The 288,358-nt window shown below is 36.7% G+C and overlaps 1 protein-coding gene and 1 long non-coding RNA gene across 4 annotated transcripts; one reads left to right on the forward strand and one right to left on the reverse strand.

Moving 5' to 3' along the window:
* Positions 1 to 87,152: 87,152 nt before the first annotated feature.
* On the reverse strand, positions 87,153 to 215,343 carry GRB14 (growth factor receptor bound protein 14). 3 transcript variants are annotated; one of them, XM_047772751.1, is made up of 14 exons: positions 214,612 to 215,343; positions 213,213 to 213,345; positions 132,705 to 132,861; positions 113,744 to 113,865; positions 111,797 to 111,871; positions 108,801 to 108,938; positions 104,186 to 104,296; positions 103,899 to 103,994; positions 97,051 to 97,131; positions 91,495 to 91,611; positions 91,331 to 91,403; positions 91,102 to 91,189; positions 88,563 to 88,656; positions 87,153 to 87,362 (listed from the first exon to the last, which is right to left on the reverse strand). In XM_047772751.1, the coding sequence occupies exons 1-14, from the start codon at positions 214,800 to 214,802 to the stop codon at positions 87,216 to 87,218; spliced, it is 1,623 nt and encodes a 540-aa protein (XP_047628707.1). In that variant the 5' UTR covers positions 214,803 to 215,343; the 3' UTR covers positions 87,153 to 87,215. The 3 variants fall into 3 exon arrangements, with proteins under 3 accessions (XP_047628707.1, XP_047628709.1, XP_047628708.1); XM_047772753.1 differs by lacking the exons at positions 213,213 to 213,345; positions 214,612 to 215,343 and adding an exon at positions 152,362 to 152,580; XM_047772752.1 differs by lacking the exons at positions 103,899 to 103,994; positions 104,186 to 104,296 and having other exon boundaries at positions 214,612 to 214,958.
* On the forward strand, positions 214,688 to 230,083 carry LOC125123240 (uncharacterized). The gene is made up of 4 exons (XR_007134013.1): positions 214,688 to 214,910; positions 225,684 to 225,942; positions 228,678 to 228,759; positions 229,504 to 230,083. It is a non-coding gene; the product is annotated as an uncharacterized LOC125123240 (long non-coding RNA).
* Positions 230,084 to 288,358: the final 58,275 nt, after the last annotated feature.

A 288,358-nucleotide genomic window follows, 5' to 3' on the forward strand; every position in this document is an offset into this window, starting at 1 on the left:
ATGATTTGGTAGTTTCTTACAAAACAAAACATATTCTTATTATATGGTCCAGGAATCACACTCCTCAGTATTTACCCAAAGGAAGAGAAAACTTAAGTCAACCCAAAAACCATGCATACTGGTGTTTACAGCAACTTAATTCATAATTACCAAAACTTGGAAGGAACCAAGATGTTTTTTGGAAAGAAAATGGATAAATAAATTCTGGTTCCTCAGGAAAATGGGATTTTATGCACCACTAAAAAGAAATAAGCTATCAAGCCGTGAAAAGAACGTGGAGGAAACTTAAATCCATGCCACAAAGAAAAAGAATTCACCAGGAGTGAACACCAATGTAAACTATAGTCTTCGGGATAAGGATGTAGCAATGTAGATTCTCAGTAATAACAAATGTACAGCTCTGGGTGAGGGATATTGATAATACGGCAGGCTATGCACGCATGGGAGCAGAGTGTTATGGGAAATCTCTGAACGTTTTTCTCAATTTTGCTATGAATCTAAAACTGCTCTTAAAAAAAGACCATTAAAAAAAAGAAATGAAAAAAACCTTAGTGAGGAAAAAAAGAACCTCAACACTGACTTTACACTTCACACAAAAATTAACTTGAAACAAATCATAGACTAAATATACAAGATTAAATTATTTAAATTATGATATAATACAGAAAAATATTTTACTTAAGTATAGAAATACACATTGATACTGATCTCTTTTTATAGAGAGAAACGGATTTAAAGAGATCAAATTGGGCAGAATGTTAACAGTTGAAGAATCTAAGAGAAGGATATATGAGTGTTCTTTTCACTATTCTTAAAAGTTTTCTGTGGTTTGAAAGTTTTAAATTTGAATTTTCAGGAGAAGATAATAATAGAGTCAAATCAAACTGAAAAGGAAAAACCTGCATTATACTCTAGGACTGCTCCAAATGTCTCAAAATAATTAAATTTGATGTTATTAAATATTCCAGCTTTAGAAACGAAAGGCTTTAAAATAGAACAAAAGGAAGTAGTAATCAATGACAAATACACAAGAGATTAGAGGTAAAGACAGAGATAGAAATTCATTGAAGTTAGAACTTGCAGGACATTGGTGCTTTGTTGAAAGTAGTTTCAATTGGGTAGTGAGAGTGGAAACCAAATTTAAGTAGAGGGGGATTGTAAATATGTATTAGAGAAATTAAAACAGCTTTATAATAGGCCATTTTGTGAAGATGGAGGGAACCTCTTCCTTTTTAATAGGGAGGAAAGAGAAGGAAATGGGTGCAGAGATTAAAAGGGTAAAAATGCTTAAGTAATTGGAAAGTTAGCTTCCAGAACATCACGATATTGTTTCTGCGCTATAGTGAAAGTCCATTTAAGAATACATTTATAGAGTTCCCTGGTGGCTCTGGGGGTTAAGGGTCTGGCACTGTCAGTGCTATAGACTGGGTCACTGCTATAGTTCAGGGTCCATGCATGGCCCAGGAACTTCTGTATTCCCAGATGCAACCAAAAAAATAAGAATATGTTTATATTTATCCAGTATTCATAGTTGTACATAAATCATTGTTGACTAGGTAACAGCACTGTCTTCTCTGTATTTATCCAAGAGAAATGAAAACTACGTTCATTCAAAAACCTATATACAGATCATTATAGAAGCTTTATTTCTGATTGCTAAAACTTGGAAATAACTCAGATGTCTTCCAGTTAGTTATTGGATGAGATGTCCATAGAATGGAATACTCCTCAACCAGAAAGAGAAAGAAACAAACTACTGATACACAAACCAACATGAATTTCAGTTGCATTATGCCAAGTTAAAGAAGCCAGACTCAAAAGAATGCATAATGGCTAAGTATGTAGTATTCTGGAAAGATAAAACTATAGGGTACAAAACCAATAGTTGTTTAGGGTCTGGATATGAAAGAGGAATGGATTTTAAAAGGCCCAAGGGAATTTCTTGGGGCAATGGAACTGTTCTATCCTTTTTTTTGTTTTTTTCCATGTCTGTGGCATATGGAAGTTCCCAGGCCAGAGATCAAATCCATGCCACAAAAGCAACCCCAGCTGCTGCAGTAACAATGCCAGATCCTTGACCTGCTGTGCCACAAGGGAACTCCAGAATTTTTCTATTATTAATCATAATAGTATCTACATGACTGTAGATATTTGTAAAATCTCATAAAACTATACACTAAGAGGGGAGAATTTTACTGTATGCATATTAAATCTCAACACATTTTTAAAGAAATTAGTTAACAGTTATGTGTGGAGATCTGGACCTCTGATATTGACTGTGGTAAACAATTTCATGATGAAAGTGGTCTTAAAAGTCTCTCAAAGCAGAAATTCCCAACTGGTGTGCCAAGAATAAGTACCAGGATGTTGGTCTCTTAGTTCTGAGGGAAGCTGAGCAGGTTCTGGGCCCCAAAGCTCCTAAACTAGGCATTTCATCTGGAAGCAGCCTTAACTGTTTACCCCACTGGGCTGTACACATATTACCATTGTCTATGTTTGCCATGATGTGAGCAATCATGGGAAGCTCTGTCTTAGAAGGTGATAGTGCTATAGTTCTGACTGCTTCACTTAGTAGTATAGTAGATTCTAAGACACTAGCAATCAGAATCCTTAGGAAATCTGGTCCAGATAACAGAAGAAAACAGCTGCTATTACAGGCTATACGCAAAATAATAATATAAGAAAAGCTATAGAACAAAACTGAAAGAATGCAATCAAATCTGTGGTTAGAGGGAATTTATAATCCTAAAATGTTCTTATTTATTTAATAAAGAAGTATAAAACTCAATGAACTTAGCATTTAATTCAATAGCTCAGGGTAGGAGGTTTATATTAACAATAAATAAATGAAAGTAATGAAGCAGAATTTTAAAAAAATGACATTGAAGATCTTGCACACACAAAAAAGAGTCAAATATAAGAAAAATATTCTAGATATAAGTAAGAAAATAAGTAACTACCATTATAGCAATAAATATTTAAATTTTAAATCAAAAGGATGAGTTCTCAAGAAAATAAAAACCTACTAAAAATCTACCCAAGAACTAGTAATCCTGAATATACTCATAATCCCTCAAGAAATCAGAAAATGTGTCAAAAATTAAACTCAACTTTCTTATACTATCTATAACTTTTCAAAAATAAAGAACAATTCTGTCAGGGCAATCTAGTGATAGGTGTTGATTTTCCTCTTTTTCTATATTCCCCAAATATGGCGAACATGCATTACATTTATAATCAAAAATAAAACACTAAATTTATTTTTTTGAAGAAATAGCCCTGACCATCCTTCTGTTACTATTACTAATTCCTTTTAGATTTGGCCTTGGCAATCCTGACACCTCTAAATTAAATAAGTTATAAAAAATCATCCTCATTCTTCCAAAGTTTTTTGCGTCTTATCAGATAACATATATTGCAATCTGTCACACAAGTACACCTGCTTGAGAGCAGAGAACTAGTTTAAGTACATTTTAAACTAATCAAACTTCCAGAGGTTTGAATGACCTCATGTGAACATGAATCATAGGAATTCTCAAATGAATCAGTTCAAAAAACTATCCTTCCAAATTCTCCCTCATCACTTAACTGTTACATAAAAAGAAATGTCAGATGACTCGAAATGTTGAAATATAAACTCCCTCTGAAATCTAAATTGTATTTTTGTCAGATTAAAATAGTTCCCAAGTTGCTAACAAAGCAATGGGAAATTTATTTTTTCTCAAAACATAACGAAAGTGTAAGGGGAAAGTACTGAAACATTTGCCCTGTATATGCTGACAGACAAGCCTCTCGTTATCATCAGTGGAGAACATGGGGACACTATGTGACAGAGAAAATACTTCTTAAAGGGTATGTCCAGTGATTGTGAAGGAAGAATGAGTGGGGTAAGAAGCCATTTTCTTAACAGAAGAAAATGTCAGAATGAAAAACACAGTAACATGTCATAAAACATTCCTTACTTACCTGTTAAAATTTTAATAATTGACAGAAAGATTTCAAAGTTATCTAAGACAACAAACACATTCACTTTAAAAAGGGCTCCAAATATTATTTTCCATTCATCACCATACAGTTGACCCCACAGGAGCTCATTATAGTGTATACAGGAATACAAATAGAATGTTGTACACATAAAACAGATTACAAACCAATGTTCAATCAATAATTTTTTTAAAAAGGACTCCAAAAATGCCTATAGGTATCAAAGGAGTGGAGGTGAGAACCACAGTGAAGCAGCTTAGGAGTTCTACCAAGAGAATCCTTATCTCTTTAGCAAATACGAATGAGTAAGGGACATATACTAAGAGAGAAGTGTCAGGGGCAAGAGTCAGCTTCCATATACCATTCACTGAATAAGTATTTACCATATGTTCTTTTTACTAGCTAGTTTTTTTTTCCTATGATGGAAAAGTAGTGCCAATGAGAAGGATGTCATCTCATAGATACCCATCTTTCAGACAGCTCTAGAGTTTCTCAGAGTTGGGGTTGGGATTGAGGGAATTAGTAAAGAAAAATATAAAGTCATTATGGGCAAACTGACAAAGATTTGTAGCTATGGAACTTGATTTTTGCCACGTATTATGTGAAATTATGCATGTATGTGCTCTATACACAGTGCTTTAAAAAATTAAAAGGAAAATATGTAATAATAATATGAGGGAAAGGACAAACAACAGAGGGGTAGCCAGCCATCACACACAGGAGAAAACAATTTTTAAATGGGATTAGACTGAGTTTTTAAATAAATTCTATATATGAGATTTAATCATATTCTATTTTAGGATGATGGTAAACAAATGTCATTTTATAACTACAGAAAAATATATGTGAAATCAAAAATGTGTCAAAATAATAGAAATAAAAAGGTTCCTAATTCTTAAATCAGGAGGAGTTCATGGATTAATTTCTCCACCAAGTATTTATTGAGCACATAATATGTTAGTTCTTATGATAAATATGGCAAATAGAACACAAAGAGAAATATGAGTTCATTCTTTCATGGATTTGACAGCCTAAGATAATAGTCTCTATAGTAAAAGGAAAAAAAGAAATTCACTAGGGTTGGAAATAAAATATTAGAACTGTCTTTATATTTTTTTAGCCTATAAATAGGAAGGATACGAAGCTACATTAATACTTAGTATACATATTGGTAAAGCCATCCTCACTAAGCCAAATATGAGACCACTGCATGTGCTGTATTGGTTTATAGAGACATCTTAACGGAACAGTGGGAGTTCAATAAGACGGGTGGCCTTTGCTCACATTTAAATTGTTCCAATCTAAGTGCACCAGTTAAGCAGATTTACAGATTATACTGTCTAGTTTTAATGAGATTCAACCTCACAAAATGAACAAGAAATTCAAGAAGATTCCTGCAAAGGAGCTATGGATCAAAGGCAATTCTATTAACACAAGTACAATTGAACAATTAGAAAAGGCAGTGCTAAGTTTCCTTTTCCCTTTTGGGCAAATTTCCTATCAGACATTCATGAGTTAGAAGTCAATGATAATCTCATTGGATCGAATACAAGCATGTTACTATTACTAAAATACTAAAATTATTAATAGTATTGACTATAATGTATTATTAAAATTAAATGAGAAAACTACTCTTGCTAAAAAAGAAAAAAATAAACAATATTGCATTCAACTTCCTTTATTCTTCTTCTATTCCTATAATTGGCCAACTTTTATAATATATTTATCACATTTGTATTTGAACATATTTATATTTTAATATAAGAATATAATTTTACAAAAACATATTGGGATACAAATTCATAAAAATATTTTATTATAAAGGATGCCACTTGGAAGCTATTGATCTGGAAGGTGTAAATTCTATAAATAGATCTATGAGGTTAATATCAATAATCAGGAGCATTTTAAAAGAGATATTTTGGGATCATTAGAAAAGAAATGTTAATATAATAAAAAGCATGTAGTGATCATTAGAAAGCAAAATGACTTTTGTAAAAATAACTTGCACAACTGACTTGATTTGTCTTTTTAATAATGTCACTCTGACATTAAGAGAATGGAGTAAATACTACTATCTTGAGCAAAGCACTTAAAAAAATCAAGATGTGAATAATTTAATAGAATTTAGATGACATATAACAGAAGGAATAATATAATACATAACCAGAATAATCTTTCCAGCTCACTTCCAGCAGTACCACAAGTCTAAAGTCTTTTGATTGCTCTGAGAATGAGATCTATACAATTCATTGTTTCTACCACCTTTCACTGACCCCTCACCCCATGATGCCCTCACTACTCTCTTTAGCCAGTTTAAATTCCATGATTCAGTCATTACAACCATTCTCTTGCATAGGCAACTTAGCTCGCCTTTTTTTAACCAAATATATATTTTTTTTTGTCTTTTTTTTTCCCCTTAGCTCTCTTACTCTCCCTGGTTTTCTTGACTGAACTTCTCCCCTCTACATCTAAACCTATGCCTGAACTGAAAGATGACAGCAGCTAAACTAGTCACAGCCATGCTCCTCTTTCCCATTCAGGTAAATGACAACTCCATTCTTTCAGTTGCTCAGACCAAAAGTTCTATATTCCATGACCTTCTTTCATATTCTGCATCCAACTCTTCAGCTAATTCTATGTGCTCTACCTTCAAAATTATCCAAAAGAGAACTGATTTTCACCACTTCCACAGCTTAGAATATCGAAGCCACCAATACCTGCAAAACCAACATCCTTTTCCCTTAAAACAAAACAAAACGACAAAACAAAACCTATTCTCCTTCTTATTCCCGTGGCCAGCATTGGTCTATTCTCAATCTAGCAGCCAGAATGATCTGTTGCAAGGTAAGTCACCCATGTCACTCCTCTACTCAAAATCCTCCAGAGGCCTTCCAGAGTAAAAGTTCTTCTAACTTTCTTGCAGTGACATAGAAGGCTCTAGATCTCATGCCAATCTCCTCTTTGCTAATTCCACTTCAGCCATACTGCTTTCCTCTTGTTTCTTGAACATTCCACATACAATTTCCCTTCAAGAGCTCTCCCATTCCTCTACCTGGAATGATCAGTTCCAAAGAACCAATGACTCACCATTCACGATGAGACACTTGACCACCCTCTCTAAATTTATAACATTTTTTTTCTTCTCTCAGATTTCCCATCCCCACTTCCTTTACATTTTTTCCTTAGCATTTCTCTTTATATATATATTACCTACATATATACACAATTTACTCATCCTCTTTATCAGAACATCAGCTCACATAAGGGCATGATATGTGCCAATTTTGTTCATTCCTCTCTGCTCTGCACTTACTAGTGCCTAGACCATGCACGATAATCAATATTTATTTATAGAATGGATTAATAAATCATTTGACAAGGCAGAATTTAACAAAAAGATATGCATTACATTTAGATGCAAAAAAATATAAATGAACCTTCACATCATGCTAAGTGAAATAAGCTAGTCGCAGATGGACAAATGTGGCATGATTCCACCATTATGAGTTCTCCAAAATAGATAAAGTCACTGAAGCAGAGAGTAGAATGATGGCTGCCAATGGCTGGGGAGAAGGGAACCAGGGGAATCCACTGTTGTTCTATAGGTGTAAAATTTCAGTTTCACTGGATGGAAAAAGTTCTAGAGATCTGCTGAACAACAAAGTACCTGTGGTTAACGATGCTGTTACACACTTAAAATATTTAAGAAGGCAGATCTTATGTTAAGTGTTTTTCCACAAAAACAAAAACAGGAAAAAGAAAAAAAAAAAAAAGGACATGAAGAAATCCTTGGAGGTGTTATGTTTATTGCCTTGATTTTTGGAAGTTTTTTCATAGTGAATATATAATGTCCAAACTCATCAAATTTTAAACATAAAATATGTACAGTTTTTTTAAAAGACAATAAATAAATAAATAAATAAAGTTTTTGGTATCAAATATACTTCAATAAATCCTTTAAGAAAATGAATGATAAAAATAAAGGAAAGTTAATCTAATTTGGTCCTTCTCTTGCTATTTCCACACATATTATGTTATCAGGACCTCAGTGCCTTTGGATGTGCTTTTTCTTCTACATTACATCTTCTTTCTCACCATTCATCTCAGTTAGTTGCTCAGTGAAGCCTTGCCTGTTGTAAGACACCTCCTTTAAACCTACTAAATCCTCTTCTGAGCTACCTCTAGTATGTTCATTCTTTTATTGTTGCCCCATTACGCTATGTTGTAATTATTTGTTTTGAGTCTCTTTATCAGCAATGAGTTCCTAGATGTTAAAATTCATATCCAAGATTTGCTGTATTTGACACTCCCATGTCTATGTTACAAAACTGATTTTCAAAGATAATTGAAACTCTATATATCTTTTTTCATCTAGAATTATCTACTTTTCCCAAAGCTTTATGTGAGCCAAAACTGTCATTAGTAGATATCCATTATCCAGATTATGAAAAGTAGATCTCAAATACTATGCCAAAACACAGCCACACAAGAATATGAGCCTTCTACTACTGGGTGCATTGGGACAGAGCCTGGATGACCAATGCTTAAAACTCTTATAAAAAAGATTCTTGGACCACATGGGAAGTTAGACTAGAAGGGCCCAGAGGAACTGAGAAAATCATTCTCTGACTTTTTGGGGTTTTTTGCAATTTGTGGCAGTCTTCGAGGTTTTAGCATACTATATTTTTTCTGAGTTAATACAATTTGAATACGATTTAGGGATTAAATGCATGGTCAAATATAAATCTATAGTGAATACATTTTCTGAAGTAATCTGAATGATTTCATAGTCAAAAAATACACTTTCAATTTAAAGGTCTCAACCTATTTGTACATACCTTTTATGTTAATAACCTTAGCATTCAAATAACACAAAAAATATTTGGCAATTCTACAATGTTATTAGTAGCAATATTTTAACATTGCTTCTTTTTTTTAATTTATTTTTTATTGTTATTTCCCCCAACACACTTTTTTTTCCCACTGTACAGCATGGGGACCCAGTTACACATACATGTATATATAACTTTTTCTCCCATTGTAGTGCTGCACTGTTACATTGTTTCTTAATCACTGTTTTTTCTCCCTCCACCTCACCTCTTATCAAATTTTAAATTAAATAGTTGTTGCATTTAAATAGTTGTTTTGTGTAATTTTAAATGATTTTAAAATGTTTAGAATTTAGAAGGATATACATTTAATACTGAATTTTATTTTTCAGAAAAGGTATATTTAACCACTACAGTGTTAATGTTTCAAGAGTAACAACTTCATTTTGAAATACCTTAGTAACTATGAAAAATAAAAATTATTCTTTTACTGATACTTTTATCATACAACATATTTTACAAAGTGGTTATTATATTTTCTCACCTTATCATGAAAACAATACCAAACAGAAACAAGACAGAAATTGTTACCTTTATTCTATAATGAGTGCTCTAGTATAGAAAGGTTTAAATGACTTATCTAAGATCACATAGCGAGTCATGGCAGATTTAGAAGTAGAATGTTCTCCTGATTTTAGTACAGAGCTCAGTACATTTTAAATCTACATATCTAATTTCTACAGTCAACCGATGGAAAAAGAATTTTTTTTAGGATTTCATTTAATTTAAGAAAGAAAACGTCAGTTTGCTTCTATTTTCCTAATTAAGCAAACAAAATATATTTCATATCTCAAAATTCAATGTTTTAATTTACTATTTATCCAAAAAGCCAGAATAGATTCTTCAAATAAAGACAATATTTAGCATTTGAATTGCAGTAACCCACTAATATTTTTTTCTTTCAAAACTCTCTCACCCTGACCTTCATCTCCAGAATGCTATCTTCACATATGAATTCTCATTTGGTAGAAGACCTATTCTGCTCTTGATTTTAAAGAAATCTGATATAATTTAAAATCATTCATATTACAAAAAGTACAAATAGTTTATTGGCTAATTTCTTTCCTTTTCTTTATTATGAAAAACTTTGATGTCTTCTTTTAATGTAAAACAAGTCAAATCACTATTAGTAGGAAATTCACCAAAATGTGATATGATTCTAAGTCTAACACAATGTCTTTACTGAGGTATCACTTTTGAAGTCCAGAAACCTGCAGCAACTGAGAAAATTCTCCTTCAAAGTAATTCTTATGATTTCAAATTCCTTTTTCTATGCTTATGCTAAATCCATACATTTTCCTACTAAAATATCTGCATGACACTAATAGCAGGGTTTTTGTTGTTGTTGTTGTTAATCTCGCAGTAGAAATAAAGATGGTGACAGTGAAAATGAGGATTTTTGAACCTGAAGTTTATATATATTATTCAGTTAATGAAAATCTCCTAAAGTTTATAAATAATTGTTTGAGGAAATCAGTACAGAAAACTTGAAATAACCTCAATAACTTTGCAAGGATATACAGAAGTGAATTAGAAAATATATTTTGCTCAAAAAGGCAGATAAATAAACAGCTTGACATACAAACATACATAAATATAATGTATTGTCTAGGACATATACGTGATGTCTCTCAGTTTTTCCTTTGATTTATGTCTACATAATGCCTGAAAAAAAGAAAAGCTCTACAGAAGGCAAGTAATAGTTTCCAAGAAAACAAAATGGTAGATGATAACCTACCTAACCAATTGGTAGATATTTTAATCCTGATTATGTTAACCCTTAGTCACTGAGAGATAAAGAAATAGATTTACATCAAAAAATGGGCTCATATTGGGCAACTTCCCTTTTTTTTTGGCCATGTTCATGGCATGCAGAATTTCTCAGGCCCCAGGCTAGGAATCACACTCACACCACAGCAATGACAACACAAAATTCTTAACCTCTAGACCACCAGATAATCCCTGGGCAACTTTTTTTTTTTTTTTTTTTTTACAGCTGCATGTGCAGCATATGGAAGTTCCTAGGCTAGGGGCAAAATTGGAGCTTCAGCTGAGGCCCACAACACAGCCACAGCAACACCAGATCTGAGTCACATCCATGACCTAGGCTGCAGCTTGCAGCAATGCTGGATCCTTAACCCACTGAGCGAGGCCAGGGATTGAACTAACATCCTCATGGAGACTATGTTATATTCTTAACCTTATGAACCACAATGGGAGCTCCAATCCTAGGCAACTTTCTAATAAGATACTCAACATTTCCGTAGCACCCAGTCAGCTTCCTAAGTGGGATCAACCATCCATGAGACAAGTCAAGTTGGAACATATTGTAGAAATTGTCAAGACATTATCCCAACTGTTCAAAGGCTTCTGACCCCGAACCTGAAGGGGACAGATCAAGAACATACCTACTACTGACCAGCATCTACATGGCTAGAGCTGCTTTAATGATACAAACTACTAAACATTCTATAGCACCTCCAAAAATTATTTTAAGGAAATCTTGCCTTTATCTATTCAGCACATGAAGGTACAAAATCATATTTGAAATAACATCCAATTCATTCTGTGGGCAAGTCACACAAATAGGTCCAGTACATCCAGAAGGGAGGGAAGGTGAGGGGGAAAGAAGGCAGGCAGGATGGAAGAAAGGAAGGTAAGAAGGAAGTGGGGGAGAATATGACTGAAAACAATCTTCTCACACTTCTGAATGCCTGTCTGGAAACATTATACAACTGACCAGAATCCAGCACTAGTGTTCCTAAATTGAAATACAATTAACAACAAAATAGAAGGCATTAATTATCTAAGTAAGGTTTTCATACAGAAAATGAAACAAAAAAATTTTTTGCCTATTAAGTTTAAATACATTAAAATATCAATCTTAGAAAAATATATACAATTGTCTCAAAACTTTTTAAAAAATTCAACATGACTTCCCTATTTTTAAAAATAATTAAATAAGAGTCCAAAAATTTTGGATCTTAAAAGCTTTCTCAAAATTTTCACTGAGCACAGAATATGTGTGAAACATGTACAGACTGTGTCCCTGACTTAGCATGGTTTGGCTTAAAATTTTTCAACTTTACCATGGGGGGAAAGAGATATGCATTCAGTAGAAACTGTACTTCAAATTTTGAATTTTAATCTTTTCCCAGGCTAGCCACATGTACAATCTTTCATGATGCTGGGCTAGGCAGAGGGCAGCAGCTCCCAGCCAGCCACGCGTTCATGAGGGTAAACAACCAATACACTTACAAAAGCATTCCGTACCCTTACAAGCATTCTGTTTTTCACTTTCAGTACAGTAGTCAATAAATTATGTAAGATAGTCAACACTTTTATTATAAAATAGGCTTTGTGTTAGATGATTTTGCTCAACTGTAGGCTAAAGAAAGTGCTCTGAGTACATTTTAGGAAAGCTATCATGTTCAGTAGATTAGGTATATTAAATGCATTTTTGGCTCACGACTTTTTCAACCTATGAATGGTTTATCAGGATGTATGTAACCCCATCTTTTTAAAAAAATTTTTATTAAAGTATAGTTGGTTTATAATGTTATGTCAATTTCTGCTGTACAGCAAAGTGACCAAATTATACATACATACATACTCTTTTTCTCATATTATCTTCTGTGATGTTCTATCACAAGTAATTGGATATAGTCCCCTGTGCTATACAGCAGAGGATGCAACTCCATCTTAAGTTGAGGAAAATCTGTACACAATACAAAGTACACAGAAGTAAGTATATGGCAAATTCATATAATTCATAAAACATAATATGTAGATAATTCATACCCTTCAATTCCTCCAGTGGCTACATCAAAGGAATCTAGTTTACCAAAGTGACATTTACATATTGTCTGTATCTCAATAATGACGATGGAAACTAGGAAAGAAATGGATGTTTAAATCAATCTAAACAGTGTAATCTCGTGGTACAATGTGGCATGAGTGAAGATACATCCTTAAGCTCCACATATATTTCGCTAATTTCCCTAGGTTCATTACTTTCTGGTTTCTTCTGACACTTCCTCTGCACTCTTGCTCCCTCTCCCTCTCTCTCCCTTTCTCTCTCTCCTAATTAGGCCACTTCTTTCTTCCTATCCTTCTTGCTCTAAATATACTTGCTAAGTCTATCGCTGCTATTGCCTCTTTTCCAAGTTATCTTTTTTTAGGCACAATGCCAGTGCCATTTTTCTTATGATTTGTGAGTCTTTCTTTCCTCTGTCCCTGCCCAGGCCTCCTACCCCCTGCCTAAGCTTTTCCTTTTTCCTCTATTATCTACTACGCTTTCTGCTATATTTCTAGCCCTTAAAGTTCACAGGGCTCATGAGAAAAGAAAACTACAGCTGTGGTGAAACAACAGAGGTTTGTCCAAAAACTACCCATGGTTATTTGGATCTAGTTGACAGTGTTGCCTCCAAATAATAGCTTAATTGCAGGAATCTCAGAGAAAGAAAAAAAAAAAAAAAAAACTCTGCAAAAATCAAGCAAAAGCCTTGGAGAAAGCACTTGTTGTCATCTGCCTGTTCTAAGTATTAGGGCTCTTCAGTTTGCCTCATCCCCACTTCCATATGATTAAAACAAGTTATACCTACCTTTTTTCCTTACTTACAGGAGAATTGTATCACAAAAGCTTCTGTTCACCTAATTACAATGAACTGAACATACAACAGTTATACAACACAGAATACTTGCCATCTTAAACTGTAAGTGATAAATATAAAAAAATACATTTAATTTGAATAGATGTTTGCAGTCTTATCCAGAACTCCAGGGAAGCCAGTCGAGTACCTGACATCTGTACTCGTGGTGACACACACAGACTCTCATGGGCTAAGGAAATTTCCAGAGGAGAACTGTGGCATTTAACAGCTAGTTTGGGCTTCTACACTTGAATCACTTCTTTGCTTAGATATGCAATGATTTTTAAAGTCTTTCATTGTATCAGTGTTGTAATATATTTTGATTTCCTATAATATACTGTTATGTTTATTTTTACATCTAGTTTACTTCCCAAAAATATTGCCCTTCTAAGATGTTAGGTGAATTTGCCTCAATAATGATCAGTACTTACTAATTTTCATTTCACAAGTAAATACTTTTTTTTAAAATGCTTTGAAAAAAGAATATATTTAAAGACTTAATAAGGAAATTGATCATTACAAATGTAATTGGATCCCCTGTCTTTATTTTTAACTTCCCACATGCATCTGCAATAAGTCTACTGAGCTGCTGACTTAGAGAGAAAAAAATACCTTTCTGATTATAACTGGAAACATTTAAAAAACCCTATGTTTGCAAAATCAAAATTATCAAAAATGACAGCACCAGGAATACCAAATTAAGTTCCCTGTAAGCTATAGTCAGAACTTAACAGTATAGAGGAATTGAACTTCTAAACAAACTCCTTTCACAAAATCATATCTGAATTCATCTTAGGAGAAATATGGGGAGTGAAAAATACATGGATCCTAAATAGATCATTAGGATATTAAAGGTGAATGGAATAGACAAAAAAAGAAATAAGAAAAGCAAAAAGTGGGGATTTTGCTATTTAATTAACACTGATGTAAGGCCATGAGTACTGTATAGATAGAAATTCATACTCCAAGAATCTTTTAAGAGAAATACTGCTGTGATAAGAGAAAAAGAAGCATTAACAATGACCGACTTTTGAGCAAGTGATATTTTGCCCTATGAAGTTCTGTGAAAACTGCATTGTACCAGTAATATTTAATTGTAGCATAAAAATTAAACACCATTTACTTGATATAAAATAGGGATAGTATGTAAATTAAGGACGTTTCAATTCATGTCTTCTTACTCACATCTGTTGGCAGTTTAAATAGTTTTAGTGTCATTAATTGTTATAAAAGTGCAAGATTTGCTGTATGTTTGCCACTTAGGACCAAAGGCACAAAAGTCTAATTGAACTAAGTAATTAGTAATTTGTCATTTCCTATTGTCAGCAATTACTTTCCATTAGAAATCCTCACTGAAAATTCTAATTTGAAGTGAGGTTTGCATTTTATTGCTGTCCATCCAAATTAGTTTAAAATTGACAGCTACATTTTCATTTAAAATTTTAAAGATATTAAATATGCTTGAAGAAACGGAAGCACACTTGGCTCCACATAAGCGTCTGTGAGCACACACACACTCACAAGAAAAGACAGCTAACATCAAAGGAGGTGCCTTCTATTTTTCCAAAAGAGAGTTGCTGTGCAAGTATCACATCTTGGTTGCTTCTATGAAATTCCAGGTATCTGATTTTTACATTTACACACAGACCCCTGCAGTGATGCTCTCACCTGCACACAGATGGACAAGGGAACAACACACCATTAGACTTATTTTTAGGGTTCTGAGCTCCCTCTGGGATATGGCTGTTGGATGGTTTTTCATTTGTTCTTTCTTCATGCTCCACTAGCCAATCATCACTTTCCCTTGCCTATGTTCTTAGCACAGTATAAAGCTAAATGGGAACTTAGCTCTCAAAAATAATACTAAGGAATTGATTTATAATTAGCATGAGTCCACTGATGTACTTTAACTAAGGGCAACTGGTGAGTCAAACTTATCTTTAGTTTCCTTTGTAAAAGTTTGAGCACCACATGTTATCCCAACTAGATAGATTTTCCTCTTTTAAAACTTAAGTCTGTTTCCCTTAAAGTACAGCTGGAATTCTTTAACAAATAGACTCGGCTTCCAATTGTTAACATTAAAGATACAGGTGCAAAGTTCACATATTTTTCTCTCTACCCCATGATTAAAATTCTGAAACTGTACAACAAATTTTTAACTAAAAGCCTTGAGTTAATATACCTGTACCAGAGACCCCATGTCTTAGATGAGGCTAATAGAGGTTGCTTGGGGAAAAGAATATCCACATATTTATTATGATAAAGAAGGCAATGTCCACAAAGAACAGATTTGATTTATTAACCTAGAGTTAGAATTACATTAAAGGGCAAATGACAATAAAATTTCAAAATTACATGTCTAATAATTCAATAACTAATAAGAATGGTGTTGAATGCATCTCTGTATTAATTGATGTGGTTTATCGGCTTATTTTTCCCTGAATTATGTAAATGCTAAAATTGATTTGTAACATTAGAAATCATAATGAATTTTTCTTACTTTTTAAAGTGACACTCTAATCATTACTCTAAATTCATGTACTTTCGCAGAACAAATTTTCTACTGTTACCCCTTTGGTAACTAACTAGATATATCACACATCTGTAACATTTAAGTGAACATTAATTAGTGCTAATTTACAATCAAATTCCAATGGAGAAGCAAATTATGCTTTCTTGAACATCAAAAGTCTTTATCATGACCATTATTATGAAGAATGCCAGAACATCTTAATTATTTCTGCTTATAAATAATGTTTCCCACAAATCTTCAAAATGTACAAGAATGCTCTAGAAAGCAAAAGAAAAAATGCTAGTCTCATTATAATTTGGTTTTAACTTAGAAATAATGCAGTTCATTTCTATGAATATCTTGCTCTCTTCATTGTGATAGAAAAGAGATCGCCTGAAAATTCAAGAGCAAATTTTTCCATTGTGTGCATTGTTTAAGAGCTATCAAAATAGATTTAAAATTTTTTACTACACTGACACAGAATTTTGCTAAATAACTCCAGGATTATCTATAATATCTCCGTTTTATATGAACCAAAAATTATATAAACTGTAAAATATTTGCCTCCTTACATGAATCACATTGTTCTAAAGCAATATGCTTCACAGAAGAGAAATAAGTAACAGACACTGACAAACTCCTATTCAACTCTTTCTAAAATTGTGTATAATTGCCATTAAGGCACTGAAGAAAAGACAGAATTAAATTAAAAATTCAATACACATTGATCAATATGCTTGTAAATGCCAAGTCTATAAAATGATCTCTTTAAATGTAGTTATACCACAGGTATATGTTCTATATTTTGGAATTCAGGTGATTGTTCTTAAATCTAGTTAAATTTGTTTCAAATGGAAACAAGACAGACATCTAAGAAGACCACCATAGAAGATAATAAAAAAAAGAAGTAACAAATGAAGGAAAGAAAGGGAGAGAGAGAAGGGAGGGAGGAAGGGGGGAAGGAAAGAAAGAAAGAAGAAAATAAAGGAAGAAAACAGCAGCACAGATTGTGAAATTCTTGCTGTCTTCTGCTTTAGCATTAGCTCACAATCAGCTGAATAAAGAAGTCATCTCTGTCTAAGATGTAAATAAATCACAAGCCTCAGTTACTTTACCACTAGCTGTTTGTCATTCAGGAAAATAATGGTTAATCAATGTCTAATCAATGAAGATGTGTAACATATTAGTTTGCAGTCCTTCATCATCCTATTTTCTTCAATTGCCTGGGGGTTTGTGTTCAGTACTTACAGAATCGATTACAATTGAGAGTGATCATTCAGCTCATGTTGAGAGCTGTCAGCTGTGCTTTCCACGAGGCAGTTTCACTCTTGTGTTTAATATGAGATGCTAATATTTAGCTACATCTGACAAACTAGGTTCCAGGGTGGAACATTTTATGAGAAGTGCTTAAGTAACTAATTGTATCACTACATGTCACTTGATAAAACTAAACTTTTCCTGACTTCACAATAATCATAAGCATTACTGGCTTGCTGTGGAAAATTAAAGGGAAATAGCTGCCTGTTTGAGTCTGGCCATGCCTTCAGGGAAGATGTAAGAAAGGCAACTACCAATGACACCCTTATAAATAACTACTCGGGGAGGTGGAGGAGGTAATTCTTCAATTTTCACATAAAGCAACATTTTTCTTTAAAAATAAGGACAATGCATCCTCACATGTAAACTTCCTCAAATGCCCGTAATTTCTCACAAACACGAGGAGAAAAGTTGGACCCGCAGCCTCCTGACACATTTCGTTTAAGAAACAATCTTTTGTGGCTACGCATCTTTAAAGTCCAGAGAAAATGTTAATTGCCCGACAAGCCCATTTTTCTTGCCATTTATAAAAATGTATCACTAATCTCTATGTATCCTGAAGAAAAACTGGAGGATCATTAGAAATGTGGGAGAGGCGAATCTTGATTTCCTTTCAACAGCCACAAATAATTGTCAGGTTATGGAGATCTTTGCATTAATTACCGCCTTGTGATTTGTTTTGGAAGTTACACTGATGACATTCACAAAACCCAATGTTAAAAACTAATAATGATATAGTATTTCATGAGAAACATTTTTGGATCTTGATAGTATTGATATTGAAAGCACAAGTTCAAGTGTCTCATGGTTAGTATCAGTTCCAACAGCACCCTCTAGTGCCCACTGCCCTGAAGCACCTTGTGGAAGGCAGAAAAGCCTTTTGCATGCAATTCAAGCTCACTGACACTTGCTTTACAGCCAATATTATGAAACTTTTAAAAGTATATTCATCATCACAAGTGACCTAAATGTGCTCTTAAACTTAAAAATGTTTCAATACCACTCTGTGATCAAGCATACCTGAGAAATGTATAATGATCTAAGATTTTTAAAGTTAAAATGGCACATTAACTTTATTAGACTACTGCTTTGGTGATATGTTGTCATATTTTATGGATATTTCAGGATTTGTTTTAATTGTTTAAATTAAATTGTTTAAACAATTAATTGTTTAAATTAAATTGTTTAAACAATTAATTGTTTAAATTAAATTGTTTAAATTTTTCTCATATGCTGGGACATATGAGAAAAACTTGACTAATGACAACACCTTAAAGAGAAAGATTTTTTCATGCTCAATGCCACGACATACAAGGAAAATATTGAACTTACATTGTTTCCACTAACAGTGGTGAAAAAAATAAATCTTTACCTCCAAATTCAAAATTTTGATGACTCTGAATTGTTTTTAAAAATAACTAATTTAGGAGTTCCCGCTGTGGCTCAGTGGTAGTGAACCCGACTAGTATCCAGGAGGTCACGGATTTGATCCCTGGCCCTGCTCAGTGGGTTAAGCATCTGGCGTTGCCATGAGCTATGGTATAGGTCACAGAAGTGGCACGGATCTAGTGTTACTGTGGCTGTGGTGTAGGCTGGAAGCTGTAGCTCCAATTCGACCTCTAGCCTGGCAACTTCCCCTAGGCTGTGGGTGCAGCCCTAAAAAAAGAAAAGAAAAGAAAAAGAATTTAAAGGTGAATAATAAAGATTCTATTAAATAATTAAATATTATTCTTGTTTTCTCTTAGTTTTAGCTTTCATTTCACAGATAAATCCCATTATACTCATGAGTACATTGAACCAAATTGGGCCTGCTGGAAAGATGAAAGAATATCTGCAAAATACTGGTTTTAGTTATTTTTTGAAATAGAATTTCATGGTCAGAAAGAACAGCTACATAGAAGATGTGTAATGGAAATATAACAGATAATGGATATATCTTTCTGGGTTGATGAGATGAATATGTAGTGAAAGAATTACAAATCATGAATTCATAGTAGTATTTTATGCAGGCATAAACTACATCCTATATACAAGTTACTTAGCTAACCTGACCTAAAAAAAGAGACACACAAAAATTTCATCCTATAAATGAATCAAAACTAGTGGTGTGTGTGTATGCTTAAAGATATGACAAGCAGAAACTAAGGATAGAATTACTCAAGACACCCAACCCAGAAAGATTCCCAACCACAAAAATACTAGAATGTTATCAAAATACACAAGAGGGTCTTTTTCTCCTTTACATCAAACTTATTGACAAACAATTCATACATTTACAACCTAGGATACTTCATCAAGCTTTACAAGACTATTTTTTATATATGTTTCTAGTGGCAAATAGAATATTTCAAGAGGGAAAAAAAACTAACATTTATGAAGTGCCTAATATATATCAGTCTCTGGGCTGGGCATAAATATCTGTGCCATCTCACATAGAATCACATCAAGCTCTGCAATAAACTTGGTCAACATTTTCTAGAAGTTACTCTTTCCCCCATTATTCATGTTACTTAGAATATGAGAAACCTTGTTAGCTGGATGTCTTAGAAACTGGGCTTACATTCCTGAGCAAATATTTGTAGTCTTCTTAAATTACATTTTGGCCATCAGCAGTTCCCAAATTGAGCACACATACACTATAAAAGGCAAACCAACAAAGAAGTATGTAAAAGATCTTCATGTCTCTGCACAGCTACCAGGGAGGTAAGCTAGCCCCACGAACGTCTGTACTTTGATACAAGAGCTGTGATAATGATGAAAAGTTAATGGATTTTTATCTATATCAACCTGATGATCACAGACCCTGTTATTTTTATTATTTTTTTTTAAGAAGGGAATTGGTGCTGCATGAATAGGAAGGCATATATTCACAGCATTTCTTAGATTTACAGGTACAGGGGCTACAAAGCCTTCTTTCCTTTCTAGGCAGATAAATTGAGTTCCATGCAGTTTACTATGTAGGGGTCTTTCAAATGAGACCACAAAATCTTAAATCCTACTCTTCTGTGTGGACATTAAAGATCCCATAGCACTTTTCATAAGGGTAGGGGCTTGTCACCATGCCACTAGGCAAATTCCTGGGACTTACCTTAAAGTCCAACAGCCAGCTTCTCTCCACAGGAGATCACAGTGTATTAGGTACCCTGGAAAAGTTCAGTATATTTATTTAATTTATTAAAAATGTTAACCTAATGGTTCTGAAAATATCTTTTCTTTTTTAGTAAAAAGGAATCAAAGGTCTCCTTAGGCAGAGTTACTGTAATGTTTGTTGCATGAAATCAAACTTCCTTCCCAAAATATTTGATTAGTCCCTTTTGAACACAAATGCCTACAGTATTAATTTTATTTAAAAAAACAAAAACAATCCGATATATAATAAAAAAATCTTATAATCCATGATCCATGCTTTCTGATACAGGTAATGTAAAACAAATGATATAATCTACAAAACAATGACAAATGAAAGACTTGGAAAAGGTTATGGTTTGACAAGGTAACATTTTTGAAATCTGGACACCAATCAAATTGATGTAACTATTGGTGATGCAACACTCTTTGACACTAAAGTCTTTACCACTGTCTAAAACACAGAGAAGAGCCCATTGTGATTGTTTAATGTCAGCTTTTGTTCATAAGCTCTTTCATAAAACTGAAACGGGGAAAATGATTTAAAGCAGTTCAATTTGTCTATTTACCTTAATCTTTAACTATTCCCATATGTCTGGCTACATGATGTATGACTCTTCGTAAACCAATTTTTCAAAGATATACACGACAGAAAAAAGTCAGGCTCCTAACCTTTTATGCGTTGAACTTTTATAGAGCTCTAGAAAACAAAATGCTTTTAGGTTTCAGAAAAGGAAAAAAAAGGGCAAAAGTTTATTTTCTTTCTCTCTCCTCTTAGTAAATATTTGCGTCAGTGACAGTAGAGCACTAATTTCTAGGTGTACGAAAAATCCTTTCAAAGGTCCCATCCACAGAGATTGATGATGCAGGTTTTTATTTTTTTTTAATTACTTTGAAAAGGATGAACCATAACTTAAGATCATTAAGCTCTTATAGGTCCAGCAGTTGAGGTAGGAATATTGTGCTAGGTATAATACCATTCAGCAGGGTGAACAAAAAATAAGAAATGCAGATTAGAGATCTTTAGTATAAAGAGCTTGGATTATGATCACAGTGGAACCGCTTTAGCATAAATCTTATGGAAAATAATAAACGGAGAAATTAATAGGTATTGAAATAGAAAATTCTAATTTTTTTAAATCACAAGATTACTATATCAATTTTAATTAATTTACATGATTTTATGAGGATGGAAATAAAAAAAAAGTTGTAGCTTTTTGTTCATTCAGGTAACCAATATTTAGTGAGTATCTGCTGTGTGCTTGGAGCTGGATAAACAACTGTGAACAGGATTAGTACACATCCCTGCCTTCTTGGAGCCTATAATTTAGTTTTAAACTAGAAAACCAGATTCAGGATTATTACTCTCAAGTTATAATTATGAGTCAAGGTAAAAGTAAGGTTTTTCTGGTACTTTTTGTTCTTAACCCTCATGTAAATTTTGTACTACTGTCTGTGTTATTTTCAAGGGACGCTATAATTTCCCAGCTAGTTGCCCAACTACAAAACTTAGTCTTATCTCATAAAAAGGCACAAAACAATAGAGATATTGTGATGAATAGAGAATGCAGAGTTGGTGTTTGTTACCTATCTAACCATGTGCCTAACCCAGTTCCAGGCACTTTGCATATTTAACCACATTCACATCTTTCATAAGCATATTAAGATCAGTCAAATTATCTTATAGACCAGAATAGCCTTTATCTTAAAGTAGAAGAAAGTCAAATAGGAAAAATAAATAAATAAATCATTAAAATTAACTCATTTCAGCACATGAAATAATTAACTCATCTTACACCACTATTTCAATATCTATAATTAGATAAATAGCACTTTTCTTACCCAGATTTTGTAAAGGGATCTTAATGAACTACTATATCAATTGATAAGCTATAATATTAAGGCAGCTTCCTAAAGTAGCTTACATGCTTAAAAAGGTAAACCAGTCAATGTGGGAAAAAAAATTACATTCTAAATATTATCATCATCAAGAACTGTTGAAATCTAACATATGAAATCTGCATGACAAAAGTCAACAGAATGCTGCCTAGAGTTTAACAAAGAATTTTATTCTCAGCAACATCACAGGATGATTCTATGATTTCTCCATGCCATTTGGCCAAATAACCATAAATGTCAAGCTTAGTACCAGCTTCTAAAGTACACGGAATTTATGTCTCACTTATGTATTTTCTATCCTCCACACAAAATACTGAAAGTACATGTTTAATCACATATACGCTTATACACAGACATTATCTACCTGTATGTAGTATGTACTATTACGTACATAGGTATACTTTAAATGTAGCTATCCTTGTAATTGTGAAAATGAAAAAGAAGCATAAGCTTATAAAATATGTGCTAGGATTTATCTGATGTGATATTATTTTAATGTATATCCTCAATTTATTAAAACTCTGAAAAGGAACTCCGTAAACGTAAGAAGATGACGAGAAATGTTTATATTCCCAAATTAAGCATATTCCAAAATAATTATTTTTTTTCTATTTAGTAGGAATTCTAATTTCTAATCTTATTCCAATTTCAGAACTAAAAATTGTCATTTTAAAACAATCTGAAAGACCTACACAAATGAAAACCCACTAATAATTAGTGGATGTATAAGTTGATAAGTATTTTAATGAAAATAAACTAGCAATTCTCAGGATGAAAGAAAAGCAAACACATCTGTATATTTGGTAATTGACTCTAATCTGTTTTGTTGAAATCTTGCCACTTATCTTGTTCCTAATCCACTAATAAAATAAAGAAAAAAAATAATAGAAATCAGACAGATATCACATTGTATGTGTTCATATACGGCTATTGCTTGATAATCAGATTTTAGGAAAATGGAAAAGATGAGCATTTAACTATACTTACAGCCATAGAAATATTAGAACATAACTTTAAAATTTTAAGTTATTTTTAAAACTTTAAAAAATTATATTAAACTATTTTTAAATAAAATCATTTTGGACACATTTATCCTAAAATAAAAATGATTAGATTTTGCTATTTAGCTCATTTGAACAAATACATTTCAAATCAACTATTCACAAAAAACCAACTCATTTAAAATAGATTTTTTTTAAGTTCCAGTTTTTTTTAATGGTTCTTTTTAAAACTTCAAGTATGCTTGAGAAACTGACTGTGGATCATGTATACAATGTAGGGTCAATGCTGTATTGAATTTCCAGACCATTTTCAGACTACCTTCTGGCAATGGAAGCATTTTGACCACTGACACTCCCTTTGGGTATATCTGACTATCCTGGTACAATGCACCATTCCCCATTATTGAATCTACAACAAACTGCTGTAGGTTATTCATTGATTGAGTGTTTAAGTATATTCTTTAGGAGCAAACAGAGAACTAATCTGTAAGCAATCACATAAAATAAAAAATCAGCAGAATTGCTGCTTCAAAGATGCTTTGAGCTTGAGCACTTAATTACGTGCATTCTTTGATTATATTGTGTCACATTCAATGAAGATATATAGGAATTCTATTTCTTTATAACACTGTAGATTCTTCCCAATGCTTCACTGTACCATGCAAGGAAATTAAGAAAGTACTTTCCAAACCAACCATGCCAAGTTAAAGTACATCTGCTCCCTTTATATCCTAATGTTTTTTTCATGGCTCAATCACAATATTCACCAGAGTGTTTATTTAACCAATGAAGATGCTAGCAGTGATTCTATAATTTTCTAATATGCATCACCTAAGTATCAGGTAAACTGTTTCCAGCCTCAAGATATACGTGCATACAGGCATAAGAGTCTGCATTAATCTTAACGGGATTGTATTTTAAGAATAAGCTTGAGGACTCCTTGCACAGTCTTCTTAAACAATTCAAAACCTGAGAGTGTGCGTGGTGGCATGAGTGAGAGAGCAGACAGCTCTGCGTCCATTCTCATGGCCCTTCTGTCAGTGTATATTTAGGACAGCTTTCTAACATGAAATCAGCTCAGGTGCAGAGTCGATTTCAGAGCCTTCTGATAGAGAGACAGGGGGAGAGAGAATATTTCAACTCCTAAAATGTATTTCACATTATTCTTCTCTGAAAATCTGAATGTGTTTTCTTGTTTCTCAGGGAAATGACTTTTTGAGGCTATATCTATCACATCAAATTGATTTTGTTTGAATTAGCTTGGTAAGCTTCTAATGACTCGACAAATACATAGAAATGTTTAAGAATAAGAAAATTAAAGACATTTGCTTTCAGAAAAAATATATAGAAATACGTACACTTTAACATCTGGCTTTTTAAAAATGTGGTGAGAAAATGAGGTGGAAATATTTTGTTATAGGCACATATCATGTGTAAAGTTTTTATTTTATTCTTTTGTAAAATATTTTTGGTTGGTTAGGTTCTGTGTTTTTTGTTCCGTTCTATTGCTAGCAAAGCTTTCAATGAAGGCGCCATCTGCATAACAGAGGGAAGAGATGTACAAAGTATTAATATCAATAAACAAAAGTATCAGAATTTCATCTAAATTCCTTTTCTAAAATGCAACAGCAGCTCTGCTTTGATGCTCATGCTTTTATTTACTCAACTATTTTCACTTTTAGGCAGCAGAGAGGAAAGCCTGTGGAAAAAGCTATCACTTTGTTGCCTTGCTAATATGAGTTCAATACAATCTAGAGTTTATTCCATCTACTACTAAATATGAAAGCAGTTTATTTTAACAAAACATTTTAGTAATAGTGCTTTCAGGTAGGAAATAACCAGGGACTAGAAAAAAACTTTAAAATACAAGCAAACAAATAACAAAAAAGGAAAATGTCAATCTCTATGGCCAAAGTCACATTATTACTTCTCTGATCAAGTTTATAGAGTTCTTCAAATACTTGTTAATAACAATTAACAATCCAGGTCAATTAATCTATGCGATTATGCTGTGGGGACCTGTATATGTGAGACAATGTGGCCCATTCACAAAAGGACTTTGCACTACGAAACAAGGGCATAGAAACAGAAGTTGGTTGACTATAATAAAGTGGAAAAAATATACTGATAATGTGAGATATTAAAAAAAAAAAAGATTTCTCTAGAGATAGTTCCCCTAAGTTATGATCAATTTCAAAAGACTTTTTTTTTAAAGTGGGGAGAAAATGCAGTGCAATTTTTTTATAATCTTTTTACAATATCATGTGAAGTCTTATTTTATTCTTTTATAAATCATACTTTTGGTGGGTTAGGTTTTTCTAATGATCATACTTTCCAACTTGAGGTGAAGCTTATTACTTTTATATGTAATACTTTTATTGTATGGCATTTATCAACTACGTGCTTATATTCTTGCAAATGAATATACTTAACAAAGATACCCAGAGGGCATTAGGGAAATTTTCCATAATTTTTAATAGATTCTTCATTTTGATTCTTCCAGGAAGAGAATGTCTTTTTTTCAATTTAAGAAAGATGCTTGCTACTGCTAAAGGTTGACTGATGAAAGCCCATATCAAACAAATAAAAAACTTACTTAAGCCACTAATGAATCCCAGCTAATATCATCCTACTGCTATCTCTTTTATTAACACTATACTTAGACACTTACCACACAGAATTGTTTTTGTGGGTTTTTTTTTTTTGTATGTATATAGTCCTTATTAAACTATGAAGTATTTAAAAACTTGAGTCATATATCATTTAGAGTCTAATTCATGTAGCAAATTTACTATCAGTATCTGTGGAAGAAGAGAATAGAAGGAAAGGAAGAGAGGGAGTGAGGGAGGGAAGGAAGGAAGAAAGAAGAAAGAAAGAAAGAAAGGAAGAGTGGAAGAAAAGGAAAAAGGAAGGAAGGAGAGGGAAAGAACGGAGAAAAGAAAAGAGGGACAGGCTTGACTAAGAAAGCTAAATAATAAGAAAACTCAAAGAAAAGGAATGATATAAAATATGTAACAATATTAAGTTAAACAGCCCTTGCTATCAGACAGGGAAAAGCATTTATCTCTAATTAAGTCATACAGATACAAATTACTGGTCTTTCTATTTATCTATTCTTTGAGAATTTCAACAATGTTGGGGTTTTTTTAAATTATCTGAGCTCACCCTACTTCATTATAATTCTCCAACGGCACATCTGGTGAAGGTAAGTTTGTTTCTTTTTTTTCAAATAAAGAGAAATTATTCCACACATTGCTGCCTACTTTCTAAGCCACACTGTCATAACGAAGCTTCCCTCTGCGAAAGCCACACAAGAACACCCAAGGGTGCTCTTATGAACCATCAACAAATGGTCCCCTTAGGAGTAAGTGGACAATGGCAGCAGCCAACAGCACACCTAAGTTGAGAGTTCTGCTATCTGGGAAGCCTCTACTAGCAAGAGTCTCAGACTGACCTCAAGTCTAAGGCAGGGTGGCAAACATGGTCAGTTTCTAGGAACAGAGACTACAGCATTCACCCCAAGAACAATCTTCACATGTATACAGTACAGAAAGGATTACTCTTGGTTGCTTTAGGGAATACGGTCTTTCTTGTGCATTCATTTTTGAACTTCAAAGAATGGCAAGGTCTTCCTAAAGTACAACTGAACTTTCAAAACTTAAATTTTATTGTCAGAAATTGAAATTCTATATGCTGCTCTTTTCTGGTAATAAGCAAGACATTTCCTTCTCACAGCTAATACAGGTTTCAATTCTACTAACTACAGGACAAGGTTTCACCACGGTCTAGAGCAATCATATTTCATTTGGCACATGGGCCTGAACACATTCCCTAAAACTGCATGTTACATCTGTCTGTAGCCTTAAGAATTAACAAAAATAAATTCTAGTGTCCTATTATATAGGCGATCTACTATTACAGTAAAAAGTGAAGATGCTACAAATATCAAAATACATTAAAGGTTTGGAAAACAATTTTGGAATAATCTTACTTACTCGAGAAGGAAGAAAATATACAGAACATGTTTAATGCTAGGAAAGAAAAGCGGAGTTTAATTGTATGTCTAAAAAGAGAACAAGGAATGTTATTTAATTTCTTTTCAGTCTGCCTACTTATAGCCATTTCTAGACAGATTAGATAATTTGTAAAATGAAATAATTTATTAAATTCTACAATTTATGTAGGTCAGTTACATGTGACTTGTGAACTGAGCATATCTTTTTTCTTTTTCAGTATCAGAGCTTAATGCCATGCAGACACCATATGTCTTGTTGAATTTGTTGAGTTTATTTGAACTGAATGGGGCTTTGCATAGCTTTCATCTAGTTCAATGACAATGATAATGCAAGCTAAAAATAGTGAACAATATTTTGAGAATTTGTTGTGAAGAGAGAAGGAGAAATTGAGAGGAAATGATTAGCCAGATAAGCTTTAAGCTTAACTGAGAAAACCTCACTAAAAGATTTCATAAAGGCTTATTTTGTATTGACATATACATGTAGTTCCCCTCTCAGCTGGAATGACTCCAAAAGGGCTGTCATGGTTGGTTGAGTAAATAATACATGCTTTAAAAACAATTATAAATCTGTATTCACCTGATGGACTTTGTATTCATTCCAGTCAATTGGGCATATAATACTCGTTTAAAAAATAAGTACATATAATGCATTAAAAACTGCTTAAACGCCCATTTAACCGGAGGGGCCAAAACAGCTCTAAAATGGAGCATGTGATTAACACTAATGGAAGTCATGCATATGTAATGTAAAGGAGAACCCCAAACCCCTTTTAAAAGGGCCTTGACAGGAGAATGACAGCTGGAAAACACTAAGATTTAAGGCTTCTCTTGCTTTCGAAAGCTTGCTCTGCCCACAAAGCTGCCAGTAATTCCCAGTGTGGTGAATCTTGGTGTCCAATGTGCTGATAGTTATGGTAAGATAATGCTAAAGGAAATGGTAGAAAAGGTTGATGATAAGTAATGCAGTGCTGTAACTGGGTTGCATCTCTGTACTTAAACAGCTATTAACTGCTGATGGCTCCAACATCACGTAAAGATCTTTCCTGGGACTGCTTCTTTACAGTGTCAAACACAAGACATAGGTCTTTTTATGAGCATAATGTGGAAACAATCTCATAATATTTTAGGTTCACAGTAGTTTCTTCTTTCTAAAAAGAATGTGAGACATATGCAACAGTTGGAGAAACAGAAATGATTCTGACGTATTTTTTGTTTGGTTGGGCTTTTAAGAGAGTATTTACCAATTAGCCAGATAGATGGTGAGATCTGGGAAACAATTAAAGTTTGTCTGTTGTCCAAACTGCTTCCTTACTATCCTGAAAAAAAAAGTTTTGAAATTATCCACAGAGGTGCTTTGAAGTTAGAGAGTTAAGATGAGGAAAACGCCTTGCTGAAATAAAACAATACTGGATGTAATATGAATTAATCCATAAGCATTCCCTAGCCCATAAATTAACTTCATAGATAAGTTTTCATGACCTAGGGAAATGGAGTGGTTCTGTACGGCAATGGGACAGAGATAAGAGCAGTCTGATGGGAGAAAATGTATAAGCTAACAGACTGAATGTTCACATCTGTTACTTTGCTGATCACTTTCAATGTAATATCATAGCAGGAACTACTAGAATTCTACTCCAATGTCAGCCTTTTCCCCACCTCCCAGTTGTGTGAATAGTGCTGGAATGTGAATATCTTGAGTACAGGGATGTTTATGTGTATAGTATCTAGGTATTATTACTAGTACCAAAAAGAGTGCAAAAAATGTGGAAGGCACTCAGTGATTATCTGCTGAACAAATTAACTGAATGAATAAATGAGTAAAAACAGTAATGCTTGCAGAGGCACAGAATTAGAAATTAACTTCAAAGTCAAATGATGAGCTGGCTTCCTTTTTGGTCTTTTCTTCCAAGGTATAATGAAGATAATTTCAGCTATGAATAGATGTTTTGACTAGATTAAAGCTTTGACATAGATAAAAGGACATACAGAGTAGAAAATGCATAAAACAGCTAGCAGCAGAGGAGAAAAGACAAAAAGAAAAGAAAGAAAAGAAAAAACAACCAAAAACAATCTTAAGGATGTTTTGGAGGGCCATTAACAGGAGAATGCAAAAATAAAAATACATAAAACGGAAGTCCCTTACAGATTCATGAATCTAGTTCTAGTCTCTGCAAAGGCCAACACGTTATGTTTCCTGTTCTTTATTCCCATGGGATAAATGCTGCCTTCCTCACTGCCAGGTGTAGTCTCACAATAAATCCCTATAATCTGAGCCTGGCAAATTCAAGGTCCCAGTCCTCTGAGAGTCACAAAATACGGGGCCCCGTGCAAGAGGGCACAAAGTCTCCTTTCAAACTCTTTATCACCTAAATACAGCACAGTCCTGAAGAGTCTCATCACTGCTGCCCCCTCTATAGTTGTCTAAATCCAGTTCCAGGGATGTGAGTTGCCAGCAGGTTGGAAAAGTGACTCCATTTTGTTTCCCAACCTCTTCTATTCTTCCTACATAAGGCATATATAATATAATTTCATCTCGACCAGGGAGAAAATAAATCTCCCAAATGAAAGGAAATAAAGAAGTCTTAAGGAAGTAGATGCGGAAGGGAAATCTAAAGATCTAAAATAATAATAGCCTGCCCAAAAGCCCTATAATTCAATCCTCACCAGGTCCTCATCTTTACGAGGTGGAAACTGAGGCTAACGTGAGAAAATAAGTAACTTGCCCAAGAAGGTATCTAGAACCCATAAGGCATTAGCACTAGAAGCCCTGAGCTCAGCCAGAAGACATGGTCATTTCCTTCATGGAACATACTGAGTAAAGGAGATTAAAAAAGAATGTATACATCTATGTGTAACTGGGTCACCATGTTGTACAGTAGAAAAAAAAATTGTATTGGGGAAATAACAATAAAAATTTTTTTTTAAAAGCCAATATGAAATTAAATACAGTGTGATAAGTGCTACAGAAGCACCTAGGAAAGCTTCTAACTCACACGACGAATCAGAGAAAGGGGTAGATACCTTGAACACTAAAAAATGAATTGGATTCAGCAAAACAAAGAGGTAGTGAAGACAGCCCATTTGGAAGATATATTTGAAAGACCAGAGACAAGATGAGAAAAATTGCAAAGATGTAAATTACCAAAGAAGGATGCTAAAAAAACCAATAGAGACTAGCTCACATAGGATCTTATAGGTCATGGAAAGGAATTCAGACATTATCATGAGGATGATGGAAACCCATTGAAGGGGGCTAATAAGGATGAAATATGATTATATTTGTATTTTTGAAATATTCCTCTTACTGCAATGTGAAACAAATAGATTAGGAAAAAGAAAAAAAATTTACCTTGAAATACTCAAATTGTGCATATATGAATATTTCTGTCTAACAAAAACATTTTTGTCTAACAAAAACCAACTTCATAGGCTTCAGCCTACTGGCTGGGCAGCTGTTACTTGTGCTAAAGCAATGATAGAGAAAACAGAAATATGTAAATGCTTTCCATATCTTCTGTAGCTATTTTTGAGAAGACATAGATAGCACTTGAAGAGTGACTGGATATAATAAAGAGAAAGAAAATGAGGCATCAAGAGGGACCCTCCCCCAAAGTTTCCAAATATAGCACCTGGCTAGTTAGTGACAGCACCCATCTATGTAGGAAAACAAGTGAAACAGGAAGAAAGAAACAAAGAAATAGATTGATTGGAAGAGGTTACTTATTCCCAAAACTCACTATAACAAGAGTATAGGAAATGGCTTAAAATAAAAATTATAATTTAACAAAATAAAAGTGATGGGATTTTCTTAAATAGATGATACTATGAGTAGATCTTACAGATACTTATATTTAAAAAATAAAATTCTTAAGCTAGATTGCCAATCCCTATCTTTCTGTAAAATAGATATTGCTCTCAACCCATTTAAAAAATAGGCTCTTATTTTTGCATAGATTCATAATCTGACCTTCTCCCTGTTGCCAAAGCCTAAGAAATAGCTTCAAGACTATAGATTAACCTTTATAGGGTGTACTTGACATGAATTTTTAAGAGATATAGTGTCTTCAAATAAATGATCCCAACACAAATTTAAGATTCAATCAGCATTAATGGTGGTATTAGAAATGATAACTTCAATTATAAGCATAATGCATTTTCCTTTGGGAGATTAATTTATGTAGAGTAGGTACTTGGAGTTTGCCCTGGTACAGCCATACTTCAAACCTGCTTGTGACCAAGAAAAGGCATTTGTGCTAGTTTGATCTTAGATAATAGCAAATGTTTTAAAAAATTAATGCGATGGAACTCATTTTCCAGAAAGTTCTTTTTTTCCAGTCATCTAAGAAGAGATATGGGTTGAAATTAAAATAGATAAGATATGAAATTAATCAAAGAAATCTACAGTTTTGCCCTCATGCGAATTTTGTATTCAACCTATGTCTCAAAAGAAATAACTATAAAATGTTGTGCTACATAAGAATAAACAATTATTTTTCATCACTTCACTGAAAGAAAAAGGTAGTTCGAGGAGATATCTGACTAAAACTATAAAGTAATTTTTTTGTCTTTTTTTCTTTTTTTTTTTTGTCCTTTTCTAGGGCCACACCCACGGCATATGGAGATTCCCAGGCTAGGGGTCGAATCAAAGCTGTTGCCACTGACCTACGACAGAGCCACAGCAACACGGAATCCGAGCCGCAGGTCTGTGACCTACATACACCATAGCTCACAGCAATGCCGGATCCTTAACCCACTGAGCAAGGCCAGGGATCAAACCTGAAACCTCATAGTTCCTAGTTGGATTTGTTAACCACTGAGCCACAACAGAAACTCCATAAAATAATTTTTAAAGATGCTGGTAGCTATTTTTAAAATGAAAATCTGGAGAGTTCTGAAAATGAAATCGTAAGTCTCTATAATATCAAAATTACCTAAACAGAAAATTCACAAAAAGAATTCTTTTTTCTAATTTGAGAAAAAAAAATTTTTTAAGAAATTTTCTTGGGGGACATTGACAAAGCAAAATATAAAGATATACATTTCTTAGAGTATACTATAAAATATATGGATTCAAATCCATATTCAGTATCTATAAAATACATTGGATTAGTATTATTAAATTTTCAGTTAAACTGTAAAGCCCTTGAGTGTTAATAATTATAGGTAACATTTATGAACAGCCTTTTTGTTTGTTTTTGGCTGTGGCCATGGCATGTGGAACTTCCCAGGCCAGGGAAATGAACCCTAGCCACAACAGTGACAACACTAAATCCTTGACCACCAGGCCACCAGTGAACTCCCACTAACAGCTCTTCATATGCTACACAAAATATATCAGATGTTTCAGGGACTTTGAGGTTAAGTACAATTATTAGTCCCATTTTGCAGATGAGTAAACAATGCATAAAGTTACTTATCTGAATTCTGCAGGCTAACTGGCAAAGCCAGCCTTTGATCTCCAATCTGTGTGCCTCTCAAGCATGAGCTTAACCCCAGCATTCTCTTTATTGCCCCTCCAGCAAAGTATAAGGTAATCAGATATCTTTATATTTATTATAGATCAGTGTATCTTTTCATTGGTGTTATTTAACTAATGGAGAAGGTAGTACTAAGTGGTGAAAACTGGAGGTTTTGAGTGGAAATACCCAGTTACCTCTCTGGATTGATCATTGAGTTTTTAACCAAGTGAGTCATTCATTTATGCAGTTTTTCCAATTGCATATTGAGAATTAGATTAGACTGTACTACTGCACCATTTTGATCACATGATATTTCTGATATTGTCTTTTATTATAAAAACTTCATAAAAACTCAATTTAAAATAGTACAACATAATATTCATTAATTCATCCAACATATACTTGTTATATACTTTGAGAAAAAAAAGTTTAAGATATTCTTTGCTTTCCATGATATATCAATCTACTTGGAATGGTACAAAACACATGCAACCAACATAAAATTGCTAAGCAAAATAATATAGCAAAAAAATTCACCTAAGTAATGAGGAGATAGGGAGTAAATGCATAATCAGTGTACACAGGTACAGCTAGAAAAGAGATTAAAAGAATGGGTTTTGACCCAGAACATCAAGGAAGTGATGAAGATGGACATTCAAAGGAAAAAGGTAGGAAAGCATGATAATGTATATTTGGGGATAATAAAGTTGTAGAGGAAACAAGAACTGGGAGGTTGAGGTGAGGCCCCTGACAACCTCAAAGATCAAATACGATTTAAATGAAAAAAAAAAAAAAAACTTGTTTCGATTTGCTTCTTCAAAGTGCTTTTGCAATTTGGAAGACAAAAATTCTAATCACTATTGGCCCAAAGGATTTGCCTAAAGTATCTATCAAATCAGTGTTCCATAAGTTACTCTGTAAGTTTCATTCTAAACATATTAAATGAGAGAACCAAACCCAAATATTTTCAATGCACACTGAAAGATGGTTCTTCTTGCCCAAAGTTTTCCTTTAGAAAAATACATGTTTATATACTTTATACTTTCTTCCTCCCCGCTGTTGTCTTAATGACAGTTGTATCTTTTAATTTAATTTCACTTTTGTAACTTTTAATGCTTTCTATAAATCTCAATGGTTCAATCTGGAGCTAAAGAATTAACATCTTGATGACTCAGAGAGTTTAAGATTAATGCAGGAAAAAAATAAGATTAATGCAGGAAGAAATTGCCTTGGTTAGTCATGCCTATTCTTATCAACAGCCTGATGTTTGCTTTTGCTGCAGAGGTGGTAGGATTCGATGTGAAGCCAAGGCATGGTGGATCATGCTGTATGGTTTGTTCTTAATCACTGAATTCAAGGAGAAGCTAGAATTGCATTTTGAATGATTATATTATTGTACATGCAATCAAAGAATAACCAACAAGATCAGACATTAATGTGCAGGATAAACAGAAATTAAGTGTCTTATTTCCTCTTTAGATTATGTTAACAAAACAAGTAAATATTCTATAGTTCTAAAGCAATATAAATACATTTTTAATGGAAGCCCACATATAACTGTCATGAATGTCTTTCCAAATAAGAATATCGTGGGCAGCTACTCAACATCAAGACATGTATTACATAGGGAAATTTGTAATTGTTCTCTCAAAATATGCTAGGACACTGCACTGTTTAATCAGTTAATCATGTAGCTACTGTTCTCCAAACTGTCCACCAAGTAAGCTATGAGTGTATCTGCATAGTGTACATGAACTAAGAATATGAACACAGGAAAAAAAATTCTTTTTTAAACCTGCTTTTCCTTTTTCAAAATAAAAGACATAAGGGCCAGTTGAAACTCAAGACAAAGAACATTTACATATGGCTGGATAGTGAATGGTTTCCCCTAATAACTGTTATTATTTAATATTTAATAAAAATACCACTCACATTTTTATCAATTGGTAAAAATAAAATCTAACATATATTGAGAAATACTATATGCCAGATACCATGCCAAGTGCTTTGCAGAGAGCCTCATTTTTCCCACTATTACATTATTGCAGTGATTCTCAACTGGGACCATTTTTACCCCCATGGGGACATTTTGCAATGTCTGGAGTCACTTTTTGGTTGCCAGAACACAGAGTGGAGGGGTTGTGCTATTGGAATATAAAGGGTAGAGGCCAGAGATGCTGCTAAACATCCTTCAATGTGCTATTGGAATATAAAGGGTAGAGGCCAGAGATGCTGCTAAACATCCTTCAATGTACATGACAGCTTTTGCAACAAAGAGTTATCCAGTCCAACATGCCAATGGTGCAAAGGTTGAGAAATCTTGCACTACTTTTATCTTCATTTAACAGACAATATTAGACTTAAAGAGGTTAAATAAACTTCTCAAGGTCACAGAGCTAATAAGTGGTGGAGGTGAGACTCAAACTCCATGTTGTTTAACTTCAAAGCCAACACCCTCTCCACCACATCATACTCCTGCTGCCTTGAACTTCATGGAAAATCATTTGCCTCACTGCATACAATCTCATAATGTCCAAACCTAGTGGTTTTATCAGAGGTCCTAGGATTTGGTGTAAGGAGGGTTGCTCTCTACCTGTTTGATCTTCAAGTCTCATCAGTAATCTGGGGGCCTATAGCTAGAGTTTTAATTAAATGTTTCTCCTAACTTTCTATGACTCTAGACCTGAGCCTTCTAGCAGAGTGGAGGGGTTGTGCTATTGGAATACAAAGGGTCTCTCCATCGCTCCTCTGGGTGTTAGAGTAGACCTCCCTCAGGCTTTGACCTTATTCTCTTCCCTGCTTCTCAGCAAGCAGTAGAGGATTCCCTGGAGTGGCCTCCTGCCAACTCTGCCATCTTCTCTGTGGAACAGAATTCTGCCTTCAGTGATGTCATGGATGACTTTTTCTACTTTTGGAGAACAACCAAAACACCACTGAGGAGGTAAGAGAGGCTTGGCACTGCCCCTTCCCTCCAACTGTCTATGGAGTATCAGTTATTCCTTAGAGAATCCACTAAGAGTTAACTCTCTCCCACTTTGAAGTAGTAAAGACTCCTAGGGGAAGGAATCCATGGTCTGACTTCCAAACCAAATAGCTGAGGACCGAATGTATGTACCTCAGTTACCTGTATGCACCCCAGGGACCAATCTAAAACTTCCCACACAAAGCCAGAAGACAACATGAAGCTAGATTCTCCATGCCCTGAGACACCTTATTTTTACACCCATTAAGTAACACACAACATGTCTTCAAAACAGCAACTCACTAACCCAGAACATCAGGAGTTGTAATTTTCTCTAAATAAAGATTTTAAATAAAAGAAATAATCCTTCCTATTATGCACCCTTTGGAAAAATCAGATTTTTTTTTCTGTAGAAAAATGGGATATGGAAGAACACACAAGAATGCACTAAGATATCAAGGAGAACTTAACCTACCAACGAGGATTTCATTCCATAGTATTTATAGATGTGACTGCCAGAAGAATTTCTGGTTCTTGAAACCTGTCTGTGTTATACAGTGGTGATAGGTTTTTCTGCCCCTGTTAAAACATATACATGTCATTTCAAAGAGGACGCATGGAGCTATGAAACCAGGAGCTCTTAACCCTATGAATAAAGCTTGAAATTCTTCAGAGGATGCCATAGTCACTTAATAGTGCTGAGCTTCTAGGAGGAGAAATAAGATGTACCTACTCATAACCATGACAGTTCACTTGTAATAATCAATGATTGGTGATCTGGAAAGTATATAAATGTCTAAAGTTAAAAAAAAAATCATTCTTACACCCAGTTACACATAGTAATAGTAGATAGGTAAAACACGGAATAGTCATCATAACTAGATAATTGGAATTTAAAGCTCTAAAACCTTAACTTCGACAAATAGTTTCTTCTTATCCTAAGTCTCATCTTCTCAGATGTGCTAACAAAGACCAAAATTATCCAGTGTGGATTGTTTTTCCCTATTGAAGGAGGTCATAAAGAGGACATGACCATAGGCTGACCCAAGAACTGGTCCCTATCAAGTGAAACGGCTCCTTACCCTCTCCCCTGTCCTGGAATGCACATTCTGCCTACCATCCCTGCACTTGGAGCCACTTCAAGGATGCAGCCTTAGAAAAGTGTTAATTGAAACCATCTGGACTGTGTACCTGACTGAATCACATTAAAGCCTCTACATAAACTCTTAGGATTCTGGTGGGTGGATGCAGAGACCTACTCATCTTGCAGCCGCCCAAGACAAGCCTAGTACAAAGTTCCCTATTAACACTGCCATCTGCCAGTCTGGGGTGGTGAGCCTTTTTATTCAATGCACTGGGGCTGGTTTCAAATTTTACCCAGGGAACTTCCTAAATTGAGAATCAACATTCTCTCATCTCCACCAAAACAGCTTCTCTTCCTCCTTCTCCAGATTCTAACGATGACTAAAGTCCAAGTGGTAGAATGAGAGAGAAATAGGAACCTTCCAATATCCAGAAACCTGAAGCTTCCGTGAACCAGTGCTAAAGGGCTACATCTTTATTATCAGTGCCATGAAATCACTCTTACCTACTCCCAGTCATACCTGATTTGGCAGAGTTTCTGCTTTAATTCTTCCAAGGGAAGCATGGGACTGCTCCCTGGAAAGGCCAGTGCAGTTCAGAAACACAAGCACATTCCCCATCAGAAAAACCATCAAGGTGGTAAGAATATCAACTCTGGCCTGGTTGCTTACGGCACTTGTGGTAGTCAAGTTCCTTCAATTCCACAATATAAGACCACTGGTTAGATTCAAAGTGGCCTTTCCACTGCCTGAAAGCTAATCAAATGCCTTGGAAATAAAGCACAATACCTTTCTAATCTTTGAGCTTCAGATATTGCAAAAATGGAATCAACTGCTTCTAATGGAGACCCAAGCTAATTGGATTCTAAAGAATTCACTGTTTTCTGGCCATCTCATTACTGTGCCCCGACTCTTATCCAGTCTACTACCTGAAAACACACACACACACACACACACACACACACACACTTTTTTTTTTTTTAATCCCATGTATTTCCAAATATTCAAGTGGGATAAAAGTGAGCTGGCTAAACCAGGCTAGAGCTGGGACAGCTGAAGCTGTCACGGAGCCATTTCACCCTGACATATAAGTCAGCCAAATTGTCACAGTCAAGTAGCAGTCATTTATCTTTTCCCTCCTTTTCTCAGAGCAGAGGCTGATGCTCAGGGTGGTTTTAGAATATGGACAGGGGTCTCCACAGCCAGGAAAATACATCTGATGCCTTCCTTTCCCCCTCCCCCAAACTGTACTGAGCAGTTGTGACTCCTCTAAGGCTTGCATGTGGGTCTCCAGAGGTGAAAGAAGCATGGATTAGCCCACTGTGCTGCCTTGCCCACAGCATAGTATAATATTAATTAGTCACCTTCCTTATTATTCAGTCAAAATATGCCAGACTGAAATAAATTACATTCTTAGCACATATTTCACACCCCTGGATCAAGTCTTGCAAGGGTTTTCTTTTATTATTTATAAGATCATGTGCTGTCTTCCTGCAGAAAATGAGATGGTCTGCATGAGGAAAAAGGTAAAAGAAATGCAGAGAAATGAAACAATCAGATATTCCCTAATGATATTTAAAAATAGAAAATTTGCTACTGTTACATACAGCATGTTCCATCTTTTGAGATTTAATGGCTCTCTTGTGGTTTAATGGAGAATTACTTTCAGTAATTGATTATTAAAATTTAAAATTGCTAACCATCTTCATTATTAGATGAGCGAACATGTTATCCTTGTAATTAAAAAAGCCCGAGACTCACTTTCATCCTGTTGACAGAGTGGGCAGACCGTCTCTGCACTCAGACTTGATGGTTTCAGGCTTCTTGTTTGACAAAAATAACCAGCCAGTCATTTGATGATGAAAATGCAGAACATCCACAGAGACTGAGCAGAAAATATAATGAACAAAAAAATAAAATAATAAAAAGCCCTACAAGCTAATTAAAGTTTTCAGTCCCGACTCATTAAATTCTCTGCATCACTCATGTGATATTTCAATGTGCTGGGCTCAGGTAACACAGGCACTGCCACATTAGTCCAGCCTCCCTCAACATGCCTTCAAAAAGCATCACAACCTTTCCTCCTTCACCTGTACCAACACCTGCCCTTTCACATTTTACCTCAAGGTGCTACCACTACAAATCAGTGGCTTCAGCAATATATTATACAAAGGGGTACTGGAAAAATACAGTGTGATTTCCTACTGTCTGGATGTGTTTAGGATATGTCCAGACTGTCATGGGGCGCTCCAAGGCTTAAGTGCCCTGTTGAGTCCACACAGTGGTACCTCTAAATCTCTTGTGAAGTCCCACATCCTGAGAGAAAAAGTGTTACTAGTCAGGTATCCACACATTGTGGGTGGGGAATCTACCTTGATGGGAGCTTGCATTTCCTTTATCATATTAAATTAGAGTGTACCTTCTATGAAGGCAGCACTCAGTGATTTCCAGAAGGAAATTTTGTAACTGTCAATGAAAAGAGCCTATCAAAGGGGACAATTTTCCCAACTCAAGCATTAGACAAATGCCAGCCTTGGGGAGATAAAAATCCAGCAGACTTGAGAAGCACAAATATGAGTGAAGCAAAGATTTTTGTACATGACCATATATTCTGAAAATCAAGGAAACCCATCTGAGCATCAGCATTCCTGTAAAGTCTCAATTGCTTAGCTCCTAAAATCCCCACTCAAATGTCAAATTTTAAAAACTGACTAATCAATGATTTGAATATTTTCTTAAGATTCAGACCCTCCAGGATGTCATCTATGCTTCGACCCAGCCAACTTTGATTATTCTTTAATGCAAATCACCACCCTACCCTTGCCCACACTCAGACTATGATATCACTAGGCAATATTTAGAGGGTTCTATAAAGTTACTCTCATTTACTTGTCCTTGTATTTATTCTCCCAATTAGATTATACAATTGTCAAGAGTGAGAGAAATTTCTTTTATTTCTTTTGCTATTTTCACTTACCACATAGCTTCATACCTGATGTCAAACTCAGCCAGACATCAGGTCTACCACCCATCTTATTTGCTTTCTGGGCTAGATATAAAAGTTTGACAAGAAGCTGAGATATTCTGTACTAATTAAATATAACCTTGAATTTAGGACCCATGCAGACTAGATCAGACTTTTCAACCACAGAGCAATTTTCTCAATTCTCTGAAGGATGGTTTATGTCTAGTTGCATTCTAGATGCGTATGAGATAAATAAATAAATTACATGAATGAGCATTAGGGCTTAATTCTCAAAACTTCTTGAAGGAAGGCTGATCTAGATTGTTCTTTCAGATTACCTTCAACAATATCACAAAGTCATTAATAAATTAAAAAAAAAAACCTTTTCTCTCTTCCATACTTCTGGCTTTAGTGATGTAACAACTCCCCTGCTGGAATATAAAGTACCAACCAATTTATAAGGTTATTTCACGTTACCCTCTCATAATCACTTTTGTGTACCCAAACACCATGGTACCTTACCATGCTTATGACACACATTTTAACACTCTATCAAGTACCACTATTAAACTAAATGCATGCTGATAGCATAATTCACATTTGAACACTTTTCTTTGTCTCCCGGCACCTAGTATCTTGCTTTAAATGTGTAAGAGAGTACAGCACATATTAACTGAAAAAATGAATGAACCAGTTAAATCCAGAGAATGGGCTAGTCTTGGCTTTTTTTTTTCCAATTTCTCAATCCCCTTTCTTAAATTTAAATGTGAAGGAAAACAGTTCCTCAATACAAGCGTACTGATTGTTTATAACAATTCTTTCTCAGATGGGGATCAAAAACTAATACCCACAAATGCCTGATCTTCCCATCTCAGTTGATGAAAATTCCATAGCTTCAGTATCTCAGGTCATAATCTCTGAATCATGTTGGACTTGTCTCTTTCTCTCATACCTCTTATCCTATCCACCAACAGATTATGTCAGCTCTCTATCAAAATAGATCCAGACCATTTTTCATCACCTCAACTAAAACCAGCATGTTCCAGATTACCATCATCCACCCCCTAGATTATTATAATTGCCTCCTAAGGTCCCTCTCTCTTTACTGCCAGAAATATTCCATCACAACATCACACATCACTTGGTTCAAGTCATTCCTCTGCCCAAATCCTCCAATGCTTCCTGATTTCATTACAATGGCCCATAAAGCCCTACAAGATCTTCCTGCCCTTTCTCATCTTTCACGTCATCCTCTGCCACCCCACCTCTCCCTCCTGTCACCAAGCATTCTAACCTCTTTGCTCCTCCTCCAACCAGGCTTTATTCTGCCTCAAGAAATGCCTCCAGACCTTTACACTCTCTTCCCTCAGCTTGGATTGCTCTTCGCCAACCTGAATGGGAGGTTTGTTCCCTCCCTTTCTTCAGATCACTGTTCAAATACACTTTACTGGTAAGACTTTAGAGATGTCTAAGTCTGTTTTTTCTACAACGAGTTTAATCCAGCTAAATTATCCAGGCAATTTAAGATGGAGAAACAAGAAGAGTTGTAAATTGATTACAGAATATCACCATATGAAAGGAAAATCCAAACACTGACATTGTTTAGGGGTCTAATATGGACACACAATGTAGAAGAGCTCTGGCTTCCCAGAAGCAGACTGCTAAAAATGCATTTCCCACTCTAGTTTCTTCCTGTCACATTCCTTTCAACTCCTACAAATGGTGAGGATGCCTGAAAAGCATTCTCAGAAGGCTTTTGACAACTAGCAATGGTTTCTACCACTCCAAATTAGCTTCAAACATTGATTCTATGGATCCCATTTTTCTATAAGGAATAAGGTTCTGGAAGGACGGTAGGAAGGGAAAGGAAAAATTTAAAGAAAGAAAAAATTGTATTTACTTCTGCTTTATACTCAGACAAATGAGACTTCACTGAGCAGCAAAAGATTTCCCTCCAAGCTTTTACTTTTGTTTGTGTTCTTATTTTACACTGGTTCTTCCCACACATCATAATGTCCTAGCAGCAATACAACTGATAAGTCTTTTGGTTTTCAAATGATTTCTAGGAAACATCAAGTTTTGTTAAATTTTTACAACCTATCATGTTATGGAACCTGGATGAAAAGTGATTGCTGTGGTTGAAGACTTTATAGTAGCAATTTTCCCTGATTAGCTTCATATATTTAAAAAGAAAGTTTTTTCCAAAGATCTCTGAAAATTTGACCTGGATGGTCTCATTTTAAAGATATGACCAGTGACTTAGTGATTAAGTGATTTAGTGATTAAGTGATTTGTCCAAGGAATGAGATTTCTTTCTTTTTGTTTTTGCTTTTTAGGGCCACACCCACGACATATGGAAGTTCCCAAGCTAGGGGTTGAATTGGAGCTATAGCTTCTGACCTATGCCACAGCCACAGCAAAGCCAGATCTGAGCTGCGACCTACACCACAGCTCACCGAAATGCCAGATCTTTAACCCGCTGAGCAAGGACAGGGATCAAACCCGCAACCTCATGGTTCTTAGCTGGATTCATTTCCACTGAGCCATAACGGGAACTCCAAGGCATGAGGGTTTTTTTTCACCAGAGAGAGCTAGAGATAAAACTCAAGCTCTTTGGCATTCCCTCTTCTTCACTGTGTTTCAGACTTTTTCATGATTGTGCCATTCTGGCACTCAGGGAAAATCCAACTACTTAGCCCTATTGCCTAGGAAGTTGTAATCCAAAACTTGAGACCAAATGGATAACATGAAAATCATCCTAGTAGTAATTATGATAAAATATTTTTATTTTTAAATTTGTTATTAAAGTATAGTTGATTTACAATGTGGCAATTTCTGCTATACAGCAAAGTGACCCAGCCATACATTCTTTTTCTCATATTATTTTCAACTTAAAATTCATAATCTTCAAAATGTTTTCAAATCTATTACCTCATTTTATCTTCAAAACATGCTCTAAAAATTATATAATAGAAAATATTGCATAAATATCAATAGTTAACATTTAAATGCTCCAGTGTGCTCTCTGGGATATGGTAAGGAAAGGAAAGCCACTGTGGTTTCTCACATGTAGGAAGAAGATGCTCTCACCACATACGCTGAATGACACTAAATTGGTTTTATGAGCAACCTTTTATATATGTGTGTGTATACATACCGTATATATGTATGTGCGTATTCTAATTTTATACATGTACTTGTATACATACACATATATATGTAGGTAGGCAGGCATGTATATTTTTATATATACATATATATATATAAATTTCTGTTCTTTATCGTCATAATCATATTTGGAATCCACTAATGCTTTTTGCTATATTCCATGTGTCAGCACAGACTAAAGCCATCTCAGGGCTCTGGAAATGGCAGAGAGTGAATAATTAAGATCAGGCATCAAGACATTGACATGTCATTCACTGGTAACACAGAGGGACGGGATGCCAATAGTACTTTCTAAATATGCCACCAAGGGAGGGATTTCCTAGATCCATAATAAAATTGGTCCCCATACATAATGGATACTACCAGCCAGTATCTGCTTTCTACTGCATAGCTTATGTCAAAATTATGAAGGGAAAAAAGAAGAAAAGGATATTGTCCATTTGCTTATGGGGTAGACAACTGTCTATTTTGTGAAATTTGAATGGAATGAGGCAGGGCCTCTGGCCAAAAGTATATCCCTCAATACCTGTCATACTGCCTGAAATCCCACCATTATTGACTCAGTCCTTTGTGTCTTGAATCTTTTTCAGGCCTTAAGCAAACCCATTAAAATGCATATACTCTAAAAAGGGACGCAATTTTCTCACAAATTAGGCCCTTAATTAATTGAACCCAAGATAAACCAGGAATGAGGACAGTGATAGTAGAGGAGTGTTTTTAAAATAATACAACACAAATGTACTTCCAGATATGGAAAAATTGCCTGCGGGCATTATCCATATCAGAATGTTGAGTCGGGCTTTTCTACTTGGGCATGAGGGTCCACAGCTGAAAATAACAGGCAAAAAAATGCTCAAATTATAAAGGGAATCACCAGCAATTGGGGCCTGACAGCCTGATTCCAAGACTGCAGGAGTTTGGTATCTTTAACAAATAACTGGAACCTGGCTTTGGGAAGGGGACTCAGCAGATCCTTTATAAAGTTTTAAGCCTGTTTATACTTGTTGGTGGGGGAAAGGTCCTAATTTTTTTGTTTTTAACATAGCTGAGTCCTAATCTGAGATCCTGCATGCCTATCAAAAAGTCTTAGAAGCTGGTAACACAGGAATTCCTGTTGTGGCTCAGCGGGTTAAGAACCCAACTAGTATCCATGAGGATACAGGTTCGACCCCTGGCCTCACTCAGTGGATTAAGAATCTGGCATTGCTAGCAACAACAACAACAACAATAACAACAACAACAACAACAACAACAAAAAGAATCTGGCATTGCTGTGAGCTGCAGTGTAGATTGCAGATGTGGCTTGGATCTGGCATTGCTGTGGCATAGGCCAGTTGCCGCAGCTCTGAATTGAAAGAAAGAAAGAAAGAAAGAAAGAAAGAAAGAAAGAAAGAAAGAAAGAAGAAAGAAGAAAGAAAGAAAGAAAGAAAGAGAAAGAAAGAAAAGAAGAGAGCTGGTTGCATAATGATGTATACTCCTTATTGTTTTTCTCATAAAATCCAAATGTCATGATAGGCTTCCCATCCAGGAAGACCTCATTATAATTGACCCAATTATCATCAATGCTCAGATTCCTAAAATCTATGAGGTTGAACTAACATGTGAGAGATTAGCTAATGGACAATTAAATCACTTCATGTGAGATGAAGAAGGTAAGGTGGGAAAAATACCATGAAAACTCCTTCAGGAGGAACTGGCACCAATGTGATCCTGAGAACATCTATGAGCACCAGCCATCCCTCACCCCCCTGTATGCCAGTAGCCCACTGTGCACACCTAGGCAAGCCAGGACCGAGTGCCTCCACCTTTTATTGAACCTGTTCATTTGACCAATGGTAAATCAGGAGGGAAAGGTCACCCAGCTCCTCTATAGGAATGGATAAAACCCCGACTGAGTTTGAGAAAACCTCACAAGAGAAAGAAGGAGGGAGTAAAGAAAACCAAAAATGCAACAGAATCTAATGTATACTCTTTCTGGCAAAACCCCTCGGACAGACCAAACTGTGACATGTCCTGGGAAGCAGCAGCTCATTTGAAGAAAAGATGTTCTATGATCCCCAAGAGGACAGTACAGCCACCAGGGACAGATTCTCCAAACCTAGATAGACAGGGTAGGGAAAGGCTCTATTCACTCACTGGAATTTCCCAGCACATCCATAAATGTCAATAAACACTAGTCTAAGGGGTACATGATGTTCCCATATATTTTGGTATAAAAGCTGTAACTAGGAGAGTCTTAAAATAAAAGTCCTGAATAGAAATGTGTGAGTTGGTTGCAGAAAGTGAGGCCATTCTTAAAGCTAGCATCTAACTGCATGGGGGGCTTGAATCTCCCCAAAACAATCATATAATCTGCTTCACTGATACAATTATTAAATCATTTATTAGTGGTCTGAGTTGTCTTTATTACAGGTGAAATGTAGCCACTGCCAGCTGCTTCTGTGGCAAGGTCTATAGCTAGAGAAAAGCTGGCATTGTGCCCAGATGTAGCCTGGGAGCCCCACTGCTTCAAAGTGTTTTTTCTTCCCCCCCTGGCAAGTGCTTCCCCCGGTCATTACATGGTTTCCCTGTGCTCTCATCACTACAACAACAGAATCATAAAATCAAACACAGAAACAAAGGGATAACTTATGGCAACTAATGAAACACAGAAAGATTGTTCATGCGGTGTAATGCAAAAGGCTTTTAACCAGTTTAAATGAACCACTTGTATTCCATCTCCCCATGGTTAACACAGGCATGCAGACAAGTGTCTCAGCTTCATAAAAAATTACAATCTTTGCCTTAAAGGTCTGTTCTACCTCTCAAACTCTTTTTGGAGTGCTGGTTTTCTTTCTGTAAATTTGTCCAAAGTCTACCCGTTTTTGTTAAGGCTGCTTATCTACCACCTTACTAAGGAACTATCCCTGAACATGCAGACTCTGTTGAGCTTTCTTTTCACTCCTTCACTAATTTAGGTTGTGTCATTCATTTGGCCAAGTATGGGAATTTCAAGAATCCATGCTGTATCACAAATAGATCAAGGAACTTTCCTCTGATCCCAGACGCACACTGAGAAGCTTTCTCAATCAACACTCCAGTTAACTCCATCACTTACTCAGCACTGGTAGATGAGATGAAACCTGTTTGCTGTGTCTGGTACTTAGGAAATAGGACAAGCCTTGACATCTTATGAACCAGGATTCAAAACCCAGATGAAAAGTTTATTAGACGTGCAACCATAGATTTTTGTTCCCTTTTTTAATCCCCTGAGAGTCAGTGTCATAATCTATAGAATGAAAAAAAATATGATGTTTTACACAGCATGTGTTATGCCCAGTACCTGGTACACATTAAGCATCTAAAGTATGAACATGCCCCCACCAAAGGACACTCATTATCATGCACTACTAATCAGGTTTTCTCTCTCCAAACAGACTGTAAGTTCCTTGAGGACAGGGCAACAGAGGTTCTCTGTGCTAAGGCTAAAACTTTATACACAAGCTAAACTTTGTGGCCTTTTTTCCTAAAATAGTAGGAATAGACTAGAAGAAATTTAGGTTATTTTAATGTTTTTGGCTGCACCCAAATATACGAAAATTCCCTGGGCCAGGGACTGAACCCATGCCATAGCATCAACCCAAGCCACTGCAGTGACAATACAGAAACCCTTAACCTGCTGAGCCACAGGAGAACTCCCTAGGTGATTTTATGAATGGAAGTAGGAGATTAATGAACTAACACTTTTAGGTAGTTGATTAAAGCATTATGATCATTCTCTATAGCTCCTATGATATGAAAACACTAAAAAATAAAGTCCTTCCCATTTGGGGGCAAGATATATACAACCACCTTACTACTATGCTTGTAGATTCCTGTCTGAGAGTATTCTGACATATTCTTTTAATGTCTCCATAGGCTCAAGGCGGGAGGGGAGCATACTAGTTTGGTAGAGCACAACTTTGACAAATGGAAAGTAAAGAACACATCCATCTACCTGTAAGCTTGATGCATGCTGCCAAGCTGTGTTTGGGAACCATTTTGAAAGAAGAATGGAGTTAACACAGATAGCATGTTATTCTTCTTTGGAGAAGAACTCACCTGTCATGAATTTGAAATTGCACCTTTAACCAGGACTAGAAGGATTTTTTTAATATTTCCATGTCCTACCCCCACAATATATCACTGACTAGGCAGGTTACTACATACGGTTCAATATATATTAGAGACCAATTTCTTTAACTCAAACACCTCCATTCCTTCTCTCTTTTGAAATACAGCCTAGGATGGAAATAAAATTCAAATTTTCCAAGTTAAAAGTCACCTTTGTTTCTACACATAGTAAATGCAAAACCTCCAGTCACTGAGAAATAGATTAAGTAACCATTGAATCGTAGCATTTTCAGCACTGGAAGAGACGTCAGAGATCATCTAGTCCAACCCCCTCATTTTAACAGATGAGGAGACTGATGTCAGTGGAGGATTACAGCCTCTGGGGTAAAACAGTTCATTAGCTCATCCTAGAAAAGACCTGTTTTTGTTGTTAGAAAAAATGATTAAATGATTCCAATTTCATGCCATCTCCTTTATTCAGAAAGTTTACTGTTCGCCTTCTCCTTTTGTCCGTGTAACCATGACAATTGCTGGGAATAATATAGCTATCAGTATAAAAATAGCCTCATTAGCATCAACAAGGAGCTCACCAATCAGCTTGGACCTATTAAAGGGCTGATAACAACCTTCACTGCCTTAGAGTTTGCAACATACACTCTCCTGACTCCTCCCTTAGACTGGCTCTTCCCTCTTTAGAGACTGTCCATCACAGTTTTTGACAGCTGGGATTTGCAAGCGGAATCCTACCTGAGAAAGCCCTGTTCTCAAGCAGGCTCAATTGGATCTTGTCCTGGGATTTCTGACCTGCCTCTGCTTTTGAGAATGTCTGAAGCAAAAGTGAACATGCTTCTTCTGTGTATATGGCACAGGACCAAGAAAAAACTGGACATAATTTAGGAATAGACACATTCATTAGCAGGGATGTTTTAGAAAGGGTTTGGTGTTTAGGTTCTTCATTTGATTTTTTAACTGCCACTCTCTATTGTATGCAATAGAAAACAGTTTGTCAAAGTATTATCATCACACACACACAAACCCCAAAAAAGCACAAACCAAATAAAAAAGGAAAAATGAGAAACAAAAATATCAAAGGGTAGAGGGAACTTTTAATTCATTTTAAATCATTGGCTAAATTCACCTTAGCTTAACTTCACTAAAAGAGAAAATTAAACTGAACTGTCTAGTTGAAATACAGAGAAGGAGAAGACTGATGGAATGGTACTCAGCAAACTGTTTTGAGAAGTAAAAGGTTACAAAATATAACCTTAAAAATAGATAAATGGATCAAGGGAGCAAGACAGAGAATACAGAAATTGATCCATGCATATATGATCAATTGATTTTTACAAAGGTGCAAAGGCAATTCAGTGCAGAAAGAATAGTGTTCTCAACAAAAGAAACTGGGACAATTGACTACTTACATTCATAAAGATGAACACTGATCTGTATCTTTCACCATATAAACATTCTTACTCAAAATAGACCTAAGTGCAAAACTTAAATCCATAAAATTTCTAGAAGAAAGCAAAGGAAAAATTTTGTAACCTTGACTCAGGCAAAGATACATAGAAGATAAAATTGATAAATTGGACTTCATCAAAATTAAAAATGCCCCTTCAAAGACACCACAAAGGGAATAAAAAGATAGCCACGGACAGGGAGAAAATATTTGCAAATCACATTTCTGTTACAGGATTTGTATTTAAAATATACAAATAACTCTCAAAATGAAATAATTAGAAAACAATCCAATATAAGTTCAAGGCAAAATATTTGAATAGTCACTTCACCAAAGAGGATATAAGGATGTTAAAGAAGCACATAATAGTCATTAGGTAAATTAAAATCACAATAAGATGCCACTACATCACTCTTTAAGTGACCAAAATTAAAAAGATCAAACTTACTTAATGTTGGTGAAGGTATGGAACTACTAGAATTCTACACTGACAGAGAGAATACAAAATTGCACAATCACTTTGGAAAAGTTTGACAATTACTTTAAAAGTTAAACACAAACTTACTGTATGATCTGGTCATTCCACTCCCAGATATTTCCCCGAGAGAAATGAAAGCATGTATCTATAGACAGATTTGTATTTGACTCATAGCAAATTTATTTATAATAGCTAAAACTTGGAAACAATCCAAATGTTCATCAACTATCAATGGGTAAATGTTATGTCTATAACATGAAATACTACTCAGCAAGAAAAAAGGAATAAATTGTCAACATACACAACAATTTGGATGTTGCTTAGATAGAAAAGGTGCCTTCCCTGAGGTCAAAATAAATAAATCTGCTGTGAAAATAAAATTCAACATAATTATGCTGAGTGAAAAAAAGGCAGATTAAAACAACACCAAAAAAAGATTCTATTTATATAAAATTAGCATATCAATGGTTGCCTGGGAATAGGAAAGGGATTTTGCAGGGCTGAGGATGGGAGGGTAAAGGGAAGGTCTACAAAAATGCACAAAGAAACTTTGGTGGGAGTGAAAGATATGTTTACTATTTTGATTGTGTGGTGAAAGTTTCACAAGTATAAATATAGGCCAAAATTTATCCAATTTTACAGTTATTTTAAATTGGAGGGGTAATAAAAATAAATATAACATGGACAAATTTATTGATATGATTGCCTTTGAGGATTATAGAATGCCACTTTTGAGGACATGGGTCAAGGAGAAGTAAAGTATGAGGTAATCATGACTAAAGGATATTTAGGAAAAGAGTCATGCAATACCCCCAGTTTAGGTACCCGAGTGCCTCTATTTCAGCTTAAGTTGGGAATCATTTTCTAGAAGAGTACAGCTTCTGAAAACAGCAGTATCTCCAATTGTTTCTTTTTTAAATTTATCCTCAGCACTTCAAACATTACTCTCTACTAAAAAACAAAACAAAACAAAAAAATACCTCACATCACCCTGTACTGAGCACTTACTCTATACTTAGCTAGCATCTTACCAAGCACTTTATATGCATTTCCCCATTTAATGCTCCTAGCAGGTACTATTGTACCCATTTTACAGATGAGAAAACTAGGTCTACAAGGGTTAACATATTCAAAGTCATATAACCAGTAAACTAGTCAGATGGAACAAGGATTCACAAAGAAATCTGACTGTAAAAACCCCAAGTCCTAAATTGTTGCTACTTATTCAGAAGAGAGAAGGAAAATGCTGGGTGTATAAATAACACCAAGTGCTTTTTTTTTTTTTTTTGGCTTTTTAGGGCTAAACCCAAGGCATATGGAAGTTCCCAGACTAGGGTTCAAATTGGAACTGTAGTTACCTGACTATGTCACAACCACAGCAACATGGGATCCACATCTGCGACCTACACCACAGCTCATGGTAACACCGGATCTTTAACCCACTGAGCAAGGCCAGGGATCAAACCCGAATCTCCACATCTCATGGATGGATCCTAGTCTAATTGCTACTGCTGAGTCACAACGGCACTCCCACACCAGGTGCTTTTGAACTAATTAATCTATCCCCTTGCAAGGGCTTCCCTGCTCAAGTACATGATCTCCTTCCTGCAGTTCAACAAAATGCATCCTACTCCATAATCCTGAGCAGATTTTGCTCTTCGAGGGATGGGTTGACTAGGGGAAAGCCTCTTTCTCTCTAACAATAGAATTTAAAGACATGAAATCCTGGATGAAGATAAGTAAATACAAATAAGAAAAGTGCAGAGATAAGACAATAGATCCACTAAAGGATGTCATATACCTCTCTGCAATCTGTTCACTGTACAAGTGCCTGTGCCTGAAGGGGCAAGTGGAGCTTTATACCCTGACTTCACCCACCAAGCTTGGGCTTGTATCCTCCCTCAGGGCTTCAATGACAGAAGAAAGGGCACTTAAAAAAAATTTGCACAAAGCTATGAGCCAGCAGTGGCCGTGATGAAGAGATTTCCTTTGTTTGTCTTTTGTTCTTTTACTATCTTCCAAACTCATGGCATTACATTAACACTCTGGATTTTGCATTATTCATGTCAAACAATTTTCTAAATATTATGTCCTAGAAGGCACTATCCAAGCCAAGATAACTCACATAAAAAAAGAAAAAATAATGGCATAAATGATAAATGAAATAAAGATTTTTAAAGAAATTTTATGGTATTTAATTAATCTACCAGTTTTACTAAGTTGCTTTCAAGTAAAATGGCTCTTTACCAGTGCCTTTTGAAAAGGTTAGAAGTGAATTCCCTGAGCTACAATCATTAGCATATAGATGTCTCTAAGTGTTAATTTCTGTTTTCACTGAATGAATGTAATTTAAAATGAGGCCCTTTCAAATCAGTTAACTTCGGCCATTTGAGAAAGATAAGAAAAATGGACTCAAGCATGAACCCCCAGCAGAACCTGCTTCTTCAGGATAAGTACTATATGCCACAGCCACGCACTACTTTGGGAAATTACAGATCTGCTCAGAAAGAGAAAGAGGGTTTGAGGTGAGCAGGTTAAAAGGACCCCAAACATTTGCTTTCAATTTAGCTAATCATGAAAAGGAAATTGAAAATGAATGAAGAAATCAATTTAGAAAAATATGGCAGTGGTGTCCCTATAGAAAAACCCAGTAACATTGTTGGTGAAATCAACTTATTTCTGCACATTGCTTGGCACATGGAGGTTACGCTTCAACACACTTCTACTAGTTGTGTTATCATAAATACAAATACAGGTATAAGAGTGATCTCAAAGACTGTCGAGTCCTTTATTTTACTCATGCTCCCTTTACAACTTCTTTTTACAGCAATAACCCTTTAAAATTATAAATCAGATTCTGTCAATCCTGTACTTTCAACACTTCAATGACTTTAGAATCAAATTCAAATTCTTATACACATAAGTCCATACATGATCTATCTTTGTGACCCCCCCCCCCTCATTCCCACTAGGCCCAGCGACACTGGTTTCCCTCAGTCTTTCACACACACAGCCCTGTCCTACCTCAAGGGTCTTAATTCTGCCCCACTGTGAATGGAAGGCTCTTCATCCAAGCTCTCCTATGGGCAGCTCCTGGCGATCCCTCAAACCTCAGGTCAAATGTCACATGCTTAGGGAGGGCTCTCCTCATCAGCCTACTTAAGATGACCTACCTTCAGCCCCTCAGTGGTTCTGCATCTCATCGCTCTCCTTCTGTCATCATACTTTTCAAAATCTGACATTATAGCTCCTCTTTAATGTCTCTCTTTCTCGCACAAACGTATGGGCATCATGAGAGCAAGGAGCTAGTCTCTTATTCACAGCAATATCCCCGGTGCCAAGCACACTAGGCACAGTGCCTGTTCCTTTGTAGGAGATCAAAGCGTATTTTCTGACTGAATAAGAGAATGGCAGACAGATAGCCAGAATGGCAGACCCGTCCCATTCTAGATTTTTCTAATAGCATGTAGACCTAAAGGTGCATAAAGCCCATGGCTTATACGGAACAGTTTAAATTGAAAGACTACATAGAATTACTGCTTTCAGAGTGCTAGTTTAAAAATCCAAGTATATACCCCCATACTACTTAGAACACAGCAACACAACTGCATTTAACACATGGTACTGACCTGTCTCCCACACTCACACCAGACGTCTATTTAGAGGAACACTACCATACCCTAAATAGTAACATGTGAAAGGAAATCACCTCTCCTTCAACCTGGCATCTTCCAGAGTGCTTAATCTAACAAACACCCATTAGCTATTCGATTGGTCCACACCCTCACCAGAATTCAGACATACTGCCATTTGGAGTCCTTGTCTAAACTGGCTTCAGGCACTCATCATTGTGCCACAGCAAGGAGAAAATGAGAAAAAGACTTGTTTAAATTGACAGACCCTCAGAAATGTATGAAGCCATTGGCCTAGAACTCCAATTCATGTGACTGATTCATCTAACATCTCTAGGAGACTAGACCAGAACAACTGATTCAATCATTCACTCATTCTTCACTCAGCAAATGCTACTCAACATCAACCTACATATCATGTTCCAGTAAGTCAAGGATTGGCTATATAGTGATAAACAAGGCAGATTAAAGTCCCTCTTGGAGGTTACAGTCTAATGGAGAAGAAACACCATGCACAAGTTTAAACAAACTAACAAAACCCCATAATTCATATTATGAAGTCTTTTATGAAGATATGAATAGGGCTAATGATACAGAATAGGCTGTAGAGGGGTAAAGTGGCTGGGGAAAAGCCTCTCTGAGACGCCCTTTTAAAGGATATCTTGGGAACAAATCTGACTCATATCCATGAGGACAGGTTCCACCCCTGGCCTCGCTCAGTGTGTTAAGGGTCTGGCGTTGCCATGAGCTGTGGTGTAAGTTACAGACACGGCTCAGATCCCGTGTTGCTGTGGCTGTGGGGTAGGCTGGCAGCTGTAGCTCTGATTCAACCCCTAGTCTGGGAACTTCCATATGTCACGGATGCAGTCCTAAAAAGACTAAATAAATAAATACATAAATAAATAGAACGTTATCTTAAAGAGGAGAGGGAACAGCATGTATTGCAACCTGATGTGGGAAAAGACTGGGTGCTGAGGGACTCAAAGAGGTCCCCGGGTCTGGAAGCCTGCTTAGAAAAGGGGTGGATGACACTGCAAAGGGAAGCACAGTCTGGATCACAGAGGACCTTGTAGGTGGTAGCATAACTTTCTAGGATATCAAGAAAAAAATGGAAAGCCACCGAAAAGGTTTAACAGAGGCATGATAGTTTATACCCCCATTTTAGATTCTTTCAGGGTATATGTGGAGAATGCAGAAGTTCCCTTTTGCCACAAGGGATATGTTCCACGACCTCCAGTGCATGCCTGAAACTGCAGATTGTACCAAACCCTATATATACTGTGTTGTTTCCTATACATGCATACCTACGATAAAGCTTATTTTATAAATTAGGCACAGTAAGAGATTAACAACAGTAAAAATCTAGGAGGACAATTATAACAATATAATGTAATTAAATTATGTGAATGTGGTCTCTCAAAATACTGCACAAATGCAATGCTGTTTTCAAACTTAACTAAGCACTCCTCACACACTGTGGCCGTACCTTTTGCAGTTTAAGGTGCAAGAGTAAACCTAGCACAAATTTCTTTTCCCTTCTTCACAATTTCATGGACAAAAGATTCATTCTTACCATAGGGCTTAGTAAGCTCCTCATACAATTTTTTCTCTCCGTATTAAGCCGAGAACTTGTCCCTTTTCACTTAAAGGAGGCACTTTACAGCTTCTCTTCAGTGTATCAGAATTGCCAGCGTCACTGCTCACGCTTTGGGGCCCTTACTAAGTAAAATAACACCACTGTCCATCCACACTCCCCACTGGGTCACTAAAACCGCCGGGATACCGCTGACTCTACGGGAGATTCACGTCCAGGGCGAGACCTAGCGGGAACATCGCGAGATTTCCTCTTGCGAGCGACTCAGAACAGCGCTCAGTTTAAAACTCATGAATTGTTTATATTTTCCATTTAATGTTTTTGGGCGGGGATTGGTTGTGGGAACTGAAACCTCAGACAGCGAAACCATGGATAACGGGAGACTACCGTAAATCGGTAGATCGGTCGTGAAGATTTGCAAAGTGTCGCTCCTTCACAAACTAATATTATTTTATATCTAAAGAAATCTATTCCACACTGATGGGACCTCATGCAGTAAACTCAGAAAACACCACTGGGGATCCCCCACTTTTCTGGGTTTCTGATCACACCATCATATTCATCACAGTGGATACAGGTGAAGCCCCTCTGCTTTGACACTGGATTCCTAAATGACTTTTCTCTTTAACAGCTTCATTCTTTTGAGAGGAGTTCATTCCTTTTTGGCTTGCTTTCTCACATGTTTGTTTACATATGTTCCAGTTTTATCACTCAAAGTTCATATTTTTAAAAGCAAAAACTTCAAAACTATGACTGTTACCACCCACTACAGTGCTAAGCCAGCTCTTCCTAATCTTATTGACAAAGGTGATGCCTAGCCACATCTCAGGACACACAGACACACACACAGTCACACTAGGGGCGGAAGATGAAGGGAACCAAAAGTTTTGTAGTTTTGTTTTCCTTTTTTCTAGGGCAAAAGTAGAATAATACCTTGAAGGTCATGTAGCAACTTGGTGGCTCAGATCACCACTTTACAATAGATCCTGTCCCCTACTTCAAGGAGCTATTTAAAGGACTCAATTCTCTCAGTGTCCAGCCTTCCTTCAGTTAAGAAAACATCAGTGCCTTAAAAATCATATCCATCCTTTATGACCTAAATAATATCCTAGATAGCCTGAGTTGACATGTCAACAAAGATGACAAATGCATTACCAGGAGAACCCTAAACTGAAGATTACATAACTAAGGGAGTGATGTAACTTCCCATAGCTAACTTCTCTATACAAGGTTAAGCCCCAGGGTTCATGAAACAAAGGTATCACTACCTGTAAATTCAGAATGCAATCTGGTTCACCTGTGCCCCCTCGTGGCCCTATTTATGCAACAAATATGTATCACAATTATGATAATAAAAAACATAAGATACAGATAATAATTATTTTAACAGCTAATCTGTATTGAGCAACCATGTGCTTAATGCACGTAATCCTTCTAATATAATGTTATGATGAAGCAACTATTATCCCCAATTTATAGATGAGAAAGACAGAGCTCCAATAGGTTAAATAATTTGTTATGTTTACATTTTGAGTGATAGACCTCCTGGGATCCAAATCCAGGTCTGGTCGACCCCAGGTCCAAACTTTTAACATTATAGTGTGCTGCTTATTGCAGGCAGAATCCAATAGGAAAGCCAAAACAAAACCTACTAATATGTCCCTTGGAAGAAGCTATATAGTGGTCCCTGTGGAAACTCAGAAAAGGAATTCCCTGGGTCAGAAAAGAGTTTCAGGAGCAAGTGAAGTAGGAGTTGATTCTGTGGTACGCATGTAACATATAGGTCATAATATCCTACTGTGGAGGCATATTGCCTAAGTTTAATCTGGTAATCTGACTTTGGGTTCCTCTTCAAGTTATTTAAATTTGAAGTATATCAGTTTTCCCATCTGTCAAATGTAGATGGTAATATTACAGCATCAAGTCAATACAAGTCTGTAATCAGTGAAGTCATGTCCTGTGCTTAGAACTTTGTTTGGCATAGAGTAAGCATGTTACAAGTGTTACTTATTCTTATTGCTATGGAAGTAAAAGTAGGAGGTTATCAAAAAGAATTAGTGGTGGAGGAAATGGCATTCTAAACCAAAGAACTATCTGCAAAAGCCTGTAAGCAGGAGAGTGCAACAGAATCAAAGCATTCTGAGGCATTCTGTAGGTTGAAGTTGAGGGCCTCCATGTGTACAGGCAGGAGGTGTAACTACATGACAGGAGAGTGAAGCATGCACCATAACGTTAAAATGATCTTGCATGAAACTTCTGAATTAGGGAAGAACTTGTACTTTGTGTTTACATCAGTAAATTGGAAGAATTTAACAAAATGATAATGTAACCCTTTGCAGCTCTCATTATTACCATAGTCTATAATTCTTACAATATCCATTGTAAATTCTTGTGGAATTTATTCTTGGGTCTTTTTAATCTAGCTGGCCACGTGGCATTCTTATTACAGAATCCTTTATTAACCGAGATGAATTCTTTACTTACATTTAATGTCATCAGTTTTAGTAGGGACCCTATCCCTGTAAATAGACAATTCTAAAATTTTGGTAACTTTCATAATTTGGTCAAATTTTTAACAGTTAAACTTTTCTCACCCCAATATTGTGAATCTTGTCATAGCATCATTTTTTTAACAAGTCTGTGAAAAAAGATAAATATCTTTCAGATATAATAATAAAGAGAAATGCTAGGGACATAAAGTACTAACAATAGTTAACACCTCATGGTAATGTTTATCTAATAAATATGTGTGGTGTGCTTGACATTTTCTCTGGTATCAATTTATTTTATTTCATTTTTTTCCTTTGACAGTAGCACAAGTGCACTTAAATAGTAAATTTGCTCTGTGCCTAAAATGTTCACATTCATAAGAACATACACATCTTGTTTTAATATTTTGTCAACACCTATATTAAAGATGGATCCAGAGCCCAATATCCATCCAAAGGTCTGCTTTAAGGAAATCATTTGTTTCCAGCCAGTCCAGTTGCTGTGAAAATAGGAGTTGTGCTGTAGATCACAGCATTGTTATTTATAAAGTGCTGCTGTGGAACAGAGCAGTGCCATCCATCAGTATCCAATCAGCAGTGAGGCTGGCAGAGGGAAGTAGGGTGTACAAGAATGCATTGGCACAGACCATTTAAACTGGCAGATTCTAGAGCTTGAACTTGGCAGTGGTTTTTGAAACTAATTTATTTGTTATTTGCGGGAAATGGTTACCACTTTGAAACACATTCAAAAAGTTTCCAATTTCAGGACATTGAAGAGTCAAACAGTGCAAGACTAGCATTCTCCTGCGACTCCCTCCCAGTATCCCCTTGGCCTCATCCACTTACCTGATAAGATGTCATTTCATTCCCTGCCATGGCTATATTTTTTTGCTCATTCCCTATTTCTGTTTTTAAAATTGAATCCAATCCAAATTCTTTTCCATTTTTAAACACCACCTGCTCTTCTTTCTAAAGTACCTTCAACACAGGTTCACATCTCTTTAGAGTTCCATTAGGTTTGGAAGTGATGTACACATGCTATTTGTGGCTTGGCATTAAAGGTTGGAGAACATAGTGATTCTTTATTCAAATATGTTAGTATTATGTAGACAAAATCAAATTTTCATGGGTATTATAAATATAATGAAATTCCGATTGACAGCACAATAGAATATTTCATATACTTTGACAAACCGATTCTTAAATCCACATAGGGAAATAAAGCTCTAAAATTACCTAATATGTTAGGGGAAAAAAAACAGAAAGAGGTCTTTTTCCACCAGAAATAAAAATTTTTATATAAATTCTATGGTAATGAATACAATGTGGTTATAGAGTAGAAAAAAAAATACTTTAATCAATGGAACCGAATAGGAATCCCAGAAACAGAAGTGTGCTATAGATGAGCTTAGTAAAATGAGTATTGAGAACACATTATCAAAGAACAAACTATTCCAAAAATAGCATTTGGAAATCAGCTTCACATATTAAACAATAATAATAAAAATAAAATCAGACCCTTAACCAAACAAATACACACAGATGTTAAAACTTAACTATAAAAAATAAAAATAAGAAATACTTGTAGCCTTAGGATAAACAATTAAGAGCTATAAAGGAATAGATGAATTAATTTTTCCATATCAAAATTTAAATCTCTGTGCGCTAAAGATATCTAAACAAAGTATAAGGACAAGCATACAACTGGGAAAGACATTTGAAATACATATCACAAGGAAATTGAATCAAGGAAATTTAAAAAACTCTTATATGTGATAAAAACACAACATAGTAAAATAGGCTAAAGATTTGAACGAATACCAGAAAACTTGAATTAATTGTCAATTAACACAATCTTGTGGAAAGATATTCACATATATAAATATTTTCAAAATACTATTTCACACTAATCAGACTAGCAAAAAATTGTAACACTAAGTGTTGGTGAGGATTAGGTAACTTTGGTTCATTGCTAGTAGGGGTATAAAGCATTAGAACCAATTATGAAATCATTTGGCAGTACCTTGTTTATTAAAAATGTACAAAATCTGCATCCAGCAATTCAATCCCTAGGTATATACTGTAACAAGAACATAAAAACACACACACAAAATAAAAACTCTCATAAGAAAACGTAATTTAGAATATTTTTGAAGCATTATTTTTAATAATGAAAACTTTGAAATAATTCTCCCCAAATAATATATATGGAAATAGATAAATTTTGGTATAATCTTTAAAAAGCAGCAAAAATGAAATATGTACACACAGCTAGATAGAATGATAGGATAATAAGTAGATAGGCCAACACAAATAGATATTAAAATATGTTTATTTCCTTTTTAAAAGACAGTTATAAAACACCATGTATAGGGTGATAGTATTATGTAGTTTTTCAAACACACAGGTAGAAAATATATTTTGTTTATGGATAGTTACATACAGTGTAAAAATAACATAAAATGTGTACATGTGATTACCTTTGGGGAGAACAAAGGGGGGGCTATAATGTTTCATTTCTTTAAAAAATAGCATGGAGCAAATATGACAAAATGTTATTTATTAATTTCAGGGGAGGGGGGATGGGATGTTGTCTGCCATGGAAATTAAAGCCGCAGGGAAGGTTATGAAATATTTCTGCTTCTTATATACCCAAGGAGTTAATGTCATATCTCATTTCTCACAAGCTTTACCTTCTTGAACTTGAGTTATGGTTATTTTTCACATTAATACTTGAAGAAATTTTACTTTAAACAACTTAAAAGTACCTACCATTTCAGAAGCAACTGACTCCCGAGTTTACACTGACACAAACTGGTGTGGAAGATTGTGGTATCCAGAAAGCACTAGCATTCTTATTAGAACCCCAGGAAGAACTAAGGAAAAGCCCTCCCTCTAAATTATCCTCTCCTACTAGTCAGTCTTAGAGCTTTGATGTTCTATCAACAGTTATTTCCTTGGGTAACAGTTTTGGGACATACAATCACCCTTGTCTTCTTTCCTACCTGTGTTACCTCACTACCTTCCTTCTTATCATCAAGGCATAGCTATAGCTATTATTTTTTCGTACATGAAATTTCTTAACCCCTTTCTAATCTAATGAAACAACCAGTTAAGATGAAGAAAGTTTTTTTAATTTGATGAATTTTATTATACTTATAGCTGTATAACCATCATCACAACCTAATTTTAGAACTTTTCTATCCCCAAACCCCAGTCCATCCCTACCCCCCCCCCAAGTTGTCTCCTTTGGTAACCATAAATTTGTCAAAGTCTGAGTCTGTTTCTGTTCTGCAAAAAAAACTAATTGTATCCTTTTTTTTAGATTTCACATAGAAGTGACAGCATATGATGTTTGTGTCTCACTGTCTAACTTCCCTTATTATGATAATTTCAAGGTCTATCGATGTTGCTGCAAATGCCATTACTTCATTCTTTGTATGGCTGAGTAATATTCTGTTGTATATATGTACCACATAAGATGAAGAAAGTTTTGATAGGAAGAATAGGTATGGAAAATAACCTCTGTCAGAGCAATTAGGTTGAGCTAAGCTTGGCTTAGTAGAGAACAACTCCAAAACTCTAGTTGTTAACTCTAGTTAACATAAAAATGTTTCTTTCTTTCTTTTTCAATATTTCTTTCTTATTGGTTCTATATGTGTAAAACAGATTAGTGGAGACCTCATTTTCACCGAAGAACCCAAGAGGTAGAAGCTTTACCATCTCATAACTGAGGTGTCTGGATCATGTCACCTTCCCAGTACCATTCATGGGTCAAGGCAAGGGAGAAAGGCACAGGAGAGGTAGAAGCTTTACCATCTCATAACTGAGGTGTCTGGATCATGTCACCTTCCCAGTACCATTCATGGGTCAAGGCAAGGGAGAAAGGCACACAAGTTCTTCACCTTCACATAATCTTTTGGTCAGAAAAAGTTAGAGGGTCCACTCACTCCAGAAGTTGGTCTTCCATGTGCCTGGAAGGGGAGAATATTGAATATAGCTGGCTTCTAGCTACGTATGTCACCAAAATGCAGGCCTGGGTTGGAGGTGGGTAGCTAGAGAGGACATCAGGACTGGACAGCTAGTGAAAGGCTAAGCAGGTAAACAAGAAGCAGACTTCCAATCCCTCCCTACAAGTATCCCTCAGGTTCAAATATTTGCCTGACATACAGAAACTTGGGAGGAGGAGGAGTTTCAGCCCATTGCTTTTAGCATAGAACTTCAGTGTTATATTTACAAGATCCTCTGAATCAGAACAACAGCACAGGCATTTTCAAGAATTTTTTTCAGACAATTCAAGGCAGATATCTTTTATTTTGCCAAGGACTATTGTTGGAAAGTAGATGCTAGGTCTTCCATAATTTAATATGTTTATGGGAAAACACAAAAATCAAAGAAGGGAGAGTTCCCATCATGGCTCAGTGGAAATGAATCTCACTAGTATCCATGAGGATGCAGGTTTGATCCCTGGCCTTGCTCAGTGAGTTAAGGATCTGGCATGGTTGTGAGCTGTGGTGTAGTTCACAGAGGCAGCTTGGATCCCATGTTGCTGTGGCTGTGGTGTAGGCCAGCAACTGTGGCTCTGATTCAGCCCCTAGCCTAGGAACTTCCATGTGCCACAGGTGCAGCCCTTAAAAAAAAAAAAAAAAAAAAGAGAAAAAAAAAGAAAAAGAAGGGTCATTCGTTCTTATTCTTTCACTTCTGCTAGCACAGAAGTGCTAGCAGACCTAGCACAAGAAAACAAAAATTTGAGACCTAGCACAAGAAAACAAAAATTTGTTTGAGTCTCAGAAACACTTTGTGCAGATTTTTTTTCAAAAATCTTTTAAGGGGATTATATTTCTTCAATGATGTTAAGGTTCATGGCAATTATGCCTAAAAGTAATCTCATTTGGATGAGTCTCTTCACCAAATTCGTTTATTATATGGTAGCTTCTACAATATATATTTGATTCTCTTCTGGCTGTAGCATCTATGCTGGAAGTTTTCTATGTGAAGTTGCATACTTGGTATTTTTATGTCTAAGGCAATTTAATGCCAAAATGAATCCATGTTCTATAACAAGAGATTCTAAACAAATCTAACAGATTGTCTGCTTCCTTCATCTTTTGTAAAAACTATTGGTAGTTGCAAAAATAAAAGCATAGCATTTAATTATTGGCTCATAATTTTATTAATTTCAATGCAGCAACTGTAATGAGTTTGTGTTCAATTCTGCATTCAGAATCAAGATCTGGGGATTAAGTAATCTTCTTATATTCCTATTCATAACTAAAATCCAAAAGTATTATATCAATTTGATAAGATGTAAAACCTCAAGGAAATTACTATGGTCAACTAGATCTGTAGTCCTAGTTTTGATAGCACAGATAATCTGATAACTTCTTTAGGAATTTTTTTGCTTAGATTTCTTTTAAACCTACTGCATTTCTTTGCAGGCATGTCTCTGACAGCAAACCCAGATTTTTTTCCCCCTTCATTTCTCTCTTTTTGACAAAGAAAGAAAACAAAGTCAAGGAGTAATCCTTTTCTTAGAATAAGAACCAGCAGAGCCTTTTAAAGGATCTTCATTATTTTATGTGGTAAATGTTCGCAGCTCTCAAATTTATTGGCATAGCTGTCAACATGTATATTCAGTTTGATAATAATGTTCCAGCTTAACGAGGCCTCTTGGAATTATTTATTATTAAATTTCATTACTTTCTGAAAATGTTCATGCTGATTAAGCCCACCCTTTCAGGGCTACCACACTTAGACCAATCACAGTATGACGTGACAAGATGGTGAAATTTAAGTTAACGTGCTTTCCGCAGGACCTGTCTTGTCAAATCTTTAAATATAATTTAATGAAATGTCTGTTGACGTAACTATGGAAAGTGGAAAACTCATTTATAAAATCAACCAACCATACCTGAAGAACATTTTCACTTTCTGACATGACAAGAATTACTTAAACATTTTAGACTGCCTTTGTGTGGAAAGAATTGCCACACATGGTATTTGCTAAATATTCTTCCCATTATACTCTGCTATAAATATGGCATATCTTTCCTAAAGAGCAAGGCTCAGATCTCCATAAAAATTCCTTGAAAACTATCAAGTGATATAGAAATATGCCATTATCTTTATAGATGTTGATAGAATAGATCTTGTCGAAATTCTTGATGATTTTGTAATGTAATAGAAGAATAGGAATACATTATATGCTATCACTATTGCTGTAAGAGGAAATTTCATGTATAGAAAGGAGAGTTCCTATGAATAGGAGAGGTTAGGTAAGTAGATAGATAGATAGATAGATAGATAGATAGATAGATAGATAATTTCCAACATGAAATATGAAAGTGTTAAGATTTTATGGAGTCAGTTCAATAGGAAAAGTAACTGTGGTGATAAGAGAAAAGATATGGGCCCACTGAATCAAAATTATCACAAGCGATCTGTGAGATATAGAATATCCCAAGAATACGCCGAAAGAATGGCAGCCAAAAACATGTTGAATTTGTCCACCTGGGATGCTCCCATGATACTTCTGAGTTTTTAACTGCACCAACCATATTTTGATACTGGGTATGTCCTCATTTTTCATGAGTTCTTTGGGGACAGAGACTTTGGGGTTGTTTTGGTTTTTTTTTTTTTTTGGTTCATTTCTTTAGCATCTAGAGCAGTATCTAAGGAGGTAATGAATAAACATTAAATAGATTAATTGGAGGTAGAGAAAATAATCATAGCCAAAAAACAATTAGGAAAATTTCCTTACATACAAATGGACTTAAAAATTATTTTCATATTTCTCAAAAAGAGGGAATAAAAGAAGTACTGGTAAAAGTGGAAGGAGAGGAGAAAATGCCAAATATTTTTCTAAAATTCTCAAGAGTATTCACTTTATACACTTTCTTTCTGATGGGCTTTGGTTGGAAATGCATCTGCTATTCAAATCAGCAAATATTTGAGTGCCTCCTTTGAGGACCCGGGCAGCATCAAGAACATAGTTAGAAATACATGCAATACATTCTCTACCCATGAAGACCATACAGTCTGTTTCAATACATGCTAATTTTATAAAGCCCACCTCAACATGTCCTCACAAACGTAAAATTTTGAGAGAACTGGGTGCAGTGTGAATCTAATATTTTTCTCTTGGAAGTTCACATTGAAAAAGTACATGTCAAGTTGTGCTTTGAAATACAGCAAGATTGTGAATAAGTGAAAGAAGCCTTGGGTGAGGAAAAAAAAGTCTACTTTTAGGAGAGTATATATGAAAAGGAGGGCATGAGAGCCTACCAGAAGCAAATGCAGCAGTCGGCAGAAGTAGAACCCAGAGAGATCCTGGAGACAACAGGCTCACAGTTAAAACAATTTGGAAGGTAGGCGTTGAAAGATTATGATACGGCTGGAAATAGTAATAAGCTGGTTTAAAGTTATTCATACAGTTGCAGTCATTTATTATTTTAACCAAAATTTGTTGAATAATTACTATGTTCACTAGAGAAAGGAGAAAGGAAAGGATTCTTAAGATAGCACTTATTGAGTTATTTTATGCCCAGGCCCCAGGCCTCATTTTTACATATATTATCTCAATCCTTATGGCAACTCCTTTTATAAAGGAAAGTGAAGTACATAGAAATTAGGTGTGCCAAAGTCACAGAGCTGTTAAGTGGACTTGAGCCTCATCTTTCTGTAACTAAAGCACACAGTCTCTTCATTCTCCATCCTTTGCACCCCATTTACCTTACTTAGTCCCATAGGTGCCTTCCAATTAAAACATCCAGTGATGGAGGCTTCTACACAACGGCCTTGTAATTTGGTTTTAAAAAAGCAAAAGATGAGATATATACATAGCCAGATAACTAAAGAGAGACAGAAATTTGACCATTAAATAGCAATAGAAATGCAACACATATAAGCAACTGTAAAATAAAGTAGTTTTATCAAAAATATTGAACACACTCTGAAGTATGAAGAAATAGAAAATAAATTGTACCACCAACATCCTTAAATGTACATACATACTTCTATAAATCCAGAAGCATAGTTTTTTTTATCACTTAACCTACTTTAAATCATTTTACAATTGCTATTTTATACACCCATAATATTTATCCACAGATATAATTGTACCATGCTGAGTTCGAGGTAATGTTAGAGCACTTAGTTAACCTAATGAAAACTTGAGTTACAAAAGCAGTCCTCAGAAAAATGTCTTCATAATCAGCCTCAAACAAGTGGTGTCCAGAGTCCAACTTGAGAAGAATTGGCCAAACCCAGAGTTAAATCCAGACTCTTGAAATGGCTGTGAGGCTATTGTCATATTCACCATGGTTTTTCCATCTATAAATTAAGATTGAAGATCTCTTCTTCAGCTTCCTGTCATTTACAATAGGGCACCAAACTTAAACAATAAACATTCATGTCCTACAATGGCTCTGACTCCACAGTCTCTAAAGCGTAAGTAACTAGATTCAATCCTATGGGAGTGCACAGACAGAGCGTCCCTTCAAGGGCACTGAAAGAGTGTCGGCAGATCCTATCTGTCAGGGAGCATTATACTTTGACAGCTTTGGCACTCACACTGCCAGTGCCTTAGCCAACCCATGGAATATACTCAGTGCATTGCCTGGGCAATACCTGGGCCTTAGGAAGCTTAGCAACAGCATTATCTCTGAAAAGAGAGAATCCTTTTGAAAAAGATCTTCAGTCTTTGAGTCAGGCACTCATGATTTGAAAGCAAGCTGTAATACTTTACTTCTCTGTTTTCTCTTTCATGACATCAGAATAGCAAAACATCCCATCTGGGTTTTTTTCTGTTTTTTTTTTTTTTGAATGATTAAATGAGGCAAACCACATAAAGAGCCTATGATAGTGCCTGAAACTTAGCAGAGCTCCTAAATAATGGTTATTCCAGGTATTGCTTGGTCAGCCCCATAACACAGCAAAGAAAACAGAAGTACAGTTTAAATGTCTTTTCTGCTATCACATAATAGAATGACCTGGACTAACTCTAACTTTATGTTCATAGCAAAGAAGAATCCATGATCTTGAGAATAATGTGTTTTAAAACCATATTTGGAGGTCAGAGTTGCTAGGGCAATTTCATAATTTTATAATTAACTAAAAATAGCTTTATTGTAGGCCAAAGGATCCCAACAGCAATCCCAATTTGATCTGGACATCTACGCTTCACTGCTTATACTTCACAACAAACCTTCAAATTGAAAAATTCACTGGAGTAATTAAGATTTTTAATTGGAAGAAAAAGTATACAATTTGCAAAATTGTATTTAATTAGCCCTCAGACCACTCACTGATCCAACACATAATTTCCAAAACAGTTGTACAATTCAATGAATAGTCTTTGCTAAAAAGGAAACCATATTTTTAAAACAAAACAGCTAAATCTAACTTACAGGGTAAATGTGTCCTGATCAAATTATATCCTTACTTCTTGGCATTTAACCCAATTCCCTTTAATCTCTCACTTCTTTTTTTAATGCTTTCAAACTTGTTTTTTTATTAATTATACAAATCATTAGTATTAAAAGGCAATATAATTGTTTCAAGAAGTGGCTTCACAGACTATCTGCATATTTAATCAACTGCCTCTAAATTTTTAATCATTTGAGTCCAGGTTCTTGTCTTGAAGCTTAACGTGATAACAAACCTACCAACTGGTAGAACTAATTGGTACAGAATTAGTTAATAATTTATAAGTTAAAAAAAATTCTGGATGTTATGAAGGTGTAAGACTACCAGACAGTTATTTCTGAGAGGTAGCAGCAAAAAAGGTCCTTGCTTCTACAAGTCTATGGCGCACTGGTGACATCCACTGGCAGTTCCTCAGCATTGTTCAGATTCTTTGGATTTTTAGTGTAAGATTTGTTAAAAGAAAATCGGTGGGTTTTACATGTTTAATGTTAACATTAGTTGGATTAACGTATACATCGATTACATTCAGTGAATCGTTTATCCAATTTTTAAAAGCTTGAAATTCAATAACATATAGGACTCATAATGTGTATTCAGTTAGAGTGATTCCAGTGAAGCACGTGACCACTGTGAGTTTGACAACAAGATGTAATGAAAAGAAAAAACATTTTCACTGTATGATCAGTGAAAATCCATACTGTCATTTTATACCAATGGGAATTTGGTGAAATGCCTTGCTGCTTTTTTTGAAAACAGTGAAGCATTTGGCAAAGACTACCACTGGGCAACAATGCACTAAGATAGTGGCTCTCAAAGTTTAGTAAGCATCAGAACCATATGGTTTGCTTATTACAGATGAAGATTTTGGGCTCCATGGCAGAGCTATATCAGAATATTTGAGAAAAATTTCTAATACAGTTGTTTCTGAAGCTACACGTTAAGGAATACTGCCATAAGAATAAATTTTTTTATCCTCAATGCTCCAAACATGGAATTACATACAGAATGCAGAATAGATAGCACTTTGCCCCTGTTAAGGGCACCATGCAGGCAAGGTTCAACTTGACCAGTGGAACAAATGAATTCTTTTGTGTTGTATGATTTCCAATAATTTGATCATCAAGTCATTCAAAAACTATTTTTAAAAACATTTTTTCAAATCTTCTAGGCAGTACATATATGAGAAATAATATACAATTGTTTATAAATAGAAATCAGATGTCCAGAAAAAAAAATGAGATTAAATGGGTGGAAATTGATGAGTGTGAAACACTCAAAGGCAATACATAATTTATACTCACTATACATATCAATATGTTAGCAGTATTGTGTTAAGGCTGTAGGTGGTAAAATCAGAGGTGAATTTTTTTTGCTACTTTTGCCTCATTTTGTTGCAATGAAGATGTACTGTTTATGTTATTTTTTAAAAACATACCCTTTGTTTTAGCTAAACAGACCCTACAGATTCTGGAGAAAATGTGATTGTGCAGAGAGGACCCAATGGTTGCATTCAGTAGTCTTGACAATATTTAACTAGTCATCATCATCATCCTCCTAAATCTCACAACTAAGCCTTCAATGAGCCAGAACTTCATGGATGCCTTTAAGAATTGAGTTAGTGCAAAAAGAGTTTGGGTACTTACTTGGAAACTATGATTTAAGAACTTTAAAGTAATAATTGTGACTTGGAGTAAAGGTCAATTTTAAGAAGAAATAACAAGGTAAGAAGCATAAGGGCAAGAAAGCACAAAGGCTAAGCTACTCTCTATGAGAAACCAAAGAAAAGGTATTATAGAAATGGGGTTATAAAATGGTAAAGACAGGAGGGACCACATCTATAACTTGGGGAAAAACTAAACAGTTTTCAGTTTTTTGGAGGGACTAAAAATTAACCAGCCCAAGTAAATTATTTCCTTTTATTGTAATAAAATGTCATAGTTACAAAGAACAGTAACAAAAAATAATGTCCTTTCAGAGAACATGCTCAAACTACCTTCAGGCTTCCAAGACCTGTGTAGGATTCCTGTGCGTCTGGGTTAATGCTTCTGGAAGACCACTGGGGATTTTGATGCTGAAGCCATTTTGTACTCTTTACTAGTCTTTCAGAATAAAAGCTGGAAGCTAGCCTAGCCTCAGAAGATTAAAAAAATATTTTAATGAAAATTCTCTAGTTCCTTTGAGTTAACAAAACAACTGCCTGGGAAGAAAGCCTAAATTTAGACTTTTCTTTTTCCTTAAGCATCTGCCAAGATGTGTGTTTATTGTCCATTGAAAATTAATGGGAAATAACGAATCCATATGTTTTGGCAGAAGAGTGCCACGCTAAGGTTGAAACACTAGATTTGATGGACACTACAACTGATAATCTACATGTATATTTTACTAGACAAGAATGCCAGTTCACATTAAGAAATGACAAACAAGGATGGGATTAAGATGGTGGAATAGAAGGACTGGAGCTCAACTTCTCTCATAAAAAACAACAAAATTACAACCAAATGCTGAGCAACTTTCAACTGAATGTACTGGAAACTTTCAAAAAGATATCCTATTCCAGAAGACAAAGAGGAGGCCACGTCAAGAGGTGGGGGCGATTACGTGATATAACCAACCCCATACCTCCTGGGTGGGAAGCCCCACAGACTGGAAAGTAACTACCACAGAGACTCACCTGTAGGAGTGAGAGTTTTGGGGTCCATGTCAAATCTGGCACTCGGAGAAAGAACCCTTGGAGCATCTGGCATTGAAGGCCAGTGGGGCTTGTACACAGGAGCTCCACAGGAATGGGGGAAATGGAGACCCCATTCTTGAAAGGTGCACACAGATTTTCACATGTGCTGGGTCCCAGGGCAAAGCAAAGTCTCCATAGGAATCTGAATCAGACATGACTGCAGTTCTTGGTGGATCTTCTGGGAAAACAGGGGGCGACTGTGGCCTGTTGTGGGGGAAGGGCATTGGAGGCAAAGCTCTTGGGACTGTTCATCAGTGTGTGTTTCTCTGGAGGTGGAAATTTAGGGAAAATCTGGCCCCACCCATCAGCCATATGAAACCCCAGGCCAAACAATGATCCAGGTGGGATCACAGGCCCACCTCTCAGTAAACAGGCTGCCAAAAGACCCCCCAGGCACACAGCCACCTCTAATCTCACCCCACCTACAAGTGGGCAGGCACCAGTCCCTTACACCATGAAGCCTACAGTAAGACCCCATATCAAATTCAGCTACAAGAGGGCAGACATCAGAAGCAAGAGAGGCTACAACTCTACTGTCTGCAAAAAGGTCACCACACCAAAAACCTATAAAAATGAAAAGACAGAGAACTATAACTCAGATGAGGGAGAAAGAAAAGTCCCCAGATAAACAGCTAAGTGATCTGGAGATTCTCAGCCTCCAGAAAAAAGACAGTTGATGCTGAAGATGATGCAAGACATTGGAAATAAACTGGAGGCAAAGATGGATAATTTACAGGAAAAACTGAGCAAAGAAATACAATATATAAAACTTATGCAAGAAGAGATGAAAAATACAATAACAAATAAAAAATTCATTAGAAGCAGCCAACAGCAGAATACAGGAGGCAGAAGAACAAATTAGCAAGGTGGGGAGACAGACTGGTGGAAATCAGAGATGAGGAATAGAAAAGAGGAAAAAAATAGAAAACAAATGAAGAGGGTCTCAGAGAACTCTGGGACAACATTAAATGCACCAACATCCCTATTATAGAAAGGGATAGAAAAAATATTCTAAGAGATAATAACCGAAAACTTCCCTAACATGGGAAAGGAACCTCTCACTCAAATCCAAGAAGCACAACGAGTACCATATAAAATAAACCCTGAGACACATATTAATCAAACTAACCAAAACTAAAGACAAAGAGAAAATATTGCAAGCATCTAGGGAAAAGAGACAAATAACATACAAGGGAACTTTGATAAGGTTATTGGTAGATTTTTCAGCAGAAACTCTGCAGGCCAGAATGGAATGGCATGATATCACTTTAAGTATAAGTGATGAAAGGAAAAAAACCTCCAACCAAGATTACTTTACCCAGCAAGGCTCTCATTCAGATTTGAAGGAGAAATCAAAAGCTTCACAGATAAACAAAAGCTAAGAGAATTCAGCAACACTAAACCACCTTTACAACAAATACTAAAGGAACTTCTCTAGACAGAAATGAAAAGGCCGCAACCAGCAGCAAAAATACCACAAATGACAAGGCTCACCAGTAAAGGCATATATACAGTACAGATAGGAATCATCCACACACGATTATGCTACCAAAATCAGAAATTGTGAGAAAAGGAGGCTACAAATGCAGGACACTTGAGATGCACTTGCAATTAAGAGAACAACAACAAAAAACAATCTCATGTATATAGACTCCTATATCAAAACTTCAGGGCAACTGCAAACCAAAAATCTACAATTGATACACAAACAAATAAGAAAAATCAACTCAAATACAACACTAAAGATAGTCATCAAACCACAAGAGGATAGAACAAGAGAAGAAGGGGAGAAAAAAGAGCAACAAAAAACAAATCCAAAACAATTAATAAAATGACAATAAGAACATACATATCAATAACTACCTTAAATGTTAGTGGACTAAATGCCCCAACCAAAAGACATAGAATGGCTGAATGGGTACAAAAACAAGACCCATATATATGCTGTCTTCAAGAGACCCATTTCACTTCTAGGGACATATACAAATTGAAAGTGAGAGGATGGAAGAAAATATTTCATGCAAACAGGAATCAAAAGAAACCTGGAGTAATAATACTCATCAGACAAAATAGACCTTAAAATGAATATTTTAAGAGACAAGGAATGACACGACATAATGATCAAAGGATCAACCCAAGAAGAAGATATAACTTTTAAATATCTATGCACCCAACACAGGATCACCACAATATATAAGGAAACTGCTAATAACCTTCAAAGGAGAAATTAATAACACAATCATAGTGGGGGACTTTAACATACAACTTACAGCAATGGACAGATCATCCAGACAGAAAATCAATAAGGAAACACAGGTCCTGAATGAAGCATTCGACCAGATGGACTTAATAGATATTTATAGGACATTCCACCCAAAAGCAACAGAATACACATTCTTCTCAAGTGCACATGGAACATTGTCTAAGATTGATCACATCCTTGGAGACAAATCAAGCCTTGATAACTTTAAGAAAATTGAAATCATGTCAAGCATCTTTTCCAACCACAACACTATACAACTGGAAATCAACAAGGAAAAAACCTGCAAAAAACACAAACACATGGAGACTAAACAACATGCTACTAAATAACCAATGGATCACTGAAGAAATCACACAGGAAATTAAAAAAACACTAGAAGCAAATGACAACAAAGACACAACACTCCAAATCCTATGGGATGCAGCAAAAGCAGTTCTAAGAGGAAAGTTTATAGCAATACAAGCCCACCTCAGGAAACAAGAAAAACCTCAAATAAACAACCTAACTTTACTTCTAAAGCAGCTCAAGAGAGAAGAACAGACAAGACCTAAACTTAGTAGGAGGAAAGATACCATAAAAATCAAAGCAGAAATCAATGAAATAGAAACAAAGAAAACCATAGAAAAGATCAATGAACTGAAAAGCTGGTTCTTTGAAAAGATCAACAAAATCGGTAAACCCTTAGCCAGACTTATCAAGCAAAAAAGAGAGAGGACTCAAATCAATAAAATTAGAAACAAAAAAGAAGTTATAACTGACATCACAAAAATACAAAGGATCATAAGAGACTACAATTTGCAACTATAAGCCAATAAAACAGAAAGCCTAGAAGAAATGGATGAATTCTTAGAAAAGTACAATCTTCTAAGACTAAACCAAGACGAAATAGAAAAGATGAATGGACCAATCACAAGAACTGAAATTGAAATTGTGATTAAAACGCTTCCGGAGTTCCTGTCGTGGCGCAGTGGTTAATGAATCCGACTAGGAAACATGAGGTTGCGGGTTTGGTCCCTGCCCTTGCTCAGTGGGTTAACGATCTGGCGTTGCTGTGAGCTGTGGTGTAGATTGCAGACGTGGCTCAGATCCCGTGTTGCTGTGGCTCTGGCATAGGCCAGTGGCTACAGCTCCGATTTGACCCGTAGCCTGGGAACCTCCATATGCTGCAGGAGCGGCCCAAAGAAATAGCAAAAAGACAAAAAAAAAAAAAGCCACTTCCAACAAACAAAAGTCCAGGACCAGATGGCTTCACATGCAAATTCTATCAAACATTTAAAGAAGAGCTAACACATATCCTTCTGAAACTATTCCAAAAAATTTCAGAGAAAGGGACACTCCCAAACTCATTCTATGAGGCCACCATCACCTGATACCAAAACCAAAGATACCACAAAAAAAGAAAATTACAGGACAATTTCACTGATGAAAATCAATGCAAAAATCCTCAACAAAATACTAGCAAACTGAATCCAACAATACATTAAAAGGATTCTACATCTTGATCAAGTGGGATTTATCACAGAGATGCAAGAATTCTTCAATGTCCACAAATCAATCAGTGTGATACACCACATTAACAGACTGAAGAATAAAAATCATATGATCCACTGCATAGATGCAGAAAAAGCCTTTGACAAAATCCAACACCCATTTCTGGTAAACATCCTTAAGAAAGTGGGCATAGAGGGAACCTACCTCAACATAATAAAGGCCATATATGACAAGCCCACAGCTAACATCATTCTCAATGGTGAAAAACTAAAAGAATTCCCACTGAGATCAGGAATAAGACAAGGATGTCTGCTCTCACCACTATTATTCAACATAGTTTTGGAAGTTTTAGCTACAGCAGTTGGAGAAGAAAAGAAATAAAAGAATCCAAATTGGAAAAAAAGAAGTAAAACTATCACTATTTGCAGATGACATAATACTATACCTAGAGAATCCTAAAGACTCTACCAGAAAACAGTTAGGGCTCATCCATGAATTTGGCAAAGTCACAGGATACTGGCATTTCTATATACTAACAATGAAAGATCAGAAAGAGAAATTAGGGAAGCAATCCCATTTACCATTGCATCCAAAAGAATAAAAGACTTAGGAATAAACCCTACCTAAAGAGACAAAAGACCTGCACTCTGAAAATGATAAGATGCTGATGAAAGAAATCAAAGATGACAAAAACAGATGGAAAGACATACCATACTCTTGGATTGGAAGAGTCAATATTATCAAAATGACTATACTACCCAAGACAATCTACAGATTCATGCAATCCCTATCAAATTACCAAGGACATTTTTCGCAGAACTTGAGCAAAATATTTTAAAGTTTATTTGGAAGCACAAAAGACCCAGAATAGCCAAAGACATCCTGAAAAAGAAAAATGGAGCTGGAGGAATCAGGCTCCCTGACTTCAGACTATACTACAAAGTAACAGTCATCAAAATCATATGGCACTGGCACAAAGACAGAAATATAGATCAGTGGAACAGGATAGAAAGCCCAGAATTAAACCCACACACCTACAGCCAACTAATCTATGACAAAGGAGGCAAAGATATACAATGGAGAAAAGACAGCCTGTTCAATAAGTGGTGCTGGGAAAACTGGACAGCCACATGTAAAGGAATGAAATTAGAACACTCCCTAACACTATCCACAAAAATAAACTCCAAATGGATTAAAGACCTAGATATAAGACCAGATACTATATAACTCTTAGAGGAAAACAGGCCAAACACTCTCTGACATAAACGACAGCAGCAGCTTCTCAGATCCACCTCTTAGAGTAATGACAGTAAAAACAAAAATAAGCAAATGGGACCTAATCAAACTTCAAAGTTTCTGCACAGCAAAGGAAACCCTAAACAAAATGAAAAGACAACCCACAGAATGTGAGAAAATCTTTGCAAGTGAATTGACTGACAAGGGATTAATTTCCAAAATCTATAAACACATCCTATAGCTCAATACCAAAAAAAATCAAACAATGTCATAAAAAATGCACAGAAGATCTAAACAGACAATTCTCCAAAGAATACATACAGAAGACCGAAAAACACATGAAAATGTGTTCAACATCACTAATTATTAGAGAAATGCAAATCAAAACCACTCTGAGGTACCACCTTACACCAGCCAGAATGGCTATCATCAAAAAGTCTACAAACAATAAAGGCTGGAGAGGCTGTGGAGAAAAAGGAACCCTACTACATTGTTGATGGGAATGTATATTGGTGCAATCACTGTGGAAAACGGTATGGAGATGCCTCAGAAAACTAAACATAGAACTACCATTTGATCTAGCAATCCCACTCCTGGGCATCTATTCAGAGAAAACTTCGACTCAAAAAGACACACGTACTCCAATATTCATTGCTAGAACTATATGCAATAGCCAAGACATGGAAACAACCTGAATGTCCATCAACAGAGGAGTGGATCAAGAAGATGTGGTACATATACACAAGGAATATTACTCAGCCATTAAAAGGAAAGAAATACGGCATTTGCACTGACATGGATGGACCTAGAAATTGTCGTGCTAAGTGAAGTCAGTCAGACATTAGACACCAACATCAAATGTTGTCACTTACATGTGGAATCTGAAAAAAGGACACAATGAACGTCTTTGCAGAACAGACACTGACTCACAGACTTTGAAAAACTTACAGTTTCCAAAGGAGACAGGTTGGGGGGTGGGGGAATGCACTGAGGTTTGGGATGGAAATGCTGTAAAATTTGGTTGGTATGTGTACATATATAAATGCAATAAAATTCATTAAGTAATTTTTAAAAATGTACATACCTTAATTAAAAAATAATTTATTGCTAAAAAAGTTAACCATCATCTGAGCTTTCAGCAAGTCATAATCACTTTGCAATATTAACATTCAAAGATCCTAGATCACCAGAACAAACATAATAATAATGAAAAGTTTGAAATATTGTGAGTATTACCAAAATGTGACACAAAGTCTTGAAGTGAGGAAATGCTGTTGGAAAAATGGTGCCATTAGACTTTGTTGACTTGGGGTTTCCACTAACCTTCAACTTGTCAAATATGCAATATCCGTGAAGCACAATAAAGCAATGTGCAATAAAAAAAAGACATGACAAACAAATGGCATTATTTTGTTCTTTTTTATGGCTGAGTAGTATTCCATTGTGTATATATACCACATCTTCCTAATCCAATCACCTGTTGATGGACATTTAGGTTGTTTCCATGGAATGGAAAAGCAATGAGATCCTGCTGTGTAGCACTGGGAACTATATCTAGTCACTTATGATGGAGCAAGATAATGTGAGAAAAAAGAATCTATACATGTATGAGTAACTGGGTCACGATGCTATAAGGTAGAACATTGACAGAACACTGTAAACCAGCTATAATGAAGAAAAATAAAAAAACATTATATAAAAAAAGAAGTGACAAAAAATTGAAATAGGCGAACTTCAAAAAGTAGAGTATAAAATGACTTAAAATTTTTTCCCTTGTGTGGATTAGTGTCTTTTTTTCTCTAAAATGAAAAAATGATTTATTTTTCTGGCATAAAAGTATACCCATTCATAAAAAGCAATAAATAAAAAATATAAAGCCAAATATAAAGTCACCCAAGGATACCATGGATTTTATATCATAGGCAGATCAAGTCAACAAATTCTACTCTCATTTTTGTGAACATCCTTCTAGCATATGCACACACTTACTCACACATATATTTTTTCTCCAAACTTGTGGATATTTTCCCCATTGATGAATTTAGATATATAACCATCCATTATGATGATTATGGCCAAATCCCTAGGTGATTTCCATTTCCATTTTTTACCATTGTAAATGATGCTGCAGTAAATATCTACTCTTGCCCACTTCCAATTCATTATTCACAAATCTTCAAGCGTGATCTTGTTCAAATATAAATCCTATTTTATCATTTTTTTGTTTATTTGTTTAAAAGCCATCAGTAGCCTTCCATTAGTCTTAGTATAAAACCTAAACTCCTTTCCATGGCCTAAAAGAGCCTATATGATCTGAATATTACCTGCCTCTTTTATCATCTGTACTACCTACTCCTTACACACCATTCTGTTCCTCAAGTATGTAATGTTATTCTTTGCCTTCAGCTTTTGCATGTGTTCTTTTCACTGATTGGAAAGCCCTTCATCCATAGGACTCTTGCACAGCTGTCTTTTCTTTGTCTCCCTTTAAATGACACTTCCCCAGAGAGGAAGTGTCTCTGGCCATCTTGTCTTATGTACATTATTGAAGATTCTCTTACTCTTGTTAGTAGTTCCTTACAAATAATTTTAATCCATTTTTATTTTCTTTGTCTTGTCTGTATCCTAAACCAGAATATAAGCTCCTAAACCAGAATATAAGCTCCACAAGATCAGGGATTGAGTCTTTTATGTGAATCATTTTTTCATAGTCAAGTGTAAGGTGGGCACTAACAAAATATCTGTTGTGTGAATGAAAAAGTAAACAAATGAATTGAGAAGTACATTCTTAAACTATTTGATTAATTTTCTCCTTTGAATAAATTTCCAGAAATAGATTTTCTAGATAAAGTGTAATTCACATTTTCTATTTTATGTAAATATTGCGAAATATTATTCAGCCATAAAAAATAAGGAAATACTGCATTCTATATAATGTATATGGTCCTTGAGGTCATTATGGTAAGCAAAATAATATAGACAGAGACAGATACTTTTTGTCTGACAGACAAATAAGTGATCTCATTTATATGTGGAATCTGAAAAAAACTGATCTCATAAATACAGAGAACCGATTCGTGGTTGCCAGAGGTTGGGTGTGGTAGGGTGGGTGAAATGGGTGAAGGTAATCAAAAGGTACAAACTTTCAGTTTTAGGATAAATAAGTCCTGGGGATGTAATGCATAGCATGGTGATTATAGTTTACAATATTGTATTATATACTTAAAAGTTGATAAGAGAGATCTTACAAGTCTCTTCATAAGAAAAAAATTATAGCATTGTGTTATGATGGATGTTAACTGAGTTTATTATGGTAACAATTGGGTAATATATACATTTATCAAATCATATTGTGTATTTGAGTACACTTAAAACTAATATAATGTTAAATGTCACTTATATCTTAATTTTTTAAATTGTTAAACAAAATATTGCCTAGCTAGTCTATCAAAAGTGTGGATAACTTGATATCCCACCAATAAAATGTGGGGGTGTTTAATCCCCTCCCCCACATCCTTAACAATACTTGATACCAATCTACCAGGAAAAAAAATAACTGATCAAAATTTAAATTTTAGTATATGAATGCTAATAAGGCTGGATTTTTTTATATGTATATTAGCTATTTTTTTAATTGTCAGTTCATTTTTTTGCCTTTCTCTCTTGTAATGCATGTCTTGCTTATTGATCTATAAAGGCATTTGCACAATAGGAATATTAATTTTATTTTTTGTTAATAATGTTAGGAATATTTTGTCAAATTTTTCTATTGTTGTTAAGCCATATTTATGGTGTAGTTCTCTTTTCTGTACAGATTTTAACTTTGTATGTTTCAGCGCTTCTTTTATTCCTGGCTGTAATATCATCATTAAATACAACCGCAGTTTTAGAGAAATATTCCTCCATAATTTTTCCAGTTCTATATGACTTCATATTTTATGTTTAGGTTTTTGAACTATGTGAAATTTATTATGGCATAAAGAGTAAAGTAGGGAAATATGAAATGTGAGTTGTTTCATCAAACACAAAAAGTGAACTCTTTCCTCATTGATTTGTAATTCCATGCATATTCTTTATTCTTTTTCTGGATTCTCTTGTTTTCCAATAAAGACGAATTTTTGCAATTACATTTGAGTGTAATAATCTTCACCTTTGAAATCCAAGGCATGGTCCCAGCCTACAAATGCTGTAGTTTGATCTTCCTCTTTGGAGATTAGCACTGTTTGATCCTTTTGCTAAAACATGTTGCTGTCATGTGAGTCTTCTGTCATCAGGTTACCCTTGGTGCTCCAGGCAGTCTACTTTTTTTGACTACAGGTTCTGCCGCAGAAGCCCTTGTCTCTGCTCTCAAAAATAAAACACTTAAAGCCTAGTCTCCCAGACACTTTTCAATTATCCACTCATCAACAGAGCTGGGGATAAGAGGGACATAGATTTCTGCTCCTTAAGGAAAACCCCCAAACAACCATCTGCTTCTCAATTTCGGCTAAACTATATTTATCTCTCCTTTGGTTAATCCATTTCCACTTCCTGCAACATAAAAATCCCTTGTCTCTTCTTTGGATAATCCAGCTTTTACTACTCTTCAATACTTCTAAAAGACAAGGTTTTAGCTCCTCTTTTCACATGTGAGGATAGCTCAGATGTTTATAATCACAATGTGGGTCTCTGTTTTCTGAAGTAAGGGTAGGAAAAGTAGTAGCTTTCTTCTCTGATGAGTCCTCAGCAACCATAACCCAAAACAGGTTAGCTCAATTACCGTATAATCACATCAGTCTATTTACAAATTATCTTAATCACTCTTACTTTGCATATGTTTAATATGTTACAATAACACCTTACCATTTTATAAGTATTCTTGGCTATTCTTATGTGTCTATTCTTCTGAACAAAGTTAGAATCATTACATCATGGGAAAAAATGCAGTAGCATCTTGTTGAAGGTTGTATTGAATTTATAGTTTGTTGAGTACTGAGCCTTCAGAAATTTTAAAAAGCAAATTAGGAGAGACCATGTTTTCTCCCAGAAAAACAGGATGAGATTTCTGAATGTTTTCAACTTCAGCTGAATTCAATGTGAAAGCAATTTTATAAGCACAATTTTTTTTTTGTCTTTTATCTTTTTAGAGCTGCACATGCAGCACATGGAGGTTCCCAGGCTAGGGGTCTAATCGGAGCTGTAGGTGCCAGTCTACACCACAGCCACGGCAACTCCAGATCCAAGCCATGTCTGCAACCTACACCACGGCTCACGGCAGCGCTGGATCCTTAACCTACTGAGTGAGGCCAGGGATCAAACCTGCAACCTCATGGTTCCTGGTCAGATTTGTTTCCGCTTCGCCATGACGGGAACTCCATAAGTATAAATTTTCAATGAAGAAAAATAAAATTAGGCTGGAAGGAAACCATCACTATAGTTATCATGATTAGGTGAATGATCACAGGGTATATTTTACTTTATTTTTTATTTTTGTCTTTTTGCTATTTCTTGGGCCGCTCCCGTGGCATATGGAGGTTCCCATGCTAGGGGTCCAATCGGAGCTGTAGCCACCGGCCTAGGCCAGAGCCACAGCAACGCGGGATCCGAGCCGCATCTGCAACCTACACCACAGCTCAGGGCAACGCCGGGTCGTTAACCCACTGAGCAAGGGCAGGGATGGAACCTGCAACCTCATGGTTCCTAGTCGGATTCGTTAACCACTGCGCCACGACGGGAACTCCTACTTTTTACTTTTATCTCACAACATCTGAAACCACTTCATCATGTATGTCCACAGGAACTCCAGATTTAGGAGTTTCAAAACTGACCTCATTTCTGTTCCTCCTCCTCATTTCATTGATTCATTGAACAAATCTCTATTGAGCACTTAATATCAGCACTGGACAGTCTATTAAGTTCTGAGGCTACAACCATGGACAGAGTCCTTTACTACTAGGAATTTAGACTTAATAGAAAAAGTGGAAATTAATGACTAATTCAATACAGTGTGATGAGCATTATAACAGAAAAGTGGGACAAATACATTGTTGGGTAACCTAATCTAATCTATAGTCAATAAAATTGTTCTAATATGAAAGTAATATGTTCCATAAGCCCTAAAAGTGAAACAGGGTTACTTGGATTGGAGAGAATAGTAAAGGAATGTGTTCAAGATGAAGGGACTTGTATGTGCAAGGGCCAAAATTAAAGAGAACATGTTAGAATATAGTCTGTTCCAGGGAATAGGCTAGCTGGAAAATAGCATTCAAGGAAGAATGGCTAAAGCTGGAAATACAAAGGCCAAATCATGAAAGCCTCATAGCCCTATTTAAAAGGCTTTATCCAAAGGCAATAGGAAGCCACTAAAGTTTTTAAGTAGTGGAGTGGTATGATAAAATATTTTTGAGAGATCATTCTGACTATGGAGCGTAGAATGAATTTGGGGAGGGAGGGTAGGTATAGAGAAAAGACATCCGAGAGTCTGAAATAATAGTCTAGGAAAGTGGCCCGTATTTGTGTAATGGAAGTGGAAAGAAGTACACAGATATAGCCAACATCTAGAGCACTTGATACTTTATAGGTTGCTCTTTGGGAAGTTGGTGGTAGCATGTTTACCAAGCTATGAAGCTCTAGAGGAGAACAGGACTTGAGGAATATAGAGAGATCCATGGAAATGTGGAGTTTTATGTAACTTATAAAATATACAAATGGAAATGTTGAACAAGTAGCTGAAGAAGTAGACCTAAAGTTCAAAAAGGAGGCACAGTTTTAATGTCATTTAGACAGTATGTGAAGCCATGAAAATACAGAGTCTACAGGGATGGAGTAAAATACAGTTGGGGTTGAGGGGGGATTAATCCTAGGCCTAGCTAAACATAGCAAGATTTAAGGGATGAACAAAAAGAGAAACAAATTTGTAAAAGTATCCAGAAGGATAGGAAGAATACAAGGATATTGTTGACATGGAAACAAAGGAAGAAAATGGTTCAATGAGAGAGTAGTTAGTCATCAGTACCAAATTTGCTGAAAGAGCATGTAAGAAAGGTCTGAAAACTTTCCTTTTATGTGGTCTCACAGTTTCAGTGACATCAGGGATGTCAACAATCATGAGTAATAACAAGTGAAGAAATGGTGGTGTATATAAGAAGATACATTATAAAGGAGGAGGGCAAGGAGTGAGTTACGGTTTTGGGGAAGGCAACTGAGGGTGAATTTCTCTCTGTCTGTCTGTCTGTCTATCTGTCTGCCTGTCTTCTTAGGGCCGCACCCACGGCACATGGAGGTTCCCAGGCTAGGGGTTGAATTGATGCTGTAGCTGCTGGCATATGCCACAGTCATAGCAATGCCAGATCCAAGCTACGTCTATGACCTATACCACAGCTCACAGCAATGCAGGATCCTTAACCCACTGAGCAAACCAGGGACTGAACCTGCATCCTCTTGGATGCTAGTCAGATTCGTTTTTGCTAAGCCATGATGGGAACTCCCTGAATTTCTTTTTAAATTATTATAAAAAGTGAATATTATATCTTAACCGAGGGCAGCTTGCTTTTTCGGTTTTGAAAAACAAATTACATCTACTTGGAAGGCCAATGCCCAACTCGAAATTTATGGCATTTGGTCCTGTAGTTTGAATTTCCTATTCTTGTTGAAATTTTAGTTACGTTCCACCTAAACCTTACTGTGAAGCATAGTTGTTCTCTGGACTTTCTATCACAGCACTCTTCCAAGTCATTTGTATGTGTGGAGACTTCCTGTCAGGTTTGGGAAGATGAAAAGTTGTTAAAGATTATAGAATGACACGGCAAACATCCTAAAAATATATATCTTCAATATCCATGTTCTGCAGAGTCTCTTTTACCACTTGGTCTCTGCGCTTTCCCAATGACCATCTTTTTCCCAACTTTCAGCCTCTCATCCTCTCATTAGGCCCTGATTCATTCCCTCACTGCCTCCCCTCTCCACATCCATGCCCATGTTTTTATCTTCCTATACAAAATGAACTTCTCCATACTTTATTTTTTTAGCATCAAGCCTTCAGGCCTACCTTCTTCTAGAAAGAGGTTCTAAATATAGATAATTATTTCTCTAAGAATTATAATGATGTTAAAATTGTAACTTTTTCACCATCATAATTATCACCATCTTCATAGTTTTGTTGGCCCTAAACTAATAATTTTTGACTCTTCCTTTTGCTTCTCCCTCATCCCTCTCATCCAGACTATGATAATAACATCAATGAATCTCCCTCCATAAAATAACTTTTTCATGCCCATGGCTCTGGAGCAGGCTCTCCTGATTATTGCAATGGCTTCCTGATGGTTTATCCTCTTTGGTCCCCTCCCCCTCCTTTGTTATCTTATACAGATCTGCCCTCTAATCCAGCCATCATCAAAGATAAAAAGGCAAATAAAACCCATTCCTGCTTTCAACCTGGTAAAAATGAAATGGGGTGACACATTGAAGTACCTGATTATGGCTCTCCTTTAAAGTGTAAACCTCTTTGCGAAGCTTGTCTTTCTAGTCCTATTAGCCATGGCCTCCCCTCTGTCACATGCCCTGTCTACTTTAGTTACAATGAAGCTATCATTTGCTGATAACTCTTAAATTCAATCTGTGCCCTTTCCACACTGCTTGGCATTGCCACCCCCACTTTGACGACACTGTCGGCTCTTTCTCCAAGGTTTTGTGAATGTAAATTCTACAGGCCTTCCAGGAAGCACCTTGTTCTTCCCATCTTACAGCAAGTGTAAATGTCTCTCTCCCATTGTAATTATGACACTTATCCAGCTTGGCTTCTGGGACATATATTTGTATTTCTATACTCTAATATTCAATTTTATATCTTGAAAAGTGTCTTTCACATAACAGGCACTCAATACATGCTGAAGGAAAATTAACAAGCACACAAGATGACAGCATTGCTTTCAGCTCCTAACAAGATTGTTAACCTTACAAGAGCTTCTGAGGGGAGCAGAATCCACTCTGAGCATACAACCAGAGACACATTCATTTGGCAAAAGTTTATTAATTTCCCAGAGATGCACCATGACCTAGTAGTCCTTTTATCTTCCTCCACTCTGCTATGCGTTACCCCAATTCCTATGTTGTCTAGGTTCGGGGGGTCTCTGGAGCAGGTTTTCAATCTTCTATCTTTCCTACCCTAACAGACCCTGTTATCTGAAAGAAAGGTGATGGAAGGTATGAGATTCTCAAATCTCAGTTTACATTTATTAGTCAAGAAGAAAGCATGGGAGTCTGTAGGATCTAGTGCAGGTATGGACAGCTGTCCACCTAGTGCCTACGGGTAGGCTGGGCACCCCCAACTGTACTGTAACCATGGCTACTTCCATAAAGCATTCTTATAGGAAGGACTGAAACCAAAACAGAGGTACAATATATGATGTATATTTTGTTCTTGGCAGAAAGGGCAAAACAAATGGTGGCATAGCAAAAATACTCAGTGGTAGAAAGGACATGTCCTAGGGAGGTAAAGTACCTAAATCTATAATCACTAATATAGTAATAAAAAAACTATATTAAGATTCTAGACCATGTACAAAGTGATTTATATGAATGATTTCATTTAACCACCCCAACTGAAGAAGCGGTGATGGTGATGGTGATTCCCTCTACAGAAATGAAGAAATTGTGACTAGACCAAGGCTACAAAGCTCCTTTGTGATGGGCAAGAATCCAAATTCACAAAGTATGACCTCAGAGCTATAATCTTAACTCTAAACTAGAAACTATAGTTTCTAATGCCTTGTGTATCATGTGGGGTTGAGCTGGGAAGTAGTGAATTTTTTTATAATTACAAAGTGAAGCAGCATAGTGGGGGACTAGTCACCTAATACCCCGACTTGTAGATACAAGTATTTATGCTCATTAAAAATTCACTTTACCTTTTTCAAGTTGGAGGATCTCTGCAAAGACGTTTTAGATAAGCATAGCTATGTGCTCAGCCAAAAGGCTGGCACTTCTCTTGGCCACATCTGTAATTTCTGGCCCGAGAGGTATGCAATTAGAGACATTACAAGCAGTGCCTGGTTATGAGCATGCCTAATTGTCACAGGTGGTAAGATCTGGGAGCCAGGGCTTGCAGGAGGTGATACATCCCACAAGAGGTAGGTACGAAGGTTTTGTTTAGTGTTCAATAAGTGTTATAAGAACCCTGCACATCAAGCAAACTACTGTGCCCCACTGGTGTGGGTAACACTGAGAATCACCCGGTGTATTCCCTAGAGAATAAGAGACAGAAAACTGGAGGACCTACATGGGCAACAGTCAACACAGCCAGGAGACACAGCAGGTTATACTACAGCAAGGTTTCTACCTGCCTTCCATCTACATATACATTATATACTTATGTCTCTGTAATTACTTTGCTTTAAAATTCTGTATGTTTTACTTTATGCACTTAAAGACATTCTGTGAAGGGGGTCCATAAATTTCACCAGGTGGCTAGATAGATCCAAGGCACAGAAAAGTTTAAGAATACCTGGCAAGAGAGAGAAGAGATTTCTAAATGGTGAAACCAGCTTGAAACACCGAGTTGTAGCCATTACCAATGATAACCTTTCTTCTTCAGAGAAATCATAATCTAGGTGAGAGTCTGACATCACTACTGTAGATAGGTACCATATGTTGGGACTGTGATCAGAAGCCAGAGACCACGTGCAGTTCTGATTAACTGATGTAGACCACCTTAAAACAGAGCTAAACAAAAATCTCCAACTAGTAATCTCTGATTAGTCAGGTCTTATACCATTATACATGTGAAACTAGCAATTATTCTCCATTGAAACACTCCTAGTAATTTTTATCTTGTTTGAGTAGATTTCCTGAATGATTCAAATTAAATATTCGACTCTTCCATATAAAAAAAATTAAAAAGAACAATGTGGACCAGACCTGCTGAGTTCGTTTCTTTCTAGGAAAGAAAAGTATACTAACTTCAACATATGAAAAGAAGAAAAGAGGAAAAGACAGCTATCTGTCCTAGTCCCAATCTGAAATGGTGCAAGACAGGACAACTTGGCTTAGTCAAAGTGAAAAATAATCCAAAGGTAGTTCACATTTTTCTTGGAAATCCATTTTAATACTGCACTAACTCTGTTGTCTAACACTCAGATTTAGTTCCATATAAGATTTCATACATACACACACGTTCATTATGAGGGTCTAGTATTTAAAATATTACCTTTTCCTATATTGCCAATTTGGCACAAAATAAGAAAATGCAATTCAATTCAAAACACAAAGTATTGGAGTTCCCATTGTGGCTCAGTTGGTTAAGTACCCAACTAGTATCCATGAAGATGTGGGTTCCATCCCTGGCCTTGCTCAGTGGGTTAAGAATCCAGTGTTGCTTGGTGTAGGTCATGGATACGGCTTGATCTGGCATTGCTGTGGCTGTGACGTAGGCCAGCAGCTATAGCTCTCATTTGACCCTTAGCCCAGGAATTTCCGTATGCTGCAGATGCAGCCCTAAAAAAAAAACAAAACAAAAAAACTCACAAAGTATTTTTATAAATTGGAAATATGTCAGAAATACTTAGGGATACTCCAAAAGGTCGAAATGGCGAAGTGTGTTTACCTCTTGCTTCTCTGTTTAGAGTTCCTATGTATCTTCCAGGCCTAAGTTTCAATTTTTTCAATTTTTTAAGAATTAGGTTTGCATTGGTTGGAAGTAAATTGAACATTTAAGAAATTCTGCCAATAATTATTTTTCGGTAATAATTGATGTTATTAATATTTTATGGATATTTTCAGATGCTCTCTTACCAAAAATGTGTAACTTTTATTTAAAACTAGAATATGCACTTTTGAAACATTGTTCTAAAAAATGTGAACTTTCCCAAAATGTTGTTACAAGGCTCAAAAGAGATGGGCAATATTTGTATGACTTTAATGTTTACTTAGTATTTTGATTCTCATCTTTTTTTAGAACAATGAATATCATTCTTACAAAAAGTAAGAAAAATAGAGTTACAGAATCCTAGCAGAAGTTTTCTGGGTGGTCTCAGTGAAGTGATAAGGGAAATTTATACCTCAGGTTTCCAAAATCTTTGGCTTCCATACTTATGTTGCCAAGAAACTGAAAAGGAATAGGCAAAGAGAATAGCATGGATTTACCTATCTTAATAGATTTTGCATCTGTGATTTTAATAGATTTGATCAGGTTAATGATTTAGATGGATAAGGATCTAAAGAACCTTCTGAAAGTTATAGCATGGGATAAATGTGAAATATTAAGGTGAAAATGTTACACTATCATAGATTACATGCCATGAGAAAGCATATGCAAATTATATAAATCCCCTATGATTTGGGATCATTTTCTTAAAAACAAGTAGATAGTTTCAGTTAATCCTAAATGAGTGAGGAGTTCCCGTCATGGAGCAACAGAGATGAATCTGACTAGGAACCAGGAGGAAGCAGGTTCGATCCCTGGCCTTACTCAGTGGATTAAGGATCCGGCATTGCCGTGAGCTATAGTGTAGGTTGCAAATGCAGCTCCGAACTGGCATTGCTGTGGATGTGGTGTAGGCCACCAGCTACAGCTCTGATTCAACCCCTAGCCCGAGAACCTCCATTATGCCTTGGGTACAGCCCTAAAAACCAAACAAAGAAACAAACAAAAAATCCTAAATGAATGAAAAAAAGTGCAATGGATAATGTGCCACTAATAGCTATAATACCAGTGTAAATAGTATAATAACTTAATATGTAATAAAATCACCCTGAAAATACATTTCAAAATAATTTTAAGCTGCTATTTCAAAATATGATTTGATTTTAAGGTTAAAATAAACAGAAATTATATAATTCAAGATAGTTTTTAATATTATTAACAGGTTGTGGGTAGCTTCTTTCAATTTTATCAAACTTCTTGAGTTACAAAAACAGTAGTGTCACTGAAATTCAGTCCATAAATTATTCATTCTGAATCCCCAATATTTTTTTCATATTTTGTGACTGAGAATTCTAATGCTACCAGATAGTAAATAAGGACAGAAAGATGTTCAAAATATGCGTATTTGAAGAAAATATTACGGTAGTGTAAAATCACACAAGAACACAGCAGATCATTTTTTTTTCTGAGGTTTAATTTTAACTAATGAATTTTTAAATGATGAAAGTAATATTAATCCAAATCTTATTTGTAATATGCAAACTACTTTTTGTAACTTTTGGTGAAACAGACTCTTTTTACCACGGCAATGCTTTCACCCTTATTCATGGTCTTTTTTTTTTTCTTGAGTCCTTTTTATTCAACAGTTTAACAAGTCACTTCTGGTTTGGCTAAAGTGCAATCCTAGCACAATAATGTTTCAGCTTGCAAGGAAGAACTCCCTTATTGAGTTGATAGAACTCCACCAGCTGGATTAGATCTGTAAATCTCGTGTGGCCATCATCCAAGGTGTGAAACATTTCACCATCATCTTCCACCTGCAATAGGAAAAACAACAAACTGGTAAGAAGGGCAAAATACCCAGAAAGACAAGCATAATCTACCGCATATTGCATCTCTAAATGCCAAAACTGACATATTGATAATACTAAAGGACAGTGAAAAGAATGTTATGGCATGTCCACTTCTTTTTTGTAACTTTACCTGCATTTAAAAGAAATATCTGATCCTAAGGTAAACAGTTTGGCTCTACTTTCTCTACCTCTAATTCTCTTAACGCTCTGTAGTTATAACAGAATGACTCCTCTAAATCAATACACCATACACTGAGAAATCTTCTCTATTCAGTGTACCACCTACAGAAATTAATTTCTATTTCTACTAGTCTACCTAAAGCCTTGCTTGTATATTAAATACAAATATCATCGTAATTTGTATCAGAAAACTGATCTGGAGAAATCAAACATTATGTTAATGGAATGACAGTTTTTTTTTTTTTTTTTTCAGTGAGATCTTCTGGCATTAAGCAAGTCATACTTGCCAGGGACTTTGCTCACATAATCAGTGAAGTAGGCAAGATATTTCATATGGACTTTGGATAATTCCAAAAAGAGGTCATTCAAAAAAAGAAAACACTTGCAACTTAGCAGTGTCAGGTAACACTTTCCTGAAAGTATACTGAATCTCTGTTCCACACTATCTGTTCCAATATACAGACCATAGGCATACATACATGTACCGCCCCCACACATACAAGTTGTAGAAGCAACCAAAGCAAGTTGTGCCTAGAAGCAGAATTACAGAAAATTTTAAAATGTGCTCAGAATAGCTTAAGTGATCTCCAGTCCCATAGTACTATAATGATCAAAAACAAAACTCAAAAAAAAAAAAAAAATGGGGGGGACAAGAGAGAAGTGGCTTTAAAAAAATGGTTTTTAAAGAATCGCTAGTAGAATTTAGGAGCAAGAATCTCTAGTAGCCTTTTAACAATAGGTGGCATGGGGTCTATATAATTTTATCAAATCATATTTCATGGGAAAAGGAAAATTTGATTTTTATAATTCTTATATTTCTTATGTTAATTCAGACTCATAAAACCATTTCTGCCAAACTTAACTCTAGTCAAAGCATAATTTTCCAAGTTATATTTAATAAAAGAACCAAAGAAAACTAGTTTCCAAAAGCATATGCACTAAGATCATCTCTAATATATGAACATAAAGTCACAAATTACTTACTGGTATAATTTGAAAGTGCTTTATTTTTTGTCCATGACTCATTGACAGTACGAAAGTTTTAGGGTTACTCTGACTATCCCGTACCAAGAAAACTCTAAAGAGAAAGAAGCAATTTCAATATGTTGCTACATTTGCTCATGGGTTTCATAGAAATATAGCCTGTACCAAATCCAGGTATTGTATTAAAAAATGTAGCCAGAATCTTCCTTTACTGTATATTAAATGATGGGATTATCCAACATGGTATAATACAATCTTATTATAAAACTATCACCAGAGCTAATTTAATTTTAATAGGATAAATATACATCTGTTTGTTAGGTTGTCTGCTCACAATAATCGATATAATGCTGTGTTGGCATCAATATTAGCGCTATGTCCTTTTTCTACTGGGAAACTGGGTATCCACATGTAACTGTGTCACAGAGAATGAAGCATCAGCATATTGTTTTAACTTCTGGGTCATGTCAAGCCCTGAAAAGAAAATTATTTAGAAAGAACTAATTTTTTTTTTTTTTGCTATTTCTTTGGGCAGCTCCCGCAGCATATGGAGGTTCCCAGGCTAGGGTCGAATCGGAGCTGTAGCCAGTGGCCTACGCCAGAGCCACAGCAACACGGGATCCAAGCCGCATCTGCAACCTACACCACAGCTCATGGCAACGCCAGATCCTTAACCCACTGAGCAAGGCCAGGGACTGAACCCGCAACCTCATGGTTCCTAGTCGGATTCGTTAACCACTGCGCCACGAAGGGAACTCCAGAAAGAACTAATTTTTAACCCCCTCTTCAACATCGGATCCTTTCTTTTGATTCTGGTTGCTACTATTACATACACAACAGAAAGTGAGAAATGAACATATTCTAAAAAAAATCAATCTTGAAGTCATTTATTAAATGTTTGGGCAAAATTGCTTCAGTAAAAGAAACACCCAAACAACATGTACTTTAACCTTGAAGAATGAAGCAGAAAAGCCTCTATAGCAGGCTAGAAAAACACGACATGGCCTAACAGCCTGAGAGAAAAATGCTTCCAGGCATGGAGTCTTATTTACTGGCAATTCAGTGCAAAAACAGCTTTGTGTTAATTGTTGGCAAATAGACTGTGCAAACAGTCCCCACTGGTGATCCCAACACCAATCACACTGTGCCTGAGCAAAGAGACAGCCAAATTTGAGCCATCACAGATGTCTGATGAGATTATCCATTTCATTTGAGCTGTGTGAGATTCCGACACTACATCTCTGGGAGATGGACAAAAGGGAGCTTCCCTGGTAAATCAAGCTGTAATTCTCTTCCCACTCCCAAGTAGATCACCACTACCACCTAGTGGATTACCTGGCATCATCAAAAAAAAATGTTTTTAATTAAAAAATTGAAAAAAATGTTTTTAATTAAAAAATTGAAAAATAAAGATACTGTCACTCTTTATGCACTTATTTCATTTAATTTAAAAAACTGGGCTCACAAATAAGGGAAATTATATGTAATCCTCCAAAACACTTGACAATTCTTTGTGATTTATTTCCTTTCTTGATCTTAGCAGATTGTAATTCTGCTGATTGTTCTGATTTATATCTAAAAAGATGGTGTTCCATGTAGAGAAGTATATTGCAATGTTTTCTTAGAGTCTACTGAAAGGCTGACTTGCTATTAATAATCTTCCATGTGAAGATTCATTTTTATCCAAATGCCAGTATTAAATCACCTTGAAATCTTGTTATCATCTTAAACCAATCCTTGAAGATATAAGACCCCATCACCACTTGCTTAAATTGATGCTGGTTTTATTTATCATCCAATTTTCAATGCAACCTTCTTAATTTGTATTATATTTGGGAAGAGAATTTAGCTAGTATTATGGGAAGTATCTGAAATACTGAACAATTTGAGGAAAAGAAAATTCTTTAGAACATACATCTTGCATAACACATTTTCTACTTCTCCTGTATCTTCTGTGGTATCCCACTAAAAGATAACACGAGAAGAGTCAAAAGTACTATTTTCACAGGTTTATATTACTTTAAACTGTTAAAACTTAGAGAAAGGAAAATAGGGATGTGAACAGAAAGAAACAATAAAGCAGTTCTAAATACATAAGAAAACAGCTTTCTACTTTTAACATACCCTGCATCAAACTTAGAAAAATGTACAACATGTAAGACAGTGTCATGATATAAACCATACTTTACAAGCAAATTAATTATATGTTCAAATCAAAATGCTGACACCCCAGAACAAATTCCACCCCCTCCCCCGCCCATCAATTGAATTTGAGATACAGAGAATGGATAATATTAGTGATCACTGGTTGGGGCAGAGTATCCTTTTCAGTTATCTGCCCCTTTATGCACAAATACTAAGCATACACTGCATAACAGGAATTGTACAGGGATTGCTAGGATTCAACAGCAAAAATCCGTACAGAACAAAGTCACTTCTATTTTAATAAGCCAAAGACAAAACTCTGTGTGTGTATTGAATAAGTAATTACTGATTACAGGAGGGATCAAAAATCACTGGTATTCAAAACTAAACTTACCCATCCACTAGACCTTGCTGAATAATCAATCGCTGAGCTTCATCTCTAGAAATTTTGTGGTGAAACCATGGTTGAGACCGGTGAATAGCTGAAGAAATAAAGAAATACAAAGATTTGTTTCAAATGATCACAGTTTAATTACACATACTTTCCACCCTAATCTCTCAGTGATTCATCTAAATGCACATCTCTCCACCTCTTTCATCACAGTGAATATGCACAGACATACCCATGTTGGTGGCAGAGCTCTGTGAAGAGGCAGTGGGGCTACCATGAGTGCCCAGGCGTAAACATCCTTTTTTCTGTGCAAGGAAGCAGGAAACAAATTTCAACTTTTGGGGTGAGACAAATTCACATCATAAATATTTTGAAGAACATGAAGCTAATTTTTACCCTCCAAGCTAGTCCTTCTTCAACTGCAACTGAAAGGGCCTCAGTGGGATTTTCTATAACTCTGCTTTTCTGGCCTGAGAAGTCCATTGCTACCAGGGAATTCTCTGATATACTTCTCTGGGGGAAAAAACACATTTTTACCTTGAAAAGATCTTTGAAGTTACCTTTCAGTGCTTTGCTGGAAATACGTTTCCATTTTAGGATGTGGTTCCAAAGGTGGCTAGCAGGAAATTAAAAAGTTAACAATACATATTCAAGAGAAAATAGTGCTATATTTTGGCTAAATAAGTTACACAGTTATTTATAAAGGTCACTGAATTAAATGTTGAACAAAGAGAACAAAAGCCTTCTTTCTCCTAAAACAACCCCATCTTTTCATATTCTTTATTTAAACACAAAAATGATTTAGAAAGGAATAACCCTTCATGTGGCTAAAATATTTATTGCTTCCAAACTCATCTCTCCATTATGTTTTGATTCGTCAGTTATCACCTAGATGTGAAATCTATAGTTATAAAACAGCTATGTATTAAGATTCAAAATCCACTAACACTATAACAGATTGACTTAACATCACTTCTTTAGAAAGAAGGGCCTCAGTGGGATTTTCTATAACTCTGCTTTTCTGGCCTGAGAAGTCCATTTCTTTATAACTAATGAAATACAATATGTACTCTTTAAATACACATACACATCACATCAACTTTCCTCTTATTTAGAAAATGAAATTTAGTGAAATAATTCAGATACCTCCATAATACTAAAATTACTATGATTTAATATGTATTTTTTCATCTTACAGGCACAAACATGGCAAAATGAGAGCTGCAAAAATAAGTCTGAATGAAAAAAGAACTGATATAGAAGGAAGACATCCTAAAACAAACATAATTTCAAACAAGTAATGAAGTTGTCTTTTTGCCAATTACTTTTTTATTCACAATCTCTGAAGGTGAAAATAAAACATCCCAAACATGGAACCTTATTTTTATTTTCTCTTTGTTAGGGCTCTACTTGTATGCATCCCAAGTCATGCATCCTAAAAACAACAACTGTCAAAACCTCCAGTCAAGGAGTTCCCATTGTGGCACAGTGGAAACGAATCCAACTAGGAACCATGAGATTGCGGGTTCAATCCCTGGCCTTGCTCAGTGGGTTAAGCATCTGGCATTGCCATGAGCTGTGGGGTAGATCGGAGACGCCCCTTGGATCCTGAGTTGCTATGGCTATGGCTGGCGTAGGTTGGCAGCTGTAGCTCTGATTTGACCCCTACCCTGGGAACCTCCATAGGCTGAGTGTAGCCCTAAAAAGCAAAAAAAAAAAAAAAAAAATCTCCAGTCAAAAGTGTCACTCAGTTTATAATTTATAATAGTTAAAACTCTTCAGGAGTTCCCACTGTGGCTCAGTGGTAATGAACCCAACTAGTATCCATGAGGATGTGGGTTAGATTCCTGGGCTCACTCAGTGCATTAAGGATCTGGCATTGCCACAAGCTGTGGTGTAGGCCGCAGGCAAGGCTTGGATTCCGCATTGCTGTGGTTGTGGTGTAGGCCAGCATCTAGAGCTCTGATTTGAACCCTGGACTAGGAACTTCCATATGCCACAGGTTTGGTCCCCCCCAAACCAAAAATAAATAAATAAATAGATAAATAAAAAACTCCAGGAAAAAAAATCCTCAAACAGCATAGACATTGTTTAATAATTATTCCCTGCTTGTCATTAATAGAAGAGCAACATAACCTCATGGTCAAGGATGAGGCAAGGTACACATGGAGACATATGGCTTGAGAGCATTTTCTCTCTCTCCATGTATTCGGCCATACCCAGCTTGCTAACAAACTCTGGTCAAACCTGATCCATAAACAAAAATGGAGGAGGGATTGGAATCATTTATCACTGCATTACACATCCCACTTTATTAGCATTTGTTATTTCCTCTTGAAACCTTGCTGTAGTGGTTCACAATCTTATTATGGTTCATCTTTATTTCTGGAGATCCAGTGTGCAATCTTTCATTTGTTACAGGAGCCTTTATAACTGACAGCTGCTCTTTCCAGACAGATGCTGTCTCTGTAATCTCTATTTGCTGTCACACCTTACTTTGCCCTTCTCACCCCGTGATCTTCTGTGCTGGGCTGTGGACCAGTCGGATATACTTTTGCTTTGCCGACATTAATGAAAAGCTTCCACCTGCCCAAACCACAGAGTAACTAATCTCAATCATAATGATAGCTTTATCCTTATAATATCTCTGCCTTCACATGCCAAGATGGGCTCTGTAATCGCCAAGTCCTGATAACATAAAAATACTGTTAGGAAAGGAAAAATAAATATAATCGGTTGTTCTTATTCCTTTTTCCTTTTTCCCCCCTATAATGCAAGCCAAAATGTAAAACAAGAGCCCATTGTCCCCTAATTACTTGACCTAAAGTAGGGAGCCTATGATACAAATAAGTATTTTCATTTGCTACATTAGCTACACTAGGAGAAAACACAGGAATATAGCAAATGTTTTCTACTGCATGGCAGGTGGTGGATGAAAAATTAATAGTTTACCTTTGGTGGACAAAGAAATGGAAGTGAAGCAAAATCTGACTTGAACCAAAAGGTCATTTTCTGCTCAATTTCTTTCACATAGGAAACCAATGTTGATAGCATTCAGAAACAATGTATATCTCAAATATTTGCCACTTTTATTCTAGCTTTTTCTTCTGGTGAAATAAACAGGGTAAGCCCCAAAAAAGTGTGCATGATTTTAATGGCATGCCTCTCTTTTTAAGGCAGAAAAGAGACATAGGTATACCCTGGATTATCTAGACCACTCCTTGAAATCAGATCCAAACACTTTTAGTGAGGCTGGGACATGAAATGGTTTTCAGGCCACTCAGCTAATTAGCAACTAGTAGCCACACATTCCCTGTCACCTCATTTCAAAGACCAACATAAATGTGCAGCACAGTCCTTAGTGAGAGGGCACAGAATTTCCTCAGATATTGGGTTTTTTGTGTGTGTGCATTTTTTGTGTTTTTAGAGCCGTACCTGTGGCATGTGGAGGTTCCCAGGCTAGGCGTTCATTCGGAGCTGTTGCTGCCGGCCTATGCCAGAGCCACAGCAATGCCAGATCCAAGCCGCTGCTCACAGCAACACCAGATCCCTAACCCACTGAGTGAGGCCAGGGATTGAACCCACAATCTCATGGTTCCCAGTTGGATTTGCTTCCACTGTGCCACGATGGGAACTCCAGATACTGTTTTCTCATCAGCTTCATTCAGAGCCAAAGGACATCAGAGATGTAATCAATTATAGAGATCATGCAAATACTCCCCTTATTTTATACTGCAGGAAGCCAGTGACCAAGATCATATAAAATAGCTTATGGTAAAAATGGTAACAGACCCTATCTAAGGTTCTTTTATACACCATGGAATGGGAGGTACAGGGAAGAAAATGCAGTTCGGAATGTCTAGTTCACGGTCAACTGTAAGAAATAAGAACTTGACTTGTTTCTCCCATCCCTTCACTCCAGCCATATTAACAGATGCTCCTTTAAATGAATCCTTTGTTTGCCCTAAAAAGGGCCAAATATATTTGGCTTCTTGAAATATCTGCTGATGATTCTCATTTCAAGGCTGATAGGGTGGCTATTATGTGCTATATACTGTGATGTTGTTCGTTATGGTACGATAATTTTTTTTTCTTATTTCCTTTCTCAAAATGAATCCCTGGATTAGAAGACAAAATTATTCTTTTAAAACTATGAAGTATGCTAAAGTTTTCTATGTTGCTCCCTGAACATGGTGCCCCAGTGAAAAACAGCAGAGGCCAGGAGGGCCACTGGCATCCAGGATATAGGTCACTGATTCTTTCAAAATAATCTATAAAATTATCATGGGATTCTGCATAACACCAAAGTAAACACAAAAACCTCCTCAACCTCTTAGTTTCTTTCCTTCATGAAATTTTAGAAGAGTACAGATGTAACTCTCCATGCTATTCTCTCTGACCATGTCAACTGCCATACAGGACCGGTCCTTGCCACATAGTTACAAACCTTGTGTCCTTCAATCCCTATTTACAGCCAAATTCACTCAGGCAGTTTGTCTTTTCCTATACAAGGTGCTGAACAAGTAAAGCTACATTAACCAAACTGTGACAGACATAATGATCAACAGTAGGATCACTTCCTGTGGAAAGAGGCAAGGAAAATACCATACTTGTACACTAATGACAGTGATGAGACTAGAAAATACTTACTTTATAACATTTTTTCTATGACTAAGAGGACATTAAACAATAATCAGCTGCTACTAACATGCTCATTTTAATAACTTTGGACTTGAAAAGAAATTTAGAAGACTTTAGGAAATGATGAAGATAATAAAATTCATTATTCATATGTATGTATGTATATATATATATATGAATTAAAAGGGTAACTGACAAATTGTAAAAATACTCACCTTAAAGCTATTGCTTTTATAAAAATTCATTACATTCCCTAGTGTCTTATTTTAGGGCAAAAAAAGTAATATGATACAAAGATGAAAAGTTACTCTTCCATAATTTAAAGCAACATATCTACAGAATTGGAGTTCTTTTTCATACTAGTCTATCAGATTTCACAATCAATATTATTTCATGCCTCATTCCTAGAACTGAGTTTTCATCTCCTATGTAACATGTGGGGAAATGCACCTTCCTTGGTCACAGCCATGAAGCGCATATTTTTAACCTAAGTGGAAATGTGGCACGTTACCTGATTTGTAACACAGGCACATATGTCTGAATTTTTAATATACTCCATATTAAGGGGCACAAGCAAAAATAGCAGTATATAAACTTTAAGTTCAGAAATAAATTTCTTGTGTTAATCCAGAGGAAATTAAAATTAGGCCCCAAAGAAGGAAAAAGATTTATCTGTGTATAAATATCCAAATGGCATTTGGTATAAATCTGAGAAATGATAAGAATCTTAATGTAATGTACAACCTATATTTTGGCTTGCAGCTTTTGGGTTTCCTGGAGAGCAGTATGCTTTTCAAGGAACTGGAACTTTAAAAATTTTACTGTTACAAAGTCGAATGCAAATGAGCTCACATGGGTATAGGACAGCATTAAAAATTCCAAAACGTTGGTATCTCTATACAAGGCTATGATGATCCCAGAATTAATATTTAAATAAATAATCCCACAATCAAATCAATAATTAAGAAAGATCTATAATCTCAAGGAAAATGTTCTATAAATTATCTTAAGAGCTAATCCTCAAACGTTGTAATGACAATTATTTTAAATATAAATTTACCTTTAACATAACACATTATTTAATTGAATATTTCATGTATACTCTATTGTGATTTTATCATATAGGTTGCAATCATATAAAGTATAAAAATAAATAGTTCAATATAACATGATAATAGGGTGGTGCTGAAAAGTTACTTTACTTGACCAAAAGGAAAGAAGAGAAATGTATTGTACATTTATAATGTAAGGTTGCAAGTTAAGGTAATGTAATAATAAAACAAAATTTAAGTTCAAAAACTTGGTCCTTACCATGGGTGATATACTCTGGGAACTGCAGCCACTTCTACCTTGATATGGATGCATGTAATTCTGGTACAGCTGCATGCCATACTGCAGAATAAATAAAGATTCATTCTCACCATTTAACTACATAGATAGCTTATGAAGATCAATACTTCCATTAATTATACATCATCAATATAAAAAATAAAAATTAGTCTTCTTTAAAACAAATAAGTATAGCGATAAAAACTTTGAAAGATAAACTTTTAGTACCCTAAATAGTACAGTTTAAAAGACAGTTTTTTTTAAATTTCAAAAAATTTTTATTATAGTTGATTTACTATGTTCTGTCAATTTCTGCCGTACAGCAAAGTGACCCAGTTATACATATACATACATTCTTTTTCTCATAGTATCCTCCATCATGTTCTACCACAAGTGATAGTATATAAGTTCCCTGTGCTATGCAGCAGGATCTCATTGCTTATCCACTCCAAATGCAATAGTTTGCATCTACTAACCCCAAACTCCCAGCCCCTCCCTCTCCCTCCCCTTTGGCAACCACAAGTCTGTTCTCTATGTCCATGTGTTTGTTTCTTTTCTGTAGATAGGTTCATTTGTGCCATATATTAGATTCCAGATAATAATAAAAGACAGTGTTTTCTATTTGGACTCGCACCTAAGATCTAGTGTGCAGCATAAAGATCTAGGACTGGGAGTTCCCACTGTGGCTCAGCAGAAATGAATCTGACTAGCATCCATGAGGACGCAGGTTTGACCCCTGGCCTTAGCTCAGTGAGTTAAAGACCCAGCGTTGCTATGAGCTGTGGTGTAGGTCGCAGACGTGGCTCAGATCCTTCATAGCTGTGGCTGTGGTGTAGGCCAGCAGCTACAGCTCTGATTCAACCCCTGGCCTGGGAACCTCCATATGCCTTGGGTGTGGCCCTAAAAAGACAAAAAAGATCTGGAACTGACATTCCTACTCATTATTCTTAGTGTCAACAGCACCAAGACAATTTGGAATGATACATCACCTAGCGATAAGAAAGCTTACTTGGCGGAGTTCCTGTTATGGCTCAGCAGTAACAAACCCGACCGTATCCATGAGGATGCAGGTTCGATCTCTGGCCCTGCTCAGTGGGTTAAGGATCCAGCATAGCTATGGCTGTGATGTAGACTGGCAGCTGCAGCTCTGATTTGACCCCTAGCCTGGGAACTTCCATATGCCGCAAGTGCAGCCCTAAAAAGACAGAAAAAAAAAAAAATTCACTTGGGAAGGGTGCCTGGCTTTATGGTACAAAAGCTTTGAGAATCTGGCACATAACCTTAGCAAAACTGGGTAAAATTTACCATAACTCTTCAATGACTGATTGATGAATCACATAGTCTTTTATGATCCATAAACTGGATCCTATTTTAAAGATTCTTGTCACTCAATCACCCTCTGGTAACAATACTCTTGGGGCATTGTTTAATTTTTGGTTTTAAATTCAGGGAAATCAAAATTTGGCTTTAAATTCAGGGGAATCAGGCTGATTTCAGATAAAGTGTCACAGAATACAATGTAAAGAGCAGTAGGTAAGAACTATAGTATCTTTACTTTCAGGAGGTAGCATCATAAGAACTGCACTGATGGGCTACAGTTAGAAAGTGGGTCTAGATAATAACTGGATTATTAGTTTGAGAAACATTAAGAATGCCAACTTCTGTGGCCAAATTTATTTTTCAGGAACCCTCATCTGAAACTGGAAGATAATCCCTAGATTTAAGTCACTTTTTTAGAAAGAAAGAAAGAAAGAAAGAAAGAAAGAAAGAAAGAAAGAAAGAAAGAAAAAGGGAGAGGGGGAGGATTGGAGGAAGAGGGGAGGGAGGGAAGGAAGGAAGGAAGAAAGGAAAAAAAAAAAGCAAGCAAGCAAGCAAAGAAATGATAGGCTTCTTTTTTCTCCACTACGCTCTATTATTCTCTACATTTCACAGAGCTATAATGAACTTAAAAGTAGGTCCTATAAAAAAGAGACTGAAGACACCATGGAAACCAATCTTACCCTTAGGATGAATTCCATTTAAACATTCCAACAGAGCTGTTTCTCTACTAAAAACCATTTTCTTAAAAGCAATTCCAGCAAAGTGAATATATTTGGTAATTAGGCAGAAAATCAGAGGGGGGCGAGGGGAGTCACTGTTTTCAAGATTTTGCTTTTAACATGAATACAAACCCAGTCATTAAAGATTCTCTGTGTTGACTTCTTTATCCAATTATTTCCCAACTTCTAAAAATTATTTTTTAATTTAAGGTTTGATTGACATTAATAGGCCCTAATGAAATCTATTTTAAATCAACTCCGAGCTTACAATAACTTTAAAAAGAAGACAGAGGAGTTTAATTTCTAGTCAAATTCATTTTGGAGAGCATACAATAGCCTCCAACCAACACTTTCACAAGGTACATGCTGCTTGAACACCTTTTATTTACCTGCAGTGAAAAGCCTGCTACCTACTAATAAGACTGTTTTCTTCAAAGATGTATTGTCCCTGGTACCTGTGGTGTTAGGTAGTTGCTTCTGTGCTGCTGGAAGTCTTTAGCAGGCAGTTAACTCTGGCCAAGGGGTAGGGCATGGGTCACCTTAACATTTCCCTGTCCTATGGAGGGGCAGATAAGGGACCAAAGAGTGTTAGAGAGAAGCTAGCAGAGTTGTAATTGAAGGGAAGGGGAAAAGACAACATGTAACTAGGAGACTGAACATGGGTAAATCTTCCCTTTTCTAAGTCTCTGACTTTCTATGATTCTGTCTGTAACTGGAATTTCTCCAGAGAGAATGGGAGTATCTCTGATGCTACATGAAGAGTTAATACGTATCTCAGACAAAGAAAGGAAAAAAAAATAAGAGGCCAATCTAGGGGGATGCTATATCTAATAAATAGTATATAATGAAAACAAGAAGGGCATTTGTTTTCCAACCAACACAGACTAGTTTTTCCCTGCTCTTTGCTACTAGGTACAATGATAAACTCTGTAGATAACACAACAGACAACCAAAGGAGATGATCAAAAGATACCTCTATCACGAGGTGAACCTAGGTGCACCAGCCTAGGGGATTGAACAGGTATCCCACTGACAACAAGCTGCCAGTCCTCTATTAGCAAGCCTCAAATGTGCCTATGCTGGCAGGCCCAGGAACTGTTGGTGGTTTCTCATTGGCTCCAGGATAAAGGATCTGATGCTGGCCTTCCTCTCAGCCTCATCTGGGAAAGCTTTGCCATAAGTGAAACAAACAGGGAACATAGATGTGGGAGCAGAATAACAGTCCCTATATATATGTTCATGTCCTAATCCCTGGAACCCTGAATATAGGCTACCTGGCAAAAAGGGGAGATAAGGCTGAAGATACAATTAAGAGTGCTATTCAGCTAACTTTGAAATGACTTTGAGTGACTAGCTTTGATTTCCTGGTGGATCCAATGCAATCACAGTGGTCCTTATGTAGAGTGAGAAGAGAGTACCCCAAAAATGGCAACATGGAAAGGACTTGGCTGGATATTACCAGCTTTAAAGATGAAGGAATGTGCTATGAGCAGCCTCTAAAGGCTGGAAAAGGCTCAAAAATGGATTCCCCTCAAAGTCGCCAAAGGAGAATGAGGCCCTGTTGGGACCTTGCTTTTAGGCCAATGAGACCCATTTCAGACATGTAGAATAATAAATTTGTGTTTTAAGTCACCACGCTGATGGTAATGTGTTACATACAGCAGCTATAGAAAACTAATACAACAGAGCATCTTTAAACTTGGCATCTGTGACTTAAAAGAGGCTTTGAGAAGAGTCAGACAAGAAAAAAAAAGGGGGGAAGGAGACAATCTTCCAAAAACTGAGTATTCTGGATATGGAAAGAACAAAGAAAGTTTTAGTATATTCCATCGTTTCTTAGACGCACATTTGTTTTCAAACTTTAACATCTGTAAATGTGTATTATAGTCTATGGCATCTTGTATTCACTATGAACCAAGTGACTTGCCATTGCCTGAAGTTGATGTGATCAATAAATCATTGGCATCAAACCTTACCAAAGGGATGCCAGTGGCTAGAAAGACAACCCCAAAGACCGTAATGGAGTACTCATCTGAGAGGCGCTACCTTCCCAAAGCTCTTGAAGGCACAGAGCTCAACAATCTGTAGAAAGTATGAGTATCCATGACTCTGAGATGAAAATGATTTGGAAAAGTCAGATTTAGACATGAAGAAGTTTCAAGAATACCTCAACTAATTTATTTCATACACACACACACACACACCATGATACATATACCTGTGTATATACACAAAATTGATAACAACATCAACTAAAAAGAAAATCAGGACTATATGCCTAAATAAATCTATTTAAGTTAAATTAAAAATTTTAAGTGATAGGAAACCTCATATCACAAATTTATTGGCATAATTTTTTTCTTTCTGGTTACACAAAAAATAATGGCGCATCCCCACAATATCAATGGCATGTTAGAGTCACTGAAAGACTGATTAAAGGAAGTGGGTTTACCACCCGCTTCCCTGTTGAGTGTCTGAATTTCAGCCCAAGTTAGAAGGGAGAAATACTTAGCTAACAAGGTTGGAAAGCCTCTCCTCTACCAGCCTAGCCTGATTTCCAGAGCTTGGCTGGAAGGGGAGAGAAAATCAGAGACCTCAAGGTATTTTCTCTACCATAACTGTGATGCAATAAAGTCTTCCAAAGATTTCCAGCTTCTTTATCTGCAGAAGGACTTTTTTTCACCTTGTTTGTTTTAAATTTTATGCAATGAGGGCAACACAGAAGTGACTACTTACTATGAGGGTTTGAAAGAATCTAGATCTAGACTTCTAAGATTTGTTGAAACCAAAATCTTGACAGTCATTTTAATAGTAGACTATTTGAGAAACAAACCAACCTCTAATAAATAGGCAGCTATAGTGACTTTCTGTCATAATAGCAAAAGGAAGAAAATTTCACAGTTAATCCAAAAACTTCTTTTAAAGTACTTTTTAAAAACCTTCTTCCTACCACTTCACACTCACTAGGATAACTTTTTTTTTTTTAATGGAAAATAAGTGTTGGTGAGGATATGGAGAAATTGGAATTCTTATACCTTGGTGGTGGGAATATAAAATGGTTTAGCCTCTGTGGAAAATATTTTGGCAATTCATCAAAAAGTTAAACACAGAATTACATGACCAGCAATTCCATTTTTAGGTATATATTAAAAAAACTGAAAACTGTTTCTCAAACAAATACATATACAGACGTTCATAGCAGCAGTATTCACAACAGTAAAAAGGCAGAAACAATCCGAATACCCATCAATAGATAAATGGATAAACAAATGGTTTATTTAACATACACATATATACAATGGAATAGTATTCAGCCACAAAAAGGAATTAAGTACTGATATACACTACAATGTGGATGTCATTGTGCTAACTGAAAGAAACCAGAAGCAAAAGGTCACATATTATGTGATTCCATTTCTATGAAACATCCAAATTGGTAAATCCATAGACACATAACATGGATTAGTGGTTGCCAGGGGCTGGGAGTAATTGCTTAATGAGTACGGAGTTTCCTTTTGTGGTGAAGAAAATGTTTGGAGCAAGATAGAGGTGGTAGTGGTACAACATTTTGAATGTACACCATGCCTCTGAATTGTTCACATTAAAAATACTTAAACTGGAGTTCCTATTGTGGTGGGGTAGGAACCCGACTAGTATCCATAAGGATGCACATTTGATCCCTGGCCTAGCTCGGTGGGTTAAGAATCCAGTAGTGTGGCGAGCTGCAGCATAGGCTGGGATCTGGCATTGCTATGGCTGTGGCGTAGGGTGGCAGCTGCAGCTTCAGTTTGACCCCTAGCCTGGAAAGTTCCATATGCTGCAGGTGCAGCTCTAAAAAAAAATAATAATAATAAATAAAAACTTAATTTGATTAAATTTGTTATGTGAATTTCACCTCAATTAAAAAAATTAAATGAACAGAAAATAAAAGTTTCTTCCAAGCCTGGTATGATAATAAATAATTCTGATCCTGATTATTCTGCCCTTCTTAAAAAGAAATGGATGATAAGTTTTAAAACTATACATTTAAAATTGTGCTAAATTTGCTAGCATACAAGTTTTGACTATAAATGTTTTCCATACTTTCTGGAAGAAATCAGTTCTGTGTCCCTCTTCCCTACCTACCTTTAGAACATTCTTAGTCCCTGTCAAAATTCCTACCAATACATTTTGCTTATGGAAACTGTGATTTTTACACAGCACAAAGGTAAATGTTTTAATAATACAGCTATATTAAAACATATAAAGTAATTTGCATTAAACTAGGAAGCAATTTACATAACACTTAGATGAAATATAAAACAACTGCACTAAACATATCCAGGCAGGCATATTTTAAAATACACTTCACATTGGATGGATGGCAAGGTTTTGGCAATGCCCATAGCATGCAGAAGTTCCTGGGCCAGGGATAGAACCCGAGCCACAGCCATGACAACAATGGCAATGTTTTTTAAATGCAGACAAAGTCACGGACAGCAGAAATTTCCATCAGTTATCCTAGCTACATATGTAATACTCCCACAAAAAATAAAAATCAGAACATTTCTAAAAATGGAATACTCCACATACACAAGATAAATGTATTAGGTTATTCCACTCCACTCTGCAAGTATTTATCCTTTAGATAAAAAATAAAATACACACATTTGGTGGTGGTTATTTTTCTTCCTTCTCACACACATCCACATGGATTCATAGTAAGTCTTCTGAGTTTTGAAATACAGCTATTATGAAACTTTGATGGTCCTCCTAGCATTTAATAGAAATTCACGCCTGCAGCGAGATTACCTTAAGCAATCTAATCGCGGTCACCCAGCACGTCCTACTCTGCTCTTCTTCTGCACAGAGCATTTTCAGGTCTCGGGGCCCTCCCGCTTTGTTAGGCTAGAAGGCCACAGCACATTGTTTATCGTTAATGCATATCTTGAAGGTAACACCTGTTGAAATAAAAGCCACTAAAATTCTCCTATATATAAGAGAAAGCTGTCTCTTTTTAAAATAAATTAAAAGAAACTCAAGCTTACCTAAAAGGCTGAGGCTTGCTTTATTCATCTATCAAAATATTAAGCCTGTACCTTAAAGCAGAATCCATAGTTAGTCGGTGCTCCGTGTTTTTTTTTGCCTGCCAGTGACACATAAATATCACTATTGCCAAATTCGCTGAAAAACTGCAAATGCCGTGGTTCCTTAAAAAAATACACGTGTGTGTTGAAATGGATACATATTTTTACACTACCTTTTCTATTTCTATTACATTACATAATTTATACCTTGGCAAAAATTATTCCAAACAATGTCACAGAAACAAAAGGAAAGGAAAATCAAGTCACTATATCCTTAAATGACCAGAAACTGGAAACGAAATTATTCAATTTGAGAAGTGGCAATTTGTTTATAGTTTAACTTCCATCATACCAAAAAAAAAAAAAAAGTGTCTTCCCATTTCAAAAGTGCTTGCTTTAACCACCATTTCAAGGAATCTGAGGGAGAGAAGTTAGCAAAGATGGCTTTTGAAATTGTTTTCCTTGTCTGGGTTTCAAGTAATGTTAGTTCCACAAAGGGAAAAAGGCCAGTTTGAGCTTCTGCGGTAGTTTAAAAAAAGAAGAAAGAGAAGCAGGCAACGATTCTCGCTTCATTCAGAAATGACCATCCCTCACATCCGTGTGCTGCCTTATACAAGCAATGAAATAGGCAGCATGATTACCTTCCTTTACAAAAGGAAGGAAGCCTGTACAGATGAATTCAGAGAAATTAGCTGGCAGTGCAATGTATCTGATTTTCAAGGCAAAGTGGAATCATGAAGGGCTATTTCTTTCCCAGAAAGCCATGAGATTTAGAGCTGGTCATGGGAAATCACTGGGTCATATTATTCTGTGATAGGTTAATAACTTGGAGAAATGCTTAATTCTGGGCTGGAATGTATAATCAAAACTGACCAAAATGCACTTGTTCTTTAAAACCTTGCTGACCAGTAGTGTGGTCCCAGAGTTGCAGTATGAGCATCACCTGGGAGCTTATTAGAAATGCAAAATCTCAGGGCCCACCCAAGACCCGTTCATTTAAAATCAAAGTCTGCAATTTAACAAGAACCCAAAACCAAAATTTGAGAAACAGTGCTCTTAAAAAAAAAGAAAGAAAGAAAGAAAGAAATTAAGAAAGAAAGAAAGAAAGAAAGAAAAGACAAAGCAGAATATTCAGTAATTTGAGTAATCTGTTCAAATCCAATTCCAAAAATATTTCAGTTACTGACCAGTAAGCTGGCTATTCTATAAGTGATGACTAGTAAAGCAAGACTTTCCATGTATGCAACTGTTTCTCTGTGTGTCACTATTCTTTAGACACTTTGATCTAATGATAGTTTCCAACTCCATGGCAGAAAAAAGGCATGAAAAGAAAACTGTTAAAAGGGACCCAGCCTAGGGTTCTTGGGACAAGGGAGGAGGAGGGAGAAAGGTACTGCTGTTGGCATGGCCCTTAAAACTTTATTCTCTGATAGAAACTGATTTGCTAGGGAAAAAAGTCTGATTTCTCTAAAGATGGAATAAAACCATCCCTGTTCAGTGATAATGTAGAAGTCAACGTAGCTAAGTCATTCCAGTGTGAGGAAAAGTCAGCTCTAGAAACACTGGAAGGCCACAAGAGACATGAGGAGTTTCTTCTCTTGAATGACTTTTGTTCCATTACTGCACACACTAAGATTTCAGGCTGAGTTGGTGTGGTTAGCAAAAGCTAAGCGTATACACATGTGTATCAGTGGGGTGTTAGAAACTTGGGTATTTAGATAGCCTAAATATTTAGAAAGTGGAACAAATCAAGACCTTTCTCATAGAAAAAGGGCAGGAAGAGGTCACTTTGCCAGGCAGAAATGTCATATTAGGCATTAGATAACCTACATAATTTGTATCAAGGTCATAATCCTTGAGGTTGTCTAATATCTCAAATTTCTTTTTTGAGGGATAACATAAAAACATTTTCATGTATAGACTATGAGCTCATCAAGCACAGGGTAGAAAGACTTATGTATGATGCACAGCAAAGTCAGACACCTTGTTGAGGAACTAAGGTACAGTCTGGGAATAGAGGTTTGAGGCTTATAATGTTGTCTAGCCAAGCAGGGACTATTGAATGGCTTCAGTAGATGGAATAAGAGCTGTCTTGTTAAATAATGAGTGAGAAAGGAAAGGAGGTGAAGGGTGAGTTAAAAAGAAAATGGGCCATGGATTTTCAGGAGAAATCTGTTAAATAAAGAATTGAGAATTTAGAAATTAAGGAGATATTGTCATATCTCCCAGTGAAGAATCACTGGGAAGACACTGAAAGAAACATGATTACTGGATTTAGAAGCCATTTTTCTCTGATGTTAAAAGTAAAAAGATGACCCAGCACATATTTATTCAAAAAACATCGTATGTTATTTCATACGTTAAGAACACTGGGAAAAGAGAAACTTCATTACAAAGGTTAAGAAAAAGCCTAAAACCTTAATCTCAAAAATGGGTGATTATTCATCCTAACACTATCTGTGATATAAAAATTTGAAAACTTTTTAAAGTTTTAAATCCTCAAGAAAAATTAGTTAAATGTATCCACATGATAGAATACTAGTAGTTAAACTATATATACTTAAATATAAAAGATTTCTGTAAAGGAACGGATTACTAAATAAGAAAAGCCCTATTCTATGATATATTCCACTACTTAAGCCTTAACGACACACACACACTTGCACGTATGTATGCACACATGTGTGAACAGTAACAAAGGAAAACCATATGAGGAAGGGGAAGAAAGTATGTGAGAATAGTAAGGAAAAATATGGAAATTATCATTCCTTTGCAACTCTGTTAGGACCACTAGGCGTGCCCCAAGTGGCTAGTCTCCATCATTAGCTGTGTCCTGGGCATTTTCATTTGGATGCTTCATCATTAGCACAATGTATCTAGAACTAAGATCATTATCTTTCTTCTAAGACAGTGACTTTCTACCAAATCTCCTATCCATTCCTGTTTATTCTATCATTTTCTATTTCTTTATTTTCTTTATTTCTTTCTCTAAGATCATTAAATACCTCCTCTTCTTTCATATCAATCAGTCAACCAAACCTAACCATCTGACATTTGATCTTGCACTGCATCCCTTTCCTCTTCCTCCACTGCATATCCTAGGTTAGATCTCATGGCCTCCATCCTGGATTACTGAAATGATCATCTAATAGCATCTGTGTCTTGAACCAATCAATCAGTCAGTCAATCTCTCCCCCTCCCTACTTCCACTTTCCTGGCTTCCCTTGCCCCCTTTCCCTCTCCATTTCTCTGTCTCTCTATTTGATTTTTTGTTCCCTATGGCCACACTAATCTTCTTACAACTTGATCATTATACTCTTTTCTTCAAAATTATATCTGTCCATGTCCTAACCTGAAGAAATTGTGAATGTAACTTTTTTGAAAAAGGGGTCTTTGCACATGTAATTAAGTTAAGGATCTAGAGATGAGAGCTAGATTAGATCATCCAAGTAGTCTCTAAATCCATGACAACTGTCCTTATCAGAGACACACAGAGAAAGGAGAGGCTGTGAGAAGACAGAGGCAGGGACTGGAGTCAAGCAGCCACAAGCAAAGGGACACCTGGAGCCATGACTAGCCAGGGCAGAAAACCCTACTACAAATTTAAAGGAACAAATATTGAGAATGAGAAATAAATAATGAACATTTTCAGCAAAAAAGAAAATGTGAACTTGCAGATTGAATGTGTATGTTGATAATCAAGCAAGGTTTAGCAGAATATATCTGAACATACCTAGAAATATGGCCAGAAAACTACTAAATACCAATGAGGATTTTCAAATACCAATGATTTTCCAAATTTGAGAAAGAGCTGGAGAAAAATGACATATTACCCATAAAGAAGCAACAATGTTATCACTGACAAAACAGATGCATGAAAACAGAATTAAACTCTCATGAAAATTCTTAAAAGTAGTTTTACTTGAAAGATATCGATGCACTGCATAAAATGTCAACACTTATAAAACAGGTATATGGCACAGTCGGCAACAACTAGGCTACAGACAGTGCTGAGCGCTATGGGAATTATATGCATAAGTGATTATGCATGTGTGCATGAAAATCTGCACAAACGCGTTTAGGTAACCGTGTACACAGGTATACATACACAAGCACACAAACACATACATGCACCCCCAATCGTACCATGATAACTTCCTCTAGGAATTTACAATATAGGTAAGAAGACAAAACTAACACACTCAAAGGAATTAATAAGCAATTACGGACTCAGCCTAGTGTTACCAAGTGCATCAACATTAACAGACATTCAGAAGTGGGCAAGATCAGTGGTATGACCTGCGGTGAAAAAAAATACTGTAAACTACGTTGGGCTTCAAACCCAACGTAAGGAGAAAGGGGGTAAATTCTGAGTCAGGAATAAATGGGCAAGGAATGTGGACCTGAAACAAGCTCATCCAGATCCCATCAGAGGATGTATATTGAAACTAGTGGGACATAAAACTGAATAATTAGTTTTTAAATAGACTATGGTGAATGTTTGGAATCTAAAAATTTTACCAAATGTTAACATCATGTAATGAAGTAATGAATAAAACAAAGTAAAAGTCACATTAACTTACAACTTCTGTTTAATTCAAAACACATCATTGATTTTCTAATTTACCTTAGATGTCCCTTTAGTAGAAAAATATAAACCAGATCTTCTTAAAAGGAAGTATATCTTTTTCCAGGACTTCTTTCCCTGTTCTTTTGCATGTAAGAAGCCATGGATTTCAGGATATGTGCTTGAACTCAGAAACATCTGGAAGAAAAATTAGATACTTTCATACAGTTCCTGAATCAATGACAGTGTACCTTTATATTTCAAATAGAAATGTGCAAAGTCAAACGGCAATATCGCTTATATATCATTACAGAAATAACATATATAGAACAGAAAATAAACAGTCTTGTGAAAACCTGAGAAAAGTTCCAAATGAAAATATGATCACAACACATACATTCTATGTGATCAGTCTAACACCAAAACTATAGGCTATTAGAATGTCCACTTGAAAAGCTGAACTTCATCTACAGAGTTAAGTCTTATTTTCATCCCTTTCTATGATTTTCCTTGAGATGACAGGTTGATCTATCCACCTCAACTTCATTATAGTACAGGTAAGATGACGATTCTGACTTTCATTATTCAATTATTAAAGAAACTGAGCCAAGTTCACCTCTATGATAAAGGTAAAGAAAACAATCTCTTCTTTGTCCTCTATGCTTCTCAGTTGTGGGTGAGTCTGGCAGTTTGTTTTCCAAAGAGAACTGCAACAGTATCTCTCATTCTACCTGATCTTCTGCAAATGTGATTCTGCCACTAAAACAAGAGGTGGCTTCTCTATCCCCTGGAATCTGGGCGAGGCCTGTGACTGCTCTGACCAATAACAGGATATAATTATAGCAACACGCTGCTGGTTCTAACTGTAGTCCCTTAACTAGCACATGGCTTTCACTCCTTAACTCCTGGAAGCTAGCTGTCACATAAGAAACTCGACAATCCTTAGACGACTAGGTGGTGAGAAGCACAAAGCAACTGGAAAAACCCTGAAGGATGAGACACTATGGGGAGAGAAAGAAAGGGGGAGAGAGAGAGAAAGAGGGAGGAGGGAGAAGAGAGACACCAAGGAGTACCAGGTACATGTAGTGAAGAAACATCTTAGAAGAAGCAGTTCTACAATCCTCTTTGGGAGTCAATCTGCCTCAGAGATCCACCCAGCTAAACCCTTTCCAAATCCTGACAAGTACAAAATTGTTGACAAAATGAGAGCGGGTCTTTCAATGTTTGGAACTGTTACCTAGTGATAATTAACTGAGACAGTGGCCATTTGTTGGTCAGGAAATCTAGAATGAAATGGAATAGTTCTATCTGAGAGGCTGTACCCAGCATCCTTAATAAGACAGTGAAAATGCATTAGCGTCTCACTAAAAGAAAAAACAAAAACCCTATGATTAAACAATGCAAAATGGAAAAACTGAAACTAAGAGAAAGTATCAGGTAAAACAATGTAATATATTTTAAAAGGCTACTAGGGGAAATGCTGATAGTAGATATCTATGTTTTCTAAGTAAATTAATAAAAAAATTTTAATTTAATAAGCCACAGATATTAATTAATTGACATGCAAAAAAGGCAAGTAGGTTTTTTACTTTGAGTGCTTTCCAAGTTATTAAACCAAACCAATTAAATTTTAAAAAGGAAGTCACAGAGGTCACACTAGAAAAAGTAGAAACGTTTTAAAATGTGGAAACATTGCCTCAGTGGAGAGAAGAGGTCAGGGGCACATGCAGGACTATCTAATTCCAAAGCTATGATTTTTCTTGTTTTTATAATTTAACATTGGAGTAGTATAACTATATTATAGGAGAATGTCGGAAAAGAGGCAGAAGAAAAACTCCAGTCCACCATCCTGTCATAATCGAATGGAAAAGTATTAGGAGGCCTGAGAGCTGGGGGTGCTGGGGCATTGCCACTGCTACTCACCCTAATATTCTAATGCATGTCTGTAACAACTCAGTAGCATACAAGCTTTTAGAAAAATCTCAAGACTGACTAATCATATTTATAAAATATTTTAAAGCAAAAAATGAAAAGCCCACAGAATTCCCTGGTAGCTCAGTGGATTGAGGATCCAGTGTTGTCACTGCTGTGGTTCTGGTTACCTCTGTGGTGCAGGTTAGATCCCTGGCCTGGTAAATTTTCATGACATGGGCATGGCCAAAAATAAGTCAATAAAATAAAATAACACATACGTAAAAATAAAAAAATAAAAAGCCTATAGGAAATAAATTTGTGATACTCAATATATTTACCAGTATCTTCAAACACCAATATACTTAAAGTAATATCTATAATGAAACTATTAAATTTTCTTCATTAAAGATAAGAGAATATTGAGAGGTTTGGGGGATGCTTAGGGCTTAGATCAAAGAGCAACCATTAACTTGCTAACAATTGGGCTTCTGATATGAAATTTTCTAATCTATCAAAAAATAAAATAACTTAAATCTTTCATCGTAATGAAAATGTCTTAGAAAGTGATCACTTAAAGCCACTGCCAATTTGGAAGAAATAAGTCCAAGAGATGTAAAACTGAGGAAAATTTTAATTAAATGACTAATATTCTTAATTCAGCTATTTCATATATCAATCAAGTATTTCCATCATATACAATATTTCACTTAATTGCTAAACACAAATAGGATTGAGGGCTGTTATTATGAAAGTTAATACAAATATCTGTTTGTAAAATGTCTAGAAATTTACTGAAATCTTTTTTTTTCAAAGACTAATAAAATCTTTAAACACATCACAGAGCAAAACTCTGCAAATTTCCTTTCATGATACACGTTTTTTAAATGCTTAATATCTTTTGACAATTTTCCAAAACTGGGAAGAATAACAGAGTTAGGGGTCTTTATTGATTTAGGGAATTCTTCATCCAGATTTTATTCTTTCTTTTCTTTCTATTCTTTTCTTTCCTGTTTAATTTTACCTCCAGCAAAAATTAATCATTCAAGGCATAACATTCCAAAACCTAGAGCTGTATAAATCTGGACTTTGAAGTTTCCCTTTACTATTTATTACTTACATATTTTAATAAAAATATTTTTTACCTGCAAAATCTGTGTGGGGGATATTTCACCATTGGTTTCAGTTGCAAAAGACACCATATGCTCTGGAAAAAAATACTGACAAAAAGATACATGTTACATTATCCCAAAAGCCATGTCAGAAAAGACTGAGCTATGATTAACACAGTAATTAAAGCAAAAGCTCTTTAAATCAGTATGTTGAAAATTCATCCAAAGCACCTTTAAAAGTGCCAGTCCCTTATTCCATCCATAGGTATCCTAATGAGAAGGTAGGAGCAGGGCTCAAAGATTAGCCAAACACTCTTGATGGTGCCGATACACAGAGATCCAAGCACTTCCAGTTACAAGACACTGCCCTTAGGTTGACAGCCTGCCAGCTCCCATATGGCTTCCGTCAGTCCTGCAACCATTCTAGCAGGTTCTGAAGGACTTGCAGCTCCATTTTATAAAGTCAAGGCTCAAAGAAGTAAAGGATAAACCCAAAGTCACACCCCACAGTGTAGAGGAGCCAGGACTAAAATGAGAGGACCAGGGAGCCAAAAGTAGTCTTTCCCAACTACTGTTTTCCCAAACCTGTTTAATCATAAAACAGGACAGCTGTTTAAAATAGGACTTCCCAGCCTTCATTCTTGGAATGTCTGATTCAGTAGGTCTGGGTAGGACCTGGATCCTCTGTTTTTCACAAGCACTATTTCCCTCCCCCAGGAAGTTTTTATGACCAGACAAGTTTAAGAAGATATATTCTACCATCCTTCCTCTAGGACAGGTTTCGAACAGAGGTTCTATTGATGTTGGTCTAATAACACTGTGTTGTGCGGGACCGTCCTGTGCACTGTAGGATTTTTAGAGCATCCCTGGCCTCTACCCACTAGCAGCCCTCCCCATCCCCGCAGTATGACAACCAAAAATGTCTCCAGACATTATCAAATCACCACCTCCTCTAGTTGAGAACCGCTGCTCTGGGTCTACAAAACAAATCTACATCCTTGTTTAAATTTTTCTGAAAAAATAGATAAAACCGAAAACAAGAACTAAACCATAGGTCTTTAACTATGACTTTTAAATTCTTGCTTTTAATAAAGATTCACAAGAAAATTGTTTCCTTTCAAATTCTAATTCTATTTAATTTCTATTAGGACTCATTTTCTTTGTCAAAGATCATCCCATTATGCTTCTATTAATAGGTTCAAATAAGAGAGAACTTAAGAAGTCTTTCAGGGTTTGAAAATATTCTATTATGGTATGTATCACATATTTTTCATAAAGTATCATTTCAATCCAATTATCTAAAACTTAGTGTAAAAATACACTAAGGCCGCAAAGACAAAAACAATTTAAAATAATGAGCCCAGAGGCTATTCTGGCTTCTCCAGATCGCTAGTCTTCATTAGAATGTGACATGCATTTATTTTCTTTTAAAAATAACTATAATGAAGTAGTATTTACTAGGTAATGCACCGTTCTTTATTTCATTTCTATTTAGCTCAGTAATTATTGCATTGAAAGCAAAATAATTTGGAAAAGCAAGATGCATGTCAATCTTAAACTTCTGGCTAAGTTTCAACACTCCTCACAAACCATCAATCTGTTTTTCCTTTAGAATTTTTCTTCTTTAATTTCCTAAATTCTATGAAAAGAGGTAAACCATAATATTTTGGAGCTTGCTTGGAGATATCTAATAATTCATTCCCCAAATCAACTGTAGAGTTGTTTTTTGTTTTCTTTAACAAGAAAAAGAAGCAACAGTTCCCCAAAACCATGTATTTGAACTTCTGTGATGATATCGACTAATTATCGTTAGAGTAAGAAGAAATGTTATTATAATTTTGAAGGACCAGAATGTTTACCTACAATTTATCAAATAGGGAATTGTATTTTATTTATAGTGACTTTTGTCTTCACATAAAATAAAATAAAATTTAACTAACTCATTTACTTTTCATAACTATTAATGGCTATTTCACTTACCATTGGGTTTTTAAAGAATTCGTATTTGGCATAATTTTTTCTAAAGTATAGCTTATTTTCTTCTTCCATTCCCCAGTTAGATAGCACTTCAATCACCAGCTCGTGGTCTTCTATTGTTCTTTCTGTAAAGAATGTTCCAGTGAGCATGAAAACAGATAGATGGATAGATGGGTGGATAGATAGACAGGTAGGTTGACAAAAATATACATGTACATGCATATCCATATGATTATATGATATATCACGTATGCATATTTATTAAATATAGCAAATTTCAACTCAATTCTGAAATAGCCAGATTGGTAAAATCAAGTTTGAGTTAATAATAGTGATTTTTATATCAAAGCAGACTGTAATCCAAAGAGAAAAATGATATATAACCATGCACTTTTTACCAATTCTCAATCTCCTTTATTACTATATAAATTATAATGTAAGTTTGATAACAAATCTACATTAAGAACATGAGAGCTATGCTTTTTCTCCAACTTATCATGGTGCCAAAATTAAAATATTTGCCTCAAGGCTGAGCAATTCACCCTATTAAGACATGAAAAATTTTGACAGGTTCAACATGCATTTAAGATACACAATCTGGACAGCTGAGGAAAATTTAAATAAATGCTTTAAAAAGAAAATTTTAATGCAAGGACATACAATTTTTTGTCTTTTTTTTAATTACTCAAATGAATTTATCGCATCTGTAGTTGTATAATGATCATAACAATCCAATTTCACAGGATTTCCATCCCATAACCCAAGCACATCCCCCCATTCCCCAAAATGTCTCCTCCAGAGACCATAAGTTTTTCAATGTCTGTGAGTCAGCATCTGTTCTGCACATAAGTTCATTGTATCCTTTTTTTCAGATTCCACATGTCAGTGAAAGCATTGGATGTTGGTGTCTCACTGCATGGCTGACTTCACTTAGCATGATAATTTCTAGGTCCATCCATGTTGCTAAAAATGCTGATATTTTGTTCTTTTTAATGGCTACGTAATATTCCATTGTGTATATGTACCACACACTCCTCTGTCAATGGACATTTAGGTTCTTTCCATGTCTTGGCTAATGCAAATAGTGCTGCAATGAACATTGGAGTACATGTGTCTTTGCGAGTCATGGTTTTCTCTGGATAGATGCTCAGGAGTGGGATTGCTGGATCAAATGGTAGTTCTATGTTTAGTTTTCTGAGGAATCTCCATCCTGTTTTCCACAGTGGTTGCAGCAATTTACAATCCCACCAACAGTGTACTGGGGTTCCTTTTTCTCCACACCCTCTCCAGCACTTACTGTTTGTAGACTTTTTGATGATGGCCATTCTGGCTGGTGTAAGGTGGTACTTCATTTTTGTCTTTTTAGGGCTGCACCTGTGGCATTTGGAAGTTTCCAGGCTAGGGGTCTAATCGGAGCGTAGCTGCTGGCCTACACCACTGCCACAGCAATGCAGGATCCAAGCCGCGTCTGTGACCTACACCACAGGTCATGGCAATGCTTGATCTGTACCCTACTGAGCAAGGCCAGGGGTCGACCCAGCAACCAGTTCCTAGTCAGATTCGTTTCTGATTCGTCATGACAGGAACTCCAAGGACATACAATTTTTTCAAGAAACCAAATTTCTTGTGGTACTTTATACTTTCAAAAGTAATGTTCAGGCGAATGTAGTTTGTATTAATGATGAAGGTAATTAGGTAGGGTGGGATGGCACTTAGGAGGAAAGGTACTTAAATGAAAAAAGCAATGACAACTTTAAAGAGGTGAACGTAACATGCAACATTCCTATTTTAATAATTTTTCTTAAAAAAATTATTCAAGCAGTACTATTCATAACAGCCCCACATTGGAAACTACCCAAATGCATATATCATGAGAATGAATAAATAAATTGTGTAAAGGACACAGTGGAATATATACAACAATAACACACAACTGCATGGATGGATTCCACAAACATAATATTAAATAAAATAAGTGAGACACAAAGAATACATACTACATGGATCCGCTTATATAAGTTCAGCGCAGATACAAAAAAAAATCTAAAGTATTAGAAATCAAGATAATGGGGATAGCGGGTGATTGAGCAGGGCCCTGAGGGAATCACTTGGTATAGAAAATATTCTGCTTCTTAATCTGGGTGTTGGATACTCAGGAATATACAATATCTGAGAATTGATCAAGTTGTCCACCTTTGTTCACTTATGTTAATTTAAGGTATGTCATACTTCAGTAAAAGGTTAAAGAAAAGTCACCACAAAATTACTAATGCCAAGTAGGAAATGGAGAATGGCCAAACAAGAAATACAGAAATCCTATGCTTTTTTTAGGTGCTTCTAGGGCCTTTTTGAAAAGTATCTGTGTCTTAGAAATTCAACACTCAGGGGTAATCTGTGACCTACAACACCCAAACCCTTGAAAGTAATGTCATACTTAAATAGAAGCTTATCCATCTGAAAAGAAGTTCCTGTGAGAGCTCGCAATGAATATGGATGAGTTGGAACTATGTGTGTATCAACACTCAGGTTCCTTTCTAACTGATTGCACTTTTTCTGTCTACGGTAGCTCCTTCTCCCTCCTAAGTTTCAGTCCTTGGCTCAATTTGTTTCTTTCCCTTCTCTCGACTAATTCACTCTCCCCTCTTCAGCTATCACATCTGTCAAATTTCTGGAAGTGAAATCTTCAGCTACAGTTGCTTTCATTCACAACTCCAATCCACTGCTGGACTTTCCACCACTTCGAACACAGTTTGTCTAAAACCAAAGTTCAGTGTGGTGGTTCCTCAAAATATTAAACAATTCCAGCAATTCCATTTCTGAGTCTATAAACAAAAGAAGTGAAAGCTGGGACCAGAACAGATAGTTATACACCAATGTTCCCAGTAGCACCACTCACAAATAGCCAAAAAAATAAAAACATCCTAATGTCCATTCACAAATTAATGGATAAACAAAATGCAGTAAAGACATACAGTGGAATATTTAGCCTTAAAAAGGAATGAAATTCTGACACATGTTGCAGTATGGATGAACCTTAAAGATATTACGCTATGTTAAATAAGACAGCCACAAAAGAAGACTATTACATGATTCTATTTACATGAGGTACCTAGAACAAACAGATTTATAGAGACAGAAAGTAGAAGGGTGGTTGCCAAGGACCAGGGTGGGAGGGAGGAACGAGGAGTTACTGTTAAATGGGTTAAGAGTTTCAGTAATGGGAAGATAAAAATCTTCTAGAAATGGACAGGGGTGATAGTTGCACAACAGTATGAACATGCATAATGCCAGTGAACTATGCCCTTAAAATGCATAAAATGGTAAAATTATTTTGCACTTTATCAAAAAATTTTAAAAATATAAAAATGAAACAAAATGTCTTCATTTTCCTCTGTCAAACTGCTTTTTCCTAAATTCTCCTGTGTCCATTACAACTTTCTCTATGTCCACTCCCAAATCCTCCACTGTTCCTACCCTAAACACCAGACTTCCTCCAAGTGTCTTTCCACAATCAGCAACTCCCCACCACTTCCCACTGTCACCACTCCAATTTAGATCTCTACCTTTTCTTAACTAATGTCCAAACCTCTATTTTCTCATTCTTCCAATCCAACTTGGAAACTGATATCATAGGAAACCTCATAAAACATTCCTATCAATGTGATCCCTGCTCAAACACTTGGCCACTTCCTACTTGTTATGAGATAAATCCGTATCATCTGGCAGTTTTAACTTATTCATTAATCTTTCCATTCAATAAATACTTATTGAAGGCCTACCCTGTGTCATATATTTATCTTGGGACTTGGAATTTTGCAGTGAACAAGACAGAAATCATTGCTTCATGGACCTTCCATTCTAATGGACAATAAATAAAATGTAAATCTTAAAAGGTGGCAATGAACACTGCAGAGAGAAATGGAGCAGGGAAGGAGAGAGAAGGGCACAGGGGAAAGGAATCTACCCTCTAGAGCTTGCTACAGAAGGCTTCATTGAGAAGGGAATATCTGAACAAAGACCCAAAGCAGAGGGAAGCATGAGCCAAGCAGAATCTAGAGGAAGAATAAGAAGAGAGCCTCTGAGCAAAAGCAAGGCTGGCATGTCTGACGGAGGGCAAGGAGGCTAAAGGGGATGAAGCTGAGTGGGAAAAAGGGAGGGGATTACCAGGAGCAGGGAGGGAAGTGAAGGTGATGAGCTGTGACCACTGGATAAAGCCCTGCAGTTCAGAATAAAGATTTGGCTTTTGCTCTGGGTTAGGTGAGAAGTCATCTTTGAATAGATGACTATCATGGGCTGACTTTGTTTTTCACTGGATCACAATGGATGCTGAGTGGAAAACTGATTTCAAAAGGCTTAAGGGTAGGAAGCAGGAAGACCATCTAGTAGAATATGGCAATTAAGGGGAGGAATGTGGCTTGGATAAGAGTGGCAGCAGTAGCCATGTAAAAAGTCGGCAAACAAGATTTGCTGACAAACTGGACATGAAAGAGAAGGGGGAATTAAGGAAGACACCAAGATTCTTGGCCGAAGCACGTAGAAGGGCTGTGTTCTCATTAATGTGCTCAGAAAACTATAAGAGAAGCAGTTTTCGGGGAGATCCAGAGGTTCCTGAGATAACAAGTGGGAAGCTGTACCCCTAACAATCCTCATCATCTTTACTTTTGTCTGCTTCTCACACAACCCCAGCTGATCATTTCAATCTTTTGAAGCATATATTCACATTATTAAACACATGATGTGCTAAGCACTGTGTCTGTATTCACTAAAATTACAGTGGGAGAACACTGCAAGTTATTAAGCAAAAATGTGTGCTTGTTGTCTTACCAACATATGTTTCATTGTACCCATTACCTCTCTCCACCACTAAGGAAATAGCATATGTTCTGCCCTGAAGATAAACTATACTGAGAGGAAACAATGAAAGAGATGCATTTTCTTTTCTTTAGAGCCTCAAATTAGACATTACCAATCCTCAACAAATATAACTGCTTGGGGAGAATCCTCCATTGCCTCCCACAATCTTGTAATCTGGGAAAGGATCTGGAATTAAGAGGTAAGTGGAGGAGTTCCTATAGTGGCTCAGTGAATAACAAACCCGACTAGCATCTGTGAGGATGCAGGTTCGATCCCTGGCCTTGCTCAGTGGGTTAAAGACCCGGCGTTGCCGTGAGCTGGGGTGTAGGTCACAAATGTGGCTCGGATCCCAACATTCCTGTGGTTCTGGCGTAGGCCGGCCGCTATGGCTATGATTAGACCCCTAGCCTGGGAACCTCCATATGCAGCAGGTGCGCCCCCCCCCCCAAAAAAAAATAGGTAGGTGGAGGAAATGAAGTGGAGACTGAGAGGGAGTTAGATAGTAAGTGGGGGGGTTAGGTCCCAATGAGTCCATAGCTTGCCCCTTCCAGAACTAAGACCCTTTCAGGAAGAGGAGTTGATGGTGATAAAACCCCACATCATGTTTAATAGTGTTGTGTGGCTCAAATCAGTGTAGTCTTAGGAGGCTTCTAGCCTCAAGTAGAAGCCCTGCATCTGACATGGCAGAAAAGCAATAGCTAAGTGTACTATCAAAGAAGATAGGTCCATAGCAAGTCAGGATGAGGAAAGAGTGCTGCAGTGTCAGGTCCCTCAGAAGGAGTGTGGGAGGGCTAAGAGAAGGCCATGAACTTAGGGGGCTTTACAGGATAGACAATAAGGTTGAGAGCAAAAGAGTTTCTAGAACATGAGAGAAGAGTTGTTCAGGAGTTAGACAAATACCTCCTGGGACTTAAATGCTCCACCAGAGTTGGAAGAGTGAATGTAGGGCTGAACCTTCAACTGAGAGTATCTTAAACCTGTAGAGAACTAAACTAAATTGACTATTTATCCAAACAAAACTAAGAACAATCCATAAAGCAAACCAATAATAGAAGATTAAACTGTCTGCCATTAAGAGGTCAGGAAACTCAGAGTCAGAAATTAATTCAATTATAGAAATAAAGGAAGTCACATCTTTGCATGCCTCAGTCTAAGACCTTTTTCATTACTATATTTAATTCTTATAAGATCTGCAGTAGGCTGAATAATGGCCCCAAAGACATCAGGTCCTAAACTCTCAAATCTATAAATGTTACTTTATATGGCAAAGCATCAGCAGATGTCATTAACTTAAAGAAATTGAAATGAGAAAATTATTCAGGATTATACAGATGGGTTCTAAATCCAAACTCAAGTATCCTTTTAGGAGAGAGACAGAAGGAGATCTGACAGAGAAAGAAGAGGAGAGGGCAGTGTGACCACAGAGGCAGAGGTTCAAGTGATGTGACCACAAGCCAAGGAATGATGGCAGCCACCAGCAGCGGGAAGAGACAAGGAAGAGATGCCCTACAGCATCCCTGGAAGGGGTGTGGCCCTGGCATCACCTTGTTTTCTGCCCAGTGAAATTCATTTGTGACTTAGCACCTCCAAAACTGTTAAATATTACCTTTCTACTGTTTTAAGCCACCAGTAATTTTTTACAGCAGCTTTAGGAAACTAAGGGGATAATCTAATGAGCAAACTATTTGTTAAAGCAGCCTTAGGAAACTAAAAGGATAATCTAATGAGCAAACTCTGTTTCCATTTTACAGATTATAAACCTGAACTTGAGGATAGCAAATGTCTCAGGATTTGAATGGCAGCCACATGTGTAACCCCCAGTCTCTGCTCCTTCCTCTGCACAGCACAGTCTCTGCCTTCACTACAGTTCCCACTGGAAGGGCATCCTCTGCCACCTCTGCTGGGTCTATTTATATCCTACTCCTTCTTTCTATATCAGCTAAATCTCTCTCAAGTTTCTGCCTCAAATTCTTTTATCTTGAAATGTGTTCGATAATCATTTGCTAATTAATGAAAATAAACAACCACATTTTGAGTATAAGAGGAAAGAATTTAATTGGGCAATAGTTCAAATTATTATTAATCTTAACCCCACAGCCATTTGAATTTGGATTTCATCAAAAAAGAGAGTAAGACAAAAAGACTGGAAAAACCAAGCTTTATTTGAAAAGCTATGGCAAATGGGTCACAAAAGGACTAGTATCATATGTGTAGTCGCCAAAAAAGCAGCAGTCCAGTTGTGGTTTTGTTAGCCACACACAAATAAAGCCCAGCATACCAATCTAGAATGGAAAAATATGGGAAACAACATTTGCAGAAATTTTCATGGAACTATAATACCAAATGTTTAAATAATGCAATTACTGGCTTCAGGACAATAGTCTGGTAATCTTAAGCAGAAAAAATGTCTTCAAACAAAGCTGGCAAAAACTCAAGTACACTGCAAAGCAAAAGACATACTTTCCACTCCTTCAAAGACGATTTATGGCACTATTCTATTGAAAATTTAGGAAACATAAAAAGCAAACAAAATCCAGAGGATCAAATGCAGCTATAGGTTTCTACCACTTAGACTCATCTGGAAATGGAGATAAAACTTACAGAATCTGGCTTTTTAAAATTACATTAAATACTCTTTTTACATTGATAAATCACTGGGATCCCCATTTAGATGTGCTGTCATATATACCATCCCCAAGCCAAGTCCCATGACATTAAAGGATTAATGCTACAATAAAAGAACTGCAAGAGGTCTTGATGATTATCAGTTAATCACATCTTACACAAATTTCATTTTTTAAAAAAAAATGTAGATACCGAACTAAACACAGATCTTAATAGGGAGAAAGCTCAACATGAAGATACAATGCCTAGGTGAATTACTTTGAGAGGAAAAGAAAAATGCTTAAAGGGGAGGTGAAAAGTGGCTGAAGACCAGCTTTGTCTTGCCAAGGCCTATGCATAAAATAAGACATCATCACCAACACCTAAGAAAGGCAAAACAAAACATTTGTCTAGATGGAGTCTAATAAACTTTCTCTTGACTCTTTCTCTATAGCCCCATTCTAAAACAAAGCCAACTTTAACAGAGTAACTTACAGTTTTTAAATATCACAAGAATTCTATTATAGAATATAGAAGTAATATTCTATCAATTCTATATTTAGAGCTCTTTGCTGCAATGTTCCAAAAAAAAAAAAAAAAATTAGGAGCTGCCACCTAGAATGAACTCAACTACTTTTTGAGTTACTATTTGAGAAATGACCCTGGGTATCATTCACATAAATTCAGCATTTTTTTAACCTTACTTTGAAAATTTCATAAATTCATCTAAAATACTACATTAAGATATGTTATTAAAACTTTACAGAGATAAGTCTCCATGAAAAGCTTTTTGGGAGTTCCCATTGTGGTGCAGTGGAAACGAATCCGACTAGGAATCATGAGGTGGCGGGTTCAATCCCTGGCTTTGCTCAGTGGTGAGTTAAGGATCTGACATTGCTGTGGCTGTGGTGGAGGCCGGCAGCAACAGCTCTGATTAGACCCCTAGCCTGTGGGTACAGCCCTAAAAAGCAAAAAAAAAAAAAAAAAAAAAAAAAAAGCTTTTTGAAGTATTTTTCAGGTATCGGAAAGTGATCAAATACCACTCACGTGTAGGTAGAAAAATAGGAGAAGCCATCTTAAATAACCTCAAAACAACGGAAAAGGAGAAAAAAGGGAAAAAGCCTCCCAAAAGAGTGATAAAAAAGCTTTCTTAAAACAAAAAAAGAGCTTCATTTCACTTTAAGTATTATTCTCAGATCAGTGAAGTCTTATGTTAATAGAATGAAATATTACCAAATAGTGGTAACTACACATAATTCTGTTTTCTATTTAATTTTCAGAAACTCTTTCTTCAAAAAAAAAAAAGAAGAAGAAAGGAAGAAAGAAAGAAAAAGAAGAAAAGAAAGAGGTTCCTGCTGAAACTGTTGATTTAACTTCAAAGTCTTTTAAAAAACCTCAATCCTCCCAGAATGGAAAGTGTTCACCTGTGACCTTCTGCTTGGATTTCTTCACTGAATCTACTGAAAGTACAGCGTGGGACTCAAATAGAAACCAGAGTCCCTACTCTTCTCATCACTTGATAAGAGAAGAAACAAAAGTGGCTTTTAGCTCTAATTCACCCAGAAAACAATTCTTTGTACACCTTTGTTACAGGAAACTCCAGGAGACAAATGGTCCTTGTAAATTCTCTGTGCTAGGCAGAAACTACATACATTTTCTCAATCTTATTTTAAGATAAAAATGAACAGCCTCTAACCCAGCAAAACAAAAACTGGAGAAGCAAAGAATAAAACAAGGCTCAGTTTCTAAAAGGTTCCTTACCCTAAGGAAACTACTTAATACCAGCAAGATCCCCCGGAAAATTGCCACTGCCATGTTCAGCTTCCCAAGGGCAATAATAGGAAAATCTTGACACTTAAGCTGATGGGTATAAAGGCCTTGTGGATCATTCTTCAACAAAATGAAACGGTCCTCATATTAGCTCAGACTCAATAATCACAATTTGTACTCAAAGAAAACCTTATTTTTCTACCAAATGTTTGCATATATATTTTCTCAAGCTGACTGTAAATACCTAAAAAGCTAAGAAACAGCTTCCATAAATCCTAAGTTACCCAGTGTATCCTTTAAGGACTCAGAGCACATTTCCATCTGGGCATGGCATATGATTTCTTTGGCTTTTTTCCCCAAGTCTCTTTCTTCTAAGTACTTTGTAATCCATCCTTTGAATGGGTTGATATAAATACTTAGAATTTAGTACAGCTTAGTTCAAAAACCATTTATCTATCTTAGATCCTGGGTTACAAAGATGTACGTGTACACAAAGTTCCACCTCTCATGGAATTATGGACTAGTTTTAATATGATCGCTATTAAGACAAGTGCAGAAAATGTCACAGCAGCACAGAAGATGGGTACTTGATCCAACTTGGGGCTTCAGGAAGTCTGAGTTGTCTTTAAAAATCTCTTAACAAGTTAAAAAAATTGTGATTTTTTTCTGATTACTAAAATCACACATTTCCATTACAGAAAAATTGAAAAACACACTATCGGGTGTGGTCCTGAAAAGGCAAAAAGCCAGGAGTTCCCATCGTGGCGCAGCGGAAACGAATCTGACTAGAAACCATGAGGTTGCGGGTTTGATCCCTGGCCCCACTCAGTGGGTTAAGGATCCGGTGTTTCTGTGAGCTGTGGTGTAGGTCACAGAGGTGGCTCAGATCTGGCGTTGCTGTGGCTGTGGCGTAGGCCAGCAGCAACAGCTCTGATTGGACCCCTAGCCTGGGAACCTCCATATGCCACGGGAGTGGCCCTAAAAAAGACAAAAGACAAAAGACAAAAAAAAAAAGCCAATAAATAAATAAATAACACACTATCACTCCTGCAGCACTCTGCTTTTTTTTGGGGGGGGGAAGCGGGGTACCTTCCTAATGGATGTATGAGAAAAGGTGGTGCCAGCAAGTATTCTGATTGTCTCAAGAAACGACCAGCTTCTGAGAAGCAAAAGTCTGTATCCAGTTGACAATCACAATCCATCTTTAAGCCTGTCAATCAGGAATAAGCAATTTACATTTCAGTATATTCCTTTCTTGTCTTTTCCCTGGGGCCTAAATTAGATCACTGTATATAGATAACATATATAAACACACATACAATGTTTTCTCAATTTTGTGAAAGACATATTCTTTGACTCAATAATCATTACAATCTTGCATTTGCCCACATCAGTCTTCAAAGGAAAAAACTCCAAAAACATGATCGAAAGCTGCTTTACTCATATCCTATGAATGTACTGTAATTTACAACATCCCTCCTTATCAGAACATTAGGTTTTATTTTTCTCATTAATTGATACTGTATATAATCCTGCCTTAAATCTATTTCTTATCCAGATTTGCTTGTTTCCCATACCCACAACAGCGTGCACTTCTGGGAGCATCACTTCCAAGGACACAGTTTATCTCCATCACTCCTTGCCACTCTGTTTTTGGGGACTATGCCTTCCTAATGGATGTATGAGAAAAGGTGGTGCCAGCAAGTACACTGATTGTCTCAAGAAACAATTAGCTTCTGAGAAGCAAAAGTCTGCACCAGGCATATGGAAGAAGCAGATGTGTCTTCCTACCTGCTCCCAAGTGGAAAGGGCGACTAAACTTCACAAGACTGAGTGTGGGATGCTTCCAACTGCTTTTCTCTCTCTCTTCTCCCTAGCCTGTGGTACTACGTAAGCTATCAGTCAGCTTGGGCAGCTGAAGGGTTTTACCTTACTTTGTTTTTACAAGTATTTTTAGGAAATGGCTAGCAGTTATTATACAATTATACTTTATTGCCATTTTTAGCTAACGTTCCAAGTAAGCCTTGGAGGATGCACAGCAGTTAGCCAGGTAAAGATGGGTAAGAAAGGACTTCCTGAGAATCTTAACAGCATGAGCAATGAAACCAAGCAGCATGAATGCAGGTGACTACAGGAGGTTCTCTAATGTATCAACTTAGGGTGGGGGAACAAGACACAAGGCTGGAGATAGGAGGAGTAGTCAGGTCATAAGTATGACAAGCCCTGCAAAGGACCTTGGACCCTAACGCAATGTGAATTGGTTCTGCATTCTGATGAATAACTGGTATGACCAGAGGCAAGAGAAAAGACGAACTGTAAGGCCAAAGGAATTCCTCAGGAGAGAGATGATCAGACTTGAACTCAGGCTATGAGAATATGAAAAGGAAAAATCTGTTGGACCACAAGGCAGGTTTATTATGATACTCTGTTAGTTACACTTTTTCCACCCCCAGCCTTAGTGTGTTACCAGAATACATGTCGCCTCAAAGCTCAGGTCAGGGCTACCTAAGTCTCAGTAGAAAAGGAAGCACATGTGTCCTAAGGGCTTCACAATTATTTCTGCTGGTGACAAGGGTGGTCACAACTCTGATGGCTGGGAGGTTCCAAACAGCACAGCAAGTACAACTACGTATCAGCATCAGCTCCAGACAACAGATATCCGAAAGATATCCGTGGTCCTTTTGCAAAAGAGAAAAAAAGTGAAGGAGCAGCTTCAAAGCAGGTGGCTGTGCATTGCTTCAGTCTTAAAGAGATCACGTGGGTATAGCTGCACACATTAAAAATGGTTTCATTAAAAGCCTCCAGTCATTCATTTTGCTTATTAAAGCCACTCCTCGATAATATTCACAATGGAAATCTCAGCTGTCCCTAGCAATGACACTACAATACAATTAATTCCACTTCCCGAGGAGTCCATAGGTATGCGCTTGAGGTACTGTGTTAATTGCTGCTGCTTCATTCCATGGCTTCAATTAGGAATCAAAATGGGAGCAAGGCAAACATGGATCCCATTAAGTTCCAGAAGACTTAAAACTGAAGTTATTCCCCCCTCCACCATCCTCATACAATGATCATAAAAGCAGAGGACTCCATCTGGGGAACTATAGTGACATCCAGTGGCTATGAAGTAAAACATACCAAGTTACAAAATTTGGTTTATTGTATTATGAGAGAAGGGAAAATACTTGTTGATATACTGACAACCGGTGTCTCTAAAAGTGTGTCTATAACTAGAAACCGGTGTCTCCAAAAGTGTGTCTCTAACTAGAAACTCATCATAACACAACCTAAAATCAGCCAAATCAGCGACTGATAACAAAATCATGATGTTTAGCAGCCTTCCATGATTTAGTCCACATATGGAAATTCTGGGAAGCATGTTAATATGTATTATTAATAATTATGGAGAGAGGAATTAAATATTGATATTGTATTCAAAGTTCTAAATGTCATATTACCATTCACATTGTGTATAAGCTCAAGAACAAGTCATTTCCAAAGTGATCCTTTTGCTCAGCCAAAATAAACATCAGGCTCTGCTATAACGTGGACTAGGTTGGATCAGTTTGATCCCAATAATTTCAAAACTACCTTGCTAAGGAAGGTTTATCTGAAAATGTTCTTGAGGGTTCAAAATTTAAATCTGTATTTACAGCATGCATGATAGAGAGAGATGGAGCATGTAAGAGAGACAAATCGAGAACAGAATCCTGAAAACATGTGCCTGACTGGCTGGGGTGAGGAAAAAGCAAACCTGCTTCCATAGAAAATGAATACACCTCAGAATCTGACAGATGTGTGTCAAGTCTGACTCTGAGCCAGGTATTTTATTACTGATTCTTTGTATGTAAAATGGAGATTTAAAAATGTACCTTGTAGGGTTGCTATAAGGCTAAATATTGAGAGCATCTATCAAGATAAATGTGAAACCTCTATGTAAGTGCCCTGTGTGTAGAAGATGCACACTTATGTTAGCCATTACATGTACGCATTCATATTAAAAATACCAAATGGAGGAGTTCCTGTTGTGGAACAGTGGGTTAAGAGTCCAAGTGCATTGACTCAGGTTGCTGTAGAGGCATGGGTTTGATCCCCAGCCCAGCACAGTAGGTTAAAGGATCTGGAATCACTGCAGCTGCGGTATAGGTCACCATTGCAGCTCAGATTCAATTCTTGCTCAGAGAACTTCCATATGCTGCAGATTCAGTGATTAAAAAAAAAAATGCCGACAAGATTGAAGTTCTCTTTGCATGGAAAGTATCACTTTGAAAACAGACTTTAGATTCCATAACCCTACCATATTTTGAATGTTCTGTGCTCCTCCTTTTGAATTTGGTAATTTCTGGTGTGCTTTAATAGATCACAAGCAACAATAGTAGCACATCTATCAACAACATAGAATGTCTCTGAAACTTTCCTAAGCTGTTCTTGGATATGAAAGTGAACTAGAGCACAGAAAACTCTCAACTCTCATCTATTCCATAAGTCAAAATGTTCTTGCCTCCAAGACTTCAGGATTTCACAAACACTAAGTCTCATAGGTGTGCAGACCATAAGAGGAAGACGGTACAACAGGGTGTGCACAACTAGCAGAAATGAGAGATGGGCAAGGATCAAGCCAAGAAGCCACAGGTAGTTTGCAGTAAAAGCAAAACAAAGTTGCTTAGCCTCCAAATGGTCAAAACTTGCATTCGGGTCTTCTCAGTAGCAGACTTGGAAACTAAGTCAGATTATACTGCTCTCTGACACAAAGACCTCCACTTGCTTTTCCCCTCACTTCACATGAAAGTCAAGTCCCCTCCCTGGCTTTGGGATCCTGCCTAAGCTGGCTCTGCGGTAGCTCCATGCAGTCCCTTCCTGTCACAGTCCACCCTACTGACTCCACTCCCTAAGAGCTGGCCTCTTGGCTGCTTCCTGAACACAAGCACGTTGCCACGTTCGGGTCTTCCCACCTGATGTTCCCTTTGTCTAGAGCAATCTTCTTCCATTTAAGGGTAAGACTTGCTCCTGTCCTGTGCCCTCTTCAAACATCATGCAGTCAGGGAACCTTCCTTGATCTACGTGAAGTGCATCTCCAACCCACCTGAAGCTCTGTCCCTCTTCCCTGCCTTCCTTTTCTCCCCAGTACTAATCATTACCTAAGGGATTACACATGCTAGCCACACAGCTCATCTTTCTCTTCCCACTAGAATGCAAACTTATGAGGGCACTGCTTTTTGTCTGCTGTGTTCACACTGTACCCCCAGGATCCACACACACAATAGGCTTGGTGCAACAGTCAATGTGCTAAACCATTTGAGGAAAGTAATAGGGAAAGACAGGAAAAGTTGCTAGTTTTTGTGGAATACTAAAAATGAAAAGAAAAAGTAAATTAAAATACTCAGGATTTTTAAAAAATGCACACACACACACAAAAATAAGATACTCCACACAAATGAACACACAGGATAGGGATTATAGTAAAATAGAGAAACTAAAAAAAGTTACCTCCATGTTGTGAAATTATGGATAATATTGTTTACTTCTTGACATCTTTGTTTCTGTTATTTATAATGAGCTGAATTATTTTTGTATGAAATATATATTTTTCTTTTTAGGGCCCCACCCACAGCATATGGACGTTTCCAGTCTAGGGGTCAAATCAGAGATTTAGCTGCCAGCCTACATCACAGCCACAGCAACATGGGATCTAGGCCGTGTCTGTGATCTACACCACAGCTCATGGCAACGCCAGATCCTTACCCACTAAGTGAGGCCAGGGATCAAACCCTCATCCTCATGGATACTAGTCAGGTTTGTTAACCACTGAGTCATGACAGGAACCCCAGAAATATATTTTTTAAAATAATAGACCACATCATTGCTTTTAGAATTCTATTTGCTGGAAACTCATTATTTTTATCAAAGAGGTGTACAATATCTCTTGAATAATATGCAGACCTTACTAGCTAGTCACCAAACTCAGGGCAAATGGTTTGTCTTTTAGTCCTTTATGTCAACAGCAGGGAAAGAAGACTTATAGTTGAAGGTGTTAGTACTACACTCTGTTGACCAAGGGCATCTCTGGCTGTATATCATACTTACGGGGCAGAAACACCCCATTCCAGTTCTTTTCATTCATTTTAACACACAAATGGCAAAAATGTTACTCAATACCACTCTTGGATTAAACAGACTGCAAATGTATTTATAAGTGTGTATACACATATAAAATTCAGAAACACACTGGTTTTATATTTTATGCTGAGGAAGACCACGATATCTCAATAGTGGTTATTGTATTATTACATACTGTTAAATAAAGAAGTAGAAGAAAGAAAAAGAAAAAACAAACAAACAAAACAAAATTGTTCCTCAAGCGTTTGGCTGGATATTCATTAATATTATATAACATTTCAGAGTATTCTCACAGAGACAAAGCAGATTTAAAAAAAAAGGAATGGAAGGTAGTGAATCTAATACACATTAGTATTTGGATAGCATTAATGTCTGCATTTTTTTCTACTGTATAGAGATATCATCTGAGTAAAACAAAAGAAAAAAAAGGACGCAAAAAAGCTCTGGAACTAAATTTCTTCTTCCTAAGCTTTGGTCAAATGCATGGTTAATTAAGCCATGAGACAATACTCTCACATCTTTGATTTTATTTCAGTAGTTTCCAGAAAATACAATAATGAAGAAATATATTTCTATTTTATGGCTAAAAGTTTAAATTTAGTATGTAGCTCAATTCTCAATGTTCCATTTTAAGCCTCTACATTAAAAGACTTGCACAAGGCTTTTTATTCCTTAACATAACTTTCAGTGGTCTCTGTGAAAACTGCTGCTTGATTTAGAGAGTAGATTTTATTACTAAACTTCAAGCTATTCGTTAGGAATAAATTTCAGTGACTATAACCCAAAAAACATTTAATGATTTTGAAAGTCTCTCCAAGAGAAAAAATTTAGGCTATGAAATACTGTAATTACATATTATGCTAATTACGAGGACTATTTCTATAACCATCAGCAAACACAATAGTTTGGAATTATGACAAGGGTCTATTAAAAGTTAACATCATACTTTTTTTTTGCTTTTTAGGGCCGCACCTGCGGCATATGGAAGTTCCCAGGCTAGGGGTTGAATCAGAGCTACAGCTGCTGGCCTACATCACAGCTCACAGCAATGCTGGATGCTTAACCCTCTGAGGGAGGCCAGGGATTGAGCCTGCATGCTCATGGATCCTGGTCAGGTTCGTTAACTGCTGAACCACGAAGGGAACTCCAACATCATACTTCTAAGAGACTGATGATCGTGAATAGAAGTTAAATTAATCACAAATGGCAATGAAGAAAACATATGCTGAACTTTTTCTGAGGTGAGACAGCAAGTCACACAGACCAGTATAGCATACCTTCAGGATTCAGGTTTTTCTTGGCAGGTATGTGCTCAGCTGTGGAGATGAGCTGACATGCTGTAGCATACCACTTATCACAGAGGGGAGTGGGAGAGCGGGCAGAGGTTCAGAATCCCTGTGGAGACTGTCAAACTAGCCAAGCTTCTTTTCTACAGGTTCACTCTATCCGCTCCCCAAGGTTCTGACACATCCTAGGACAGCAGTCTTCAAACTGCAAGCACTACATATACTTTTTGAATGGTTCAGGAAATGCAAGCACTTTCAGTGAACCACTTTCCAAAATCTTTTAAAAACAGACCTTCCATGGAGTTCCTGCTACGGCACTGTGAATTAAGAACCTGACTGAAGCAGCTCAAGTCACTGCGGAGGTGTGGGTTTGCTCCCTGGCCCAGCTCAGTGGGTGAAGGATCTGGCATTGATTGTTGCAGCTGCAGCATAGGTTGCAGCTGCAGCTCAGATTCAATCCCTGGCCTAGGAACTTCCATATATTGCAGGTGCATCAAAAAAACAAAAACAAAAACACAAAAAAGCAAAAAACAAAACAGAAAACAAACAAAAAACCAGCCAGATCCTTTTAAGAACATACCTTTTCTGCCAACATCCTCTTTATTATATTTCATGAGACAAAGCAAGACTTCTTATCTGAACTGAACCTTACTTTGGCATATTGCTCTGGGGTATAAACCCTCTATGTTTCAATATAGGAAATGTTTTATATATTGGTAGTTAGCTATGCAAGGAAGTGAATTATTCTCATGACTAGGCATAAATTCCTCAATTCCTAAAACAAACTGAAGGAACAAATTGTGCTGTCACTGATGAATTATTTTAAATAATTTTGATTATTTATCACCAAAAGTCATTTGATATATAAAACAAAAGAACTGCTGGTAGGCTAAATATATCCATATCTTAATCCCTGGAACCTGTGAATGTACTCTTACATGGTAAAACAAACAAACAAAAACAAAAGTTGGCAGATATGATTGATTTAAGGATCCTGAAATAAGGAGATTATCTTGGATTATTCTGATTAAACCCTAAATGATACTAGTCTTATAAGAGAGAGGTAGAAGGAGACTGCACACAGACAGAAGGGAACACAATGTGACCACAGAGGTAGAGGTTAGAGTGATGCAGCCACAAGCCAAGGAATGTCAGCAGCACAAAGAAGCTAGAAGAGGCAAGAAATGGACTCTCTCCTAGAACCTCCAGAGGCAGCTCATCCCTGAAGATACCATGATTTTAACCCAGTGACCCTGGTTTCAGACTTCTGGGCTCCCAAACTGTGAACGAATAAACTTCAGTTGTTTTAAGCCCTCAAGTTGGTGCTAATTTGTTACAGCAGCCAGGCGAAAACTAATACAGAATTCAAAGACTTGAATGGCATTGCCATAAAAAACTCCTTCCTTTCTCAATACTTATTATGAAGACATGTTTTTTTAACAGAAATATCTGTAAAAATAAGAAGGGAGAAATAAAATTGTTGCCAAATTCCTTCTCCTCCTGGCAGAGAACGAAAATTCTTTATAACATTTTAAATGATTTACGGTGGGGAGACTTTACAGTTCACAATACAGAGATGCATTTCTAACTGAAAATAAATAGGATTTTTTTAAAACATAAAGGAATTACTTATTTCTTTAAGAAATATTTAGGGTGTACACTCCCATTAAGAGAACCACTATTAGGAACACCTCCAATGTCTGTACTATAATCAAGTAAAAAAGTATTCAAATAACAGCGTATTCTACTAACCTCTCAAAAAAAAAAATGTTCACCATGCTACTAAAGATTATTATGAAATGTATATTTCCATCAATTTATTTTATTTTTATTTTTGTCTTTTCTAGGGCCGCACAGAGGCTAGGGGTCTAATCGGACCTAGAGCTGTCAACCACAGCCACAGCCACAGCCACAGCAATGCCAGATCCAAGCCGCCTCTGTGTCCTACACCGCAGCTCATGGCAATGACGGATCCCTAACCCACTGAGCGAGGCCAGGGATCGAACCCGCAACCTCATGGTTCCTAGTCAGGTTTGTTAACCACTGAGCCACAACGGGAACTCCTCTTTCTATCAATTTAGGCTCTATGGGTTATCTCCCAAATTTTCACAGATCATTATTTAAGCAGTGAGGGGTGGCAAATTTTTAATATTTCTATCCCTATTTCCATTTTGTGCTACTTTATTTTCTCTCAACCAACAAAATAAAAATCAAAGAAAAGGACTATTCATCATTGTCCTTTATTTTTCTACAAGTGAAGAAAATCTCTGCCATATAATCAAAGCTATAAGGGACAGAAAATCAATGATATGACTCTGATTTTGTATCCTTACCTAGACCTATGTGAGGCAGATGCTCAAAAAGGGTCCAGCTGTGGTCATCAATGTAATGGTTCTTCAGGATCAACAGCTGGCAAACATCTCTGGCAGTTATGTCACTAGGAACCTCTAAAGCCCTGCTGGTTTCATCTTCACTGTATACTTTAATTACCTGTATAAGTAGAAATGAGAAAATAAGCTAAAATTGTCTATGAAAAATATCATTCTAATATGTTATCAAACTTACTGGTTGAGCTAATTACAAATTCCTTATACATCTTAATTTTCTTATACACTGAGTGAACATTGCCTCTGCAAGACTTTGATAACATGTGTCAAAGCTACCTTGTCCAACCACTTCTACTCTCTTCAGTGTCTAAACTGGAGCCCATCCAATGACCATTCAATGTCATTTCCCACAACTTGATCTATTAAAAAGCTACACATCTCTTAATCGATATTTAAAATGTTCCACTCCAAATTTAAATCTGTAAATAAACCAAGTAACATAGGTGGTTTATTCTCAGATATACACAAGTTGTAACAGCAGTAAATAAAATATAAAGATTTCTCTATTTCAGGTCATAGAAATTTTAGTAAACGGTGACTAGATGTTTACTAAATCCTTTTTCTTTTCCCCCTTGCAACTAGTTGTGTCCATGGGATTGTGTTTCAGTCAATGGGATATAATAAGCACATGTAAAGTTGCACCTCCAGGCCCAATCCATAAAAATCTCCCACATACTGCCCTTTATTCTCTTATGCCACCCTCCCACTGAATGGAAATGATGACAAGGACCTAGAGGAAAGGAGAGCCATGGGACAGAAGAAGATTTTGTCTCTGAATGACCACATGGAAGGTACCCAACTAGGAATGCCCATGTGGAGCTCTGACATGAACAAGAAATAAACTTTTCCTGTGTTAACTCACTGTGAATTTGTATTTACCTATTATGGCAGCTAGCATTACCCTAAATCATACAGAATTAGCCAAGGGGGAAGGAGAGGGAGTGGGAGGGGCTGGGACTTGGGGTAAACAGATGCAGAACGTTGCCTTTGGGATGGATTGGCAATGGGATCCTGCTGTGTAGCACTGGGAACTCTGTCTAAGTCACTTATGATGGAACACTTAATGTAAGAAAAAAGAATGTATACATGTATGTGTAACTGGGTCACCATGCTGTACAGTAGAAAAAAATACATAAATAAATGACAAAAAAAAGAGTTTCATATATAACATTCTCCTCTACATTTACCAAATTATGTTCTGTGCTAGAATTTCTACTACTAACTATGGTAGTAGCAGATATTAATTAAATTAATTATAATGAGCTAAATACCTATGAAGATAGTGTAGTAAGATCAACACACACACACACAAAAGTGGGGAATGGTAAGAACATTCAATATAAGAAAAACACCTGTTATAAAAATATAGACATTTTAATATTTTTAGTAATTCAAACAAATGAAAATTGAAATGATGTATCAATTCTCGCCTATCAATTACTTTTCTAATTACAGGTAATAACAGTGGAATGAAAGAGTTGCTTTCTTACAATGATAGCAGTGATATAAACTGGCAAAACTATTTTGTACACCTATTAGAAAATATTTATCGAAAGCATTACAAGGTCCATTCCTTTGACCCAGTAATTTTACTTAGGCAAACTATCTCAATAAATCATCCTAAATGTGGAAAACAGCTCTAGGCATAGACACATCTGCCAAAGCACTATGAGTAATTTTTTCAACCTAAATATTCAATAATAAAAGAATGATAAGCTATAGTACTTTCACAAAATGGAATATTATAAGGTACTTAAAATGTTATTCAAGGAAATGGTATAAAAACTTAAAAAAATTCTGAAGTAAAATAAAATCACAACACCAAAACACGTTACTTTGTACAGTGCAGACTCATTTGTTGGATTGGTGACCAGGCACCTACCCCTCTTCTAAAAGCATTTGATCACTTTTGAGAGAACCACTCCCTCTTCACCATCACTCTCTGTGATTCTGGCAGCTCTGCCTTCAGCTCAGCAAAGGTGTACTGGACCTGCTGGAACTAGTTTGTAAGAGCTGATATTAAACATTCAGGAACTTTGCAAGCCAGGCCTCTTAAAATCAGCCAAGGTGGGAGAGCGTATACCAAAAAAAAGGGCAAATGCTGAAAACAAAGCCTTTCCTTTAAAAAAAAGTTTTTTAGAGCCAGTTTACCTGTTCATGACTGCCTCAGTTCCACATAGAAGATGTTATCCAGATTGATCAATCAACACCCAGAATCCCCCTAGCAAGAGTGATTATTTTAGAGATGGGCACATGACCTAATCGGAGCCAGGAAGAGCCAATCTGGACATGTATTAACATAACCACAAAGGGGACCTTCTTTTCCACTGGGTAGATGTAGGGTGAAGCTGCTGTTGTGCACAAACAGAAAGACTGGGAAAATGGGGCCCACGTGGAGTAAACCATGCCAAGAGATGAAAAAAAGTCCTGAGAATATCATTGGGCCCCTGAACAAGGAACATGTGAATTCTTTGTGTTTCTATCATATGTGTGCTATAAGGCTAAAATTTCTAGTGGTAATATCCACCTACTTATCTCCCTTGTTCTAGCCATGGACCTTCTCCAACCCATTCTCCATACTGGTAGGGGAATAAACTTTCTAATAGCCAATCAAACAGGGTCATTCTTCTAAAATTCTTCACTGGTTCTCATTGTCCTAATTCAAGCAGTTCACTGTGTTTATTAAGTCCCTATGCAAAGTCCACATCCTTTGCTAAGTGTTTTAATATAAGACTGTCATAGAAAGAGTTGGTTGTTGCCCTTGGAGAGCTAAAGCATAGTGGGGAAAGCAGTATTAAAAAACAATAAATACAAAGTAGGACATAAAAATGCAGTATATTACTAAGTCATAAAATGGGGTTAGGAGAGGCTTGAAAGATATTCAGTGATATTTGGGCCAAGACCTCCTCCTCCTCCTCTTCCTGAGCAAAAGAGGGTAGGAGCATTTCAGGCCAAGGGAACAAAAGCCATGCAAAGTCCTTGGGGAAAGGAGAACCTTGAGGGGTTCCAAGGATTAAGCAGAGTCAGGAATGGCAGGAGCAGCAAACAGGGAGCCTAATCCTAAGGAAACTGACACGGTATGCATGATGGTGGTAACAAGGATGAAAAATCCTAAAATCATGAGTTCCCACTGTGGTATAGCGGAAACAAACTCAACTAGGAACCATTAGGTTGTGGGTTTGATCCCTGGCCTCGCTCAGTGGGTATAGGTCGCAGACGCGGCTCGGATCCTGCATTGCTGTGGAATTAGGAGTCACTGAGCTTATAGGTGGTCAACAAACTTGTGGACATGGATATATCTAACTTGGGAGAAAAGTAAAAAGAATGAGGAAAAAAAAGAATCTAGGGCTGAACCCCAAGATAGTCCAATATTTAATGGTGAGTTGAGAGGCAAGAAAGTCTGAAAGATAAAGTGAGACAGAAAGAGAATTAGGGAAGTGGGGCTCCATGAAATAAAGCCCAAACTCTTCAGCATACATACTCCCCAGCCAACCAGCCTATGGAACAGGTTCCTCTGACTTTCACCAAATATGATAAACATTTGCAACCTCTTCTTTCTATTTGCATGTGAGGTATCCTCTACTTGAAATCAATGCTCCAACCACCAATCATCTGCTTTATTTGGCAAATTCCTACTTATCATTTGACCCAAATTTCCTCAGTACTTCCTCCAGAAAGTCTCCCAGAGTGCCCCTGGCTTTGTAATGTTCCCTTCTTAGGTGTCCTTATATTGTAATTTTCTATTCGAATATCTTTCTCCTCAACTGTACTAGTAAGCTCCTTTCAGGAAAATCTCTATTTTATTTACCATTTGACATCCTATCCTAGAGACCTGGCCCAAGTCAAGGTATGGCTTAATAAAGATCTTTGGAGCAAATGAACTTTGTACCCTACAAAGCCTATCAAAATGTTCTGCATGTAATAGATACTCAATACATATTTGTAAATTCTAAATTAAAAATCTTTTCTGCCATGAAGTGTATGAATAATCAAAATTTAACGCCCAGGTAATTCAAATTCCTCTCAATAAGCAAAAGAAAAACAAATTTTCCTCTAAATAATTCTAGGTAAGAACTGACTTAATATTGCTATTAGCAGGCAGTTGTGAGCTTTGGTGTCACTGAGGTGGCTACAAAGACATATGCAAACGGCTACGAAAATATACTGCCAAAATCAAATGCAAGTGTCTGTGCTCTTAATCCAATTCCTTTATTTTTTGGTTAATACATGTGGTTCTCTAAGCTCCCAAGATTTCTTTGGAATCTCAGTGTTTCCCATGACTGCATCTGAGTAGGCTATTGTTCTTAATTTTGTGTCTTCAGACAGATCTCGGTGCCAGACAACTGATGAGATGCCATCCACTCTATAGCTGTGCTGCCATGGTTAACACTGACTGGGTTGAGCACTAGTGGGTGCTCTTGCCAAAAGCAACATGAGGACAATCAGTTCTGGGAGGACAAGGAGATCTGACCTGGGGCTGCTCCTTCATGTGGAGCAATGATGAGCTGCCATTTCAGTGCCCTCAGGGGCCACTGCCCATTCCACACCGAGAAACAGGGAACTGGGAATGACCTGGAGGTCTCTGAACAGGTTCCCTGGACTTGCTGACTTCCTTGTGTTTTCTTATGGTAAATTCCCATCACCTGGGGTAACAGAAGCATGCCTCTTATTTTTCATGCTCTTTTCAGTCAGAGGAACTAAGAAACGAAAATCTGCAGACATTCTGAAGTCTAAACCAAATTCAAAAAGAGGGCAAGAAGAAAGCAAGAGGTAAAGTTGGGAAAAATGAAAAAGATAGCTAACCAATTAGGAAAAGCCATTAATTTCTTCAGTTGATATTGCTGCAAATTCAAAAGAAATAGTTCACAAGAATTAAGACATAAATTTAGAAGGAGAAGGCTAACTTAAATTACTGGAATAAGCAAATGTTCTCATTTTTTTAAAATAAACGAGGAGAAAATACTTTTGTTTGAGCTCCATTTCCAACCCTTCTTTAAAAAAAAAAAAACTCATTTATTGCTGACAATGTCCAAAATACACATTCATCTACAAATGATGAAATTATATTTTGGTTGATATTCCACAGCGGTAAGTACCTGTCAACTCTCAGATCTATTCAGTAATTATGAAAAAATTTCTTATACTACCAAAGGGGAACCTTTGCTAAAAAGTCGCATTTTATTTCTATTCATTTCTCCTTGAAATACATGAAAAAGGGAAAGATAATCTAAGCCTTAACTCTCCAGTAGAGTTGAATATGCCCATTGCCGAAAATATTACTACACTAAACCTTTCTATTTAGGAAAAAAAAGTCAAGACATAACAAAAGCTACATGACTAGTGTGATTAAGACTAAGGTACATGGAGTTCCCGTCGTGGCGCAGTGGCTAACGAATCCAACCAGGAACCATGAGGTTGCGGGTTTGGTCCCTGCCCTTGTTCAGTGGGTTAACGATCCGGTGTTGCCGTGAGCTGTGGTGTAGGTCGCAGACGTGGCTTGGATCCCACATTGCTGTGGCCCTGGCGTAGGCCGGTGGCTACAGTTCCAATTCCACCCCTAGCCTGGGAACCTCCATATGCCGCAGGAGCGACCCAAGAAATAGCAAAAAGACTAAGGTACAAACTTTTGTGAGTGTAAAAACCAAATAGCAAGGCCGTTCTTAAGAATCAATAGAGCAAAATAGTGGTATCCTGTTTCTTCGACATACTGAAAGGTAAAAAGAGATCTGAAGATCATATAATAATGCTATTTAATAAAAGAATATTATACATTTCAATTCAGTGGCCTAAATCCCTAGTTTGCTGTATAAAGTAAAAAAAAAAAAAAAAAAGAGGAAGAATAATTCATATCAATTGATCTACAAGACCATTTGAAATTGTACGCCAGCAGGAAGAAATCCTGCCTAGACCCTAAACAAGAATAGGAATTTTCTTTTTTTTTCTCAATAAGCAGACATTTGAGTAGCAAGAGACATGCACTGATAAGACTTGTCTATAATATCCCATCAGGACGAACAGAGGGTGCTCCCAAAGACAACCAGTACTGAACACACAGGCTGTGTTGAGGACACCCTCAGTGTCACTGTAATCCCAACAATTGGAGCAACCTTGGCCTTTAGAGTGGTTTACAGCTTCAAAAACTGCTCTCAGAGCATATGGCATCTAGCAATGAAAATGTAATACAAAGGTACAGTAGTCCCTGCAGAGGATATGCTGGAATGTGGGTGGAGCAGATCTCTGTTTTGGCTGACATCTTTATCAAGGCAGTTTATATAATTTATACCTCAACTCCCCTAGACTGTCCTTCATAAAAAAATAAGTAGAGGCAAGAGATTAAAAAATTAACACAACCAATTTTAAAAATAGTAGACACAACAATGTTCAAATACACAGAGACAGCAAGAAATGGTTAATGTTTCAGAAAAAGAAGTTCGAGGCTCTAAAGCCTAGGGACTAAAAGAGATGAAATATTTAAAATATAAGACAAAGGCCATTTCTGAAAAAATAGAGATTGAATTTCAAAATCAATTCAATATGTATTGCCTTGCTCCTGAAGCACACATAGTATTCATCTGCTATAATCACCGGAAATTCTGATTCTCAGAAAAGACTGTGTGGAAAGCCTCAGGAAAGCCTTGGGCAGGGGCGAAGCAGTCAGCCTTTCTCCACCTCCCTGCAGACCTCAGAAAGTGATGGAACAGGAGAGCTAGTTCCTTTCCAGACTAGATTATCCTGGAATATGTGGGGAAAAAAAATCTCAGGGTTGTCATCTGGTCATTTGGGAATGCCACAGAGCAGACAGGAGCATTGGACCCATCGGTAAGTAGCTACCTGACATCTTTCCCCCACTTACCCTTTATTTCTTCAGAGAAGGAAGGAGAGAAAAGGGATAATCATTCAGCAGGTTAAAAAAGATCACAGATTACATATAACTAAGGATTAAGAATCCACAGGATGAAGTAGAAGCTTTAAAAAATAAATAAAAAGAAGAAAGGGCAAAAGAGAAGGAAAAAAAAAAGAAAAAAAAAGCGTTGAGCATGGTTATCTTCCCTGTCAAAGTTTCTATTTGGGAAAAATTTAGATTTGATTTTTAGATTAACTATACTTAATACCACATTTAATACCGAATTAAATATTAATTCTTGTTAATATTTAATTTAAGATAAACATCATTATTTAAATACCAAGCTCTTATTGTAAAAGTATATATTTTTTCAGCAGAAAAATAAATGCATTTATTATATCTATTAATTATACATGCTTTTATATAATTAACAGAAAATAAGGAACAAGACCCACAGAAATTTGATTTCAACTGGGTCCCAAAGCAAAGCTTATTTCTTCAGCTCTTTAAAAGTTTATCATCCAAGTAAGTTTATCATCCTTTATAAAGGAGGATTATAAAGCTATCTTGTAATGTTTCAGTTTTTTTCTCCAGTATTTTTAACAGATAAGCAACGAACCTAAATCACTGAAATATTTTTATATAGAGGTCAGAGTAGCCCTGGATTTTGTCATTCTTCTAAATAAGGAATGCAGTGTCCTAAGATAAGAGGAAGCAGTCTTAGATATTTTGAATTAAGCAACTCAATGTGTTCCCTTGAAGGAAATGGAAAATAATATATTCATTATTACTTATTCCAAACCTCTAACAAATGTTGTATTTAAAAACAGAGACTGTTCTAAAAGATCCAACAGCTCAAGAAAAGCTGTTGCTTCCTTTCTGTCATCCTTTATTAGTTTGTTAGCTGGCAAATATTTATTAAAAGCAAAATAGTTCATAGTTTAGAGAATCCAGGTAGTAGGGAGGCTTAAATTCTCTCCATTGAAAGGGAAATCCAACAACATATTTTATTGGAGCATGAGCAGTATATATTCAATTAGTTCCTAGATATTAACTCAAAGTAGATATTGTCACCAATATCAGAAATATAGGAATTGAATGACATAAACAGGCATGTCATATCCCTGTGGCCCCTTAAAACAACTATATTCTCAATAGTCCTTTCCTTATTCTCTCATTTTAACTGTATTTTCTCTGTTTCTTAAAATAGCCATGCTCCTTCCTGACCCAGGGCCTTTGTACCCACTACACTGCTACCTAAAGCACTGTGCCCCACCTTCTACTTCTCATCCCCCAAATAAACCATTACTTCTGTGGGGAAGGTTTTTTTTTTTTTTTTTTTTGACAGTTGATTTACAATGTTTTGCTGATTTCTGCTGTACAGCAAAGTGACCCAGTCATACATATATACATATTTCTTTCTCTCATATTATCTTCTACCATGTTCTATCCCAAGAGATTGGACATATTTCCCTGTGCTGTACAGCAGAACTCGCTGTCTGTGGGGAAGTTTTTAACATTCCTCGCAGTTTAGGTTCAGGCCCTTTGTTTCATGTGTACATATGTGCAGCTATGTCACTACTATCCATCAGTTTCCACTACTCACAACGCAGCAGCAGGGACGATGTCAATATGTGCTTCCCATTTTGTCCCCAGCAGTCAGTACAGTGCCTGGCACAGTGTAAATCCTCCTTGAGTGATGACTGAAACCATCATGAACGGCCCTCTAGGAGACAATGTTAGGGATTCTAAAACAGTAACTTTCAAACCTTGAGGGGAGAAAGGACAGACATGGGATGAAAGAGAAACCATAGGAAAGATGGCAAGAAATCTGTGGACCGAACAAAGGTGGGTAAGGTGACCTCCGGCCCATTTTAAGTCTGGGACTCTCTGAGAATTTGAAAAAAATAAAGTTAGAACATCTGAGTGGGACAAACACCATGAACGGAAATACTGAGAACTAAAGAAATAAAAAATGTGCAGGGAGCAGTAGACAGACCACTTGTCTGAGGTGAGTGGGACTGAGCTACGAGGAAGTACAGGTGCTAGGAGACCTAAGGAAGGCAAGCTTTTGCCCAGGTCTGATGGACAATGGCTTCTCATCCATGCAAACTAGAGAGGGGGCCACCACAAGAGGGGACCCTTTTTAAGGTACACACATGATAAAGTATCTTTTTCCAACGGTTGGAAATAGAGAATTAAGTTTTGGGAAGACAGTCTTACCAGAATAAGATTATAAGGTTGTAAGAGAATGATGATAACCACTTGGTGAGCTAATTATTTAGGAACAAGTTCAGCTACAGGTAATAGAAATATCTACCCTACAATGGCTTATTAACCAAATTGAAGGGTTTTTGCCCCCCTCACATTTGAAACCAGAGACAGCTTAGGGTTTGGTGAGGCAGTTCCATGAAGTGACCATGGACAGGGTTTGTCAGTCCACAATCCTCAAGAGCACAAAATGGATCATCCCCACATTGCCTCTTTAAAAACTCTGAACCTGTATATATTTGTAGGTTATTACATTCAACAGGAAAATTACAGGGTAAGCCTGGATAAAGAGATGAAATAATTCAGAATTAAAGGAGTGTGCTGCTTGGGGAATCCATACAGATCTTCTGGGACCTTTGGATAGGAATTCAAAATGCAAGGATGAAGTTTCATGCTATACGAATTCATTTCCCATTCAGCATCATGCCAAAGAGGCCCGGTGTGGCCTCACTGCTGGAAATACACCAAACTTGGCATGGCAAGCGACTCAGCCCTGCCACACCTGACAGTCTGCTTCAGTGACACTGTCCATCATGCTGTGTCTAGGCTTCCAACCAAGTGAAGAAAGCCGGTCTGCAGGCAAAGGGAGGCGCAGAAAGTCTCCTTGTAGCCCCTCTGCTCTACTTCATTCCCCTACTCTGTTCTTCACCATTTCTGCTCCTCTTCTCAGGCCAAGAGCTCTGCAGACTGCTCCTTCCTTGGGCTTCCTTTCTTCCTAGAGGACAGCAAGAAAGACCCTAACTCAAGCAGGGGTTCAGTTTTATAACATGAGAAACCAGAAGCCCTTTCAGTGTGCTGTTATGGGCTAGGAAAAAAAAGTCAAAAGAAACAGCTCCAATTTCATTATAAAAGAAGGCCAACATTAAAAACTAAGTCTAAAAATATCCCAAACCATGGACATACACATATACATATGTATATATTCATATGATTTTAGGACCTAAATCCAATACGAATAATAAAGAGGGTCGAATCATAAATCTCACACTAATGTTTCCAGTGAGTTCATCAAAGGAGTGTTCTCTGAAGCCTCAGTGTTTTTAAAACTCATGTAATTCCTGTGAAGATGCCAGTGCTGGCTAGTTCATCTTTGAAGTGAAAAAAAAAAAAAAACAACTTCACAAGTGCTAATGTTTATTCATATTTAAAGCAGAAAACCACCAGTCATGCTTACGTTGGACACAATGTTATTCCAGTATCTCATTTCAGTTTTTCAGCAGTCGTTTGTTCCCAGAATAACCATAAGACATGTCTAAGCGAAAAAGTTAATAACTGTTTCACATAGTGAGAAAGAAGGACAAGTTGGGGAGGGGTGGGGAAAGAAATGTTTGGAAAAGAGGGTAAAATACAAGAAGAGGAAAGAGAGTATTTAGTAGAGCCCAGGACACATCAGATTTTTACTGTAATTCTTGAGCTGCCTTGCATCAGTTGAAGCACTTTTAGGAACTACCTTATGCCACTGATTTTTAAAAGCACAACTCACATTTCATGCCTCTGAAACTCAGACATAAATAACCATCAATGGTATGCCATTGTTTAATTGGAAGCACAAAAAATAATGATATTTCTTATAATTTAAGGTGCCACAGAATCAATGAAATTTGCTATATTCAGTCTTTCTGGTGCATTTGAGGGGTATTATTTTACAAACTTATCATACCATGCAAAATATCACTTTCTAGACCTAACATTCCCATGCTATGACAGCACTAGAAAAACTGATTTATATCAATTTTTGTAATTTTACCTTTCCTTCACTTTTTTGAATACTTATTTTATATCAATGGAAAACTGTGTATCAGTGTAAAACATGTCTATTCCTATAAAAGAAATGGAATCAACACTGTTAAAATAAAATACTAAGGGTTAAGATGACTCCTAGAAAATATCCATTGAAATCTTTTCATTTTACAAGTGAATAAGCTGAAACTGACTTGCTAGGGTATCTCAGGCTGGCCACAGGCAGAACCAGCCTGGAATCCCATCCCTGGGCTCCTACAGGACCCTGTTCTTTTTAATTTGCTTACCTAACTTTCATGCTGCTTTAAGCTGCTGCTTCCACACAACATATTGGATAAAAATATTAGAGAACCAAAAACCTGAACATAAATATGTATGTATGTCCCAAAGCACCTAGCTTTTTGAATGTCAAAAAAAGGTTATTTGTGTTTTACTTTTCTCAGCATGACTTGCTGGCAAAATTGCATAAATGGAATCAGCCGGCAGAGGGAGTCATTATTTCTCAGTGCCAATAGAGAAAGAAAACCTGATGCTCTGAAAATTACAACTTTAACATTGTTAACCCTGTGAAAGTTCTGCTTCATATAATTGTAAGCTGCTAACAAATTAAATTTATTTTTAAATATCCCTAATTATTAAATTTTAAGATCAATCACATTTACATTTTTAATAAGAAAGATTGGGGGCAGGGTGGTATGTGACTGTGTATGTGTGTGTATACACATATATGTCACTTCAGGTGGTATATACATAAAAGCCACCTCTCCTAGAACTCAAGCTGGAGATCCTCCCTGGCATTTAAGAGGTGATGTCAAGATTTTTCTTCAAATCCTGATAGAACTATCCAAACTAATTTTGACTTCTGAAACTGTAAAATATTTATGATATTTTCACAAACACAACTGAATGTATATGTCCAAATATGCAAGTCCAAATAGGAAGCTATAAGCAATTTAGGACAAATCTATTTTTGCCAAAATGTTTTTTTAATTCCTCTTTTGAAACTGTGTTAAGAGCAAGGATCTTTAATATCTTACAGAGGTATAAAATCTTTATCCTATCAGAGGGTTTAATATTCAAAAGAACAAAAGGTCTTACTTATTTTTTCTGGCCAAAAGATATTCTTGTTTTCTAGAATTGGCTGAGGGTGCTGGGGTACGGCCAGGAGAGCCAGCCCTAAGACCGCCCCAAGCAAGAGTCTTAGACTGTTAATCAGCTCAGCTATTTTTAATCTGCCTTCACTGCCAAGTGTGGACCAAACATTGTAGTTTGCAAACTAATATGAGGCATGGCCCTCATTCTTATGGAGGTTCAGTCCAGGGGCTTATGGCAATGGTGGACTTCAGAATCCACTCTGTGATCAGATCCTAGGCCATCAGCTTATCGATAATGAGTCTAGGAATCCTCATCCTGCAAAATGGGCAAAATGATGGCAAGCTGATAGCACTCGATTCATAATAGTGACTATTACACATTTTTGAAAGCAAAATGAGTAAGGCCCAAGAGATTCCTATTGAGCCTCAAGGACATATGGTTTAATTACCATATCTTTTTTTTTCTTTTTATGGCCACACCTGCGGCATATAGAAGTTCCCAGGCTAGGGGTCAAATTGGAGCTACAGCTGCCAGCCTATGCCAAGCCCCAGCAATATCAGATCGAGTCGCATCTGTGACCCACACTGCAACTTGCAGCAACACCAGATTCTTAACCCACTGAGTGAGGCCAGGGATGGAACCCTCATCCTCATGGAGACTAAGTCAGGTTCTTAACCCACTGAGCCACAGTGGGAACTCATAATCACTACATCTTTGAGGCAAGATTGCATGCTCAACAAGGAGAAAATAACTATGGGGTCAAAAGACAGGTTGGTAAAAATAAAAAGAGAGAGAGATCTTCAGGATGAATAGCCTATACAAGGTAAGAGTGTTGCAGCTGCACAATGGAGTTCGGCTCTGCAGTACATGGGTGTTCATCAATTGTTTTGGGCAGCCCCCTGCGCTGGTGAGGCCCACTAGGGGCTCAGCTCTGCTTATTACTCATTAGCACTGGACCTGGGGTAAGATACTTAACTTCTCCAAGCCTCACTTTCCTATCCCAAGTTTCCACCAATCTTGCCAGATCCTTACAAGGATTAACGAGACTGTTGTAATCAGTATTGGACAGAGGACAGCTGTTTTTATTTATATTGGGGTGCATAGAGGGCAGAGAGTGCTCTAAATTGTCTACAGCAACACGTGGAGGAAACAGGTCATGAAAACACAGGGTGGACTAGCTGATATGGGCCCTGAGTGCATGGCTTCTCACCACAAGGTATAGAACCCAGGAAAAAAAGAAATGAATGTCACAGAGAGACAAATGCAGAGAAGAAAAGGCCAATGACAGGTCAGTATAAAAAAAGCCCAATTGTTTTTTTCAAAAATTGTGTTTATTTAACAAATAGTGACTATACACCAACTTTGTCTGATCCCTGTGATGGCCACTTGAATCCAGTGATGATCAAAACTGACACAGCCCTTATCATCATCTGGTTCACATTCCTGTACTGTCACCTCTGTCCACTGAAACAACTTCCTAACACTAGGCACAACTGTACCTTTTTCAAATATATAAGCCAGAAGCCTGTGTCTGATAGTCCCTAGAATAGTAAAAGGAGAAGTTATCTAACTACTCTTATATATTTACATCTACATTCCCAGGTTAAAAAAATATATATTTACCAGCATATAATAATTGAGTTAAGTTTTTCAAATTCAAATTAGAGTCTGTATACAGAAAGTAAGCAAAGGGAACATGAATTTGAAAGACATAATGGTTTTTTTCTCTCTTACTGCACCGTATCAAGGACCTGACTTTTATTTGATTCATTTGCTATAATGAAAATTTTTGGATAATTACCTTAATAGGATAGGGTCCCCAAAGTTTAAAATCATAACAATAGGGAGATTTTAAACTCTTTATGAAACTAGTAAAACACACCATTCCCCAGATGAGTGGGGAAAAAAAGGAATTCACACTGGTTGAGCTTCTACTATGTGTCAAGTACTTCTAAATATTTATCCTATTTAATCCTTACAATTGTTCTGTGGGGAAGCATCATTATCCCCAAGAAAGTGAATCTGATTCTCAGAAAGATATAAAAGAAGGCACTTAAAGTCATACCACTGATCAGTGACAGAGCTGAACTCAAACTCAGGGCTTCCAGGATTTAAACCACAAGATCTCAGGTATATCACTCTTCCTAAAAACTCACATCTAGGGAAAGGCAGCGTTTTGTAAAAATATGAAAATCCATTCATCTATGTGATACCCTTCCTGGGTAAATAAGCAACTACATTACCCTGAATAAAAATTAAAAAGGCAGAAGAAAAATAAAAGTTTATCAAGAATGAGAACTGTAGGTAAAAAGCAATAAGAATACTCCCCACCACGTCACAACCACCTTCCAAGCAAGCCAGCCACTTAAACTCAGGTCACACCTGTAATTTCCATTACCTTTCCCTACTCAGGAAATCTGTTCTCTCTCAGCTTACTGCACCTTCTACTATCTCCAATCAAGTAATCGAATACATTTGTTCAAAAAGCATAAGCACATTTTGTACCTGGCATAACAATAACAAAAACCTAAGGGACAAACATTTTCTGAATGCCTAAGATGTTGGAGGCACTTGCACTGGAGATGGGTAGTTGGGCACCAAGAACCATCCTCCGTGTGTCCTGATTCTGATGAGAAGGGCAGCGTGTGGAGCTCCAGGCCTACATTTCCTGGCTTCCTTTGTAGCCAGAGTCGACTACGTGTCACAATCCTGGCCAGTAAGATGTAAGCAGAAGTTACCCATTACTCCCCTGTGGCACTCTAACATCTGAACTAGCTGTTATGCCCTTGGTTCTTTTCATTTTGTATGCCAGGAATGTGAGCAGGATGACTGGAGATTTGCATTTATCTTTCCATAAAAGGAAAAGGGACCTACACTAAGGAAGATATAATAGAAAGCAAGAGAAGGGTGGTTGCCTGGGGACATAGCAGGATAGCTACGTTAGCTTTGGACCGATTATTCTCGTAAAGCGAAAGAAAAACAAATCTCTCCCATGTTTAATATGCTGTCATTTGAGTTTTCCGGTTACATGAATTAAATTCAGCCTGCAACTGACAAAGCACTTTATTTAAAGGGTCACTCCCTTAGAAATGTAAGATCTGCTGCAAGACAAAAAACAAAAGCAAAAATCCAATGACAAACTTTGAAAACCAAATATTGAATGATACATAAAAATACATAAGATTCACAGAGAAAACGAAAAGTCAAATTTGAGAAGCCAGAAAGTTTAAGATACACACCTAAGAATAACTACTAAGACTTAAACATCATAAAAGGTAAAAACAAAATTGATGTCACAAGGCAGCAGTTACTGAATTTTTTTTTTTTTTTGTCTTTTTAGGGCCACACCACCCACAGCATATGGAAGTTCCCAGGCTAGAGGTCAAATCAGAGCTGTAGCTGCTGGCCTACACCACAGCCACAGCAACGCCAGATCCAAGCCTCCTCTATGACCTACACCAGAGCTCACGGCAACACTGAATCTTTAACCCACTGATTAAGGCCAGGGATCGAAACTGCGTCCTCATGGATATACTCAAATTCGTTTCCAATGAGCCACAATGGGAATTCTTTTTTTTTTTTAAGCAGTTACTGAATTTTTGAGATGAGTAACAAAGGCGTATCCATTGACACCTGAGTTAAAACACTATTAGGATAGACGTGACGAGGAAGAGTCTTATAAGGCCTCAGGACGGTACCACAACCTGAGCTGGGACATGGACAACAGCCTTTGTGAAAGCCAACAGGATCTTGGAATTGTCTATATGCCATGGAGCACATGATGAGGACGGAAATACAGAGGGACAAAAGCAAACCCTGGTTGGAGCACAAGGAGAAAAATGTGCTAGAGTGGAGGCTTTAGTGAAGCTGGGAAAACTGCCATGCATCCAGGCCCTGAAGCACAGTGAAGGCTACATCTGCTTGGACTGATTTCGTGTGTATTTTAAAGTTTCTGGGGAAAATAGCGATATGATGATCTATATTTTTTCACTCTTTACAAAACTGTTTTTTAGAAATTCATAGCAATAATTCTAATTGTATGAAGAAGAAAATATAACATTTTCTCTTGTACAGATGGAGAACTGAATCTTTTAATAAATGACATTGCTCCATATTATAATCATGAATTTTGGGTTTTCAAAAAGATTTGAATTCTATGAAAAGTATATTCTAAAAAGTATCCCTTTTTTTCTCTGAGATTTTAGAAGACACTTCAGGATTCTATGTGTGCATGAAAGTCTCTCATACCTGTCATATGGATAAAGAATGTAGAAAGGCTTATAAACATAATTTGCAAAACAATTTAATCTGATAGATGTAGAACCCCTCCTACCCACAGAATCAGCATAAGGATATCTGGCCTTCTGACCTTGCAGCCTTTCTATAAAAAGAATGTGAATTTTATATTGCACTTAGTATAAGCCTTACAATGCTCGAATCTTTTGTTAACTCTCTGGGACCTTAAAATAGTTTCTTGATGTAATGAACCCAATTAGAGCTCTGAGTAAAATCATCTTTCCATCTCTCTCTCTCTCTCTCTCTCTCACTGACACACACACACACACACACACACACACACACACACACTTTGTTGCTTACAGTTGCTTTCTGAATAAAATGTTTTCTACACTAGAGCATATGGGAGTTGGTGGAGGTGCAGAGGAAGATGAAAGGATTTGCCTAAGCTAATTCTAGACTAGAAGTTGAATGGCAATTATACACACCATAAGGCAATTTCATTAACATTAATTTCAGGAGGTAACACATATCTAATAAGAGAAACACACTGGAAGTCACAAGACCAAGATTCTATTTCTAGCTTTGCCATTGACCTCCGGGTGACCTTGCAAAAGTCACTCAACACCCAAGAGACTCAGTCTTCTCATCTGAAGGAAAAAAAAAAAGGCATAACCTAGTAGTAATCTGACAAAAATGTTCTGACTTAAAGGATTCATTCAGCACATTTGGTGAGTATGTGATCATTTCTGAGAGACAGGATGAAACTTTCTTCACAAGAATCTTGATTAACTAGATCAAGAAAATCAGTTCCTAACAGAATTAGAGAAAGTCACATATGTCTTTCCAATTTACTTGATAGTCTAATGAAATTTGATGTTCCTCAAAGATCAAAATATACATGATATGCTACAAAAAAGACCCACACCATGTTAAGTAAGGGCCATGTTCAAAGTTCAAGTTCCCAACAAATCTCAGGCAAATCTCATGCCCCCTTAGATCAGCTACACTAGCCGATAAGAATATTATTCCCTAGCACTATTAAGCATTTTCAGAAATGCCCTCAGCCTTTCAAATGATTAGGTTTCCAGCTGGCAAATTATTTTTGCAAGAACTGTTCAGTCAGGATGAGCAAACTTTATGCCAAATCTGTGGAAAATGCACCTGCCTTCTTGGTCAGTGAGAAACTGCCCCCCAAATACTCTGAGAAATGCTTGTATTAATTTGTATCATCTTAAATTATGGTGCATTTAGAAAACAAGAAGTTAATTATAAGTGTGGAATAATTTCCTATCTTAGAAAAAAAAAGCATGGTGTGACCAGAGCAGATAGGTATTTTTTCGTCAGAAAAATACCCAGTTCCCAAAATAAGATACTAAGATTTCCAACACAATCTTAGAGACAATGCATCCTTTGAGGGTTAAAATGTTGGGAGAAAGAAACAGCGTAAGTACTTTCAGTAAATGATGTGCCAAATTATATGAACATTTAATATGTGTACTCACTGGGAAGGAATAACATGGACTTGGGCTTAGGGAATTCTGACTTATATAATTATTATAATAGAAACCTGACTAGAAGCTTATTATAACAAAGACCAAAAGAAATCACAATGATGTGTCCATTGGCAGCTCAGACCTAACATCAATTATAACCACAGCTTTCCAGAGTAATCTTGTTTTGCTACTTACCAATCATGCTGGATATCATTTTCCAGCCAAGTTTTACTCATACCAATTTCCCTAGACTAACTGCTCCAAGTCCTTGAAAATGACAGCATCTTTTTCTAATGTTTTATACTCTAAGAAAATAAGAAATGGTTTAAATATTTTATTCAAATTAGGAAAATTTAAAAATGTATTATTTGATTCACAGAATTACAGACACAAATAAGACAGAAAAGAACATTGAATGAAAACCTCTCAACTATTACACTACAGGTGAGGAAATAATGACAGAGACTTAAGTGACTTGCTCAAGGTTACACAGCTATGAAACAGAGAATCCAGGTGGGTAGGTTTTTCACTGTACCAACATGTTGAGCAAAAAAAAAAAAACAAAAAAAAGAACCCATAGGATGAACATTTCTTAGTTAATCCAAACTGCAAAATTAACTGGATAAAGAAGAATTCAAACATAAGGCCTTAGTTCTGATATACTCTAGTATACCTCTTCACATTACCAATGGGCCATGGAATCTATATGGTCATCTTTAAAGTACTGCAAAGTCTAAATCAAAATAAAGATTTCAGCTCAAAGCAAAATATTTTTAATTAAATTTGCCTAAGATGAGACAAAGGCATCAAGACAGATAAAGAATAAATGTTGGCAAAATTATCATATACATTTTCACTGCCAAGTAAAACGTCTCTGGTGAATAAGCAGCCAATTGGATAAGAAAAGAAACTGAAAACCTAAAAATTAAAAACAAAAAGACACACTTCTTTAAAAAAAATACTCTCACTGTAAAATCTGTCACTTCCAAATAAACTATGACTTTTAATGAAATACACTAATAGTTAAATATTGAATACAGTCAGCTATGGAAATAAATGTTACAGTTTCTAGTGTCACCAAAACCATTCAGAAAGCACAGTGCCAAAATGTATTTGGTACTTTCTTTTTCTATACAACAGATGTGATTCTTTAAGGATTTCAATATATTGTTCTTGGGGTATTTGCAAGTTAGCTTAGTATATTCAGTTTTACTTAAATGCTACATACATTGCATGGTGTATTTATTACCATATAAAATACAATGCTGCAAGTTAGGAATAGAAATAAATTTTACAAAAAACTAATAGGCAAAATATTTTCACACACAGGACTAACTGCATTAATAATTAACAGGAAGAGTTTTTTTTTTTTTTTCCCGCAAGGGAATTTAATGGAAAGTTTTTCTTAAGCAAGTAAGCAGAAATTCAATACAAATGGGTAGAAAACAAGAAGATAATAAATTGGTGCCATATGTTTAAGTAGTAAGACAATTATATAGTCCATTCAACAATGAAGATGGATGCATTATGAATTATAGTGAAACAAAGAAACGGCTCCTTAGTAAACAAATGTAAAACATAATAGCTAGCAGATTGCCTATTGAACTAAAGGCAAAGAGGCCTGAAGTTACAGTAGAAGGAAAAACAGAAAGAAAAGGCTTCAATACAGTCTCTAAATCACAATGCCCTGAAATTGAGACCAGACTGCTTTCACATGGAGCTTTTTTTACTACAGGGATGTTCTAGCCCAGCTTTTTTTTCTCCCTAGTCTAATTTCAATAATCTATTCTTTAATCACCTATAGCCTCAATGAATTAGTCTCTCTCAGGATATGTAATGAAAATTTCTAACACATTAATAAACACAGTAACAGGAAGGAAAAAAACAGCAAGAAAAAGAAAAAAAAGCAAAAGTCACATACCCTTTTCTGTAGAACTATTGGCGTTATTGCAGGCAGAGTGACTCTTCTTGCACTCAAACTCATGCCTGCTCTTAGAATGATCCCCTCTCGGAGATCATGGATGAAATGAAAGAAATCTTTTACAGTTAGTCCTTGGGAATCTCGGGGCTCAGTGCGAAGAGACTACTAGTAAAGTAATAAATGTCACTCTGCTTATGTGATTCCAATCTACCCAAAGCCAATTAAGGATGGCTGTGGGACAGGACAAGGCAGTGACCAATCAAAGCCCAGAAAACTCCGCCTTTGTCCTTGGAAACACATTCTGATACTTTTGTTTATGATATTTAAAGAACCAGATTAACAGGCATCTAGTTCACTTAACTTTTTTTCCAAAACAGTGCAATTCAATGCCATTCTTTGTTGACTAGGCAGTTACGTCTTTACTAAAACATTTCAACATATGGCAGATAAGAAACTGTTTACATTGGTCTATTTAAAGAGTATAAATATGCAGATGCACTAAATTTACTTATGCTACTCGTAAAATTGATAAATGGGTAGATTGAAACAAAGTTTATAAGGCACAAAAAATAATCCTCAGTTTAGAACTTGTCCAAAAGTATTAAGTTATAATAAAAGGATTTCAATACGCATTTATGCACTTCATCTCCTAAACAGTTAAAATTTTATATTATGGGCTTTTCAGCTATCCTTGAAGTCACACGCCTAAATATTCTTCTTAAATATTACTTTAACAAATCAACCTAAATAAAAACGTTAAATATAAAGGACGCCTTAAACTATAATACATGAATTGCAAGTGGTTATGTTTTTAAAAAGCACAGATCTGTGTAACTGAGCATATTTCATTCAATTCAAAGCATTTAAAAAATAACATGCTTAAGGAATACTCAAAATTTTAACAACCATTTTGCCTTTTTTTCTTACAGTACCTAAAAATTGTATTCTAACACTTTTGAGGGTTGGAGAAGGGTCCATTTCTGGTTTAAATTTTCAGTAAGGTCTATCAAGTGAAACACTCAAAAATGATAAAAGTATTTCAATATTAAATAAAACTAATCTGAGTTTTTATAATTATAAACCCCTCCTGGACTGACATCTTAATAAGGACATACTCAAGTACTCTTTGACCAGAGCACAGAGAATGACCCACTGCATCTGGCATGAGGGGAACTCCTCGTCACTTTCTCAAACACAACGTGGTTGTTGCGGTAACAAGATGAAATGGAAGATTCTCAGGGACGGAGACACAAACTTTCCATTTCATTATCTAAACTGCTACTGGGCAGGGTTCACTTGGGTGTGTTTTTATATGTATGGTGATCTCATATTTCTCAAAAGAAAAAGAAACACTACAAACTCTAGGGTTCCCTACTTTGAATTTCAAAACCTACACAGATTCCTCACAATGGCAGCTGGGGCAGGCATTCACTTCATAAAAAAGTCACAGACAGATCTAGTTTTGGGGCATTCATTGGATACTCATCCTATTAGGTTTATCATGGTCTTTTAAAAGAAAACCACCAACAAAAATCTACAAATACTGGGAGGGGAGTCACCATTTGCGAAGTAAAAGATTTTGGGTTAACCTTGAGTCCCTTTTTTTGGCAAGCACACGATGATAACAAAGCCCAAAGTAACGACATAATTTCAAGATCATTACTTATAACTTTTGGCTTTTTCTTCTTTTCTCAATTTCGTTTTTGAATATTAAAAGAAGTATTATCTCTGGTTTCAAAAAGTGCCACCATAATCAAAGCAATTCACTGCACTAAATCATGAGGCAAAATACCCACTATGTACCAGGCGATATGTCAGTCGCTAAGAACATGTTGCTGAGTAAGATAGTTATTGCCTCAGAGTGGAATAGAGATACTCATTATTAAATTAAAAATCATTCTTGGTAGTGGGCTGAGTCTAATTGTGATTAAAAGCCAAGTACTAGGGGTGTACCAAGGTAGAAGAGGTGAGATCATGGCAGGCTTCAAGGAGGAAAGGACATTTGCTTTGAAATGCAATTAGGAGGAAAGAATATGTAGAATTTGATAATGAATGAAGATACAGAGTGAGGTTTTTAAAGCAGACTGTGTGTTTTGAAATCTAGGTGAGTGGGAAGTCAGAGATGCTGTTTTACATCACACTATAATGAATCCTTCAAGTCAAAACAACATCCGACGCCCTTAAAAAACATTGACAGGAGTTCCCATTGTGGGGCAACAGAAAAGAATCTAAGGAGTATCCATGAGGATGAGGGTTGGATCCCTGGCCTCGCTCAGTGGTTCAGGGATCTGGCATTGCCATGAGCTGTGGTGTAGGTCTCAGACCGTGGCTTGGATTCCGCATCGTTGCAGCTGTGTTGTAAGCAGGCAGCTGCAGTTCAATTAGAGCCCTAGCCTTGGAACTTCCATATGCCACAGGTGTGGCCCTAAAAAACAAAACAAAACAAAAAAGAAACAAGAAAAAAAAAACATTGAGAGACAACGAACTGCTGAATTATGATAGGTCATCTCTTTGGAACTCTTGAGAATGAAAGTTCATAAATTTTCAGTGAAAACCATAAGGACAAAATGTGACTTTGTTGCTGAAATGGTCTTTGAAAAAAGCTCATATACACTTCACAGTCAACAGGCTGAAAGACTAATGAGATGACACTCACACTTAATAACATGGGCAGAGTCTCATTTTTCAGTGATCCTTTCCAAGTGTTCTTGTGCTTTATCTTACTTCCTAGTTACTGTAGACACTACCTCAAAACTTAACTTTAGCCTATGCTTTTTAAAAAGCCATTATTATAAATGACTTGCATACTCACTAATCATATCACCTGAGACTTAGTTTCTTCACCTGCCACTAAATGGGGATAAAAGCTATGGCTAGCAGGAGCTCCCTGTGTGGCACCACAGAAATAAATCCAACTAGTATCCATGAGGATAAGGGTTTGATTCCTGGTCTCGCTCAGTGGGTTAAGGATCCAACATTGCCATAAGCTGTCGTGTAGGTCTCAGACGCAGCTCTGATCTGGCATTGCTGTGGCTGTGGTGTAGATCAACGGCTATAGCTCCGATTCGACCTCTAGCCTGGGAACCTCCATATGCCATGGGTTCGGCCCTAAAAAAAAGCTATGAGCAGCAATTTGGATTGCTATGAGGATCAAGGATATTAATTTTGGGTAGGGCCTGGAAGAGCCCAAGGAAGGTGCTGAAAAACACTTCTTGAACTGCTTCTGCAAAGAACTGGGCCTATGCCTTCTCTTGGACTTGATCATTGTTTCCAAAGTTAAATTTTGATATTGCAAGATTACAAACTCAATACAGCATGGTCAATAATGAAATACTATTTCATTAGGATAGCATTGTACATTATTTTGGTTTTTGTTCAATTTTTCACAGAACAAGGGTGAATTCTGCCACTCAAAATATGTATATCAAGGTTTCAATGTGAATTAAGAATAACACAAAACATAACATACAACAATCAATATTATGATGATAACTAATAATATTTAAGTGAGCACCCAAGTATGAGCCAGGCACTGAGCTAATTTTCACTGAATCCTTATGACAACTCTATGAAGAGAGATTTAGCTATTCAACAGATAGGAAACTAAGGCCAGAAGAGCAGACAGCTAAAAATGATCTCAGATATAAGAACATGTTGCAAAAATGCACCCAAGTTCACAAAGTACCTAAGTCAATCAGTCAAGGTGAAAACCACATCTGGTCCTCTCCAAAGCATTCCACAATCCCACTTCACAATAGTCTCTTCTACATTGTACTATATAAATGGAGATAACATTAGCATAAATTGTCATCTTCATACCCTTCTTGTCTCTGATTAACTAAGCATTTGTTTTACTAACTCATTTAATAAATAGGCATTGAGGGTCTTGGTATATGTAAAGTACTATGATATTTGCTATGGGGAAGTCAAAGTTGGTAAGTGCTAATTCCTGTTTACCAAAGGAGGGGACACATGGCAACACAGGTAAACACTTAGTCAAGTCAGTGTACAAGGTGGAATCTGGGCAGAAAAAGAGTATGCCAAATTCTAGGTGCCAAGCCTGACTTTCTTTGTTTTCTTTTCTTTTCTTTTTTTTTTTTTTTGGCCTTGTCCATGGCATGTACAAGTTCCCAGGCCAGGGATCAAACCTGTACCACAGCAGCAACCTGAGCTGTGGCAGTGACAATGCCAGATCCTTAACCTACTGCACTACAAGGAAACTCCTCAAGCCTGACTTTCAAACCCCTTCTCTACTCAATATCAACAAAACCTTCTTAGAGCTCCCCAGAGCATGTTCAATTTCCATGTCTCTGTTCATGATGTTCATTCATTAAAACTCATAAATCTTCAAGGCCCAAGACCAGTTCCACCTCTTCTGGAAGTTTCATTGATCATGCATCCTTCAAGCAACTATCTCTCTTAGAGATTGAGAGGTGGAGAAGGAGTGATAGTCAACAAACACAGTGTGCCTGGTAAGTGTTAGGTACTTTACACATGGTATTTCATTTTAACAATGCTGTAAAGCAGGTGTTATTTCTCCCCATTTAACAGATTCAAACTGTATCTATCTTTTCCAGACTATCTCTTTACCCTTTATCATATACCAGTTTAGTCAAGCTTCAGTTACTGTTTTCTATGTGTAGCACCTATATCATTTGGAATATAGATGCCTTGAAAGTAGGTACACATGTCTAACTTCCCTTTAACCATCACTCTGTCTACCCAAGTGGCTTTACACATTGGGGGACGGGGGTGTAGGGAAAAGGTATAAGGCATAAGAATACTTCTTCTTTTTTTTTTTTTGTCTTTTTGCTATTTCTTGGGCCGCTCCTGTGGCAGATGGAGGTTCCCAGGCTAGGGGTCGGATCAGAGCTGTAGCCACCAGCCTACGCCAGAGCCATAGCAACTCAGGGATCTGAGCCGCGTCTGCAACCTGCCACCACAGCTCACAGCAACGCCGGATCCTTAACCCACTGAGCAAGGCCAGGGATCGAACCCGCAACCTCATGGTTCCTAATCGGATTCGTTTCTGCTGCACCACCTCCGGAGTTCCCGTCGTGGTGCAGCAGAAACGAATCCTACTAGGAACCATGAGGTTGCGGGTTCGATCCCTGGCCTTGCTCAGTGGGTTAAGGATCTGGCGTTGCTGTGAGCTCTGCTGTAGGTCACAGACGCAGCTCAGATATGGTGTTGCTGTGGCTGTGGCGTAGACCAGCAGCTGTAGCTCCAGTTCGACCCCTAGCCTGGGAATCTCCACATGTCATGGGTGCAGCCCTAAAAAGCCAAACAAACAACAAAAAAAGAATTCTTCTTGATTACTGAGTCCTACAAAAATACCTGATTAGCCAACCAACTGACCAGTCTTACACAAAACACAAGTTGTTTTGCCCCCCCATCTCCCCCCGTATATTGTGCTATTGGGCTACGTATCTGAGGTAGCGCACAGCCCATCCAGATTCATTATCTCCCTCAAAGACTGATTAAAATTCAACCCCCTCCATCCCTCCTCCTTCAAAGTTATATCAGTCATTGTTCTGGACTTACACCTTTTTTAAGGACCTACACTTTTCCATTTCTTATTTGTCTTTCTTTGTACATACAAATACATTGCTTCAATAACTAATGAATCCTTTCATAGGCCCTAGTTTTTCTTGTCTAATGAAAATATAATCCTTAAGGGTGGGACCCAGGCTTTCATTTCCTCTGCTGCTCCCAGAACACCTAGCAGGGTACTCTGTGTACACAGTAGGCATTATATTCACTCACAATCAATGTGGAAAGACTAGTCACTCTGGTTACACAGCAGTTAAGCCTCCTTTCTCATCTTAACAATTGCTAGCCTTATGATTTATTCTCAACAAAAGCACATAGTCTTCTTCACAGGATCATTTAGATACTCTTTTGCTATGTGACATGGTTCTATTGGTGGTCAGCAGTGTCAACACTAAATATAACTGTTGTTCTAAGAACACTGGTTTCCGAAATATCTTAAAACTATCAGGTTATAGCATTTAATAGCCATAAATAATCTAGATGTTAGGCATAAACCCGGAACCTCTAGTTCTATCAGCTCATCTTACTCAAAGACTTTTGCTTACCTAGGTGCAGGTGTATGAGATGGCATCAGTCTTTCCACTCAATGATCTTCCTCCAGCCTATTCTTCCCCTTCCACTCTGACGGCTCTTTCCTTCCACCAAGAATGTCTAGGATTTCAACTCTGATAGAAAGTTTCTTTTAAAGAGATGACTGAATGAATTTATTTTTTTTTTAAAGAGATTACTGAATGACATAAGCTTTCATGGTGATAAATATTACCAATCCATAGCTCATTCAAGTATTTTTAAAGTGTTAATGTATTCCACTACTGACACAGTTTCTAGGAGCACTATGTCTACCTACCAAGGAGGTATAATGTATTGTACTATAAGAGGGCAGATGGACACTTAAAAATAATTAACAATAGTGTGTTATGTTCTTTAACTGAATATAAAGTTCTGGAACCATAAAAGAAAAAGAGCTTAATTTCACTGTAAGATAGCAGACAAGTTCCCCAAGTGAACAAAAGATGCAAAAATGAAGGTAATTCCAGGTAATGGAAACATATATGAATCTGGAAAAACATGGGTCAGACAAGAATGGTCATTCTATGTCATGCTGAGTTTGACTCTCATCCTCAAGGGCAGTGATACTTGATAAGATGTGAATTTTACTTCAGTGTGGAATTTTACTTCAGTGTGGAAGACAAACTGTGGAAGGGTGACTAAAAGGAAGGAAAAGAGAAAGAAAGAATGACTCCTAAGTAAGTCCTAGGGAGAAATGGAAATAATTAGAACAGAAAGAAGTCAAGACTTCAAAGATGATAGTAGGATAGAAATACAGGATCAAGTGGCCAAATACATTAACAATTATAAGTAAAATTGCATTTTTCCCTACAATGTGAGTTTGCAACATAAATTATAATTAGCAAAAGTATAGGCTATTAAAACATAAATGTCTTGTCTACACTTTAAATTTTATATACTTTAAGGTCCTCTTAAAAATAGTTAGATCAAGAAAGCAGAGGGAATTCCTGCTGTGGCACAGTGGGTTCCTGCTGTGGCACAGTGGGTTAAGGACCCAGAATTGTCTCCGAGGTAGTGTGAGTTCGATCCCCAGCCCAGTGCAGTGGGTTGGAGTAGGTTGCAGCTGTGGCTCAGGTTCGATTCCTGGCCTGGGACTTCCCTATGCCTTGGGTGTGACTGAAAAAGTGAAAAAAAAAAAAAGCATACAGAAAATAAGCATCTAACTTTCTTCATGCCCTCCTCAACCTTCAAATGACAAGAAGAAGAGGAGGAAAAGAAGAGGTCATTTCCTGCTAAGGAAGAAGAAATCATTTCTTTTTTTAAACCATGTTGGGATATAAGAAAAGTACCTTCAGTAGACCATAGTTAAAAGAATTTCTAGAAGCTAGAAAGTCATTGGGGATTAGATTAATAAAAGTATAAGAAATTACAGCCAGAATTTGTATATAAGAGAAATAATGGTGAAGGCAGATCTGGAGAACTTAGGTTTAAGGGTAGACCTAGAGAAAATGCAAGTTTATTTTAAGTACTATATTAATACATAAAAGAAAAGGAATGCAGAGGCTGAGGCAACTCAGAACTTCCAAACCTTATTATAATATAGCTAAAATCTAATAAATGGTATAGAAGATAAAGTTGAGAAAACTGTCTCCCATAATGTGAAGGAAAACTCAAAAAAAAAAAGAAAAAGAAAAAGAAACCATAGAGGAACAGTCTAGAAGATGAGCTACAGAAAGAAAGAAAAGTCAGACGTTCCCTGAGCTGAATGAAGTTACGAATTTTAAACTAATAGTGCCCACAGATGGTTAAGTAAACTGAATGAAAAAGAACTATGGTAGATAAACAGTGTGAAATATGACAACTTCACAGAGAAAACATAAGATTCCTAACACTTTTTGAGAGAGAAATTGTTGTTTACCTGCACAGTATGAGAATCAGTATGGCATCAGAATATTATCCAATTTCTCACCGACGTCCCTATGATGAGAAAAATCCTTAAAAAAATAATAGAAACTGGAGGACGTCAGATATCCATTTTTTTAGCAACCCCATATCTCTGTAGCAGTGTGAAGTCATTATATCCATAAAAACTTGGAGTTCTCCTCATGGCTCAATGGAAACGAATCCAACTAGCATCCATGAGGACACAGGTTCGATCCCTGGCCTTGCTCAGTGGATAAGGATCCAGCGTTGCCATAAGCTGTGGTGTAGGTCGAAGATGCAGCTTGTATTCTGTGTTGCTGTGGCGTAGGCCAGCAGCTACAGCTCTGATTTGATCCCTAGCCTAGGAACCTCCATATGCCGTGGATGTGGCCCTAAAAAAGAGAAAAGAAAATTTTCACATCTTCCCATTCCCTTTAGCTTAGAAGAATTAAAGACTGGGAAAAAACTTCACACGCAAAAAAGGAAAAGTCTTTTTAACTTAGTTCTTGAACCATGACTGTCTTCCCCATGAACCTCCCATGAATACTTTCCAGGAAAACCCATTGCTTTGATGATGGATAATAAATTGGAGCCATGACTGAATCTGTACAAACATATGATGACTGTGAAGAAAGGAAAAAAGGCACAGGAAAAACAGGTGGCAGATGAGTACTACTTGTAAGAAAAGTACTGTCAAAGAACAGGTAAAATTTAACATCCTACGTTAAACCAAGAATAAAAATTAATGAAGCAAAATCGTATCTGTTCACATACAAAGCAGAAAAATTTAAAAAAGCATGAGAAACACCAAGACAATAAGAGGAGATGAAACATCTGGCAAAGCTTGAGACTTAATTGTTACATATTGAAATCTACAGTAAAATCAAAGTCAAGGTAAGCAGATGACAAATATAGGAATTGTAACCAAAGAAAGAAAAATTTTTAAATTTAAGAAGTATTAGGCTTGTTCCATACTCTGCTGATTTCATCTTATTTCTAAATGCTGGTTTCTGTCTAGATTGTGATTAAGAAGGTAAAATACTTTAGTATACCTTGGGGAAAAGCAATGTAATAAGACCTCTACCTATAGTCTGAAAATAAGAATAGAATTGTCCAGTAAGTTGGTCTATTCTCCCAACATATGGAATTAAGCTACTCATGTAACATTCATTGATAAATTTGTCCATAGCTTAAGAGATATTTAGCACTCCAATAGGAATAACAAGCATGTGTGATATTTTGTAAATATTCATTAGCATATTTCCTAGCTATAAATACAGAAGGTAGAAGTCCATATTGAGTGGTGTAAAAGCTTCAGTTGTAGTGTAACAGTAAGGAAATTTCAAACAAGATTTTAGAAAAAGAGTGACAATTATTACTTCATTCTTTATATTTCTATTGAGGGATATGTACTTTACTATATTCAGTGAATCTCTTCATTCTCTTCTTACAGTCTTTCTTGCCCCTGGAGAAGAATGAGTGAATTACCAAATAGGTAACAATGAGTTAAAAAAAAAAAAAAAACTACATAAATTTAGCTCAAACAACTGGCTCAATCTTGCATATCTTGCCTGCCACATTGACCAGTAAATGGACACTAAGCTCTTTACCCTCACATGACAAACACAGTTGTAACTGAACCCAGGATCTGCCTCTTAAGACAAGACTGAAATGTTATTTCCTTTCTGTAATCTTATTTTCAGACCTGATAAGGTTTGAGGTTGGCTGCTGGTACTCTATCATTCCCTAAAAGATTCTGCAGACCCATGTCACTTAGATATGAGAGTCAAGGTCTATTTTGTTTGAAAAGTGAGTGGGTAGCTGGGAAAGGACTACAAAGTTCAAGCTTTGTTTATGATTTATACTGATTTCCCTATTCCAAATTTACTATTCACACAAAGTTGAAACACTTTTTAAAAATTTTAATGCTTAAAAGAAAATACCTATCGAAAGGTACACTCCCCCCAGAAAAACTCATTTAATTTTATTTATTTTACTTTTTGACTGCACCTGTGACATGTGGAAGCTCCTGGGCCAGGGATCGATCCCAAGTCACAGAAGTGACAATGCTGGATCCTCTACCCACTAAGCCACCAAGGAACTCCAAATGCATTTTAATAGTCAATGGTAAAACACCCTACTTTATTAGATTTGAAATTTAAAGAATCCTCTGGACATCAAAAGACAACGAAAAGCTCTAATAGCTCTGTTGATCTGTTGTAGTATTTCTCCGCAGTAACATTCACCAAATTTCAGTGGACACTACTGCCTTCTAGTTTCTCTACTGGGTGGAGTAATGCCCATGAAATCCTCAGGGAAAGAAAACAGAAAAATAGAAATGAGACTTTTAAATCTAGCAAAAGCCATTGACTGTAAATGCAACAGGCAATGTTCAAAATTTTTGAACATAGTAAAGCACATAAAATCTTATTCCCATGGAACTTCCTTAAGGAATTTACTAGAAGATAAACTACAATCATCCAAGAGATGGCAGGAAAAATGGGAGTAAAAGGACTATAATAAATACCAAAACTAATTAGGGGACTAAATCCCTATGTGATTATATTGCTATAATAAAATATAAGTAATAGAAACCTTAAAAATCCAGAAATGATAAAACAAACATAGAAAGATAAAAGCTTGGAGGAAAAACATGGAATGTTACTGAGATCAAAAGATATTATTTGAAATGGATAAATCACAGGAGAATTTAACTAAATTATTTTATAATGCTAAAATCAGCTGGTAGAAAAGGGAAGAGGAAGAAAAATATTAATTTTATTACTGCTCCTTAGAGGAGATTAATATATAACATTTAAAGAAATAAGAGGCTTAAAGTTTCCATACGTTATAGTCATAATGATAAGAGAAATATAAAACTTTCTACTTGGAAGAACACAATGCTAAGAAGGCAGAACATATTGTAAATTTTTTTCAAAACCTATAAATTTTAACACATAATATAAAATACTGAAACAGTATTAACACCAAACTTTTATGTTATCTCAATAAATGTTAGCCAAATTCACCTACTGAAAGGGAACAAACTTCCCATTTGAATCACAGGGCACAAGCTACTCTATCCTGTGGGAAAGAGACCCCTGTAGCCAAGTGACTGACAAAGTTTGAAAGAAAACCAAGAATGTGGGGGTGGGGATGAAAAGGAAAAAAAGAAGGAGGGAAGGAGAGATGAAGAAAGAATAGAGGGAGGGAGGGAAGGAAAGAATGTGGTAGTCGATAACATGCAAAATTGAACTCAGGACAGAAAAGCATTAACAAGCAATGAAGAAAATGTTAATGCTAAAAGACGTAATTCACAATAAAAAATACTGATTGTGAATATCTAGGTGTCATTTAATATACATTTGTAAAGCATACCTTATAGGATATATAAAGAAAATCAGATAGAAACACATTACTTTTTGGACACACCTATGGCATGCAAAAGTTCCCAGGCCAGGGATCAAACCCATGTCAGAGCAGCAACCTGAGCCACAGCAATGACAGTGCTTTATCCTTAACACAGTAAGCCACCGGAGAACTCCTAGAAACATATTATTAATAGACTATCATCCAACCCTCTCAAACCAAGTATATTAAAAAGTAGATATAAATATGAAAAACATATAGGCTAATGTAAATAATAAAACAGACTTAACTCTTACATATGGAATTCTAAGATTATAGAATTCTAAGTTATCAGAGACTATAACTTTTCTTCAAGAAGAGTTTTAAAAATCCTGGTCATATTTTAAGTTACAGATAAAACCCCAATAAATTTTAATAGTGGCAGGAATGCAAACAACATTTTCTGATCACAATATAATAAAATGAAAAATTACTAATAAAATCTGGAGTTAGGAAAAGTTTTAAGATTTTTCACAAAACTCTTCAAAGAAAAAAATTGAAATTGAAGACTATCTACAAAATATAACAGTAATGAATTTAATGAAAACACTATATGTACATCTTATACTGTTAACATAGTTCTCACACTATAATTCATAGTCTTAAACACGTATCTACGAAAATAAATTCACTAACATCCAAAATTTAGAAAACATCTTTAAGTTAAATCTGAGGAAAGCAGAAAGGAGAAACTTAAACATAAAAGTAGAAATTAAAACTTGGAAAAAGCAAAACAGTAAAACTAATAAATAAGTCCAAGATATTTCTTCAGGGGAAGAAAAATAAAAGAAAACAGGTAGTGAAAAAAATCTAGAGGAGAAAAATGGGAAAGTTACAATACATAAAATAAAAAATAATACCAAAGAGATGAAGAAGCAATTACAAGAATATTAATAAAATACTTTCCCCAATTTTATGCAAATATATAAAATCCAGGAAACAGAAAATTCAAAGACATCAATTACCACAGAAAAAAGAGAGAAAGTTGTCAAAGAGATATTTCCCAAAAAGGTGGGCCAGTTCACCATTTGTTTTATAGAGAAATTCTACATAACCTTTAAGGAACAGATAATGTTTTTGCTATTCAAACTGTTTCAGAGTAAAGAACATGTGTAATTATAATCAAGAAAGTTAGAGCAAGATCAATGAGGGGGGAGTTCCCGTCGTGGCGCAGTGGTTAACGAACCCGACTAGGAACCATGAGGTTGCTTGCGGGTTCGGTCCCTGCCCTTGCTCAGTGGGTTAACGATCTGGCATTGCCCTGAGCTGTGGTGTAGGTTGCAGATGCGGCTCGGATCCCGCGTTGCTGTGGCTCTGGCGTAGGCTGGCGGCTACAGCTCCGATTCGACCCCTAGCCTGGGAATCTCCATATGCCGCGGGAGCGGCCCAAAGAAATAGCAAAAAGATAAAAAAGTAAATAAATAAATAAAATAAATAAAAAGAAAAAGAAAAATAGTTAAAAAAAAAAAAAGATTAATGAGGAATGTCTTTCTAGACCTGATATACCTAACATAATCTAAAAGGGTAGTCATCCAGGTTTTACAAAGGTGCTAGCAGATCCATGTGTACATGTGACAGCTGGTACTGAAAATCAAGGAAGAAAGGATGAAATACTCAGAAAAACTAACTATACCCATTTGAATAGACAAAGGATATAGATACTTTACCTAAACTGATACAATAAAATGGACCCCAAAGTTAGAAAACTAAAGAGGAATTTCTAAAAATTAACTAACCTATATATAGAAAAAAAAAATCAAAGGATGGTTTAATAATCTAGACTTATAATCCATAAAAAATTCAAAAAATTTAGCTCATGAATATGTTTAATGTTTATAGTACAACAGACTCCATATACACAAGGCACAGACTGAGAGAATATGTGTACAACACATTTAAGAGAGGATTAATATTTAGAATATATAAAGAGTTCCTAAAAATTAACAGAAAAAATAAATACATCTCCAGATAAAAATGAATCAAAAGGCAAATATGAACATACTATTCACACACACACACATGTAAAACATATTATACTACTGAATACAAAACATGAAAAAATATTCAATCACATTAATAATAAGAGAAACATATATTAAAATAAGGAACTTTCAATAGTACAGGGAACTACATACAGCATCCTGTAATAAACCATAACGGAAAACAATACTAAAAAGAATAGAAATATGTATAACTGAATCACTTTGCTGTATACCAGAAACTAACACAACATTGTAAATCAACTATACTTTGATAAAAAATAAATAAATAAGGCAGTTTCACTATTGGACAATTTTTTCTTTTTTTTTGCTTTTTAGGGCTGAACCTCAGGCTTCCTCAGGCATATGGAAGTTCCCAGGCTAGGGATTGAATTGGAGCTACAGCTGCCAGCCTGGGCCACAGCCACAGCAACACAGGATCTGAGCCACATTCTGTGACCTACACCACAGCTCAAGGCAACATCAGATCCTTAACCCACTGAGCAAAGTCAGGGATTGGATCTGCATCCTCATGGATCCTAGTCAGGTTTGTTAACTGCTGAGCCATGAAGGGAACTCCCTGGACAAAAATTTAAAATATCAATAATATCAAATGCTGGCACACATGTTAGGAAGAAAGTGGTACCATCAGACATGGATGAAAGTAGAATAAATGGGAATAGGCATTAAGGAAGGAAATTTGGCAGCATCTATAAAAATCTTGAGAAGCCACATCCTTTAATGTAACTCTGCCTTTCCTGGTTCTCTAGACTAACAAGCATAATTTTTTTTTTTTCTTTTTTGGCCATCCTGCAGTTGTGGAGTTCCCGGGCCAGGGATCAGGTCCAAGCTGCAGTTGTGACCTAAGCCACAAGGCCAGATCCCTAACCCACTGTGCTGGGCTGAAGATCAAACCTGCGTCCCAGCACTCCTAAAATGCTACCAATCCTGTTGTGCCAGAGTGGGAACTCCTAGCATAAATATTTAAAAAGATGTCTGGAAGAATACTCTCTGTAGCATTTTTTACAACAGAAACATTTAGAAACAACTGATATATTGACAATAGTTACATATTAATAAAATATATTCAGATTATGGGATAGTAGGTAGCAATTGACAGAACTAAGGTATGGTTTAACAAAAAAAGGCTGTAAAAACATAAAATTTTAAAAATCACAGAACAATAATTTAGTATGACCCCACTGGTGTGGAAACAAAGAAAATACCTACCTATATTTTCATATCTACACATCAGTGTAGCTAAGATCATAAGAAAAACCTAGAAGAATCCCTGCCAAATTTTAACAGTCTTGATCTCTAGAGAGGAAAGTGAGATTGAGGAGAGATGTGATCATGAAGTGGTTATTTTTAATGTACTTACTTTTATAATTTATTTACTATTCATGTAAAAATTAAAATGTAAAAAGCCTTAAGATTACTTAAGTTAAAGGTCAAGTACTTAAAAGTAGAGTTGCCATGAGCTCTGACTGCTCAAATATTGACAAGGGCTACTTAAGGATTCTTAAAATATTCTTCTGAGCAACTGTCTCTGGTATTAGCATTTAATGCATTCTATATGTTACCCATTTCTTTAAAATACATTGTATTTAGGAAGTACAAATTACTTATACACATAGTAAATATTAGAATTGTCTATGAGGTTGTTTGTAACTTAGTAAAATTCCTCTGGTCAAAAGATCATTTAGTACACCTTGAAAACCTCTGTGTACAGAGAGATAATAACAGCTGTGTTCATATTTTTTGTATCCCTGCACCCAGTGGGTTTCCAGCAGGTTCTTATTAACTATTGGTTAAATGAAAGTGTGCTCTAGTTGTTAGGGTGGTACTTTCTTCCCTGAATTCCCTGTCTGTCCCTCTCCCCTCAAGCAAGTGAAACCCACTTCATTTTAAAGAGGAAATAGGAGACATGAGCCACAAAAATATATTTTTACTGCCAAACATAACTGTATTTGCCCATGTTGTAGCTTACCTGTTTCCAATTAAATTAGAAAATGCTCCTTTCTATCCTTTAGATTCTACCCTTTACCTATGCTTTGTCCCTTGTGGCAGGCTTGATAATGCCCCCTTTCCATCAAAAAAAGAAAAAAAAAAAAGTACAAAAAGTCCACGTCCTAATCCCTAGAAGCTACAACTGCATATATATTTGCTTACATGGTAAAAAGGAGATGTGATTAAGTTAAGGATCTTGAGAGATGAAGAGTATCCTGAATTATACAGGGGGTCCCAAGGTATTCACAAGGGTCTTTATAATATGAAGGCAGGGAGGGTGAAAGTCAGAGAAGATGCCAGTGAAACAGAAAAAGATGTCAAAATAGAAGCAGAGGTCAGAGTGATGTGAAACCAAGAACCAAGGGATGCACGCAGCCTCTAGACTCTAGAAAAGGCAAGTAAACAGTCTCCAGAAGGACTAAGTCCCTGCTGACACCATGATTTTGGTCCAAGGAACTGGTCTCAGATTTCTGAAATTGTAAGATATTAAATGTGTGTCATTTGAAGTTACTAAATTTGTTGTCATTTGTTACAGCAATAAGAGGAAACTAATACAGTCCCCTTTCCCTCCAGCTTCTTAGGAGCCCTAAGAAGTTAAGGTCAAGTACTTAAAAGTAGAGTTGCCATGAGCTCTGACTGCTCAAATATTGACAAGGGCTACTTAAGGATTCTTAAAATATTCTTCTGAGCAACTGTCTCTGGTATTGATCCTGATACTCTTTTCTCTCTTTCAGATACTTAACCTTTTCTCAGCCAGATTCCTCACTGGCTTTTTTTTTTTTTTTCCTTTGCTTTGGTTTTTAGAGGCCGAACCTGTGGCTCTAGGAAGTTCCTGAGTAGGCTAGAGGTCAAATCGGAGCTGCAGCTGCCCGTCTACACCACAGCCACAGCAACACAGGATCCAAGCTGTGCCTGTGACCTACACCACAGCTCATGGCAACGCTGGATCCCTAACCCACTGAGGGACGCCGGGGATCAAACCCAAGTCCTCATGGATACTAGTCGGGTTCTTAAACTGCTAAGCCATGACCAGAACTCCCAAAACGGAAGCCTCTAGATTTAAAAACAAAAGACAAAATTTCTCTCCAGCTAAAGTATTTACCTTTTCTTCCTTTTACCAACAAACTTCTTGAAATACAATCTAAGGCTTCTATTCTGAAGGACTTAATCCAACCCTTTTATCAATGATGTCTGTGAAGCTAAGTAAAATAAACATCTTTCATTCTTTCTAACTCCTTTAGTATATGTGAACATTCTTGGCTAGCTTCTCTCTGTTGACTCTCATTTGGCCCCCTCATTCAGTCCAAGGGCTTCAGTCAGCACCGTTAACGCAGATGCTCACAAACTCACATCTCCTGCTCAGATATCTCTGTGAAGCAACAGCCCCATATGTTTAATTGGCTATTTGATATCCCTGTTTGGATGACTCAAATGCATCTTGAACTCAAAAAGTCCAAATCAAACTTACACTATCACCATCTGACACCCAAGCCTGGTCCTCTTCCAGTGTTTCGAGCTCAGTGAATGTACCACCATCCATCCATTCAGGTGCAAATGCAAGGAATTTGGGAGTAATTTTGGATCTGCCTCATGGTTCTACACCTTATATCCATTCTATCATGAAATCCTGCTAATTTTACTTTGCAAGTAACTCCAAAATTACTTGGAGTTAATTTTCATTTCTTTTAGTTCCCAGGAACTAAGTAAAAGCTTCAGATCTCCATGGCCACACACCTCCCCTTCCACACTGCCACTGGAGTAGCTAATAAGAGAACTCAGAACTCTGTGTCCTACTAGATATTTAATTCTTACAGTTTCACAATGACTATCTGAGTCCCTCAAGGCAAATCTCTTATGCCCTTCTCCCTCTTTACATCAGTTAACCCAAGCCCCAAACACCAAACACCAGGTCATCCATCCTCTCCACTTAGGATCAGCACATCACCTATACTTCCCCAACTACTGAGGTCCTTGTACTATACCTCTGGATCACACAATTAATCATGAACAAAATCCCATAAAATTTAACCTCTTCTCTCTCAACTTCTCCTTTATTCTAACCAAACCCTAATTATCACTGAAGATCACGGTTCCACATGTCTCATGGCCCAGAGGTGGCAGTAGTTCTTCTTGTTCCTTACTGCCATTTTTAGACAGATTTTCCTCCTTTTTTCTATATTTGCTTAGCTTTAAATCTTTTACCATTAAACTATACCATCCATTGCTCTTCCTTGTAGCAATCATCTTTGGTCATCTCAGATACTCTCATGAATGGACAGAGGTTACTCATGCAATCAGAGAACAAGAGTGAATATCCTCAGGAAGAAGATGACTTTTCTAAAAATAGCTTTAATTTTTCATTCATAATGTCTAATAATTGATTAAAAAATCAAATAGCATACAAGAAAAAAACAGGGCTGAGGTGGGGGGGAAGACAATAAAAAAAGATCTGGATGTTGGAACTATCAAATACGGACTTCAAAATAACTGTAAGTAATGTGTTCAAGAAATAAAGAATTCACAGAAGAACTTAAATCTATAAAATAGATATTCTAGAACTTAAAAGAATAATAATATGGTTAAAAACTCAAAATATAGCCTTCATAGCAGGTTGGATATAGCCAAAAAGAAAATTAGTGAGCTGAAACATCTCAGTAAAAACATTTAGATTGATATAAAAGGAGCAGAAAAAGGAGGAAAAAGCATAAGATACACTTGAGGCAGGAAAAAATACTAAGGAGGCAACAGAGAAAGAACTGGAAGAGGTATTTAAAGGACTTTCTTTATATGGTCAAGATATTCTAAAACTGAGAAATGCCATGAAGTCAAAGAATTAAGATGCACTATGCAGAGTTCCCATTGTGGCTCAGGAGTTAAGGATGACATAGTCTCTGTGAGGATGCAGGCTTAATCCCTGGACTTGCTCACTGGTTTCAGGATCTGGCTTTGCTGCAAGATGTGGCACAGGTCAGATGTGGCTCAAATCTGGTATTGCAGTCACTGTGGTGAAAGCCACAGCTGAGGCTCCAATTCAACCTCTAGCCCAGGAACTTCCAGGAAACTGGAACTTCCATTCCAACCTCTAGCCCACCTCCCACTTGTGGGAGGTACAGCCATGAAAAGAAAAAGAAAAAAGAAAAAAAAAAGAAGCACTATCCATGTCATGTGGTTTTTTAAAATAATATTTTAAAATAATAATAATAGGAGTTCCCATTGTGGCTCAGTGGTTAATGAATCCAACTAGGAACCATGGGGTTGCAGGTTCCATCCCTGGCTTTGCTCAGGGGGCTACAGATCCAGCATTGCAGTGAGCTGTGGTGTAGGTTGCAGACACGGCTTGGATCCTGTGTTGCTGTGACTATGGTGTAGGCTGGCAGCTACAGCGCCGATTAGACCTCTAGCCTGGGAACCTCCATATGCCATGGGTGTGGCCCTAGAAAAGACAAAAATAATAATAATAATAGTAATAACTAGGCTCACTTGAAAAGACAAAGGAAAATCTTAGAAAAAGCCTGGAGGGGGGGAAATCTTTGAAAAATATGTAGTAAGACTGACAGCCAATTTCTTAAAAGAAATGACAGATGTCAGAATACAATAAAAAGACATCTGTAAAATGTTAATAGAAAACAAAGCCAGCCTAGAGTGTTACATCCAGTGAAAATACTCTTCAAAACAGAGGCTCAGAAAGAAAACCAGAGATAATCTGTTATTAGCAGGAGAGCATTAAAATAAATATAAAATGGAATTCTTTAGGGAAAAGGAAACTGATTCCAGATTTTTTAAAGTGCACAATGCAAGGAAGAGCAATGACATATTAATGCCTTATGAAGTTTAAAATATGTTACAAGAATTAAAATATATGACAACAGTAACACAATGAATGAAAGGGCAATAATAGAGTTAACTGGCCTAACTAGTGATAACAGTATTGCTTCAAAATGTCAAGGACATATATTACAAAGCCTAAGAATAATCACAGAAGGAATAGTAAAGAAGTGTAAAGCTACAAGCTAATAGAGTGAAATAGTTCAATAATTTTAAAAGACTTGATTAATCCAAAAGAAAGAAAGAAGCAAAAAATAAGGAGCATAAAATAGGACAAATAATAAAAGGGTAAAATAATATACTGTTTGAAATTGTAAAGCATTTTATTCATTTTTACTTTATTTATTTTTTTGTCTTTTTAGGGCCACACCCACAGCATATGGAGGTTCTTAAGCTAGGGGTCAAATTGGAGCTGTAGCTGCTGGCCTACACCACAACCACAGCAACACGAGATCCGAGCTACGTCTGCAACCTACACCACAGCTCACGGCAATGCCGGATCCTTAACCCACTGAGCAAGGCCAGGAATCGAACCTGCTCCTCATGGATGCTAGTCAGATTCGTTTCTACTGAGTCATGACGGGAACTCGTCATTTTTAATTTAAAATTGATGTAATTTCTTAATAGACTTAATAAACATTCTAGGTAAGTTCAACAAAATGAGCTTTTCTTATCTAAGAGAGGTTTCTTCTTTACTGGTACTGAAAGTCATACTTGTTTTGTTTCTCTGTAAATATACATGATTAGGTAACCTCATGTACTCATGTATCATAATCAAATTCTATATTAGTACCCACAGTTTGAAATGAATTACATTGAATTCAATTTATATACTATGAAAAATTTAACCCAATTTCAAATTTCCATCATATTTTTATTTTAAATAAGAAATGTTTATTCAGCCCAATAATAATTTTTTCCCTATTAACTGTGACTTCAGTATGTTCTACAATGAGACAAAATGACACTTGGGAAACTACTAGTACTTCTAATGCTGTGATATAATAATTAAAGTATTCTTAGAGCACCTAAATGCAGTCAAAAGCTTCATTTAAAAGAAGATCTAAACAGACAACTCTCAGGAGTTCCCATCGTGGCGCAGTGGTTAACAAATCCGACTAGGAACCATGAGGTTGCGGGTTCGGTCCCTGCCCTTGCTCAGTGGGTTGACGATCCGGCGTTGCTGTGAGCTGTGGTGTAGGTTGCAGATGCAGCTCGGATCCTGCGTTGCTGTGGCTCTGGCATAGGCTGGTGGCCACAGCTCCGATTAGACCCCTAGCCTGGGAACCTCCATATGCCGCAGGAGTGGCCCAAGAGATGGCAAAAAGACAAAAAAAAAACAAAACAAAACAGACAACTCTCCAAAGAAGATATACAGATGGCCAAAAAACACATGAAAAGATGTTTAACATCACTAATTATGAGAGAAATGCAAATCAAAACCACTATGAGGTATCACCTTACACTGCCCAGAATGGCCATCATCAAAAAGTCTACAAAGAATAAGTGCTGGAGAAGGTATGGAGGAAAAGAAACCCTATTACATTGTTAATGGGAATGTAAATTGGTGCAACCACTGTGGAAAACAGGATGGAGATGCCTCAGAAAACTAAACATAGAACTACCATTTGATCTAGCAATCCCACTCCTGAGCATTATCCAGAGAAAACCACAACTCTCAAAGACACATGTCCTCTGATGTTCATTGCAGCACTATTTACAATAGCCAAGACATGGAAACAACCTAAATGTCCATTGACAGAGGAGTGGATCAAGAAGATGTGGTACATATACACAATGGAATATTAGCCATTAAAAATAACAAAATACCGGCATTTTTTGCAACATGGATGGACCTAGAAATTATCATGCTAAGTGAAGTCAGCCATACAATGAGACACCAACATCAAATGCTTTCATTGACACGTGGAATCTGAAAAAAGGACAGACTGAACTTCTTTGCAGAACAGATGCTGACTCACAGACATTGAAAAACTTATGGTCTCACTCACAGACATTGAAAAACTTATGGTCTCTGGAGGAGACAGTTTGGGGGGTGGGGAGATGTGCTTGGGTTGTGAGATGGAAATCCTGAAATCAGATTGTTGTGATCATTATACAACTACAGATGTGATAAATTCATTTGAGTAATTAAAAAAATTTAAAAATTTTTTAAAAAAGAAAGAAGTTTATATCATTAAAGAAGCCCTTTTTAAAATCTCAGCTTAATAATCCATGTTAACTTTCCAAATTACCTTTGTAAACTCAATCATAAAAAAAAAAGACACACATACTCCAATGTTCATAGCAGCACTATATACAATACCCAAGACATAGCAACAACCTAAATGTCCATCAACAGAGGAGTGCATAAAGAAGATGTGTTACATATACACAATGGAATATTACTCAGCCATTAAAAGGAAAGAAGTAATGCATTTGCAGCAACATGGATAAACCTAGAAATTATCATGCTAAGTGAAGTTAGTCAGATGGTGAGACACCAACATCATATGCTATCACTTACATGTGGAATCTAAAAAAAGGACACAATGTTCTTTGCAGAAGAGATACTGACTCACAGACTTTGAAAAACTTACCATTTCCAAACGAGACAGGTTGGGGAGTGGGGGGATGAGCTGGGGGTTTGGGATGGAAATGCTAAAAATTGGGTTGTGATAATCACTGCACAACTATAAACATAATAAAATTCATTGATTAATAATAAAAAAAAACCTTTGTTTAAAGAGTGAAACCACAGATTACCACATCTCTGGGTTATACTGAGAGATGTAAAAGATGACGACCTGTATTTAAACTCCAACTCTACCACTTAGTAGTGTGATCTTGAGCAAGTTACCTAACTTCTCAGTGTCTCAGTTTCCCTACCGTGAGCACATATGGAAATAATATGCTTTATATATATTAGCTGCTATTATTAGTGGTGTTGTTGTCCTTGTTAATATTTCTAGCATTAAGCTGGAAGACTTGAGTTTTGGTCTCAGGTCCTCTACCAACTCTCAGAGCATTTATCCTTCTCTATAAAATGAGGTATTTGTACGAAATGGTCTTTAAGTGTTTTTTCATTTATAATGGGGGGGGAATATTAATATAAACTTGAAAACACACTCATTTCCTGAAATAAAGATATTTGATAAATATCTGATAAGTATTTGAATATTTATCAGAGAGATGATTAGAAGTAGGTCCCTACAATTTTAAATTTCTTTCCATAAGACTTAAGTATTTTTCTCTTAAATACTGTCATTGCAACAATACAAAGGAATATTTGCCATCCTGCCACCCTGCTGACTAAAGACACAAAATTACAGCTGCTCTTTTCCCAAACATTATAAATCATACATAACAAATTGCCATGTAATGTTTTGCTCTACTCCTCTTCATATCCATCAAGAAACTGCTACAGTGCCTTTATAAAAGTTACACACTTAGCTACAGGGAATGCTACAACTTAATATTTCATATCTTCCTTTTTATAAGTGGAAAAGATATTAGAACATAGAAAACCTTTTGAAATAGACCTCAACTCTCAGATTTATTATGGTCAATCCCAAGCAATAAGTCAGTTTATTTCCAAACTATGTCCACAGCCAAAACAAGTTAGATGTTATAAGAAATGTCATTAAAATGCACAATATTTTAGCCATAAGCAGTATTATGTCTGATTTTCAATTTTCTTCACAGACTCTTAAAAGGAAAAGGACTAAAAACAGAGTAACTATTTCACAAAGATCTGACAATATTCCTATGCAGTTAGCAAATATAGCTATTCATAAAAATCACGAAGTGGTCATATAAATGATATAAAATCCTCTAATCAAAGTGGTTAAGAAAGCACAATTTTGGTTACCAGTCAGGTCCAGTAAAAACAACAACAACAGCAACAACAAAAACCTTCCAAATCTACTTTACTTCATGTAAACTTAACATTACAATGCAGCATGACTGCGATGTATCCATTCACTTATTCATTCAGCTGTATTTACTAAGAAAAAGTTCCAAAAGAGACACTGTTAGACCTTAGTAAATTACAGATGAGTACGACATAGTTTCCACCTAAAGTCACTTCAGTGCAATATTTTAAATGCTGTTAAGAGATGTACAAATCCTGTGCTTTGGACCATACAGAGAAAGGGTGAGACTGCCAAAGGCTTCATAAAGAAGGAAGCTCTGGAGTTGGACCTTAAAAGAGAAGGATTTCACTAGAATAAATGAGAGGTAAGGAGAATTCCAGACAAAGGGAACAGCACAGGATAGATCTGGAAAACAGCATAATATATTTTAATTAGAATGAGCGAATATATAAAGAATATTAGGATACAAGGCTGGAAATTTTAACTGGAGTCAGTCTTTTAGAAAACTTGAAAATTAAGTTCAAGAACCTGATATGAATTTTGCAGGCAGTAGAGGAGTTCCCTGGTGGCCTAGTTGTTAAGGACTCGGCATTGTTACTGCCATGGCTTGAGTTCGATCTCTGGCCCAGAAACTTCTGCATGCCACAGGCATGGCCAAAAAAAATTTGTAGACAGTGGAGATCCAATGACGATTTTTAAGGAGGAATGACAGGACCAGAGCTCTTCTGGGAAGATTAATCTGGCAGCCATTCTCCAGCTGAATCCGTATGGAAATACTGTAGATCCCACAATTTTCTTGTATAGACTTCCACCTTATAACTAACTGGGTCACCTTGTTATTGAACATTCTCTCTCCCATTCTCAATGCTGGTCTCCTTAGTTGGCAAATAACACAAGCTACAGTATCCAAAGGAGCCTTCAGAAATGAGCCAGTGCTACCTTGAGGAAGACCAGAGTCTTGTCCAACAACCTTCATGCTAAAAACAGACCAGACATCACTTTAAGAGCCAGAAATCTATATTTAGATTCAAGTGCCTTGATTAAAACGATAAGCCTAGAGGAGCAAGGCATCTGAAGGAGAAAGAATAATTACCATATTGGGTACTGGCCTCCTGGGGATTATAATTTCCACTGTATAATGATGCAATTGATGATCAAAGATGTTAGAGGTTAACTAGCTCAAAACCACAAGGCTGGCATAATGCTTGGCAAAATTTGGGCCCAGAAGGGGAAAACAGAAGAGAGAATATAGTGAAACACATAATGTTCTCTTAGCTGAATAAAAGACTATGAGCTTGAAATGAAGTGAACCTACCAAGTACATAGAAGGAAGAGTGGGAGTTTTAAAAGATAATTTAAAAACATATTTGAGTGACTATCATAACCCCAGCAATAAGAGAAAAACTATAAAACTTCCAGAGAGGAGATTAAAAACCAATAAACAAATCAAAGCAAAAAAGTCTTACTTAGAAATAAACCAGACTCAGATTGGCAACACACTTCTTATCTTCAAAACTGGATGCTGAGTGAAAATGGGTAATATATTCAAATTTCTAAGAGTAAAGTTATTTTTGAACCTAGAATTCTATACCTAGCCAAGTTATTAAACAAGAGTGAGGGTCAAGTGTAAACATCCTTAAAAATAGGGCCCTTTTCTCTATTAATTATAGATGAATAAGACCCTTTCTGTTTCAGGCATGGTGCCAGACATTCATTATCTCAGGTGAACTACTCTGTCCAAAACAATTTTTTGGTATAAAAAAGTTTTTTTAACTTAAAAATTTCAGTCTATTGGAACCCTATATTCTACAAACATGCTTAATGTTTCTATAAATGAGCTAATTTTTAATACTGGAATTGACACAGTAATGCCATATTGTCTATATCTGCCAACTTTCCTATCATAGACAGACAAATAACACATGACTACTGACAATGAAGGAAAGGAAAGAAGGAGCACGTCAGTCAGGCAGTCTGTAAGTTGGAAGCCTAACAAATAATTCAAGGCAAATATCTGTACTCACTTTTAGTTTCCCCAATTCAGAGTCTGCTAATCTCACCAAACAGAAACTGGTATTTAGGCTTTATCTTCCAAATCTAATTTTCACTGTAGATATCAGGACCAACTGTAAAGAAAACTGCATGTGACATAAAAATTTTTTCATACAAGTAATAGCACCACATCAGAAGGGGGTACTGTGGAATCACTGTAGACAACACTAGAAGGAGGTGAGTTTATGAAGGAACTTTTCAGAGACAGTGTTTATCATGGCAGCTTCTGATATAAACACACAGTTCCAAAGACAGTCCCTGTATTTGTTAGGACTTCACTCCCACTCACTCCACAGATTAGAACCACAGTGGTCACCAAAATATTTCTGAAGCCAAATGAGATGGTCAACCTGCTTATCAATTGTTAACAGATAAATTTGTTTCCAATCTTCACAGACTTTTGGTAGGTAATAGGATTTAAATGTAGAGCCACCTTTTTAAAATAGGCCACATGGGAAAATGTTCTTATTATTTAAATGATTCATTTAACGGTTTTATAAAGATAAGAGAACTAAAGACAACGCCCAGCCAAGGGTAGACAAGAAATGCAGAAATGTTGCCAATGTACCTCATCTTAACAGCAGCATCCTTATGTTCTCTCATTAGACTCTCCTGAGCAGATTGAGAAGAACTACTGAATTAAATAAGGGCCAAAGAATTTCTCTACTCAAATCAACAGACCATCTGGTCCGTTATGCTGTTTCTGCCAGTGGTCACAGCAGAAACTTTGAGAAAGCAAATGTGGACATCGTTATACAGTCGTATGTGGGTGGGGAGAGAAAAGTATTCTTAACTGTAATTGTGGGAGAATCTGCATTTTTTTGACCCCCAAGTTCAAATATTTATGAGGTGTGACTATGCGATAATGATCCTGATTTAACAAACATATTAGAACATAGAGATGCAGCAAAGGAGTAAAATTCTTCAAAAGTGACCACCTCAGAAGTTACTCAGGTCAATCTCATCATGTGAAGCTTAATCCCAAATTGTTTAAAAGAAACCTATATTTTTATTTTCAAACACTTTTATCCACTTGGCAGTTTATTAAGAAAGGAGAGACCATTATTTTCTGGCATAAATGGGGAGGAGCTGCAAGCTATTTTAAGTAACATGGTTCTAAAGTCAATGCAGTAGTTTTGAATGTTCAGCTTGCTGCAGAGAAAGCTATTTTGAGAAGATGGTTACTGTTTAAACCTCCCAGACATGTTTATTAAAATTCCCAATTCAAATAAATCATTCCAAAAATTTCTTCTGAATAGGATTCATTTCATGGTGCATATTAGTTGCATGACAAAGTTGATGTGGTAGAATTACACTTCTGGTACGATGAATGTGCACATCACAGTACACAGAAGTCTTTCCTGGAGTCAGTGTATACATTTACAGGCATTTTATAGTCACTAAAATATAAGACTGTATCCCACTGCTATTTATAGTGATTTATGGTTATTGCGTTTTTGCTTTCACAATACTGTTCTACTAGGATGTATTTAGTTCAAATTACAACTATAATAATACCTTGCCCTCAGAAAAAATACTATTCTAGTTTAAATATTCTACTTTGCAGTTCCAAAGAAAATGTCACGTAAAAGCTTTAGACAGCCTATATCTTTATTCTAACAAGGTTTTTTCCAACAAGTAATTTTTATATTCTTCCTAAGGAATACCAAAGTGTTCATGTCAAGCAAGAAACTCAGAACCTCACTACCTTCTTAAGATATTTCCTAGTTCAAGTGTTCACATCATTCTCTAGAACTGGTTCTAAATACCTTTTTGTGAGTTCTCAAAATCAGTCATGCTCAAGGAATTAAGATCAGTCACCAATGAGAATAGCTAAAAGACTGCTATCAATCTCTAAAAACAAGTCAGTCGTTACAAACACCATCACTAGAATCAATGTCATCTCCCAGTGATTATGCTGAATGAGACTACACTCATTCAGGTGAATCAACTCCAGGATAAAATAAATAAATAAACTGCATGATTTAAAGCCACATCAAAATGAAGATAAATCCAATACTTCAGAGGGGAAGAAACCAACAAGACTAACATTTGGATTATAATCTACTACAAATTGACATTTAAGTTGTGCTCTCTATATAGTACATAGCACGCTGGCACTGGATGAATCCTAAAAGACTACACATGTCTTTCCTAAAGTATTATTTCATCTGAACTTATGGCTGAAACTACTTTGACAGTGCTTTCTAGAAGTAGTTTCACTTTTATTAAGTTTCAAAAATAAAACACAATCATATTCTTCATTATACAAAAAGAAAATATCAACTTCAATATTTTGGTACTACAAGTGCCCTAAATATACAACTACACTGGTTCTGTTTTAATCCATATTTGCAGAACTGCCACTTGATTTATTTTGCAAACAGCTACAACGCATGTGTAATAACACAACAATACTTGGCTGTAATCCTTATATCAATTATGCAGTTTGTTAACCTAGTAAAATTATCTGACCTAATGAATTTCTATCAGCCATAAGAAACTGCTTTCAGTTCTAATATTAAGCTAATTCAAAATAATATACAGAAATTTGTGTATTTAAGAGTTCCTCTAAAACCTAACATTTTCTGGGATAAACTGGCATTTAAAAATACTTTTTTAGAAAGTTCCCATCATGGCTCAGAGGAAACAAATCTGACTAGCATCCATGAGGATGCAGGTCTGATGCCTGGCCTTGCTCAGTGGGTTAAGGATCTGGCGTTGCTCTGAGCTGTGGTATAGGTCGCAGACACGACTCAAATCTGGCATTGCTGTGCCGGTGGTGTGGGCCAGTGGCTACAGCTCTGATTAGACCCCTAGCCTGCTTCCATATGCCACGGATGCAGCCCTAAAAAGATTAAAAAAAAAAATGAAACAAATAATCAACAACTCTTCTAGGAGTTCCCATTGTGGCTCAGAGGGTTAAGAACCAGACTAGTATCTATGAGGCTGCAGGTTCAATCCCTGGCTTCGCCCAATGGGTTAAGGATCTAGCCTTGCCAAGAGCTGTGGTGTAGGTCACAAGCATGGCTCAAATCTGGCATTGCTGTGGCTGTGGCTGTGGCTGGCAGCTGCAGCTATGATTTGACCTCTAACCTAGGAACTTCCACATGCTGGAGGTGCAGTCCTAATTAAAAACAAAACAAACAAACAAACAAAAAAACAAAAAGCCTTTCCAGAAGTCCCCTCTGTGGTGCAGTGGTTTAAGAATCTGACTGTGGTGGCTCGGGTTACTGTGGAAGTACGGGTTCAATCCTCTCTCCAGCCCAGTGGGTTAAAGGATTCAGCATTGCCACAGTTGAGGCATACATTGCTGCTGCAGCTCAGATTCAATTCAATCACAGGCCTGGGAACTTCCATATGCCATGGGTACAGCCATGAAAAGAAACTTAAAAAATAAAAACTCTTCCACAGTAGTCTTCTGTGTAGAACATAGACTTTCCAAAACTAGCAATGGAAAGAGTACAGAGGGAGATTATTCCAGCATTTGCTTCTATTGTCAGTATCTTGCTAAGGTGCCTTCCTCCTAGACCATTAAGTAAATAGCTTTGACCAAAACACTGCATTCAAAGTGTCTACTGAGTGAAAAAAGTCTTAGAATGTTTCAAGAGTTAAAAAATCTTTTCCTCCTTACCCTCCTCTTGCCTTCAATACTCTCTCCCCCATATCAGTAACACCTCCAGCAGAGCCTTGGGTCCTAAGTGCCTTGGTAGTAATTACATTCTTCAATAAAAGGGGGAAAAAGAAAAGGCTCTTCTGCCCAAGTCCAACTGAGTCCTGAAACACCATCCTCTTATTTTGCTAATTATCAGAGAATTAAAGGACAGATATAGGAAGGTCTGGTTTCCTCCAGTCCTCTGGGTTGTTGGTCTGGAAACCTGAGATTTCCATAGGCCTCAGGGCAGTGTACTTCCCTATCATTCTCCACTAATCCTCAGAAACTATTTCCTGATCCCACTGCCTTCTCCAAAGCAGTATCTATTGTTCTGGGCAGCTGAGTGGACACGCTTGGAAAGCTTGGCTCAGAGCCTCTGCTTCACAGGCTACTGATCTCAGTGAGGCCTTTGAGACCCAACCCTGGACAGGCCAGCTCTGACTCGGAGGCCCTGCCTCTGGGGCATCACCAGGCTGGGATCCAAGCAGGTGGCTGGCATCAGCCACTGGGCACACTGTGTTCAAGCAGGCTCCGTCTTTACAGTCTGGCATTCGTGTGCATGGCAACCTGCTAACAATCTGAAAAATTAAAGGAAGAGTGTGACTTGCATTTAGTCACGCTGTGGAGGGATCATCAGAAAACCTGTGGTCTCCTCTTGCCTCCACTTCACTAGATAAAGAATCAGGGCCAAGTACAGGCAAGTAATTTAAATTCACTTGGGTCTTGAACTCTACATTTGTAAAACAAGAAAAAAATCATTAATAGGACCCTTTCTGCTAAAGGTCTTATGACTCTAAACTGGTATACAGTATTTGATTGAAAAATTTTAATTATGTTTAGATGCATTAAAAAGGTAGAAAAAGATAAGGTATCCAAAACTTCAGCAGGAGTTATTGCTAAGCAATAGGATTGTATTTTTCAGTTCTGTTCAGTGGTTTTAGTGTTATCTTTTGTTTGTATAGTTTATAATTTTCCAAAATGTTTAATTTAAATAAATTACATAAATGTAAATATCTATATTAAATTTTAAATATACAATAAAATTGTTTTACTTCCCAAATAAAGACTGATGTTTAAATTCAGTCAGGCAGGATTTTTCCAAATCATCAAACGGTTTCTGAGTTGGGTAGGCCAAGAAAGCTGCTTACTAAGAGCTTTCTTACGCACACATACACAGAGCATGATGGAACTACTTATTTAGCATCACTAAATGAATTACAAGAGACAAAGTCTTTGAGTAATTGTTTTTGTATAATGTTGATACAGATGCTCGGGAAATAAATTCCTGAAGGCACCTCATTTTGAATCACTGAATGCATATTCATTGCTGAATATATATGCACAAGCCAAAAGTCACAGAAATCCTTTAATAGCCTCAAGTCTATCAAAACTTTTCAAGATGTACACAGATGTTCTCTAAAAGATGTTCTCCTTTAGAAGTGGCAGGACTTTCTGATGCAAACTTTGCTCTTCACTAAATGTTTCAGGAAGCTATGGTAAAACTTACCCTCTTCTCCTTGCTTACTGTGTATGTGCTTTGCATGTAGTTGAGCACTATACTATCTAGGCTATTTTCACCACATGTGGAAAAACTCCTCGGTTTATGAAAGCTGCTCTAAATGCCCACTTCCATTCTCCTCATTTATTTTCAACACTGTGCTGCTTCTCTCACCATCTCAACTCTGCTTCCATGCCCCTACCTCTTTGATTTGTTATCCTCCAATCTTTCATACAAGCCCCATAATAATTCCTGAACTTCATAAAAATGTGACTGCAGGTGTACAAGAACTAATTCTAAACCCTAAATTAATACAAATCACTTTATGATATATAGTCATTTGTACCTTTTAAGGTGTTTTCATGTAAAGATAACCAGAGAAACTATTAAGCCAAAAGGCAAAGTAAATAGGGTATACCTATAAAGAAATATATTTTACAGTTATTAACAGTTATATAAATAAAGACAAGGGGATGCATAAGAGATATTAATAAAAGTGAATCCCCATAGGCCTTGGGGGAGATAGTCTAAACAAATGCATTCAAGAACAAGAGCAAGATTCCTTGATGAATAATTTTAATATACTTTTATATTGTGAATTATATGTAAATCAACTCAAGAGAGTAAAATTAAAAATGAAATGAATAAATGAACGAATGAATTTTCAATGGATTTAAAGCTTCAAGACTGTGGTGTAATGCATTTTCTCCTCCTTTTAAAATTCCGCCAAATAAGAACAATAAACCAAAAATACTCCAACTACAAAGAGATCAAAGAGCAGATTTAACCACAAACTTTAATATACGAAAACCTAAAATAGCTAGAAGAATAGCAGATGACTTGGGAAGATGGAGGGAGGTCAAACCTGAGAGCAGAAGCAATGAGAAGCAATCCACTGCATCTTGCAAACCCCTGATATGTTCAGAAACTAGAACTATAAGGCGTGTACAAAAGAGGGGCTGTTGGCAGGAATAAAAAAAAGTTACAGCCTGACATTTTGTATAAAGTCTTTATACCCCCACATCCTCCCTCTTCATGCTACAGATTCAGGTCACTACTTCTATCAAGCCCCAGGGGCGATATAGTCTTAAGAGAAATGGAGTTGGAGAAGCGGGGCTGGGTCAGAGGAGGCTGAAGGTGAAAATCTATATCCCAAATAATAGGACAAACACTCTCCAAACACTCTGTCCTCAGCTAGCTCCCACACACTGGCTGTCAGGCTTATATTCCCAAGCAAAATACTGGAGGATCACTGTCTGGACAAATTAAATGGCCTCAGCTGTAAGACTTATATAGAGTCATGTGTGTTCCCCCAATAAGCTTGATTAACACTGCTCTACTGAGAGAATTCCAACAAAGTTTTCAATAATGATTTTATGAATCTCATTTTTATATATATAATGATTTTTATTTTTTTCCATTATAGCTGGTTTACAGTGTTCTGTCAATTTTCCACTGTACTGCATGGTGACCAAGTTATACATACATGTATACATTCTTTTTTCTCACATTATCATGCTCCATCATAAGTGACCAGACATAGTTCCTAGTGCTACAGAGCAGGATCTCATTGCTAATCCATTCCAAAGAAAACAGTTTGCATATGTCAACCCCAAGCACCCCATCCATCCCACTCCCTCTCTCTCCCCCTTGGCAACCACAAGTCTGTTCTCCAAGTCAATGGTTTTCTTTTCTGTGGAAAGGTTCATTTGTGCCATATATTAGATTCCAGATATAAGTGATATCAAAACTATACATAGAACTACCATATGACCCAGCAATCCCACTCTTGGGCATATATCTGGACAAAACTTTCCTTGAAAAATACACACGCACCTGAATGTTCACTGCAGCACTATTCACAACAGCCAAGACATGGAAACAACCCAAATGTCCATCGACAGATGAATGGATTAAGAAGATGTGGTATATATACACAATGGAATACTACTCAGCCATAAAAAAGAACAAAATAATGCCATTTGCAGCAACATGGATGGAACTAGAGACTCTCATACTGAGTGAAGTAAGTCAGAAAGAAAAAGACAAATACCATATGATATCACTTATACCTGGAACCTCATTTTTAAATATGAACCAGCAGCCAAAAGTCAACAGACATTTGATGAGTACCTTCATCATAGAAAAAAGGAGACAACAAATAGACAAAGAAAAAAAATCCAACACAATGACTGAGACAGAAGATAACTTCAAAGAAGTACAAATGATATCCAAAGCAAGACAGCAGAAATTGCATCAAGATAAAAATTAAAAAGGGATACCTAGAAAGAAAAGGGCCTTTAGACATTAAAGATATAATTACTGAAACAAAAATGGTTACTTCAAAATGGAAAGAAAAATTGAAAAATCACCCAGAAAGTAGGACAAAAAGGCCCCAGAAAGGATGAAAGGGAAGGAATGATTTAATAGGCTGAGATCAATTCAATAGGCTTAACATCTGACTTAACAAAATTCTAAAATAGAGAAGAGAAAACAGGGAGCAGGAATACACCACAGTAATATGACAGGAAAAAGAGACAAACAGAAGTATTAATCTTCAGATTACAGAGGGCCCTATAACAATAAATATCTGTTTAAAATGGCATCATGACATTTTATGAAATTCTAGAACACCAGTGATAAAGAGACCATCCCGAAAGTGTCTAGAGAGGAGCAAACAGGTCACAAAGGACTAAAATTCTGAAAAAACTGGAACACTCAACAACAATCTAAAAATACAAGACAGTACAGAAAAAATGTGAAAGTGATGAGAATTCCATATTTAACAAAACTAATGCTAAATTGTAAACCTAATTATAAAGGTATTTTTAGAAGAGAAGACTCGAAAAAACTGCTCCTTCCTCCCTTAGCCATATACACCACCACTCAAAAAGGGGGCGGGGGTAGAAATCATAAGACCCAGGAAATAGGGAACCCAATACAGAAAAGAGAAACAAGTAATTACCAAAATAAAAGCAAAGCAAAATCTCAAAGTGATGACAACTCCAAGACAGTGACAGTGGGTAACTCTTCCAGACAGGAATAGAACACAGAAACAGAATAGAAAATTTCAAGCGGGACACCTGAGTTGGGGGAAGGGACTAATAAATGACCTGTAGGAGTTCTCTGGTAGCCCACTGGTTAAGGATTCAGCATTGTCGCTGCAGTGGCTTGGGTCCTGGCTATGGCATGGGCTCGATCCCTGGCCTGGGAACTTCGGCATGCCGCAGGTACAGCCAAGAAAAAAAAAAAAAAAAAGACCTGTACAGTTGACCACGTGGAAGGCTGTATTAAGAGTATTTTACTAGTTTGTTGGAAGGGGTGAATAGATTTAGTCAAAGACGAAAGAAAATTTAGCAAATGAAAACACAAGTCAATTAGAAATTTCAGAAAAAAAAAAAACCACCCAAATTTCTCACAATAAAAGAAATGTAATCATAATATACTATGCAGCAGTGAATGATATTTACATAGTCATATTAAGGAAATTACTAAAAATTTGTGATGTGACAATGTTGTTGGTAAAGAAGGAGGGGAGGAGAGGCTGCCAAAGAACTAAAGATCTTCAGCCGCCAAGAGAGGAAATCAGTAGATGACATCTAAATTATCTTGTGTTTATTGTCTACCTAATGAAAAAACCTCTCTTGTGCTGACTCGCAAGACATTATATATATATATATATACACACACATACGTACAAATACATATATACATACTAAAAATACTAAGCAACAGAAAACAGGACTAAATCCTTTGGGAGATTTGCCACCCCGGGGGTAGAGGACATAGAGACCTTTTTTTCTTTTTTGTGATTTACTTCTTGACTTTTTATGCTATATGTAGGTATGATTTGAACAAAAGAAGTTTGTGTGTCCACATGATTAATTTTCATGTTTAGTCTTTATGATGCCCTGGGAGATAAATTTGATGGGTATCATCATCTCTGTATTACCGATGAAGAAACAGGTAGTGTGTCTTCTGATTTACTCAAAAATTATCTAGCGAATCAGAATTATGGGCAGAATCAACCTTCTTGCCTCTAACTCCAGGATGCTGTCCACTCTATTCTTTCTTTCAAGTAATGCTCATCATCTACCACAAATGCACAGGGGACTTTGGACTTACTCTTAATTTGATAATTGCCAAGGTGTTAGTTGACAAAGCCATACCTAAGGAGAAAGAAGCAACCAATTTTTTTATGTTCCTTTGTTAAGTGATTTTACAGCTATACATGTTCTACCCCAAATACTTTATACATATTTTAACCTACCTACTCAATAGTTTCCTGTCAACTTTTATAGCAAAAAGATATTTGCAAATGTAAAAAAACAAGTTTAGAGAAGGAAATGGGGAAGAGTATTCCTAATGTTTTCAAGATCAGACTTCACACTAAACATTAAAATCAGTGGCTACCAGGCTTAGCCAAAGTTCTTCATGAAAATGGTTTTAACCCTCACATGCTGAATCTATATCAGACACATTAATTTGTCTATGTCTGTTTCACTCACCAGAGTTCAGTTCAGTATCTATACAGGGAACAAAATATGCACTTATTAGATAAATCAATGAAAAAACCAGAGTAAGCCCAGATGATCAAATAACTTGAGAGTATGAAAAAGATTTTATAATAAATCGATGTTTTTGTAGTCCAACAGATATTTTAAATTTGGTAAGGCTACTCATTCTTTCTTCAATAGGCATTATTTAAGCCCTACTATGTCAAGGGCTCTGTTGGATGAACTAGATATAATCCCTGTTTTTGAGACTTGGCTGGTCTAGTGACTGAAAGAAGCAGATGTAAAAAACCATAAGGGCACAGATGTTATTAACACTATGAAAACAAATGCACAGATAAAGTGGGACCTAAGGAGAAAGTGATCCCTGCTTCTTAGGGATAGTGGGACCTGCCCTATTAAAGGTGATAATTTATTCTGGGATGGCAAGCTATGCTGGATGGGAACACAAGATATGGAGTGAGATGAGACAGCAGGCGAGGGGGAGGTTGTCAAAGTCAGATCACAGAAGGCCTGTAAGAAACTTGGGCTCTATTCTATAGGCAGTGGAGAGTCATTCAAGGGTTAACATATGCTTATTCAGATGTAGGTTTTTAGAACAAGTACTCTAGCATTAACACAAACAGAAAAGAAAGATATGGTCTGGGAGACGACTTGATGGCATTTAGAGACTATTGCAATGGTGCAGAAAAAGGTCATGAGTCTTATTAGAATATGCTCAGGGAAGGAGTTCCCGTCGTGGCGCAGTGGTTAGCGAATCCGACTAGGAACCATGAGGTTGCGGGTTCGATTCCTGCCCTTGCTCAGCGGGTTAATGATCCGGCGTTGCCGTGAGCTGTGGTGTAGGTTGCAGACGCGGCTCGGATCCCGCGTTGCTGTGGCTCTGGCGTAGGCCGGCGGCTACAGCTCAGATTCGACCCCTAGCCTGGGAACCTCCATATGCTGCGGGAGCGGCCCAAGAAATGGCAAAAAGACCAAAAATAAATAAATAAATAAATAAATAAATAAAATGCTCAGGGAAAATGTAGGCAAAAGCTGCATTCTATTATTTGGGACCTACATATAAACTTCAGTGCGGACACTGGTATTCATAACTGGTAGCTGTGGACTAGTACTTAGGAACTATAGTGCCACAGGTATTCTACTTACTCCATGAATGATTACAAATAAATTTTTCCCCAACATAAGTGATTCAGTAGTCATAGAAGGGACTTAATTTTTATAAAATCTATACCAACAAAAGTCAAGTTTTAGCAAATTAAATACAGCGAAGTTCTATCTTTTGAACTACTGAGTATCTAAAGAACTTGTGCCCAGATGGATGTTTGAAGAATCCTGAACCCTAACATAATAAGTTAGTGATTAATACAAATTAATACATTAAAATGCCTGAGTTCCTGTTGTGGCTCAGCAGTTAATGAACCCAAATAGTATCCATGAGGATGGGGGTTCAATCCCTGGCCTTGTTCAGTGGGTTAAGGATCTGGCGTTGTCACGAGCTGTGGTATGTAAAGGTCACAGATGCGGCTTGGATCACTTGTTGCTATGGCTGTGGCGTAAGCTGGCAGTTGCAGCTCTGATTCGACCCCTAGCCTGGGAACTTCCATATGCTGAAGGTGCAGCCCTAAAAAGAGAAAAAAATAAAATACAATAAAATGCCAACTTTCTTTTTTAAAAAAGACTAAGCACTAACCAACATGCTTAATAAAAAGTCTCTTTACATATTATTCTAAGTTTCTCTTAAAATTACTATTTGAGATTTTCTCATAAGTTCTGTTTTTGATTACTTGAAGAATTATTTAAAGAACATGAAGTTTAAGAAGATTAAAAATAGCAAATAGTTTAGAATGGTTAGGGAAAAAAACCTGATAAATGCACAAAGATAACATTTTGTAGAATAATATGTTCTTCAATTTGGGACTTCCTGGCATCTTATTTTTACACTTCAAATCAGGCTCAAGGAAACATAAAATACAAAAATTACCTTGAACTTTTCAGCACAGTTTTTGTCTTATCCTTGAGGAAAACTACAACTGTCACAGTACAAAATATTCTGTTTGAGTAAAGAACTATAGCTCACTTGTCATCAAAAAACCAGCTGGAAAAAAATAAATGATTCCTAGTTACAGTCTTTAATCCTTGAGGTAACCTACAAAAGCTTAATTTATTTAATCTTACTCTAAGGAACAGAAGTATTTAATGTCAGAAACCATCCTTATTATTAGTGAATTAACCACATCTCATCTATGGCTTCACATAGGTCCACTGTTTGATGGTATCGTAACAAGAAAGTCAAGCAGTAATACAGTTAAAAGAGAAAACCAAAGGCCAAATTTCCTTTTAAATCTTTACATACCCTTGCATTAAACACACAGCCTAGAAATGTGGGCAATATGCAAACATTCACAGGATTTTAAAATAATTTCACCCTTTTTCATTGCTTAGATATAAAATCATAGAGGTCATAACTGTGAACTTTAATCTTTACTATTTTATAAAGTAAATATTTCTAAGTATTTCAAAATTATGTGGAAAGGGATTAAGAGAAAAATCAGATGTAGTCTCTTCCATCAAGGGTTTATAATCCAATAGAAACACCTGTAATTTGTCTTACTTATATAAGCAGTAAAGATGCCACTCACCTTCCCCAGATCTAAAAAGAAACCAAAGGATTTAATTAACTATACCAGATAACAATTCCAAGGCATAAAGGAAGTTAGGTTGATATTAAGAGAAATAAGACAATGGGTGGAAAGGAAGGAAAGAGGGAAGGAAGGGGAGAAAGAGAGACAGGAAGGGAAGAGAAGAGAAGATTAGGAAAGAATAGAAAATTAAAGAAAATTGCTGTCCTATCTTTAGAAATAGAAAGTATAGAAATATGGAAAGACTTCATCCTGTCTCTAGTAGGTTTAAGAATTGATATCCTGAAAGGAGGAAGCTATTAGGAAGGATGGAAAGGAAAGCAAGTACACAGATCTCTACAACACTTAGAAGAAAGAGGGCTAAGAAAGCACTAGGAGCTGAACTAAGAAATTTAACCAGCAAGAAGTCCTGAGCCATGCTGTTGCTCCCTCTCTTCTCTTTATCACCAAGTAGAGCACACTCTCCATCAGCATAAAGCCCCCAGAACCTTTTCTTACTCCTTTTTCTGCATAAGATGTCTGCTACCAGCTAATGCTAAGAGCAAGATAATGCGCTCACCCCCATGGCTCATGGGAAGAGTAGAACTCAGTCCCTCAGCCAAAGTTAAATAAAGGGATAAGTTGGACTGCTGGGTTCACAGATACAAAGCTGGAATTTGGAAAGCATTTTCCCATAGAAAATGAATAAATATGGTGATTATTTAAAGTACTATATATTAGGCATATTATATGGTAAGTTGAAATTTGATTATCATTGTTTCCATGGGAAAATGCATTCAAAGTTCCCAAATTTACCAGAGAATTTTTGGAATACAAATTGCATAAATGCTGAGATTGCCTCTATAGGAAATGAGCATTCATTATTTGTGCATGCTTATTCTTCTAGCATTATTTACTATATTTGAATACTAAGTGAAATATCCATTTACACTAGAATGTAACTTTTTAAACAGTAGTTAAATCATACAAAATGGCTGGGCTAAGTATTCCTGGAACAAACACTGTTTGGGGGTCCTTTTTAAGGTTGCAAAGGTTCTGTCAAGTTATTTTCTTCAGGAGTCCCTAGGCTATATCCGTATGTCTTTGCTTACCAGTTGTAAAGTGCAAAATAAACGATCTTCTAGGATCTTCTAGTGGCAAATGTAACAAAGTCAGATTAGAGTTCTGTGACCATGCTTGTCTAGATGACCTTGAAAGGAACATGTTACTTCGTTTCTCTGGGACGGAGTTTTTCCTTACAAAAGTGAGTGGTTAAATAAGATGTTTGTTCTCCAAAGTTCTGGTTATCCTATTGCTGCATAAAAAACTGTCCCAAAACACAAGTGACTTAAAACAAAAATGCTTTTATTGTATCTCTTGATTTCGTGGATCAGGACAGGACTAGGCTAAACAATTCTTCAATTCTATATAATGTCAATAAAGGTCACAAGGTATTCAGCTGGAGGATGGGCAGGTCTGAAGGATTCAAGACTGCTTCACTCTCATGTATAGCACCTTGGCAGGGATGCCTAGAAAGCTGGGCTTAGCTGAGACTATCAATCAAAGCCTAAACAAGGCCTCTCCAACATGCTGTCTCAATATAGTCAGACTGGGCTCAGATAAGAAAGCTGGAGGCCCCCAGAGAGAGTATTTCAAGAAACCATAAGTGGGAACTACCAGTCTTTTAAAGCTTTGGATCAGAAACTGTCACAGTATCACTTCCATTATGTTACATTGGTCAAATAATCAGACTCCTCAAAGATTCTAGAGGACAAGATATAGATTTCACCTCTCAATGGCGTGGGAGTAGGGGGTTATCAAAGAATCTATAGGCATTTTTAATAGAGCATAGCCTGCAGAGGAATTGTCACCAACAGTGACATTCATTACTCTGTCCAATGTTTCAAAGTAGAAACTAAAAAGATAAAAAAGAACAAACAGTCCCTGGCTTCAAAAAAGGTCACAATATGACCAAAAAAAAGATGCCGAAGGATGCATTCTTTTTCTGCTTAGTAACATAACTCAAGTTGATTTATTCTATTGTTACTAATAGAACATTAATTTATAATTGATAAAATCATGTATGAGAAAACACCGTATTAAAAAAAAAAACCCACCAAGTTATAAACAAAATGTCTACATGTATGTATTAATATGAAAGAAAAGAAAAAAGTTTTAGGATATGGGATCCATTTCTAATTTTTTAATTATATAATCTAAATGATATGTATCTTCAATTCCTAGGCAAAACACTACGAAACTTTATTCAACAAATAATCTATAGGAGGTATCTGTCAATTCTAATTTTATAATTGACTAACCATTTAGCTTATCAGACTCTTAATTCTAAAATTCTAAATTCTAAAAAAACCCTACCTGTAAGAGATGCTAGCCAGAAACAGTGTTCATAACCTAATGTGAAAATATGAAAAGAAACAAAAATTATTTAAATACATAATTAAAAGATTTTCCTAAAATAATTAACTTACAAAAATTTCTGATCACATGGTCCTTTCTTAAATAGACACTTGTTCCAAAAAAAGATACTTTCTACCGAAAACGAGTGAATTATCGATGGAATCTAAATAATTCATATTAAAATAATCAGGTCATAGTTCTTTGGGTCACTTAAAGCGCGCCCCCTCTGCTGTCTGTTTTTGGAACTAAATACATACCAAAAAATATCTCAACAGCGCCCTCCTGTGTGATCTGTGTCAGCAACCACTTCAGGAGTCAGAGCTGTGACAATTCCCATTGCCATAGAGGGTCTTTATTAAATTATAAATACACTTTATTATTAAAGGTAATACAATTTCAAATCAGCTTTGAGGTGAAGTAAAAATATTTAGATGAGTGCTATGCTTTAGAAAATACATTAAAGAACCACAAATTTATGTAAAGCGTGTGAATGTACATGTGGACTAATGCTTCCATAATACTAGTGGACTGCCTAATTCTTCCAGCCCCTGATTCAATCAGATGATACCGAGGTTTCCCTGAAAGTGGTCTACAGATAACATGCACCAGAACCATAAGAATCTCCTGATAGGTGCTTGCTAAAAGTTCTAATACCTTAGCCCCACTCCAGACCTATGGAAATAGACTCCTCAGGGGTAAGACCCAGAAATCTACGTTTATATCAAACATGCCCGATGAGATTTGAGAACTGCCACCCTAACACATTATACATAAAACAACATTTCTGAGATTGGAGAGTAGTCTTATTAATAAATGAAGAATTGCTAACTTTTTAAAAAAAAAGTAATTTGATCTCTAAAGACTTGACTCATTCTTTGAACCCATGCTTTAAAGACCAATATTTTCTGCACTGATTTTTACAGTCCCACATTTATTCTAATAATGGGTACCTGACTTGCTAAAGGTGACCATGTAGTGGTAGGACAGGTCTACTACCAAATCTCTACCATCTCTGCAGGCAACCTGAGTTCTGTTTAATGTGACAAAAAGGTTGAGAAACTTTACTCCTCTCCAGGTCATCCACTTTGTCCAATTGCTCACAGGTCACAGGGCAGGATTTTTACTAACTTAAATCTCAATTAATCCCAGGCAAGGGTCTGTCAATAAAAATCAGTTTAACAAAGCAGAGCCCAGCTATGCTCTTTTGGACAGACTATATCTTGATTTGAGAATGATCCAATTTCCTCACTAGTTTCTAAAAATCATCAAAAATCATAAAAATTAAAAAATAATGATTTCTGATACTTTTTGAAACCATAATAAAAAGGATTTTTTTTTCAATTTCCTGAAAGTAACAAACCAATACCACAGGAACAATAGTGGAGGTAGAAAGAGAGCAGAATATAGTCAGTTGGGTTTTCCATGCAGTTTAAAGCACAAGTCTTTTTTTTTTTTTTTTTCCCTACGGCAACACCTACAGCATATCAAAGTTCCCGGGCCAGGGCCTGAATCAGAGCCACAGCTACAACCTATTGGCCAGCTGTGGAATGCTGGATCCTTTAACCCATTGCCCAGGGATCAAACCCATGCCTCCACAGTGACAGAGGGATTCTTAACCCACTGCACCACAGTGGGAATTCGAAGGACAACGCTATTATTATCACTATCTATGTCTCACTACATAAAAATCTGCAATCTTGAAAGCACAATGAAGGTATTCTGTGTGTAGTTTTTAAGTAGAATGCCACCTATCAATTTTGTCTTAGGCACTCAGGGCTGCAATTGAAATCTGAATTTCTGGGCTCAAGTCCTGGTTATGCAAAACGATATGATTTAATCCTTGATCTTTAGCCATGTTTCTTTCTATCTGTAAAAGTGAGATAACACTAACTCTTCTACTTACAACATTCAGATGTTAAAAGAATGAAAGTGATTAACACATCTGAAAGGATCCTGAACACTATCATCATGAATACAGAAGCAGGAGGCTCTCTGTACCCTTAGTAACTGGCATTAGAGAAGTCACACTGCTCTAAACTCCTTGGACCTCCACGATCCAGGATCTGGTCTTGATCGCTCTGAGGAGTCATTCTTCTCAAAGAAGTAAAAAGCATTTTCATATTTAAATTTTGGATGATTCTTAAATTTTACATATCTAGAAATAAGCTAAGCAAGTTTAAGCTAATGTTGAATGAAAGGAGCCTCTGGGTAAACATAAAACTGGTTCTGTTCCATCAGACACATTGGTTACACCACGTAAGGGAGTGGTCTCAGCAATGCCTACCTCTAGAATTTTACCCAGCACACCTATTTATAGCAGGGGACTGGTCTATCAAAAATATTCCTTTATTGTTTTTAAAAAAATGTTAAGCAGGTTAAAAAAAAAAAAGAGGGAAGGGGAAGAAAGGAAAAGTCATCAAGAGTCTGCAAATCTCACTAATACAGGGCAGCCTGAGCTTGGATCCCGCCCCTATCACTTCCCATCTGTGTAATTTTGATCAAATAATATAATCTTTCTTAACCCCAAAGTCCACCTTGACAAGATGGATATGAAGATAACATTTACTTCACTGAGGTATTGGGAAAAGCAGATGTTATAAAACTTATCTTCATAGCACAACACCTGGTGCACTGTAAGGACTGAATAAAATTACTGGTAACAGTAGTAACTGCCAAGTTATTACCTTTAAATAAAACTCTAGGCTGATAGGTCCAAGGAATATCCAGGACTAAAAATATCTTAATATATAAGGAATAACTAAGAAATATCTCATGACACTCCTGATAGACAAAATGAGAATAAGACCAGAATGATGACATAATTATAACATACACCAAACACAATGACTAGTACAAAGCAGACACTCAATAAATATTGATTGAATGGATTAGCAACATGTTGAGAAAACTTCAAAAGTTGATTAATCCATTAGCATCACCTCTAAAACAGGCTAGACTAGCAAGCTTCGCTTTTCACTCTTGGATAAAGACACACAGTCATCTATATCTGTGTGCATATGAAGCAAAACTGAGAGGGACAACTACTGTAATGAAAGAATACAATTCAATAATATCCAACATGCTTGAGCATTAAATCAAAATTAAGATTTAAATAGGGAAAAGTAAAATCCTACCAAAAACTCTGCAATAAAATTTTTTTCTAACAATTACACACAACCTTGATTTACATGCAACCCATAAGAAAGCATCTGCATCAGGATTTTACTGGGCACAAGCAAATTAAGCTCATCATTGAAAATGCTTAAGGAGACTACATGGATCATCTAAGATAGTTCAAAGGCAAATCCTACTTTAGGTAATAACGTTACCTGAGCCATCTGTTCAATTCAGCAAGAATTTACAGAGGGTCTACAACATGCCAGGAATGATGCTGGGGTCTGGAAATGCATTGCTCTCTAAGGCAAACTTGGCTTCTACTGCCCCCCAGAGAGCTTCCTGGATAGTGGAACAGATAGGTAAATAGATAATGTAACGTAACTGACCTGGTAGCAAGACACCTACCACAGACCTAGGACGGGATGTGAAGAATCTAAGCTGAGTCCTCAAAGAGATTTATTAGAAGCTAGCTTTTTAAAGATTATGGAGAAAAGAGATGCAGGAAGATCAAATATCTTATGTAAAGATCTGATCCTCACTGGATCAGATAAGAGAAAGAATGATGTACTAGAATAGAAAACTAAAAGGAGTTTCGTGTAGTTAAGATACAGAATATAAGGAGAAAAGGGTCGGTGACAGGATTGGAGAGGGGGTCCAGCTATGCAGGACCCCTAAAGCTTTATTAAAATAAGTATTTGAAGAATGTTGGAGATCTATGTAATTGTTTAAGAGAGGAATGAAATAACCTGATCTGCCCTTTAAAACTATCACTTTACTATAAAAAAGAGAACTTGATACACAATCAAAGAAATGCTAAAATGCTTTGGGAAGGAAGAGGGGGTTAATAAACGCTACTTGTATGAGCAGATACTCATTTAGAAAAAAACTACAATCCTATCATCTATAAGAATAAGTTATGCTGTTAAAGACCCAAGTATGAGAAGTAAAATGTTAAAATGACTACAAAATGTTAAAATGACTAGATTTAACTAAATTAAAACAAAAAAATATTCTGTATCCTGAGACACTATAGACAAAGTTAAGACACATGACAATTATAGAGAAAAGATCACAACAACATTTATGATTACAAAAGACTGGTATCCATACTACAAAGGACTCTTACAAACTTTAAAAAGGATAAACACAATGGAAAAATACAGATAACTCACAAAGAAGAAAGGTGTTCGGCCAGAAGCAAACAAAAAGAAGCTCAACCTTACCAGTAGTCAAGCTAAAGCAAATGAACACCATAATTAAATTTCATTACACTCCCCACATTAGCAAATACTTTAACATCTGAAAATACCAGCTGTTGATGAGAAAGTGTGGAAATGGAGACACATAGAGTGCTGGTGAGTACAACCACTTTAGAGGAACAATTAGGCATATCTAGTAAAACTGATAATGTACCTGTTCTAGAGCCAAACAACACCACTTATAAGTCCATGCAATACAGAAGCCCTTGCACATGGGCACACAAATGTACACTACAGTGTTTTGCTTATTTGTTTTCTTTTTTGGTCACCCCGAGGAATATGGAGCTCCCGGGTCAGGGATCAGACCCAAGCCTCAACTGCGACCTAAGCTGCAACTACAGCAATGCCAGATCCCTAACCCAATGTGCTGGGCTAGGGATCAAACCTGCATCCCAGCACTCCCAAGATTCTGCTGATGCAGTTGAGCCACAGTGGGAATGCCTAGAGTGTGTTTTTAAATGACAGAAATTAAGAATATTCTTGGTTTTCTTCAATGAGGAAAGGATAAATAAAATGTAATATATTCATACAATAAAATGAAATAAAAATAAACTAGGTCTACATTTACTGACCTGGATTCATCAAAAATGTTGAATGAGATGATCATGTGGTTTTTTACTTTTCTTTTGTTAATGTGGTATATTATGTTGATTGATTTGCGTATGTTGAACCATCCTTGTGAACCTGGGATAAATCCCACTTGGCTGTGGTGTATGATCTTTTTTATATGCTGTTGGGTAGCATGTGAGGGTAGCGTGTTGCAGCTAACAAAAAAATAAACACTCCTGAGCCATGTGCTTTAAAAAAAAAAAGTGTTGAATGAAATAGCCACTTGCAGAGATATACTCACAACATGTATTATTAAATAAATCATTAAAACAGAGTACAGTGCTATACATTAACAAAAGTATAAAAACATGGAAGGAAAAGATCCTCACCAACCTCAAAACAGTGGTTTTCTCGAAGTAGGCGGAAAGGAGAGACAAAACAGGATTGAGAACAAAGGATCAAGGAGGAAAGCTACCCTGGATAAAAAAACTTCCTTTTTCTTCAAAAAGAAAAAATATGTTCTTCCCTACACATTTAGAATCATTTAACGGTTACAAGGTTATTATTACATGCTACAATGTGGATGAACTTTGAAAACATGCTAGGTGAAAGAAACCAGACACACAAGATCATGTATTACATGATTCCCTTACTGAACTATCTAGAATTAGCTAAATGCATAGACAGTAAGCAGATTAATGGTTGCCAGAGGCTGGGGGAAGGCATGGATGGGAAGTGACTGCTTAATGGATACAGGTTTCCATTGGGGTGATGGAATTAAAGGTAACTGTTGCATGACACTGTAAATGTACTAAATGCCATTGAATTATATGCTTTGAAATGATTAATTTTATGTTATATGAATTTTAGCTCCTCAATTAAAAAAAATTTTTTTAAGTATGTTACACTTCTAGGAGTAGAAGACAACTAAAAATAGCATGATCAGTGAGGAGACTCTCAAAGTAATTATGAGATGATTTGGCCTGCACTATGACAATGGCAGAGAGGTCATAAAAAAGTGAATAAATTCAACAGCTGTTCTTCCAAGAGGACTTTGTAACCAAGTAAATGACGAGATAGAGGAATAGTGAGAAGCCAAAATAGAACAAAGATTTCTGATTTCTATTGTTAAGTAGAGAACATGCCAGTCCCAATGAAGGGAAATATAGGAGAAGAAGCAAGTTTAAGAAAAAAAGTGTTAATTCAGTCTGGAATAGGCTGAACATGCAATGTCTATGGACTGTACAAATGAAGATATTTAGCAAGCAGACCACGATAACCTAGTCTAGACTTCTATGTACACTGTAATTGAGGCCATGGGAGTAGATGAGATCATTCTGGCAATAAAATGAAAATAAAATGAAAACAAAAAGCTGTAGCATAAAACCTTAAGGAACATCAACACTAAGGTCCTCCAACAGAGACCTATAAGAAGTGGAAGCCAAGAAAATATTTCAAGAAGGAAGGAGTAGTCAAAAATGCCCCAAACTGCTGAGATATCAAAATAAGCTCTAAATTAGCTCTTCAGGAAAATGGTGGTCTTTAGAGATTTTAGTGAGAGCAATTTTCTGCCAAACTGCAGGAAAGTAGAGTAGGAAAAACACTTCAAATGTTTAACAACCCAATATCCTCAATATTAATGATGTAGGCACCAATAAAACCAGTGAAGCTTTAGAGAGAAGAACTGAGAAGGAAAAGAGAGATGACAGCCAATCCTCCTGAGAATTACAAAAAGCCGCTTCCCACAGACCTGAAAACCACACTAGTATTTCTCAAATTTTTCCACCAGAACTACCACAACTGCAAATTAAAGCCAATGCACAGCCCTTGCCATCTCAGGGTAAGCAATAACTCTAAGGTACCTAATTTGTTCCTAAAATTCCATGTAAATTATGCATTCTACTCAAAACCAAGAATGTTTAATATAAAAGTGTTTCCCCTCATTTTCAATTAAAATTATTGTTCCAGAAAGGTGTTCCATGTTTATCATGCAACTTCCCATATGGCGCTCCCACCATCCTCACACACCCCATATGTATATACACACCATATACTCTCACTGTGAGAAACACGGAGGAGGTGCTTTATTCCACAAGAGTGAGCCCTCTGGAAATCTCTGCAGAGAGCATCTGCCAGAGCACAAAAACTGTGAACAGCTACATGACCTATAAACATTTCTTCCCTTTCATTTTTCCTAAAACTGCCTTCTTCAACCTTCAAAGCATGATTTAGATTATGCAATTTGATGGCTCCATCCACATTGAGGGAATTTTAATTACACTTTCATCTTTCTTGAGTGTAAGAGCCCTAGTTTATCAAGCACTTGTTCCATGGAGGTTGACCCAATACTTTCAAATCACTTTTCTCTAAACCTCGCCCCTATATTTCCCAAGGTGCAAACATGGTTTGGTAAAGAGGCTCTTATGCCATTGGGACAAAGACAGGTTTAGCCTAAATTAGGTCATTGAAACAAAACATCAAGTTCCCAGTACCCTAAGATTCTAAGCCAATGACCTACAGAGCGTTCCAGCTGATCTTAATTTCCCTGGCAGAGCACAGTAAGAGTACTGTAATATAATGCAAAATGTCTCTAAAGAGAAACTAGATACTGGCCTGAGTCTTGCCAATATGCAGTTAAATAATACCAAAGTACCCCTTTCATCTGAATACTGGGCTTCACATGCATATGTCACCCTTCCCAAGAATGAAAGTAATCTTCCACTGTGAATGTGGGTTGACTGAAAAGCTTTTACTGGACTCAGTCCCATAAAGCATACGTGCTTTTTAACTGGCACACATGGGCTGGTAAGACTGAAAATGCTTACAAAGGGACCAAAGAGACAAAGAACAGCACTTATTCTGAGCAAGGGTATTCCAAATTTAGAATGTGCTAATAATAGTAAATCGATACTCAAATGTTTATTGTGATGAGGATCTCTTTTAACGCTAACAATATCAGACCCCTCCCAGTAACTAAACTAAATTTCACTTTGCTAAATTTTCTTCCAAACTCTTTTCCATTTATATTAAACTATTATTCTCAAACTTTCCCTCATTCCTTCCTTTAATAATAACTACTTCCTCATGCATTCATTTATTCAGAAATTTTACTGAGGGCCTATCACATGGCAGGCATTGCTCTATCTGCTGGATATCGAGCAGTACACAAAACAGAGATATTGCTCTCAGAGGGCTTATGCTCTAGTGGGAAAAGGCAGAGAAAAGACATATATATGAACACATAATATGCCAGATGATATAAGTGGCTAGAGAGAAAAATTAAGCTAGGTAAGGGAGAAAAGAGTGCAGAGGTGGTAGAAGGCAATAATATTTTTTTAATTCCATCTGAGTTAAAAATCATTTTTAATGATCCATGATTCAGTAAATCAATTAGAGTCTCTCAATGTAACTGAAAACAATGAATCATAAGCCACTTGACTTGGAAAAGATTTGTTACTCAATCAGATTCATTCACTTTCTCAATTTCTGGATGGTTTAATCAACAAGGCTTTACCATTATGGTACTCTTCCACCTAAATGCATTTTATTCAAAGTAAAACACTCATAAAACTATGGGGGGAAGATGTGACACACACACACACACGGGTGGAAGATGTGATAAACACACCCACACATGCATACACATGCAATAGAATATTACTCAGCCATAAAGAATGATTTGCAGTAACACAGATGGACCTAGGAATTATCACACTAAGTGAAGTAAGCCAAAGGAAAAGATAAATACCATAAAATACCATTTATATGTGGAATCTAAAATATAGTACAAATGAACTGATTTACATAACAGAAATAGACTCACATATATAGAAAACAAACTTATTGCTACCCAAGGGGAAAGGAGGTATGGGAGGGATAAATTAGGAATTTGGGATTAGCAGATACAAACTACTATATATAAAATAGATGGACAAGAAGGTCCTACTGTAAAGCACAGGGAACTATATTCAATACCCTGTAATAAACCAGAATAGAAAAGAATATATATATACACACACACAAATCACTTTTGTGTACACCAGAAACTAATAAAACATTATAGGTCAACTATTTTTAAATTTTAAAAAATGTTTTAAATCCTTTTAAGTTAAAAATTAAAAAGATGTTTATAGAGTTCCCTGGTGGTCTAGTGGGTTAAAGATCATGCAGTGTCACTGCAGTGGCGCAGTTTTCATCCCTGGCCCTGGAACTTACACATGTCGCAGGTGTGGCCAAAAAAAATTTTTTTATGGCTGTAAATTTAGTTTATTAAATTTAAGAAAAATGTCGGAGTTACCATCATGGCTCAGCAGAAATGAATCTGACTAGTATCCATGAGGACGAAGGTTCGCTCCCTGGCCTCACTCAGTGGGTTAAGGATCCAGCATTGCCATGAGCTGTAGGTCGCAGTCATGGCTCAGATGTGGTGTTACTGTGGCTATGGTGCAGGCCTGTGGCTACATCTCCAATTAGACCCCCTAGCCTGGGAACCTCTATATGCTGCAGGTGCAGCCCTAAAAAGACAAAAAGAAAAAAAAAGAAAAAGAAAGAAAAATGTCACATAATTGGAAAAGTTAGTCCTCACTCTCAAATCAATCAGCCAAATTAGACTTATGCTCTATCAAAAAAGGCCCAACTTTACTTTTCAATTCAAATAAAGGTATTAACATGTACTCTGAGGAAAAATATTTTAAAAGCCGCTAAAAATTAATTATGGACTATATCATTTAAGAGAAATAACTAAAAGCAATCAAAATTAAGAATTCTGAGGAGGAAAGGCATGGAATTCCCTTGGTAATTATGTAAGTGTACATTTCCACCATGATTTTCAATTTTTGGGTGTAATTTTTTTAAATTAAGTATGAAATGAGAAAAAACTTCATTAATTAAAATGTTCATCATGGTAAAAATTTCTTACAGTTTGAATGAAAGCAAACAGCATATACTTTTTAGAACTTAGTCTAGCAGCTAGTGTATCTTATTTACAGAAAGTGGAAAATATTAAAGTATTTTATGATAAAACATGATGGGAACTGATTGGAATAAATATTTTATTACATAATTTGATAAAATAGGTTTTAACCACAATATTAAGACATGTAAAATCTGAAAGGATTTATGTGCAAATTATATCCTTGAGTTTTATACAATTTCCTTTCAAAACACTTGTAGTCTCAAAAAGGATTTCTCTTTCATTTAAAATAATCAGAATTACGAACTATTATAGATGCTGTAGCAAAACATCCAAGCCTGCACCCTTTAGGACTGAATCACTATTCTCCTAGCCATTAGTGTCTCAGCACTAAGATCAGGCTAAGTCTCTCCCGCCCACCATTGCACTCAGCTGAAGAGGCCCAGTCTTTCTCCCCTAATTCTAAACAGTTCTGTAGGGCCATCCCAGCTCGAGCTCCTGTAGGATCAACTGAGACCTCTGTTGTGACTGCACTGCAGCCCAGCTTGTTACTGTCCGTTCCCACAGGCACTGTTTCCAAGAGCTCTGAGCTCCAGTAAATTTCCTGCAGGCAAACGGAGACTCCAAGTTGGCTTCCCAGGGAACTTCCTCACCCTCAGCACTAACCTAGATAATATCCGGTGTTTGCAGGCACATTTTCTTGCAGCTATGAATGTGCCCCAAGTATTAAAAATAGTGGAAAGGAAGTTACCATCGAGGCTTAGCAGAAAAAAATCTGACTAGCATCCATGAGGCAACAAGTTCAATCCCTGGCCTCACTCAGTGGAGTGGGTTAAGGATCCTGTGTTGCCGTGAGCTGTGGTGCAGGTCACAGATGCATCTCAGATCTGGTATTTCTGTGGCTGTGGTGTAGGCCAGCAGCTACAGCTCTGATTCAACCCCTAGCCTGGGAACCTCCACATGCCGGGGGTACAGCCCTAAAAAGACAAAAAAAAAAAAAGAGAGAGAGGGAGAGAGACAGAGAGAGAATAGTGTAAAGTACATTTAAATACATGACAAGGGGCCATTTTCACCATTCAGTATTTCTTACTGATGTGCATTTGCTTTTCTTAGGAAACTCTTCCTCAAAGGTTACATATTCTTTGACAACAGTCAGGAGAGGGAAGAAGTGAAGTTAATAAATGAAAATCGAACTATAAGAAATGAAAATTGTCATTACTACCATCAAACCATCATATATTTGAATTCAGAATGTTTTAACTCTAGCCAAAATCCTCACTTCTAACCATGTCTCCCCTTAACAGAAATATAAAGCATAAAAAGACAAGAACCCCCTTCTGATTTGCGGTACTTTGATTCATCATTAAAGGAAGTTTTCCATGTGTGCATTGCCCTGGAAATCTGCATGCCCCAAGGTAATGCACCAAGTAAGAAGGTTACTGTGAACACAGGTGGGTTTTTGGGAAGGTTAAGTTTTAGAAAAAAGTATATATGGAAGATGAGGATCTGGAAACTGGCTATCTTAAATCTCTGAGTTTGTAATTCTCTTGGTAAGTTTTCTCGTATATCCAAGGGGTATATGTCTCCCCATTTCTACATCATGAGCACTGGCCTACATCACTCACCAATGACATTAATAAGTAATAATTAAAACATTTTCTAATATCTACTCCTTGCTCTGAGAGACTCATATTATAAATCCAACTGATATTCCCACTTAATTTTTTCTAAACGTGAATTTTTAACACATAGTAAGCTGGAAGTATAACAGTCCACCAAGCACTTTTCACTTATAATTCCATTAAATAAGAATAATGATTAAAAGCAGAAATATATTCATTAATTTCATAACACGTGATCAAAATTTCCTATATGGGTAATGAAAGCAAAGACATACATTGCTAAAATGCCACTAGTTCTGGAGCATAGTATATAATTTTATTTTTACTGATAAAAATTCTGTTAATAAAATTAGAAATATGTTTTAAAATTTGATGAAGAGGATGAAGATGAGTGATCATGATTATGAAAAAATGTCAAAATACAATTTGTCGAATTGGTTTTAACTATTTATCTTCAATAATCCATTTACTCATTAATTTTTCTAAAGAAAGAACCCATTTGGTTCCAGTGAAACTAAAACATTTTATTTGGAGAGGAAAAACAGTAATTAGACCAAATAAATAAATGAGACAATTCAGATTATGGTAAGTACAACCAAGGAAGTATACTAGGAAATAGTATGGAAAAAAAAAAAGTCACTAAAGTAGAGGGATATTTTAGGTAGACTAGTCAGAAACAGCCCCCTTGATGAAATGATCTTATGGTGAGACCTAAAGAATAAAGAGGAGTCAGCTTTGCAAAGAACCAAAAGAAAAGGTTCCAGACAGAGAAAACAGCCAAGCCCAAGGCTCTAAGGTAGAAAAAAGCTAGCCAAGTTCACACACAGGTAGGACTGTCCCTTTACTGTGGCTAGAGTATAATGAATAAAGAGTAGAATGCAGGTGAGGTTTAAGACATAGACGGAAGCCAAACCATGTTGAATCCTGTAGGCCAAGGTAAAATTCTGAATTTTATCCTAAGCTATCAAAAAGTTTTCAACCAGGGAGTGACATAATGTGATTTACATTTCTAAAAGTTCCCTTCTAAAAAGGGTATGGAAAATAGACCAAAATAGGATAAAGTAGAATCAAGGAGGCTATTCATAAGGCTCCTAGACATCAGAAGAAAGCAGCTCAAGTTGGAATGGTAGCAGTGGAGGTGGAGAGAAGTGCATGGATTCAAGTATATTGTGATGAAAGATGTAGCAGTGTTTAACCAAAGACTAGAAAGAGGAGGCCCTGGTTTCTTCCTTGAGTGATTAAATGCATAACTTGAGGGTGGAGCAAGGGGAGTTTAAAGAAGGACTAGAAGTTATGACCACCTCAAATCCATTAAGGCAAGCAGAGCCAAGGGCATACTGAACCTATACCATGCTCAAATATTCATATCTAATCTCTTACCCTTATTTCTAAGTTTAAATACGATTTCACCATCAAACCTGGTCCCTCCCAGATATGATACCTTTTCTGACTCCCTTTATTTGGACCTAGATTTTGATGCAAAATTTCTAGTTTAACTAGCCCCTTCCTGCCTCCATCATCTCCATAAAGATGGCTCCTGTGCATCTTGCCCCATGGGCACCCAAAAGTTCTCCTCATCGAAGGTGTGGTAACTAATATCTAAACAAACTAAAAGGGAGTGTCCGGTGCCAGTGGGACCAAAAAAGCCTCCTAACACACCTATCTACTATGGAATCATTAGTATTTCAAGAGCCATAAGAATCATTTGCCCTAGTAATAAATAAAATTGTAGCATTCTCTACAAGTTCAGCCCAGAATTGTTGGCATTATGCTCATATCATATCACTCAGTAGCAGCAGGACCATATTAAAAACTAGGTTTGTGGATCCCCGGTCCAATACCTTTCCATTACATTATATTACCCCACGTCTTTCTATAGAAACCATATTTAAAAATGGTGCACAAGAAAGCGTAAATCTATCATTTTGGGGGGTTATTGTAGGTTAAAAAATATTTACTGACTGCTCTAACAACCTAATCACCACATGTAATATTATATCTATGGAAATAAGCAAATGTGAATAAACAGCCAACGTATAAATGATTTTTGTAATAGATACAAGAATTTGTAAACTAGTTAAGAATGTTAATCCTCCTACTTGTGTTTATTTTCTCTGTGGCTTTGAAAAATACTAAATAAGTGAAACTAAAGGGAAGGACAAGAAGCAAGGACGTTTTCCCTATATCAAATTGCCTGTTTCTCTTCTAAGTTGATTCTGAAAGAGTCCCTTTGGGTTCCCTCTCTTTTTTTCCCTTTCTTCTTCTTCTTCTTCTTCTTCTTTTTTTTTTTCCTTTTTAGGGTTGCACCCAAGGCATATGGAAGTTCCCAGGCTAGGGGTCTAATCAGGGCTACAGTTGCTGGCCTACACTACACCACAGCCACAACAAGGCTGGATCGAAGGCTCGTCTGTGACCTACACCACAACTTATGGCAATGCTGGATCCCTGACCCACTGGGTGAGGCCAGGGATTGAATCCGCATCCTCATGAATACTAGTCAGATTCATTTCCGCTGTACCACAATGGGAACTCCCATTCCCTTTCTTTAGCAAAGACTTGTGGCCATTTCCTAGGTTCTCTCCATCGAACTCTCCCTTATCTAGAGTGCCAAAAGGACAATTCCCAAGTCAGCTTGTCGTTGTTTAAATACACATCATGTATAATTATACAGTGAAGTTTTTTACTATTCTATATAGGCTGACATATTTCAAAGCAATGTCCAAAAGATGCAGAAAGCTTTTTATATTAATTAAGATCCACATTTATATTGAACCATGAATGACTCCAATTTTCCTTCTCTTGATAGAACATAATATATGCCTCTAGGGAAAAACAACCAAAAGCTGAGCTTTCAAAGAAGTAAAAAAATTAAAGTCATATTACAGGTAAAGATTGGACTGCAAACATATCCCACAAATTGACTAAAAATTAGAGGCAACCTTCAAACTGGAAATAAAACTTTAACAAGCAGAGGATCTGCTAGAGGATTTAAGTTTTAAAATAGGAAGAGATAACTGTCATCTGTTACAGATGAAGGTCACTAGCATGAAGTAGGGAAGATCTTGAGTTGTTAGCATCTGTCATCAGAGGCCAAGGGACCTCATGAAGATGCAAGCTCAGAACAAGGACCAAGGAAGATGACCATCACTATAGGGTGGCATCAACTGCAATCACTGACAAATAAATGAATTAAGTGAATTAAGTGACTTGAGCCCTTCAAATGTAATTAAATGACTTGAGCCAAATTCATTGGTGGGTCACTATATTTCACATATAATAAGTTGTTTGTGTGTCCAGTTATTTGAGATTTTTTTTCCTCTGGGGCACTAGTCTTCCATTGTTTCTTCCTGACCTCCATACATCCTACCTATTGAACCCATACTTCCTACTCATAGAATTTGCTCCATAACCCTTGCTGAATGAGCAGTGGTCCAGGTCCCTGTGTCCCCTTGGCCACAGCTGACTGAATAAAAGCTGGGCACACTGGGCTAAGAGCTTTCTCCAAATACAGACTCTAGTCAGTTACCAAGTGCTCAACCTCAAATAGGAGGAAATATTATTCCAATGGGGTGGCCATATGGGGTTACAGGCATTGACACACAATCAAGACAAGCAAGACTGCAGAGACATGTCAGAGAATGAAATGGATTTAGAAGTAACAGAGACTGTGTGCTATGCTTGTGGGAAAACAAGAGAGAGAGAATGGAGAAAGCTGCTACCTTGATTTTTGCTGACTTTTTGATTCCCAATTGCAATCTCTCATAAGACCAATGAACTTTTGGCCTTCAGGTCCTATAACATAACCTTTCAGATTAGTTCATGTGAAGCTCTGTTTCCACCAAACAATCAATATCTGGATAAAATACCAACTAAAGTCCACTGGTAATATTCCTACCTTTCCTCAACTAAAGGAAATTTTCCATAATTTTGAAAAATCAGATTGCCCTAGAGTTTGAAAGCAGCAGAGAATAAGAATACCCCTAATATTGTGCATACAGCAAAGAGCCAAAAAAAAAAAGTCTAGTTCCTATGCCCTTCACCAAAACATTGTCATTTAGTGGGTTTTGCAAGAAGCCCAAGTATCTATATTTTTAACAAGCATTCCTGTTGAATTTGAGGAAGGTGATCCAGTGACTACACTTTAAGAAGTGCTGCTCTAAAGCCTCATTCATTCTTGCTACAAAGATCTGTGTACTTTCAAATTCCTCCTAAGAAAAATGATATTCATTAAGTGCCAACATTCAAAAGTAGCAAACTGTTGTTGGAAACACATATTTGTTTGAAACCCTAATAGGGAAAATTATTGTTTCTGTTATATTTTCTGCATATACATGAAATTCGCGTTTCATTTCACATTAAAAAGGATTTTGTAAGATGGCCTGTGGGGGGGAGGGGTGCCTAAATACAATTTATATCCTGTTTCCATTTAAAACGAATTTAAATTGCCAAAGAGCTAATTTACAGACTTTGAAATATAACCAGTGTGTAACCTGAAGATTTCATGTATCATTACAACTAAGAAAATATGACTCAATGATTTTAAATGATACCAAGGAATTATTTATGTTAGAGAATAATGGCATTTTAGTTAAATAAGAAAATGTACTTTTCAGCAATGCCTACAAAACTAGGTAGGGATGCAATGATAGGATATTCAGGATTTACTCTTTTAAAGTAACTTATTGTATTTTAACAAATACAATAAAAATTTCAAAAAGGAATAGATGGGGTAAATGAGGCAAAAATCTTGATAATTGCTGAATCTGGAAAATAAGAATATGGCGGTATAGTTCATTGCTTTCTACTTCTGTGTACACTGAAGAAATAAGTGTGTGAGTTTGGATAATGCAGCAGCCACACAAGAACCACACATAAGTTTGGCACCATACAAATTAGGATTATCACCAACACCACAAAGGAAAGATAACAGAAGCCCTTTAATTTGGGAATAGAGATGAACTTACCTTTTGACAATCCCTGATAAGTGAGAGGAAAATGAAATCAAAGGCAGAGCATGTGGAAAATAATTTCTTAATTATTTGGAAGATATTTTTCATTTTCCTGAGGTATATAAAAAGGTTTAATTCAATACAGAAGAGACCAGAAACAGTATGGTGAGGGGTAAAGCACACTCAGAAATGACATTCTTTTTGATCTCTAAACTGTGAAAGCATGAGCAAATCACTTCCAGTTTTTGTACTTTTTAAAAAAATCTTAAAATGTGCATGACAGACCCATTTCCTGGCCTCAGTGTGACTGTGGACCACCCACCACACACAAATTCCAGTTATTAATAATACTAATAAGTCTTACTTGATAATAGTCCAATTATTGGATAGATTTTCCATATCAATTTTAGGAAGAAGAAAAGAAAGCTGGAGGGAAATAAAACACAGAGACAGTTATATTTGAAGAACGGGAAATAAAAGGATCCAGGTCCTTAGGTGAAGATTATCATATGGCATTTGTTATCCCTCCCTGGTATTATGGGCAGAGTTGTAACTAACAACACTGATATAGGTTTATTCCTGAGCTACCCTTAGTGTCCTCGACTTCTGCAGACATTGGACCTTCCTTAAAAAGGGCTGTCAAAACCTCAAGAAATCCAGTTTTCAGGTCCTAGCTATGACATCATCAGCCACATAGCATTTCTTAGCCTCAGCTTACTCATCTATAAAAGAAGAGTGTTTCACTAGATGATCTCAAAGATCTCTTCCAGCTCGAACATTTCATATCGCACTGATTTCCATTGGTGATTTGTTTATCTTTAAAATCCTTGGAGCTTTATTTTGTATTAGCTATACTACATAGTCCTGCAAAGGAATGAGCCAAAGCTAATTTTTGTGCTTAAACCCAGCTTGTGTTCGCTAATACAAGCTGGGTTTAAGCACAAAAATTACCTGGGGGGAAACAAACTTGAGAAAAGAACTGATTCTTTTGCAAGGGCTAAAGATATCTTAATTCTTTCCCTTTCTTAAAGTAGTAAGTGCTAAGACATGATTTCCTGGTAAACCTCCATCAGAAATAGAAAGAAAGAAAGATATGTAAATGCATAAGTCAAGTCACTTTTAATACAAAATTTAAAGTAGGAGTTCCCATCAAGGCACAGTGGAAACGAATCCGACTAGGAGCCATGAGGTTGTGGGTTAGATCCCTGGCCTCGCTCAGTGGGTTAAGGATCTGGTGTTGCTGTGAGCTGTGGTGCAGGTCACAGAGACAGCTCAGATCTGGCTTGGCTATGGCTGTGGCATAGGCCAGCAGCTGTAGCTCCAATTAGACCCCTAGCCTGGGAATATCTATATCCCGAGGGTGCAGCCTTAAAAAGCCAAAAAAAAAAAAAAATACAAGCAACTTTTCTGGACCATGTATATGGAAAGGACACTTTAAATCTGCTTTACTTGTAAGCACAAAGATATATGCCTAAGAAATATATCTGGCCAGTATTACTTTTAAAAAAGGGAGAGGGAATAAAGAGTCCAGATTTTATCTCATTCTAGCTCTTATTTTAAAATAGAAGTACTGAAAGCCTACAGTATTGTACACTTTGAGACATTTTATTTGCAAAAAAGAGATAAAGCATATCCTATTTGTGGCTTCAATACATTTTACCACTCATGCATTATGTAGACATCTCAAATTGTAAAAGAAAATATTTATGGCCTGCAAAATGATTTTTGACTGTGGTTTTGAAATTTAACATTTCCAGTCTGGATTCTTTCAAACTTTCTGGTCATTTACTTATAAGTAACAAGTGCAATTCTTCATTTTTTCTATGGTGAGAAAAGAATTGCTAAAACGACTGGAATGATTAAACAAAACAAATGAAAGTGAGATTATAAAGGAACGAGACATCGTGATATTGTCTCCCATAATGTTTCAACCACAAATAATGGTCAATCGAAACCTATCACATATAATCATTTACATCATCTCAACTGAAGTCAGAGAGAATTAGGCCTGAAATACCATCTTGTAAAAGGGAAGTCTGTGTCACAAAAGATACTGAGCATGGGGAAATTACTGACACAGAGTCATCTGTTCCCCAAACCTCCCTCATTCCAAAGAACTGTGAATATACAAAGGAATAAAAACAAAGGACCAGTTCTAAATGCAAAGTCTAGGTGGGGAAAAGGGAACAAAAAAGAATGGGAAAAGAAACCTTCCTCTTCCCCAAACCTGGGACATTCTTCCTTTCACAGAGACTCCAACCCTAGCACCAAGGAAGAGATCAGCAGGAAGGGCGCTGCTTGGGTGGGAACACCCCTCTGGGACTGGTCTCCAGGAGTCAGGCCAGAACTCTGCTCCTGAAACAGCACAGCTGTCTGTGTGGGCGCAGCACTCTCTGAGAAGGTCACTGTGCAAACAGGACACAGGGCCCAGCAGAAAACCAGTTGGAGTCATGGGCAGCCTAGCACCCTTTTCCCATTTTGCCATTTCCTAAACCTGATCTCAAGAAATGCTATCATTCCTACAGATAAGAGGTCTACCTCTTGGAGGATAACTCCCCATACTCAGGGTACACTCTGACTTGACCCTGATACTCACATCTACTCTTTCTTTTTTCTTCCTCTACTACCTTTAGCACAAAACACTCATTCTGTCTCAATTCAAAACAAACCCTGTCCCATGGACACGTCTGGTCGACATGAGCTCATTCATGAAATTAAAGTCAGAGTAAACTCAGTCCTCTCTTCCTCTTTTCCCCGTCCTCTGTTCAACCTCTAACTCAACCCTAAATCAAAGCTGCCCCTTGGTAAATTCCCTCCATAAAAGGGGAAACAATGTGTTAAATTCCCCAAATGGCTATTATGCCATCATCAGACATGTCCTTTTCCCATTCTGGATCACAGGGGCAGTCAGAATCAATTTTTTCCACCACCATGATGCACAGACTAGTCTATCATCCATATCCCCATCTTACATCTTAACTCAAAAGCCAAGTTCTTAAAAGGCCCAGACATTTCAGAAGGGCTGTTTTTCCCCTGGGCTCTGACTTTAAATCTCATCCTGATAATAAGGTCTCCTCCTTGATCACCCCCTACCCAAAGTTTCCGTCCCACCCACTTAAGGATATGCCTCCCCAATGAAAGACTCTAATTCAGAACATATCTCTGCTCTGGGAATATTTACTCCCACTTTCTCCAACCTTTATCCAAAAAGCATGTGTACCAGTAAAACTTCAACTCTTTCTCCCCCCCCAAAAAAACAAGTGTATAAGCCTTATTTTACCAAACGTCCATCAAAACACAACATTCCATATTTCTCTACTGTCTCTATTATTGCCGTATGATATCAAGAATTCATCTATTTCCTGGGTATTTTCTTCAGTCCTAAAACTATAAGCACACGTTATGCATTAATGAACCTATCACAGGTAATAAAAGTGCAAAAAAAAAAAAAAAAAAGATGGGGAAATAACCGTCTTCTCCTCCTCTCTGTTCATTACCCCTGTCCTCACTGCACGCATAGGACTATTTAAATTTGTTGTTTCTATCCTTACAAGAACAATGTAAATTTTGCCTAGTAAAGCTTCTCTCTGTTTTGTTGATTCAAAATTGGGAGGAAGTACATTCAGAAGAGATGAGATTGTCCATTTCAAAAAAATGTATAATCATGATGGATCTCCCCATAGTTGCTTGGTCTTTGAAGTCTAATTTGCTCAAGTTAGTCCCCAGCTAGAAACTTGAAAATAAATAAAATCAAAAAGGAGTTCCTGTTGTGGAGCAGCGGAAACAAATCCAACTGGGAACCATGAGGTTGCGGGTTGGATCCCTGGCATTGCTCTGTGGGTTAAGCTGTGGTATAGGTTGAAGACAAGGCTCAGATATGGTGTGGCTGTGGCTGTGGCATAGGCTGGCAATTGTAGCTCCAATTAGATCCCTGGACTGGGAACCTCCATATGCCACAAATGTGGCCCTAAAAAGCAACAAAAGAGAAAAAAAAGAAAAAAAAGAAAATCAAAAAAATTTAAGTCCATAAATTAATCATCACTTAGAAGTCATCTGCCCCCTGAGGCCAAATGCCTCAGAACTGAGGGATTCGCTGAAATGAAAGAAAACCTGTGGAGTCCTAAACTCCAATTACATTTCACCACAGACTCATTATTGTCACTTTCCTTTAGCAAATAGGGTTGGCTTGGGTTGCAAATGTGAAAGATTTAAGAAGGTTTTAAAGGAACAAATCAACCCCCTTTTACCCCAATACCACTGCCAGCTCTTCCTACTGACAACTTAAAATTGATCATTTCTTATCATATATAACTCTCCCATCTACATGAGCCATTATAGCTCACAGGCTCTGAACTCTACATATATTCTTTCATTTAATCCAGTCCCAAAACCTGACAGGTAAATTTTAACATTTGCATTACACAGATGTGAAAACTGAGACCCTAAAGGAAACTAATGGCAAAGAACTATGTCAGTCAACAGAGTTATTTAAAATAGGCCATGATAATCCTTTGTTAATACTGTAAGTTACTGAGTATCTTAAAGATTAAATGGATGTATAACTCCTAAGATTTTTTAATTAGAACATTTTAAAATGCATACCTGTTTTTTCCTTGAATTTGCTCTGGGAAACAGGCCTGCTGACAACACAGATGTAAATGGAGAGCAGCATAGCTCAGGAAAAGGGTTTGGAATAGATGGCATTTCCAGAACATCAAGATCTTTCTTTTTTCTCCTACACCAAGGGAACATAGAATGTAATTTACATAAAACAGAATGTAAAATATAATTGCTGTCAGGATTGAAAAGTTAAGGCCAGCATGCACCACTCTGTGACATTAATATCATATAAAGTATAGAGCAAAGGTCTGTGGTGTACTTTCTGCACATCAAAATAAAATATATCAATTGATATAAATCAATCTTCTATAGCATTCCATCTGTGGAGGGGGACTTTCAAAAAAAAAATCACCAGGCCGGGAAACCCCATTTCAAGCACTTTTGATAATTTTCCTTGAAGTTAAAATACAGACTACAAAATTATTGATGCAAAAATCATCCTGAGAAGTTAGACATTGTTTTGCATCCATTAAATTGATAAAGTCTATAAACATTTAGTGAATTTCTCCCTATGCTATTTTACTAATCACTTTTCGAAGTTATGGTCTATTAATTATAGCTGTGGTTCATTTCACTTCAAATTTCATTCACAATGTTGCCCACACACAGTCTGTTGATTTTTCAAGTGCTTATAGATACTAAACTGCAAGACAGTGTTTTTGAGGAGGTGAATATAACTTCCTAGTATAAATGTACTCTAGTCCACTGCAGAGTAATTTTAACTTCAGTGAAGTTGAAGCACTTTGAAAATCTGAAAAAAGTACCATTAAAATGTATGAATATAAAGGACTATAGATTTTTGTATTGTTGCAGCCTTTTTCTTTCTTAAAGTATGTGCAAGATTGTGAACTCTAGAGGCACTTAGTGCTGAATGCTGTGGAGACTGGGAAACCTTTTAAAGCCTCTATTCTTTCCTGCTGAACAGCAAGACTGCTCAAATGTCAATCCGTGCTTTGCCTCTCCAGGGTCGCTGTAAGACTCTATGTGGGAGGTGAATTCATTTATTCTATGATTTTTTTAATATATAACAGAAGAAGGTTTTTTGCTTTTTTTTTTTTTTTTTTTTTTTTTAATGCAGGACCACGAAGAAAGAAGGAAGATGGGGGTGGTCAGCCTGGAGCCTGGCCTCCTAGTTCACACGGACCGGCAGAGGCGAGAAATCCGGAGCTCTCAATGAAACGGTGATGCTATTTATAAGGCGCTGGGAGATCGCAATGTCCTGCTGATCCGGTAGGAGCCAGCTCAAAGGGAATTGTCTTCAGAGACTTTGACAAACTTGGCCCAGCTCTGGGCACATGGCTCACCCCCTAGGACCGCCTCCTCACCCCCTCGCCGGCAGCCAACCCAGGACACTCCCCCGCGCCCTCCGAGGGCTGCCTACCTGTCTGCAGCACAGCCGCGGGTCCCGTCCGGAGGGGGCAGGAGCGCCCGCGCGTGCAGCCAGGGGGCCGGCGCCAGGTCGCGGGCGTCGCCCCTCCCCTGGGCAGCGCCGCACACCTGGGCGGCCAGCGGCGAGTCCCGGGCAGCCGCCCGACCCGCGGCGCTCTGCCCATCTTGCAGGGAAGTGGTCATTGTCGCCGGTCGGGGGGCTCGGGCGTCATGGGAGACCCGGCGCGGGGGGAGAAGGAGGTCGGGCGGCTGGAGGCGAGGTGCCGGCTCGGCAGCCGAAGCGCGCTGCAGGTGCGGTGGCCTCGCCGCCTGCGCTCCGGGCCCGGGCGGCTCAGACTCGGGGCCGAGCAGCAGGCGAGGCGGCGGGGGAGGGGAGGGGGCGGAGGAGGAGGGTGGGGAGAGGGGAGGAGCGGCCGGTGGGTGGGGGCCTCGGGCGGCGGGGCGAGGCGCGGAGGGGGCGGGGAGGGCGCCGGGTGCGGGGCTGGCGGCGCGCGAGGCCCGGGGCGCTGGGGGGCGCTGGCTTGGGGCCCTTGTTGTCCGCGCCCAGCCCTGGCTGCCAGCTCGCGAGGCCCCGGCCGCCACCTCCCCAGGTGGGAGCCCGAACGCGAGGCTGAGCCCGAGGTCCGGGCGGACCCGCGCTGCGGGAGGCGGGACCCATGTGAGGCGACGCTCCCGCTGGGGTAACCTGGCCGACAGCCGGCTGAGCAGGGGTTGGGGCAGCGCTCACCCCCCCAGACCTTTCATTATTCTTGCTCTGCTATCTCAGATCACCTCAGCTGTCGCCGGGCCGCCATGACAGGCCCCACCGTGCCGGGAGGCCAGGGGGCCAGGTTTGTCCCAGTCCTTCCCCCACGTGCCTCTTCTTCCTTCCACTCCACAACTAAAGACACGGGAGGGGGTAAGGGAGTGGACGATCAGGGAGCAGGAAGTGCAATCAGTGTAGAAAACTCCTGAGATGTTTGAGAATTCTTAATAAGGTATGGGTAAACCTGACACTGGCTTGAGAATTAGAAAAATTACTAATTTTCTTCTGATAAGACTAGCTATCATTTAACGAGTTCCCACTCTGCCTAGTCCTGTTCAACCTCACAACAGCCTCATAAATCTAGATGCTTACCCTTTTTAGCAGATAAGGAAATTGGGGCTCAACGTCATAGAGTACCTGGTACAATAGTACTAGTAATTGGTGCAGTCAAGCGTCTAACCCAGAAGATTCCACCTCCCAAATCCAGACTATTTGAAGTAGAAATTACATTACATTCACCGTCTTAGATAGAGCAACCTTGCTCTGAATTCTGGGTGGTAATTCTGTTTCTGCTTTTCCTGTAAGTGCCCCCAGCCCAGTTCACTATTTGAGATTTCCAAATGTTTTATACACTTTGTTTTTTGACCAAATTAGGTAACATCTGTTCCTGGCTTCTGTTTCACCAGGTTTTCTTAACCTTCACAACCTCTGCCCAGGGAAAGGCAAACACTGCCTCCTAAAGAAACTGGCACAACCCCCTCCTCCATATCCGTGTGTTCACACACACGTTGGCACCAACCACTGCTGACACCCAGGGGTCACTAACCCCCAGCCCGTGAGAAACTTGGAGTACTTCCTGGAGACAGAAAAATTTTGAATCAAAGAGCTTACAGAATCCAAGGTCTTCCGTTGTCCTGAAGTCAAAATTAAGACCCAACAAAAAGCAGCACTGGGCAGGGTCACACAATAGATGTGGTCTCCAGGACGCTTATAACAATACAATGGCTAAGCCAAGACAAATTAGTAATACTAATCATGATGATAGCTAATGTATTGGTGTTGTGTGTTGTGTGCCAAGCAGAGCCCTCATTCACATCCGATTCCCTGAAGTGTGGTCTGGATTCTATGTGTAGGTTTTAAGAGAGTTTAATATAAAAACCTACAGATGGGTTGAGGTCATCCCAGCAAAATAAAAAAAGAGGCATGTATCTGCAGATACCTTGAGCTAGAGACATAAAGAAAGAAATACACTTTCATCATCATCAACTCCATAAGTCATACCTGTTTTTATCCAAAAGCCTTGCAGCCATTGCTCCTGTCTAAAAATGATATAGTTTGAGCATTCTAACAGAAAAGTGAATCAGTGGCTGAAGTTTGTCCCCTCCCTACTCTGGACAATTCCTTCTATCTCTCTCTCTCTCTCTCTCTCTCTCTCTCTCTCTCACACACACACACACACACACACACAAAACACATGTGTGTGCGAGCATGCAAACACAGCAGGCTGTCTTTTTGGGAGAGAAGAGATTAAGTGGAAAATATTTTGTTGAAATCACTGGAAATACTATTTCCCAATAGTGTATACTGCTCTGCTTCCCAGCAGAAATTTTAACCTCAAGAAAGAGTATTTGTTGGGTGAAGTTGAGGTCTCAATTGTGTCTTCCCTCTCTGGGTAGCTTCTCATTTAGTGGAAATCCAGAGAGTATCCATTTGCAGGCTTTATGCTCCTCCTCTAACCCCCATAGGTAAAAATTGTAATACCTGCAGGCATCAGAGGCAAAAAGGAAAAGAACAAATCTCTGAGGAATGAGAATCTAAATAGTTTTGCCTTGTAGATTAACATTAAATACTGAATTTACTCCCAGACACCTTGAGGATCTATATCAAGAAGGATAGAATTCACTAGCTCAAATTTTTTTTTTTGTCTTTTTGACATTTCTTGGGCCGCTCCCACAGAATATGGAGGTTCCCAGGCTAGGGGTCTAATTGGAGCTGTAGCTGCTGGCCACAGCCACAGCCACAGCAAAGCAGGATCTGAGCCGCATCTGCAGCCTACATCACAGCTCACGGCAACGCCGGATCGTTAACCCACTGAGCAAGGACAGGGACCGAACCCGCAAGTAACCTCATGGTTCCTAGTCGGATTCGCTAACCACTGCGCCACGACGGGAACTCCCCACTCACTCAAATTTTGAAGCAAGACAACGAAAGAACTAATTTTTGTATACAAAAGATTTACCGAAAAATAATGATTCTAAATAAAGAACTATGCAACTTTATGTAGATACAGAATACTGTCGGACCTAGTACAACCTAAAAGTATACAGAGGCATTTTTCTGTCAAAAGGGAAGTTAAAAAAAGAGATTTTCCTTCCCATAACTAACAAAGATACCTGAAACAATAGGGAGATATCTTGGTACCAAAGAACAAGTCCTCTCCTAGTGGCTGTGTCCCTTTTGACTTGAGCCTATAAAAAGGCAAAGGGAGCAGTTTGTCTCCTGGCTCCTTCCCCTATTTGTGAATTTTTTCCACCCCTTTGTCTCCGGGGATCCTAGCCTTCCTACCCTTATGAAAAATGTGTCTTCCTTGCTTATCTCTCCCTTTCTCACTGAATCAAATTTCTTAACCCTTTATATTAGGAAAGAGAAAACGGGTACAGAAAAGAAGTTCACAAACAAAATTGTGATGACTTATCACAAGGCAAACACTGATGTCAGGTCATGGAATGCATTATTGTCAGTCCTTAAAAGCCCGGCCTCCAATCCAGGTTTTCAGAGTAATCACCTCATAGTTTACCCATAAGTATCCGTTTCTACTCACAATAGAGTACACTGTCTGGTTTGCACCTTAATATAAGTGGGATGATGCAGTATGACCCTTTTGTTTTTGACCTGCTTCCTTTAGTACACAATATTTATGATAGTCTCCCATGCTTTTACAATTATCTGTAGTTTTCCCAACTCTTCTATTGTATGTAAATATCACATTTTTTAATCCATTCTACTACTGATAAACAACTGGGCTATTTCCAGCTTTGGACTGTTATTAATAGTGTGGTGGTGAATATTTTGCACCCTTCTCTTGGTGCACATGTGGATACATTTCTGCATGGCATATGTACAGGAGTGGCATTCTGAGGTTATGGTGTGTCTGTGCTTATCTTCTGTAGATACTGCCAGTTTCTCAATCGATTTTACCAGTTTTCACCATGACCAGCAATGAATAAATTTCCCCAGTTCTTCATATCCTTGACAATTGGAATATTATCAGAACTTTTACAATAGACATTCTGGTGCACATATAGTGATATCTCATGGTAGAATTTGACTTTTCTTAATGAGTGATGACATTTGAGCACCTTTTCATGTGATTATTTGCCATTTGGACATTCCCTTTTGCTAGGTACCAATTCACATTTCCTGCTCATTTTATGATAAATTGTTTTTTATTATTCTTCTGATATTCTTGTATTCTAATATTTGAAATCACTATCTCTTTGCTACTTATGTTTTGTTAAGACATTCTGTGTCTTATATCTTGGATCACCAAGTGGTATCTTTTGCGAAACAGAAGTTCTTAAGTATAATATAGCTAGATTTATCTTTTTATGATTATGTTTTGATCCCACTTAGAAAATTCCCCTATATATTGCAGAAATTTGTCATTTTGCTTTTCACATTAAAATCTGTGATCCACCCCAAACTGATTTTTTTTTTCCTTGGGGTATGAACATGTGAAGGTATAGAGGTTGTTTTATTTTTGTTGCCATAAATCGATAATTATCACAGGCTTATTCATTAAGAGGATTATTCTTTCCTCAGAACTTTGTGGCACCTCTTTTGTCATAATTCAATTGTTTATCTATCCTTGGGTCTTTTCTGGCCTCTCTCTCTTCCATTCCTTTGGTTTATTTATGCCATTATCACACTGCCTTGATTACTATGATTTCTAAAAGGTCTTACTATTCCATAGAACAAGGCTTTTCACTTTATTCTTCACCAGCCTATTAATTTTAGAATTAGAGTCACAAGTTCTACAAAGACCTGCTGGAATTTTGATTGGACTGTATTAAATCTATAAGTCAGTTTGAGGAGAACTATATTAAAAAAATATAATGGCCTGGTCCATGAAATTGGTGTCTTTCCACTTGGTTGTAACTTTAATTTGATGCAATGATGTTTTATGGTTTTCTGCATAGATTCTTGCACATGTAGTATTAAACATGTTCTTAGATATTTGATATTTTTACACTATTTTGGATACCTTTCTAAAATTTCATTTTCTATCATTTGTTGTTGATGAAAACAACTGATATCTGTGTTGATCTCTTTATCACATAATTATCTTCACACATTAATTCTAAAATTTTTACTGAAAACATTTTTAGATTTTATATGTATGTGATTATATTATCTATGAATAATAAGTTTTATTCAGGTCTTTCTAATTTTATATCTTTAATATTTTTCTTTAGTTTTACTACACTGCTTAGGAGTTTGAGTACAGTGTTGAATATGAGTGTTGATAGCACAGATTCTTCTTATTCTGAGCTCAAATGGATGTGTTAAATATAATATTGTCCTACCCTTACCATATATATTTTTGTCAGATAAGGAAAGAGGGTTCCCTCATATTCCTTGTTTGCTAAGAATTTTTATTGTGAATTGATATTGGATATTATTAAACAGCATTTCTGTATCTACTGGGTTGATTATATAGTTATCCTTCTTCATCTTATCGAAGTAATGAGATTTTTTTTAATAGTAAACTAAACTTGCATTCCTAGAATAAACCCTACTCATTCTTTCTTATATATTTTTGATGTTTACTGATACTAACTTTTATTTTTTGCACCCTGCTCATGAATGAGATTGGCCCGTAATTTTACTTTCTTGTGATTCTTATGAGGTGTTGATATAAGGTTATGGTGGCCTCATGAGAGGTGAGGAGTGTCCTTCTTTTCATCTTTCCTTAAAGAATGTGTATCACATTGGTGGGTTTTTTTTTCCATAATAGTTGATACAGTTTACTTATAAAGTAATTTGGCCACATGATTTTCTTTACAGGAAATTTTTAAATAAATAACAACATTTTTAATAGATATAGGACTGCTCTAAATTTTAGTTCTTCTAGTGTTGATTTTGATAAGTAGCTTTGTTTAGGAATTTATCTCTTAAAAACAATTCATATTTTCTTCTCAACTTTTAGTCCATATTCCTCAATAAAAAAGGGATGAAAAATATATATATACCTGACTTATCAAATTATATTTATTTACCTTTGCTGCTTTTCCAGACAATGCAAGGATATTAGAGTACTTTTATATAAAATGTCCAGAATTAGCAAATCTCTAGAGACAGAAAGTATATTAGTCGTTACTTAGGGCTGTATGGGTTGGAGGAAGATGGAGAGTGAATGCTAATGGTTATGTGTTTCTTTTGGGGGTGATGAAAATATTCTAAAATTAATTATGATGGTTGCACAAATCTGCATATGTATTAATATCCATTTAATTTTAAGTGGTAAATCGTATACGTGAATTATATCTCAACATAGTTGTTATGTGTGGTCTTTTATGACTGCCTCCTTTAACTTAGCATAAGCTTTCAAGGTTCATACATGTTGTAGCATGTATAAGTATTTTAATCCTTTTTTATTGAGGAATAATGGTCTGTTGTGTGTATATACATTTTGTTTATCCATTCATCACTTGACGGATATTTGGATTTTTTCCACTTTTTGGCTGTTGTGTATAGTGCCACAATGAACATTTAAGTACAAGTTTTTGTGTGGACATGTGTTTTCACTTCTTATTGGAGTTGTGGAGCTATATGGTAACTCTGAGTTTAATCATTTAAGGAGGTGCCAGAATATTTTCCAAAGTGTCTGCGCCACTCTTGACTAACACTTGTTATTTTCTGTCTTTTGAGTATAGCCATTCCAGTGGGTGCCAAGTGCTTTCTCATTATGGTTTTGATTTGCATTTCTCAAATGGCTAACAATGTTGAACATCGTTTCATGTGTCTACTGGCCATTTGAATATCTTCTTTGGAGATATGGATATTCAAACCCTCTCCCCATTTTTCAGTTGAGCCATTTGTCTTTTTATTACTGGCTTGTTAAAATTCTTTATGTATACTAGATAGAAGTCACTTACAAGATTTATTATTTGCAAATATTTTATTCATTTGTGGGTTATCTCTTCACTTTCTTGATGATATGTTTAATCACATTTAAATTTTGATAAAGTCCAATTTTTTTTTTGCACTTGTGCTTTTGGTATCATATCCAAGAGGTCCAAGGTTACAAATATATACACCTATATTTTCTTCTATCAGTTATAGAGTTTTAGCACATTGAAGTCTGTGATACATTTTTATGTATGATGTGAAAAAGGAATCCACCTTTTTCTCCATGTATGTATTCAGTTTTTCCAGCATTATCTATGAAAAAGACTTTTTTTATTGAATTATTTTGGCATCATTGTCAAAAATCAATTGACCACAAATATGAAGATTTATTTCTAGACTTCCAATTCTGTTCCATTGATCTATGTGTTTCTCTTACCATACTGCATTCTTTTTACTATCATTGATTTTTAGTTAGTTTTGAAATTGGGAATTGTGAGTCCTCCAAATTTGTTCTTTTTTTGTTTTTTATAAGATTGTTTGAGCTGGATCTGTTAAATTTTCTATTGAATTTTAAGATCAGCCTGTCAGTTTCTACAAAGGAGCCAGCTGAGATTTTGATAGGGATTGCACTTAACCTTTGGTTCAATTTGGAGAGTATTGACTTCTTAAAAATATTGTCTTCCCGTATGGATGGCCAGTAGGTACATGAAAAAAATGTTCTACATTTCTGATTATTAGAGAAATGCAAATCAAAACTACAGTGAGGTACCACCTCACTCTGGTCAGATTGGCCATCATTAATAAGTCTACAAATAACAAATACTGGAGAGGGTGTGGAGAAAAGGGAACCCTCTTGTAGTGTTGGTGGGACTATAAATTGGTACAACCACTGTTAAAAACAGGATGGTGGTTCCTCAGAAAACTAAAAATAGAACTACCATATGACCCAGTAATCCCACTTCTGAGCATATATATAGACAAAACTATAATTCAAAGGATACATGTGTTCATAGCAGCACTATTCATAGTACCTAAGTCATGGAAACAACCTAAATGTCCATCAATGGATGACTAGATTAAGAAGATATGGTACATATATACAATGGAGTACTACTTATTCATAAAAAAGAACAAAATAATGCATTTGCAGTAACATGGATGCAACTAGAGATTCTTTTACTAAGTGAAGTAAGTCAGAAAGAGAAAGACGAATACCATATAGTCTCAGTTATATGAGGAAAATCTAAAATATGGTTCAAATGAACCTCTCTACAAAACAGAAACAGACTCAGAGACATAGAGAACAGACTTGTGGTTGCCCAGGGGCAGGAGTAATGGAATGGGAAGAGCTGAGAGTTTGGGATTAGTAGCACAAAGTATTATACTTAGAATGGATAAACAATAAGGTCCTACTGTATAGCACAGAGAACTATATCCAATTTCCTGGAATAGATCACGATGGAAAATTATATTAAAAAAAAGAACATATATATATATATATGTATGTATGTATGACTGAGTCACTTTTGTGTACAGCAGAAATTGGTTCAACATTGTAAATCAACTATAATTAAAATAAATATATATTAAGTCTTCCAATCTATGATCTTGGGATATCTTTCCATTTATTTGGGTCTTCTTTAGTTTCTTTCAATAATATTTTGTAGTTTTCAGATTATAAATGTTGTATGACTTTAAAAAAATTATGGGAGTTCCCGTTGTGGCGCAGTGGTTAATGAATCCGACTAGGAACCATGAGGTTGCGGGTTCGGTCCCTGCCCTTGCTCAGTGGGTTAACGATCTGGCGTTGCCGTGAGCTGTGGTGTAGGTTGGAGACGTGGCTCGGATCCCGCGTTGCTGTGGCTCTGGCGTAGGCCGGTGGCTACAGCTCCGATTCGACCCCTAGCCTGGGAACCTCCATGTGCTGCGGGAGTGGCCCAAGAAATAGCAACAACAACAACAACAACAATAACAACAACAAAAGAAAAAAAATTATGACTAATTACTTTATCTTTTTGATGCTAATGTAAATGGAATTGTTTTCTTAATTTCATTTTTGGATTATTCATTTCTAGTTTATATAAATAACATTAATTTTTGCATATTGATCTTGTATCATGCAACCTTACCAAACACAGTTCCAATAGGTTTGGGGTGGGTTTTTTCAATTTCTTAAGATTTTTTTGTATGTAAGATCATATTTATAAATAGAGACAATTTTAGTTCTTCATTTCTAATCTAGATACCTTTGATTTTGTCTTTTGTTGTCATTGTTGTTCTTTTTCCAGTACAATATTGAATAGAAGTAGTGAGAACAGATACTTATCTTGACTCTTATTGTAGGGGGAACAATTCAATCTTTCAGTGTTAAATATGGTATTAACTGTATGTTTTCATATATGATTTTTATCAAGTTGTAAAGGTTAATTTTTATTCCTAGTTTTGAGTGTTTTTATCATGAAGAAGTATAGGATTTTGTTCAATGTTCTTTTCTGCTAAGCTTCATATTTAAAGGATACTTTGCTGGCTATAGAATTCTTGGTTGGCACTGCTTTCTTTCAACAGTTTGGATATATCCTTCCACTGCCTGAGCTTAATTGTTTATATTGAGAAATCAACTCAGTCTAATTGTCATTTATTTTGAAAGTAAATTGAGTCCTGTTTACCCCCTTACTCTTAAAGTTTCCTTTTCCATTGGTTTTCAGCAATTTTATTGTGATATACCTAGGTGATGATATTTATTTATTTAGCAGTTTGTAAGTGCTCTTGGATCTATGACAATATTTTTTGTCAATTTGGAAATGTTTTTTGCCATTTTCTCTTCAAATAGTGCTCCTTCCCCTTTTTCTCTTTTCTCCCTTTCTGGGATTCTAATTATATACATTTTAGAACTTATCACTGTGCTCTTCTTGTCTTTTAGCTTTTCTCATGCATCACCAAATTTTTATTTTTCCGTACTTAATTCTAGGTATTTTTTTCTGACATATCTTTCTTCAGCTGAGTTCAAGCTAAGTCTGTTCATTCATACATAAATTCATGTAAATTTATCCTTTTTTTAGAATCTAAAAATCCTGTTGAAAGTCTCAGTTTTGTCTCTAATCTCCTTGAAAATAATAGGTGTTATTTAGAATATGTGTCTGATAATGCCAATATTCGAACCCTCTATGTGTCAATTGTCTGCTATTGTTATGTTTGATTCATGAGTGTCTCTTTAAGCTATGCTTTTATTTATTTTTTGGTTTTCCTGACATCGATTTGCAAAATAACTTTTAGAAATAATTGGCACCCTAGGATGATGCTAGCTTCCTTTTGAAAGGATTATTATTGCTTCTGATGCTTCCTGGAAGCAGTAACACTCAGGAATTATCTCATCTGGTGATGACTCAAAGCTGAGCTCTAAGTCCTCTAAAGACTTACTACTGCAGATTTGCCATTACTGCTAGAGTACATTTTTTGGGTGACCCATCCCAAATCAAGGGGCATTAACCAGGACACCTTTCTCTACCTTGATAGTGCCCTATTGTCATAGCCCTCACAAGAGTATAAAATTTGCTCAGCCTTTCAGAATTTTCTAGAATTGACAAATGCAGTTTCATCATCAAATCTTAACCAATTCTGTATTTTATTCCTTTAAAACAGGGCTTTTTTGTCCTCCCTGCTTATAGCTAGCTATGCTAACAAAGCAATTAGTAATTGTGGGAAAAGCTTAAGCATCTTCTCTCTGATTTCGGAGCCATTCATTTTTTTCAGTAGCTTCTACAAGATAAAGTCCATGCATGAGTAGTATAAAGCACAGCAGAATAATAGTAACAATTTAAGGTCTTCTAAGATAGGAGGATGGTGCCATGGGCAGCCAGTGCAGGAACTTATTTTATAGGAGCACAATCTATTGCAGATCCCATTATCTTCTGTTAAGTGGCCCTCTACCATGAATGGCCATTTTAAATAATCTTTGTGCCTAATTAAAAATGAAACTCCTAGGAGCAATAATTGACTTGGCCTGCAAAAGCTTCCTGTACTTCCTATGAATTTATTCATCTTCATCTACAACCTTCAGATGTTCAACCTGATCCATGTAAAAATTTTGGCATGCTTGTAAGTTCCTACAATGCCCCAGTTAAGTCCCACTACTAATAATGTTTGAGCAAATTTGTACTAATACTGCCTGTGTTGCTCTTGCTTTGCAGGAAGAAATTTGAGGCCGTAAAACTATCAAACACTTTTATGAGCTACATTCCATACAATATCGTCACTTAAGTGGAAAAGAAAACCGCAATACTCCAGGGAACATGCTTTATTCTCCAGTCCTGGAAGCATGATGTTTAATGAGTACCTACCAGCACACCTGTGCATGCCTGCCTTTACTGGATCAAAAATTTGCATTCTCTCAGACTTCTGAGCTCCAGATGGCTCACAGAGATTCTGCCACCAACTCTTCGTAGGAAAGTATAAAATATTTTATATTTCAAATTTTATTGCTTTCAGTGTCTTGATATAGTTCCCTTCTCATTAATTTTTTAAAGCATAAACTAATTAAGTATCTCTTCTTAAATAGCAATGTCAGCAAAGCCAAAGACTAGCCTTTTTGAATGAATGTCTTAGGTGACCATCAGGGTTAGATTTTTAAAGTTAGGACGAGAGAGAGGGAAAAAAGGAAGTGAAAAAAATTGAGATAGTAGCAATGAAAGTTCACTCAATGAAAATTCACTTAGGGGAGTTCCCGTCTTGGTGCAGTGGTTAATGAATCCGACTAGGAACCATGACGTTGTGGGTTCGATCCCTGGCCTTCCTTAGTGGGTTAAGAATCCAGCATTGCCCTGAGCTGTGGTGTAGGTTGCATACGTGGATTGGATCCTGCGTTGCTGTGGCTCTGGCGTAGGCTGGCAACTACAGCTCAGATTCAACCCCTAGCCTGGGAACCTCCATATGCCGCAGGAAGTGGCCCTAGAAAAGCCAAAAAAAAAAAAAAAAAGAAAGAAAGAAAAAAAAGAAAAAGAAAATTCACTTAGGGAGCATTCTGCAGGAACTGAAATCTCAGGTCTCAGATTTTAAACCAGCAAAGCGCCATGGGTTTAGGCCTGAGAAAATCTGATAGTATATCCTAAACAAATGCTGCTATACTCTTCTTTCCCCAAAAATTCATTTTGTTTATATTCTAAGGAACTTGGATTTTCCAAGAGAATCAGAATATACCTGCAAATTTCAAATGCTTATATGAGAAAGCTCAGTGTCACTACTGTAGTCCATTTATAGCAAGAATGCAGATCCAAAAAGCCTGCATTCTCTGTATGAGTCCTATGCTTGGTTGGAGGTTATTTTCCTTTCCTTATGCTCAGAATTGACTTTGACTTCCTTCTGTATATTTTGGTTGTTGCTGTTATTTTATTATTATCTTGCTATATGTGTGCTACCCACCTCAAATAGTCTTTGGAATGAATCTAGTAATGGGTGGATAGATATATAACAATAGTTAACAGCTTATAATTACTAATCACTCAGCAGTTTTGTGAGGAACTAAAAGACCTGCAGAGTAGGTATGGACAAAACTAAAAGAAATGTTATTTTGTAAGCTGTTTTGACTCTCTATTTTCCTTTCTATCATGTCTATCCAATATGTCTTGAAGGCTGTCTTTTAATGGACATTCAAACACCAAAGGTATATGGGGAAGTGAGAGAGAGATTTCAGTCTCCTTTCTAGTGCCAACCTAGTACTACTTAAGTCTCATGCCATCTAAAGCCTATCTCACATGTCCTCTTCTAATCACCGAACGTCTCTCTCATAAGCAAGTTTACTTCATGTGCAGATGATGCCTAGATAATACGTATGCCCTTTGTTTAAGGATAAGATGAGTCATGTATTCCTTTCTTAAACATTGATTTTAGAGTGTATTCTTGTTGGGTATGGTGTTCTAACAGAAAGCCAATCCAGGCCTTGTCTCAGCCTTCAAAAAATGTAGAAAACATGTTAGCAAACACATAAATTTTTAGAAGTACAATCTACAACTTAAAATTGGTGTGGAAATAATGACATTTTTTGGCTTGGTAATGAAATCTAACTTTTGGCCCTGAGCTGTTATCTTGCCTAATGGCAGCTACTCAGTTGCGTTCATCCTTTTTTATCTAGTGATTCCTCTCTGCCTTATGAGGATTCGGATGTTCTGGTCAGAATTTAGTTGAGTTCTATCCATTTCCTCAGCGTAACCCTCAGCCTAACCATGAGATAACACCTTTTGCAGAGATTCGTGGCAATCATTTCCATCCCTACCTTTAGAATCTACAGGAATATTTGGGAACCTCTTCTGCAAATTCTTTAGGCAATTGAGGAAAATAGGAGAGGTATATCATTCTGTAGCCTCTCTTGAACTTGATTTTCCAGGCATCATCTCTTTATGCACATGTATTAAGAAAGAAAGTCTATCTTCCTGTTTTAGAGACTGGTCTATCTGGCTGTCAGAACCCAAGTCCATCAAATATTTGAATCTTTTCCATTCTCATTCTGATTCCATATAGCTACCTGGTTAGACAATGCTGAGATGTCACTTTGTTTGACAGTTACATTTTCAGTAACTAAGAAAATTAGAAAATTTCAGTAAATAAGAAATTGTTCATTCTGGTTTCATATACCAGCATTAAGGATGTTGTTAGCAAGTATCATATGCATTAATCCAATCAATTCCAGATCATTTTTTTAGGTGTTCAGCATATTTATTTCCAGAGTAGGTGATTAGACTCTGGGCTGAGGTGAATTTAGATTCTAAAACTATTAACTCCTTGAAGGTAGAGACTGTGTTTATCTTGTTCATCACATTTTATTTTATTTTATTTTATTTTATTTTATTTTATTTTATTTTATTTTATTTTTTCTTCTTAGGGCTGCAGGTGCAGCATATGGAAGCTCCCAGGCTAGGGGTCAAATTGGAGCTTCAACTGCCAGCGTATGTCACAGCCACAGCAACACTGGTCTGTACCATGTCTGTGACCTATAGCACAGCTCAGAGCAACGCTGGATCCTTTAACCCACTGAAAGAGGCCAGGGATCAAACCTGCATCGTCATAAATACTAGTCAGTTTCTTAACCCACTGAGCCACGGCAGGAACTTCCATTGCTCTTTATTTTAAAGTACCTAGCCCTTAGTTGGCATTTGATATATCTGGATGAAAAAAAAAAATTACCTTCTCAGGCTTATTGGTAACCAGCTACTCAACTGGACTCTCTCCTAATGGCATCAATCACACTATGAAAGATTTCTTTTGGACTTTTTGGTAAGCTATATTATTCTCATCTTATAGATATAAAAACAAAAACTTAGTAAAATGACTTGCTTACTGTCGCAGAGCTAACAAATGACTTTGGAGCTTAGATGTAGAAAATTCTAAAGCCCATACCCTTTACATTGCATCATGGTGCCTATAGGAATAAATCAACAGAGATCACAGCTAAGTGAGAGTTATCGAGTAAAGCTTCTTGGAAAAGATTTAATTTGAAAGTTTTGGAGGTCATGCAACAACACAGTATCAGCAAAGGTGGAGGGGCAAGATATTACATGTTATATTAGGAAAATATTGAGTAATAAAGTTCAACTTAAGTGTATAGGCTTTAAGTTATAGGATAATGGACAATGAATCTAGAAAAGTATGACAGAGCATTAAATTCTTGAATGACAGACTGAGGAATTTGAACATTCTTTTATAGTAAATAGGAAGCAAACAAAGGTTTTTACAGAAGATATAAAACTTGATTAAAGCTATACTTCAGCGTGATGATTCAAGTTGACATGTTCTTCACATGAAAGTAAGGAGACTAATTAAGATATTGGTGAATATACTGCATATAATGACAGTAAGGATGGGACAGCAAGGGAGAAGGCAGATCACTTAAAGAGCTCCGAGTCTCAAGGCAACATAGGTAGAAGAATGAAGCACTAACAGAAATGGAGGAGTTAAAATAGCTGGTGTAGGAAGATCATGCTTTTGGTTTTGTACACATTAAGTTTGTATCGCTTACAGTTTATCCAGATGAAGATGACCGGCAGGAAGTTGGGATGTGAGACTCGCTTGAAAAATCTCGGCTGGAATCACCTATTTGGGATTCTTGTGCAGGTAGGCAATAATTGAAAATCATAAGGTAGATGAGATTATCAGAAGCAAAGGTATGAGAAGTGAAAAGTAAAGACTTGAACAAACCTCAGGCAGGAACATTTAGGGGACAGAAGGAGGAAGAAGAAGCCTCAAAGTAGACAGAGAAGGTGGGGTCAAAGAGGTAGGTAGTTATTACTTCCCTCAGGGGGTTATTTCTGCTAGTTTCAAGACTGAGAACTACTGTCTTAGTTTAATGATAGAAAATGATGGAAATAGCTAGGAGGAAGTAAGTTGGTAAATATGGATTAGGCCAAGGCAAATTTGATGCACTGAATAGAATTTTTTGCAGCCATTTACTTTTAAAACTTCTTTTTACAATGCTACTTCAAAATTGGTTTATTTTCCCAGGTATCCCCCCACACACTTTTAAATAAAAGTAGTAGGCGCTACTAGTAGATAAAGAATTCCTGATAAATTTTTAAAACATTCAGGAATATTCTGCTGAGTTTTAAACTTGTTTCAAATGTGAATTGTATCACTAGCAATTGATTTTATAGTAGACTTTGAATCAAAAATAGTCAGTTAATTGAATGACTTTATCTCAGCTACTAATGTACACTTTTCTCTTTCTAGTATTTTGTATCTGAAATACTAATCCCTCTTTGCCCTCTGGTTTTCTGTCTTTAGTAAGTTAGATAATAACATTTTACTTTTTAAAAATTCCAATTTGACATAAGTAGCAGTTTCTTCTCTAAACTTTAATAGTGCTAAAGCCACAGAAATACTCTTCAATATTCAGATTTGGGGGGGGGGGGAGTCGATAAACACCCAGCGTATTTCTATTGTATCAGTATGTGATGCTTCTACAGAAAGCAAAAAAAAGTGAAAAAATAATTTTATTGCTCAAGATCAAAACTTATTTGCTGTCTTCTTTTTCTTTTGAAGTATACATGATTTAACATATTAGTTTCATGTGTACAACATAGTGATTCTATATTTTGTAGATTACACATTATTGTGCAAAGTTATTGTAAAGTATTGACTGTATTTCCTGCGTTTGCTCAGTCTTAATAAAAATATGCATAATTCAGGAATTCCTGTCATGGCTCAGCACTAACGAGTCTGATTAATATCCATGAAGATGTGGGTTTGATCCCTGGCCTTGCTCAGTGGGTTAAGGATCCAACGTTGCTGTGAGCTGTGGTGTGGATCACAGATGCAGCTCAGATCTGGCATTGCTGCAGCTGTGGTGTAGGCCAGCAGCTACAGCTCTGATTTGACCCCTAGTCTGGGAACTTCTATATGCTGTGGGTATGGCCCTAAAAGGACAAAAAAAAAAAAAAAAAGAATATGCACATTTTGTAGCTCTCTGAATATTTTTGCTAATGTAGGTTTTTTCTTTTTAAGAAATCAATAAAGCTTTGGAAAATTGCTGTTAAACTGCAGACAGAATTTTTTCTTCAATTAATGTCTTAATTTAATTTCAATCGATACAAGAAATTCCAAAAAGAATCCTAGTAATTACCCAGACCGTTTAGACAGTGTTGGTAAGTTCTATTTATTTGTTATGGTTATTTTTAAAGGATATTTTGCTTGGCAAATTTTTTTCAAAAAGAATTTATGTCATAGTAAATAGGTTAGGAGAAGAGAACTAGAATAAAAATTCTTAAAAGATGAGAAACACTCAATGGCAATTTAACAGTGTTCTCCAAAGGCAGTTAATTCATTTTGGAAGATGAAAAATATCTAGCCTCCTACTTATAATTATTTCTTGTCTAAAAAATAGAAAAGAAATTCAGTTGTACTAATCATTAATATAGATATTTACACTGGCACCTCACTTGCCATGCATATCAGGCGGTCATGGATCATAATATGAGGGCAAGGTACACAGAGAGCGCACTGTGACATCCCGCACTGCTCCACCACTCCTGAGTTCCCTTTCAGCATTTTGCTATGTATTTCAATTTCTTTGTCCCATTAGGTGAATTTCAAAATTTATTATTTTAAGTAGAAAGACAATGACCACAAAATTTTGACCTGCAAAGCCATTCACTAATTATCTCTTGAAGTACTTGAAGTGGTTGTTGAAATAAAATTTGAGTTACACATTTTTCTTTTATAGATTAGGTAAGTGCTTCAAATTTGCTGAACTTGGCTGCAAGTAGTAGGTGGGTCTCAATAGAATGCTACTTTATAGATTTTTTTAAAAAGACACATTTGAATCCAGCCCATCAAGATAAAGTGGATGTTTTAACATGAGTGATTTACTAATTGTTTTTGAAACTCATTAATATAGAGAAAGTATTTTGAAAATGGATCTTCAGAGATGTTTCCATTGTTATGTGATTTTGTTGCATTTTAACAGCAGATGTAAATGTGAGTGACATCTACAGATACGGTCATGATTGCTTCTTATTTTTTAAAAAAGCTAACATTGTTATAGTCTGTTTAAAAATCTTCTAAATCAAAATGTCAGTGGATCTAGAACTCATTGCTGAGAGTATAACCACACAACAACAACTTCTGATTAGGTGTCAAAAACAAGTACCTTATACTCAAGAAGACAGGAAGTTGCTGAATTTCAAAAAATGTGTAATTGGTAGATGAGACTGAAAAATAAGTATTTCCCTTGATGTCATTTAGATGGAATACAATATTTTTTGTCAAGTATCTTCTTCAGCTATGTTAGCCTTTAAAACCAAGTTTAAAAAGTTGAACTTTTAACTTGACTTTCAGTTGACTAAATATTAAAATGACTTGCATAGAAATTCACTGTATTCAATTATATTGCTTTCATTAAAAATAATCAATATTTTGAAAAGCAGAGACTCTATTATTAGTAGCTTTAAAATTATTTAAACATTATTTCATCTTAATCTAGAGTTTAAAACCTTCTACTCATATACTTATAACTAAGTATATGTTGTATTTCATACAATAATAGAGTAGTACAGATATATACATTTCCTAAATAAATATATACCTATAGGATACACAAAATTTGTTAACTTTTAGAGGTTTACTATTCAAATAGTTTAGAGTTTATTCTATTAATAAAGTAGAATGAACAAAATAAAATGTTTTTCCGTGAGAGTAAGAATCTTATTGAAGAGTAAACAGTACCTTAGTGTCTATTATTACATAAGCAACAACAAGGGCTGCATTATGACTTTCATGGGCCCTAGGCACTTTGCCTTCCTGGGCCTCTTCTTCTATGAAAATATTTTAAATTATGTTTTATGACTGCATTGGCATGCAAATAAATATGTTAATATTACTTCTTATCTCTAACCTAAAATTTCATTTTTTCTTATGATTTTTAAGACAAATTAAAACATTTTTATGTTTTAAATAAAGTTTCGTGGGACCTAGGTCCTGTGCCACATGGATAAGTTGGCCTTGACACCAACACTTTAAGAGATAAAATACAGCTTTTCACATTCAGATTTCAGTGCCATAGCTAGTACACCATTTGTTGCAAAGTAGCCACACATAAGAACCAAGTATGTTTTATAAGGAAGGACTAACGTTCACAGGATATGTGTTTTCTCTAAATAATCTGTCAAAGACATTACTTAAGTCTTGTTTGAAAGATGGTGGAGTCCTCGGAACAGCAGCCAGAAGGAGAGAAAGCAGAGAATATGGAACCTGAAGCTATGCCTAGGAGCAGGTGGAGTACGTGCAGGTACTACCAGCATCACTAAAACAATTGTGAGGGGCCAGTCTTTCATTAAACTAAAACCCAGCTCCTCCCCATGTCCTGCAGTCCTGACCCACACCCTTTTCTCCTCTCTTCTTTGCCAAGCCCCTACCACATGGGCTTTCCTGCTATTCCTCAGACACAAAAGTTCTAAGCTCACTGCAGCCTGAAGGCCTTTTCTGGGACACTCTTTCCCTGCATTAGGGTAGAGCCACTCCCCTGTGTCATTTAGGCCTCTGTTTACATGTCACCTCCCTAGTCTTTCCTCACCACCCCTTCCCTCACTACTCTGTTACAACATCCTCTTTTATTTTCTTCATAGCATTGATCACTCTCTGAATCTGTCTTGATTCATTTATTGCTTTTCTATCACCCCAAATGGAGCATAAGCACCATGGTTACCCAGGGTGTCTGAAACAGTGCCTGGCATTCAAGAGATACTTATCAAATGAATAAACTGAGCTCAGTGTAAAAGCTACTTCAGTCCCACCTTCCTCTGCTACTACTCAGGCCTCTCAATTTGTGGCTCTGTCTACTTTTCCCTTTTAGGAATGTCATATCTAACTCAATACCCACTTCAGTGTAATATATCTGAAAACCACTTTCATAACCGGATACAGAAGAGTGCAGTACCACTAAGTAGCTGAAAAAAACCTATCCTAACATCTTAAATGTTTGTTTGTATTTATTGGTGCTAATACACTTCACATGAGTATGTATCATATTATCAACTACTTGACCTTCCATTGCTAAATAAAACATCTCTGTGCTGCATCTGTAACTTAGATGACAGTTTGGGTAAAATGACAGCACATAAGTATTTCTACTGCTCATATATCTGATTCTCAAAAGTGGAGACCTTAGCAGAGAATGCAATGTCTAATGTTTAAAATGCAAACAGTATCATTCTTAGGGCCTCTTACTCTAGCCAACGGAGCTATTCCCAAGCAGGAAAGTTTTTGAAGTGCTTTATCGCCTGCTTTCATTCTCTGTGAGGTGGTTGTTGTAAGTCTACCATCCAGTAGACTTCTAACAGCACTAACTGTTAGTACTCACTTTAAAAAACCACAGAGGATGATGTTCAAGGCCTGCCCCACGTCCCTAGATGCTGATTTTTGTCTTCAGTCATGAATCCTTCTGCGAGAACCTCTTCAACTTTCTGTTCTTCTTGCACATACTGCATTACCCATTACTGTGGGAGTGCATTACCCCCAGGGAGTGCATTACCCCCACAGGTACTCACAAACCAGTCAACCAAGAGGTATTTATTTACTGCTGATGGTGTGCTCAGTACTGTGCCAGAGCTTTGAGGAGATGAAGGTGAACTATAACAAAAAATAATTCCTGTCCTTGAGAACTTATAGTCCAAATAAGAGACAAAATTACTAGGCATTATAAAAGTGTTGATGAATGTTAACTAGATGTATTGTTGTGATCATTTTGTAACATATTTTATTGTGTACTTGAGACTAATATAATGTTATATTTCAACTATATCTCAACTTTTTAAAAAGGTGTAAAATAAAATCAACACATTTTTAAGAAGCATTGAATCTTAGAGGAAAAATACAACTACAGGAGGCAGACCTAGAGCCCATTCTCCAAGGAGGAGAGAAGGGCATTTTAGGCAAATGGATAAAGGCATAAAGAAAGCATGAATATGGCTTATTTGTGGACTCTGAGGAGACCTGATTAAAATGGAGCCTATGTTGAAAAAAAAGTGGGAATTGCGGTGAGTTAGCAAATGAGAACGTATCATCAAGACGTTGAATGCTAGGCAGAAGCATTTCTATTTGTTTGAGCAGAAACTTGGAATTATATTTACTCTCATCTTTTTCCCCATGTCCCAAATTTGTAGAGAAAATAAAAGACCTCTTTTTGTTGAGTAATTCCTTCCTGGAAGTCTTCTATTTGTAGTAATGACAGTCAGAACCCTCTGAAGGTATGTTAAGAATAGTTGCTGAAACCTCAAGCCAGGAGTTTTAGCATTTATATGTTTTTTCATAAGGTTCTTTTACTATTTTTAACCTTAAATAATTTGGTTTGGAGGAATGAGGGAAATGATCTTTAATGAGAGGTGACTTTTTCTGACAGCGAATGTATTTTTCATTTCAGTTGGTCTTAGGATACTTTCTCAACTATCATAAGCTGCTTTTGGTTTGTCTCAGGGCCTGGAAAAAGTATATATTACTTGCAGCTGGGTAATAAAAGCACTAAATTTATTTTATTTTTAATTTAAAGTTTATTTCTATCACTCTGTGCCCTAAATTATAGTCAAAGGAAAGAAAAAAAAAATTGTGGAGTGTATGTTATGGACCAGTGTATTAGTCAGGATAGACTAAGATAAATTGCTGTAAAAAATTTAGTCTCAAATCCAGGATTTTAACAAAACAAAAATTAATTTCCATCATGGAATGGCAGAGGTCCTGTTTAATAGGTGCTCAGAGACCCTGGCTGACAGAAACATCCTCATCTGCATCTCTACCATCTAGAACACATGGTCTCCTTGGTCCTAGCATCAGGGGAAGAAGGCATGTAAAGTCACACACTGGCTCTTATGCGCTTTGACCCACAGGCCAGAACCAGTCACATGGCCCCAACCTCAGTGCAAGGAGTCTGGGAAGCAGAGTCGTCCAGGCATCCAGGACAGATTCTGGTGGGCACTCATAAGGTTTGCCAAGACCAGGCTTCGGGCTAACATGCTTTGTAAGTTTTATTTAATCTTCACAAAAGCTTTAAGGAGTGTGATCATCCACACCAAAGTGGTGTGGTGAGAAAGAAGTTTGGGTCAGAGGTCCTAGATTGGGATCTCAGTTCTGTTATATACTTACTTATAAGACAGATCAGCTGATGTGTCACTCCTATCCAATTAAATTACACACATCACAGTTGTACAATTTTCCTGACCACTTGTTGGCATTAGGTGCCCCCCCACCTGACATTCCATAGCAGTCTATGCTGCTCTCCAACCATCACCATTATTGTGCTATAGCTACTGTTATAATGGTAGGTTTCTTGAGGAAAAGTTGGTTGTTATTCAGTTTTACCCCTTGTGCCTAGTTCAGTATCTGGTACCTGGTAAATACTTAATATTTATTGAGAGAATAAATTCAAATACCTAGCTTTCTGATTATCTATTGGGTTGAGACTATGGATGAAAATGGAGGTATTGGAGTTGCAGTTGTGGCTCAGTAGTAGTGAACCCAACCCGTATCAATGAGGATGAGGGTTCGATCTCTGGCCTCGCTCAGTGGGTTAAGGATCCAGCATTGCCCTGAGCTGTAGTGTAGGTCACAGACACTGCTTGTATCTGTGGCTGTGGTGTAAGCTGGCAGCTACAGCTCTGATTTGACCCCTAGCTTGAGAACTTCCACATGCTGCAAGTGTGGCCCTAAAAAAAGCAAAAGAAAAGGGGGGGAGAGGAGAATGGGGGTGTTGATAATGATATGAAGTGACTTGCCATATTCCAGAAAAGGAAAGCCAAAAATATGTATTTTTACAAATTCCTAGGGTGTTTTTTTTTTTAATCAGTAACAAAATCACTTAATACTACATGTGGCAAACTACATATAAAACCCACAGGGATGTTTATTCACTATTCTATGAATTTTCTAGGGTTGTCGTAACAAAGTAGCCCAAACTGTGCGGCTTATAACAACAGGAGTGTACAGTGGCACAGTACTGGAGGCTCAAAGTCAACAGGATTGTTTTTTTCTGGGGTCTGTGAGGGAGAACATGTCCAAGGCTTCTCTTCCTGGTTTCTGGTGACAGCCAGCAATCCTTGCTGTTCCTTGGTTTGTGGTGCATCATTACAATCTCTGCCTTCTTCTTCAATTGGCCTTTCCCTGTGTATTTCTCCCTTCTTTTCTTTTGAGGACACCAGTCATGCTATACTAGGATCCACCCTAATGACCTCAGCTTGATTATATCCGAGAAGACCCTTATTTTGAAATGAGGTCACATCCATAGCCACTGAGGTTAAGACTTCAACATAACTTGTTAGAGAACAAATCAAATGATAACAACAGTGAATAGTATTTTTTAAATATTTGAGCCATCATAAGATCAGTGGACTTGAAATAAAAATATAGCTTTCTATTTCTCTTAAAAAAAAAAAGATCTTGAAAGACACTTTCCCCCATGGCATCAATCCCCTGGAACTAACAGGTATCTTCCCCTTCATATGGGTCTGTGCTGTCCAGTTTGCCACACTCCCTACTCATCACTAACATCTCCCTGGCCAAGTTTCAACTTCAGTTGAAACCAAATCCAAGTTTCATCTTCAGTATTGAGTATTAATTATGACAGCATCAAAATGTCAGAGTTATTACACTCATTCCATTTCATCTGCCACGTAACGTCTCTGGCCCTGATGATTTATGATTTTGTAATTCCTGTTATATATAAAAAAAATTCAGCTCTACAAATAGGGTAGAAGTTCACTAAATTCATTTTATTGTATAGTTTTTTTTTTTAAATGTATAATATTGCTTACTCCCAAAAGGAATTTATTCATGACGGACTGTTTCAGAATGGCTTATTTTAAAAGTCTGGGATGTAATCATACATGGTCCATGAGAAATGAAAAGGTAGTGTCAACAGAGAAAATAAGGCCGATAATCACTTTTCAACAAAAACAGCTGAAATGATGTAGCAGTAATTAAGAGGAAGAGACACAGAAAATGAGATGTACTTCATGACCCACCCATGGGCAAGATAAAAAGGTGCTATATCCAGAAAAAAATTAACGCTGTTAGTTAACTTTAATAGTTAACTTTTAAAGATACATAAAGAAAATTTATAAGTGGGAAAAGAAAATCCCAGAAAAGGGCCTCATGAGATGAGGGTAAAATGTTAATTCTTTCTCAGAGCTTTGTTTTATTTATTACTAAATAGAAGATAGTAACTTTATGCATCATTTAAGGACAATGGATTTAATGAAAAGGGGCAATAGTAGATCTTTCAACCTAAATGAATGTGAAAGTCTGTCCCCAGTCATTAAATTTTACATGTTCAAAATTCATTTCAGCTTCACTTTTCCCTCCCCCCACCAAATCCAGACATGCTTCTTTTGGAGTCTCTGAGTTTAAAAACAACTCTGGAAGTTCCCATTGTGGCTCAGTGGTAACAAACCTGTCCAGTATCCATGAGGGTGCAGGTTCAATCCCTGGCCCCGCTCAGTGTGTTAAGGATCTGGTGTTTCTGTGAGCTGCAGTGTAGGTCAAAGACGTGGCTTGGTCCTGCGTTCCTGTGGCTGTGGCTGGTCCAGCTGCACAGCAGCCCTGATTCAACCTATCCTGGGAACTTCCATATTTGGGTGCAGCCCTGAAAAAACAACAAACCAACAAACAAACAAACAACCCTACCTTATATTCCAGTTATGAAAACATCCCTACATACCTCATCCTTTGCCCTCAACCACATTCAATCAGGGATATGGTGCTATCATCTTTGACCTCATAAATATATTGGAAGAAATGTTTCCATTTTCATCCTCACTGTCCCCACATTCATGAGGCCCTCGCCTCCACAACTCGTTTTCAAAATTGAGCTACAAGTAATCAGATGAATGCATTAAGGTAATGATCCTCAAAGGTCCTCACCATCCCCCACGTGGACCATTACACTTCCTGGAAGTTCATCTCCCTGCCACATGCCTCCCCCAATTTGCTACCTTTTTTTGCACACCCACAGAATGACCATTCACACTTCTGTGTCCTATATAAGATATTCCCTCTACTCGAATGTACGTATACTTCCCTTTTCACCTTCTATAATTCATCTGTCATCTCCATCTCCCTCTGCGGAACCCTTTTGGTTGAGTTAGTTTCCTTTCTTCTGTGCTCCTTTAGTATCTCTATTTATATCTCAGTGAACTTGCTCCTCAAACTGTAGTCCATTGGTCCTTAGTCTCCATAGCCTGGGAGTTTGTGAAAAATGTAGAAACTCAGGCTCTAGCCCAGACCTCCTGAATCACAATCTGCATATTAAGGAAATCTGCAGGTGATTCTTATGCACATAAATGTTTGGGATTTGTGACTAAAGATGAGATTATCAGAGACTTGGATCTCTGTCTTTTATGCTGAACTCTGAGCTTCTCTAGAGGAGAGCCACATATTTCATTTCTGAATCCCCTAGCAAAGTGTCAGTGGATGCTGAGCCTTTATAATATGTAAATGAGTGAAAGAGAAAATGAAAATAGATGGTTCAGTGGTCACCTAAGTAACCAAAACCAGGACTCCCCAGGCACATCCATATCAGAGCCTTTCTACCACCTGTGCTGTGCCGCTTACAAAATGTCTTTCTTTTCCATTTCTAAACCTCAGAGATGTTGGATGACGCACTTACAGTCACAAGGCTATTTTAAGTGGCAAAGAGGACACTAGAGTACAAGTTTTTCTCTTGACACTTAGTCGAGGATCTTTCCACTTTGTCATTTGGCATCTGTGAAGAACAAATGAGAAACACACTAATTGAACTTCTGTTCTCACAATTCAAGTTTCAAAGAGCATCTGCCATGAGGAATAAAAATATATTTGTGTTTCCCCAGTGTGCTTCAATTCAGTCAGTCCTGGGTTACAGTCCAGTAAGTCAAGCTTAGTGAACATGTTTATCTCAAATTTGCAGGAGAAGCCCCAACTGAAATACAAAAAAGTAAGAAATAATTAGAAACATAATTAATCAGTTTGCCAATTCTATTTTTTCTATCTGGTTCAATAATTTGTAGATTGTAAGATTAAGTGAATTTTTGCAGTACATTTAAAAAATGCATAATAATGGTTGCAAACCTTCATAAGACATTTATATCCCAAATGCCATGTTTACTTATGTATTTCCAGTGTGCTTGAATATTTTGGGAAGGAAACAAATAGGACATTTATATAATTGCCACCAATATGCTTTGCTTTGTTTCACTTTTGAAATAACAGTCATATCATGCCATCCTATCCAGTCATGGAGGCAGCAAATATTTATTACGTGCGCATTATGTGTCGGGAACTATCATAGGCTCTGCCCTCAGAAAATTCCGCCTCCTTGAATCTTATAGGTTAATTGGGAACATAGCCAAAGAAGCAGGCAGTTATAATGAAGTTTTATGAAGGCAAGTAAAAACACATATACCACAGGACATCTAGGCAGAAAGAGCACTTGATCCAGGTATGGGAGTCTGGAAGAGTCTTTGCAAAGATGACCATGAAGCTATGTCTTAAAGAAGAATATAACATAATCAGGCAGATTGTGTCAGGTGGTACTTTGCAAATAGAAAAACTGGATGTTCAAAGACCCTAGTCCAAGAGAAAGAATAGAAGGTTCAAAATAGCTGCAAGTAACTCAGTGTAGCTAGAGCAGAATTTTGCTGGTACAAGGAGGGGAATTGTATGGACAGTGAAGAGGGTTATTGCTGGACAGGAAAGCAAGAGCAAGACCATGAGTTGTGCAGAATACCCTGCAAAGGAATTTGGACATCATTCTAAATAATTAGTTAACATGTAATGCATTTCTAGTGCTTACTATGGTCTTCTTGTTCTAAACTTATCTCATTTTGTCTTCATAATTGGTGCGTACTCTGAGTCCCGTTTTTACTCCTGATTTTTTAGATAATGAAGCTGAAGCACAGAGACTAAAAGTACTTTAGCAAAGTTGTCCAGCTGAGTGTTAATGGAGCTGGGTTCTTAAATGTGATGGAAAGCGACATGATGTAATTTTTGTTTTGTAAAGATTTTTCTGAGAGTGAAGAGAGAATTTGAGACGACATTTCAGTAATCCAAGTGAAATAAACCAAAGACATGAACTAAGTTGATGCTATAGGTAAGGAAAGAAGTAGATGAGTAGAGAGATGTTCAGGGGCTGAAAATAGGACTGAGTTATGTGTTGATAATGTGTGAGGCCAAGTATGTGATCAGATGGACTTCTACAAACAGGTGTGAGTTCTAGATTTTAGATGTATACAATCAAATATACATTTTCCATGACAATGGTTTTTTTCATTAAATGACTAACCTAAGCATCAACTAATCTCAAATTGATGAGACATAATTTAATGGTAACATAATTTAAATACATAAATTGAAAGACATAAATTGTACTTTATTAAAAATATGTAACCAAACTGTGGTGTTACTTCATTCTACCCTATGTTGTTTATAGTATAGCTCCCTCTTGTTCTCTCTCTCTCTTTTTTCCTGCCAATTCTAATTTCTCAGCAGAAGAACCTCATCTGTGACTATTCTAATTCTGGCAGGAACTCAAAATTCAGGTTGTTTCCCTGCAAGTTTCAATCTATCCTTGATAGATGACTCAGATTCCAGGTTGTGAAATCTTCCTTGATCACAAACCCTTTTCTACCTTGTCTCTAGTTATCATCCTTTGTATGCCAATGTCTACACTTAGGCTTTTCACCCTGTAATGCTTGCCATTCACAGACCTGTAAACTCTGCCCTGGAGTTCCCATCGTGGTGCAGTGGTTACCAAATCCGACTAGGAACCATGAGGTTGCGGGTTCGATCCCTGCCCTTGCTCAGTGGGTTGACGATCCGGCGTTGCCGTGAGCTGTGGTGTACGTTGCAGACACGGCTCGGATCCAGCGTTGCTGTGGCTCTGGCGTAGGCGGGTGGCTACAGCTCTGATTAGACCCCTAGCCTGGGAACCTCCATATGCCGCGGGAGCGGCCCCGGAAAAGACACAAAAAAAAGAAAGAAAAACTCTGCCCTCTTCTAACTCCGGATCTGTATTATCAGCTCATACCAATCCACAGCTCATCAACTTGTTCATATGTAGTGATCTTTTCTCTTCTGCTCTGATTTTTTTTTTTTTTTGGTAACATTGATAACATTGTGATAAAACTGACATTTTTCAAACATTATGTTGTATATGAATTTTACCCATAAGCTATATTAAAGTGTCAACTAATTAGTGCTCTTTAGTTTTATCCGGTGGCCTACTCCATCTCTAAAAAGACACCTTTGAACTTCTATCACTTATTCTCATGATGTGCCTGTCCTTTTTCCTTGGATGTATCCCCAAGCTTTGAACTCTCCTTCAATATCTTCACCTCCTCATCATTAAAACAATTATCCGTGTGTGTTTATATTTTAGGTCTTCACCCAACTTTTCATTCTGCTCTTCCATATTCTGACCAGTTCCACCAGGGCCAGTGTTCAGGACCAACCTTACTAATAGCCATCAATCTCCATTTTATATTTGTTATTATTAGAATAGCCAAAATTGTCATAGTACATTGCCATACTTTAGAGATGATCTATCAGTAAAGAAATTGATGAGGGAAGGAAATTTTATATCAATAAGAAGGTTGCATTTATGAAAACCTGAAAACATATAAAATGATAATTTTCACTAGGGGAAAGAAAAAGAAGCTAATATAGTCTTTGTTATCAATTATCTCAATAATTGTAATGACATTATAAATAATAAGAATATAGCAAATCAATACAAGATCAAGAGGAAGATGGACTTGTAAAAAAAAAGATAGTGGACTTGGAACACATAAATTCAGAAGGCTATTTAATGACATAATATGGAAGTATGTAAGTGAATAAAACAACTTATTTCCTACACAGATTATCAGGTCAATTACCAGTCTTTATAAAAACATTGATTTTAGTGGGGCATATGTGGCAGTTGGACAGTCTGTAAAACTTACCTAAAATATTCTGTTTCTTGCTTATGAATTCCTGGATGCTTCTCTGGAAAGTCCTTTTTAAGGGACATAATGAGGTTGGTTTGAAAATACAATAGAAAACAAAAATCCTCAGAAATCCCAAAAAAGAACAAAGAATAGTGGCAAATGAATAAAGGAGTCTGCATAAAATAACTATCATTTTTATAGCACATAAGAATGTCCTTTCAGCAGTAAGTGTGACCCCTAAAGAATTACTTGTATTTTTGGAACAAATTAACCATGTTAGATTGAACTTCACCCCTGTATATAAAAGCCACTGAAACCATCCCTTCAGCAAATCTATCCTATTTACATAGGTCATCAATGCACTCTGTTACTTCATTTAATCTTCTAAAAAATTACAAGAGCTTTTGCTTTTGTTTATGTATACTTAAACTTGGGCATTGAGACAACTATACAGTATATACATCAGAAGTCAACACAATTTCATGTATAAAACATTAATACAAAGCAGGCTATGTCTGTATCAACTGGCAGATTTTATTAAAGTTCAGGAAGAATATCTTTTGCTAAAATGAACTTGAGACACATAAAATAAATTAATAAAATTATATAAGAATGAAGAAGAGGTTTAAAAAATCATAATCCAAGGAGTTACATGTTCTATAATTTATGTGTTTAATGTATTTATTTCTTTAAAAAAATGCATTTATTCAGGAGTTCCCATCATGGCTCAGTGGTTAAGGAATCTGACTAGGAACCATAAGGTTGCGGGTTCGATCCCTGACTTTGCTCAGCGGGGTTAAGGATCCGGCGTTGCCGTGAGCTGTGCTGTATGTTGTAGATGCGGCTCAGATCCCAAGTTGCTGTGGCTCTGATGTAGGCCAGTGGTTACAGCTCCGATTGGACCCCTAGCCTGGGAACCTCCATATGCCATGGGAATGGCCCTAGAAAAGACAAAAAGAAAAAGAAAAATTTATTCAGCCTGCATAGATCATAGGCAGTGGTGTGGCTAAAACCAGGGGCTATAGTAGGAAAAGACCTGAGTTCAGACCTCTACCCATCTCTAACTAGGAGGGTGTACCCAGGCAGAGGAACTAACTTTTTTTGTCACACCTTGCTTTCTCTCCCTAGAAAGAGATGTAATAATATGTCCATGTCATAAAGTTAACTAACATAAGTGTTGGTTCATTGTTATGATCATTTTATGGCAGGCCCTTTAGGAAGAATTTTTAATACAATAAAGTGTGAACATTTATCATCTTGATTTTTCTTCCATCAGCTCATGAAGTATATCATTATTGCTAGTCTCTTCAGCTGTGATTATTTTTTTTGTAACATTGGTGGGAATGAAAATGTTCCAAACAACATTATGTCACTTATGAAATTTACCCATCATCTGTTTGTAGTAAATCTTCAACTAACCAGTAATCTTTAATTGTATCTATTTGATACAATACAACAATTATTGTCTGCTATAATATGGAGATTTAATGTAACTGGTCAGAAAGCAACTTCTGAATACTTATTCCTACTGCATGAATTTTCCTGTAACCATGGAGCCAGTACCACAGCAAGATTGTGGGAGCCAGTGTGACTGTAAGCTTCACTGAATGATGTCCTGTTTTGATCTGGTGTTGGCTTGAGGAGACTGGAGCACACCCAGTGGTCACATCCAGGACCTCACTAGGAATTTCCCTTACACAGGCATGACTCAGATCTGGTAAATAAAACCAAAAGTCCCCAAGTATGGGAATTTCATGTTGCTGGATGAGCAGCCATTTCTGAATGCCTATTCCAATTGTCTGACTTCTCTGTCATAATGCTGTTTGGACATTGGGATCCATCTTATGATATAGCACACTGTGCAAAATTTTGGCCAGTTATATATTTTTCTCCAAAAGGCAAACATGCTTCTCAAAATTCATAAACCATTGCTCTATTGTGAAAGTTCCCTGTCATTAACATAGGAGAGACATGGGAGCCACCAAGACTGAGATTGCTGAAGATTTGAGTTTTGGTTCAGTATTGGCTGCCAAGAGATAGATCCAGGGGGGTTTCCTTGGAAGCTTGAGAAACTCCCTATTAGAAGCACTGTGAAAGGGGGAGCCAGACAGTCTGAAGCGCCATCATCTTTTCCTCCAAAGCATATTTGTGATCTTTTCCAAAGGGGAGGAAAAAACATTCTGTGTTGTCTTGAGAAGGTTGTATCATCCTCAGAGGTGACATGTAGGCCACTGAAGTAATGACTCAGATGAGGTGATTTAAGTGGAAAGTCCCCAAATTTCCTCATGGAGAACCTTGGAACCAAGTCTCTTGTGAAAAGATTTCTGTACCAAGAACCCATACTCTCTTGGGGAAGATGTTTCCTGAGTTTTTTGTCCTCCAGGCTGTAGGCTATCTCCAGACAATAAAGCTGTGTTGGAGTGCAGAGAGCAAACTGAGGCTATGTAAAAAAAAAAAAAAAAAAAAAAAATCCCCAAGTTTCTGCACACATAAAGGAAAATTCATTGCATAGTCATTAAGTTTAACCAACTTTATTCAATAATCATCCATGATATATACACATCAAAGAAATCCATTGTCACTTCAAAAAATTAGCCCACTTTGTTCACTAAGAGTTTCTTTAATATTAGCAAACTAGTGCAGTGGGTATTGCCAAGTCCTAGGCATATGGCTCCACCATGTGGATGAGCCTCTGCAAATAACACTGACAATACTTTTTAAAAAAGAAGTTAGTTATAATGAAAATAGGGATCAGAGGCCAAACCTCATTTTATATATGAGAAAAGAGAACTAGAGAGGTTAAATGATCTACCCAGTCACACAACAACACTAAGGCTAGAAGCATGGGGCTCTTTTTAATTGTTTGAACTAATTAAGTTTTACTGTTAATTCATCCATTCATTCATTTTAATTATTAAATAATCAGATTAAGCATGTTATTTCTGTCTGCCCACAATCTAAGCCCCCTGTCTATTTGGTAGGAATCTTGATGTGTAAATGCGGTCAGACAAAAAGCCCCACTTCCCTCTAGGGAACTGGAAGGAGCATTCATCCCCTCTTCTCACCCAAGAGCTAAGATGTAGACAGGACACTTAGGTTTGGCCAACAGGAAGCTCTATATGGCAATGTTGGATCTGTGGGAAGTGGCAAAATCAGGGGTAGTTAGGAGTTGTCCTAGAGGCAACTAAGCAGTTAAGTCAGTCACAGTGATGGTAGGTTTTCATGCTGCAGCAGCAGCCAGGATCCAGTGGTGGCACTACTAGTGGGTATGTTCTATTCAGGATGGTCCTGAGATATGTGCTTGGCTTCATCCTCTGCTTCCCAGTCTCAAATTCATTCCCATTTTTTGCTCTTGGTTCTTTAGCCCTCCTACAGACTATCTGAGCTAACCCTTTATTCTTCCAAAGAAGTCTTTGTCTGCTTAGTAGGAGCAGAGGCAGTTTCTGTTGTACAACTAAGACCCCAATTTAAACAGAATTTTTTTCCAGTAGAGAGGTGTGGTATAGAATCTCAATGAAATTAGCAGAATCCAGAGCTTTTATCTCACCTTGTTGTGGGCAAAGGAATTTTAAATCCTAGTCATTTTAGAAATAGAATTCAGATCTGCCTTACCCTAATATGCAAAAGTGAAACAGCTAATTAAATTATTTCCTGCAGTCACTAGGAGTGAAATCCTGTCACCCTGTGGCTGTCATGTTGTGTGGTTGCCAAGACAAGCCATATGTAATTACTCCAGTCACCAGTCCTGGTCCTTGGGTCAGCCCATTCTAGGTACCAGATATGTGAGTGAGGAGTTTTTAGAGTGAAGGAGCCCACTGTCATTGAATCATCCTCAGACTCAAGATTTCCTAGCTGAGGCAACAGACATCATAGAGCAGGTAAATCCATCCCCAGTATTCCCCATGAATTCTTTACCTACTGAATCCATGATCATAATGGAATGATTGTTTTAAGCCACTAAGTTGTAGGTTAATTTTTTTATGCAGCAAAGATAACCAGAACAAGAACCTATACCAATTCAGTGGCTAATGGACTAGTTGAATGGCCAGACAGTAGGGAAGAGCAGGGTTGGAGGATTGTGGAAGGAGTTTGGGGAAAGGGTATGTTGAATGGGTGGGAGCTCTCCATTCTCCATAATGTGAGTACATTTCTTGGGAAGTTACATGTTTACCACAAAGCCTCTAGTGTGGATAGGGTGACCCACTCTCTTTTCTCAGCAATCCTAGTGGATTCATGAACCAAATGTTTATATAGAGGGAATGAAGATTATCCATGGCTTAATAACATGGAGTTCTCATCAGTCGCCATCCAGCTACATTGAATGCTCCATTTTCTAGTATCAGTTACTGATCATGGGCTTCTAAAGAGAGTGTGTTATAGCCAAAGAGACCAAAGAACTATTTGATGTCAAATTGTCTACACAGGATACTCATCATCTTTATGGGATGGGAAACAGGAAGCAGCAATTTTTCCTTATTACAGTAGATATTTATACTGGATTTGTTTTTTCTTTCCCTGATCATTTTTTTTCTGTTATTACACCATCTGTAGATTAATTGGTTGCCTTACACAAGGCCATAGAACCCCACACAAAATATCTTCAGTTTAAAAGGAACATATTTAAAAAAAAAAAAAAAAAACAAGGAAGGCAATGGGTAAGTGTTCAAAAGATGCATTGGTACTATTGCATACCAGAAGGAACTAGTCGTTGATACAGATGTGCTTTACCTGAGAGTTGGCAAGTTGGGGGGTTGATGTATTGTCCTGCAGGATATGGTTTATGCTTTGAGCAAATGACTACCACATGGAGTTCTTTTTCCACTTGATCAGAATATCCAAGTCTGGAATTGTAGGGTTTGAGATTAGGGATAGAGGTTCTCAGCATTATATTTACTGACTTACTTATCAGTCATTTGCTTTCTAGACTTTTGATTTTGGATTCTGATGGTGTAGTATGTGAGAATAGGAATTCCATGAATTGGAAGCTAAGGCTGCACCTAATCAACTTGTGTTCTTCATGCCCTATGTAAGAAGGCAAAAACAAAAACCTGCTGAGAAAAGATGATTACTGTTGTTATTTTGTTACTATGTAAACTAAATTTACTGAAACACTTGTGGGTAGAAATAAAATGTCAATATACCACAACCTAATTTAAGCAAGGCTACCAGAGGCTCAGATCCCTCATCATATTGGATAAATAATCATGACCCATTGACATTCAAACTAGAGGTGAAGGAAAGTGTAGTGGAGTAAGGGAGTTACAAAATCCAGTTAAGGCCGCAGCTAAAGAACCTGTGATTCCTTATGCTGTATCATGTTGCTTTGCTGTTACTGCTTTGTTTGCAGCCAAGAACTCTGACTGATACAGTCTCCAAATTTGTTTTTGACTGATTTTTCTGGAAAGTTATAGAATAAGCATAGTCCAATTTAACTTTATAACTATTGGGGTAATGTAAATTTGCATCAATTTAAATTAAATTATATTACTTTAATTACAATTCTAGGAATAATTACTATATTTCAAGTAAACAGGAATCTAAAAATGTCAAAATAGCATTTATTTGAATTAAATAATTCATTTAAACATTTCACCAGGTAGTGAATGGTAGTGACATGGAAATTATTAATTTTTACTATCATGGTATTTTAATGATTAAAAATACTTATTTCTCAACTTCATATAAAATTTTGTCTGTATTAACTATAATAATGACATTTAAACTAGTCTCCACCATAAAAATGAACTCTTTAAATATTCTTAATTGTAAAGAAATTGAGTATGGAAATAAAGCATTACAACTTTAGTGTATTAAATTAAGTAGCTTACTATTGCTGAAAAGAGTGTCAAAATTTTTCATTCTAAGTATTTTTCATTATTGAAAAGGCTGTAGTTTACCATGATATTTAATATATTAAAATAACATAAAAATATTTTGTGTTTTAAAAAATGATAACCAATCTTTTGAGGTGGAAATAAGCACTTCATGAATGCTAGAATTATTTGCTTTAGGACAGGGAAATAAATTCCTGAAGGATACAAGCTTTGGGTCATACAAAGAAAATAATGTAATGATTTGGGGTTGTTGGAGTCTTTCAAAATAAAATAAATTGGTAGTTATGTAAGAATATTATCCAGTGTTTACCAAGTAATTTATCACAGAAAAATGTTCAATTAAGATCCCAAAATGATTTACCGCAGACATTTTAAGCATATCCAAACATTTCCACATAAATTAAACATGATGTAATTGTGTTACATTAGCAATGCACCACTGTTGATTCATGTGGAAATCACAGACATTTCACTGATTACTATCCTTTCACTGTGTATTAATGTAGATGTCATAGGTATTTTCATGAGGAGCATGTGGTAAATCAACTTTAATGTACCATTTTAAAGATTGAAGCAGTTTTCAAGATATCATAGTTTACTTATGCAGATCCATATGCTGTTTAGATTTTAATTTATTGATAAGTATTCTTAGGATTACTTCAAGTAAAACCATGTATTTAAATGTCATTTACCTATGCCAGCTATTTGTGTTTACTAACACATGACTTATTGTCCGATAAAAAAGTGATGCTTTTTTATTGGTTATTCACTTTGGATATTTTAGCATAAACATAGTTAAGGCAATAGGCTATTTCATAATTCTGATCATTTGGGTTTACCAACAATCATACAAATTATTTAGACCCTATTTATATCCAGATAAGTATCAAAGTCAATTGAGGGTATTATTGAGGGTTTTTTCATATGCAAAATTTTAAAACACTTTTTAATTAATAATTATTTTTAAACAAAGTAAAGGAAAAATAAGAATGTCAAAGTTAGATGGAGCCAAGAGTGAAGTTAGTATCTAAAAAGCATACACTTGCTAGTGATGAGCAGCAAATTTTGCTTGAAGCTCTCCAGCAGCCAGATATTCCTTAAATAGCTTGGGGCTGTCTTTACACAGGAGCCAAAACCGGTCTGAATGACCTTGAGGCTACTCAGCCTTGCTTAGTATGGTATAAGAAGATTACAAGTGGACCATGCTTTACACAATAGTTTTGTTCCTGAGAAACTGTGCAGAAATGGAAATTTAGCAAATGGAATCATGTTATTAATGTACTACTGGAGGGATCATTTAAAGAAAACCAACAAATGACTCATATAACATGGAACTAATACTCTCACTTCTCTTATCCATTTAGAATTTTTAATATTGGATAGTCCGAAGAGTCAGTGTGTAATATTATAAGGCCATTCTTTCATCTCAGTATTATGGTAGTAGAAATATTTAACATATGCACTGAATTTTTCAGGAAATGGGTTTAATCTATGTGTAAAAACTTCTAAATTCTGTTTTGTTTTGTTGTGTTTATCATGTTTCATTGCTTTTATTCTATTTTCTGAGCATATAGGGCAACCTACAATTGAATTTTCTTTGTGCAATACACACATATTTGAAAATATAAATACACACGTCTATAGTCCTATTCAAAGATAACCCAAACATTCAGCAGCTGTTGCATACCGTGGTAAATTCTAAATATTGAACGAAGTATCAGTTAAAATATCTTAATTTTTTTTAGTTTTGCTTTTACTAGTATGTATAATCTTTTATGATTCTTGAAATAAAAACAATCAGATTTTTAGAGACTTTACTCCTAAAAGGAACCTTATAAAGTATCAGTTTCCTATTTTGCAGTTGAAGAGCACATGATGCAGAGGGTAAAGTTCTGTTCCCTATTGTATCTCAGGCCCTCATATTGAGCCTGATACACAGTATGTTCTCGGTAAGTACTGTTGAGTGAAGGTGAAGCATTTGTGTATTATTTCATGATGACACTACTCAAGTGCTCACCTATGAGGGTTAAATTAAGCCTCGAAATGCCCTTACTTGTCACCTATGAAAACATAGGAAATACATTCTCATTTGGAGAAGCATATGTTTTTGCAATAATATCTGGCATTTTCAAGGACTAAAAGAACTAAGTCAAAAAAAAAAAGAATCAAATTAGAGTATCTGCCTGTAAACAAGATTTCACAATAAAATGAAAAGCCTAATTTATACTTATATTTATTAAGTTTTAGGGCAATGATCCACTTGGAAAGAAACTGTTTCAATATGAATTAATCAGAAAATAAATCACTAGCAGTACAAAATGAGGATATAATCACTGCAAACAGACTAAGCAGTGTATACCTAGCTAGTTTACTCCAACACGACTGAAAAATAGAAATACTGTTCAACTACATGAAAAACCATGTACACACAGTGACAAAAACCATTTTAAAAACAGGTGAAAAGGTAGAGTTAATTTCCCCACAAGACATTTATTTATATTATGTATATATAAAGAAACTTAAAGCATTTTCTCTCTTTATAACAGAGAATTTGAATAAAAGACAGGAATAATTAGATGTTCTTAATGACACAAAGCCATTATCATCCAGTTATTCTGAGAAATTGTTTAACCATAACCATTAACTTCACCATCACCATCTAACCATAAAATTGCTATTTGAGAGCTGGAGTTGAGTTAACCTTTATTTATGGCCACAACTGAAAATTAAATTATAGCTAGTCAGCTAGAGTATCTTCAAAAGAAACACAAAATAGAGAGTCCCCTGATGACTCAACAGTTTAAATACTTGGCATTGTCACTGCTGTGGCTGGCTTGGGCCACTGCTGTGGCACAGGTTTGGTCCTTGGCCTGGAAACTTCCTTATGCTGCAAGCAAGGCAAAAAAAAAGAAAAAAAAAGAAAGATAAAGTAAGGTGAGAGAAAAAGTACATTAGTGAACCAACTATGAATAACAAATAGAAATACAGAGTAAAACAATTATATCCAGATAGAAAGTAAAGAAAAAAGTGTACTAGAAAGTGCTGAAAAGGGAGCCTTAAAGCCACATTGATGTCATGAAAAGAAATTTGTAAGATGATGGAAGAAAGGGGCAATGTAACTGTCTTCGGAAGTTGGAAGGAAGAGAGGAAGGGAGGGAAGGAAGGAAGGAAAGAAAAAAGGAGAAGTATGATTTAAGTTTTGAATTACTGAAAATTGAAGACCCTACTCCAGAAGTTCATTCTCAGTCCCTTTTCTCACTAGCAGAGATGTAAGCTCTAGACACAGCAGCTCTCCCTGAGGGCAAATGGCAAAGAGTTTCATTTTTGATGGCTTTGGTTGGTTGGTTTCTGTCACTGGGGGTAAGAAGAGGAAGATCTACCTGTTCTTCTAATGACAAGGAAATTCCTTCATCCATTTATTTTTTATCTTATTTGTTCTTTTGCCTATCTCAGGCAATATTTAAGAAATTTAAATATCCCTGCTTTAACACCATTGCTTCCATTATTCAACATTACCTTCTAGTTTATTCTCATCATGTAGTATAATCAAAGTACATAAATCTTTAGTGCCCTGCTTTTCCATGTCTTTTTTTTCTGTTATTATACAGTTCATGTTTATAATTATTTCAGGGAACGAAATATACCATGGATGTTACTCATCTATTTGTCTATTGTTGAACAATCAGTATGCTCCTTAGGTTTTATTTATAATTAACACACCATTTGGATTCTCTCTACATTTACGGGTTTTTTTTCTTTTTAATTATTGCCTTAGGATAAATTCCCGGGAATAGGGGGAACTGTGCCAAATATTATGAGCATTTATAGTGCACTTTGTAAATGTTGCCAAATTGTTTTCTAAAAGGAATATAACCAATTTATACCTTCATCAGCAATATCTAAACCTATCAGTTCTCCCCCAAAGTTGACAGCAGTTATGCTTTATCATTTGAAAACACCCATGCTGTGAGATTATTTTCCTCACTATCCAAAAGGGATGAGTAGATGAACTTGAAAACAGGGAACTTTCAACCTTCTCAGTTTGAAACAACTGAGCGATCTTGTTGTCATTCAATAGCCGTTGTTACATCCACTCAGTGAAATATTACACAGGAGTAAATAAGGATAAACACAAATGCTTCATGGTAACATAAGAAACACATTCTGGAATTCAAAGGAAAAGGAAGACTTAAAGGGTTTGGCTTGTCCACTTATGTTTCTAAACCCACACCATCTGAGAGACAACTGTGTATACTCAGTCTTGTTTCATGCCAAAAACTTTCTTGCAACACAGTCTGTTTCCAAGGGTAATACAAATCTATTTTTTCCAAGAATACTGTTTTCTGCCTAACCATTTTCTTGCTACCTACGAAGTTCAGAGGAAATGGATCGAATGCAAGGCTCTGTAACTTTGCCGCTTGGGCATAATAAGCCACTTGGGAACATGGCAAAACATTCTTTCTAAAAGAATAGGGCATCTTTCTAATTCTTTTCTTGATATTTATCTATCTGGTCCTTTTCTAATTAATTATAAATTATTGTAAAAAAATTTATGTGCTTTTTAGAATGTTTGACTTAAATTGTAATATTTACAAGACTATCCGCTCAACACTAAGCTCTTCTGTTTGTTTTGGTATGGTTAGACCATTCAGGATGGCTGTTCTCTAGCTCTCTATGCTCATCCAGTCCTGCTTCTCTAACATGACTATCCAATCTCTTAATTATAGGGCCTGATTAACTGCCTACATGCTTGCCCCATGCCCCAGCTGCTGGTTTCCCTGGTAACTGAGCCAACCTGATGTCAGTTCCCCTTATAAATGGTAGCTTTCTTCCCCCACCCCCTTTCTGGTTAAGAAGATTGCTGCTGTTTCTTGCTCACTGTCTGCTGCACACAGTGGGGTGTCACCCCACGACTTTGCTCCAGGCAGGTAAGATCCCCTATGCATTAACTCTTCATGTCTCTGTGGCTGACTCTGGGCTCCTTCCTCAGTCTTAAGTCTTGGCAAGTAGAGGGCTTGTAGTCCAACAATTGGGAGCCACCCTGGCGGCCAAGAAAACTCCAGTGAATACTGGGATGTCAGGAAATAAGAACAGGGAATGGAAAGTTGCGGGGGTAAGGTGGCTGTCAACTAGTATGTAGGGCTCTAAACAACATGAGAGATGTCTTTATCTTCTGTTATATTAATGAAATCCTGTTAAAGTCTCTTTCTAGTTGAGAAGCAGCAGCCCCATGCTCTTGGCTCATTTGGGTGCACAGGGATAGGACAAAATGCATAGACCTGGATTATCTATCAAAGACTTGGTCATTATCTAGTTGGGTAAAATAAGCATATCTCTGACCCACCACCCCTAAGGAGTTACAGATGCAGGCTTTAGGGATATCAGCTCGGGGACAGGATCATCAATTAGACATGGCTAGTTACCCAGAAGGGTTTGTTTGGGGCTTGTAGCAATGGCAAAATAGTAAGAGTACTCTTGGGTTTCAGGTCTCGGCTATGGAAGGGGACAGAATAACGATGTAGTATGATGGAACAATAGCTATATGCAATCTACAGTGAGTTAAAACGGGTGGAAGACATTACAGAAGGCCTACCCGAGTCCTCTAGCAACACAGAGAAGTATTATTTAGGGCCTAAAACATCTGTGCATGATAGGACACCTCTCCCCTCCCCCATCACAAACATCAAAAACTAAGGAATCCCTTTTACTGGCCATGAAGTTCAGGAATGGGCCAGTAAAATGACAACAATCACTGCTTAAACAAGAGTTGAGATGGAAACCCACTCTCTCAACCCGTGGACACATCCCAGGAGTCATTGTACCAGTGCTGATGCCATGTTAACCCAGAAGCAACTAGTCAACACATTCCTAGTTCAGCTGTTGGCCACCAAAGGACAAAGGATCTCTGGCAACTATCAGGAAAATAACTCACTTTTGTCTTTGCCACAGGATCTACCCCTAGGGGAAGACACTATAAAATGGCCCTGGGACTGGCAGATAAATCCAGGCAGTTTGGGTTTGCCATCCTGTGGTGAACAGGGTTAGAAAGGGACTTATAGATCTCACTTATCTTCTACTCTTCCCCACCTAGGACTAAACCTAGGTATAAAGTTATCAGTCCAGGCCCTCTACCAGAGAAAGGCCCATTATGTTAACCCTGTCAGCTGTTGTCATTCTGCTTCCTCAGTATTGGAGCAGTTCTGTGTATGTTCTTTGCTCAACCAGTCCTGCTTCTCTCCCATGACTATCCAATGTCCTAATTATAGGGCCTGATTAACTGCCTACATGCTTGCCCCATGCCCCAGCTGCTGGTTTCCCTGGTAACTGAGCCAACCTGACGTAAGTTCCCCTTATAAATGGTAGCTTCCTTCCCCCGCTCCCGCTTCCTGGTAGGAAGAATGCTGCCGTTTCTTGCTCACTGTCTGCTGCACACAGTGGGGTGTCACCCCAGGACCTTGCTTCAAACAAGATCCCCCTATGCATTAAATCACTAATATCTCTGCGGCTGACTCTGAACTCTTTTCTCAGTCTTGAGGCTGGGCAAACACAGGGGTTAGAGCCCAACAATTGGCAACTGGCCGAGGAAACTCCAGTGAGTTCTGGGATATCAGGTAATAAGGACTGGAAACAGAAATTTGTGCAGGGGAAGAAGGCTGTCCACTAGCATGTGGTGCCTTGTGGGAGCTGTCCACCATGAGAGATGTCTTTCTCTTCCATTATATTGATGAAATCTAGTTAAGCTCAGGGTCTCTTTCCAATTCAAAAGTAGCAGCCCCATGCTTGTGGTTCATCTGAGTGCACAGGGATGGCTGGCAAATACAGACAAAATGCAAAGACCTGGATTGTCTATTGAATACTTGGCTGTTTTATTCAGGGACAGGCTGTGAAGTGAACATGGGCAGTTACCCAGAAGGGTTTGTTTGGGGCTTGTGGCAATGGCAAAATAGTAAGAGTACCCTTGGGTTTCAGGTTGCAGCTATGGAAGGGGACAGAATAATGATGTAGTAAGATGGAACAATAGCTATATGCAATCTACAGTGAGTTACAATAGGTGGAAGCCACTACAAAAGGGCTACCCAAGTCCTCTAGCAACCCAACAAACCATTATTTGGAGTGTAGAACAGCTCTGCATGATACAAGGACACCTCCTCCCACCACCACCACCACCACAGACATCAGTAACAACTAAGGAATCCCTTTTACTGACCATGAAGTTCAGGAATGGGCCAGTAAAATGACAACAATTGCTACTTAAGAGTTGAGATGGGAAACCCACTCTCTCAACCCGTGGACATATCCCAGGAGCTATTGTCCCAGTGCTGATGCCATGTTAACCCAGAGGTGACTAGTCAACACATTCCTAGTTTAACTGTTGGCAGGATGAACAGAAGGATCTCTGGCAACTATCAGGAGAATAGCTCACTTTTGCCCTTACCACAGGATCTACCCCCAGGGGAACACATTATAAAATGGCCCTGGGACTAGCAGGTAAATCCAGGCAGTTTGGGTTTGCCATCCCATAGTGAATAGGATTAGAAAGGGACTTGCAGATCTCATCTATCTTCTACCTCTCCCCTCCTAACAAACTAATCAGTCCAGGCCCTTTACCAGAGAAAGGCCCATTATATTAACCCTGTGGGCCATTGTTAAATGGCTTCTCCAGTATTGGACCCAGTTGTGGGGACTGAGGGTGGACAGTCAGGATGGTACTGCAGGCCAGGACAAAAGTCACGGCAGGGCCAGTATTATCTCAGAATGCTGTTACTGCTTGTGTTTTGCTTAATGGTCATGATCTTCTCTGTATAGTGCTATTAAACATCTTTTATTTCATCCTTAGTTTGAGTGGAAGGAATCTCTTAATGGACTGGGTGACTAGGGTGCCCTCACTGTAAAATGAGATTGATTGCTGGTCACTGTAGGGAGATTATGTTGTTGTCCTCCTCTGGACTTCATGAAAAATTGACCTACTGAGCACCTGGCTCCAAAGTCTTCCCACCTCTTTGACTCCTGATACTCTTAGCTGCAGTTGTCTGTATTGCATATGTGATACTTGGTTGCAGTGCATCTCTGCATACTTGACCCCAGAAATATTGGAGAAGAGAGGTGGACCAAGGTCATAAGGGTCGTGAAGGGTATGTAGGGGTGAATTCAAGATGGCTGTTCTGTAGCACCCTGTATACTCTGCTCAGCCAGTCCTGCTTCTCTCACATGACTATCCAATCTCTTAATTATAGGGCCTGATTAACTGCCTATGTGCTTGCCACATGCCCTAGCTGGCTGTTTCCCTAGTAACTGAGCCAACCTAGTGTCATTTCCCTCTGTAAGTGGTAGCCTCCTCTCCTCTACCCCTGCTGATTAGCAAAGACTGCTGCCCTCTCCTGCTCACTGTCTGCCACACTTAGAGGGGTGTTGCTCCAGGGCCTTGCTTCAAACATTTAAGATCCCCCCTAGCCATTAAACCACTGACGTCTCTGTGGTTGACTCCAGGCTCTTTCCTCATTCTTAAGGCTGAGCAAGTACTGGACTTGCAGCTCAACAGTTTATAAGAATGTACTCTGGAGCTAGATTGATTGCACTCAAATCCCAGCTTTGTTAACTGAGAATTTGCATGTTATTTAGCCTGTCTTTGACTCTGTTGACTCATCTGTAAAATGTGGATAATACCACTTATCTCAGTACTGTTGTGAGGATTAAATCAGTTATAATATCCTCTTCTCTGGAACCACATAGTAAAGCATTCAGTAAATTGTCTATGATGTTGTTGTTACATGATAAATCTGACTTTCTGTTCTATACTGGCTGCAGGAACCCAAGACAAAATAGCTTGCTACTGACCTTCATTTCCTCTCCTTGAGTTGTCATTTTTCTGTTTAAAGTATAGTATATAACAGAATAATCACAATAGCTGATGTGATTGAATGCTTGCTATGTACCATACACAGTAGGTGCTTTTGTATCCACTATTTCACGAATCATCACAATAACTCTGAAGATGATACCAGTTTTCAGATAAAGTAAATATTTACTTTAAAGTGACAGATAAAGTAAATAATATTCCCAAGACAAACTAGTAAGTGACAGAACCTGAACTTAAAAGCAGTCCTACCAGTCAGAATATGTGCAGAAAAAGAGAAAATGTACCTAAATGTTATCAGTGATTGTCTCTGGATAATAAAACTGCAATGATGTTTTAAAATGTTTCTGTGTGTATCTGTTTTATGTAATAAAAACAATTTAATAAGAAATTATTTAAATCTTTCAAATTGTGTAGATATTAGCATTTCTACCTCACAGGGAATAATAGTTACTTTTATTGCTCATTCCCATGAAATAAACCATCATCTGTCTTTGAATCAGACTTTTTATCCTTTGCACAAAGCAGTTCTACTATAGCTTTCGAAAAATGAATATTGTCTTAGAATCTGAATTCCACCTACTTGTTCTTAGCACAAATGTTAACATGCACAGATTTTCTTAAAATTCACGTTAAAATCCAGCATCGCCTTTAACTTGTTGTCAGAAGCTCTCCTTGCTCTTATTCTTTTTGCCCCTAAGGGAAATTTCCTGACATGTTTGCATTGGAACTAGCAACAGAGAAGAGAGGCCAAATGGAAGCAGAAACACAGCCTAGTGACACAGAGAGGAGGCAGGTTTTTCCCACAATCACTTCTCTCTCAGAACTTATAAAGAATGGTGAGGAGGAAAAGAAAGGTAGTGTGTGATAGATGAGATTCAGGGCTAGTGGTCACTTATTCTGATGCCTCCTGGTCCTAGATGCTTTTACCAGTATTATCCCATTTTTGTCATCCAAGATCATTGTGAAATAGGTATTATTAGTCCCACCTTACAGATAAGAGCTATAAGGCTCAGATCAAGCAGCTTACTCAAAGACATGCAAATGATAGGTAAAAGACAAGGGATTTGTCCTGGTCCCCAAATGTCCTACACTTTATATAATGCTGCCAACGCATTCATCACTCCTAATGCCCAGAAGTATGAGGCAATACTATTAGAAGTATTGTCTGTAAGAATATATCCATAAATTGGAATACTATAACAAAAAATCAGTAAATAAAGAAGTATGGGGCTATTTGCAAACTAGTCTCTACTTCCCTTGCTTTTTTATGTAAGAGTCTATTCTTTGATTACGTGTCAACTTGGATAGTATCTGCTAAACCTATAATCATTGCTATGGAGTGCAAGGCAAAATTTTATTTACTTTTGATAAGTAGAGCTGATCTATAAAAACAAATAGTTGAATCCATAATATTATTGTAACAAGAACCAGAGTTTGCAGATTTGCTAATTATTCTCTCCTCAGGTCTCTGAAAAGATGATGATAACCAATTCTCTGAGCCATCTCTAAGGCTCTCATTATCTTTGTTTCTGTCAATTTATTCTATATATTTCTCAACATGGAGTTTAAACAGAAGAATGTGGACTTAATATTGCTTTCAGGACTTTATGAAGAAAAGGACATTTAGACAATGGTATGTTACTGAAGCACGATATGAAGATTTTTTTCCCCAAGAGGCTGAGCTGTCATTTGCCTGGAATGGTTCAGGACAGTTCTGCCTGGAGGCAGGACTATGGACTCATTAACCTTCTAGCCCTGCAACTCTGTCAATCTCAATTCTCGCCGTGGTTTCAATCAGATACAGCTGCCTCTAGTTTCATTCTGGTTGGTTCAGTGTGGCTGTGTGCTCTCACTTTTTCTCCTGCCAGTGTAGAAAATTGCATCTTCACTATGTGTCTGTAGCTGTGCACAAGGCAGTGTGCATGGTGGATCTTTGCTAATTGAAAGGCTCAGCCTAAAATGTATTGATAGATGAGAACACTGGGATATAGGTGAGCACCATGAGCCACATACAGATGACTCTTATTATTTCTCTTCACATGTAAATGAACACACAGCTGCTGCGGTGCTCTCAGGAGGTCTAGGAGTCGACTTGATCCAAAGGCATGACTGTGCTATTTTTACACTTTCCCTCACATTATTTCTCAAGGCTTGAGGGAATTTAAATGTGACTTACTTGGCAATGACAAGTCTCTGTCCCCTCAGTACCTCCTGAATGAGATCATTTAGACAAGTCACTTCACCATAGCTCATTTCTTCATAGAGAAACAGTATTGCTTAGATGAAATCTAGATTTCAAGAAAGGATGGTTTTGTGCCTCCTTAAAAAGGACTACCTTAAAATGTTACTATTCATAGTACTTCTGTAATGATTTATTAAAATATATGGTCTCTGGAGGAGGGTCAGTCCTAGCACCTCAGTGTTAGTGAAGGAGTTGGAATGACTTAGATAAGCTTTCCCAGAAAGTTTGCAGCATGACCTGGACTAGAATCCAGCTCTCTGGTGTCCCAGTCCAGAATGTAAACCTCACTGCCTTCCTCCAGAATGCAGGCACTCCTGAATGAAACTGATTTTAACAAAAGCAATAAAATCTCTCCTCACTTCAACATTACTGTACTTTTATCATGAAGGAGAGTATGAAATGAGCAAGTATACTTATTAGTACATGTAATTGTTCTTATTCTTAAGGAATTTTACTTATGAAACAAATTTGTTCCCTTGGAATATCTATTAAAATGGAAACAAGTAATAGTCAAGCCTAGCTTAAAATACACCAATGAATTCAAATTTGGAGAAAGTGGCCTTGGAAGAGGGGATGACTTGATTAGAACCATAGTACATAGGAGAATGGGTACTTAATGAGGATTTTTAACATCTATAAATGAACTCATATAAATGTCTAAGTTTGTAAGTCACTTTTATGAATACTATAAAAGGTTTCTATGTTTCCTAATATGTTGGTATATTTCTGACAGAATATGTTTATATGGAAATCAAGACAACTCTGAGCAAAGTTAACCTAAATGACCCAAATTTTCTTTATCTTTTTAGGATTTGAGGGAATTCTATAATAGTTTTATCAAGATTGATGTTTGGTTATTGTTATATTATCTTGCTATCAATACAATGAGCTATCACTACTTTCTTGCATTTGTTAGTGAGGTGGATCAATATTTCTAATGAGAAGAAAAACTAAAATGACCCATTTATCAGCCAAGATTTTAAAAAGCAGTTTACTGAATTGCTTGTTCATTCTTTCAACAAATACTTATATTGCATGACTAAATATGATGGGTAATATAGAAGAATGAGGACTCAGTCAAAGCACTTGGACTTATGTTCTGGTTTTCTATTTACTAGATGTGATTTTGGGTAATGTGTTCCTCAATGTCCTCATTTGTAAGAATGGAGGTAATAATACATTGTTATAGATTAAATGATTAGTATCAAAGCATTTAGAAGAAGGAATGATGAGGGCAAAATGTTAGCTGCTGCTGTTTGTGCTTTGGATGGAGGGTAAACGAGATAGATGTGGTTTTTCCCTCATGGAGAACAAAAATTGGGAAAACAGTAAATAATTGGATAAATAACTTTTTTATTAAAGTATAGTTGATTTACAATGTAGTACCAATTTCTACTCTACAGCAAAGTGACCCGGTCATACATATTAATACATTTCTTTTCTTATATTGTGTTCTGTCATGGTCTATCCTAAAAGATTGGATATGGTTCCTTGTGCTATACAGTAGAATCTCATTGCTTGGATAAATAACTTTTAAATGAAAACTCTGGAGTTCCCGTCGTGGCGCAGTGGTTAACGAATCCGACTAGGAACCATGAGGTTGCAGGTTCGGTCCCTGCCCTTGCTCAGTGGGTTAAGGATCCGGCGTTGCTGTGAGCTGTGGTGTAGGTTGCAGATGCGGCTCGGATCCCGCGTTGCTGTGGCTCTGGTGTAGGCCGGCGGCTACAGCTCCGATTCAACCCCTAGCCTGGGAACCTCCACATGCCGTGGAAGCGGCCCAAAGAAATAGCAAAAAGACAAAAAAAAAAAAAAGTGACAACTCTGAAAGCATAATGTGAATAGTATCACATGATATAACCTCTCTCTAAATGTTCATGTGTCATTTTCTTCTATTGCAACCAAGAGAAACCACACTTCACTTTGCCACTCCCCCCCTCCCTGATGACTGAGTCTTACTTAGATGCCTTTAGGATAAATATGCCCTTTCAAGCGAGTAGCAAATAGATATCACATCAGGGCCATTGCATTGGACAGATATCTTTAAAATAATTTATTTTTCCACTTTTCTTATTTCTTTAGCACCATTTAAAGTTTCCAGAAAGCAATCCTAATTTCATTTTGCTACATTTATTAAGGCATGAATCTCTGTGATGCTCCAGAGACCTTTGTTGTAATAGAGACAAGTACTTCCGGAAAGAAATCAAAAGACCAACTGCTAGCTAGTGTGTGTTGAGAAGGAACCCAGTTGTTCCTTCCGTTCTTCAGCAGATGGCATTGACAGCCCGAGCACTGAGAAGGAGACATGAGATCCATTCACCCAACCATCCTTGTCCCACTATACAACACCTTGTCATAATTACAGTCTTTTTTTTTTTTTTTTCTGGTTTTACTCTCAGCCTTCTAGAAGTGAGCTGATCTGGATAATCTGAAGTAGTATTAACCATATACCCCTAAATACACCTGGCATTTGGCCCCCATTCAGATGTTTGAGACAGATTTTCAGTTCATATTTAAATGAAGATCAGCTTGTTCCACAGACGTCTCATTTAGCTAAGGGTTTTTTTAAGAAGAAAGTTGTCAGATTCTTTAAGAAGTCAGGCTGCTTCATCTGATTTTTTTCCTTAATAAAACAAATGATTCTCATATTAGGATTCCCAAAAATCAAGACTAGATACAGTGAGCCAAAAGTCCCAGGGTTACTAAAAATGACTGACTTGATCTTCAGCTCATGTTTTAAAAGTCATAGTTTTATACAAGGTTGTGAGGTCTCCTCTAAAATATAGGGGTCATCAAAACATTTTGTTGCCCTTTTTTTCTTCTTGCCACAAATGGATATCCTTTATGATAGGTGAATATGAAACTCTGAACTCACCCTTTAAGTTGGAGGACACAGATAACATAAGCACAGGCAGTCTGCTGCAAGGGAAGGTGCAGTCCAGGACTGCTGCGGTTATATAGTCAAGTGTTAAAGCATTTCTGCCCTGTGGTACTTGAGTGCACTAAAAATAGGCAACCCTGAACTATACTGCAGTTGAAGGACAAGATAAAAATAGGAAATAAACTTGAAAATAATTGTATAAATAGAGTACTGGGATTAACAACAACTCAACTCACAGGATTGAATTCAATAATTATTATTTTTATTGAATAAGGAAATGAGATACCATTTATATGTTTCAGAGAAATGTTGGTTATGAAAGTGTTCAGAATTTAAGAATGATTGGCATTCGAGCAGTGACAACTCATCCTATAATTTGGAATAGGGTTTCTTTTAGCTTTTACACTGGAAGTCCCTTTATAACCTTTTAATGGTACTCCTCCCACTATGAAAACAAACAAAAATACAAAAAAAACCCACCATATTTGGATAATATGCATCAGCTAGACATAACTGATCTGGCAGGTATAGCTAAAATCCAGCAGTAATTTGTGGTGTCACAGCTTTGCTCTGGATTTCAATTCCCCATGAATAGTAAGGTCTGGGAAGAGCCCAAGAAATGGAGGCATTCATTTTACTTAGGGTAAATTTAGCCACTATGGAGACAGCATCAAGCAATTTTAAGTTCTTCATATCTTCTTAAAAGACTATACTTAAAATGCTGGCTTCAAAAATTCTGTTAAGCGGAGTTCCCATCGTGGCGCAGTGGTTAATGAATCCGACTAGGAACCATGGGGTTGAGGGTTCGATCCCTGGCCTTGCTCAGTGGGTTAAGGATCCGGCGTTGCCGTGAGCTGTGGTGTGGGTCTCAGACGCGGCTCGGATCCCGAGTTACTGTGGCTCTGGTGTAGGCCGGGGGCTACAGCTCCGATTGGACCCATAGCCTGGGAACCTCCATGTGCCGCGGGAGTGGCTCAAGAAAAGGCAAAGAGACAAAAAAAAAAATTCTGTTATGAAAAACCTGTCCTGGATAATTAACTCTTGGCCTCGTACTTCAGTCCTTTCTTGTTTTCACCTTCTGTATTTCCACCAAGAATAATGTCAATACTTAGCCCTGTTTCTATTTCCTTCCCTTTTTCATCCCATGCCACTATTGTGACACTAAGACCAGAACTTTATCAGTTCACAAAGCATTTTTAGCTTCTGAATTTCTGCTTTTGTTTACTTTCAGCAAATTATATATATATAATTATGTCACTTTTCTGCTCAAAAAATTCAGAGGATTACTTAGAGGATAAATTTGAAACTAATAATGTGGAATCCCAGACTTCTTAAACGTGCTTTTATGTTTTAACATGAATCAATTATATATTTGTTTTTATTTAATTTATTAAGTTTATCCTCCAAATTCACCATCTAATTCATAACATAGGCTAATAATACCAATAACCTACCCCTGTCCTCCTTGCCTACCCTGATTCTACCCTTCTTCCTCCCTCTCAGAAGTAACCACAGTCCTAAGTTTGGTGTTTGTCATGCCTCACTTTTAAAAAGATTTAGTACGTTTAAATAATCTTCAATTTTATTTTTTAAAAAAGTTTTTATGCTATATTTTACCTTTTATGGTTTCAAAAATTTTCCTAAATATTTGGTTAAGACTCATCTGTGTGGCTGCATGTGGTTATGATTGATTGATTTTTCACTTTTGTATAATACTATGTTGCAAATATATCACAATTGGCTTTGAGCTCCCCCACCCCCATTTTGGGGAAAGGTTTTCTTTTCTTTTCTTTTCTTTCTTTTTTTTTTTTGCTGTTACCAGAGTGTGCCAAGTGTATTGCAAACATTCTTGAACATGTCTCCTGGAAAGCATTCCTACTTTGGTTTCTCTTGGGTATATGCCTAAGAGTGAAATAGTTGAGTTGTAGATTGTACCAATAAGAGTCCTGGCAGGAACAAGGTCAAATTGTGTAATTGAGTAAAGTTAAATAAAGGAACAATTATGGGATAATGAAGCATGCTAGCACTGGCAAGGGCAGAGGGCCATAACCTTTCCCATCCCTGAAAAGGTAGGGAGAGGGAGGAATTCCTGGAACCCGAAGAGGGCAGCTCCAGCTATAGTAGAGGATTACCCAATAGAGCTCCAGCTTTCAGCAGAACTCAGCCAATCAAGAGCCTCGCAGAGAGAGAGACCTGATCTCACTAAAAACCCTGACCTCACTCTCAACCCTTCTCTCCTGTGTTTTGCCAGTGAATCTCATTGGCTCAACCCAACCAGAAGCCAGAATGCCAGGTACCCATTGATTAAAGTCTCTAAAGGTCAGCTTTAAAAACACAGAAAAAGGTGGAGAAGGCTAGTGATTGGATCTACAGAAGTGAAAAGATATACACACATGTTAAATATTATATAATTCCATCCTTTTTCCCTCAAAGTGTACCAATTTATACTCTTACCAGAGTATACAAGAGATTCTTTTGATCCATATTCTCACTTTAGTAGTATTAAAATTCTGAATTTTTGTCAGTAGGTTCAAATGATATCTCCTTGTGGTTATGATTTGCATTCCTACAATTAGTGATGAAGCTGAGCTATTCTTCATGTTTACTAGCCAGACACATTAATTCTTCTGCAAAATTCCCAGTCAAGTGTTGAGGAACTTAAATTTATTCTAAAATTTACATAGAAAAGTAAAGAGCCAAAAATAGCCAAAGATGTTTCTAAAGAACTGATTTCCTTATTATAAAGCTATTGTAATGAAGATAGTGTGATTTTGGTGCAAGAGTACACATCTTGACCAATGGAACAGAAAAAGCCCCAAAATAGACTTAGGGCATCTGTTTATTTAGGAAAACTTCAAAAATGATGGAGATGGTACATTAGGTATAGGGGGAAAGTATGGTTATTTAACAAACAGACTTGTAAAACATTGACTCTTCATGTAGGGAGCAAAAGGAGAAATAGATTACCATCTTATACCAAGCAAAAATCTACTTCAAATGTATTCAGGGCTTAAATTTAAGAAACAAAACTTTTAAAGTTTTCAGGATAAAATATCAATGGATATCTCTTTCTGGCCTCAGGAGAGGGAAGGACTTCTTAAATATGATACAAAAAGCTTAAAAGCTTAACTGTAAAATAAAATATTGCTATATTCAGTTCTTTAATAAAAACTTTTCATTGAAAACACATGATAGGAAACAACAAACTACAAACATGAACAAAATATTTGAATGCATATAACCAACAATGGGCTAGTATCAAAAATATGTAAATAACTCCCAAAAATCAAAAAGAAAAAGACAAATGACCTGGTAGAAAAATGGACAACTTAATTTTGTAGTGTAGTTTTATTTATGACCATGTTTCATGAATTCTCATTAGTTTATAATTCTTAGCAGACAAGAATTATGTATATTTGTTTTTCTTTCACCCAGGACAGTGCCTGGTGGAAAGAAAATCATCAACAAATACATGCTCAGTTGAGTAAAGGAACAAATTTGCAGCTCTAGAATAATGTACACTCTTAATGAAATTCACCATAAGCACACCCTCAAAGTCTTTGCTCTCTTGTCCTCAATGTAGATATCTTTCCTCCTTGTGCTCATGTTACCAACTGCTATCTAACTTTAGAAGTCCAGATCACAGTTCCCTAGCCTGTTCATTTTAATCATATTGATTCTTCAATCTAAGAACATAGTACATCTTTCCATCTGTTTGCATCATCTTGAATTTCTCTTATCAGTGTCTTAGAGTTTTCTGAGGCTAGGTCTTTAGCCTCTGTAGGTGGGTTTTATTTTCAGGTTATTTTATTATTTTTGATGTGATGGTTTCTTTCATTTCTTTTTCTTCTGGTTCATTATTGTATAGAAATGCAACAGATTTCTGTATATTTTTTTATCTTCAACTTAAATTGTCGATGAGCTCTAGTAGTTTTCTGGTGGGGTCTCTAGAATTTTCTATATCATGTCATCCACAAACAACAGTAGTTTTACTTCTTTATTTCCAATTTGGATTCATTTATTTATTTTTCTTCATTGTCTGCTATGGCTAGGACTTCCAAAACTATGTGGAATAAAAGTGGCAAGAGTGGACATCCTTGTCTTGTTCCTGATCTTAGAAGAAATGCTTTTAGCATCTGCTGAGTATCATGTTAACTGTGGGTTTGTGATATGTTTATCATGTTGAGGTATGTTGCCTCTATGCCCACTTTTATCATAAGTGGATATTGATTTTTTATCAAAAGCTTTCTTTCCGTTTCTATTGAGATCACATGGCTTTTATTCTTCAATTATTAATGTGATTTATCACATTGATTGATTTGCAGATACTGAAAAATCTTTGGATTCCCTGGAGTTAATCCCACATGATCATACCATGATCAAAATAATTCCTTTGAAAAATTCTTGCATCCCTTGGATAAATCAGTTTGATCATGGTGTGTGTTCCTTTTAATGTATTATTGGTGTTGGTTTGCTAGTATTTTACTGAGAATTTTTGCATCTCTGTTCATCAGTGATACTGGCCAGTAATTTCCTTTTTTTGTGATCTTTTTATCTGATTTTGGTATCAGAGTGATGCTAGCCTCATAGAATTAGTTCAAAAGTGCTCTTTCCCCTTTAATTTGTTGTACAACTTGAGAAGTTTAGGAGTTAATTCACCTATAAATGTCTGGTAGAATTCACCTGTGAAGTCTCCTGCTCCTGGACTTTGTTAGGAGTTTTAAAATTATTGATTCAATTTCATTACTTATAATTGGTTGTTTCATATTTTCTATTTCTTCCTGGTTTGGACTTAAAATAGTGCATCTTTCTAATAATTTATTTCTTCTGGGTGGTTCATTTTATTAGTATATTGTTGTTCATAGTAGTCTCTTATGTTCTTTTATATTTCTGCAGTTTTAGTTGTAATTTTGACTTTTTCATTTCTGATTTTATTGGGCCCTCTCCATTTTTTTTTCTTGATGAGTCTGGCTGAAGTTTATAAATTTTATTTTTTCAAGAACCAACTTTTAGTTTCACTGATGCTTTCTATTATTTGTCTCTATTTTACTTATTTCTGCTCTGAACTTTATGATTTCTTTCCTCTACTAACTTCTGTTTTGTTTGCTCTTTCTCAAGTTTCTTTAAAAGTAAGTTTAGGTAGTCTGTTTGAGATTTTCCTTGTTTTCTGAGGTAAGCTTGTATCACTATAAATTTTCCTCTTGGAACTGCTTTTGCTATGTCCCGTAGGTTTTGGTTCTTTGTGCTTTCATTTTCATTTGTCTCTAGGTATTTGTGATTTACCCTTTGATTTCTTCAGTGATCCATAGGTTGTTTAGTAGCACACTGTTTAGCCTCCATGTACATGTGTTCATATTTGAAGTTTTTTACTTGTAGTTGATTTCAAGTCTCCTATGTTGTGGTTGGAGAAAATGTTTGATAAAGTTCAGTTCTCTTAAATTTACTGAGGCTTGTTTTGTGGCCCAGCATGTGATTTATCACAGAGAATGTTCCATGTGTACTTGAAAACAATGTGTATTCTGCAGTTTTTGGATGGTGTGCTCTCTATACATCAGTTAAGTACATTTTTCTAATGTGTCAGTTTCTTAAATCTCATGGCTTCTTTATTTTCTGAATATGATGAATTACATTGATTTTTTTTTTGCTAGTAGCTTTTTAAAAGATATAATTTATGTACCATGGAATTCACCAATTAAAGTGTATATTTCAAAGGCTATTAGGGTATCCACAGATATATGTGCAAAAATCACCTCACACAATTTTAGGAAGTTTTTATCACTCCAAGAAACTATTTCACCCTTTAGCTATCATCTCCCAATGTCCCTAGGTCCCCCTGTCACAGACAAGTACCAGTATCCTTTCTGGATGTAAAATCTCTATGGATTTGCCTATTATGGACACTTCATGTAAATAGAATCATAGAATATATGTTTCTTTGCGTTTGAATTCTCTCATTTACCATAATGCTTTTTTTAAAAAAATTGTAGTAACACATACATAACATAATACTATCACTTTAAAAATTTATAATGCACTTAGCACATTCACATTGTTCTACAAATCACCACTATGCATCTTTAGAATTTTTCATCATCCCAAACAGAAACTCTGTACCCATTAAACAAGTTTCCCATTACTCCCTCAAGCACATAGTAAACACTATTCTGCTTTCTATGAATTCACCTATTCTAGGTACCTCATATAAGTATAATCATACAATATTTGTCCTTCTCTCTGGCTTATTTCACTTAGCATAAAGTTTTTAAGGTTTGTCTATGTTGTGATATAAGTTAGGATTTCTTTTTAAGGCTAAATAATTTTCCATTTTATGTATATGCAACATTTTATTTATCCATTCATCCATCGATGGATGCAGAGGTTTCTTCCACCATTTGGATATTGTGCATAATGCTGCTGTGAACATGGGTGTACAACTATATGTTTAAGTCCCTGCTTTTAATTGTTTTGAGTATATGCTTAGGAGTGGAACTGCTGCATCATAGTTAATTCTATATTTAAATTTTTGAGGAACTGCCATAGTGTCTTCCACAGAAGCTGTACCATTTTACACTCCAACAAGCAATGCACAAGCATTCCAGTTTCTCCACATTCTTGCTGAACATTTGTTATTTTCTGTTTCATTGATAATAGTTATCCCAATGGATGTGAAATATCTCATTGTAGTTTTGGCTTGAAGTCCCATAATGGTAAGTAATGTTGAGCATATTTTCATATGCTTATGCATACGAGTCTTTGTTAGATATATATGTTGCAAATATTTTTCCCAGTCGATGCCTTGCCTATTCATTTTTTGAATTAGGTCTTTTTTTTTGAGACATGGTTTTAAGTCTGTATTTGTCTTTTAGTTTGTATATTTTTTTCTGTGTGTGGTTTTTAAATTTCATTTTATTTTTTACATTTTATTGAAGTATAGATTTGCAATGTGTTGGCTTCTGTATATTCATATCCTTTTCCATTATGGTTTATCACAGGATATTGAATACAGTTCCCTGTGCTTTACAGTAGGACCTTGTTGTTTATCCATCCTATATATAATAGTTGGCCTCTGCTAATCCCAAACTTTGACTCTTTCCCTCCCCTCCTCCTCCTCCCTGTTAACAACCACAAGCCTATTCTCTATGTCTGCAAGTCTGTTTCTTTTTCATAGATAAGTTCATTTATGTCATATTTTAGATTCCACATATAAGTTATGTCATATGATACTTGTCTTTCTCTTTCTGACTTTCCACTTAGTAGGATAATATGTAGTTCCATCCATGCTGCAGCAAATGATATTGTTTCATTCTTTTTGATGGCTGAGTGATATTCTGTTGTATGTGTGTGTATGTACACCATATCTTATTTGTCTATTCCTCAGTTGATGGATATTTAGATTCTTTCCATGTCTTGGCTATTATAAATACTGCTATCAACCTAGGGTTGTGTATATCTTAGCAAATTTAGTTTTGAGTATATGCCTAGGAATGGGATTACTGGATTGTATGACAACCCTATATTTAGTTTCCTGAGGAACTTTCATGATGTTTTCCATAGTGGCTCCACCAATTTACATTCCCACCAACAGTGCTGGAGGGTTGCCTTTTCTCCACACTCTCTCCAGCATTTGTTATTTGTGGACTTTTTAATGATGGCCATTCTAACCAGTGTGAGATGACCCCTCATTGGTTTACATTTCTCAAATAATTAGTGATGTTGAACATTTTTGTGTGTGTGCCTATTGACCATCTGTATGTCTTCTTTGGAGAAATATCTATCTAGGTCTTTTGCCCATTCTTTAATTGGAGTGTTTTTTTTTTTATTGTTGTTGAGTTGTATGAGCCATTTGTATTGTAAATTAAACCCTTGTTGGTCCTGTTGTTACAAGATTTTTTTCCCCATACCATAGGTTGTCTTTTCATGTTTATTGTTTCCTTTGCTGTGCAAAATCTTGTAAGTTTAATTAGGTCCCATTTGTTTATTTTTGTTTTTATTTCTATTACCTTGGGAGACTGACTTTACAATTTATGTCAGGGAATGATTTACTTAAGTTCTCTTCCAGGAGTTTTATGGTGTCATGTCTTATGTTTAAGTCTTTAAGCCATTTGGAGTTGATGTGCATGGTGTGAAAGTGTATTCTAACTTCATTGATTTACATGCAGCTGTTCAACTTTCCAAGCACCACTTGCTGAAGAGACTATCTTTTCCTCATTGTATATTCTTGCCTCCTGTGTCAAAGATTAGTTGACCATAGGTGTGTGAGTTTTTTTCTGGCCTCTCCATTCAGTCCTTTTGATCCATATATCTGTTTTTGTGTCAGACCACACTGATTTGATTACTGTAACTTCGTAGTATTGACTGAAGTCTGGGAATGTTATGCCTCTTCTTTTGCTCTTTTTCCTCAGGATTTCTTTGGAAATTGTGGGTCTTTTATAATTCCATATAACTTTTAGGATGATGCTAGTTCTTTGAAAAATTTCATGAATAATTTTATAGGGGTCGCATTAAATTAGTAAATTGCTTTGGGTAGCAATTTTAAAAAATGGCAAATTGCTTTGCCAAATTTAAGAAATGACAAATGGCAAATTGCTTTGCCATTTTCACAATATTAATTCCTCCTATCCACGAGCATGAGATTATCTTTCCATTTCTTTGAATCATTTAATATCCTTTATTAATGTTTTGTAGTTATAAACATGTGTTTCACCTTTTTGATGTTTATTTCTAAGTATTTTTGATGCAATTTTAAAAGGGATTGTTTATTTACATTCACTTTATGATATTTCATTGCTAGTATAAAGAAATGCAACCAATTTCTGTATGTTAATCTTGTATCCTGCTACCTGGCTGAATTCGTTTATCAGTTCTAGTAATTTTTTTTATTTTTTAATGTTATTGGAGTATAGTGGACTTACAATGTTATGTTAGTTTCAGGTGTACAGCAAACTGAATGAATTATACATATACATATATCCATTTGTTTTCATTTCTTTTCCCACATAGATCATTACAGGGTATTGAGTAGATTGCCTTGGGCTATACAATAGGTCCTTTTTACTCATCCATTCCATGCATAGTAGTGTGTATATTTCAATTCCAAACTCCCAATTAATCCCTCCTCCCAGTGTCTCCCCTTTGGTAACCATAAGTTTGGTTTTGAAATCTTTGAGTCTGTTTCTGTTTTGTGAATAAGTTCTTTGGTATCACTTTTTAAAATTAGATTTCACATATTAGTGATCTAATATGATATTTGGCTTTCTCTGTCCAATTTCACCTAGTAAGATAATACCTAGGTCCATATATGTTTTGCAAATGGCATTATTTCATTCTTTTTTTAAGCTTTATTAAAGTATAGTGGATTTACAATGTGATAATTTTGCTGTACAACAAACTGATTTACAATGTTGTGGTAATTTCTTCTGTACAACAAACTGATTCAATTACATATATACATCTATTATTTTTCAGATTCTTTTCCTATATAGATTATCACAGAATATTGGGTAGAGTTCCCTGTGCTATACAACCAATCCCTGTTGGCCAATCCATTCCACATACCACAGGGTGCATATGCCAGTCCCAAACCCCCAATCTATCCCTCCCCCAAACCATTCCCTTTGGTAGCCATAAGTTTGTTTTCAAAGTCTGTGAATCTGTTTCTTTTCTGCAAATAATTCATCTGTATCCTTTTTTTAGATTTGACATATGTGATGTCATATAATTACTCCATAAGTCTTTGTCTTCATTCACCTAGTATGATGATTTCTAGGTCCATCCATGTTGCTGTAAATGGCATTATTTCAATCTTTTATATGGCTGAGTAATATTCCCTGAGTATATGTACCACATATTCTTTATGCATTTATTTACTTTACTTATTTATTTACTTTATTTTTTATTTTTTTGCTTTTTAGGGCCACATCCATGGCATATGGAAATTCCCAGGCTAGGAGTCGAAACGGAGCTGCAGCTGCCAGCCTACACCACAACCACAGCAAGATGGGATCCAAGCTGTACCCACAACCTACACTATAGTTCTCAGCAATGCTGGATTCCCAACCCACTGAATAAGGTCTGGGATCAAACCCACATCCTCATGGATACTAGTTGGATTTTTTTCTGCTGTACCACAGCAGGAACTTCCTGTTGATCGATATTTAGATTGTTTCCATGTCTTGGCTATTTTAGCTAGTACTGCAATGAACATTGGGGTCATGTATCTTTTCAAATTATGGGTTTCTCTGGATATATGTCCAGGAGTGGGTTGCTGGATCATATGGTGATTCTATTTTTTTTTATTTAATGATTTTTTCCATTATAGCTGGTTTACAATGTTTTATCAATTTTCTACTATACAGCGAGGTGACCCAGTCACACATACATGTATACATTCCTTTTTCTCACATTATCATGCTCCATCATAAGTGACTAGATATAGTTCCCAGTGCTATACAGCAGGATCTCATTGCTTATCCATTCCTAAGGCGATAGTTTGCATCTATTAACCTCAAATTCCCAGTCCATCCCACTCCCTCTCCCTCCCCCTTGGCAACCACAAGTCTGTTCTCCATAGCCATGAGTTTCTTTTCTGTGGAAAGGTTAATTTAGGTTGTATATTAAATTCAAGATAATAAGTGATATGGTATTTGTCTTTCTCTTTCTGACTTCATTTAATGTGAGAGTCTCTAGTTCCATCCATGTTGCTACAAATGGCATTATTTCATTCTTTTTTATGGTTGAGTAGTATTCCATTGTGTATATATACTACATCTTCTTAATCCATTCATCTGTTGATGGAAATTTAGGTTGTTTCCATGTCTTGGCTGTTGTGAATAGTACTGCAATGAACATGTGAGTGCATGTGTCTTTTTCAATGAGAGTTTTGTCCAGATATATATGCCCAAGAGTGGGATTCCTGGGTCATATGGTAGTTCTATGCTTAGTTTTCTAAGGTGCCTCCATACTGTTTTCCATAGCGGTTGTACCAATTTATATTATCACCAACAGTGCAGGAGGAGTCCCTTTTCTCTGCATCCTCTCCAGCATCTGTTATTTGTGGACTTATTAATGACAGCTGTTCTGACTATTGTGACGTGGTATCTCATAGTAGTTTTGATTTGCATTTCTCTAATAATCAGGGATGTTGAGCGTTTTTTCATGTGCTTGTTGGCCATTTGTATATCTTCTTTGGAGAAATGTCTATTCAGGTCTTTTGCCCATTTTTCAGTTGGGTTGTTGGGTTTTTTTTGCTGTTGAGTTGTATAAGTTGTTTGTATATTTTAGAGATTGAGCCTTTTTCAGTTGCATCATTTGAAACTATTTTCTCCCATTGTATAAGTTGTCTTTTTTTTTTTTATGGTTTCCTTTGCTGTTCAAAACCTTGTCAGTTTGATTAGGTCTCATTGGTTTATTTTTGCTTTTATTTCTGTTGCCTTGGGAAACCGACCTGAGAAAATATTTGTAAGGCTGATGTCAGAGAATGTTTTGCCTATGTTCTCTTTTAGGAGTTTGATCATTTCTTGTCTTAGGTTTAAGTCTTTAAGACATTTTGAGTTTATTTCTTGTGCCTGGTATGAGGGTGTGTTCCAGTTTCATTGATTTACATGAGGCTGTCCGGTTTTCCCAGCACCATTTGCTGAAGAGACTGTCTTTTTCCCATTTTATATTCTTGCCTCCTTTGTCAAAGATTAATTGATCTTAAGTGTCTGGGTTTATTTCTGTGTTCTCTATCTGTTCTATCGGCCTATATGTCTGTTTTGGTAACAGTACCATGCTATCTTGATTAGCCACTATTGTGGCTTTGTAATATTGCCTTAAGTCTGGGAGAGTTATGCCTCCCGCTTGTTTTTTGTTCCTTATGATTGCTTTGGCAATTCTGGGTCTTTCATGGCTCCATATAAATTTTTGGATTTTTTGTCATAGTTCTGTGAAAAATGTCATAGGTAATTTGATAAGGGTTGCATTGAATCTGTAGATTGCTTTGGGTAGTATGGCCATGCCCTGGGGGTTATCTTCTTGGTGGCCATTTTTATAATATTAATTTTACAACCCAGGAGCATGGAATATCTTTCCATTTCTTTGAATCCTTTTTAATTTCCTTGATTAATTGTTTTATACTTTTATAGTTCTCAGCGTAGAAGTCCTTTACCTCCTTGGTCAGGTGTATTCCCAGGTATTTGATTTTTTGAGGTACAATTTTAAAAGGTGTTGTATTTTTGTATTCCTTTTCTAATATTTCATTCTGTTAGTATACAGAAATGCAACTGATTTCTGAATGTTAATCTTTTTTTTAAAAATTATTTATTATTATTTTTTTCCCACTGTACAGCAAGGGGGTCAGGTTATCCTTACATGTATACATTACAATTACATTTTTCCCCCAGCCTTTCTTCTGTTGCAACATGAGTATCTAGACAAAGTTCTCAATGCTATTCAGCAGGATCTCCTTGTAAATCTATTCTAAGTTGTGTCTGATAGGCCCAAGCTCCTGATCCCTCCCACTCCCTCCCCCTCCCATCAGGCAGCCACAAGTCTCTTCTCCAAGTCCATGATTTTCTTTTCTGAGGAGATGTTCATTTGTGCTGGATATTAGATTCCAGTTATAAGTGATATCATATGGTATTTGTCTTTGTCTTTCTGGCTCATTTCACTCAGGATGAGATTCTCTAGCTCCATCCATGTTGCTGCAAATGGCATTATGTCATTCTTTTTTATGGCTGAGTAGTATTCCATTGTGTATATATACCACCTCTTCCGAACCCAATCATCTGTCGATGGACATTTGGGTTGTTTCCATGTCCTGGCTATTGTGAATAGTGCTGCAATGAACATGCAGGTGCACGTGTCTCTTTTAAGTAGAGTTTTGTCCGGATAGATGCCCAAGAGTGGGATTGGGGGGTCATATGGAAGTTCTATGTATAGATTTCTAAGGTATGTCCAAACTGTTCTCCATAGTGGCTGAACCAGTTTACATTCCCACCAACAGTGTAGGAGGGTTCCCTTTTCTCCACACCCCCCTCCAGCACTTGTTATTTGTGGATTTATTAATGATGGCCATTCTGACTGGTGTGAGGTGATATCTCATGGTAGTTTTGATTTGCATTTCTCTTCTAATCAGCGATGTTGAGCATTTTTTCATGTGTTTGCTGGCCATCTGTATACCTTCTTTGGAGAAATGTCTAGTCAGCTCTTTTGCCCATTTTTCCATTGATTGACTGGCTTTTTTGCTGTTGAGTTGTATAAGTTGTTTATATATTCTAGAGATTAAGCCCTTGTCGGTTGCATCATCTGAAACTGTTTTCTCCCATTCTGTAAGTTGTCTTTTTGTTTTCTTTTGGGTTTCCTTTGCTGTGCAAAAGCTTTTCAGTTTGATGAGGTCCCATGGGTTTATTTTTGCTCTAGTTTCTATTGCTTTGGGAGACTGACCTGAGAAAATATTCATGATGTTGATGTCCGAGAGTGTTTTGCCTATGTTTTCTTCTAGGAGTTTGATGGTGTCCTGTCGTATATTTAAGTCTTTCAGCCATTTGGAGTTTATTTTGGTGCATGGTGTGAGGGTGTGTTCTAGTTTCATTGCTTTGCATGCAGCTGTCCAGGTTTCCCAGCAATGCTTGCTGAATAGACTTTCTTTTTCCCATTTGATGTTCTTGCCTCCCTTGTCAAAGATTAATTGACCATAGGTGTCAGGGCTTATTTCCGGGTTCTCTATTCTGTTCCATTGGTCTGTCTGTCTGTTTTGATACCAGTACCACACTGTTTTGATGACTGTGGCTTTGTAGTATTTCTTGAAGTCTGGGAGAGTTATGCCTCCTGCTTGGTTTTGGTTTCTCAGGATTGCTTTGGCGATTCTGGGTCTTTTGTGGTTCCATATAAATGTTTGGATTGTTTGATCTAGTTCTGTGACAAATGTCCTGGGTAATTTGATAGGGATTGCATTGAATCTGTAGATTGCTTTGGGTAGTGTGGCCATTTTTACAATATTGATGTTCCCAATCCAGGAACATGGAATATCTTTCCATTTCTTTACATCTTCTTTGATTTCTTTGATGAAAGTTTTATAGTTCTCGGCATATAGGTCCTTTACCTCCTTGGTCAGGTGTATTCCGAGGTATTTGATTTTGTGAGGTGCAATTTTAAAAGGTATTATATTTTTGTATTCCTTTTCTAATATTTCATTGCTGGTATACAGAAATGCAACTGACTTCTGAATGTTAATCTTCTATCCTGCTACTTTGCGGAATTTATGAATCAGTTCAAGTGGTTTTGGGGTTGAGTCCTTAGGGTTTTCTATGTATAGTATTATGTCATCTTCATACAGTGACAATTTTACCTCTTCTCTTCCTATATGGATGCCTTTTATTTCTTTTGTTTGTCTAATTGCTGTGGCTAGGACTTCCAGTACTATGTTGAATAAAATTGGAGAGAGTGGGCATCCTTGTCTTGATCCAGATTTTAGTGGGAAGTCTTTCAGCTTTTACCCATTGAGGATTATATTTGCTGTGGGTTTGTCATAAGTGGCTTTTATTATGTTAAGGTATGTTCCTTTTATACCCACTTTGGTAAGAGTTTTCATCATGAGGATGTGGTAGTTCTATATTTCGTTTTTAAATGAATATCCATACTGTTCTCCGTAGTGGTGGCACCAACTTACATTCTTACCAACAGTGTCAGAGAGTTCCCTTTCTCCACATTCCCTTCAGGATTTATTGTTTGTAGACTTTTTGTTGATGGCCATTCTGGCTGGTGTGAGGCAATACCTCATAGTATTTGCGATTTACATTTCTCTAATAATTAGTGATGTTGAGCATCTTTTCATGTGTTTTTGGCTATCAGTCATCTTTGGAGAAATATCTATTTAGATCTTCTGACCATCTTTTGATTATGCTGTTTGTTTTTTGATTTTATCTTATTTTCAATTTCACTTTTGATGTTGATTATTTAAGGGTCTTATAAGAACACTTAGTTGGTCATAGTCACTTCATCCATCCATTAATTCATGACAGTTGTTCTTGGGAAATAAGTTGTGGGTGAATATGTGTTTCAGTTTGGTTTTTTTTAAGTAAACACAGATTTTACTCAGTTCAGTAATAACATCTCTACTAATAAGGTAGCAACTTATTGGTTCTCACAGAGGAAATTCTACTGCAAACATGATAGGAAGAAGGAACTAAGGAGGACACAATGGAAAAATGTGCTGTTTGTCTATTTTAGAGGAAGGTGAAGATGTGAGGTAACTAGACATTAATTATCTAAAAATCCATTGTGAAAATAAAACAAGAAATTTTATTTGAAAGTAGACTAGAAACTAAAGATTAGTCCTTGCATACCCTGTTACCAGTCTCTGACATGTAGAATTGCCTTCTTATTGTGAGTGAAAATATAAAAAATTAAAATCTTTCTTTTACCAAAAAAGGGTGGGGATAAGAGATATACTGCCTGTTTTAGGGCTGTACCAAGACTTGGCCAGGGAAATTTGAGGTAGAAATTGTCTTCTGTAATAGTTCTCTTGTGGCACAGTGTGTTGATCTGGCATTGTTTCTGCAGTGGCTTTTCATTGCTGCTATAGTACCAGTTCAATCCCTAGCCCGGAAACCCCCACATACCATAGGCATGGCCAAAAAAACTTGTCTTCTATAAATCTTGCAGAAAGGAGATTTGAGAGGTGGGAGTCTTTGGAAGCCAAGACAGTTATATGAATAGTATTCTCCAAAGCTTAAAGAAAGGGATCCATATTAGTTCTATGCAATTTGTTTTATAGCATCTTTTATTTTTTTTCATCTTATTGGAGTATAGTTGACTTACAGTGTTGTGTTAGTTTCAGGTCTACAGCAAAGAAATGGATATATATATCCATTCTTTTTTTCCTATATAGGTTATTACAAACTATTGAGTAGATTACCCTGAGCTATATGATAAATTCTTGATAATCATCTATTTTATATAGTGGTGTGTATATATTATTCCCATCCTCCCAGTTTCTCTCCCACCCACCAGTTTCCCATGGTAACCATAAGATTGCTTTTGAAATCTGTGAGATTGTTCCTGTTGTATAAATAAGTTCTTTCGTGAAGTTCCCATTGTGGCTCAGCAGGTTACAAACTCAGCTAGTATCAGTGAGAATGTGGGTTTGATCCCTGGCCTCAGTGAGTTAAGGATCCAGCATTGCCATGAGCTGTGGTGTAGGCCGGCAGCTGCAACTCCAATTTGACCCCTATCCTAGAACAACTTCCATATGCCTAAGTTCAGCCCTAAAAAGCAAAAAAAAAAAAAAGTTCTTTTGCATCATTTTATAGATTACACATATAAGTGAAATATAATATCTTTCTCTGACTGACTTCACTCACTATGATAATCTCTAGGTCCATCCATGTTGTTGCAAATGGCATAATTTCATTCTTTTTTTATGGCTGGAAAATATTCCATTGTATATGCATATCATATCTTTATCCATTCCTCTGTCGACAGATATTATATTGCTTCCATGTCTTGGCTATATTAAATAGTGCTGCAGTGAGTACTGGGGTGCATGTATCTTTTCAAATTATGGGTTTCTTTGGATATATGCTTAGGAGTGGGTTGCTGGATCATGTGGTAGTTCTATTTTTATTTTTTAAAGGAATTTCCATAATGTTCTCCATACTGGTTATACTAATTTACATTCCCACCAACAGTATCAGAGGTTTCCCTTTTTTCCACACCCTCTTCAGGATTTATTGTTTGTAGACTTTTTGGTGATGGCCATTCTGGCTGGTGTGAGGTGATACCTCATTGTAGTTTTGATTCACATTTCTCTAATAATTAGTGATGTTGAGCATCTTTTCCTGTACCTATTGGCAATCTATCTGTCTTCAGAGAAATATTTATTTAGATCTTCTGCCCATTTTTTGATTGGGTTATATATTTTATATATATGTAAAGCCACATGAGATGTTTGTATATTTTGGAGATTAATCCCTGTCAGTCACTTCATTTGCAAAGATTTTCTCCCATTCTGTGGGTTATCCTTTCATTTTCCTTTGCTGTACAACAGTTTTTAAGTTGAATTAGCTCCCATTGGTTTGTTTTTATTTTCTTTACTCCAGGATCCAAAAAGATATTGCTGTAATTTATGTCAAAGCATTTTCTCCTATGTTTTCCTCCAAGAGTTTTATAGTATACACCCTTACATTTAGGTCCTTAACCAATTTTGAGTTGAGGAGTTCTAATTTCATTCTTTTACATGTAACTGTCCAGTTTTCCCAAAACCGCTTATTGAGGAGACTGTCTTTTCTCAACTGTATTTTCTTGCCTCTTTTATCATGAATTAGTTGACCATAGGTGTATGCATTTCTTTCTGGGATTTCTATCCTGTTTCACTGATAGATATTTCCTTTTTTTTTAATTGCTCAATGATTTATTACATTCATAGTTGTACAGTGATCATCACAATCCAATTTTGTAGGATTTCCATCCCACAACCCCAGCACATCCCCTCACCCCCCAACTGCTGATAGGTATTTCTGTTTTGTGCCTGATACATAGGGTTTCCTCATTCAAATAAAAGTAGATATACCAACTAATCTAGAAGCTAGCTGAAATACAAAGAAGAAATCCCAACTAGAAGAATACCTCCATTTCAAGGCAAAATGCATGCATTTAAATGCAGTCCCTCTGGTCAAAAGTTGGTACAAAGGTACTAAAGACTTCCCCCAAGTAGAAAGTACAAATGAAGATTGAGGAGGAGTCTCACTTTATGATCATCCTTTCCAATTGCTTAGCACTCCTCCACTTGCGAATACGCTTGAGACAGTAGGTTTGGTTTCTTTGTCAAGATTGCTTTGGTGGCATTCCCGTCATGGCTTAGTGGTTAATGAATCCAACTAGGAACCATGAGGTTGTGGGTTCGATCCCTGGCCTTGCTCAGTGGGTTAAAGATCTGGTGTTGTCGTGAGCTGTGGTGTGGGTAGCAGATGCAGCTTGGATCCTGTGTTGCTGTGGCTGTGGCATAGACTGGCAGTTACAGCTCTAATTATACCCCTAGCCTGGGAACCTCCATATGTCATGGTTGCAGCCCCAGAAAAGAAAAAAGAAAAAAAAAGATTGCTTTGGCTATTCTGCGCCTTTGGTGTTTCTATACAATTAAAAAAATATTGTTCTAGGTCTGTGAAAAATTCCATTGGTAATTTGATAGGGATTGCATTGAATCTGTAGATTACTTTGCGTAGTGTAGTCCTTTTGACAATATTGATTATTCCATTCCAAGAGTATGGTATATTCTTCCATCTGTTTGTGTCATCTTTGATTTCTTTCATCAGTGTCTTACAGTTTTCAGAATATAGGTCTTTTGCCTCTTTAGGTAGGGTTATTCTTTTTGCTGTGGTGATAAGGGGGATTATTTTTCTAATTTCTCTTTCTGATCTTTCTGATCATTTCTTAGTGTATAGAAATTCAAGAGATTTCTGTGTATTAATGTTGTATCATGCAACTTTACCAAATTCATTGATGAGCTGTAACAGTTTTATGATAGCATCTTTAGGACTTGCAATGTATAGTATCATGTCATCTGCAAACACTGACAGACTTATTACTTTTTCCCAATTTGGATTCCTTCTATTTCTTTTTATTCTCTGATTTCTGTGGCTAGGAATTGCAAAATTACGTTGAATGACACTGGTGAGGGTGGACATCTTTATCTTGTTCCTGATCTTAGCAGAAATGTTTTCAACTCTTAACCATTGAAAATGATATTAGCTGTGGGTTTGTCATATATAGATTTTATTATGTTGAGGTAGTTTCTCCCTATGCCCACTTTCTGGAGAGTTTTTATCAGAAATGGGTGTTGAATTTTGTCAAAACCTTTTTCAGTATCTATTAAGCTATTGTTTTTTATCCTATAGTTTGTTCATGTGGTGTTATCACATTGATTGATGTATGGATATTGAAGAATCCTTGCATCCCTGGGGTAAATCCCACTTAATTATGGCATATAAGACTTTTAATACATTGTTGGATTTGGGTTGGTAATAATTTGTTGAGGATTTTTTTGCATCTATGTTCATTAGTGATATTGGCATGTAGTTTTCTTTTTGGTGGTATCTTTGGTTTTGGTATCAGGGTGATTGTGGCCTCATAGAATGAGCTTGGGTGTGTTACTTCCTCTGAAAATTACTGGAAGAGTTTCAGAAGGATAGGTATTAAGTCATCTCTGAATGTTTCAAAGAATGTGAAGCAATCTGGTCCTGGACTGATTTTTTTTTTCCTGGAAGTTTTTAAATCTGGTTCACTTTCAGTACTTGTGATTCACTTATTTGTATTTGCTATTTCTTCCTTTTTCAGTCTTAAAAGGTTGTACCTTTGTAAGAATTTTTCCATTTCTTCTAAGTTGTCCATTTTATTGGCATATAGTTCTTTGTAGTAGTCTCTCATGATCCTTTGTATTTCTGTGGTATCAGTTGTAACTTCTTTTTCATTTCTAATTTTATTGATGTGAGCATTCTCCCTTTTTTTCTTAATGAATCTGGCTAAAGTTTATAAATTTAGTTGGTCTTTTTGAAGAACCAACTTTTGGTTTCATAGGTCTCTATTGTTTGTCTCTATTTCATTTATTTCTGCTTTGATCATTATGATTTCTTTCCTTCTACTGATTTTGAATTTTGTTTATTCTTCTTTCTCTAGTTGCTTTAGGGGTAAAGAGGGTGTATATCTGGGACTCTTCTATTTCCTGAGGTGAAATTGTATTGTTATAAACTTCCTTCTTAGGACCGAGTTTCCTGTGTCCAGTAGTTTTTGAATTATTGTGTTTTAACTGTTATTTATCTCTAGATTTTTTAAACTTTCCTCTTTGATTTTCTCAGTGATCTGTTGGATGTATAGTAGAATATTGTTTAGCCTTCAAGTGTTTGTGGGGGGGTTTTTTTGTAGGTTTTTTTTCCTTGTGGTTAATTTCAAGTCTCATAGCATTGTGGTTTAAAAAATGTTGTGTATGACTTCAATTTTATTAAATTTACTTTTGCTTGATTTTTAGTCCAAAATGTGAGCTATCCTGGAGAATGTTCTGTGCACTTGAGAAGCATTTATATTCTGTTACTTTCAGATGGAATGTTCAATAAATGTCAACTAAGGATATCTGGTCTCATGTGCCATTTAAGACCTGTATTTCTTTATCAATTTCCTATTTGGATGATGTCTGTTGATGTATGGGGGTGTTAAAGTCCCCCACTATTACTGTATTACTGTCAATTTGCCCTTTTATGGCTCTTAGCAGCTGTCATATATTGTGGTGCTCCTATGTTAGGTGCACATATATTTGCAATTGTTATGTCTTGAATTTCTCCCCTCATAATTTGGCAATGTCCTTCTTTGTCTCTTGTAACATTCTTTATCTTAAAATCTGTTGTGTGATGTGAGTGTTCCTACTTTAACTTTCTTGTTATTTCCATTTTTATTCTTCCATCACCTCACTGTATGTGTTCCTAGATCTGAAGTGGTTCTCAGATCTTGAGGACAGTGTGTATACAGGACTTGTTTTTGTATCCAGCCAGCCAGTCTATGTCCTTTGATTGGAGAATTTAATCCATTTACATTCAAGACAATTATCAATATGTCTGTACTCACTGCCATTTTCTTAATTGTTTTGGATTTTTTATTGTTGGAATTCTTTCTTCCCTTCCTCTTTTGTTCTCATCTCTTGTGATTTGATAACTATTTTTAGTGTTGTATTTGAATTGCTTTTTCTCTTTTATGAGTGTGTCTATTGTAGATTTTTGTGTGTGGTTCTCACAAAGTTTTGACATAGCATTTTGTGTGTGTGTGTGTGTGTGTGTGTATACGCACAAATATGTTTTAAGTTGATGGTCTTATAATTTCAAATGCATTTTCACAGTTTTGAATCCTCCCTTCACAATTGCTGATTTTGATATCATATTTGTCTGTGGATTATTTCTCATTTTTATATTTGCCTTTACTGGTGAACTTTCCCACTTGTAATTTTCTTCTAGTTGTACCTTTTCTTTTCAACCTAGAGAAGTTCCTTTAGCATTTCTTTTAAAGCTGGTTTGTTTGTTCTGAATTCTTTCAACCGCTTGCCTGTAAAGCTTTTGTTTTATCTGTAGAATCTGAATGAGAGCCTTGCTGGGTAGAATATTCTTGGCTGAAAGATTTTCCCTTTCACCACTTTAAATATATCATGTTACTCCCTTCTGGCTTGCAGAGCGTCTGCTGAAAAATCAGTTGATAGCCTTATGGGGGTTCCCCTGTATGTTAGTTTTTGCTTTTTCCTTGTTCCTTTATATATTTTTTCTTTGAATTTCATTTTTTGTCAGTTTGATTACTATGTGTCTCAGCATGCTTCTCCTTGAGTTTACCTGGTATGGGACTCTCTGTGCTTCCTCCACTTGAGCAAGTATTTCCTATATTTGGGAAGTCTTTGTCTGTAATCTCTTCAAGTATTTTCTCAGGCCCTTTCTTCTCCTGAGACCCCTCTGATGCCAATGGTGGTACATTTAATGTTGTCCCAGATGTCCCTTAGACTGTCCTCATTGCTTTTCATTCTTTTTTCTTTATTATTTTCCATGGTAGTGATTCCCACTACTCTGTCTTCTACCTCAGTTATTCATTCTTATGCTCCAGTTGTTCTGCTATTGATTCTTTCTAGTATGTTTTTTCATTTCAGTTTATTGTTCATAATTGCTTGCTCTTTAAATCTTCTAGTACTTCATTAGACATTTCTTATAACTTCTTGATCTGTGCATCATTCTTTTTCTGACATGTTGAATCATCCTTATTATCATTACTTTGAATTATTTTTCAGGTAGATTACTTGATCCTCTTCATTTACTTGTTTTTGTGAGTGTTTATATTGTTCCTGTGTCCAAAATATATTTCTCTCTCATCTCATCTAACTTTCTATGTTTGTGGTCTTACCATAGGCTGCAGGTTTTTAGTTCCTCTTGTGTCTTTTGCCTGCTCTCTGGTATAGATAAGGCTTGTGCAGGCTTCCTGGTAGGAGGGACTGGTCTCTTCCCATTGGTGGGTGGAGTTAGGTCTTGATTCTCTGATGGTCAGGGCCATATTAAAGAGTGTGTTAAGAGGTGGTTATCAGCTCAGTATGACTTTAGGCAGCCTGTGTGTGTTTAAGATTTTTGAGTGTGAGAGCTGTTTTTAGTTTGGATGCCTGCTCTTTCCTCAGTGTATGCTGGCCATTTTCTCCTTTATAGGAGATGTGACTGATATTCTGGTGACCTGAACCTGCACTGGATGTTGAGCAGGGCCTCCTATTTCTCTGCATTTATCACAGCTCTGTAAGGGGAAGGCTCTTCTCCCTAGTTGTTGGAGTAGAAACCCCCAGATCTGTTTCTGAGCCATTCCTTTCCTGTGGTACAAGGTAGAAGGGATTGCAGCACTCTCACTGGAAAAGGAGCTTCTGAGTATTCCTCCTCTAGAGCGCTTAATTTGCAAGTGTGCTCTATTATGTTACCTTTCACTCACTGTGCAGGCTCTCAAAGTACACTGTTGTTGGCTGTGCCACCTTGAGCATGAGTATGTCAGTAATAGGCCTTGGTGTCGCTCAGGCATTGTCTTCCCCTGGCTACCCATGCAGATCCACTGAGCTCAGGACCCAGGGCTCCAGTATTCATGTACCTGGGCCTACTGTGGGAGCTATGGACTTAATTCCCCATGTGTACAAACCACAAAGCCTAGAGCTGCTAAAAGCCAGAACTCTTTCAGCTCTGGGAGCACTTGTTATATGTTTGGATGTTCTATCAGTGCTAAATTTATCAGACCACTAGTGGAGGTGTATATCCACAGTTTGTGTAGCTGGAGGAGCGTTTTCAGTTCTTCCTCCTTAGTCTCATGATCCCTCAGGCTCAGCTGTGGTTTCATCTGCACTTCTATGTGTGAGTAACCACCAGCGACTGTTCTTGAGGCAACAGGTATACAGGGGGGTGGGGTGACAATCATTGGGCAGTGAGGCAGGGTAAAGCCATGATTGGATGTTTATGGGCCTTTTCTGGTGGGATGGATCAGCAATTGGGGTGCACAGGGCTCTGTTACAGGTGGGACAGTGGTGGAGCTGCAATAGGGAGGCACAGTCCAGCTCAGGTGGGAACCTCCCTTAGAACCTGCAAAAATAGTGGTCTGTATGGGGAAGGAAACTGTAGTGGCACGCCCATACCTTACCATTGTGGTTGTGGCCCTCCACCCCTCCACTCCTCCAGGCTGTCTTGTACAACCAACAGCCATTCTATTCCCAGGTCTGTACTCCAAGCTCTGTTTCCCAGCACTCAGCCCCTGCCTTCATATGTGGACACTCATCTCTGGCTTGGGTGCTCAGGATGGTTGCACAGACCATCTTTGTATGCCTCATTCTGTCCTGTCTACCATAGACCAGCTATTTTCTTTCAAGCATCCAAAGATCTTTTTCTGTCCTAGCTCATCTCCCTGCTGGTGAGGGGACTCCCTCATGTGTGGAAACCTCTCCTCTCCTTCAGCTCCCTCTCCAGGGCACAGGTCCCAGCCTGCTTCCACCTCTTTTTTTTTTCCTTTCATCCTAATCCAGTTATGTGGAGATCCCTCTGGTCCTTTCAAGAGTTTGAGTTATTCTGCCAGTGTTCAGTAGGTATCCTGGGAGGATTGTTTGATTAGTCAAATCATTGTTGATATATTTGTGGGAAGAGGTAAACTCCACACCCTCCTACTCCACTATCTTGGTCCATCTCCTTAGGGTTTTCTATATGTAATATCATGTCATCTGGATATGATGACAGTTTTACCTCTTCCCTGCCAATTTGAATACCTTTTATTTCTTTTTCTTGTCTTATTGCTGTGGCCAGGTCTTCCAATATTGTGTTGAAGAGAAGTGGTGAGAGTGGGCATCCTTGTATCCAGATTTTAGCAAGGAAGGCTTTTGGCTTTTTACCATTGAGTATTATATTGGCTGTGGGTTTGTCCTAAATATCTTTTATTTTGTTGAGACATGTTCCTTCTATACCTGTTTTCATAAGGGTTTTTTTTTTTATCGTAAATGGATGCTGAATTTTATCTGTGACTTTTCTGCCTCTATTTAGATAATCATGTGGTTTTTGTCCTTTCTTTTGTTGATGAAGTGTATCACATTGATTTGAATATGTTAAACCATCCTTGTGATCCTGGGATGGATGAATCCAACTTGGTAGTGATGTATGACCTTTTTAATGTGTTGTTGGATTTGGTTTGCTAATGTTTTGTTTATTAGAATTTTTGAGTCCATATTCATCAAAGATATTGGCCTGTAATTTTCTTTTTTGGTAATATCTTTGTCTGGTTTTGATATCAGGGTGATAGTGGTTTCATAGAATGCCTTTGAGACTGTTTCTTCCTCTTCATTATTTTGGAAGAGTTTGAGAAGAATTGGCATAAGTTCTTTATGTGTTTGTTAGAATTCATTTGTGAGGGAGTTCCCATAATGGCTCAGTGATAAAGAACCCAACTAGGATCCCTGAGGATGCAGGTTTGATCCCTTGTCTCACTCAGTGGGTCAAGGATCTGGCATTGCCATGAGCTGTGGTGTAGGTTGCAGACACCGCTTGGATCTTGCATGGCTGTGACTGTGGCCAGCAGCAGTAGCCCCTATTTGACACCTAGTCTGGGAACTTCCATATGCCACAGGGTGAGGCCCTAAAAAGCAAAAAAAAAAAAAAAAAAAAAAGGTAAAAAAGAATTCATCTGTGAAGCGCTTTGGTCCTGGAATTTTGTTGGGAATTGGGTGGGGGGGTTATTTGTTTTCATTAGAGTCTATTCTACTTACAGTGATCTGTCCAAATTATATATAATTTTTTTATTCAGTTTTGGTGGGCTGTATGTTTCTAGAAACTTGTCCATCTCTTCTAGGTTGTCAAATTTGTTTGCATATAAATCATTCATAGTATCATTTTAGCTTTTTTTTTGTATTTCTGTGGTATAGGTTGTTATTTCTCCTTTTTCATTTCTTATTATTTATTTATTTGGATTTCTCTCTCTCCTTAGTGAATCTGGCCAGAGCCTTGTTAATTTTGTTTACCCTTTTGAAGACTCAGCTCTTTGTTTTATTGATTTTTTCTACTTTTTTTGATCTCTATTTCCTCTCTGATTTTTAAAAATATTTTTATGCATAAAAGAACTTTATTTAAATGTCTAAAATAACTCTCATAAGAGAAAATACATAATGTAGCAAAAGAAATTTATTTTTTCCAAGAGGAATAATCAAGGCCAAATTTCATGAACAAAAGGTCAAAAAAGCCCAAACTGCATGAACAAAACCAAGATGGCAGGATGTGGGGAGTGGAAGGGAAAGAATTAAGGAAAATAAAAGTGTGCTAAACACATCATCTTGCACAGGAGAATCAAGAGCTTTTTCGCTGTAATATTGAAAAAAAGGTGTTTTTTTAATTTTATAATGATTTTTATTTTTTCCATTATAGCTGGTTTACAGTGTTCTGTTGATTTTCTACTGTACAGCAAGGTGACCCAGTTACACATACATGTATACATTCCTTTTTCTCACATTACCATGCTCCATCATAAATTACCAGATATTTCCTTTCGTCTTTATATTTCCTTCCTTCTGCTGACTTTAGATTTTGTTTGCTCTTCCTTTTATAATTATTTTAGGTGGTAGGTTAGGTTGTTTGA

The sequence above is a fragment of the Phacochoerus africanus genome, chromosome 3 (genome assembly GCF_016906955.1).
Source record: "Phacochoerus africanus isolate WHEZ1 chromosome 3, ROS_Pafr_v1, whole genome shotgun sequence".
Taxonomy (NCBI): Eukaryota; Metazoa; Chordata; class Mammalia; order Artiodactyla; family Suidae; genus Phacochoerus; species Phacochoerus africanus.

Excerpts from the sequence above, each read along its gene's own strand:
- GRB14 (XM_047772751.1), bottom strand. The coding sequence starts at position 214,802 with ATGACCACTTCCCTGCAAGATGGGCAGAGCGCCGCGGGTCGGGCGGCT. Across the intron at positions 213,346-214,611 it reads CGCGGCTGTGCTGCAGACAG|GAGAAAAAAGAAAGATCTTG; the intron begins GTAGGCAGCCCT and ends CCCTTGGTGTAG. Across the intron at positions 91,190-91,330 it reads GAGCTCTGCCACCAACATGG|CTATTCACCGGTCTCAACCA; the intron begins GTATGTCTGTGC and ends TTATTTCTTCAG.